We start from the raw sequence: 288358 nt of genomic DNA on the forward strand, positions 1-288358 counted from the left end.
ACAGATCTAATTGTCTAGCTATTGTTTGAGAACCCTAAAGGAAGTCCCTTGGCATGGTAAATGGCTCAACATGAATGCTCCTAATGCCTGGTGTCTTGGGGTAAAATATTCAAGTAACCATTCAAGTTCCCCCACACCCATCTAGCCAAGGGGACGGGATCGCAGGGAGAGGAGTGGAGTTGGACATACAGAACTTTTCAGGACATGCAGAACTAATAGTATTCTCCTGAGAGTTTGGGAAATGGGAGAGTCACACTGGACTCCAGGGGAGAGCACACACCATGGAAAATAGGGATATGAAGGACAAAATGAACTTTGAGTTGCTCTTAATTCCATGCTACTCTGAAACACTGCTTATATTTTGTTAGTATCCTGGATATTATTAAGAACCAGCCAAAACCAAGTGGGATTTATTCAGGAATACAAAGTTGGTTTAATAACAGGAAATCCATTAATAGCATTAGTTTGCTAGGGCTGCCATAAGAAAGTACCACAAACTGGGCAGCTTAAACACAAACTTATTGTCTCACAGATCTGGAGGCTAGAAGTCCAAGATCAATGTGTCATCAGGGTTGGGTCCTCCTGAGGGCTGTGAGGGACAATCTGCTTCGTGCCTTTCTCCTAGCTTCAGGTGGTTTGCTGGCAATCTTTGGCACTCCTTGGCTTGTAGACACAACACCATGATCTATGCCTTCATGTTCACATGTGTTCTCCCTGTGTGTCTGTCTATCTCTGTGTCCAAATTTCCCCTGTTTATAAGGACACCAGTCATATTGGATTAGGGTCCTTCTAATGACCTCATTTTAATTTGATCACCTCTGTAAAGACCCTATTTCCAAATTTACATTATGAGGCACTGGAAGTTAGACTTCAACATCTTTGGGGGGACACAATTCAACCCATAACAAGTATGCACCATATTAATGAACCTAAGGGGAAAACCATGATTTTTTTCTATAGATGCCAAGATAGCCTTTAACAAAATTCAACACTGATTCACAATAAAAACATTCAATGAAATAGGAAGTGAGGGATACGTTCTCAACACAATAAAATGTAGTCCTATAGCCGACATCTTATTTAATCAAGAAACACTGGAAGCACTTCCACTAAGACCAGAAAAAGGCAAGAATAACCTCTATCTACACCATCATTCCACATCGTACTAGAGGTATTAGTCAATGCAATTAAACAAAATAAATCAACTTAAGGCCTAAGACTGAGTAAAGAAAAAAAAAGCGATATCTATTTGCAGATGATATAATGTTATACCTGAAAAAAAAAGAAAAACCGGAGAACCAATGATAAAACTAATTCAAATAGTGAAAGAGTTCAGTGAAGTAGCAGGATTCAAAATTAAAATACAAAATGCAACGGCCTTTATATATACAAATAATAAACAAAGGTCATAAGGGTAGATAAAACCCATTTCATAATAAAACAAAAAAAGACTAAGTGCTTAGGAACAAATTTAATGAGAAATGCATAAAACCTACATGAGGAAAATTTTAAAACATTCTTGAAAGACACCAACTAGAACAAATGGAAAGATATCCCCTGTTCTTGGATTTTATGACTCAACATTATAAAGAGGTTAGTGCTGCCTAAGTTAATTTGTAAATTCAATACAATCCCAATAAAAATACCAGCAAGCTCTCTTAAGAAGATAGACAAGATGCAAAGTCCATATGGAAAGATAAACAAGCAAGAATGGGAACACTGAAAAAGTAATACTATGAGGAGGAAATAGCTTTAGCAGACATAAAACAATAAAAGCTTCTATAATTAAAAATGGGTGGCTGGGCTTCCCTGGTGGCACTGTGGTTGAGAATCTGCCTGACAATGCAGGGGACACAGGTTCGAGCACTGGTCTGGGAAGATCCCACTTGCTGCGGAGCAACTGGGCCCGTGAGCCACAATTACAGAGCCTGCGCGTCTGGAGCCTGTGCTCTGCAACAAGAGAGGCTGCGATAGTGAGAGGCCCGCGCACCACGATGAAGAGTGGCCCCCGCTTGCCACAACTAGAGAAAGCCCTCGCACAGAAACGAAGACCCAACACAGCAATAAATAAATAAATAAATAAATAAATAAAATGGGTGGCAGACTTCCCTGGTGGCGCAGTGGTTAAGAATCCACCTGCCAATGCAGGGGACATGCGTTCGAGCCCTGGTCCGGAAGATCCCACATGCCGCGGAGCAACTAAGCCCGTGTGCCACAACTAGTGAGACTGCGCTCTAGAGCCTGTGCTCCGCAACAAGAGAAGCCCGCGCCGCAACGAAGAGTAGTCCCCGCTCGCTGCAACCAGAGAAAGCCCACACGCAGTAATGAAGACCCAATGCAGCCAAAAATAAAATAAACAAATAAATAAACAACCACCTCACTCTCCCCAGGACCCCTTCTGCCCCTCAGATCCCTTCTCCCACAGCCAACTGAACTTTCTAGAATACAAATCCAATCTCTTATCTATAGCTTCAAACTCTTGAGACCAGGAGTAAAGAAAGAAAAAGAAAAAAGACATTTTAAAAACGTCGTTTCTGTGTTCTTGGGAGTATGAGAACTAACCTTTCGGAAAGACTGCTCTTCAGCTGGGAAAATAGGTTAATGGGCCTGTTTGTTCCTCCAAGGCCAGGCTGAGTCTAGGCTGGAGGGGAGGAGAGGGTCGTCACCACTACAGAATCATTCTGCGAATGACGGTCCCAGGGTGGAGAGAGGCCAGCTCTAACAACTGTTACGACGTTGAGTCAAGGCTAACACATTGAGAGTTCTCCACCCCCACCGCGAAAGCCGGGCAGCCAGCCCGGGAGGCCCCTTCAAAGCCGGTGGTTCTGCTCTCCCGGCTTCAGCCTCCGGCTCAGAGCCCAGCCTTGACGGGCGGAGTCCTCACTCTGCTTGGGCAGCGCCGGGTGGGGCTTCACTCAGGGCTGGAGCAAACACTCGACGCAGTTATTGTTCAAACCCCAGAGCGTCCGCTCCCCAGGGCTGCATTCCGAGCTGGGGTCGGGCCTGGGGCCCTCACTGTGCGACGCTGGAGCCACTGCGCCTTTCTGGCCCGCTTTCCCTTCCACTGGGGCTGGGGGCAGGGAAGGCATCTCTCCAGGCCCTTCAGGCTCGGACTTGGTCTCCCCAGAGTCATTATTTGCTCTTTTCTTCCGGGTTTGAGGGAGGGGATAGGTATGGCATCTGGGTGGAGGAAACTGAGGTAGGGCCTTACCTTTGAGCTCCACCCTCCCCTCCTGCCTTGAAGGGTTACTGCCTCCTGCTCCCAAGTGCCGCTGAGATGGGTTGAGGGGGTTTTCCCTTGCTGAAGACACAAATAATGTCATGGCTGTGTGTGTGTGTGTGTGTGTGTGTGTGTGTGTGTGTGTGTGTGTGGCAAACTGCTGTCTGCCTCCTTCTCTCTGGAGCCTAGAGACCTGGCCTCTGGCCTTGTGCCACTGCAGCCTTCGGCTCTGGGTGTGGTGGACGTCAGGCACGGTGCCCCGGGGTAGTGGTCAGGGCCCAGGAATGGCAGGCAGGAGGCCTGGTCATTTACTTACCTGGGCCTCAGTCTCCACATCTGCCCAATGGGGATGATAATAATCCCTGTTCCCTGGATGGGGCGAGGATACAAGGAAGTCAGGGGCTTGGAGGTGCCTTATAACATGATATCTCGACATATTAATTTAGATGTTTAAAAATATCTTAACTTTTTTTCTTGCATCACTTTTAGATTCGGTCCTAGGTACATTTTTATTTCTATTATAAATGGTACTTTTACAAATGACTTTTCCTGATCGCTTGTTACTACTATATAGAAGTTAAATTGATTTTTGTACATTGATTTTGTACTGGAAGACTTGGTACATTTAAAAATTATTTTAATTAATTAACTGTAGGATTTGTGTGTGTTTTGGTGGGTTTTCTAAGTAGGCTAATGGTTCTCAATGAAGTGTACTGCCTCCTGGGGGGAGATTTGAAAATTTGTAAGGGAGTTTTTTGTTGTACCCAAGAGTTTACACATCATAATTCATACAATTTTATTTGTCTTTTATTAACCTTTTATATTGCAATAAAAGAATTATATTGATTTTTGGAAAATATATGTGTGGACAGATTATATTCTTTAAGAATTTCATTTCAGGATAGGGAGTATAGCATTAATTTTGTGGGGAAATTGGATCTGATAGGGTTGCAAGCCTCTGAAGTTCTGATAATTTTCTTTCTTTTTTCAAGTCATTATCATTTTATTTTTTTATTTTTTGGCTGCCCTGCATGGCTTGTGGAATCTTAGTTCCTGGACGACCCATGTCCTCGACAGTGAAAGTGTGGAGTCCTACCTACTGGACCACCAGGGAATTCCCTCATTATCATTTTAAATCTTTATCTTTCCTTGCTGTGCTCTCAAGCCTTGGACAATGTTGAACAGTGGTGATGATGGACACGTCTAGTCTTTTCTGACTCTTAAAGGAAATGCTTTTTCCAAGATTTTCTTTAAATCACGAAAGGAAGTTGAATTTTATCAAACATTCCCTCCCCCTGCCTCGTCTGAGATATTCATATTTCTCTTGATGTGATGTGCCACATTGACAGACATTCCTTTACTATACATGTATTCTGATTCCTTTTCTAATGCTAAGCCCACCTCAAATTTCTGGGATGAATCCATCTAGGTGCTCTGACATCCTTTTTACATACTGTCACATTGTCTACTAGCGTTTCGTGTAGGATTTTGCATCTGTGTTTGTTAGTGAGACAGCCCTATCATTTTCCTTGCTCGTGGGGTTCTTGTCAGCTAGGCCGGCCTAGTGAAGGGAGTTGGGAGCACAGGCTCCTGGGGCCCAGATTTACCCAGACCCAAAGACCAGCCGCCCGCCTCCGCGCGGAAACTGTATGCAGGGCGCGCCCCCTGGCGGCTGCGGGGCGCAAAAGAGCCCGATGAGCCAGGCGAGGGGAAGGGAACCAGGTAACATCAGGGAGTGCCAGGGCTGCACGGGCCGTGGGCCTTCGCTGGGCCTGGTGACAGTGAGCAGCCCGGCTTCAGAGATGGGTTGACCAGGACCCAGAGTGACAAAGTAGGCCTATAAATGTGGCGTCCTGACTCTTCTGAGCTGTGAGTTTCCTGAATCGTAATCTCTTTACCCATAAAGTGGGGATAATCCACCTGCCTGTCAGGAAAATGGGAGGAAGTTGTCACAGCACAGAATTCAGACTTTTCCAAGGACACAGAGGTGTCCTCTCCCGACCCCTCAGCATTCTTGTTTTCTTGTCTGTTACAAGCACTTGATAAATGGCAAGTGGGAAGAGAATTCAGGGTTAATGATACTCAGCTGTCCAGAATGAGTTCACATCACTGAGGTCTGTGTGAAGGAATCACATCTGTTAATTTATTAATTTTTGTTCATTATTTCATTATTGTTCATTTATTCAACAAATATTTATTGGACACCGTCGTACGAGAAATAATGGCCCCCAAAAGATGTCTAGGCCCTAATCCCTGAAATCTATGCATATGTTAGGTTACATGGGAAAAGGGAATTAAGGTTATAGATGGAATGAAGGTTGCTGATCAGCGGACCTCAAAACAGGAAGATGGGGCTTCCCTGGTGGCGCAGTGGTTGAGAATCTGCCTGCCAATGCAGGGGACACGGGTTCGAGCCCTGGTCTGGGAAGATCCCACATGCCGCGGAGCAGCTAGGCCCGTGAGCCACAACTACTGAGCCTGCGCATCTGGAGCCTGTGCTCCACAACAAGAAAGGCCATGACAGTGAGAGGCCAGCGCACCGCGATGAAGAGTGGCCCCCGCTTGCCACAACTAGAGAAAGCCCTCGCGCAGAAACGAAGACCCAACACAGCCAAAAATAAATAAATTTATATAAAAAAAAAACAGGAAGATAATCCTGAATTACCCAGGCAGACCCAGTGTGATCAAAGAGTCCTCATAAATGAAAGGGGAGGCAGAAGAGTCGGAGGATATGGGACCAGTGGAAGCAGAGGTCAGAATGATGTGACTGCTGGCTTTGAAGATGAAGGGAGGCCACAAGCCAAGGAATGTGGGCACACTCTAGAAGCTGGAAAAGGCAGGGGAATAAATTCTGCCCTAGAACCTCCAGAAGGAATGCAGGCCTGCTGACACCTTGACTTTTAGCCCTGCAAGACTCATTCTGGACTTCTGATATGTAGGGCTATAATAACTGTGTTTGTGTTTTTAAGCCAGAAAGTCTGCGGTAATTTGTTACGGCAGCAATAGGAAACTGATACACTCTCCCGATGGATACAGTTCAAGCCACTCAGACAGATGGGCACAAATGAGTGGGCACATCCATTCATTTGTTCACCCCTAAAGCATTTAGGAAGTACTTACTATGAGCCAGACCCTGCTCAGAAGCAAGGCCGGCAAGGGACAAGTGGCCAAGGCACCGGGACTGCAGAAAGGGTGTTTGGATGATGCCTTTCCTCCTGCTCTTTCCACCTCCCAGAGCCAAGAGTGAGCCTGCAAGATGCTACGGCCTCCCTCCGCGGGATAACACCCGATGTGATTCAAACATGGTACCTCCCTCTGGGAGCAGCCAGTCTGGTTGGGGGGAAACAGGGATCAGAGAGGACACATTAGGTTACCTGGGATAAGGCAAGCCTGCCCTAGCAAAGTGCTGACAAAATCCCAGAGGCTCAAAAAACATAAAGGTTTATTTTGTTCTTCTCAATAGTTTGAGCTGAGTATTCCAGGTCAGTCTATGGGCAGCCCCGCTCCCTGGAGTGAACGGGGAAGCCCTCTTGTTTCCCTGCCTTCCTCTAGGCCAGTGATTCCCACCACAGGTGACTTTGCTCTTCAGAGTACATTTGGCAATGTTTAGAGATATATTTGGCTGTCATGACTCGGGGTGTGATTCTGGCATCTACTGGGCAGACGACACGCATACGGCTAAATGCTCTCTCATGCTCGGGAACCGCCCTACCCCAAATGGCAATAGTGTCAAGTCACAAGACCAGCCCAGATAAAAGGGGTGAGGAGGAGCTCCAAAACTTTGTGGCCATATTTAACCTACCACACGGCATTTGAAGTGGTAGGGAGTTTTCCCAGTAGGTAAGGAGTGGTGTAAAGAGGGAGAGGGCACTCTGGGCAGAGGTACAGAGGTGGGACTAAACAGGACATGTCTGGGAAACATTCCACGTTTTGTGTCGTTGGAAGGGTAAATATTGGGAGTTGAAGGTGCAAAGATAAATTAGACGTTCCTGAGAAGGGCCTTGAATGCCGTACCTGGAGTTTTAACTTGATCCTTTGAAAGTTTTGACCAGTCCGTATCTGTTTTCAAGAGTCCATTGTAGGGCTTCCCTGGTGGCGCAGTGGTTAAGAATCCGCTTGCCAGGGCTTCCCTGGTGGCGCAGTGGTTGGGAGTCCGCCTGCCGATGCAGGGGACACGGGTTCGTGCCCTGGTCCGGGAACATCCCACATGCCGCGGAGCAGCTGGGCCCGTGAGCCATGGCCGCTGAGCCTGCGCATCCGGAGCCTGTGCTCTGCAAAGGGAGAGGCCACAACAGTGAGAGGCCTGCGTACCGCAAAAAAAAAGAGTCCATTGTAGCAGCCCATATGTGGTATAGATGCCAAAGAGGGAAATAGTGGAGGAAGGGAACCCAGAGACGGGTACAGTGATCCATGAGAGAGAGGTGAGGCCCAGGCCTGAACTGGGCAGGGGTCATCAGAAGGGCAGGGATGGTGTCCTCAGAGCTTGGTAACTTACTGGATTCTGTAAGAATGTTCCACCTCTCAGGTTCCTTGTTCTCCTTGCTAATTTAGAGGGGCTGGGCAGGGGCAAGGGGGATGTCTGGATGAGAGAAGAGTGAGGATACGTATGAGGGGAGAGTGGTGGGACGGGCCTGACCGTATTCCTCCCCAGACTGATCAACTCCCGTCCCACTCATGGCTGAGTCCAAGGCCTGACACAGAGCAGACATCCATCCAGGTTGGCCCAATGACTTAACGTTGTTAACTCACTTTCTCCAAGCTCCCTAAAAACTCATCTTTTCTCTTTAGCAGAAATGTCTTTCGGGAAGTTTGGGGGTGAATTGAAGTGGGGAGAAAGTTAAATGGTGGTAAGCTTATTGGAATAAAGTGACCAGACTTTAGGACAGGCAGTGATGACCTCTCTAGGAAGGTTCTGGAATGGCCAGGGAGGAACTGAGTGAGATGTATGTACTGGGTGTGGGTGGTAGGGTGGTATCTGAGCGGTGTATTGTTCAGAGGTGGAACAAAAGAGCTGGATTAAAGCAATCCTAACTCCTCCTCAGCCCTCACCTTTACAGTGGGTGATTGCTTTCACCTAGTGTGAAAGGTCTTGGTCCATTGCTTGCCCTACCACACCTTCGTCAGAAAAACGGGGGATGGGATAAGGCAGAGGAACCCGTCCCCACCTCCAAGACAAAGAGGTTCTGTGGGCACAGTTCAGCCAGATGACCAGGAAGGGGAGGAAAGTTGGTTGTTCCGGGTTGAACTGGCCAGTGGAAGAGGGGTTGACCCCTCAGGTCTGTCCAGCAGTTTTTTTTTTTTTGCGGTACGTGGGCCTCTCACTGTTGTGGCCTCTCCCATTGCGGAGCACAGGCTCCGGATGCGCAGGCTCAGCGGCCATGGCTCACGGGCCCAGCCGCTTCGCGGCATATGGGATCTTCCCGGACCGGGGCACGAACCCGTGTCCCCTGCATCGGCAGGCGGACTCTCAACCACTGCGCCACCAGGGAAGCCCTGTCCAGCAGTTTTGAAGTACCCCTGGCAAGCCTGGGCAGGCACTCTTACAGGAATGCTCCTATTCAGAAAACCCAGTGTAATTAGAGTCATACTACACCATGGCACTAACCCTTAAGACAATTCTACATTTCACATATATAGAATCCAACATTTAAGTGACTTGGACACAATCACACAGCTTTTCAGTGGAGGGCCAGGATCCTAAGCTAGGGCTGTTAGACACCAACCAGGACAGGAAATATGTAACAGCACTCCGCCGGGACTAATGCCAACGGGCTCCAACTCGGCGCCTGCTGCCTCAATGCAGTGCTGGGTCAGGTTACTCCCCTCCACCCCTCAGGCCTCGTGAAGGACCACACAGCCAGCCCTGCCAACAGCCACAGCTGAGCCCAGCCCAGCAGCTGGCATCCGCAGACCCCGAGGAACTAGAACTCAGGCCTCTACCCCAGGCTTCCTTTTCAAGTGACTGATGACTCTCTTTGGTTGGAGGTGCCCATGTCCTTCAACATTCCTCTAACTGATCCTTATACAGTTTGGTTTCTAGGACTCAGTCTGAGACCCTCTTCCACAAATCATCCACTCACATAGCTTCAAATACCATGCATGCTTCTGATTCTCAAATTTGTATCTTCAGTCCAGATCTCTCACTTGAGCTCCAGATCCGCATTGTTTACTCTCCTTAAGCTCTCCACCAGGATATGTATCTCGCCCTGACTTCAAACTCAACAAATCCCAAACTTACTTGATAATGACTCACCCCATATCTGCTTCTTTCTGTATAACTCAGATATATTTGATTTCCCATCCCCAGTGCCTCTATCACCATTATCTCTTACTTGAACTACCACATTCTCCACCCTGGTATCCCTCCTCCTCTTACTCCATTCCCCACCCTTTCAAGAGCTTTCCAAATTCAAATTCTTAACATGGCTTGCAAAGCCCTGTGTGACTTAATTCCTGTTCATCTCTTCAGAAACCCATCACTTGTTCTTCTGCGATAACCAGCCTCTTTTTTCTTTCCTGATTCCTCTCATCCTTCAGTTCTTAACGCACTGTTCATCTTCAAGGAAGTCTTCCCTTCTCTGGTTCCCTTGTGCACACTCCCAGAGCTCCCTATACCCTTTCTCTGTGACACCCATCCCAAACGTGACTGTCACAATTATTTGTCAGACACTAGATTGTAAGTGCCATAGGGCAAGGTGTCTTATCCACTGTACTCCTAGCACCTATCACGACACAACTTTCCAAAGTTTGTTGACGGGAGGGCACAGTGCCGTATGGTCTCCACATAGTAGGGCTCATGAAATGAATCCTCTGTCTCTTTTTGTGCTTTCTCCACATTTTCCTTTGAGAATCAAGCCTTATTTGGGGGCTAGGGCACCTTACCAAGTGAAGCAGGTCCTGACTTCTCTCTCATTCAGGTAGATCCACTCTGCATCCTAGTCAAGGGTTGAAGCAAAAAAAAAAAAAAAAAAGAAAGAAAGAAAAAGAAGAAGAGGGGAAAAAGTATCTCAGACATGCCACAGCTGATCCCAGAGTAAGCCTAATAAAAATCCAATAGACTAAATGATTGTGCCTTTGTGTGTGTTGGGGGGGTGTGTATGGCAGGGTGGCTTTAGAAAAGTGAGTACTTGGGACTTCCCTGGCAGTCCAGTGGTTAAGACTCTGAGTTCCCAATGCAGGGGGCCCAGGTTCGATCCCTGGTCAGGGAACTAGATCCCATGTGCGTGCCACAACTGAGAGTTCACATGGCTCAACTAAGGAGCCCACGAGCCACAACTAAGCAGCCTGCCTACCGCAACTAAGACCTGGCACAGCCAAATAAATAAATAAATAAAATATATATTTAAAAAGTCCATCTATCAAGATTCTTTAAAAAAAGCAAAGTGTGTACTCTTCAGAGGTGGAATTGAAGCAATCTTTAACTCCTTTTCAGTCATCCCTTTTACAAAGCACGGTCCAAATTGTGTCCTCAGGCAAGGATCCTGGTTCACCTCTTGCCAGTGTCTATCTGTGGATACAGGCAAGGCTGCCCCTCCCTGACACACAAAAGAGGGACTAGTGGAAGAATATCATATGGTCGGCAGTGAGAGAAACGATCAATTCATGCAGGCTTGGCTAGGAAGGCTAGTATTTGAAAAGCTGTTGTTTGGAAAACTAGGTGAGTTGTAGGAAATTCTAATTTTTTTTTCTCCAGTATGCGGGCCTCTCACTGTGTGGCCTCTCCCATTGCGGAGCACAGGCTCCGGACGCGCAGGCTCAGCGGCCATGGCTCACGGGCCCAGCCGCTCCGCGGCATGTGGGATCTTCCCAGACCGGGGCACGAACCCGTGTCCCCTGAATTGGCAGGCGGACTCTCAACCACTGCGCCACCAGGGAAGCCCGGAAATTCTAATTTGTTTTACATCTTATAAGGCACTTTGGTCATTGCCAAAGATAGGACCCTAGACATATGTGGCTTATGCAGTAAGTTTTTTCTGTTTCCAATATGTCCCCCTTCATTGTGTGAAGCTGGAAGGTTCATGCATTTACTCCAGAGCTCATAAAGTTAAGAATGCTGTGTACTTATGGATCATTAATGTTTAATTGAAAAGTTATTAGCTTTTAACCTTGTAAATCACCCAGGCTTGGAGTAGAAATTTACTGCAGTATCACTTAATACTAATGACAAAAAAAGTCATAATTACTAAACATCCTTCCCATGAACAGGATTGCTGCTGGCCTACACAGCCCCCTTCACTCAGAAATTGGAAAAAAGTGTGTCGTGAGACACAACTCTTCCAAGGCACATACCGTGAGGCTTCAGCCTGTACTAACTGCGTCCCCCAACTGGGTACCATTGTGCAGTACACAAACTGTATAGCTAAACATGTGGCCCTGCCTTTATATAAGTGTACAGATACATTAAATATAAACCAGGGATAAAACACTACCAGAAGCCTCATTCATGATTTTTTTTTTTTTTTTTTTTGTGGTACGCGGGCCTCTCACTGTTGCGGCCTCTCCCGTTGCGGAGCACAGGCTCCGGACGCGCAGGCCCAGCGGCCATGGGTCATGGGCCCAGCCGCTCCGCGGCATGTGGGATCCTCCCGGACCGGGGCACGAACCCGCGTCCCCTGCATCGGCAGGCGGACTCTCAACCACTGCGCCACCAGGGAAGCCCCAGAAGCCTCATTCAGAACAGTATCATTTAACACTTTCACCTACAGCGAGGTGATTAATGCTGAAATATAGTCTAGATTATAGCAGAATTGTGTATAAAATTACACAATTCTATCTTCTAGAAAAATAACTGTGGCATTGGCAAATCAAATAGAAAAAGTGAATAAGCAAGTCTGAGATCACCTGAACATGGTTAGTTCCTTGTATAGATTCACGACCACCTATGTTTATTAAATAATCGCTAGTAGAACAAATATCTGCACCAAAATGAAACCGGGAAACCCTGTATTAGCTTGGAAGGTTTACCTTATGGTCACACTGATAAATGACTCAGAAATATCCGAAGTATGGAAATGCTTGAGAGTAAACAATGCCTTATAATACATTAAACGAAAATTATACCTAGTTCTTAAAATGATTCATTTATTAATTGCTATTAAGTAATTTAGCTCTAAAAGAGCCCAAAGAAACAAGTACTAATTGTGGAAAGGATTTCGAACTTCTTTTGGAAAGTAAAAAAATGTGTACACGACTACGATAGTTTATTAGTCCCTTGACATTACCACATGACACATTTTACATGGCATGAGAAAAAAATGGTCAAATGATCTCATCTTTCTGGAAGTCAACTCAAAAGCTGAATGCAAGTAGCATTTTTGGATTTTATAGCAGGGAATGGAATTTCCTTTATAACGAAAACAAAATCATGTAATTTCCCCCAAAGATTTAGGCACTTTGCAGCAGGCTGTCGCCAATCTAGTAAAACTGGTATGAAGAAATACTTTATAGTGTAAATATTTGAACACAAACCCTATGATTACATTCAACAAAGAAGCGAGCGATGTCTCAAATGTATATTTCATTCTGACAAATACACACTGGAATCACCCCGTGGAGAAATGCAGTGGGAAGGACTTTCGACCTTCCATATTTGCGGAAGGTCTAGAGAATGGGGGGCAAACTCCCAGAACGAGATAGTGAACATCTGAGGCCTTGCAGGACACACACGTCTGTAACATATTCTTCTTCTTTTTTTTTAAATTAATTTATTTATTTTTGGCTGTGTTGGGTCTTCGTTTCTGTGAGAGGGCTTTCTCTAGTTGCAGCGAGCGGGGGCCACTCCTCATTGCGGTGTGCAGGCCTCTCACTGTCGCGGTCTCTCTTGTTGTGGAGCACAGGCTCCAGATGCGCAGGCTCAGTAGTTGTGGCTCACAGGCCCAGTTGCTCCGTGGCATATGGGATCCTCCTAGACCAGGGCTCGAGCCCGTGTCCCCTGCACTGGCAGGCAGATTCTCAACCACTGTGCCACCAGGGAAGCCCCCTCCTCTCCTTATTACTGTACGTTTCAACAATGCTTTTAAAGTGTAAAGATCATTCTTACTTTGCAGGCCATACAACCGCAGACTGGATTTCGTCTGTGGCCTGTAGTTCACCAACCCCTGGTCCAGAGCCATTGGATATCATAGAACTTTCATCGTTTTCTTTTAGGTGCAGATGATGTCAGGATGAATATTTGTAGGGAACCATATTTCTGTGCTTAAAGATTTCTCTAATAAATGTGCTCTGCTGCGACCTTAGAGTTACTTCTGCACACTCGATTTAAAAGTGATGATATGCAGATCTGACATTTGCCAGAGAAGTTTCAGAAGCTTTATGACATTTTCGTAAATATTTAAATTACCAATGACTAAATCTGGTGCACACTGCAACACTGTGCTCCTTAAAAGCCACGAAGCAGGTCTCGTAACAAGGGTTAAAAAGGAACTGAGAGCAAAGTGTGACCTCTGATTGGTGCTGTAATATTGACAGCTGCTGAGCTAAACAGAGTGGGACAATTTTAGGTCACTTGCAGGCCTGTAATCGAGTGGGTTTTAGGGTTTTCTAGTAGGAAATATTCTTGTGATCATTTTCTATGCTAGCTACCAACCAAAACAGGGAGCAATTTGCTGATTTAATGATAATGAAGGTCTTGTGAAACAATACCAGATATTTAAAGTGTGTAAAGATGGCGGTCAGTCTGCTTATTCCAAATGTGTGTCAACAACAGCAGAAATTCTGTAGGTAACAATACTGCTTAAATTCCTTAGTGATCTGTCTTCTCCTTAGCTGCTCTGATTGCCACCTTTGTTTTCCACCTTTCCCTCAAATATGTCAAGGTTTCATTACCCAAGGTGAAAGGTTATGGTCTAAAGCTAGAGTTTTATCTTCAGTGTGAATTTCAAGTGAAGAAATGTCTTTATCTGGGTCTAGGTAATGTCCAAATAAGATAAAATACTGAAAAAAAAGATAAAATACTGAAACATTAATTACGAAGCATAAATTTGTCTACTTTTGACTTATTTTTACAGAGGGACTAAACATGTTTGGGTTTGTTGATAAACATGTCCTTTTACCACATTCAAAAACTGTACTATAAAGAAACATGCTGGGCTTCCCTGGTGGCACAGTGGTTAAGAATCCACCTGCCAATGCAGGGGACACAGGTTTGAGCCCTGGTCTGGGAAGATCCCACATGCCGCGGAGCAACTAAGCCTGTGTGCCACAACTACTGAGCCTGCACTCTAGAGCCCGCAAGCCACAACTACCAAGCACGTGCGCCACAACTACTGAAGCCTGCATGCCTAGATCCTGTGCTCTGCAACAAGAGAAGCCACCACAATGAGAAGCCTGTGCACCATAATGAAGAGTAGCCCCCACTCGCTGCAACTAGAGAAAGCCCCATGTGCAGCAACGAAGGTCCAACTCAGACAAAACTAAGTAAATTAATTAATTAAGAAAAAAAAGAAACATATGCTTCTATAAATTGAGGTGGTGTATTCATAAATTTGTTTATCTACTACAGAATTCTGATCTGACAGTTAACAATTGTCTAATTCCTCATTTTCACTGGAAATTAAGGTTACTAAGGGTTAAGAATTCTAATCAATATACATAAAAATACTAGAAACAATAAAGAAGGAAAGCAATCTTGAAAGGTCTGAAAGAAATGAAGGATGTGTTTTTGTTAAGGAAAAAAGGAGAGTAATTTTGTCCTAAAGTAGTTGCTTAGAGGTTGTCAAATGGTTTACCAGAATGAGAAAGAGGAAAGTAAAGACAAAAACCTGAATGGGTATAGAAAGTTGTAAAGGGTCTGCAGATGGTAGGGGGAGGAGGAGAGGTAGAGAAGGGAATGGGGGCGGGGAGAGTATCTTATTCCTGTGGTCAAGCTGGCTAAGACTGAATGCATTTATTTATAATTTTAAAATACTGAGCTCAATGAACTGCCTGATCTCCTTGCTGGGTGCCTGCAATAAATGCTGTACTTGCCTTCACCACACACACACACACACACACACACACACACACACGAAGAGCTCAATAGTGTACAAATGCAAAACTAGAGGTTGAAATTCCCTGTTAAAAGGACAGAGTTTCTTGGATTATTGGTCTGTATTTAATGAGACAAAGCAATTACTGTCACTTTGGTTACATAGGTAAGTATTTTTTCACAGTGACCTATAATATTATTTAATTAAGCGTTCAAACCTTTTAACAACTTCTCCAAATCAAATTCTAAATGAAGTCTTCTTGACCTCTGACTTTGAGATTTCCCAGAGGGCCCCTGGAAAACCTCAAAGGATTTGTTCTCTCACTTCGTAAAAAGAGAGGTGTTAAACTAATTAGGTTTATTTGATATGTTAAATTGCATGGCAAGCATTATCAGATAAGTGATGCTTAACCTTCCCTAGGTTATAGTTCCATGGGTATGTGTTATTAATGTAAGTATTTCAGAAACTGTATGAAATTTCTAGAAGTTTGTTAATGTCATAGCTGTCCATGATATGTCCTGGTATATCATAACTCCATTTATCTTTTTTTTTTTTTTCCATTTATCTTGAAATGCTGAATGTCACAGAGTCAACCAAATTTCCTTTTCAACTACATTTTAATGAACTCATCAGACCTTTAACCATAGCCATTTTAAGCTTTTCGTCATTCACAGATACTGTTTTACTCTGAAGCCTTCCTGAAAACTCTTGTAATCAGCTACCGGCTTCATTTTCAAGATCTTCTCAGAGATCCATGGAAAAGACTGTAACAGGTACCCTGAGGTACAGGCTTACATAACTTTAAGATCACACCACTGGACTTAATAAGGATTTCCAGAACTAACGGAGAAGCTCATGGGTTCATGAAATTGCTAACCGAAATCAAGAAAGACCTGAATTTATCACATGGGACTGAGTAGAGCGATGAAGAATGATTATGATTCCTTCTATGACTTTTGCTTGGAATATTGCTGGTTCTTCATTTTTTTAATATATATTTATTCATTTATTTGGTTGTGCCGGGTCCTAGTTGCAGCAGGTAGGTTCCTTAGTTGCAGCAGGCAGCCTCCTTAGTTGAGGCTCCTTAGTCCTGGCTAGTTCCCTGGCCAGGAATGGAACCCGGCCCCCCCTGCATTGGGAGTGCGGAGTCTTAACCACTGTGCCACCAGGGAAGTCCATTATTACTGGTTCTTTAATGTTCTGTTTTCTGGAATTAAGGAATGCTTTTTCTCTTAAGCTATCTAGCACTTACAGCAATTTAGTAGATAATATCTTTGTAAACAAAAATGAAGCATTTATCTTTTCTCCCTGTCTGAACCCTCCAAAATTTGGAAAAAACTCTTATTGAATACTTATTTCCATGGCAATATAGTTATTTGAACAAGTTCAATAAGAATTTCTTCTCCCTGTAACAGGACACAACTGGAAACACTGATTTTATTACCAAGGCTTTGACTGGAATGTCATATTTGAGGATGATGTGCATAGATATGACCAGTTTTAAGGAATTAATAAGGCTGACTTTAAGGAGCCAGTGCTTACAAAGCCCTCCTGGAAAGCTGCCTAGTGCCTAGGTTACAGGGGTCCCAGCCTTACAGGTGAGTTAGGAAGGCCACTTCCTGGCAGGACCAGAAAGCTAAGGATATTTTGGGGACCTGGAGAAAGAGGAATTCATCCAAATGTGAAGGCATGCAAGGGAAGTCTGATGGCAAGTTCTCAGCTTGGCTTCCTAGACTCGAGGAATTTAAAAGTCCAATCTGGGATTCCTAATAAAAATTCAAAAGGCCTATGTCATCAATTACTATTTTCATGGCACTTATATAAACAATCAGGCCAAGTTTGATGAGACTAGACTCGTTTTGCAAACAAAAACCGTCTTACCTTGATTATCTTTGACAAAACTAGGGTGATTATAAAGACAAATTTTATGTTTCAATGGAAAAGTATAATATACCCATGTGGATTATCAGATTCTAGTCCTGTTCATTCTCCTTGAGCTATTTTCACCTCTTTGTAAGCCGGATCCTGCCATCTTGCGCATTTTGTCACTAATTAACATTTCCAATTTTCTACCATCCTTCTGACTTGGCATTACTAAGAACTAAAACTGCCCTTTTCCTGAAGCCCTGCAAGCTGAAGCTGGACGTAACTTTAAGGGATTTACCACCACTACAGTTTGGGCCACTCAGGAAGTTCACCAGAACATGGTCCTTTGAGCTCTGGGAAATAACCACGTGTGTGAGACTGCCACTACTATCCTGACTCCACTGTTTAAATAAAGATGCCTTAAGACCAACATCTAGAAATCCTTTGGATTGACTGCCCTCTGTACTCAAAAACTGAGTCTATATAATCTGCTCCAACTATTAATTTTTGCTTTTCCTTGTGTTTCTCCATACATCTATGCCTTCCTTCCCTTTGCAGATCTCTTCTCTCCTAACTTCTAAACTGAATCTTCTCTCTACAGCCACCAACTTGGCTTCTGGTCTGTGAAACTTCTTGGAAAGTTTTAGACAGGGGAAATAAAAGGGTCCAGAATACACCACTGTGGCATAAAAAACATTTCGAGCTGAATGCATTTGAGAATCAACAGATGCAGGAAGAGGCTTTTTTCCTGAATTCCCTTTATCTGACTAAAAGCAGAACCTCCCTAAAGGACTCAACTGTCAAATCCTCTCCTGGGAGTTTCAGTGCCACATCTAAAAAGACACTGTCATAGAACTATCTTTTCTCCTACCTATTCTCCTAAGGGCCCATTTATCTTTCCTAAAAGTCATTTGTTTTCCCCTAAGTGCCCGTTCTCACTGTCCCCTTCTCTTATTAAGATGGTATATAAGCTGTAAATTCTGCCTCAAGTCACATTTTTCTCTGAACTTCCATTTACATATGTAAATAAAAATCTGCCCTTTCTCTTGCTAATCTGTCCTTTGTCAGTTTATTTCACAGGCCTCAACAACTGAATCTAAGAGGGTAGAGGAGAGGCTTCCCCCGCAACTGGAGAAACCGTTAAGTACAGTGGCACGCTCCCATAAACCTCAGGAACACTGGCAGCTTTTCGCCAGCCAGCAACTCCAATTAGACATAAACGTTTCCTTATTCTTAAAGGAAGTGCAGGAGTTTAAAAAACAGCACTGAAATTTTCCATTCAGATGGGTCTCGACGGTTCCTTTTTTTCACTTCCTGTCCCCTGCACAACGGACACTTAGCCAAATTTCAGTCATTACTTCCAAATGTTTACAGCACGGTGAGTAAGCGTAATTTTAGACATTGAAAAATAAGACAAAGTGATCAAACTAATTATATTATGGTATTGATATGCACAATGTAAGACAGAGGTAGATCTGCAAATTGCCACGGAGTTGCAAATTCCAATTAGAACTGGTTCTCTTTGAAACATCAGTTTTACATAAACACTTATCCAATAGCACATCATAAACCACATGGCTAGAATAATTTTTTCTGTCATGTAAATGTGGAATTGAGAGCTAAAACTGTTAAACTTTGCAACAGATGATTTTTTTCAAGAGCAAAGTAATATGCAACCCATAGGACTCATAAGAAACCCTTGAACTAAATTATTAGTCACCTCTAGGGACATTGGTTAAATTCTGAGGGTGTTGGCATTAAAACAGAACTTAATTTTTTTCAGGCATTTAAAGATTTTCATGCATCGTGTACCTGAAGTTTTTGGTCTCTTGATTTTCTTTGACTCACACCTCTTCCTCTCCTTGGTATATGAAAAACCCTCTTGGTGTAAGGAAAGCCCAGTCCTGGAAATTTTGCACTGAGGTTAAACCATAATATCTGATCTAATTCTAAACCAAATACCACTATTTGGGGGGTCTTATTTGTGGATTATTCAAAAACAAATGTTTCTCCTGTTCATCATTAATTTATATAATATCACAAGGATAAAAGAGATCACTTCAGGAGTGGCAATGTTTCATGAAAGCACCAAGGTGTGAAGGGGTAGGCAGGTAGAGCGACCAATCAGATGAACACAACCACCTTTCACCTAGTTTTTCCTTAAAAAGAGTCAAACTGCTTTCAATTTTCTGGAGTGAAAATGGCAGCATAGGTAGTATAATAAAATGTGCAAGCTAACTGCTTCTTTCACATCCTCATAAAGTACTAATGTCTTCTAGAATACAATTTGCTATAGGGCTCAGACGAGCACCTTTCACATCAGTTGATACGCACACAAGCCACCATCTGCTCAAAAGGAAACAGGTTTTTTTGTACACTCTAGTTAACGGCGACTCTCTCAAGAAAATAGAGTGTGTGTGTGGGGGACCCAGAGTCCTAGAAGGGAAAAAAATTAAGCCATATTGAAATAAAGACAATTTAGCAATATCCTAAAGGTCCCCAGTATTTCCACAATACTTGATATGGCACAGATACAAAGTCTTGAGTGTGCTAATACTTAGGTTGCTAAAAAGGGAGCCATGTGTGAGACAAAAACTAACTTGGAAAATTAAAGAGCCTGGATTTAGTCTCTGCTTTCTGCTCAACCCTTCTAAAACTTATTTGCTGAGCAGTTTCATGCCGTTTGTTTTTACAACAGAAACAAGGGTCTTTGAAGACTTGGCCACAGTGTAACAAGTCTCTAAGGTGCTGGACAGCTTTATTCAATAAGAAACTACAGGTGGCAGTGGCTGAACTGCTCATTCAACAAAGTGCTCTAAAGGGCCTCAGTGTCAGGGCATGCTCTCTGTACCCTTAATCTGACCTTAATACTGCAGAACCTTAGCCTCACAGCGTTTAGCATTGTTAGGAAGGATGTACCTTTGTTTTTATACAGATTCTTTGTACAGAAGTATTTCTTAGTGAAAAGTACAAAAACAACAATGGTGTGAAACAAATGAACTCATTAAAAATTGTTAGATGACTGACAGCCTACCTAGTTGCACACGAATGTAGCCAGACGCCAGAATCTTGTGGCAAAATAAAGAACAGTCTTACAGGCTCGTGTTGGAACTGTTTAGTTTATATTTTCCTAAGGCACAACCAAAGTTCTTTTAGATTTATATTTTGGCAAGTGTTTTTCTTGCTGGAGGATCATAAAAGCAGGTGGGAAGTATCTGCCTAATGGCATGCTGGCATGCTAAAGTAAGGAAAAGAGTACCTGGACTAAAACTAAGGCCAGCAAGTGAAGAAAAACAACAAAATCTGTATTCGTTTTAAATTTGTACCAAGGCTTCTTACTGAATACTAGAAAAACAACAGAAGTGTCTTATACCTTTGCTCAAAAAAAAAGTGACTTTCCTTTGGAAGCCGTAGCTCAGAATTTAGTCTGGGGTAATGACACCATGTAGTAAAAACAATCTGGATTTTATAATAATGTATAAGCAGGGAAAAGTTGTAAAAATGCTAAATGGTACAGAGCTACAAATATGGTGATATATGAGCAAAGGGGTCAAATCAGGTTTTTATTCCAGGCAGGTGTTATGTTTGTGAAGAGTGATTCAATTTGTTATACATTCAAATCCACATTAGAACTAGCTGCCTTACAATGAGATTTCACTGCCATGTCTTAGCACTTTAATTTTTGGTAGTTCTGTTACAAGTTCAAGTAAGTTAGAGCTGTTTTCAACCCTTATATTTCTTTCCTTCAACAAAATGAAGGAGCAGGTATTCTAATAAGCTTTATGTACATAAGATCCTGATCATTTTAGCTCTAGTTCACCCAACACATTCCCCTGGGCATAACCATGGCCTCTCTGAAAACTGGAAAATATTGCATAATTTTAAAAGTCAGAGTATAACAACATTTACTGGTAACTTCAAATGAGTTATTCTAGGAGGATGAAATATGTTTGCCCACCAATCATGTTTGCCTAGCCATAAAAAACAGTGACAACTTAAAGATCTGCAAAGATCAAAGGAAACAGAGCAACCACCTTTAACTGGGTGGAGGTGGGACATTCTACAGGTGTCCTGGTGACCTTCATAAAGGTTACAAGATGACCCACCCACCCTGCCGGGCTGTGACCACAAACGACATCCCAGAGCCCACTGCAAATCTGGAATGTGACAAGTATAGAACCCAGTGGCAGGTCTGAGCTTGCTTATAACACTCGGACCAGCACAGAGGCAGACAATGAAGAACTACCAGAATCCCACAGATAGTTTTTTCTTTCTTTTCTTTTTCTTTTTTTTTTTTTTTTACCTTGGGAAACCATCCATGAGGTTACTATGACAAAAATATAAATCAAGGCTGAAATAGCTAAGTGCTGCCTCATAGCTGGCCATCTGGATATGGGGTTTTGCCAGTCCTTAGCTGACTGTTTTCATTATTTAATCAAATATTAAGAAAAGTTTAATTCACATGCAAGCCTTGTCAAAAAAGAGAAAAAGGTTAATTTCCTATGATCAGCACAAACTGTTAACCTGTTAAGAAAAGCCCAATATTTCCAGCATTCGAGTATATACATACACATCATGTCTGTTTCTTTTGAAACATCTTAAGAGTGATGGTGAGGAGGAGGAAGACAAATGAGATAAAGACACAAGCTAAACATCCAACAAGCCCCATTCCTCATTCTCTGTATGGCTGGCAGCATTAGTCAGAAAGTCACTCCTTTGCTGCGATGGTCATGATATATTTGAACGTGTAGATCTCTAAAGATTTCCTTAATCATTTGACCCGGCCTATGGTACGTGCTATTTTGTTTTACTGGTGAAATAATTCATCACTGCTTCCTGAGAGGCTCAAACAGGATCACCGGCCAGATTCCGAAGAGAAACTGTTTGGAAACAAGTTAGGACAAAATGAAAGAAGATAAAATTGTTCCATGTTATCCTTGAAAAAGGATGAAAAAGAACCCATGGGCTATGACTACAGTGGTTTGCTAGTGGTTGCCCTGAGCAGAGCATATTCTTTGTAGGTCTACACCAGATCTCAGAAACTATTTTTATTTAATTTATTTAAATATATTAAGCATCTACTTTGTCAAGCATAGAGCTGGGCATTTAAATCATCTCAGATCTTTAAAATAACTCTACAATGTAGCTATTAACAGCTCCATTTTACTACTGAAGAGTAGTAAGCCTTACTACTTAGAGTAGTAAGCCTTACTGCTCTATGACCTTGGGCAAGTCTCTTTTCTTTAAGCCTTAGAAGGCTTAAAGAAAAGAGACTTGCCCAAGGTCATAGAGCAGTAAGTGGAAGACTTAAGATCCAAGAGCATCTGGTCCCAAAGCCTGTACTCTCTCTCTGCTACATCTCCACCCCACCCACTTCTTCCACCTCCATCCCATCCTCCCATTACCTCCGTCCTCCACACACACACACACACACACACACACACACACACACACCCTAGGAAGTGGACTTACCTTCACCTTTGGCCTGTATCTCAGGTAAAGTGTTCTTGTATATAAACTGAAAGAAAAGGGGAGGGGGGAAAGCTTTTCAGACTAATTTTTTAAAAATTCAAGTATAGTTGATTTACAATTCTGTGCTAGTTTCAGGCGTACAGCAAAGTGATTCAGATATATATATATATATATATATATATATATATATATATATTCTTTTTCAGATTCTTTTCCATTATAGGTTATTACAAGATATTGAATATAGTTCCCTGTGCTATATAGTAGATCCTTGTTGTTCATCTATTTTATTTATAGTAGTGTGTATCTGTTAATCCCAAACTCCTAATTTATCCCTCCCTCCCCACCCCCTTTCCCCTTTGGGAACCATAAGTTTGTTTTCTGTGTCTGTGAGTCTATTTCTGTTTTGTAAATAAGTTCAGACAAGTTTTTAAATTCACGCAAACTGGCTTACTGACACATTTAACCACAGTGCCTCTGTATATACAAAGAAAAAGCAACACTGACAAATAAACTTTGTTCATTTAGCAACCGTTTTTTGAGGACCTACTCTATGCAGAACAGTTGGCAAGATCCTAAGGAAGACAGAAATGATCAGCCCTCAGACTGTAACCTCAGGATGTTTGTAGTTTAGTAGGGAACATTCTGCTCATGCTTGATGTGATTCATGTCATGATTGCCAGTTTCATCTCTGAAGATATATGGTAGTAAGAATTAAGGTAGTGTATTCCTAGAATATTTCAGAAATGGTTATACCAGCTCTATCAGGATTACAATACAGGTATGAAATAACCAGGAAGGTATCACTTCTTCAGAGAATCCTTTAAAATGAGTTACCTCTAAAGATGAGATCAGATTCTGGGCGTCCCTGGTGGCACAGTGGTTAAGAATCTGCCTGCCAATGCAGGGGACACGGGGTCAAGCCCTGGTCCGGGAAGAACCCACATGCCGTGGAGCAACTAAGCCCGTGCGCCACAACTACTGAGCCTGCATTCTAGAGCCTGCAAGCCACAACTACTGAAGCCTGCGCACCTAGAGCCCGTGCTCTGCAACAAGAGAAGCCACTGCAATGAGAAGCCTGTGCACCACAACGAACAGTAGCCCCTGCTCGCCACAACTAGAGAAAGCCCGTGTGCAGCAATGAAGACCCAATGCAGCCAAAAATAAATAAATAAATTTATTAAAAAAAAAATAAAGATGAGATCAGATTCTAATATATCAGTCCGTACAGCAAAAATAAAGTTAAATTTATCTCTGAAAAATTTATTAAACTGTCCATAACTTAACAGCATACATAGTTTATATATAGTACACGATTTAACTGTATTTGAATAGTAATATATGGTATAAGTATGTATGCAAAACATAACTTTATAGCATGAAAAATTTTCTCCTTTAAATAAGAGAATGAAAAAGAGCACGTATGTTTGAATTTGAGTAACTTAGTGTGGCTATGATGCCATTCTAATGTACCCAAAACTGGAACTGTAAAGAGAAGCATCATATATTATGAATACTTTACTGTCTTAGAATATAATCTTACTCTGACAATTTTTCAGATGTTAATCTCTAAAAGAAAGTTGCCATGTTTTCTCTTCTCTTTAGTGAAGAGTCCTGGACTGGGGCAGAGAAGCCCTGGGTTCCAACCCTTGCTGTCACCTCCACCGCTCCCAATTATTTGTTAAGTACCTACAGCATGGGGGCAAGCACTGGACCCAGAGCTTTATACACACTTCATTCTTAAACTACCCTACTAGGCAGGTATTATTATTCCTGTTTTGCATATGAGAAAGTCTCAAAAAAGGTCAAATATTTCATTCAAGGTGCTACAGCTAGTAAATGCTAGAAGCAGGATTTCAGTTCAGGAGCTGTCTAATCATTATCCAATATATTCTACTCCAACTAGCCAGTGACCTTGAGTGTCACTTCTCTCTGGGCCCCAGTTTCCTTCACCATCAAATTAAGAAGTTATATTAGTTGATTTCTAAGGTCTTGATTGATCTGGGGACACAGAAAACTCTGGGTTCAAATCCAGGCAATAACACTAAGATCATGTGTGAGGCACCTGACTTCTCTGAGCCTGTCTTTCCTCAAGTGTAAAACAGGACCATCGTAAGTATTAAAGGAATAATATATATCAAGCCCAGATGAGGCTATGAGCTGAAAACTCAAACTTTTTATTGTGGAAAATTTCAAACATAAACAAAAGTACCTATCATACAAAGTTGTTAAAAATACCTCCTTATCTTCCTTATATTTGCAGCATCTGTGGTGATGTTTCTTGTTACATTACTGATACTGGTTATTTATGCTTTTCCCCTTTTCTCTTTTAGTCTCACCAGATGGGTCAGCTGTTAAGTTAATGTATCTCAGCTCCAAATCCACTCTTCTATATTCCATCTTGTTTGTGATGAAGGAGATGAGACTACAAACTACATTCCTGTCTTGCCAGATGCTCCCTAAGAGGCTCTGCTAATTAGGGCATTTGAGAGAGACTGAAAAGCTGGAGGAGAAAGAAAGGACTTTTCATTTTTGTTTCATTTTTATGAGGGCCACTGGCTTGTGGTTCTTGTGAAGAGCATCCTAACAACACTCCATCACTGTGACAGCAACAGTTTTTTCCTGTAGCAGCAGTACCATTATTTTAATACATTTATTTATTTTTGGCTGCATTGGGTCTTTGCTGCTGCATGTGGGCTTTCTCTAGTTGTGGCAAGCGGGGGCTACTCTTCGTTGCGGTGCATGGGCTTCTCATTGCGGTGGCTTCTCTTGTTGTGGAGCATGGGCTCTAGGCACGTAGGCTTCAGCAGTTGGGGCACGCAGGCTCAGCAGTTGTGGCTCGCGAGCTCTAGAGTGCTGGCTCAGTAGCTGTGGCGCACGGGCTTAGCTGCTCCATGGCATATGGGATCTTCCCAGACCAGGGCTTGAACCCGTGTCCCCTGCATTGACAGGTGGCTTCTTAACCACTGTGCCACCAAAGAAGCCCAGCAGTACCCTTCTTAAGAGTCCTGGGTCTCAGCCCCATGGGGACTTTCCTCTGAGCTCAGATACCAGCTCCAGCTGAACAGTGCCTCCTGTTCAGACATGAGTTTGGAGTCCCCAAATTCTTCAATACTCCTCCTTTCAAGAGATAGACTCTATGACTTTGACCAATGGAGTATTGTGAGAGTGATACAGTTTGAGTTGAGACTGGGTTATAAAAGGCCCCACTGCTTCCACCTGGTTCTCTAGAGATGCTCCCTCTGAGGCAAGCCATCTGTCAGGTAAGAAGTATTCATTGCTGTATTATATTACACTGCAGTTATGTCCTTGGGACTTCGTAGGCAGTGTTAAAGTGCCAAGTTTTTAATTCTTGGGTTTGCTTTATAGTTATTTTTGTTTCTCCTTTTCTATCATTTGCCAGTTTCCCCAAGCATTTCCTCCCATAACCCTCCCTCTTAAATAGTTATTTCTAATATTCTATGGGCTGAGAATCCAAATATTCAATGCAGTAAGAAGTAGCAAAAAATAAAATAATTATACTTAGAGCCAGAGTTTAAAGAACTCTTCCATGATTAATAACCTTGAGATCTTCACAGTATGAATTCAGTGATCTTTATTTGGTTGCCCAGAAGTTCTTTTTATATCATTCTCAAGTAGTTAAATCCAGGTTGCCTAAATAAGTTGATCTCTAGACAGGTGAGATGCTAATGTTTTAAAAGGTATTCTAAAAATTTCACTAGAGTAAATTTTCACATTGGTTCAAAGGAAAATTTTCTTCCCCTTTCTATAAATATTTCAGCTCTCTCAATTCTTGAGATGAATTTGAGATTAAACATAGACTGATCCCCTGGTAAAGAGATCAATATGTACACATTCATTCATTAAATCATTTAACAATATATACTGAGTGCTTACTATGTGACAGGCATTGATTTAAACACTTGGGAGAGTAGCAGTGAATAAGATAAAGTCCTCGCTCTCAAGAAACTTACAGTCTAGTTGGGGGAGGTAAACAAGTTAACACATGACTGGTTATAAATGCCGTGAAGAAAAATAAGGCTTGGTAAGGGGAAAGAGTGATACAGACGTATTATTTGAGCAGGGTGATCAGAGAGAATTCTGATTCCATTTTTGCTATAAATGGCTGACCTCCAACAAATTCTTGAATTTATTTATTTTATTTATTTTTTGGCTGTGCTGGGTCTTCATTGCTGTGTGTGGGCTTTTCTCTAGTTGAGGTGAGTGGGGGCCACTCCTCACTGCGGTGCATGGGCTTCTCCTGTTGTGGACCATGGGCTCTAGGCACGTGGTCTTCAGTAGTTGTGGCACGTGGGCTCAGTAGTTGTGGTGCACAGGCTTAGTTCCTCTGCTGCATGTGGGATCTTCCTGGACCAGGACTTGAACCCATGACCCTTGCATTGGTAGGCAGATTCTTAACCACTGCGCCACCAGGGAAGCCCCAACAAGTTCTTTATTAGGGGAACAAGGAAAGAAAAGTGGCAACCAATTTATTTTAGGGAAGGAGACAAATTAAGTTGGGGACTTCAGATACTCGTGCTTTCCCTCCCCACTCGGGGGATCTGGCTGCTTTTTTCCCCTTAAATTTGTTCTCTATAAACAAAGATATGATGATCAACAAGAAATGGAAATGTTTATATCCTACTTGCACTAAAAAAGGAGATGAATGATCTACTTAAAATGTAGATCATGTGCCAGAGGTCAGTTACTAGAGCTGTCACCCTTTAAAGATGAGAAAACAGCTTCAGAGAGAGTAAGCGACTTGCTTAAGATCACCCGGTGGCAGAGGCAAAGTTGGAACATAAGTTTCTGATTCCGTCTGTGACACCGTTGTATTTGAAGAGTAAAGAAAGAAACACTCCAATACTAGGCTAAAAAAGTCTATTTCCTACCTGAAAAGGATGTGAAGATAAGAGCCAAGGCCAGTTAAAATATGCCACCATGCATGAAACTGTGTGGTAACAGCTATGATAGGTGGCACCTTCTTTCGAAAGTTCCTGTGTGGAGAGGGGGGTAAAATATGCATGTCAATTATTTTTTATATTTAACAACTAATGCTGACAGTCTTAGAGCATTTTGAAATTTTGAAATGTCATTCTCAAACATGGCAATTATTTAATTTCCTTATGTCTGCTGTAGTCTGCTGTATTGTTTTCCAAAGTGTATTATGAGGAACAGTATTCCTAGCAGAAGTTCCATGAAGAAATGACTCTTAGGTCAAAATAAATGTAGGAAACAGTACGTAGGTTATTGCCCTCTTGGAGACTTGTAACGCATATTAACAAATTATAGGCTTTAAAAAGTCCTACCATAACTAAACAGGTTATCTTCATTTTTTTCAGGTAACCTACTAATACATGGAACCCTTCTTTCAGGTAATATCTTATTAACACCTTATGTAACCTACTAATACATGGAACCCTTCTTTCAGGTAATATCTTATTAACACCTTACGGAACAAGTGTTTCCTGGAAAAACACTTTGGGAAACACTGGTCAACTTAGCTATTCACTCAAGAAACTAGACACGAGCTTTTTCTATGCCCTATGTACAACCATCATTTCAGAAGAGCACCAAACAGTCTATAAAGTCTTTTTGTATTTATAATATTATTTCACTTCATAATGAGTCTTTGAGGTGGCTTTATTAATCTTGGCTTTCAAGATGAGGAACCTAAAACGCAGAGAGATTATTGAGTTGCCCCAGTCACTCAGCTAGTGGTACAGCTGAGTCTCAAATTCTAGATCTTTGGATTAAGTGTGTATCATATTCTCATTTATTAGAGGGGGAAATTCAATGTGAAACACCAAATTATTTTCTAGATATCCCCACAAATTTTGCAGACATCTTTAAGAACCTACTTTATTTCTTAGTAGAAACAGAGGATCTCACCCAGAGGATGATGACCTACCTCTGCATTGTAAAAGCCCCAGTTGGGGTTCTGATGGATATTATGGTACTGATTCAGAACAACTCACTTAGATCTTAGTTTTTTAAGCAAGATGTATTATTTGCTTATGTGCATGTAAAGTCTACATTTCAAACATACGCAAAAGTAGGCAAAATAATAATGTACCCATTACCCAGCTTATCTAAACTTCTCTCCTCCCATATTATTTTGAAGCAAATCCCAGATATTGTTATTTTACCTCTAAATATTTCAGTATATACCTCTAAAAGGTTAAAACTTCTTTAAAACATAACTATAATACCATTTTCACACCTAAAAGATTAATAATAATCCCTTAACATCATTAGATATTCGATTACTGATCATAAACTTTTTTTTTGGTTTGTTTGAATCAAGATCCAAAAAAAAGTAATTACATTGAGTTTGGCTGATAACATCTCTTAAGTCTCTTTTAATCTTATGTTCCTCCTCCCTTTTTTGCCCCCTCTGCAATTTATTTGCTGAAGAGACTAGGTCATTCATTCTATAGATTTCCCACAGTTTGAATTTTGCTGATTGCCTTTTTGTGGTGCGATTCAATACATTCCTCTGTTGTCCATGATTATGCAAAACTATTAAGTCAGAATTTTGAGTTGGAAGGATCCACTAGTTTAACCTACTTAACAAGTTCATTTTATGGAAACTGAGGCCCAGACAGACAGTGTCTTAGGTGACAGACTAGAGTCCAGAGACCCAAGATTAAAATTCCAGTGAATATATAATTGCTGAAAAGGTAGTAAAAAGGAATACTTGCCTTTCTTAGAAAATAACATTAAGCATATTAAAGTACAAAATTATATACACGTATTTCACATGCTTATTACAAATCATTCCTATTTCTTCTTCAGTAAAGCAGATTAGGCAGATTTCAAAGCCCTAGTCAATATTTGATTAACTGTATAGTACTGCAATGCATACACAAAAAATCCCTACAGATGTTATGGAATATTCTCAGGTCCACATTTTTATGTAATTTAAACAAGCATTCCCAGAATTTAGCTTTATTGTGCTATATGTATATTTTTAATTTCAATGATGCCAAAAATTCACTTCAGTGCACTAATAATTCTATATGCCTATGAAATGGTCTGCTTAATAGATTCCAAAAATATTTTTCAGAGATTGAAAATATATCTTACCTCAGTGAATCACAGAAGATGTTATCTATGTTCCATAATAAAAATCCCAATAAAAATACACCCAAGGATGTATAACCCAGTCCTCTAAGCCATGGATAAACCCTGTGGGTAAAAAAAAAAGCAAAATGAAATTTTGTCAATTCATGTCATGATGAGAGCTTGAAGTCATCACTGTCATGAGAGGAAAAGCTTTTCATAAGTATTAAAAGCAAACTTATTTATTAAATTCTCTAATACATTTGCTTATTACATTTAGCCATTAAAAGGTACTAAGAAAAAAATGTGCCACTAAGACTTTGCTAAGTGTATCAGAGAGTAATCTGAAAGTACCCAGTAACTTTATCAGTCACTTGGAAGAGGCAGAGGGGTGGCGGAATAGAAAGAACATTAATTGAGTCATTTGCTGAGTCAGGTACTACAGTATATTAGATACACACAATATATATACATAAACACACACACATGAATACAATCTTCAAATAAACTCTGTGAGACAGGTATTATTCTTTTTGCTTTGCTGATGAGGGAACTGAAGCTTGGTGAGTTATCCAAAATAACAGGTATAGCTAATGTATTTTTTATAGCTTTATCCATCACCTCCAAAAGCTTAGTTTATATATATTTTCAGAATGTTATATAAATGGAATAATACAGTATGTTCTCTTTGTTATATGGCTTCTTTCATTTGGCATAATTATTCTGAAATTCATCCATGTTGTTATGTGTATCAATACTCATTTCCTTTTACTGCTGAGTAGTATGCCACTATATGGATATACCACAATTTATTTATCTGTCCAAATGTTGGTGGACATTTGTGCTGTTTTGTTTTTTGCTATAACAAATAAAACAGCTATGAACATTAATAAATAACTCTTTGTATGGACATATGCTTTCATTTCTCTTGGGTAAAAAGCTAGGAGAAGAGCTGAATTTTCTGGCAGGTGAATGTTAAACTTAAGACAGCTAAACTGTTTTACTAAGTGATTGTATCATTTTACATTCCCACCAGCAGGGTAGGAGTGTTTTTTGTTCTACATCCTAACACTTGCTATGACATCAGTCTTTTTCATTTTAGTTGCCTCAGTATGTGTATAGAGGTATCCCATTGTGGTTTTTTTTTTTTTCATCAGTACGTGGGCCTCTCACTGTTGTGGCCTCTCCTTTTGCTGAGCACAGGCTCCGGACGCGCAGGCTCAGCGGCCATGGCTTATGGGCCCAGCCGCTCTGCGGCATGTGGGACACAAACCCGTGTCCCCTGCATCGGCAGGCGGACTCTCAACCACTGCGCCACCAGGGAAGCGCACCCATTGTGGTTTTAATTTTTATTTCCCTAATGATTGCTACCGAGCATCTTTTCATATGTTTATTTGCCATCCCTGTATCTTCTTTGATACGGTGTTTGTTGAATCTTTACCCATTAAAAAAGTTATTTGCCTTCTTATTATTGAGTTGTAAGAGTTCTTTATATATTCTAATTTTAAGTCCTTTGTTGGACATATATTTTGCAAACATTTTCTCCAAGTCTGTGACTTGCCTTTCATTTTCTTTTTTTTGGATTCTTAAAAAGTTTTTTTTTTAATTGAAGTATAGCTGATTTACAATGTTCTGTTAGTTTCTGGTGTACAGCAAAGTGATTCAGTTATATATATATACATATATATATACTTTTTCATATTCTTTTCCATTATGTTTTTTTTTGATGTGTTAATGTAGGTTTATTTTATTGTTATTTTATGATTTTTTTTAATACAGCAGGTTCTTATTAGTTATCTATTTTATACATATTAGTGTATATATGTCAAACCCAATCTCCCAATTCATCCCATCACTACTATCACCACCCCCACTTTCCCCCCCTGGTGTCCATACATTTGTTCTCTACATCTGTGTCTCTATTTCCATCTTGCAAACCGGTTCATCTGTACCATTTTTCTAGATTACACATATATATGTTAATATACAATATTTATTTTTCTCATTCTGACTTACTTCACTCTGTATGATAGCCCCTAGGTCCATCCATGTCTCTACAAATGACCTAATTTCGTTCCTTTTTATGGCTGAGTAATATTCCATTGAATATATGTACCACATCTTCTTTATCCATTCGTCTGTCGATGGGCATTTAGGCTGCTTCCATGACCTGGCTATTGTAAACAGTGCTGCAATGAACATTGGGGTGCACTTGTCTTTTTGAGTTATGGTTTCCTCTGGGTGTATGCCCAGTAGCGGGATTGCTGGGTCATATGGTAATTCTGTTTTTAGTTTTTTAAGGAACCTCCATACTGTTCTTCATAGTGGTTGTATCAATTTACATTCCCACCAACAGTGTAAGAGGGTTCCCTTTTCTCCACACCCTCTCCAGCATTTGTTGTGTGTAGACTGTCTGATGATGCCCATTCTAACTGGTGTGAGGTGATACCTGATTGTAGTTTTGATTTGCATTTCTCTAATAATTAGTGATGTTGAGCAGCTTTTCATGTGTCTCTTGGCCATCTGTATGTCTTCTTCAGAGAAATGTCTATTTAGGTCTTCTGCCCATTTTTTGATTGGGTTGCTTTATTAATATTGAGCTGCGGGCTTCCCTGGTGGCGCAGTGGTTGGTTAAGAGTCCACCTGCCAATGCAGGGGACATGGGTTTGAGCCCTGGTCCGGGAAGATCCCACATGCTGCGGAGCAACTAAGCCCGTGCACCACAACTACTGAGCCTGTACTCTAGAACCTGTGAGCCACAACTATGCCACAACTACTGAAGCCCGCGCACCCAAAGCCCATGCCCTGCAACATGAGAAACCCGTGCACGGCAACGAAGAACCAATGCAGCCATAAATAAAAATAAATAAATAAATTTATTAAAAAAATATTGAGCTGCATGAGCTGTTTATATATTTTGGAGATTAATCCTTTGTCCATTGATTTGTTTGCAAATATTTTCTCCCATTCTGAGGGTTGTCTTTTCGTTTTGTTTATAGTTTCCTTTGCTGTGCAAAAGCTTTTAAGTTTCATTAGGTCCCATTTGTTTTTGTTTTTATTTCCATTGTTCTAGGAGGTGGGTCAAAAAAGATCTTGCTGTGATTTACGTCAAAGAGTGTTCTTTCTATATTTTCCTCTAAGAGCTTTACAGTGTCTGGTCTTACAGTTAGGTCTTTAATCCATTTTGAGTTTATTTTTGTGTATGGTGTTAGGGAGTGTTCTCATTTCATTCTTTTACGTGTAGCTGTCCAGTTTTCCCAGCACCACTTATTGAAGAGACTGTCTTTTCTCCATTGTGTATTTTTGCCTCCTTTGTCATAGATTAGTTGACAAGTGCATGAGTTTATCTCTGGGCTTTCTATCCTGTTCCCTTGATCTATATTTCTGTCTTTGTGCCAGTAACATACTGTCTTGATAGCTGTAGCTTTGTAGTATAGTCTGAAGTCAGGGAGTCTGATTCCTCCAGCTCCATTTTTTTCTCTCAAGATTGCTTTGGCTACTCGGGGTCTTTTGTGTATCCATACAAATTTTAAGATTTTTTGTTCTAGTTCTGTAAAAAATGCCATTGGTAATTTGATAGAGATTGCATTGATCCATTATGGTTTATTACAGGAAACTGAATATAGCTCCCTGTGCTATACAGTAGGACCTTGTTGTTTATCCCTTCTATATATAATAGTTTGCATCCACTAATCCCAAACTCCCAATCCATTCCCCACCCCTACTTCCCACCCTTGGTAACCACAAGTCTGTTCTCTACATCTGTGAGTCTGTTTCTGTTCTGTAGATAAGCCCCTTTGTTGCTCTTTTTCAAAATTGTTTTGGCTCTTCTAGGTCCTTTGCATTCCATGTAAATTTCAGAAATTGTTTCTCAATTTTTACCAAAAAGCCTGCAGAGATTTGGATTGTGATTGCATTGAACCTATAGATCAATTTGGAGAGAACTGACATCTTAATATCACTGAAGTTTTCTAACCCATGAAAATGATACATCTATTTATTTAGGGCTTCTTTAATTTTGCTCAGCGAAAAACTGTTCACCACAATATACAGAGCTTGCATTTATTTGCTAAATTTAATCATTAAACATTTGATGTTTTTGATGGTACTGTAAATTGTACTTTCAAAAATTTCACTTTCCAATTGTTTGGTGCTAATACATAGAAATATGATTTTTGAATACTGACTTGAATCTCATGATCTTGCTGAATTCCACTTATTGCTTCTAGTAGTTTTTTGGTACCTGTTCTGTGGTATTTTCTGTACACGATCATGTCATTTGCAAACACTATGTTGGCTAGGACTTCCACCAGTGTAGTATTGAACAGAAGTGGTGACAATGGATATCCTTGTTTTATTCTTGATTTTAAAGGTAACTTTTAAAAACATTTCATGACTAAATGTGTTAGATGCTGTAGTTTACAGGTTGGGAAAGTTTCATTCTATTGAGTTTGTAAAGGGTTTTATTTTGTTTATGTGGTTTACTTAGATCATAAATAGCAGCTGAATTTTTCAGAATGCTTTCTCTGAATCTATTGCTATCATCATGTAGTTTTTATATTCTGTTATTTTAACTATAAGTATTTGCATATAAACAAATGAAAGGGGTGATTAACTTAGAAATCATCAGGAAAGCACAAACCTGGCTGTGCATGAAAAGGACATTATTGCCACTGTTTGATGAAGGTTCTCAGAGATGAGCTTAAGAGAGTCATAGTACGCCTTCAGCTTTTCTGAGTTTATCATTGCCCCATTTGAGGGAGGCAAGAATGAGTCCCAGGAAGCACAGAGTTCAGCATAGTGAAGGCATTTGGCAGAACTGCAGCGTGGACCAGGTGCTGAGATGTGACAGGGATATGATCAGTGGGGGTGGGATACTCTCTATTTTCTCCTTCTAAGCTTACTTACCAGGGCCAATCTTCAGCTCTCAGAAGTAGTTCAAAGCAAAATTCTTCTGTGGGGTGAAATGAATGTCTTTGGTTATCCAGGTAGCAGGGCACGTGAGAGAGAGCAAGAACTTCATCAGCACATGGTCCATGCAAGCTAAGTACAGATAAGATTCTGGGGACAGACTACCTATATATTATCAGGTCAAGAGTAGTATAATACAGAATGCCCTCAACATATCTGTGTCTGGAGTCACACTGCTTCATTCTGGACTGGCTGCTTCTCTAGTGTACTGCTATCATCTGAAAAGTCCCTTCCCTTTGCCTTCACCTTGAGAATTGCCTTCACCTCTCTCTGTGTTGGATTTCCTATGTCTTGCATCCTATGTCTTCCTCCTTTTTGGTTTTCTCTCTCATTTTGGTCAAACACATCCTTCAACAGGTTCCTGAGCAATAGTTTATGGAATATAAGTTTTGAGAACTTGAATGTATGAAAATGTACTTTGTCACCATATTTTATAGACAGTTTGGCTAGGTTACTATCCTATAATGCTGGCTTCCAGCTTTGCTTTGGTAAGTCCAAAACCATACTGATCCCTGATCCTTTGTGTGTATATCTGCCTTCTAACTCTATAAACTTGTAAGTGTCCTTGTCTATAATTCTTAAACTGGCATGGGTCTATTTCCACCCACTATGCTTAGTACCCAATGGGTTCTTTCAATCTAATAACTCATATATTTCAATTGTAGGATATTTTCTTGAATTGTTTTGGTGATGATTTCCTCCCTTCCATATTCTCTGCACAGTACCCCCTCCCCCTTTTTTATGTTGGTCCTTCTATTCCGGCTCAGTAATAATTCTATTGAGTCCCTTCTATTCTCCATTTCTTTCTCATAATTCTGATGGCCCCCAGGTTGTGGTCCATGAACTTAAGGAAACACCTGCTATTTGGCCACAGCAGTGGTGGTGAGTGGGCCCAAGGTCCTGAGGCCCCAAGCTGTCCTGTTTACTCTGGACCATACCATGGGTTTAGTGCCTCTCCTGTGGTAGATGCTTGCTGGTGAATAGGGGGTGATGGACCATAAGACAATAACAATGTATATTCAGGAGAAAGAATTCCAGTGCCTTCTTTAACTGTACCTTTCAAACCATTCATTTCATTTTATCATATTTTTAATATCCTCTTTGGGGGGGTTCTCTGAATGTTCCTTTTTTATAGCATCTTACTCTTCATAGATACAGGATATATCTAGGAATATTAATGAATTATAATATTTGCTGTCATTTTGTTGTTTTTGAAGTTTCTTCATGCAAAATTTGTTCACTCTAAGCTGATTTATTCCCTTATTATTTGTTTTGGCCTCTTTCATACTGAATGCATTCATCATATGTCTGGCAGTGTCTCCTCATTCTTTTTTTTTTTTTGGTACGCAGGCCTCTCACTGTTGTGGCCTCTCCCATTGCAGAGCGCAGGCTCCGGACGCGCAGGCTCAGTGGCTATGGCTCACGGGCCCAGCCGCTCCACGGCATGTGGGATCTTCCCAGACCGGGGCACGAACTTGTGTTCCCTGCATCGGCAGGCGGACTCTCAACCACTGTGCCACCAGGGAAGCCCCTCCTCATTTTTAAAGAGTAGAAAACTAAAAAGGTGATCACAAGCTCTAAGCATATGGTTGAGGGCTTTAGACTGGTAACCTTCACCGTAGGGTTATTTTTCTGGGCCAATTGTTAGGGAACCCCCAGTATCATCAGGTCTTTTAGGCTGCTCATATTCTCTATAAGAAGATTCTTTCAATATTCTGCCTAGACGTCTTTGCATTCAGCATTCATAAAGCATAAGGTCACCCAATTTACCTGATTTCAGTACGGTATTTGCATGCTCAATTGTGCCTGGCAAAATCCAATCTAGAGGTACTGTTCACCCTTTCCAGAGAATAAACCTGCAGACTTCTGCAGTTGCTCCATGGTATGCAGTTGGGTGACAGAGCCTAAGCAATTAACAGTTTCTTAAAGCTTTTAACCAAACCTCTTTATTTTAGACCCCTCCTCCATCTCCTTTGCCAAACTGCCTGTTGCTGCTAATGCCTGATACTCAAGAATCAATTCTCTGATGTAAACTGGAGATCCTTGACTTAGAATCTGGCTTTCTTGGGTTAGTTAAGGCAGTTAGCAGTAATCCATTTACTTTCTAGCTTCTAAAATTTTATTGAGTCTTCTCCTGTGGGTTTATGCTTTATAAATAAATTCCTTTGTTGTAGTCTTAGGGTTTCAGAAAGGAACAAAATTAGATACCTGTTGATCTTCAACATTGTACCTGTTTTTTAAAATTAATTTCTGCCTTTTATCAGTGTCATTCTTCATTTTTCATTGGGTTTATTCTATTCATCTGTTTTCTAATTACTCAAGTTGAATAATTAGTTCATTATTCTTCAGCCTCTCTATTCCTAATGTAAACATTTCCCTCTAAGAACCACTTTAGCTACATCTTACTTTGGTTTATAGTATTTTCATTATGATTCCATTCTAAGTATTTCAATATTTCTATTATGATTTCTTTTTTAACTCATATTTACAAGTATAGTTTTAGGTTTCCCAATATATGGGCTATTTTGACTAATCCTGTTTTAACTAATTGTCAGAGAACATGCAATGCATGATACCAATTCTTTAAAATTTGTTGAACTTTGCTTTAAAGCTAGTATTGGCAGATTTAATAATTACTCCATGCATGGGTGAGAAGATCATGCATCCTTTAATTGTTGAGTATATTAAATCATTTTGTTATGTTATTCAAAATTTATCAATCTTATTCATATTTTTTGGGCTGAGTTACTGTGTTAAAATACCTCATCATGATAGAGTAGTTACCTATCTCTCCTTTGTAATTCTGTCAATTTTTGTTTAAAATTTTCCATACAAGTTTAGAGTTGTTTTGGGTTGTGGTAAATTGAATCTTATAATAACAATGTAATAAACACATTTGTTATGAATAATGCCTTAAATTTCTTTGTTATTAAAATAGCTAGTCCAGCCTTCTTTTAGTCACTACTTGTATGGCATGTATCTTTTTCTTTCAAAATTACTATGTATTGGGCTTCCCTGGTGGCGCAGTGGTTGGGAGCCCGCCTGCCGATGTAGGGGACACGGGTTCGTGCCCCAGTCCGGGAGGATCCCACATGCCGCGGAGCGGCTGGGCCCGTGAGCCATGGCCGCTGAGCCTGCGCATCCGGAGCCTGTGCTCCGCAGTGGGAGAGGCCACAATAGTGAGAGGCCCGCATAACGCCAAAAAAAAAAAAAAAAATTACTATGTATTTATATTTTAACCATGCTTCTTTTTTTTTTTTTTTTTTTTTTTTTTTTTTTTTTATGCGTTACGCGGGCCTCTCACTGTTGTGGCCTCTCCCGTTGCGGAGGACAGGCTCCGGACGCGCAGGCTCAGCGGCCATGGCTCACGGGCCCAGCCGCTCCGCGGCATGTGGGATCTTCCCAGACCGGGGCACGAACCCGTGTCCCCTGCATCGGCAGGCGGACTCTCAACCACTGCGCCACCAGGGAAGCCCTAACCATGCTTCTTATGAACAGTAGATACCTGGCTTTTTCCCTATTTGAGTCTTTGTCTTCTAATTGCTTAGCTCTGTTCATTTATATTTACTGTGACTACTGATATATTTTGAATTATTTCTACCCCTTCATTTTTTGCTTTGTATTTGTCCTCACTTTTCTCTGTGTCCCGTTCCCCCTTCTGATTTCTTTTGGATTCGGTTTTTATAATCCCATTTACTCCTTCATGTTTTTGTAATTGAAATTGTGAAATCAATTACTGTTTTTAGTGGTTGCCAAAAAAGCACATGTAAAATCCAAAATTAATCACTGAATGTACCCTATCCCCTAATAAGAAAGACCTTAGGAACTATGTGACTAAGATTATTCTCTTGTATCTCACGTGTTATTTTGTCATCATTTTAGTTCCTTAAAAGAACAAAAAATCTCTCAAATTAGATATTATTAAAGTCATAATATTTTGTTCAGATAGTCCCACACGTGTTTCACTTTTTCTCCTTCACTGTTCTTTCTTGTATCTCAACTCTTCCTCCTAAAGAATATCTTTTAGAAGGTCTTTTAGTGAGGTGTACTAGTAAAATTTCATCATTTCTATTTGTCTCAAAATGTTTTCACCTAACCCTTGTTCTTGAAAGATATTTGGGTATACAATTCTGACTTGATGCTTAATTTCTCTCAGCACTTTGAAGGTAATAGTCTACTGTGTTTTGGCTTCCACTGTTGCTGCTGCTAAGCCTGCTGTAGACTATTTGTTATGACTTCGTTGGTAATATGTTTTTTATCTCTGGATGTTTTTAAGATCTTAGTCTTTGGATTTCAGCAATTTTAGTGTGCTTTTTGAAAACAGGTGTCAATCAGGATTCAACTGCAGATAATACCTTTATCTAAAACAGAAAATAATTTAATAGTTTCAATTCTGAAAGGAATGCTCAACAGATTTAGGCTCTCTGGGAATGACTTACAAACACTACTACAGAATTATCTTGCTGAAGGAATATTTTTCTTTTTCACATTTATGAAGCTGGAGAATTGGAAAGCCTCTGGACCAACTGCTGCATCCAGCATCATACCATCTTAGCTATAATTCACAGTCAGGAAGCTGCCATCACACCTGTTTGTTCCAGAGCTATGATGCACACCCTAGATCCATATAAGTAAATGGATGCCTACAAACTACCACTTCTCCTTCCCACTTAACTTGGTTCTGAATTCAAGACTCATGTGAATACATGTGATTGGCAAAACACCTGAATGTACCTGAAAACTTACCTGCAAAGGTAAGATGGGAAATAGAGGTTTTAGCTTTTTAGCATCTACATTACAGGAAGGCTCACTTGAAAGAGGCTGAAACAACGTTGAATGAGCTAATCTATCAAATCTGCCATACCTGAGAAAGATTTTCTTTCATTTATCCTGTTTGGGAATTATTATTTTTGAAGCTGAAGAGTTATGTCTTTTACCAATTCTAGAAAATTCTCACCTATTATCTCTTTGAATATCTCTTCTTTCCCCATTTTTGCTATTCTCTCTCTTTGCAACTGCAATTAGACATGCTATTTCTCTATGATGCTTTCTGGCTTATTTCTTTAGACTTGTCTTTCCATTTAATTAATTCTCTCTTCAACTGTCTAATCTACTTTTAACTTATCCATTGAGTTTTTTATTTCAATGGTTTTTTTAATTGAAGTTGATTTACAATGTTGTGGCAATCTCTGCTGTACAGCAAAGTGACTCAGTTATACACACATGGACATTCTTTTTTAATATTCTTTTCCATTATGGTTTATCACAGAATATTGACTATAGTTCCCTGTGCTATACATTAGGACCTTGTTGTTTATTCATTCTAAATGTGATAGTTTGCATCTACCAACCCCAAACTCCCAGTCCATCCTTCTCCCTCTCCCTCTCCCCCTCCCCCTTGGCAACCATAAGTCTGTTCTCTATGTCTTATGAGCCTGCTTCTGTTTTGTAGATAGGTTCATTTCAATGATTATTTTTAATGTCTTTGATTCTTTTTCAAATCTGTAATTTCATTTTTAATAATCTCCTGTTCCTTTGTCATATTTTAATTTTCTCTATTTTTTCATTAAATATTTAAAAAATAGTTACTTTATATTTCAGCATCTGATTTGCAGGGGTTATTTCTGCTGCTCTGTTTCTCCTGACTTTTGCTTATGGTAGCTTATTTCCTACTCTGGTTTTAGAATTATTGATTGTGTGCATATGTTTGAGCGCCAATCTGTGGAAATCTTGAGGGGCCTACATTAAGGTATATTTCTTTGAAGTTAATTTGCTTTTGCTTCTCTTAGATACATTGGGACTCTATGAAAGGTGGATCAGTTTGAGTTAATTTTACATCTTGAGGTTTCTCAGACAATGAAGGTTATGTACATTTGAATCTCAAACATGTGTGAAGGCATACTAGTGATTATAGATTCTCAGGGAAGTAATATTTCCTACCTAAAACTGAGGCTGAAAGACAAGTTGCCTTGTCATCTTCTGTTACTGAAGGGCAAATTTTTTTCTAGCCCAGGCTTCCACTGACAGTATCTCTATGATGGTCCTGACTTTATGTGTACATGTGTGTGTGGTGGTGGAGAGGGAGTTCCAATTGCTCATCTTAAACATGCCCTAAGCTTTGTCTTCTATCTACCTTCAATCTCAAACCTAAAGTTCTGATTTCCTGGTATCTGCAAATGCCTTCAAGTTGATCATGATTTGTCATGATCATTTGTCAGTCTAGTCTTCAGCTCCACCTTTGGAGTTAATGCTTTGGAATTTTCTTTACATTCTTTTGAGCTCAGCTATGCATTTAAAAGAACATCTATTGTATTTTATCCAGAATTTCTAGATGTTTTGTTACAGGAGAGATTTTCACATATCTTGTCAGACATAATAAAAGAAACAGAAGTTTCAGAGTTTCAGTTTGATTTAAAAAATCTTTACTGATAAGCACTATTCTGAGTTCCAGGAGTTATCAAGATAACTAAGACTTCAAGAAAACTTACAATCCAGTTGGGCAAAGAGATAATAATGAACAGTACAAAATGATCACAAAACAGAGATATAAGAAAGAAGCTGTGGTAAAGCAGATGGAAGAAGACGTTTTTATTTCATAGGATCTCCATTTTATATAGGTCCATCATTTATTTCTAAAAGTACTGGTACCCTATCTATCAGACTTGAATTTAAGGCAAGAACTGTGTTTTATATGCTTCTTTACATTTCCCTAAGGTGCCTAGACTAAAAACTGGAGACTTCTGCTTCTGGGAAGATGAAACGAACATAATCTTCCCTATTTTTCCCACTAAGTACAATTTAAAACCTTGAACATTATATATAAAAAACATAAGAAGACTCTGAAAGGTGGAGAGAAGGAGGCAGACTGGTTCAGGACTTTGGGACCCGAGTAATGCTACTGTGATAAATTCCATATGTTTTCTTGTTGCCTCAGACACCTGAGAGTTGGAACTGAAGAAGCTAGTAAACCAGAAACACCACTAGGCACAGACAAAAAACAGCCCAACAAAAGCCTGCTCTCTCTCCAAAGAATCAGGAAAAAGGCAGTCTAGCAAGACAGAAAACTTACACAATAACCACTCTACAGCCAAACAATACAGAAAAAACTGTGGCCTCACCCCCATCCATTCTCAAAGCCTGAGTGGGAAGCCTAGACTTCATTCCTCATCAGGCCCTAAGAAGGTGCCCTAACCTCCTGCCACAGTAATGTCAAGCAGGGAGGGGCTGGATCTTTCCCCACCCAGCAGTAACAAGCTCTCCACTTCCTGCAGTGTCAGTGGAGACCACATGGAGAGCCTGAACTTCCATCTTCATGTGGTAATAACGAGGTGGTATGAGAGTAGACCTACTGGGGAGTCAGAATTTCTACCACTGACCAGAGGTAACAAGGTCATACCACTGAGCTGTCAGTGGAGGCCACATGGTGAGAAATAATTAAGCACTCTTGCCCTTCCCAGGCAGGGTGGTATCAGGAAGGCCTAGTAGAGAGTGGAAATTCCTACCCCAGCTCAGCAGTAATGAGGAGCTCTTTCCCCCATTTGTGTGCCAAGAGATGGCAAGGAAGAACCTGGACTCCTACCAGTACCTGGCAATAATGAGGTGGCACTCAGGGACCTGTGGGACTATAAGGAAGATCTAGCATCCATGTTATTGGTGTCCCAGAAGGAGAGGAAAAAGAGGGCAGGAATGAAAAAGTACTTCATGAAATAATGGCTGAAAACTTTCAAAGCTGGCATACACACACACAACGAACACAAACAAACAACAACACTATAACCCACAGATTCAAGAAGCTAAATCTACGTCAAACAGGTTAAAACCAAAGAAATCCACATCAAGACACAACACAGGCAAATTTATGAAAACTAAAGACAAGGGAAAAATGTTGAAAAGCAGTAAGAGAAACAATACTTTACCCTACACCATATGCAAAAAACAATCTGAATGACAGATTTCTCATCAGAAAACTTGAAGGCCAGAAGGATGTGGCACATTTTTCAAGTTTTAAAAGAAAAGAACTGTCAACCTGGAGTTCTATATCCAGTGAAAATATTCTTCAGGAATGAAACAGAAATCAAGACATTCTCAGATGAAGGAAAACTAACAGGATATGTTGCCAGCTCTACCCTAAGAGAATGGCTAAGGAAGTTTTCAAAACAGAAAGGAAATGATGAAAGAAGAAATCTTGGAATGTTAGGCAGGAAGAAAGAGAAATGGAAAGAGTAAAAATTTGGTTAGATTATAATACATTTTACTTCTCTTGAGTTTCCAAAGTATGATTTATGATTGGGGTAAAAATCAAAATACTATCTGATGTGGTTATAAATGCCTGCAGAGAAAATACTTAAGATAATTATATTTTAAATGGGGCAGGAAAAAGGCAGTGTTACAGGTTGAAGTGTTTTCCCTCAAAAAAGATATGTTGAAGTCCCAATCTCCAGTATCTTAGAATGTGCCCTTATTTGGAAATAGGGTCATTGAAGATATAACTAGTTAAGATAAGGTCATGCTGTAGTGGAATGGGCTCCTAATCCAATATGGCTCAAATTCTTGTAAGAAGACAGCCACGTGAAGACACAGAGACACAGGGAGAACACCATGTCATGACAAAGGCAGAGAATGGAATTATGCAGATAAGAGTCAAGGAATGCCAAAGATTGCCAGCAAACAACCAGAACCTAGAAGGAGGTGAGGATGAATCCCCCTACAGGTTTCAGAGGAAGCATGGCCCTACTGACACCTTGATTTTGGACTTCTAGCCTCCAGAACAACGAATTTCAGTTATTTTAAGCTATCCAGCTTGTGGTGTTTTGTTATAGCTGCCCTAGGAAACAAATATAGGTATGTAAAGGGAAGGTAAGATTTCTGCACTTCACTGGAACTGGTAAAATGTTAACACCATTAGACTGTGATGTTATGTATGAAACCGAGCAGGGCCCTGTGGGGTTCCCAGGCATGGAGGCCTGCTTTGTCTCCAGCCTCCATGACCTTCACTGAGTTCTAAAGGGCAGATTCCAACAGTTGCTAATCAAGGGAAGAGCAGCCAAGAAACCACCTGAGGCAAGATTAAAGGGACCAGAGAAGCTCATCAAGATTAGGAGACCACCTGAGACAAGATGAAGGGAGTGCAAGCGCTGCACACACCCTAATCTTGTCAGCAACCCCACCCTTGAACTATTGCTATAAAACCCCTCATCAAATCCTCCCAGGTTGGGACACATAGTTTTCCAGGGCAGGAGCCCGCTGTGTCTCCCTCTGCCTGGGAAAGCAATATAGCTATTCTTTTCTACTTCACCCAAAACTCTGTCTCTGATATTTGACTTGGCACCAGTGTACACAGGGTGAGATTTTGGCATCATGTATATATAATGTAATACTAAAAACAATCACTAAAAAAACAATACAAGGAGAAAGACTCACAAACACTAGAGATATATTAAAATGGAATTCTAAAAAATGTTCAAGTAACTCACAGGGAGGCAGGAAAAAGAAAATATAGAACAAACAGAAAGCAAAACATAAAATAGTAGAATTAATCCTTAATATAAAAATTATGTTAATATAAATGATCTAAATAAACCAATTAAAAGAGACTGGAAAAGTGGATTCAAAATCATGACCCAAGTGTATGATATCCAAAAGGAAACTCAATTCAAATATACCAATACAGGCAGGCACGTTGAAAGCAAGAGTATGAAAAAGTGTATCATGCAAACATTAATCAAAAGAAATCTATGTTGATATGGCTATATTAATGAGAGATGAAGTGGACTTCAGACCAAAGAAAATGACCAGAGACAGAGAAGGACATTACATGATAACAAAAGGGACAATCCACCAAAAAGACATAGGAATTCTAAATGTCTATGCATCAAACAAGAGAACTGCAAAATAGGGTAGATGACCGAATGAAGCAAAAATTGATAGAATGAATGAGAAATAGATAAATCCACAAGTATATTTGGAGACTTCAACACCCCCCTCTCAACTGATGGAACAACTACCCAGAAAATCAACAAGGATATAAAAAAACTCAAAGACACCGTTGTGCAGCAAATGGTTAATTCATTGGGTTGGGCTGTGCAAATACTGTACATCCCACAGAAAGGATTGGCCCTTGACTGGTTCCTGGGAGATAATGCCTAATTCCTTCAAATATCCTGTTCTATAAGAGTGTCTTTTTATACCTGACACCTAGGGCCACACCATAAAGTTTACACTAATAATGTGACTAACAGTAAATGCCTGTTTTTTTGTTTGTTTCTTTGCTTAGGGTGCTGGGCCACGCTGTATCAGTTTAACCTCAGGTTAAATGTAACCATGAGTATAACATTTTTTCTGAGCTTTGTGAGTCTTTCTAGAAAATCTTTGAACCTGAGTGTGGTCTTGGAAATCCCTGACACAACCATCAAACAACATGATCTAATAGACATTTATGGAAAAGTTCCTCCAGCATCAGCTGAATACGTATTCTTTTCAAGCACACATATGGAACATATGCCAAGAAAGGCCATATCCTGGTCTCCCAAGAAAACTACAGGTCCAGACGGTTTCTGTGTAGAATTTTTACCCAACATTTAAAGAAGAATTAACACCAACTCTATGCAATTTCTTCCAGAAAATAGAAGGAAAAGGTAACATTTCCCAATTGATTTTATGAAGCTAATATTACCCTGAAATCAAAATCAGACAAAGACAGTACAAAAATAAAACTATAAACCAATATCTATCTTGAATATAGATGTAAAAATCCTTAACAAAATATTAACAAGTATCATTCAGCAATATATAAAGATTTTTACACCGTGACTGAGTAGGGTTCATTCAGAATACACAGTTGGTTCAGTATTTGAAAATTAATTGGTGTAATACACCATACTAAAAGGAAAAATATCAAATCAAGTGATATGAAAAAAGCATCTGACAAAATTCAGCACAATTCAGGATAAAGACTCTCAGAAAATTAGGCATAGAGAGTAACTTCTTCAACTTGATAAAAAGCATCTATAAAATCTATACAGATAACATTGTACTTAATGGTAAAAGACTGAATACTTTTCCCCTAAGACTGGGAACAATGCAAGGATAGCTGCTCTCACCACTGTTATTCAACACAGTCCTAGAAGTTCTAGTCAGGGCAATAAGGCAAAAGAAGAAATTAAAAGCACATACATTATAAAGGATGATATAAACCACTGTCTCTACTTGCAGCAAATCTCAAGGAATCTACAAAAGTCTCCTGGAACTATTAAGTTCAGCAAGGTGGCAGAATACAAGGTAAACAAAAAGAAAATCAATCGTATTTTTTTTTCTTTTTAAAATTTAAGCTAATATTTACTGACTGCCTCCTATGCTCTGGGTATTCTTCATAGAGCTGAAAATGCTCTGCATGAATTACTACATTTAAACCTCATAAGAACCCCACAAAGTAGGCATTAATTTTTTTTAACATTTTCAATATTTTTTATATTGCTTACACAATGAATTGATGATATCTTGACATACTGGTTATATATAATAGGATTAAAATAAATTTCACTGATTTCTTTTTATTTTTTTCTTTTCCATTATAGTTTATTATAAGATACTGTTTCCTGTGCTATACAGTAGGACCTTGTTGTTATCTATTTTATATGTACTAGTTTGTATCTGCTAATCCCAAACTCCTAATTTATCCCTCTGGTATCCCTTTGGTAACAATAAGTTTGTATTCTATGTGAATCTCTTTCTATTTTGAAAAAAAGTTCAGAGACTTCCCTGGTGGCGCAGTGGTTAAGAATCCCCCTGCCAATGCAAGGAACACAGGTTCGATCCTTGGTCTGGGAAGATCCCACATGCCACGGAGCAACTAAGTCCGTGCGCCACAACTACCGAGCCTGCGCTCTAGAGCCTGCGAGCCACAACTACTAAAGCCCAAGTGCCTAGAGCCCGTGCTCTGCAACAAGAGAGGCCACCACAATGAGAAGCCCATGTACTGCAGCGAAGAGTAGCCCCTGCTCACTGCAACTAGAGAAGACCCAATGCAGCCAAAGATAAAATTAAATTTAAAAAAAGAAGTTCATTTGTGTCATACTTTAGATTCCACATATAAGTGATATCATATGATATTTGTCTTTCTCTGCTTGACTTACTTTACTCAGTATGATAATCTCTAGGTCTATCCATGTTGCTGCAAATGGCGTTATTTCATTCTTTTTTATGGTTGTATAATATCCCACTATATACACACATACACACATATCACATCTTCTTTCTCCATTCATCCATCAATTCTCTAGATATATGCCCAGGAGTGGGATTGCTGGATCCTATGGTAACTCAATTTTTAGTTTTTTAAGGAACTTCCATGCTGTTTTCCACAGTGGCTGCTCCAATTTACATTCCCACCAACAGTGTAAGAGGGTTTCCTTTTCTCCAAATCCTCTCCAGAATTTATTATTTGTAGACTTTTTAATGATGGCCATTCTGACTGGTGTGGGGTGATACCTCATTGTAGTTTTGATCTGCATTTCTCTAACAATTAGCAATATTGAGCATCTTTTCGTGTCTTACTGGCCATCTGGATGTCTTCTTTAGAGAAATACCTATTTAGGTTTTCTGGCCATTTTTTGATTGGGTTGTTTGTTTTTTTTTGTTATTAGTTTGTTTTTTTGTTATTGAATTATATAAGCTGTTTGTATATTTTGGAAATTGAGCCTTTGTTGGTTGCATCATTTGAAAATATCTTCTCCCAGTCCATAGGTTGTCTTTTTGCTTTGTTTATGGTTTCCTTTGCTGTGCAAATGCTTTTAAGTTTGATTAGGTCACATTTATTTATCTTTGCTTTTATTTCTGTTGCCTTGGGAGACTGACCTAAGAAAACATTGGTATGATTTATGTCAGAGAATGTTTTGCCTATCTTGTTTTCTAGGAGTTTATGGTATCATGTCTTATAATTAAGTCCTTAATCCATTTTGAGTTTATTTTTGTGTATGGTGTGAGGGAGGGTTCTAACTTCATTGATTTACATGTGGCTGTCCAACTTTCCCAGTGTCACTTGCTGAAGGGACTTTCTTTTCTCCATTGTGTATTCTTGCCTCATTTCTCAAAGATTAATTGATCATAGGTATGTGGTTTTATTTCTGGGCTCTCTATTCCGTTCTACTGATCCATGTCTGTTATTGTGCCAACACAATGCTGTTTTGATTACTGTACATTTGCATCAATACTATTGTCTGAAGTCTGGAAGGGTTATGTCTCCAGCTTTGTTCTTTTTCCTCAGGATTGCTTTAGCAATTCTGGGTCTTTTATGGTTCCACGTAAATTTTAGGAATATTTGTTCTAGCTCTGTGAAAAATGTCATGGGTAGTTTGATAGGGATCACATTAAATCTGTAGATTGTTTTGGGTATTGTGGCCATTTTAACAATATTAATTATTCCAATCCAAGAGCATGGGATATCATTCCATTTCTTTGAATCATCTTCAGTTTCCTTTATCAACGTTTTATAGTTGTCAGCATATAAAGTCTTTGACCTCCTTGGTAAAGTTTATTTGTAAATATATATATATATATATATATATATATATATATATATATATATATATATATATATATATATATATATATATTTGATGTTATTTTAAAAGGGACTGTTATTTTACTTTCCCTTTCTGATAATTCATTGTTAGTGTAAAGAAATGTATGTTAATCTTGTAGCCTGTTACCTTGCTTAATTTGTTTATCAGTTCGAGTGGCTTTTGTGTGGAATCTTTAGGGTTTTCTAGATATAGTATCATATCATCTGCATATAATGACAATTTTACCTCTTCCCTTCCAATTTGGATACCTTTTCTTTCTTTTTCTTGTCTGATTGCTGTGGCTAGGACTTTCAATACTATGTTGAATAGAGTGGTGAGAGTGGGCAACCCTGTCTTGTTCCAAATTTTAGTGGGAAGGCTTTCAGCTTTTTACCATTGAGTATTATATTGACTGTATATTTGTCATAAATAGCTTTTATTATGTTGAAATATGTTTTCTCTATACCCACTTTGGGGAGAGTTTTTATCATGAATGGATGTTGAATTTTATCAAATACTTTTTCTGCATCTATTGAGGTCATTTTTGTCTTTTCTTTTGTTGATGTGGTGTATCACATTGATAGATTTCCCTATGTTGAACCATCCTTGGGACCCTGGGATGAATTCACCTTGATAATGGTGTCTGATCCTTTTTATGTGTTGCTGGATTTGGTTTGCTAATATTTTGTTGAGGAGTTTTGCATTTATGTTCATCAGTGCTACTGGCCTGTAATTTTTTTTTGGTAGTATCTTTGTCTGGTTTTGGTATTGGGGTGATGGTGGCTTCATAGAGTGACTTTGGGAGTCTTCTTTCCTCTTCAATCTTTCAGAAGACTTTAAGAAGGATTAGTATAAGTTCATCTTTGTATGATTGGTAGAGTTCCCTAGTGAAGCCATCTGGTCCTGGACTTCTGTTTGCAGGGAGGTGTTTTTTTGTTTTTGTTTGTTTTTGTTTTTACAGATTCTATTTCACTTCTAGTTATAAGTCTGTTCAAATTATCTATTTCTTCTTGATTCAGTTTTAGTGGGCTGTATGTTTCTAGAAACTTATCCATTTCTTCTAGGTTGTCCAATTTGTTGGGATATAATTGTTCATAGTATTCTCTTATGAGTTTTTGTATTTCTGTGGAGGTATCAGATATTATTTCTCCTCCTTTGTTTCTTATTTTGTTTATATGGGACCTCTTCTTGGTGAGCCTGGCCAGAGGTTTGTCAACTGTGTTTATCCTTTCAAAAAACCAGCTCTGGGTTTTACTGATTTTTCTCTATTTTTTTTTTAAATCTCTCTCTTTTTTTTTTTTTTTACTTCCTGTCTGATCTTTATTATTTCCTTCCTTCTGCTAACTTTAGCTTTCGTTTGTTCTTCTTTTTCTAAATCTTTTAGGTGGTAGGTTAGGTTGTTTGAGATTTTTCTTATTTTTTGAGGAAAGCCTATATTCCTATGAACCTCCTTCTTAGGATTACTTTTGCTGCATCCCATAGATTTTGTATGGTTGTGTTTTCATTGTCATTTGTCTCAAGGTATTTTTTAATTTCTTCTTTGATTTCAAGTTGACTGCTGGTTTTTTAATAGCATATTGTTTAGTAATGATTCTTTTGTTTCTCTTTCTATGGTTCATTGCTAGTTTCACGCTGTTGTAGTCAGAAAATATGCTTGAAATTATTTCTGTTCTCTTAAATTTGTTGAGGCTTGTTCTGTGTCCTAGTATGTGGTCTATCCTTGAGAATGTTCCATGTGCACTTGAAAAGAATGCGTATTTTGGGTTTTTTGGATGTAATGTCATAGTATCAAAATTAAAATATCAATTAAGTCTAACTTTTCTAATGTATCATTTAGGATCTCTGTTGCCTTATTGATTTTCTGTCTGGAAGATCTGTCCACTGATGTTAGTGGGGTGTTAAAGTCTCCTACTATTATTGTATCCCCATCAATTTCTCCCTTTATGTCTGTTAGTATTTGTTTTATATATTTGGGTGCTTCTATATTAGGTGCATATATGATGATAAGTGTAAAATCCTCTTCCTGTATTGATCCTTTTATCATTATATAGTGTCCTTCTTTATCTTTCTTTATAACATTTGCTTTAAAGTCTATTTTGTCTGATGAGTACTGGAAGTCTCACTTTCTTGTCATTTCCATTTGCATGAAATATCTTTTTCCATCCGCTCACTTTTCAATCTATGTGTAGGCAGCACATTGTAGGCTCTTGTTTTGTTATCCAGTCTGCCACTCTATGTCTTTTGATTGGAGCATTTAGTCCATTGATATTTAAGGTAATTATCGATATATATGTATTTATTGCCATTTTAAACCTTGTTTCCCAGTGGATTTTGTATTTCTTGTTTGTTCCTTTCTTTTTCTGTTTTTTGTTTTGTAGTTTGAAGTTTTTCTTTTGCACTATGCTTGAGTTCTCCACTTTTTGGTTTTTGTGAATCAACTATATGTTTTTGATTTGTGGTTACCCTGTTTTTCAAGTATGATAACCCATTACTATAACTACTTGCTTTAGACTGGTAGTCATATAGGCTCAAACACACCCTAAAAAAAAACCCCTACAATTTCTTACTCCCCTCCCTGACATTTTATGATTTTGATGTCCTCTCTAACATCTTCACGTTTATACATTGGCTGTTCATCATAGTTACCATTGCTTGCACACACAAAAGTTTTTTTTAATCTACGTACTGCCTTATTTAAGGGATTTATTTTCTAATTGTGATTTTTCTCTTTCCTATAGATTTTTTTTTTTTTTTTTTTTTTTTGCGGTACGCGGGCCTCTCACTGCTGTGGCCTCTCCCATTGCGGAGCACAGGCTCCGGATGTGCAGGCTCAGCGGCCATGGCTCACGGGCCCAGCCACTCTGTGGCATGTGGGATCTTCCCGGACCGGGGCACAAACCCGTGTCCCCTGCATCGGCAGGTGGACTCTCAACCACTGCGCCACCAGGGAAGCCCTCCTATAGATTCTTGCTTCTTTTCTATTGATTTATGTATGTATTTAATTATGCTACACTGTGCAGTTTGCAGGATCTTAGTTCTCTGACCAGGGATTGAACCTGGACCCCGGCAGTAAAAGTGCTAAGTCCTAACCACTGGACTGCCAAGGAATTCCCTACTTCTTTTCTATTTAGAAAAGACCTTTCAATATTTCTTTTAGGTTAGGTTTAGTATTGCTATATTCTTTTAGTTTTTGCTTGTCTGAGAAATTCTTTATCCTTCTATTCTAGATAATAATCCTGCTGTGTAGAGGATCCCAGATTGCAGGCTTTTTATTTTCAGGACTTTGAATATATATTGCCACTCCCTTCTGGCCTGCAATGTTTCTGTAGAGAAATCAGCTAATACACTTATGGGGGTTCCCTTGTAACTAACTCTTTGTTTTTCTCTTGCTGCCTTTAGAATCTTCTCTTTCTCTTTATCTTTTGCCATTTTACTTATAACACGTCTTGGTGTAGGTCTGTTCAGGTTCATCTTGTCAGGGCTTCCTGTATCTGGATATCTGTTTCCTTCTTTACGTTTAGGAAGTTTTCAGTCATAATTTCTTCAAATATACTTTCAATCCTCTGTTCTCTTTCTTCTCCTTCTGGGATTCCTACTATGCATAGATTGGCTCACTTTATTTATCCAATAGGTCTCATATATTGCTTTGATTTTTTTTCATTTGTCTTTCCGTCTGCTCTTCTGATTGGGTGATTTCCATTATTCTATCTTTCAAATCACTTATTCGTTCTTCTGCATTATTTAGTTTTCTATTTATTGCTTTCAGCTTGGCTTTCATCTCAGCAAATGAGTTTTCTAGTTTTAACTGGCTCCTCTTAATAGTTTCTAGTTCCATGTTATAGTGATCTGTATTTCTGGTCAATAGCCTTTCTTAATTCCTTCAGTATTTTTATTACCTCCTTTTTGAACTCGGGATCTAGTAGACTGGAGAGGTCTGTTTCATTGTTCTTTCAGGGGATTTCTCCCATTCTTTTTTTTTTTTTTTGTGGTACGCAGGCCTCTCACTGTTGTGCCCTCTCCCGTTGCAGAGCACAGGCTCCAGACACGCAGGCTCAGCGACCATGGCTCACGGGCCTAGCTGCTCCACGGCATGTGGGATCTTCCCGGACCGGGACACAAACCCGTGTCCCCTGCATCGGCAGGCAGACTCTCAACCATTGCACCACCAGGGAAGCCCTCTCCCATTCTTTTAATTGGGACTATTTCCTCTGGTTCTTTTTATTTATATTTCTTTGACTCTATGAATTTAGGAGAAACAGTTATCTACTGTGGTCTTTAAGGGCTGTTTGTATGTGGAAACATTCCTGTGGAGCCTGCGTGAGTCTAATATTTTTGGTGTGAGGGCTGTTTTTAGTATGGATGCCTGCTGTCTCTTTCCTTAGCATGTGCTGGCCATTATCCCCTTGACAGTGGGTGTGACTTGTGTTGTGAAGACCAGAGCCCGTACTGGATATTGCGTGGGGCCTCCTCTTTGCTCTGTGGCTGTCACAGCCCTGTCACGGGCAGGATCTGCTCTCCCCAGCTGTTGGAGTAGAAGCCCCCAAATCCATTTCTTAAGTGCAGTGTTGGGTAGGTGGAACTGGAGCACTTCCACTGGAAGAGGATCCACTAAGTATTCCTCCGCAGGAGCTGTCCACCAGAAAGTGAGCTCTGTGGTGTCACCTGTCACCGGTTGTGCGCGCTCACAAAGTACACTGTGCTTGGTACGGCCTTCGGCCCCGTCTCAGTCAAGGGAATGCAGGCAATCGGCCTGAATGTCCCTCAGCTGCTGTGATCACAAAGCTGCTGGCACAGATCTGCCAAAGTCAGACACAGGGACCTGCCATGGGAGCTATGGAATCAGCACAGACCCTGGCCTGCCTCTGTGTGCATATGCCCGCAAAGCCAACAGGTGCTAAATCTGGACCCACCCCAGGCTCAGGAGCACCAGTAGTCCACTGAGATGGCCAGAAGGCACTGAGCTAATAAAGGTACCAGTGTTGTAAATCCATCAGTCACAAAGCTGCAAGCCCAGATTTCAGCCCTGCCTCTGGGTGTGGGCAACTGCCAGGACTTGCAAGCTCCCAGAGCTTGTAGAGGTGGAGTTGTGCCTGCTGTGAGCAATGAGGAAAATGAGGCTGCTGTGGCGGGGTCCCTTCCCTCCCTTTGCGTGTGCCTTAACAATGGGGATTCTATGGCATACCTGGGCTCAGTTCTGCCCATACCCCAAGTTGTGCCCTGGGCCACACTCCAGTCTCTTCGGGCTGTCTCCGCAGAGCCAACACCAGTCCTCTCCTGAGGTTTGTCCTCTGAAGCCCGAATTTCAGCACCCAGCCCCTGTACAGACCAGCAGATGCATGTCTCAGGCTGGGGAATGCACCAAGGTGGCCATGACTGTGCTGGTCTCTCTCCGTTCCGCCTGCCACAAGCCAGTTGCTGCACTCTCCTCTGAACCTCTGACGCTCCCTTTCTGTCCTGGCTGATCTTCCAGCCACGGACGGGGTTCCCGGGGTGAGGGAACCTCTCCTGTTTCATAGCACCCTCCCAGGGTGTAGGTCGAACACCAATTCCTTTTTTTTTTTTCTCTTTCATCCTGCCCAGTTACATGGTGATCTTTCTTGCGGCTCTTGTTGTATGAGATCTTTTGCCAGTGTTCAGTAGTTATTCTGTGAGAACTGTTTCACATGTAGGTGTATTTTTTATGTATTTGTGGGAGGAGGTGAGCTCCATGTCCTTCTATTTTGCCATCTTGATCTCTCTGGTACCATTATTAATATGCTGTGTTTCTACATAATAGCAATAAAAGTGTGGACACCAAAATTTAAAAATACAATACCATTTACAATTGCTTAAAAAGAAAATCAAAGCTTTAGTTCGCTTCCTTCTCAGTACCAAGTCAGTGGTTTTCCTAGCAGAAGTCTCCGGAGATTGATTCAAGATGGCAGAGTAGAAGGACATGCTCTCACTCCCTCTGGTGAGAACACCAGAACCACAACTAACTGCTGAACAATCATTGAAAGGAAGACACTGGAACTCACCAAAAAAGATACCCCACATCAAAAGACAAAGGAGAAGCCACAATGAGATGGTGGGAGGGGCACAGTCACAATAAAATCAAATCCTGTAACTGCTGGGTGGGTGACTCAAAAACTGGAGAACACATACCACAAAAGTCCACCCACTGGAGTGAAGGTTCCGAGCCCCACGTCAGGCTTCTGAACCTGGGGGTCCGGCAACGGGTGGAGGAATCCCTACAGAATCAGACTTTGAAGGTTAGCGGGATTTGATTGGAGGACTTCGACAGGACTGGGGGTAACAGAGACTCCACTCTTGGAAGGCACACACAAAGTAGCGTGCACATCAGGACACAGGGGAAGGAGCAGTAACCCCATAAAGACTGAACGAGACCTACCTGCTAGTGTTGGAGGGTCTCCTGCAGAGGTGGGGGGTGGCTCTGTCTCACCGAGAGGACAAGGACACTGGAAGCAGAAGTTCTGGGAAGTACTCCTTAGCGTGAGCCCTCCCAGAGTCCGCCATTAGCCCCACCAAAGAGTCTAGGTAGGCTCCAGGGTTGGGTCACCTCAGGCCAAACAACCAACAGGGAGGGGACCCAGCCCCACCTATCAGCAGACAAGCCGATTAAAGTTTTACTGAGCTCTGCCCACCAGAGCAACAGCCAGCTCTACCCACCTCCAGTCCCTCCCATCAGGAAACTTGCACAAGCCTCTTAGATAGCCTCATCCACCAGAGGGCAGACAGCAGAAGCAAGAACTACAATCCTGCAGCCTGTGGAACAAAAATAAAGTTCACAGAAAGTTAGAAAAGATGGAAAGGCAGACGGCTATGTACCAAATGAAGGAACAAGATAAAACCCCAGAAAAACAACTAAATGAGGTGGAGATAGGCAACCTTCCAGAAAAAGAATTCAGAATGGTGATAGTGAAGATGATCCAGGACCTCGGAAAAAGGATGGAGGTAAAGATCGAGATGATGTAAAAAATGTTTAACAAAGATCTAGAAGAATTAAAGAACAAACAAACAGAGATGAACAATACACTAACTGAAATGAAAAATACACTAGAAGGAATCAATAGCAGAATAGCTGAGGCAGAAGAACAGATAAGTGACCTGGAAGACAGAATGGTAGAATTCACTGCTGTGGAACAGAATAAAGAAAAAAGAATGAAAAAAAATGAACACAGCCTAAGAGACCTCTGGGACAACATGAAACACAACAATGTGTTTATAGGGGTCCCAGAAGGACAAGAGAGAGAGAAAGGACCTGAGAAAATACTTGAAGAGATTATTGTCAAAAACTTCCCTAACATGGGAAAGGAAATAGCCACTGAAGTCCAGGAAGCACAGAGAGTCCCATACAGGATAAACCCAAGGAGAAACACACTGAGACACACCGTAATCAAATTGGCAAAAATGAAACACAAAGAAAAATTACTGAAAGCAGCTAGGGAAAAATGACAAATAACATACAAGGGAACCCCCATAAGGTTAACAGCTGATTTCTCAGCAGAAACTTTACACGCCAGAAGGGAGTGGCATGATATAATTAAAGTGATGAAAGGGAAGAACCTACAACCAAGATTACTCTACCCAGCAAGGATGTCATTCAGATTCCATGGAGAAATCAAAAGCTTTACAGACAAGCAAAAGCTAAGAGAATTCAGCACCACAAAACCAGCTCTCCAACAAATGCTAAAGGAACTTCTCTAAGTGCGAAACACAAGACAAGAAAAGGACCTACAAAAATAAACCCAAAACAATTAAGAAAATGGTCATAGGAACATACATATCAATAATTACCTTAAACATGAATGGATTAAATGCTCCAACCAAAAGACGCAGGCTTGCTGAACGAATACAAAAACAAGACCCATATATATGCTGTCTACAAGAGATCCACTTCAGACCTAGGAACACATACAGACTGAAAGTGAGGGGATGGAAAAAGATATTCCATGCAAATGGAAAGCAAAAGAAAGCTGGAGTAGCAATTCTCATATCAGAGAAAATAGACTTTAAAATAAAGACTATTAGAAGAGACAAAGCAGGACACTACATAATGATCAAGGGATCGATCCAAGGAGATATAACAATTGTAAATATTTATGCACCCAACACAGGAGCACCTCAATACATAAGGTAACTGCTAACAGCTATAAAAGAGGAAATTGACAGTAACACAATAATAGTGGGGGACTTTAACACCTCACTTAGACCAATGGACAGAATACCCAAACAGAAAATTAATAAGGAAACACATGCGTTAAATGACACAACAGACCAGATAGATTTAACTGATATTTATGGGACATTCCAACCAAAAACAGCAGATTACACTTTCTTCTCAAGTGCGCACAGAACATTCTGCAGGATACATCACATCTTCGGTCACAAATCAAGCCATAGTAAATTTAAGAAAATTGAAATCGTATCAAGCATCTTTTCTGACCACAACACTATGAGATTAGAAATCAATTACCAGGGACAAAACATAAAAAACAGAAACACATGGAGGCTAAACAGTACGTTACTAAATAAGCAAGAGATCACTGAAGAAAACAAAGCGGAAATCAAAAAATGCCTAGAGACAAATGACAATGAAAACACGATGATCCAAAACCTATGGGATGTGGCAAAAGCAGTTCTAAGAGTGAAGTTTATAGCTATACAAGCCTACCTCAAAAAAAGAGAAAAATCTCAAATAAACAATCTAAACTTACACCTAAAGGAACTAGAGAAAGAAGAACAAACAAAACCCAAAGTTAGCAGAAGGAAAAAAAACATGAAGATCAGAGCAGAAATAAATGAAATAGAAACAAAGAAAACAATAGCAAAGATCAATAAAACTAAACGTTGGTTCTTTGAGAAGATAAACAAAATTGATAAACCATTAGCCAGACTCATCAACAAAAAGAGGGAGAGAACTCAAATCAATAAAATTAGAAATGAAAAGAGGAAAAGTTACAACAGACACAGCAGAAATACAAAGCATCCTAAGAGACTACTACAAGCAACTCTATGCCAATAAAATGGACAACCTGGAAGAAATGGAAAAATTCTTAGAAAGGTATAGACTTTCAAGACTGCACAAGGAAAAAATAGAAAATATTAACAGACCAATCACAAATAGTGAAATTGAAACTATGATTAAAAATCTTTCAACAAACAAAATCCAGGACCAGATGGTTTCACAAGTGAATTCTATCAAACACTGAGAGAAGAGCTAGCACCCATCCTTCTCAAACTTCCAAAAAATTTCAGAGGAAGGAACACTCCCAAACTCATTCTATGAGGCCACCATCACCTGGATACCAAAACCAGACAAAGATGTCACAAAAAAAGAAAATTACAGACCAATATCACTGATGAATATAGATGCAAAAATCCTCAACAAAACACGAGCAAACAGAATCCAACAGCACATTAAAAGGATCATACACCATGATCAAGTGGGATTTATCCCAGGGATGCAAGGATTCTTCATTATAGGCAAATCAATCAATGTGATACACCATATTAACAAATTGAAGAAGAAAACCATATGATCATCTCAATAGATGTAGAAAAATATTTTGACAAAATTCAACACCCATTTATGATAAAAACTCTCCAGAAAGTGGGCATAGAGGGAACCTACCTCAACATAATAAAGGCCATATACGACAAACCCACAGCAAACATCATTATCAATGGTGAAAAACTGAAAGCATTTCCTCTAAGATCAGGAATAAGACAAGGTTGCCCACTCTCGCCACTATTATTCAATGTAGTTTTGGAAGTCCTAACCACGGCAATCAGAGAAGAAAAAGAAATAAAACGAATACAAACTGGAAAAGAAGAAATAAAACTGTCACTGTTTGCAGATGACATGACACTATATAGAGAGAATCCTAAAGATGCCACCAGAAAACTACTAGAGCTAATCAATGAATTTGGTAACGTTGCAGGATACAAAATTAAGGCACAGAAATCTCTTGCATTCCTATACACTAATAATGAAGAATCTGAAAGAGAAATTAAGGAAATACTCCCATTTACCATTGCAACAAAAAGAATAAAACATCTAGGAATAAACCTACCTAGGGAGACAAAAGACCTGTATGCAGAAAACTATAAGACACTGATGAAAGAAATTAAAGATGATACCAACAAATGGAGAAATATACCATGTTCTTGGATTGGAAGAACCAATATTATTGTGAAAATGATCCTACTACCCAAAACAATCTACAGATTCAATGCAATCCCTATCAAATTACCAATGGCATTTTTTACAGAACTAGAACAAAAAAATCTTAAAATTTGTATGCAGACACAAAAGACCCCGAATAGCCAAAGCAGTCTTGAGGGAAAAAAACAGAGCTGGAGGAATCAGATTCCCTGACTTCAGACTATACTACAAAGCTACAGTAATCAAGACAATATGGTACTTGCACAAAAACAGAAATATAGATCAATGGAACAAGATATAAAGCCCAGAGATAAACCCACGCACCTATGGTCAGCTAATCTATGACAAAGGAGGCAAGGATATACAATGGAGAAAAGACAGTCTCTTCAATAAGTGGTGCTGGGAAAACTGGACAGCTACATGTAAAAGAATGACATTAGAACACTCCCTAAAACCATACACAAAAATAAACTCAAAATGGATTAGAGACCTAAGTGTAAGACCGGACACTATAAAACTCTTAGAGGAAAACACAGGAAGAACACTCTTTGACAGAAATCACAGCAAGACCTTTTTTGATCCTCCTCCTAGAGTAATGGAAATAAAAACAAAAATAAACAAATGGGACCTGATGAAACTTAAAACTTTTACACAGCAAAGGAAACCATCAACAAGACGAAAAGACAACCCTCAAAATGGGAGAAAATATTTGCAGACGAATCAACGGACAAAGGAGTAATCTCCAAAATACATAAACAGCTCATGCAGCTCAAAATTAAAAAAAGCCAAATAACCCAAGCCAAAAATGGGCAGAAGACCTAAAGAGACATTTCTCCAAAGAAGACATACAGATGGCCAAGAAGCACATGAAAAGCTGCTCAACATCACTAATTATTAGAGAAATGCAAATCAAAACTACAATGAGGTATCACCTCACACCAGTTAGAATGGGCATCATCAGAAAATCTACAAATAACAAATCCTGGAGAGGGTGTGAAGAAAAGGGAACCCTCTTACACTGTTGGTGGGAATGTAAATTGATACAGCCACTATGGAGAACAGTATGGAGGTTCCTTAAAAAACTAAAAATAGAATTACCATATGACCCAGCAATCCCACTACTGGGCATATACCCAGAGGAAACCATAATTCAAAAAGACACGTGCACCCCAATGTTCACTGCAGCACTATTTACAATAGCCAGGTCATGGAAGTAACCTAAATGCCCATTGACAGACAAATGGATAAAGAAGATGTGGTACATATATACAATGAAATATTATTCAGCCATAAAAAGGAACGAAATTGGGTCATTTATAGAGATGTGGGTAGATCTAGAGACTGTCATACAGAGTGAAGTAAGTCAGAAAGAGAAAAGCAAATATCATATATTAATGCATATATGTGGAACCTAGAAAAATGGTACAGATGAACTGGTTTGCAGGGCAGAAATTGAAACACAGATGTGGAGAACAAATGTATGGACACCAAGAGGATTGGTGAGGCTGGGTGAGTATATGCAGACCCTTTAAAGCAATACTACGTGCTACTCCCCGGCGGGGTGGTGGGGGTGGTGGTGTGATGAATTGGGAGATTGGGATTGACGTGTATACACTGATGTGTATAAAATAGATGACTAATAAGAACCTGCCGTATAAAAAATTAAATTAAATTAAAAAATTAAAAAGAAGAAAATCAGAACTCCAAAATGCTATTGGAAGAAATCAAAGATGATCTAAATAAATGGAGAGACACACAAGACACACAGTGTTCATAGACTGGAAGACTCAACATAGTAAAGATGTCAATTCTTCACAAATTGATATGCAGGTTTAATGCAATTCCTATCAAAATAGCAATAAGATTTTAAATATAGACAGAATTATTCTAAAATTTATACATAAAGCCAAAGGAACCCAAACAGCAAAAACAGTTTTGAAAAAGAAGTGAGAGGAAACAATCTATATGATTTGAAGAGGTATTTTATAGGTAGAGTAATCAATTATCAGGGAGTAGGACCAGTAGAGGGATAGACACCTAAATGAATGCAACAGAATAAAAAACCTCAAAAATACATCCACACAAATATACCCAAATAATTTTTGAGAAAGGTGCAAAAGCAATTCAGTGAAGAAACAGCCTTTTCAACCAGTGGTCCTGGAGTAGTTGGACCTCTGTAGGTTAAAAAATGGACCTCAACCTACTCCTTACCCCTTACATAAAAATTAACTCAAAATAAATCATAAATTTAAATGTAAAACTATACAAAACTTTTGGTAAAAAATGGGAAAACCTAGGGTTAGGCATTGAGTCCTTAGCCTGGATGCCCAAGCACGATACGTAAAAGGAAAGTTGATAAACTGACTTCATCAAAATTAAAAAGCTTTTCTCTGTGAAAGGCCCCGTGAACAGCATGAAAGACAAGGTACAGACTGTGAGAAAGTATTTGTGAGCCACATATTTGATGAAGAGTATCTAGAATATGTAAAGAATGCTCAAAACTCAAATAAAAAGAAGAGAAACAATCCCATTAGAAAATGGGCAAAGACATGAACAGATGTTTCACCAAAGAGGATACACAGATGGTAAATAAGCACATGAAAATATGTTCAACATCATTAGCCACTAGGGAAACAAGAATTAAAACCACAATGAGGGCTTCCCTGGTGGCGCAGTGGTTGCGAGTCCGCCTGCCAATGCAGGGGACACGGGTTCGTGCCCCGGTCCGGAAGATCCCACGTGCTGCGGAGCGGCTGGGCCCGTGAGCCATGGCCGCTGAGCCTGCGCGCCCGGAGCCTGTGCTCCGTAGCAGGAGAGGCCACAACAGTGAGAGGCCCGCGTACCGCAAAAAAAAAAAAAGAAAAAGAAAAAAAAAAAACAAAACCACAATGAGATATCAGTACATATCTGTAAGAATGACTAAAATAAAAAATAGTGACAACACCAAATGTTGGCAAGGATGCAGAGAAACTGGGTCACACATACACTGCTGGTGGGAATGTAAAATGGTAGAGCCACTCTGGAAAACAGTTTGGAAGTTGGGCTTTCCTGGTGGTGCAGTGGTTGAGAATCCGCCTGCCAATGCAGGGGACACGGGTTCGAGCCCTGGTCTGGGAAGATCCCACATGCCACAGAGCAACTAAGCCCGTGCACCACAACTACTGAGCCTGTGCTCTAGAGCCTGCAAGCCACAACTACCGAAGCCTGTGTGCCCTAGAGCCCATGCTCCACAAGAGATGCCACCGCAATGAGAAGTCCGCATACCGCAATGAAGAGTAGCCCCCGCTCGCCACAACTAGAGAAAGCCCACGTGCAGCAACGAAGACCCAACGCAGCCAAAAATAAATTAATTTAAAAAGAAAAACAGTCTGAAAGTTTTAAAAAGAATTAAACATATGATTATCATACAACCTAGAAATTCCACTCTGGGCATTTATTCCAGAGAAATGAAAACTTATATTCACATAAAAACCTGTAAACAAATATTCACAGCAGCTTTATTCGTAATAGTAAAAAACTAGAAATAAAAAACTGGAAATCCAGATGTTATTCAACAGGTGAATGATTAAACTGTGGTACATCCATATCACGGAATACTACTCACAACAGAAAGGGTGACCTACTGATACACTCAACAACTTGTATTAATCTCCAGTGAATTATGCTGAGTGCAAAAGGCCAATCCCAACGGTTATATATACTGTGTGATTCCACTTATATAACACTCTGAAAAATTGGAGAAATGAAGGGCAGATTAGTAGTTGCTAGGGGTTAAGCATAGGGGGTAAGGAAACAGGGTAGGAGGGAATTGGGTGTGGCTACAGAAAGACCACACAGGGATCCTTGTAGTGATAGAATTGTTCCGTATCTTGACTCTGTCAGGGTCAAATCCTGGTTATGATATTGTACTATAGTTTTGCAAGACATTATCACTAGAGGAAACTGGTAAAGGGTACAGACAATCTCTAATATTTCTTACAATTGCATGTGCTTCTACAATTATCTCAAAACAAAAAGTTTAATTAAAAAAGAAAAAAACAGGAACAAACCCATAAATCATACTATTTACTTACTGAGCATCTGTTATATGGCCAGGCCCTATGTCAGGTACTCACATGAAATATTTTATTTTTCATGAACTCTATAAATATTATGCCTATTTCCTAAATGATCTTTCTGGAATACTGTTTCTCTGTGACACTAATAGTCTTCCTTGAGAGGTGTTCTGCAGAAAGGGTTCCTTAATTAAGTAGTTTGAGAAACACAAAAACAACTATTTTCTTTTCTACTGTAGGATTTTTCAAGGCCTTTAATAAACTCATGTACATTATAAATATTCAAAAGGAGGCCATCACACACAGCTTTCCTCAAATTTCTTTAATTTTAGAACTCTTGGTTTCATGTGATGCCTATTAACAACTTACTTAAAGAATTAGTATTTCTTGCAATATACCATAATAAATGTTGGGTTATAAGTTTTCTATCAGTATCCCTTCTGGAGTTGGGTTTTATGTGTTATTTCAGTTTAGGCTACAGATTTACCACCTAAGTGTACTCTTTTGATGATCCAAACTACTTACCATGTAACAATATAAATAGATCGAACTACTAATGTGAAGACCAACATTCCATACATGACCTGAAGAAGAAAGGGAAAATGAAGTTAGTAAAATCATGATTCTTTGGCAAAGGAAGTATATTTTGCCTACAAAAATAGTCCTCCCGGTTAAATGTAAACATTTATTATCTTTCATTACATTTTAAAGAACAGATGTATAATTATATAATGAAGAGTTATACTAACCTTTGTGGAAAGAGCCTGCTTGTGAATAATCAATATCAGAAGTCTCATGTCAATTTTAATTCTGAATGGTTCCATGAAATTTTAAATATATGCTAAAACCTGAACAAATGCTGTATTTTTGCCTCATATTCCCTAAAGATCCTTTCCTTCTTGTTAGCTTCACTTTCAGCAAATGATTCTACTTCCCATCTTATAAATCTGAACTCTTTTAAACTCTCCTCCCAAGTGTTTGTGCATTCATATGCATCCTCTCCCTGCATTCTTTCTCCCATTCCTAGTTTCTAAAGAAAGAAGTGCCCATTTCTTCTTGACTGAGGTTAATCTACTCCCCTGTGTTCTTTATTCTATATGCTCCCACATCTTCCCAGACTTGGCTCCAACAACTAACCTCTTTCTCTTCTATATTGAGCACTGGATAGGTACTACTACCTGGAAACCTGAACCTAGTGGGAAAATTTAACTTTTAAAAGTGTGAAATATTAAATACAAGAAAACTGCATAGAATATAAATGTATAACTTAAATATTTATAAAGCCAATAACTGGGAAAGTACCATTCAGGTCAAGACACATGTTATCTCTTCCCAGTCCAACCCTCTCCCCTACTCCTTAGAGGAAACCACTCTCCTGACTTTTAAAATAAACACATTTTCTTGCTTTTCTTTACGTGTTTACTAAGTTAAACTGGCGTCCTAAATATGCACTCCTAAATAAGTTTTTAAAATTTTAATTTACAATAGAATAATGTTACATACATTTGTTTTCTTTTAGAATTCAATTATGTTGTATACGTAGTCATAGTTCATTCATTTTTGATATCACATAAATAAATACCACAATTTGTTTACCAATTCTTGTGTTGATGGACATTTTGAGGTTATTTCCAGTTTTCACTTCTATGAACATTTTTACGCATATATTCTAATACACACATGCAGAAGTTTCTCCAGGGTATGTACCTAGGAATGTAACTGCTGGGTCAGAGGGTATATTATTATCAAAATTACTAAAAATGTCAAGCTGCTTTCCAAAGTGGTTATACCAACCTTTACTACAACCAATGTGTATTCTGAGTGTTTCTTTTATGCCACATACTCAAAACATGATATAGTCAGACTTCTAAATTTTTGTCAGTCTATGTGGTTTTTAATATGTATTTCTCCGATTACAGGTTGAACACTGTATGTTATGTTCACTGGCCAATTGATATCTGCTATTGTTCAAACCTATTTTTTTATTCGGTTGTCTGTCATTTTCTTACTTGTTCCTGTTTCAACTTTAAAAAACTTTTAAAATTAAAATATAACACACACACACAAAGTGCTCAAAACATAAACACTGATTGAGGATTATCACAAAACAAATATCTTTGCAATTTTTGACTTCGTAGGTCAAAAAACTGAACTTTGGCAGAATACCATAAATCAACTTCATACCGCTCTCAAATTCTACACCCTTCTCTACGCTGAGGGTTACCACTATGCTGACTTCTCACATTGGAGTTCAGTTTTGCCTGTTTTGAACCTCAATATAAATGGAACTCTGTTTTATAAACTTGTGTCAAGCTTCTTTTACTCAGTATTGTGCTTGTGAGCCTCATTCAACTTGTTATACGAGCTGTGGTACATCAGTGTTCATTGCTATCTGATATTCCATTATTTAAATATGTATATTTTATATATCCATTCTACTGCTGATGGACGTTGGGGTCTAAGTTTTAGCTATTTATAATAATCCTGCTATAAACATATATAACATAGGAAGAACACTCTTTGACATAAATCACAGCAAGACCCTTTTTGACCCACCTCCTAGAGTAATGGAAATAAAAACAAAAATAAACAAATGGAACCTAATGAAACTTAAAAACTTTTGCATGGCAAAGGAAACCATAAACAAGATGAAATGACAACCCTCAGAATGGGAGAAAATATTTGCAAATGAAGCAACTGACAAAGGATTAATCCCCAAAAGATACAAGCAGCCCATGAAGCTCAATATCAAAAAAACAAACAACCTAATCCAAAAATGAGCAGAAGATCTAAACAGACGTTTCTCCAAAGAAGATATACAGGTTGAAAGGCACCAGTCTTTCAACTGAAAGGATGCTCAACATTACTCATCATTAGAGAAATGCAAATCAAAACCACAATGAGGTGTCACCTCACACGGGTCAGAATGGCCATCATCAAGAAATCTACAAACAATAAATGCTGAAGAGGGGGTGGAGAAAAGGAAACCCTTTTGCACTGCTGATGGGAATGTAAATTGATACAGCCACTATGGAGAATAGTATGGAGATTCCTTAAAAAACTAAAAATAGAATTACCATATGACCCAGCAATCCCACTACTGGGCATATACCCTGAGAAAACCATAATTCAAAAAGTCATGTACCATAATATTCATTGCAGCACTATTTACAATAGCCAGGACATGGAAACAACCTAAGTGTCCACCGACAGATGAATGGATAAAGAAAATGTGGCACACATATACAATGAAATATTACTCAGCCATAAAAAGAAACGAAATTGAGTTATTTGTAGTGAGGTGGATGGACCTAGAGTCTGTCATACAGTGAAGTAAGTCAGAAAGAGGAAAACAAATACCATATGCTAACACATATATATGGAATCTAAAAAAACCAATGGTTCTCATGAACCTAGGGGCAGGACAGGAATAAAGATGCAGACGTAGAGAACGGACTTGAGGACATGGGGAGGGGGAAGGGTAAGCTGGGACAAAGTGAGAGAGTAGCATTGACATATATACACTACTAAGTGTAAAATAGATAGCTAGTGGGAAGCAGCTGCATCACATGGGGAGATCAGCTCGGCGCTTTGTGACCACCTAGAGAGGTGGGATAGGGAGGGTGGGAGGGAGACGCAAGAGGGAGGGGCTGTGGGGATATATGTATACATATAGCTGATTCACTTTGTTATACAGCAGAAACTAACACAACATTGTAAAGCAATTATACTCCAATAAAGATGTTAAAAAATATATATGTGTGTGTGTGTGTGTGTGTGTATGTATGTAATTTTTGGTGTACACAGGAGCCAAGGTGCTGGATCATAGCGTATGCATAAACTCAAGTTTAGTCGTTTTTACAAACTCTTTTCCAAGGTGGTTATACCGATTAACACTCCCATGTGCAGTGTATGAGTGTTGCTTAGTAGCCTTGCTAGTCAGCCCTCGGTACCATAAAGTCTTTTTTATTTTAGCCATTCTGTTGAGTACGTAGTGGTATTTCATTGTGTTTTCAATTTTCATTTCCATGATGACTAATATAGATTGAATACCACTTCGTATGTTTATTGGCCATTTGGATATAATCTTTTGTGAAATGTCTCATCCATTTTTCTACTGGGTCTCCTACTTTTTTTATTGGTTTGTAGGAGGTCTTTCCATATACTAGTCTTTGCTTGATTATACGTGTTGTGAATATCTTATTTCACTCTATAGTGTTATATGTTCACTCTCTTTATGGTGTCTTTTTATGACCGTAAGTTCTTAATTTTAAGATTAAATTAGTGTTGTCTGTGTCTTGTAATAATGGTATAGATATTTATTCATTTAGGTATTCTTTAATGTCTGTAAATGTGTTTTATAATTTCTTCCATATATAGGTCTTAGATATTTATGCTAGATTTACTCCTAGGTACTTCATAAATATTTTTAGATGATTATCATAAGTAGTAATTTTTAAATGTCATTTTCTACCTGTTTGATGCTATTATATATAAATACAATCATTTTTTTGCAAACTGCTTTTATATAATGTGACTTTACCTTTTAAAATCTCTTCTAATAATTTATTTGTAGAGACTTTAGGTTTTCCCTATATACATTTGTATATCACTTGTGAATATTTACAGTTTTGTCTCACCCTTTTTAATTCAATAATTTTAATTTCTTTTTCTTGCTTAACTGAGTGGGCCTGGTCCTCCAGTACAATATGAATAGAACTGGTGATAACAAGTACTGCTATCTCATGCTCAGTCTCAAAGAGAAAGCTTTCAATGGTTCATCACTAAGTGTTACATTGAGTGTAGGATTAAAAAAATTTTTTTAAAATAATCTTTATCAGATTAAGAAGCCCTCTTTTATTTCTAGTTTGCTAAGAGTTTTTAAAAATCATGAATTAATATATTTTATCAAATACTTTTTCTGTATCTCTTGAGATAATCATATAATTTTTGTCCTTTAATATAATTTTCTAATACTGATTAATAGTCTAACCAGCTTGATAGTCCTGGGATATATCTAATTTAGTCATTATGCTTTATCCTATTTTTGTTTATATTGGCTGATTTGGTTTGGAAATATTTTGCCTAGGACTTCTGCCTGTTATTTTAACTCTTTCAAACTCTCCTTACTGGTATGAAAGTTTTGCTTGCCTCATACATGAGTTGGAGAGTATCTCTTCTTTTTGTTCGATTCACTATGAGAATCTGTGTAAGACTGGAATTATTTCTTCTTTTAATGTGTGGTAAACATTCTAGCAAAGTCATATTTGCACACAAATTTCTGACTACTTATTGAACCACTTTTCATTGTTATAGGACAATTCAGGTTTTGTATTCTCTGTACGTTTCTACAGGTTATACTTTCTTTAGGAATTTGTCCATTTAAAAAAATAAAAATGAAAAATGTAAATTTATTGGCATAAAGTTGTTCATAATATTCAATTAACTTTTTAATGTCGCCAGGATATGATGTGATATCACTTTTTCATTTCTTCTTTTTTTAATATTTATTTATTTTTTGGCTGCATCAGGTCTTAGTTGTGGCACGTGGGATCTTTCATTGTGACGCATGAGCTCACTAGCTGTGGCATGTGAGATCTCACAGTGCCCGGGCTCATTAGTTGAGGTGCACAGGCTCTCTAGTTGTGGTGCGCGGGCTGCAGACCACATGGGCTGATTAGTTGTGGCACGCGTGCTCTCTAGTTGTGATGCACGGCCTCAGTAGTTGTGGTGCGCAGGCTTAGTTGCCCCATGGCATGTGGGATCTTAGTTCCCCGACCAGGGATCAAACTGGCATCCCCCTCACTGCAAGACGGATTCTTAACCACTGGACCACCATGGAAGTCCCTTCATATCTGATATTGTTTGTGCTTGCCTTTTCCCCTCTTGATCAAATTCACCAAGGGTATGTTAATTTTACTTGTCTGTTTAAAGAAGCAATTTTTGGCTTTGCTGATTCTCCCCCATAGTATATTTGTTTTCTATTGTATTCCTTTTTGCTTTTATCTTTCACTTCTTGAAATATATGCTATATCTTTCCTTTTTGAGCCTTTTTTTCCTGGTACACACATTTTAAGGCTAGATATTTCCCTCCAAATATGAATTGTGCTGAATCCAATAGCTACATTTTTTAATGTGGCTATTCTTTTATATACATACATATATATATATATATATATATATATATATGTTTTGGCTGCTCTGGGTCTTGGTTGCTGCACATGGGATCTTCGTTGAGGTGTGCGGCATCTTTAGTTGTGGCATGCGGACTTCTTAGTTGCGGCATGTGGACTCTTAGTTGCGGCATGCATGCGGGTTCTAGTTCCCTGACCAGGGATCAAACCCGGACCTCCTGCATTGGAAGCATGGAGTCTTACCCACTGGACCACCAGAAGGTCCCCCCAGTTTTAACATGTATTTATTTTCATTGATTCAATTCAAAATATTTTCCAATTTCTATGATTGGAAATTTCTATATTTCTTTGATCTATATTATTTAAAATTATATTACTTAAATTCTAACATAATTGCATTACAGTCAGAAATTATATTCTGATTATAGTCCTATGAAATTTGTTAAGACTTACTGTATGAGCAAGTATATGGTCAATTTTTGTAAATGTGGAAAAACAAAGTGTTTCTGCAATTGTTGGGTGCAGTATTTTACATTTGCTCTATAGGTCAAGTTTTTTAATCAAGCAGTTTAAATCTTCTATATCTTCTTGAGTTACTGAGAGTTGTGTATTAAAATCCCCAAAGATTATAGATTTTTCTATTTTTTCTTCTAGTTCAGTCATTTTTTTCATTATATATGTTGAGGTATTATATATATTAAAGGCACATACAAGTTTTAAATTAATACAATTTTCTGAACTGAATACTTTTAATACTACAAAGTAATCCTTCTCTATCAATAGAAATACTTTCTCCTTAAAGTTTATTTTGTCTGTTATTAAAATAACTATACCATATTTCTTTTGCTTAGTGTTTGCATGGTATATATATTTTTCCATACTTTCACTTTCAACCTTTCTATATCCTGATGCTTTAGGTGGACTCTCTTATAAGGCCCTGCTATGACTCCTGCCTACTACTTGTGGTCTCTCTATTAAATGGAATCCAAGAAATATGTATTGAGCATTGTACTAGACCCTGTGGACATCATGGTCTGAGTAAAGGGTTAACTAATATCCAGCCTGGGATGATGTAGGCCTGGCTGTGTATGACCTCAAGTCTTCCAGCCTTGAATACAACAGTTAAGATAAATGGGGAATGTTGTGTCTGCTTTAGTTGTTGTGAAGGATTGCACCTAGGTTGCAGGCTTGGGGCCTGCATTAGAACAGTATAAAAGATGCCTATTATAAAGAATGGTAGGGGAAAAAAAAAAGAAATAAAAAAGGGGCTGTAGCTTCTGCATGTTACAGTGACTTCCACTACACTTAGCTCTCATCCCTGGCAGATGTACACAACTTATGTGGATGAGAGGGCAAAAGAAGCTGTGTATAAGGATAGTGCTGAATCTCCTGATGAGATGAAAACGTTACACTTGCTGTATCCTCGACCTAGTATTCTACAATAGAGCAAAGTAAAACATAGTATTAGAGGAAAGCCTATTAGAGACTGGTTGCCCACCTGAATCAATAATTGCAGCCATGCTGCTATAATCGTGAACAAGAAAGGCACGATCCCTGCCCTCACTGCAATTACAATCTAGTAAAGAGAGGTATAAGTAACCAGGCAGTTAAAATGTAGTATTTTAACTCTGACAGGGACTGAACAGAGTATTTCTAAGCACATAGGAAGGCCACCTAATCCAAACTTATGCAGATCAGAAAGACTTCCATGGACTAGGGATGTAATGTACAACATGAGAAATATAATTAACACTGCTATACGTTATATATAAAAGTTGGTAAGAGTAAATCCTAAGAGTTCTTGTCACAAGGAAAAAACATTTTTTAAAATTTCTTTAATGTTGTATCTATATGAGATGATGGATGTTCACTAAATTTACTGTGGTAATCGTTTCATGTTGTATGTAAGTCAAATCATTATGCTGTACACCTTAAACTTATACAGTGCTGTATGTCAGTTATGTCTCAACAAAACTGGAAGAAAAAAAAGAGTTTTTGGAGGATTTAATGTTTAATTTTATAACTGAAGTATTAGTAGGACAAGCATTATTAATAATAACAAACATTAAGAGAAGGTGGAAGACAGTAATGGTCATAGCTTACATTCTGGGGACTAGAAAAATTAATGCTGTCTAGAATATATTGTTGGAGAGAAGAGTGGGAAAAATGAAGTCAGAAAGGTAAGCAGAGGTCAAGTCTGGCTTTTCAAGTCATGTTAAGGAGTTGGACTTTATCTTAAGAACAATGCAAAGTCAATGTAAGTTTCAGCAGTAGCTCAAAATGATCACTCATGTATTAGAAAGATGTCCCTGTCATGTTCGGTGGAGAATGAATTAGGAGAAGGCAAGACTGATGGAAAACAGACCACTGACAAAGTATTGCAGTGACCTAGGTGAGACATGGGGCCTGAACTAGGGTAGTGTTACTGGGAAAGGAGAAAAATGGATAGATTAGGGAAATATTTAGGGCTTAGACTGATAATTAATTTGATATGTGAGTTAGTATAAGTTGGGAAAAATCAATGATAGCCTGGTTTATGACTTAGGCAGTTGGGTGCATAGTGAAATTGTTTATTGTGTTAAAGAATAATATGAAAAGAAAGACAGGGGATAAAAATGTTGACTTCATTTCTGGATATGTTTCGAGTTTGAGGTGTCAGTTAGATATCCAAGTGGAGATCTCCAGCAGGAGTTGGATATCTGGGTCTAAACCTTAGAAGAAAAAACTGAGCTGAATTAACAGATTTATGACTCATCAGCATAGAGAAGTCAAAAGAAACGGATTGTTTAGGGAGTATGTTAAACATAACAAATGCTGGATAAGAACGTATGCACTGGAAGTGCAATGGGGATTTTTCAAATGAATTTTCTTCTCTTCACAAGCACCTCGACCCTATACATTCTGATTCTCCCCTAGGAATCTGAAGCAGACCCTGCTAGTGGCCTACTCAGTATCTATTCTTGCCTCTGTCTTTATAGAAGACTGATTTTATTAGGCTGGCAATATGTCCAGCTATAAAATCTAGATTTCCCAGGCTTTCTTGAAGCTAGAGGTGCCCACATAACCTTTTTTCTATGCATATTTTAAGATAAGTCATTTTTTAAATAAAAAGATAATAGAATACATACATTTCCACTCCCTGCAATTTTCATCTAAAATATTTTTACAAGGAATTTTCATATCTTTCCATATTTAATAATTTTTTCGATCTTCAAACTCCAAAGACTATAAAAATATTATTAGTGTTTTCTCCCTGCTAAAGCATCATAGAAATATGCTGTGTGTAAACTGAGACCTGGTATTTATCCTTAAGGAGCCTATAGCCTAGGAAAAAAGCATGTTGTGTTTTTGTTTATCAGTAAAAAGAAAAGTATCTTGAGCAAAGTAGAAAAACAATTTTTTGTTCTGTGACTTGGTACTAAGATGCCTGTGTGGAAAGATTTGAAGATAGATGAAACAGAGAGGTAAAGAGGGCAAATTAAGTGGGATGGGGCTGTAGTGTGGGACCTTGGAAACTGTAGATATACAATAATTATTTTGATAATGAGGGAGACTGACTTACAATATTTCTTCAGAGCTAACATTCTCCACTAAGGAATAGACTCATTCCTTATGGTCTATTCCTTGGATTAAGCCAAAACGTGGAAAGGAGTTCCAAATAACTGACCAGTTTATTTTCTAGCAAGTATTGGGTTGGCCAAAATGTTCGTTCCGGTTTGTTCGTAAGATTTCACAGACAAACCCGAACAAACTTTTTGGCCAATCCAATACTTATGAACACCGACCGAATGACAGCCATTGGACGAGACATTCATTCATGATTCAAAGATGAAAAGACACCCTATTCCTGACCTCAAAGAGCTCAGTCTAATCAAGGAGAGACACATGTAATCACATATCTAGTACGTGGATCTGGTTTCTAAATTCCATTCTCCACTCAAAGAAACCAAGCCTCCATGGAGATCAAGCCTGGAGCAGGGAAAGAACAAGATGAGCCAAGAACATCTTCTTGTGTCAAAAAGTAAGAGATATTCAAAGAACGATGGGAACAGGTCAAAAGGACAGACACCGGCCTGAAAGTACTCCACTTGCCAAATCTGAGACAATTATTTACACCAAAATAAACCATGATAGTAACATCATAACTCATTGAATAAAATAGGAATACAAGAGAGAGTCCATAGAAATAAAAATAAATTCAAAGTTTAATAATTAAGAGCATTTTCGTAAGTCTCAGAGTACTTTACTACAAAGTTCTTCTTATTAATTATGAAGGGACAGAGAATAACTTTACAATGGAGAAGTCTAATAGACACTATCATAAGTCATCATGCTCCAACAGGTTGACAGTATACTTTCAAGTGGTTCAGGTGGAAAAGTTCTTTTTATTGTTCTTGCAGCTTTTCTGTAAGTTTGATATTGTTTAAAAATAAAAGATATTTAAAAGATGAAGAAAGAATTCCATACTAACCCGCTAGAATAATTATTAGCTTCACATCGAATGTGCAGAGGGAGCTCAAGTCTTTCACTCTAGGAGAAAGGCACTCGGCTCACCTGTGGTCACGAACAGTTTATTAGGGTGGGAGATCAGGTAGGGATTTGTGGATAAAGCCCCAGTGAGTGGGAACCTATGGTGGTAATAGGTAATGGGATTTCGGCATTTGCAGTTTGTAATGGACTCATTCAGTTGCCCAAACATAGTAAAGAGAACCTCTAACAGAAAAGCCAAGGGCTGCAGTTGGGGGATTCTAGATTTTTCTACCACCTCATTACTGCCTCAGTACATGTCTTTGAATAAGTCACTTCATTTATCTTAGCCTTGGACTCCCATTGGTAAAATGAAGGGACTGAACTAGGTGACTATGGTTTCATATTTCTATAATCATAGTCAAAATAGGGATGTAAGAGGCATTTTATTTTGGGAGTTAATATATAAATTTATTCTCATATGATAAGGCTAAAAGGTTGGTGCTTCCTACATACGTAGAGGATAGTTTAAATAGTAGTAAGCTAAATGTAGATATTATTTTTTAACTATAAAACAATTTCATAAGTCTCATAAGGCAATGTGGTCTATTGGTAAAAACATAGTTTTTGTAGGTATATTCAGAACTGGTTTAAAATCTTAATTCTGTCCAAACTATACAGCCTTCTAATCCATCCTACATACAACTGCCAGAATTATCTGAAACAGATATTATAATCTTATGCCTCTGTCAATGGCAAAATCATAAGTTTCAAACTCTAGCATGACAGCCAGTGATTCAGTTTGGTTCCAGCCTTCTTTCTCTTCTCATGTTCTGCAGGATCTCGTATTTAGCACAGGATTTCCCAAACAGTCCCCCAGAATACCACCGTGCTGAGAGATATTAAGAAATATTCAATAAAAAAGGGTTCCATGGTCAAATAAATCCTGCTCAAATGTCATTTCCTATGTGAAGCCTTCCTGAAATCCTTCTATAAAAATTACTTAATCTCTTTTTATTCCCAAAGTACTTCACTTATATTTGACTTCGGGCAGTTTTTTGAATTGATAACCGAATTGAGGTTTACTTAAACCACAGCTATACCTAAGTTTTACATATTCAGTCTTCACATTTTTCCAAGTTCATTATTGCACAAAAATCTAAACAGTATTTTTCATTCTTTTGAAAAACATCTGACAATAAATTAGATTCCAAAGTAATCTGTTATAATGACATATCATATCATAAAAGCAATATGGGCTTTGGGGGAAAAAAAAAAGACCTGGTTTCCATTTCCAGTTCTGCCACTAACTAGTTGAGAAACACTGGGCAAATTACTTAACCCCTTCTGACTCTCAGTTATTTTACCTATAAAATGAAGATAATTCCTAAACAGGTTTGTTGATAGTTTGGTAAGATGATGAGTGAGTCAATCTATATAAACTATATGAAAGAATATATAATATTTAGCACATAGTAGATACTAAAAAACGTCATCTTCTTTTCCAAGTGTGCTTATACAGTGTTTCCTTCTACCCTAATTTGTAATAAAATGGCACAAATGAAACATAATAGAATTTTTTAAAATCTACCTAAGTTCCTGTTTTTCAAATTGTTTACATAGTGTTCTTTCTTGCAAATCTTGAAGGTCAAATTAGAAGGGGTAGTAATAAAATACTGGTATGTCACGTCTAGAAACAATCTTTCAGAGACATCTACTTTGGCAAAAAGATTTTAAGCAACAGTACTCTTTGAGACATTAGATGAGATCTCATCTGAGATATTCAACTACTGATTTGTCAATTAGCTACTTTAAGAGGGTTCAATAACTTCTTAAATGTTCTTTTAGTCTATTCTCATGTATGCTTTTCTTTTTGTTTTCTTTCTTGAGATATGTTGGTGTTTCTATTGAATGTGACAGCTATGTGATCTGAGTATTATCCTTTACAAGGCCATCAAAATGAATAAATGGCATTTGGCTCTCTTTTGGAGATGTTTGGATCACCTTGGATTCAATACAGTAAAGTAGAACTGTTATCAGTAATATTCTCCCTCAGGGAAGCTAATCTGGTTAGTAAGACAATCATCCTTCTTGTGACAGATACTTTTAATTGTACTGTCACTACTTATCTCTCTAGCTCAACTCAAATATCTCCTTTTAGAAGTTTTCCATGATCATCATAGGCAGAAATTTATGCACATCTTACTAAGTACTTTTAGTATCACACAGTATTAGTATGTTTATTGCCTTGTGCTTTGCATTACCTTAATTATTTGCATATAATCCTTGTGAAATAGTACCTTTCCTTGTTTTGAACATTTTACAGATGAAGATACTGAAGAATAGGTACAGCAAGAAATTTGTCGGTGGATAACAAAATGGCAAGAAATAGAGATTCTGAACTTCAAGAAATCGAAGTGGTAAGAAATCAAGATTCCAGTCTTAATCAGAGCTCCTTTAGATTAGACCACATTGCTTTTCCTTCCTTTTCCATTATTTTTAAGATCTTGAAAAATATTGTAAATCTTGTCACAAATTTCAAAACAATTTTCTACTTACAAATTCTAAAACAATTTTTCTAAGTTTCTACACATAAAAATATCAAGTTACCTGAAAGAATTGAGAGTAATACTCCAAACTTTGACAATTAGAAGATTCTCAGAAAAAGTTCTCTTTTCTTAAGAATGATACCCAGAAAATAATTAGGGAAAGATTTTTTTTTAAGCCTTAAGTATAAATATCAATAGAAAGTATCAATTCTAATTACTTTACAGACCAGCATAGGATTAGATTAGACATTTGAAGCAAAGGTCTCTTTAAATAAAACTTTACAAAGCAGCGAGGAATACTATTGTATCAAACTAGTGGGCTATTTTCCTTAACTTGTTCTTCAGTACTAGAGTAATAGTTTAGCTACATGCACTAGGTGTATTTTGTAATCCTATTTTGAGTCATCTAAACAGACAGACTGTGCCCTTGCCTACATTAGTACTACTTTTACATGTTTATTACAAAACGTATATACTACAAATACGTTTTTACAAGTCAATCTTCCTGACCAGATAGTGAGTTCTTTGAGACCAGCAGCCATGTCTTATGTGCTTTAGTATATTAATATTAGTTAACATTTACTGAGTGTTTTACTATGTGCTAAGGTTTAAATGCAGTATTTCATTTAATACTCAGAAAACTATAGGAGATTATTATACCGACTTTAGAGGTGCGGCCTATGAGCTCTATAAGAGCAAGAGACCTCATTATTTCACTCACTTGTACATCTCCTGTGCCTAGTACAGCACTGGGCATACTGAAGGCACTTAAAAAGTGTTTGCTGAATAACGAGGAAACCAAAGCTCAAAGAAGTTAAGTAACTTATCCAGAGTACACTGTGAATAAGCAGAGAGACTAGTTTGAATCCAGGTCTGCCTCACTTTGGATCTTAAAAGTCTGTGCTCTACTGCCTCTTTATTTCCAAATTCCAGCTCAGAATTTGGTAATGAGAAAGTACACAGTAAACACCTGATGAATGAATGTCTTACCTTCAGATTGCTAATCTACTTCACCCTAGCATTCCTTTACTTCTTCACTTCCCTATCCTGATTTTTAATCTCTAAGCCTAGGATATAAGCCATAGTTATAAGTTTTCATCCTGCCTACCTTCCTATCATACACAGATATCTAAGTATCTTCCCTATACACAGAGAAGAAAATATTTATTACTGGAAAAACACATGGAAATTGCAGCATGAAAAGTTATATGAATCGTTTGTTCCTTTTATTACATAAACACAGTGTCAAATAAGTCAAAAACACAAAACAGAAAACTGAACGGTAATAAACTTAGAAAACTTAACTCAAAATTTCCAAATTTTGTTCTTTTGTGGTTATTATTTTTCTTTCTTATAAAGGCAAATAAGAAGTTTATAAAAACTGAAGTATTCTTCACGTAAATAAACTTCATTTTTATACTGTGTCAATAAATATTTCTAATAAAGGGGTAAATATATAATGACATCACTTCTAGCTATAATAAACAGGAAAGTGAGGATGCCCCACCCCCCATAATATCTACATTAGTACATCTACTTTCAGCTGGCCTGTGGAAAAAAGCAAAGCACAATAACGTGGATTTGGAATTTATTTCTTCAAGAAACAGATTTCAGGTGATATTGTCTAGTTTAAGTTTAAAAGATTATAGGAACATTTACCTTTTTATATAAGCACAAAATATTCTAAAAGTACAAGGCCTCTAATCCTCCTGAAATGTGTGCTTGTTTGCATGCTTATTTAGTTATTTATCCTTTATCTATCTACCTATCATATCTATCATATCTATCTATCTATCTATCTATCTATCTATTTATCTATCTATCTATCTACATGCTTTGTTAAAAGAAGGATGACAGGGGTCAAACAAATCTAGTTACAGCCCTGGCTCTGTCCCTTAATAACTGTGTAACTCTGGGACAAATTACCTAGTATCTCTGAGCTCATTTCCCTTAAAATATAGACAGTAATTCATATTTTGTAGGACTGTTGGGGAGATTAGGGTCTATGTAGTAATAAGCATAGTGACCAGGCACATCATAGCACTCAATAAATAATAGCTCTCTTTATTTAGGGTCTGATACTTCATTTTACTCTGGTTTCATTCTAGGATGCACTTAAGTTATTATTTCTTATACCAAAGTTTCCTATGTTTGTTTCCCTCAATATAAATAATCGTCCACCTCAAAAAACTACTTAAAATACGTTAGACTGAACATTCCTTGAGTATTTTCCCCTTATCTTTTCTAGAAAATAATGTCATAAAAAAGACTGTTTACATGTGCATGCGTATAATGCTTCCTGGTTCTTTTTCTGCTTATAAGAAAAATGTTGCACCTGCATGACTATCTACCAATAGCCAGTGCGGCCTGGGCATTGACTATTCTTGGTATATTCCTATTTTGCTTACATGTGCTTCTGTAGGAACTTGTTTGTAATCTCTGTTTTAAACACTGTTCTTTCCTAAAACATCTACCATTTCATTTACTGAAGTTGTATACGCATATAATTTACTAGAAAAGGAAAACACAAGGCAGGTTAAATAATAAAATGTGTAATAATTTTTTAAAATTACCTGATGGAATACAGGCTCCTTTACCTTAAGGTAAACCTGAAAAATATTAAAAGAAATACATGTAAATGAAGTGCATTACAAAGGGGAAAGAAAACCTATTCCTGCTACTCTGCAAATCTCAAACGTCTCCTGCTTCCCTAGTCTTGCTTCTTAGATCTGACTCCAGCCATGTAAAACCAATCAGATTAGGTGGCATGCCACAAAAGGGCTGTTACCTACAGGTGGGTGTGCCCCAGTGCTCATTTCATCATGGTAAACTAAATGTTTCAAAGCTGTTGTGGATTACTCTGGCCTCTTGGCCTCTGCATCAGCATCAAGGAGAGGCAGAGATGCGTGGATAACTCATGAGGGCTGAAGAAGTTATGCTGACAATCCCTGCAGCAGATCTATTCTACAGCAGCAAGAACGCTGGACTTAGAGACAGGAGCTAAATTTCAAACTGCCACTTACTTGCTACATGCCTGAGCAAGTCACTTAACCAAAAGACTCATTTTTCCTTATCTGGATAATGGGAATAATAGTGGTGAGCAATAATAAGCCAAAATATGTGCAAGTGTCTAGCACATAACATGTGCTAATAGGTTAAAACATTTAAAACAAATTTCTTGTCCTTTCTTCTGCTTCTGAAAACCTCTAATTCATTCACCTAGATACACGAAAGTTACACAAACCCTAGTTTTAGGCTCCAGTGTCATGTGGGTGATTAAGTTCAATGCCTCTTTATTGCATGCATTTATTGCCCTATAAGAGTACACCTTTAGGGACTTCCCTGGTGGCGCAGTGGTTGGAAGTCCGCCTGCCAGTGCAGGGGACATGGGTTCGAGCTGGGGTCCGGGAGGATCTCACATGCTGCGGAGCAGCTGGGCCAGAGTGCCACAGCTGCTGAGCCTGCTCTACAGCCTGTGAGCCACAGCTGCTGGGACCCCTGCGCCTGGAGCCTGTGCTCCGCAGCGGGAGGGGCACCGCAGTGAGGGGTCCGCGTGCAGCAGTGAAGACCTAACGCAGCCAAAAATATATTAATTAAAAAAACGAAAACCAGTACACTTTTAAAATGACATGGTAGAGAGAAGTCAAAATTTAAATCATAACCCTGAAATGACTCCCATCACTTGCGAGACAAAGTCCAAATTTCAAAGTCTTCCATAATCTTGCTCCGGCCTTTCTGCTTAGTCTTATTCCTCTCCTCTTGTCTCTTTCTCATCCTAGGCTCCAACATATATGCTAGTTTCATGCTTCTGTATCTTTAAACATGCTGTGCTTTACTTTGTTCGGAAATTGCCCCCTGCTGGTAAACACTCATCTTGCCAGATTCAGCTCAAACTATACCTCTTTCTTGAAATCTTTTCTGACTCCTTCTCTGCTAAGCAGAGTCCATCACTCATCCTCTTTACCTGACTGTCCATATGTAAACTTTACGGCATTTATTAGTTTGTTTCTCTCCCCTACAAGGCAATAATCTTTTTGACAGAAAGACGGTTCTTATGTATCTCTACAGCCTCATTTAATGTAGTGCTGATCTCATAAATTTTATGTAATTTTATCATTTGTCTATAGAACTTCTTATTCCTGGAGGAAGTTCCCTCACCACAGCAAGAGATTATTTCCTTGAAGCACCCATAGAGCTTTAATAGTAAGATGTGTAGGGGCTTCCCTAGTGGCACAGTGGTTAAGAATCCACCTGCCAATGCAGGGGACACGGGTTCGAGCCCTGGTCTGGGAAGATCCCACATGCCACGGAGCAACTAAGCCCATGAGCCACAACTACTGAGCCTGTGCTCTAGAGCCCGCAAGCCACAACTACTGAAGCCCTCGTGCCTAGAGCCCGAGCTCTGCAACAAGAGAAGCCACGACAAGAAGCCTGCGCACCGCAACGAAGAGTAGCCCCATTAACCACAAATAGACAAAGCCCGTGCATAGTAATGAAGACCCAATACAGCCAAACATTAAAAAAAACAAATTAAGTAAGATGTGTAGGAACATTTATATAACTCTAAATTCAGTAAGGCAGAATGCTTTTAATCTCTGAAATCTGTTATTTCAAATACGAATTTTCCTTTACATAATTTCAGATTCTCATTGTTACTAATAAAAGAAATGCAGAAGGGCATGCCTCTTAAAAGCATTTTTTTAAGGCAAAAGAATTATGGAGTCCTTACTATGTGCCAGGTATTAATTCTTACAACTAATGTGAACTGTATGCTATTATTAATTTTACAGATGAGGAAAACTAAAGGAGAGAGTTACCTCTCTCTTTAGTAACTTACCCAAAGTCCCACAGTTATTAAGTAACAGTGTTGGTCAAAACTCAGATATGACTGACTCCCAAGCCTAAGTTTTCAGCCACATTAGCTCTTAGCTTACAAAGGTAAGTTGTCTTGACTCTACCACCAATTCTCCATATAAATTTGGTTGGTCAGGCAAGTCACTAAAACTCTCTGGACACTAGTCTCTTCTTTTATATAGTAACAAGACTTCCTTTCACCTCTGAAATTCTAGGACTCTTTCCTGATTAACAAGTATGTATGCAAAGGACTACACAGGGCAATGTAGAAACATAAGGAAATACAGTATCTTTGCTCTTTCAATCTCTTTTTCATCTTCTCAACTCACTGAAATCTACCTTCTGCCTTCATCAATCTGCTGTGGACAGTACTCTCATTAAGGTTACTTGGTCTTTTTTATGGGTCAAACCTCAATTTCATTTTATTCAGCCTCTCAGAGGCAACTGGTACCCTTTCTAGAAATCTCTTTGTACTCTGTGACATCAAGCTCTCCTGGCTTTCCTACACCTCTGATTACCTCCTTCGTTGGCTCCACCTCTTTCACTTGACCCTCAAGTGGTCAATGTTCCAAGGTACAGCATGGTGACTACAGTCAATAATACTGGACTGAATACTGGAAATTTACTGAAAGAGTAGATTTCAGGTGCTTTCATCACACACACAGAAAACAGTAACTATGTGATATGTTAATTAGCTTGACTGTAGTAATATTTTCACTATGTATATTAAGTCATCATGTGGTACACCTTAAATGTATAAATTTAAATTTTTATTTAAAATGTTGACTCTTATTGAATTCCTTAGACATTACAAAATGAGACATTCTCATCTTATCTTTTTAAATTTTATTCTTTTATAAGTAGGTCCCTGTTGGTTACCCACCTTATATACAGCAGTGTGTACATGTCAATCCCAAACTCCCAATCTGTCCCTCCCCCTTAAAAAGAATTTGCAAATTGACAGGTTTTAAGTGTTAAACAGACAAACCAATTGTAACTTTTGGGTATAATACCATAAATGTATATTCTTTTGTTTTTACTGAGGAAAAAAAAAAGCCCAGTGTTACAAAGGGTTGTATCTTTTTTTTTTAACATCTTTATTGGAGTATAATTGCTTTACAATGTTGTGTTAGTTTCTGCTGTATAACAAAGTGAATCAGCTGTATGAATACATATATCCCCATAGCCCCTCCCTCTTGCATCTCCCTCCTACCCTACCTATCCCACCCCTCTAGGTGGGCAAAAAGCACTAAGCTGATCTCCCTGTGCTATGCAGCTGCTTCCCACTAGCTATCTATTTTACATTTGGTAGTGTATATATGTCAGTGCTACTCTCTCACTTTGTCCCAGCTTACCCTTCCCCCTCCCCGTGTTCTCAAGTCCATTTTCTATGCCTGCGTCTTTATTTCTGTCCTGCCTCTAGGTTCATAAAAACAATTTTTTTTAAGATTCTATACGTATGTATTAGCATACGGTATTTGTTTTTCTCTTTCTGACTTACTTCATTCTGTATGACAGACTCTAGGTCCATCCACCTCACTACAAATAACTCAACTTCGTTTCTTTTTATGGCTGAGTAATATTTCATTGTACATATGTGCCACATCTTCTTTATCCATTCATCTGTCAATGGACACTTAGGTTGCTTTCATGTCCTGGCTATTGTAAATAGTGCTGCAATGAACACTGTGGTACATGTCTCTTTTTGAATTATGGTTTTCTCAGGGTATATGCCCAGTAGTGGGATTGCTGGGTCATATGATAGTTCTATTTTTTTGTTTGTAAAGGAACCTCCATACTGTTCTTCATAGTGGCTGTATCAATTTACATTCCGATCAACAGTGCAAGAGGGTTCGCTTTTTCTCCACACCCTCTCCAGCATTTACTGTTTGTAGATTTCTTGATGATGGCCATTCTGACCCATGAGAGGTGACACCTCATTGTGGTTTTGATTTGCATTTCTCTAATGATTAGTGATGTTGAGCATCCTTTCAATCTGTATATCTTCTTTGGAGAAATGTGTATTTAGAACTTCTCCCCATTTTTGATTGGGTTTTCTTTTTTGATATTGAGCTGCATGAGCTGCCTGTATATTTTGGAGATTAATCCTTTGACAGTTGCTTCGTTTGCAAATATTTTCTTCCATTCTGAGGGTTGTCTTTTTGCCTTGTTTATGATGTTGTTTATGGTTTTCTTTGCTGTGCAAAAGTGTTCCCATATCTCTTCCCTCTTGCGTCTCCCTCCCTCCCACCCTCCCTATCCCACCCCTCTAGGTGGTCACAAAGAACCGAGTTGTTCTCCCTGTGCTATGTGGCTGCTTCCCACTAGCTATCTACCTTACGTTTGGTAGTGTATATATGTCCATGCCCCTCTCTCGTTTTGTCACAGCTTACTCTTCCCCTCCCCATATCCTCAAGTCCATTCTCTACCAGGTCTGTTTCTTTATGCTTGTCTTAACCCTAGGTTCTTCATAACATTTTTTCCCTTAGATTCCATATATATGTGTTAGCATACGGTATTTGTCTTCCTCTTTCTGACATACTTCACTCTGTATGACGGACTCTAGGTCCATCCACCTCACTAGGAATAGCTCAATTTCGTTTCTTTTTATGGCTGAGTAATATTGCATTGTATATATGTGCCACATCTTCTTTATCCATTCATCCGATGATGGACACCTAGGTTGTTTCCGTCTCTTGGCTATTGTAAATAGAGCTGCAATGAACGTTTTGGTACAGAGCTGCAATGAACGTTTTGGTACATGACTCTTTTTGAATTATGGTTTTCTCAGGGTGTATGCCCAGTAGTGGGATTGCCGGGTCATATGGTAGTTCTCTTTTTAGTTTTTTAGGGAACCTTCATACTGTTCTCCATACTGGCTGTATCAATTTACATTCCCACCAACAGTACAAGGGCGATCCCTTTTCTCCACACCCTCTCCAGCATTTTTTGTTTCTAGATTTTTTCATGATGGCCATTCTGACTGGTGTGAGGTGATATCTCATTATAGTTTTGATTTGCATTTCTCTAATGATTAATGATGTTGAGCATTCTTTCATGTTTGTTGGCAGTCTTTATGTCTTCTATGGAGAAAGGTCTGTTTAGGTCTTCTGCCCATTTTTGGATTGGGTTGTTTGTTTTTTTGTTATTGAGCTGCATTTGCTGCTTATAAATTTTGGAGATTAATCCTTTGTCAATCGCTTCATTTGCAAATATTTTCTCCCATTCTGAGGGTTGTCTTTTGGTCTTGTTTTGTTTTGTTTTTTTTTTGTTTGTTTTTTTTGTTTGTTTTTTTTCTGTATGCGGGCCTCTCACTGTTGTGGCCTCTCCCATTGCAGAGCACAGGCTCTGGACGCACAGGCTCAGCGGCCATGGCTCACGGGACCAGCCGCTCCGCGGCATGTGGGATCTTCCCGGACCGGGGCACGAACCCGTGTCCCCTGCATCGGCAGGCGGACTCCCAACCACTGCGCCACCAGGGAAGCCCCTTTGGTCTTGTTAATGGTTTCCTTTGCTGTGCAAAAGCTTTGAAGTTTCATTAGGTCCCATTTGGTTATTTTTGTTTTTATTTCCATTTCTCTAGGAGGTGGGTCAAACAGGATCTTGCTGTGATTTATGTCATAGAGTGTTCTGCCTGTTTTTCCCTCTAAGAGTTTTATAGTGTCTGGCCTTACATTTAGATCTTTAATCCATTTTGAGTTTATTTTTGTGTATGGTGTTAGTGAGTGTTCTAATTTCATTCTTTTACATGTAGCTGTCCAGTTTTCCCAGCACCACTTATTGAAGAGACTGTCTTTTCTCCATTGCATATTCTTGCCTCCTTTATCAAAGATAAGGTGACCATATGTGCGTGGGCTTATCTCTGGGCTTTCTATCCTGTTCCATTGATCTATATTTCTGTTTTTGTGCCAGTACCATATTGTCTTGATTACTGTAACTTCGTAGTATAGTCTGAAGTCAGGGAGCCTGATTCCTCCAGCGCTCTTTTTCTTTCTCATGACTGCTTTGGCTATTTGGGGTCTTTTGTGTTTCCAAACAAATTGTGAAATTTTTTGTTCTAGTTCTGTAAAAAATGCCATTGGTAGTTTGATAGGGATTGCATTGAATCTGTAGATTGTTTTGGGTAGTATAGTCATTTTCACAATGTTGATTCTTCCAATCCAAGAACATGGTATACCTCTCCATCAGTTTGTATCATCTTTAATTTCTTTCATCAGTGTCTTATAGTCTTCTGCATACAGGTCTTTTGTCTCCTTAGGTAGGTTTATTCCTAGGTATTTTATTCTTTTTGTTGCAATGGTAAACGGGAGTGTTTCCTTAATTTCTCTTTCAGATTTTTCATCATTAGTGAATACGAATTCAAGAGATTTCTGTGCATTAATTTTGTATCCTGCTACTTTACCAAATTCATTGATTAGCTCTAGTAGTTTGCTGGTAGCATCTTTAGGATTCTCTATGTATAGTATCATGTCAGCTGCAAACAGTGACAGCTTTACCTCTTCTTTTCCAATTTGGATTCTCTTTATTTTTTTCTCTGATTGCTGTGGCTAACACTTTCAAAACTATGTTGAATAACAGTTGTGAGAGTGGGCAACCTTGTCTTGTTCCTGATCTTAGAGGAAGTGGTTTCAGTTTTCACCACTGAGAATGATGTTTGCTGTGGGTCTGTCATATATGGCTTTTATTATGTGGAAGTACATTCCCTCTATGCCTACTTTCTGGAAAGTTTTCATCATGTGTGTTGAATTTTGTTGAAAGCTTTTTCTGCATCTATTCAGATGATCATATGGTTTTTATTCTTCAATTTGTTAATATGGTGTATCATATTGATTGATTTGCATATATTTAAGAATCCCTGCATTCCTGGGATAATCCCCACTTGATCATGGTGTATGATCCTTTTAATGTGCTGTTGGATTCTGTTTGCTAGTATTTTGTTGAGGATTTTTGCATCTATGTTCATCACTGATATTGGTCTGTAGTTTTCTTGTTTCGTGACATCCTTGTCTCGTTTTGGTATCAGGGTGATGGTGGCCTTGTAGAATGAGTTTGGGAGTACTCCCTCTGCTATACTTTGGAAGAGTTTGAGAAGGATAGGTGTTAGCTCTTCTCTACATGTTTGATAGAACTTTTCTGTGAAGCCATCTGGTCCTGGGCTTTTGTTTGTTGGAAGATTTTTAATCACAGTTTCAATTTCACTGCTTGTGATTGGTCTGTTTGTATTTTCTATTTCGTCCTGGTTCAGTCTCAGAAGGTTGTGCTTTTCTAAGAATTTGTCCGTTTCTTCCAGGTTGTCCATTTTATTGGCATATAGTCGCTTGTAGTAATCTCTCATGATCTTTTGTACTTCTGCAGTGTCAGTTGTTAATTCTCCTTTTTCTTCTAATTCTGTTGATTTGAGTCTTCTCCATTTTTCTCTTGATGAGTCTGGTTAATGGTTTATCAATTTTGTTCATCTTCTCAAAGAACCAGCTTTTATAGTTTTATTGATCTTTGCTATTGTGTTCTTCGTTCTTTTTCATTTATTTCTGATCTGATCTTTATGATTTCTTACCTTCTGCTAACTTTGCAGTTTTTTGGGGTTTTTTTTTGTGGTACGCGGGCCTCTCACTGCTGTGGCCTCTCCCGTTGCGGAGCACAGGCTCCAGACACGCAGGCTCAGCGGCCATAGCTCACTGGCCCTGCCGCTCCGCGGCATATGGGATCTTCCTGGACCGGGGCACGAACCCGTGTGCCCTGAATCAGCAGGTGGACTCTCAACCACTGTACCACCAGGGAAGCCCTGGAGTTCTTTTGTTCTTGTTCCTCTAATTCTTTTAGGTATAAGGGTAGGTTGTTTATTTGAGATTTCTCTTGTTTCTTGAGGTGGAATTGTATTGCTATAAACTTTCCTCTCAGAACTGCTTTTGCTGCATCCCATAGGTTTTGGGTCATCGCGTTTTCATTGTCATTTGTTTCTAGGTACCTTTTTATTTCCTCTTTGATTTCTTCAGTGATCTCTTGGTTATTAAGTAGTGTATTGTTTAGCCTCCATGTGTTTGTATTTTTTTACAGTTTTTTTCCTGTAATTGTTATCTAGTCTCATAGCATTGTGGTCGGAAAAGATACTTGATACGATTTCAATTTTCTTAAATTTACCAAGGCTTGATTTGTGACCCAAGATATGATCTATCCTGGAAACTGTTCCATGAGCACTTGAGAAGAAAGTGTATTCTGTTGTTTTTGGATGGAATGTCCTATAAATATCAATTAAGTCCATCTTGTTTAATGTATCATTTAAAGCTTGTGTTTCCTTATTAATCTTCTGGATGATCTGTCCATTGGTGAAAGTGGGGTGTTAAAGTCCCCTACTATGTGTTACTGTCAATTTCCCCTTTTATGGCTGTTAGCATTTGCCTTATGTACTGAGGTGCTCCTATGTTGGATGCATAAATATTTACAATTCTTATATCTTCTTGGACTGATCCCTCGATCGTTATGCAGTGTCCTTCTTTGTCTCTTGTAGCAGTCTTTGTTTTAAAGTCTATTTTGCCTGATATGAGAATTGCTACTCCAGCTTTCTTTTGATTTACATTTGCATGGAATATCTTTTTCCATCCCCTCACTTTCAGTCTGTATGTGTCCCTAGGTCTGAAGTGGGTCTCTTGTAGACAGCATATATATAGGTCTTGTTTTTGTATCCATTCAGCCAGTCTATGTCTTTTGGTTGGAGCATTTAATCCATTTACATTTAAGGTAGTTATTAATATGTATGTTCCTATTACGATTTTCTTAATTGTTTTGGGTTTGTTATTGTAGGTCTTTTCCTTCTCTTGTGTTTCCTGCCTAGAGAAGTTCCTTTAGCATTTGTTGTAAAGCTGGTTTGGTGGTGCTGAATTCTCTTAGCTTTTGCTTCTTTGTAAGGTTTTAATTTCTCTGTCAAATCTGAATGAGATCCTTGCTGGGTAGAGTAATCTTGGTTGTAGGTTTTTCCCTTTCATCACTTTAAATATGTCCTGCCACTCTCTTCTGGCTTGCAGAGTTTCTGCTGAAAGATCAGCTGTTAACCTTATGGAGATTCCCTTGTATGTTATTTGTTGCTTTTCCCTCGCTGCTTTTAATATTTTTTCTTTGTGTTTAATTTTTGATAGTTTGACTAATATGTGTCTTGGCGTGTTTTGCCTTGGATTTATCCTGTATGGGACTCTCTGTGCTTCCTGGACTTGACTATTTCCTTTCCCATATTAGGGAAGTTTCCAACTATAATCTCTTCAAATATTTTCTCAGTCCCTTTCTTTTTCTCTTATTCTTCTGTGACCCCTATAATTCGATTGTTGGAGTGTTTAATGTTGTCCCAGAGGTCTCTCAAGACTCTCCTCTTTTCATTCTTTTTCCTTTATTCTGCTCTGTGGTAGTTATTTCCACTATTTTACCTTCCGGGTCACTTATCCGTTCTTCTGCCTCAGTTATTCTGCTATTGATTCCTTCTAGAGAATTTTTAATTTCATTTATTGTGTTGTTCATCGTTTGTTTGCTCTTTAGTTTTCTAGTCATTGTTAAACATATCTTGTATTTTCTCCATTCTACTTCCAAGATTTTGGATCATCTTTACTATCATTACTTTGAATTCTTTTTCATGTAGACTGACTATTTCCTCTTCATTTGTTTGGTTTGGTGGGTTTTTACCTTGCTCCTTCCTCTGCTGCATATTTTTCTGTCTTCTCATTTTGCTTAATGTAGTGTTTTTGGGGTCTCCTCTTCGCAGCCTGCAGGTTCGTAGTTCCCGTTGTTTTTGATGTCTGCCCTCAGTGGGTGAGGTTGGTTCAGTGGCTTGTGTAGGCTTCCTGGTGCAGCGGACTGATGCCTGTGTTCTGGTGGATGAGGCTGGATCTTGTCTTTCTGGTGGGCAGGACCATGTCCAGTGGTGTGTTTTGGGGTGTCTGTGAACTTAGTATGATTTTAGGCAGCCTCTCTGCTAATGGTTGGGGTTGTGTGCCTGTCTTGCTAGTTGTTTAGCACTGGGCGTCCAGCACTGAAGCTTGCTGGCCGTTGGGTGAAGCTGGGTCTTAGCGTTGAGACGGAGATCTCTGGGAGAGTTCTCGCCGATTGATACTACGTGGGGCTGGGAGGTCTCTGGTGGTCCAATGTCCTGAACTCGGCTTTCCCACCTCAGAGGCTCAGGCCTGACACCAGGCTGGAGCACCAAGACCCTATCAGCAACACAGCTCAGAAGAAAAGGGAGAAGAATGAAAAAATGAAAAAAAAAAAAAAAGATTATTTAAATAAAAAAGAATTATTAAAATTAAAAAATTAAAAATGAAGAGAGCAACGAAACCAATAAACAAATCTACCAATGATAACAAGTGCTAAAAACTATACTAAGATAAGCATAAAAATCAGAAACAAGTCAGTTGCAGACAGCAAACCCTAAGTCTACAGTTGCTCCCTAAGTCCATCGCTTCAATTTTGGGACAATTCGTTGTCTAGTCAGGTATTCCACAGATGCAGTATATCAAGTTGATTGTGGGGATTTAATCCACTGCTCCTGGGGCTGCTGGGAGAGATTTCCCTTTCTCTTCTTTGTTCGCACAGCTCCTGGGGTTCAGCTTTGGTTTTGGCCCTGCCTCTGCATATGGGTCACCCTCAGGCATCTGTTCCCACCCAGACATGAGAGGGTTAAAGCAGCAGCTGATTAGGGGCTCTTGCTCACTCATGCCACAGGGAGGGAGGGGTATGGTAGTTATCATTGGAATGTGGGGTGAGCCTGTGGCAGCAGAGGCCAGCATAACATTGCAACAGCCTGAGACGCGCTGTGTGTCGGGACCCTGGCAGTGGCTCCTGGGGGGCACGGTGCATGTGGATACTGACCTGTGCGTTTCATGCCTGTCTCTGGTGTCCGAGCTAATAGCTGCAGCTTGCACCATCTCTGGACCTCGTTTAGTCAGTGCTCTGCCTTCTGTGTGCAGACAGGGAAGGAATCCCCTCCCCTGGGGCAGCCTGAAACAATGGTCTCTTGCCTCTTAGGCAGGTCCAGACTTTTTCCCAGACTCCCTCCCTCCTAGCTGTGGCTCACTAGCCCCCAAAAGGCTGTGTTCACGCAGCCAACCCCAGTCCTCTCCCTGGGGTCTGACCTCCAAAGCTGGAGCCTCAGCTCCCAGTCCCCACCTGCCCTGGCGGGTGAGCAGACGAGCTCTGAGTGAGTGCTGGTTGGCACCAATTCTCTGGGTGGGAATCTCTCCACTTTGCCCTCTGCATCCCTGTTGCTGTGCTCTCCTCCATGGCTCCGAAGCTTCCCCCCTGCCCACTCCCCATCTCTGCCAGTGAAGGGGATTCCTAGTGAGTGGAAACTTTTCCTCCTTCACAGCTTCCTCCCAGAGGTGCAGGTCCTGTCTCTATTCCTTTGTTTCTCTTTTTTCTTTTGCTTTACCCAGGTACGTGGGAATTTTCTTGACTTTTGGGAAGTCTTGAGGTCTCCTGCCAGCATTTAGTAGGCGTTCTGTAGGAGTTGTTCCACATGTCGATGTATTTTTTTTTTTTCTTTCTTTCTTTTTTTTTTTGCAGCACACGGGCCTCTCACTGTTGTGGCCTCTCCCATTGTGGAGCACAGGCTCCGGACACGCAGGCTCAGCAGCCATGGCTCATAGGCCCAGCCTCTCCACGGCATGTGGGATCTTCCCAGACCGGGGCATGAACCCGTGTCCCCTGCATCGGCAGGCAGACTGTCAACCACTGCGCCACCAGGGAAGCCCTGTCGATGTATTTTTGATGTGTGGGGAGGAGTGTGATCTCCACATCTTACTCCTCCGCCACCTTGAAGGTCCCCCGCAAGGGTTGTATCTTCGGTCATCATAATGGTCTATGCTATCTGTGTGCCAGTTCATCTATTCCCACATTTCTAGTTCTACCTATAACCTGACAACTACCAAATCCACATCTTTAGCCCAACCTACCTGTTAAGCTTCAGATATCATTAATGTCAGGCACCTCAATCTCAGCACATTCCAAAGTGAACTTATCTACCCCTACCCCATGACACAAACCTACTCATTATCTTTCCTGAAAAATCTGCTCCTGTTCCAAGTTGCCTGTCTTGGTTAAGGACTTACTACGTACTCTGAGGACCAGGCCATAAACTGAGGTATCATTGTAGACAATTCCTTCTTTTTACTCCATTTCTACCCCTTTCTACTTAGTGGGTCACAAGTACCATGGATTACTTATGACAGTTATTTTACTTCAGTCTGAGTCTCATATCTTGCCTAAGCAAATGCAAAAATTCCTAGGTCTAGGCTCATACTCCTCTAATCCATCATCCATAATCATGTCTTTCTAAAACATGTATCTATTGATGTTTTTCCTCTACTTTAAACCAATTAATGGCTCCATGTTACCTTGAGGATAAAAATCCAAATTTAAACATGGTATATAAGAGTCTTCATAATCTGATATTTGTCTGATTCACTACACTTGTTCACTCCTCACCACTTAACTTTGATCCAGTCATATTAAATCTCTCCCAATTCCACTGGCAGTGATGATTTAATGAGAAAATAAATGTAAAGTACTCAGTAGAGTATCTGGCACATACTAAGCACTTAAAAACGATAGTTCACTATGTGTTCCAAGATTCTAGGCCTGTGGACAACATAATGGTCTATTTAGAAGTGCTTCATAACACTCTTACCCAGGGGCCTGGTGAACTCCTAATCAATTAAAACCCAGCTCAAGTACACCTCTCTGCAGCTTTCTTTGACCCACTCAAGCAATTCATTAATCCTCATTTATCTCATCATCATATAACTGGTTTTTACCTGTATGACTGCAATTATCATCTTTCAATTCAATTCTTTGTTTACATGTTTAAGTTCCCCACTAGAATGCGGTCCTCAAGCATAGGGACTGCTTCTTAGTCATCTTTGTATTTTCTACTGCCTGATATGGTAAATTTGTGATAAAAGCTTGTTGAAATTAATATCTCTTAATACAAAATGTAATTCACTTGAGGAAAAAAGCGCTAGGGTAGGATCAGAAGTGATTGGCTATCTCAACCTATTTGGAAAAGGTTAACCATTAAAAGAGTCACACTAGGCCCTACGGAGCAGAACCAATTTCCTTTTTTAACAAATAGGAGGTAATATGTGAATCCATGAAGAAAAGTTAATTGTTTTCCATTGCTAGTAAATATTTGCCTTTTGACTTTTTCCCCTTCTGTTAAAAAAAAAACAAAAAACCCAGATTTTTAAAAAAGTTGTTTCAACTTTTTGTTGAGAAATAACACCTAAACAGGAAACAAAGGGGCAACATCTATAAGTAAGTTTTGTGTAGAAATATTTCAGTTTGAACAACATGAAGCAAATATTAGAAGCAAAATGTACCAAACTCCATAAATGGCTAGTTTACTTGCTTAATCTGTTAGAAATAAAATATGACTTACTGTGGTTACTATTAAACTGAACAGAACTAAAGTAAAAAGCAGATGGTAGTTTACAGAGTTCTTTGTCTTGAAACATTCAAACCTTAAAAAGAAAAAAGAGAGAGAAAGAAACTTGTTTTAGAATATATAACTAGGAAAACAAATAGAACACTGTTTTACCACTTGTATACTTGCCCCTGGGTCTAGTGATGCCCATCATTTCCTCTCAACCACACACTCATCTTACAGAACCCACACTACCTACAGTCTCCAAGAGGCTACAGGGACCAGAAGTAGATGCCTGACTTAAACTGGGCCAGTGAGAGGCTCTCTTCCGAAAATTTGGAATTTGGGAGCCAGAGACTGAATCAAGTGTAGAGAATCAATGTATAAAGCTGTGTGGACTCAAGGTCTGATGCTTATATTTGGGCAACTAACTTGAAGTAGATGAGTGAGCAGAGAAGTGATCTGCAGGAGGAGAAAAAGAAAGCAGATACAAAGAATTGAAGCCATGTGGAGAGGAAGGAATAGAGAAAAGAGGGAGGGAGAGAGAAGGTGCCCTTCCAGTTCTGGTGAGCTGGACTTCCTGCTATGCCATATAATTCCCTCATGTCCTTACAGTAAATAAATCTCTCCTAAATCAACTGGCTTGGGTAGGTTTCCACATCTTGGAACTAATTATCCCTGACTAATGCACACTGCCACAGGAAATATCACTCTATTACAATTGTCTCTTTGCTTATCTGTCTCCCCAACCAGACTGTGAATTTTCTGTGTGCAGGGATAAAATCTTTTTTTCATATACCTAGTCACTAGGAAAGTCTGACACAGGAAACATTCAGTGAATAAGTAAATATGAACATATATTTGGCTATCAGCTAAGTATCCAACCTTTGAACCTATGTTTTGTATAAGCAGCAGTAGAGTTCTCTCAGTTTACTAATTAACAGGAATTGGACCGAACTCCTATTTCCCTATCTGTAAAGAAAGGTGGCTGGAAAGTAATGGCGATCATATATTGAAAAGAATCAGATAACCATCGCATAAAGGATTCAGAGCAGTCTTACTAGCACTAAGACCTCTTTTACCTTTAAACTGTGTGACTTGATGACTTTGTGTGTGTGTGCATGTTGTGCTTGATGGTTTTACTGTATTGCTTCATTTAATGAGACACATAACCAGACAATTTGAGAGGGATGTTTTTGGAACAAAACATTAACTGAGGTAAGAAAGCAGTCATCTTCTGCTTTCTGCTCTCCCTTTCTTGTAGTACTTGTCTGGGTACTTTTTAAGTATCTGCTCTCAGCTTTGTCTCATGCAGGTACAGGTACATCAGGACGTTAGCATATCAGTGCTCGCTGTTACTTGATTTTTCTTTTAATAAATATAGTTTTGACAGAAAAGATAGATCAGTAAACAATGTCAAGGAGAGCAAAGACCTTAGCCTCAGTCTTGAGGACAGCTTTCAGAAAATGGTGCATGGTATTTCCTTGTTTTTGATCTTGTTTTCTAACTGCCCAGATCTGCTTGTCACAGATGCAGACTGTGATAGGCTGATGACTTATTAAGAAGAGTCACCTGAAAATATTTTTCTAGATCGGGGTGGCAAGCTACAGTGCAAGAACCAATTTCTCAACCTAAGCCTGTTTTTGTAAATAAAAGTTACTGGACGACAGTCACATCCATTGGTTTACATATTATCTATGGCTGCTTTCACACTACAACAGCAGAGTTGAAGACTTGCAACAGAGATCACAGGCCCAGAGAGCCTAAAATAATTACCGTCTGGCCCTTTACAGAAGAAGTTTCTGATGAGCTCTTTTAAATAATATATTTTTTCAAACTATTTTTATTTTTATGTATCTTTAGAAGATATTCTTGAGCTAGCAATGATGATCCTGTTGAAAAGAATCAGATAACCATCACAGAAGAGGTTCAGAGAAGTCTCAAGAATTAACACTAGGAAATAGAAGGTATATTTTAAAAGTTAAGTTTATTAAACTTGTAGTTCAGTTTCCAACTGTGACACTTACTAACCGCATGACCTTAAGCAAGTCACCTAAGCATAAGCTCTGCTTATATTCTTAGATAAAATGGGGACAATACCTATTTATCCTGCACAACTGTGAGAATTTAGAGATGATTTCGTGTGCTGCCCAGCACAATTACAGGTACAAAGTAGAGAAATGTTATTATGGCATAATATATAAAATCTTTACCTACATTTTTATATATTCATAACTCGAGGAAAGGCAAATTGTGTAAGTTAATCTTACTTAATTTAAGTAAGAGTCTATCTAAACTGGCTATAAGGTTTTGAGATCAAACAAGTTCATAAACAGTATTATTATAACTTCCCAGAAATTATACTCTACATTGAAATCACAAAAGTTACAATCTTCTACACTGTTACAATCTCCCAATAATACCACTGGATTAGTTATATTACATAATTCCCTATGAAGCAAACATGAATTTAAAAATATATCAAGCATATGAATTTTAAACATAAATACTTACATGCAGTATACAAATATACAACAGCTGTAAATCATTGGGAGTTCATCCAATAGCTGTAAGAAACAAAGGTAACAGGACTTGAATATTGTAGAGCTGCAATTATGCGAATCCAAAATAAAACATCAGAATGATTAAGATGGTCACCTCTTATTATCTGATATCTTTTACTAATTCTCATATATTTATCATCTAATTTATTCTCAGTGTGTATATTTAGTTTATTGTTTTTGAACAAAGAAGCTTACCCACCCATCTGTCCTAATCTACACACCTAAGTAGGATGCCTGACTCACTGGTCAGCTTGGATCATTCAGTATCATAAACCATGATAACATGACTCCAGGAAAGAATGATGTCCACCATCTACAGGTGATAGGTCCTATCGGTATTCTTTTGCGTTTTCCCCCCATCCTATAGCACCTAAGATAAATAAAATGTTCAGTCATATACATAAAAAGAGATAGAAATTGTTGGGGAAGTCAGTTAATCTAAGTGATGTCTGTCTCTGGAAAATAATATTAACAGCAATAATAACAGCTATAGCTATTACATATTAAACTACAAGCTGGACACTAAGTGTCCAGCCACGTGTTGTAATAGGGTATTTCTAATACTTAAACCATTCCTATAGAATTTATTCACTAGATATACATTTGATGAATTATTTAATAATATATCTACTATGTGCCAGGCAACATGTTAGGGGCTGAGGATATGATAAAAACAATATATAATCACTGCCCTCAGGGAATTCACAGTCTAGTGAGGTAGAGGGAATGAAAAACGTGATTAAATACACAGTAAAGATTCCAAAAAAGGGGTCACAAAGAAGCCAGAAAAGGTGGTGGCAGGAAATGAAATGATGGCAGAGAAAGGCATTCTAGGAAGAAGGAAGAGAATTTATGCAAAGTGATATATTCTAGTAAATTATTGGAATGAAAATGATAGCATTTGTGCAAGGTCTTATAATTAAATGTGTCACATTTATTATTTCATTTAATTTTCACAATTCTAAGGTAGGAACTATTATCTACATTCCAAGATGAGAACACTGAGGCTTACAAGGTTTAAGTAACTTTTTTTTCCCACATCTTTATTGGAGTATAATTGCCTTACAATGTTGTGTTAATTTCTGACGGACTCCTCTATATTATATTGCCTCCAAAACCATTCATTTGAATCACCTTTAAATGTTCAAAAAAACTGGTATAATATCATGACTTACTGCAGGTAAATCTACCACCAGTTTTATGATATACAGAAGATTCCTTTATTTAAAGTTTTGAACCGGGATCTAATGACTTTACATTAAACAACTTTAGATGGGTCTTTTGTGTTTCCACATAAATTGAAAATTTTTTTGTTCCAGTTCTGTGAAAAATAACACTGGTAATTTTTTTTTCTTTTTTTTTTTTTTTTTTTTTGGTACGCGGGTCTCTTACCGTTGTGGCCCCTCCTGTTGTGGATCACAGGCTCCGGACACGCAGGCTCAGCGGCCAAGGCTCACGGGCCCAGCCGCTCCGCGGCATGTGGGATCCTCCCGGACCGGGGCACAAACCCGCGTCCCCTGCATCGGCAGGCGGACTCCCAACCACTGCGCCACCAGGGAAGCCCGCCACTGGTAATTTGATAGGGATTGCACTGAATCTATAGATTACCTTGGGTAGTACGGTCATTTCTAACAATATTGTTTCTTCCGATCCAAGAACATGGTATATCTTTCCATCTGTTTGTGTCATCGTTAGTTTCTTTCATCAGCATCTTATAGTTTTTGGAGTACAGGTCTTTTGCCTCCTTAGGTACGTTTATTCCTAGGTATTTTATTCTTTTTGATGAGATAGTAAATGGGATTGCCTCCTTAATTTCTCTTTCTGATACTTCATTGTTAGTGTATAGATGTGCAACAGATTTCTGTATATTTATTTTGTATCCTTTAACTTTACCAAATTCACTGATGAGCTCTAACAGTTTTCTGATGTTGCTTTAGGATTTTCTATGTGTAATATATCATGTCAACTGCAAACAGTCAATATGTGATTTTTGAGGGGACACAATTCAGTCCACAGAAGTGTGGCAGTATGTTTCAAAATATAAATTTTATTATTATTCAAGTATGGTGAAGCCAACAGATCTGGAGATGATTGCCACTGAAAAGGAATTCCCTGGAGGTTAGGACTCCATGCTTCCACTGCTGGGGGCCCAGGTTCGATCCCTGGTCAGGGAACTAAGATCCGTAAGCCATGTGGCATGGCCAAAACAAATAAACAAGGAAGTAAACAATATAGGAGGTAAAAATTAAGGGGGAACTTTCCCCCTTAAAAAAAAAAAAAGATGGTGTGTTATTCACAGTTCCCAAGAGGAGGGGGCACGCCATGCAATGCAGGACAGCATAGGAAAGCACCAGGGTCAGTCAGGAGGCAGAAGGAGCAAGAGGAAAAGTGTGGGCAAGACCCTTTATTGCGGTTTCCTTAAGAAAGGCAAGGCAAGGGAGGGTAAGCAGGTTTAGAACTGGCTACTTTGAATAACTTCAGGGGGCCCTGGGGTATAGGAGCTATCTTTTGTTATCTGGTTCCTGGCTCTGGGGTGATTAGAGCAGAGGAATACTGCCTCCTGGAGTGTAAGATGTGGTTTAGAGAATGGGCTCTGGATTGGTTAGTTTGCATATGAAAGGCACAGACCAGGTTGAGTTGTTTGCTATATCTAAGAACTGGCTATCCCTGGGAGGGGCAGTCTCTCACTAATCAGCGAGGACCCAGATGCTAGAACATCAAGAATACATAAGGGGTAAGACAGGAATAAAGACACAGACCTACTAGAGAATCGACTTGAGGATATGGGGAGGGGAAGGGTAAGCTGTGACAAAGCGAGAGAGTGGCATGGACATACATACACTACCAAACTTAAAATAGATAGCTAGTGGGAAGCAGCCGCATAGCACAAGGAGATCAGCTCGGTGCTTTGTGACCACCTAGAGGGGTGGGAGAGGAAGGGTGGGAGGGAGGGAGACGCAAGAGGGAAGAGATATGGGAACATATGTATATGTATAACTGATTCACTTTGTTATAAAGCAGAAACTAACACACCATTGTAAAGCAATTATACTCCAATAAAGATGTAAAAAGAAAAAGAATACATAAGATAATATAGTTGTTATGAACTGAATGTGCCTGTGTCAGACACAAATTCATATGTTGAAGGTCTAACCCGCAATCTGATGGTATTTGTAGATGGGTCCTTTGGGAGGTAATTAGGATTAGACGAGGTCATGAGGGTAGGGCCCTCAGATGGGATTAATGCCCTTCTAAGAAGAGACACCAGAGAACTTGTGAGAAGGTAGCTGCCTGCAAGCCAGGAAGAGAGCTCTCACCAGACCTGACCATGCTTTTACCCTGATCTCGGACTTCCAGCCACCAAACTATGAAAAAAATAAATGTCTACTGTTTAAGCCACCTACTCTATGGTATTTTGTTATGGCAGCCCGAGATGACCAATAAAGTAGTAAATATTTGGTGCCAGATCAGGTACGTGTGGAGAGTGCTCTGAAGGGAAAAAACACGGATGTGGGATGACTAGCTAGGAGGTTCCAGAAGTCAGACTAAGCAAAGTTGCTACTTGGATTAAGGTAACAGAATTGGGTATAGACCTCGGTGAACAGACTTGAGAAATATTTAGGAAGTAAAATAAACAGAGATTTGTGATTGATTTGACATAAAGGTAAGGCAGAACAAACTCTCAAGGATGACTCCCAAGTTTCTTGCCTAAACACTTCAGTTGATGGTAAGCACAGTTTACTGAGATTGTGAAAACAGAGACAATTACAAGAACAATTTTCAACGTGTTGAGTTTGAGGTACCTGTGAGACAGCCAAGTGGAAATGTCAATCAGACAACTAGAAATACAGATCTGTAGCTGAGAAGAAAGGTCTGGACTCCAGATGTTGGCTGCTTTTCTGTTTATTTGTTTAAAGAAACTAAATTGAATTAAGCATATGTTAAAATGGCATGGATTTTAAAATCTGTTTAATTTAAATACAAAAGTCTTATTTCAGAACCATAACTAGCAAAATTATGACTGGTAAAAGAACACAGAGTTCTAGAGTGGGGTGGGGCATGTGTTTGAAGATGAGTCTGGAGAGGTAGGCAGAGGCCAGATCACAAAGCCTGTGGTTTAAGTTCATGCGCTTGAGCTCTGGAAAGTATTAAAGAGGTTTAAAAAGTGACATGCCATCTGAAGAGCAGGGACTGTATTTATGCAACTCATCCCCAACACTCGTACAAAGCCTAGCAAACATTGCTAAAAGAATGAAAACAGGAAGAGTATTTCTATTCCAGCATAACAAAAGGATAGGGGAGGCAGGGACACCAATTAGGAACCAGTTACAGGAATCTGGGTTGGAGATGATGGATTAAGGCAGTGGCAGTGGAGACAGCTAGAGGTAGACGTATTTAAGAGTTATTACAGAAGTTGAATCAAGAGTTTGTAGAGGTGAAAAAAGTAGGAGAAATTAGAGATGAATCATGTGTTTCTGGTTTGGGCTTTGGGTGTAAGCTGGTTTCATTCACTGAGGTAGGGAGCAAAGGAGAAAGAAGGGTAGTATTTATAACCAGAACATCTGCTGTTAACATTATAAAGTCTGACTTAGCTTACATTACCTAACATTGCGCTATTTTCGTTTCTGTATTATAAATAAAGTTATAAGTGAACAAAACAGTTTTTTGGGTTTTATTTTCTAGGATAAATATATTTATTTCTACTTGTGAGAAATACATGAATACATTCTTTTTTTTACTAGCATTTTTTCCTAACATCAAACATATTACATGCTCAGTATAGAATACACAGAAAAACAGAAAGAAAAACCTAAGAAATTACCTTCAATTTTACCCTCCCTGTGATTATCAGTAACTGTATATATCAGTTAGTGAAAGCAAAAAAGAATGAGTTGAATGAGTGAATAGATGAAAAGAAAATCTGGGAGAAGTCTCCTAAAAACTTAAAGTTCCTACCACCATCAACGCAAGATAAAATCCTAAAACAGGTAAAGGCAACAAAAGAATACAAAACAAAATGTGGGTCCTAATCTTGTTCCTAACTTCTAGTCAGATCACTTTCCCTCTCTTGGGCTGTTCTTCCATCTATAAAATTTATAGATTTGGACTAAATTTCAAAAATCTCTTTTAATATTAAAGTTCTATGATTCTAAATTGTTCTTTGGTAACTTTTACCCCTTATGTGAAGGCCGTCTGCTCACTCCTGTTATCTCTACCCCTTCTCTAATGCTGTCCTCAATCTCACTCCCAAATGTATTGCTCTTGGCTGGCTGTCACAAGAATGTGACACATTAATCAAGAGAAAGGAGTTAGTAATAGCTTAAAATGTTACTCTCCACAGGGGCACACATAATTTAACACTACTTACAGGAATGAATCACTAACAATGAATCAATAATGGTGGTTTCAAACATTCTGACTGACTGAAGAAAAAGGAAGGAAACTAACATTTATTAAACACTTATTTAATAGATCCTATTAAATAAGGATGTCCTTTCACATATGCCAATCAACTGATCCTCATAATACTCCTACAGGCATATTAGACCCATTAGACAGATGAGAAAACTAAGGCTCAGCAAGATTAGGTGGCATGTCTATGCTCAAATAGCCAGTAAACTGATAGAATAAGAACTGGAGGGGCTTCCCTGGTGGCGCAGTGGTTGAGAGTCCGCCTGCCGATGCAGGGGACAGGGGTTCGTGCCCCGGTCTGGGAAGATCCCACATGCCACGAAGCGGCTAGGCCCGTGAGCCATGGCCGCTGAGCCTGTGCATCTGGAGCCTGTGCTCCACAATGGGAGAGGCCACAACAGTGAGAGGCCCGCATAACACACACAAAAAAATAAATAAATAACTGGAACCCATGCAGCAGCCACCTAGGAACAATAAATCTGATGAAAATACCATTCAAGCTCCAAATCATTCTGAAGACAGAACTGTTAATATCTGCTTGTGCTCAGTTTAGGCAGGAATAAAAAACAGGCCTCCAATTTCTCTACAGCTACAACAAGCCAAGTTCAGGCTGGTGAAATGGTTCACGGACCACCAGAGGCAGGTAAGTGGCAACACTGCCATTTCTTACTTTGCTTCAGTGATTGTGTGTAACGAATGATGGCCTAACACTGCTGAGTCAAATTTATCCTGAAAGGAGACAGGACAGGGAACCTGCAAGGGATATCCACGATCATGTTGTGTTTAGATTAAAGAAATGGAGAAGCTATTTAAAGAAATCCTTCGAGACTGATGATTCCCCCCTCCTCCTCAATCATTGGGAAAATGGGTCAAGCGTCATTTCTGCCATGTTAGGCAAGCACATAAAACCACCATCGTGTAGACCAAAGGGGGAATGAAATAAGGCATGTGTAAAATTTGTCTATGAAGTTGATAAAGCAGTATGATAATAATGATAAAGCACAGTCTCAAAGATCTCAGGATCAAAGGCCATCTTGTCCATCCAAATGCTATGTTACCTTGGTGACAATCTTGCCAACTATTAAGTTTACATGCAAATCAAAGTGTGTCCCACCTCTGCTCAAAATACAGGTTAAAATAATGGTTCACAGGGGATAAAGTCCATGAGGCTTTGATGTGCCTGTGGTTAGTTCCCCAAACAACATCTCCTGCCACTTAGTTCATTGCCTGCCTGCTCAATAATGTAACAAATGTTAGCTATTATTACTGGTAGAACTGTCACCGTCATCACCACATCCTCCCACTCCAAGGCTACAACCATAATGTACTACCTGCAGGGCTCTGAGAAGCCAAACGTACTCTCACAACTCTGTGTGTTCTAGTTGGCCTGGCAAATTCCTATTCATCTTTGACAATGCAATTCAAACATGTGTCTGAGTCTTCCGTGTGAAACCCCTTTTCTGACCTCCCCGCCCTAATAATCACTTTCTCTTTCCAATCACTGTGTTCACTAGCATATTATCTTCATTTCTAGACCACAGATTCCTTGAAAGAAGGATTATATAATCTTTACCTATGCATAACTGTTACTCAGATACCAAAAAAATTTTATTGAACTAATGAAAGTGTTTGTCTAGCCTATGCTTGGGTACCTCCAGGGACAGAGGACTCCAGACCTTCTAAGGCAGGCCTTACTATCTATGGGCTCAGAAAATTTTTCCCTATGTCGAGCAAGATGTCTCTTAGTCTTTAACCCCACTAGGACCACAAAGAATAAACCTGGTCCTCTTTGATGTGTCAACACTTAAATACTGATTTGTAAAACATTTATGTTGTGTTATATGCCAGACCCATGGGATAAGTAGAGGATATGCCAAGGTCAAGCAGAGAGAGTCCCTGCTCCTTGGGAACTCACATTCTGATAGAGAAGTCAGACACATAAATATATATAAAATAACACTGATAAGGGCAAGTAATAGTGATACATGGAGCATGATATGGAAGAACACATGAGGGGTACATATGCCACCCTGGGGCCATGGAAGGCCTCCAAGAAGAGCTGCCACTCGGCCTGAGAGTTTAAAGGACAAAATAGAATGGAGACAAAGCCTGGTGTGTACAGCTGAGTGGGGGTAACTGAACATGTCTTTTCTTCAAGCTAAACATTCCCAGTTCCTTCCCCTAGTCAGGTATCATGACTAGATTTTTAATTCTTTCACCATTCTGGGGTGTCTCATTTGAATACATAGCCAGGTCAGGCCTTAGACCTGAATGCAATATTCCTGTCATGATCTGATCAGTGCACAGCAGGTGAGTCTATCCGCCCTCCCCGCCCACCGCCCCGCCTCACTCAGATGCCTAGTCTTGCCTGACAGCTTGTATCAGCACATTGATCCAGCTGTTTCCTCATGTATGGAAGAGACACACACTAACTTCCAGGGTAAACATTTTAGGACTAGTGGACAGCAAGAATGATGCTTGAGATTTTAAAATTTAAGTCTTAGGGCTTCCCTGGTGGCACAGTGGTTGAGAGTCCGCCTACCGATGCAGGGGACACAGGTTCGTGCCCCGGTCCGGGAAGATCCCACATGCCGCGGAGCGGCTGGGCCCGTGAGCCATGGTCGCTGAGCCTGCGCGTCCGGAGCCTGTGCTCCGCAACGGGAGAGGCCACAACAGTGAGAGCCCCGCGTACCACAAAACAAAATAAAAATAAAAATAAATAATAATAAAATTTAAGTCTTAGAAAACATGTGTTAAGGGAATGTCAGAGAATACTGCATGCACAGAATCAGACTAGAAGTTTTGTAAATTTTTCTGGTTATTTGTCACTGTATGAAACCCCCCCCCCACCAAAACTCAGCAGCTTAAAATAGCAATATTTACTTTACTCATTAATGTGTGTTTAAAGCAGGGTTGGGAAGGGAAGGTCCATCTCTACTTCACTCACTGTGAGCTGGGATAGCTCAAAGGCTAGGAACTGGAATCATCTACAGATTCACCCACTCAAATTTTTGGCAGTTGATGCTAGCTGAAGTCTGGGGATTTCAGTGAGGTGTAGCAAGAACACCTATACATGGCTCTTCCAAGTGGCTTCTTTACAATATGGTGCGGGGTTCTCAGGGTAAATGTCCCAGGAAGACTAGGCAGAAGCTGTACTGCTTTTTATGACTCAGTCTTGGATGTCATATAGCTTCAGGTCTACTCTAGTCACAATCCTGCCCAGATTCAAGGGCAACAAACAAGAGATTCCACCTCTTGAGGAGAGTCAGTGTCACCTTGTAAGAAAAGCAGGTGGGATGGGATATATGGGTGTGAACATCTTTGGAAAATAAAATAATCTTGCCACATAAATAAAACTCAAAACTGAGTTAAATATCCTCAATAATAGGAGGCAGGCTGCTTTAGGATGAAGGGTATTCTGATTGGCTTATTAGTATTACTATTCCTCCAAAGAAACTTTCGAGTCTTTTAAACTCTCCTTTCTTTACAACAAACATAAACATGTATTTTTCTTATCATAAAAATACTTCATATTTACTGTAGAAAACTTGCTAAATATAGAAATGCAGAAAGAAAGAAATATAATTGCCTGTAACCCCACAAACCAGGGGTAACTACAATTTAATATTTCAATAGAACTCTTTAGTCATTCACTCATGTGATTAATTGTCCTTCCTTCCTCCCTTCCACGTATGTTTTTATCGTGCATATGTCAGCACTATTTTATATGCTAAGATAAAGCAGTATTTAAGAGAGGTGAGATACCTGCTCTCAAGTTTACATTCTAGTAGGCGAAAGTGCAAATAAGATAATTTCGAATAGCAATAAGTGCTATGAAAAACATAAAGTAAAAGCAATTCACGGAAGGGATTGCTTTACATAAAATGGTCAGAGAAAGCATGTCTGAATAGATGTCATTTGTATTGAAGAGTCAGAAGGGACCAGACATGCAAAAATTTGCGATAAAAGTATTGCAGGCAGAGGAAATAGCAATTACAAAGGGCATGAGGTCTTGTCTGAAGAACAACAAGGCCAGTGTGGCTAGAATGTAGTGAACAATGCAAAGGAATTGTAAAAACTGAAGCTGCGGAACTAGAGCTGGATTGGATCACGTAGGCCATGGTAAAGAATTTGGATTTCACTTTAATGCAAATGGATGCCTTGGAGAGTGGTTTTTATCTTTTTAAATTTTATTTATTTTTGGCTGCATTGGGTCTTCGTTGCTGCGGGAGGGCTTTCTCTAGTTATGGTGAGCGGGGGCTACTCTCTGTTGTGGTGCGTGGGCTTCTCCTTGCAGTGGCTTCTCTTGTTGGGGAGCACGGGCTCTAGGCGTGCGGGCTTCAGTAGCTTCAGCACGCAGGCTCAGCAGTTGTGGCTCGCAGGCTCTAGAGCACAGGGTCTGTGGCGCACCAGCTTAGTTGCTCTGCGGCATGTGGGATCTTCCTGGACCAGGGAGGGCTCGAACCTGTGTCCTCTGCATTGGCAGGTGGATTCTTATCCACTGCACCACCAGGGAAGTCCCCTTGGAGAGTTTTAAGCAGGAGAATGACATGACCTGATTTAAAGTTTCAAAGACCACCTTGGCTGATTGCAGAGGCAATGGCTGACTACTGCAGTAGTCAGGAAATGGGATGGTGATGCCTTACACTAAGGTAGGAGTAGTAAAAACAGGGAGAGTAGGCAGATCCAGGTATATTTTAAAAGTAAAACCAGAAGAACAGATTAAATGTGAGGGATGAGGGAAAGAAAAAAATCAGGGATGAGTCTAGGTTTTTGGCTTCAGCAAATGGGTGGGTGATGGCATCACAGGGGAACACCAGGAAGGAACAGGTATGGGAAAAGAAATAAAGAATTATATATTGCCCATATTAAAGGTTGAGATTTCTATGATATGTCAAACATACAATTGGATATACAAATCTAGAGCTAAAAGGTTAGGTCAGAGCTGAAGATAGATGTTTTGAATCATCAGTATATAGATCACATTCAAAGCCATGAGATTATATAAGATCACCTTGGAGAGAATACAGAGAAGGTAGCCCAGGACAAAAGAGTAGCCAGTAAGGTAAGGAAGAAAGCTAGGGGAATTTCCTTTTCCATAAACAAGGAAAACCGGGAAGCCAAGACAAATGTTTCATGAAGAAAAAAGCAAACAACGTGTGGAATGCTACTGAGAGGTCAAATAAGAAGAATATAAAAATGTGTCTATTGGATCTGGCAAGATGAAGGTCACTGTTGACCTTGACAACAGCAGTTTCTGTGAAGTGAAGGGAAGAGATGCCTAACTGGGATGGGAGGGAAAGAGAGGGAGGTGAGTGGAGAGAGAGAGAGGAGATAATCAAATGGTTCTGATGTGATAAGGAACTGAACAATGACTCAAGAGCTAGGGCTGGACACAAGGTCAATGGCGGAATAATTTTTAAAAGATAGGAACTGTTTGAGCATGTCTGATGCAGATGGCAGTGACTGAATGTAGTGACTTCCTAAAGACCGTGGTAGAGCAAGAGACTGCGGTGGAGTATGTAACTGCAGGGGTGAAGTCTTTGAGTAGGAGGGAGGGGGTAAGTTTAGAGCCCCGGGAAGGGGACACTGGCTTTGACAGGATTTGATACATTTCTTCCATAATAATAGGAGGAAGAAGGAGGTGATTTCAGAAAGATGAGGGAGTTCTTGGCTGATTCTGTCTATATTCTCATGAAATACTGAAGAAGATATCAGCAAGGAGAATGGGGTATGAGGCAAAAGAGATGTAAAAAGAAATCTAAAGAAAGGAACAGGTGTGAAATAATAGTTCTGGGAAGTGAAATTATCCGGGAAATGTAATGGCACTGCCTCGTGGCATTGAATGCTTATTTGCGATTTCTGTTCAATAATTTAAAAGTGAGATAATTTAACAAAGGGGTGTAATTTCTATGAGCAATACTTCGCTACTCAGTTCAGGCACAGAAGAGGCAGATAATTGAGCTGGATGTGAGCTGAATAATACTCAAAAAGCAAGAGGCAAGGGCTTTAAGGATATCTGTATGGGTGGCTAAGAGTTATAATTAATTTGGGGCCATAGATTGCAAACTTTGTAAAAAGGGGAAAGAAGTGAGGCAAAATGTACTTCCTTCCAGTCTTTTCACTATTATTTATAAAACTGATGTCATATTACATAAAGTTTTATGTCTCTATAACATTTTCCCATGTAAATAGTCTTCAAAATATTAATTTAGATATATCATAGTATATTTAACAATCTCCTTGTTTTTTTTTTTTTTTTTTGGCCATGCTTCACAGCCTGTGGGATCTTAGTTCCCTGACCAGGGACTGAAGCTGGGCCTCAGCACCAATGGACCACCAGGGAATTCCCAAACAATCTTCCTATTGTTAAAACATTTAGATCATTTAAAAGTCTTTATCACGTGTAATGCTGTCATAAACATCCTTGTGAAAATCCTTTCTCTGTCTCTGATTACTTTCTTAGGAAGTATTCCTACGAGTGCAATTACTGGGTCAAAGGATATGTATATTGCTTTTCTGTTTAAAAGAAACTATTAAAACAATTCCAACCTACAGAAAAGTTAGAAGTACAATACAAATAATTTTCTTCTCCCTGAATCATATGAGTAAACTGCTGACATGAGGTTCCATTACTCCAAAGTACTTTAGTGCGTGTTTCCTTCAAGGATATTCACTCATTATATGCCTTGACCAAATGGGATTTATCACAGGAATGCAAGGTTGGTTCAATGTATGAAAATAAATCAACACACCAGACCTTACTAATATAATAAAGAAGAAAACCCACATGATCATCCCAAGATGCAGAAAAAACATTTAAAAATTCCAACACATTTTCTTGATAAAAACACTCAACAAACTAGGTAGGAATAGAAGGGAACTTCCTCAGCCTAAAAAGGACATCTACATAAAGCTCCAGCTAACATTATAATTAATGGTGAAAAACTGAAAGCTTTCTTCCTAAGATCAGGAACAAAACAAGGATGTCTGCTCTCTCAACTTCTATTCAACAGTGTCCAGAATATAAATGAATGTATACGCAAAACAGAAACAGACTCACAAATATAGAAAACAAACTTGTGGTTACCAAAGAGGAGAGGAAGAGGGCTGGGACAAATCAGGGTATGGAATTAACAAACTACTATATATAAAATAGATAAGCAACAAGGATATATTGCATAGCACAGGGAATTATAGCCATTATCTTGTAATAACTTATAATGGAGTATAATCTGCAAAAATACTGAATCATTATGCTGTATACCTGAAACTAAGATAATAATGTAAATCAACTATATTTCAATTAAAAAAAAACACTGCTAGAAGTTCTAGTCAGGGCAGTTAGGCAAGAAAAATAAGCATAAGGCATCCAATTGCTAAGGAAGAGGTAAAACTATATCTGTTTGCATATGACATGATCTTTTACACATAAAAAACCCTAACAAATCTATATACACATACACATAAAACTGTAAGAGGTAAAAAACAAGTTCAGCAAGGATACAAGAGCAATATGCAAAAATCATTGGTATTTCTACACAACAGGCATGAGAAATCAGAAAGTGAAATTAAGAAAACAATTTCATTTACAATAGCATCAAAAAGAATACTTATAAATAACAAAAGAAGTCAAAACTATAAGACATCACTGAAAGGAATTAAAAAGACTTAAATAAGTGGGAAGACATCCTGTGTTCATAGATTGGAGGACTTAATATTAAGATGGCAATACTCTCCAAAGTATGGATTCAATGCAATCCCTTTCAAAATCCCAGCTAACTTTTGGCAGAAACTGATAAGCTGATCCTAAAGTTCATACGGAAATTCAAGGGACCCAGAATAGATTAAACAGTTTTTAAAACAAAGAATAAATTTGGAGGATTCACAGCTCCCAATTTCAAAACTTACTACAAATCTACAGTAATCAAGGTACATATAGGTCAATGAAATAGAACTGAGAGTTGAATTGAGTGTCAAGAAATAAACTCATACATTTATAATTGATTGATTTTCGACAGGGGTGCCAAGACAATTCAATGAGGAAAGAACAGTTTTTTCAACAAGTTGACTTGTGACAACTGGATATCCACATGCAAAAGAATAAAGCTAGACCTGTACCTCACACCACATACAAAAATTAATTAAAAATGGACCAAAGACCTAAATGTAAGAGCTAAAACTATAAAGCTAACTTCTAAGTATGTTAGAAGAAAACACAGGTATAAATCTTCATAACCGTGGATTAGGCAATGGTTCCTTAGATACAACATCAAAAGCAAAAGCAACCAAAGAAAAAATAGATAAAATGAACTTCAGCAAAATTGAAAACTTTTTTTTGCTTCAAAGGATGCTATTAAGAAAGTGAAAAAACAGCCCACAGAATGAAAGAAAATATTAGAAAACCATATATTTGATAAGGGTCTAGTATTCAGAATATATATAGAACTCTTACCATGTAATGACAAAAAGGCAAATAACCCAATTTTAAAATAGGCAAAAGGATATGAATAGACATTTCTCCTAAGAAGGTAAACAAATGGTCAATATACACATGAAAAGATGCTTAAGATCACTTATTATTAGAGAAATGCAGAACAAAACCACAATGAGATACCATATCACACCCACTAGGATGGCTATAATCAAAGGGACGGACAATAACAAGTATTGGCAAGGATATGGAGAATTGCCAGCAGGAATGTAAAAACGGTGTAGTCGCTTAGAAAAACAGTCTAGCAGCTCCTCCAAAGGTTAAACATAGAGTTACCCTTTGACTTAGAAATTCCACTCCTAAGTATATACCTAAGCGAACTGAAAATGTACATCTACACAAAAACTTATGTATGAATGTTGATGGCAGCATTATATATAAAGGCCAAAAACTCATAAACAACCCAAATATCCAGTAATAAATAAATGGATAAACAAAATGTGCTGTATCCAAACGATGGAATATTTCAGCCTAATTGAACCAAAAGGCCACATATCGTATGATCCATTGCTATGAAATGTCCAGAATAGGCAAATCCATGAAGAGTAGATTAGTGGTTGTCAAGGTAGAGGGATTAATGGGGAGTGACTGCTAATGGGAATGGGATTTCTCTTTGGAGTGATGAAAATATTCTGAAATTAGAGAGTGGTGATGGTTCCATAATTCTATGAGTATACTTAAAACAACTTGTATACTTTAAAAGGGTATATTTTATGATATGTGAATTACATCTTTAAAAGAAGATATTCACCTACATATTCACAATACTACCAACAAAATCAGGAAATTAACATTGATTTATTACTATCATGTAATCCTCAGACCCCATTTAAGTTTTTCTAAGTGTCACAATAATATAATAAGTATAAGCATACACACATACACATACACATACACACACATACCACACACACACAGGATCCAGCCCAGAATTACAGTGTATTTACTTCTCATATCTTTTTAGTATCCTTCAATCTTGAACAGTTCCTCAATCTTTTAATTTTATGACCATGGATACTTTTGAAGACTACATGCCAGCTGTTTTGTAGAATGTCACTCAACTTGATTTTGCCTGATGTTTCCGTATGACTAGATTCAGATTATGCATCTTTGGCAAAAATATCAGAGAAGTGATGCTATGTTTTTGCCACTGCATCCTCCGGTGGCATACAATTTTGATTTGTCCCATTATGAAGATACTCATTCTGATTGCTTGATTAAGGTGGTGTCTGCTAGTCTCCTCCACTGTAGTTACCCTTTATAATTATTTTGTAATAATGTACTTTGAAACAATGTAAATTCAACATCAAACTTTTAATCTATTCACTTATTCATAATCACTTACTGTTTCATTTATTATATCATGTATTATTTTAGTTTGGACTCATGATTTCCCATTTTATTCAGTGGGTTGTGTCTTCAATGGATTTAATAATAACTGTTATAATCTGTTACTATCATTGCTTATTTCGATGCTCAAATTGTCTCAAATTTGGGCTTCCCTGGTGGTGCAGTGGTTGAGAGTCTGCCTGCCAATGCAGGGGACACGGGTTCGTGCCCTGGTCCGGGAAGATCCCACGTGCCGTGGAGCGGCTGGGCCCGTGAGCCATGGCCGCTGAGCCTGCGCTCGGCAACGGGAGAGGCCACAGCAGTGAGAGGCCCGCGTACCGCAAAAAAAAAAAAAAAAAAATTGTCTCAAATTTGAGAGAAGCCCTTCAAGTTGCCTTCAGTGTCCTTTTGACATCTTCCCATCATTCTTTTTTTTTTTTTTTTTTTTTTTTTTGGTACGCGGGTCTCTCACAGCTGTGGCCTCTCCCATTGCGGAGCACAGGCTCCGGACGCGCAGGCTCAGCGGCCATGGCTCACGGGCCCAGCCGCTCCGCGGCATGTGGGATCCTTCCCCACTGGGGCACGAACCCGTGTTCCCTGCATCGGCAGGCGGACCCTCAACCACCGCACCACCAGGGAAGCCCTCCCATCATTCTTTTATCATTTCCATTCCATCTGGCACAAAAAGATGTTTCAGGCTCATATTGTCCTTTTTTTCTGCCCCAACCCTCAGAATCCAGCCAGATTCCTTTTAATGACGAACGATCTGGATGATAGGTATGCTCTTTGGTATTGGGGTTCCTGGCTCCTAAGTCCTCTCATGGACAGAGTCAGAGAATAGCATGGATGTGTGTGTGTGTGTATGTGTGCATAAAGAAATCTGCATGCATGCATGTGTGTGTGTGTGTGTGTGTATGTGGTGTGTGTATATCATTTATAAACTGAATGATTTTGGTCAAATCAACTAGCCTCTTTCAGCTCAAGTACTAGAATTTACAAAACATGAGTAATAACTATCTAAGATAGTATATATGGAAGCATTCAATGATTGCTAGAGCTGGACAAATTCTAGTTATTTTTTAGTATGATAAAATGCAAAGCCTTATTTTCAGGGTTATTATTTAGCTGTTGCTCACTGGTATCACCATTCTGATTGCTGGTATTCTTGCCATACAGTTAAACATTTTTGAATATCATTACTGTCATTTCTTCAAACACATTCTAGCTTTATCACTGTTGTCAGATACACCACCATTGTAATGACTCCCTGCTTCTGTTTATGTCATAATGCAAGTGCAGTATGTCATTTCACCTTTCACTACCTAAAAAGTTTCAACTGAATTCCTTCAGATTCTGTTTAAATGTCTTTAACGATTATAGATTCTCCTAAGCTCCACTGTGTTGCCATAGCGTATTTGTACTTCTTTAAAAATAATTTCCAGGGCTTCCCTGGTGGCGCAGTGGCTGAGAGTCCGCCTGCCGAAGCAGGGAACACGGGTTCGTGCCCTGGTCCGGGAAGATTGATCCCACATGCCGCGGAGCGGCTGGGCCCGTGAGCCATGGCCGCTGAACCTGCGCATCCGGAGCCTGTGCTCCGCAACGGGAGAGGCACAACAGTGAGAGGCCCGCATACCGCAAAAAATAAATAATTTCCATATTATATCACTGTTTATAAGTCTTCTTTCCCAGCCAGAGAGTGTAAGATATGTGTTCTATGCTCGATTAAGTCAGACCAGTGTCTTATTCATTTGTGTATTCTCCATGTCAAGCATGGCATGCACAAGAAACATGACACCTTATTATAAATATGTGTTGAATATTAAATCAATTCTAAGAATTAATTCTTACATTTTAATATAGCTGTAATTAATAATTCCTAGACTACTGTATAAACAGATCCTTCCAGAATAGCACTATCCAACACAGTAGGCACTAGCCTTATGTGGCCATTGAGCACTTGAAATAAACCTAATCTTAATTGAGATACACTGCAAGTGTGAAACATACACCCAGTTTCAGGCTGTGAAACATTTCATTAATAAATTTTTATACTGATTATACGTTGAAGTAACACTTTGGATATACTGTGTTAAATAAAATATGTTATTAAAATTAATTTCACCTATTTCTTCTTAATGTGGCTTTTTAAGATGTGGCTACTGGAGATTTTTAATTATATACGTCGTTCACATTATATTTCTACTGGACAGTGCTATTCTAGAAGTTTCTGGGCTAGTGATGGGGAACAAAGAGGTTAAAAGATTGAGGACTAGCTATATGGCCCCCTTAGAGCAAAGACAGTAAATAAAAAACCTTGCATAGCTCTAAAACCTTGCTATTAGAGGGACCAGACCATTCAAGTGGATGCCACAAGAGAGACATAAGGGGATGTAGGCAGCCAAGAATAAGAATACATTACTTTGGTGAACTGGTTTTATCTTCTTAAGATGTCTCCATGAGACTCTACTTTCTAATCCTACTCTAAAGTCATACATGCCTGCACAGAGGTGGTCAAAACCCCATTCTGCTCTCGCTTGTTTTCTCTATGGACACTTATTTGCTTGCCTCTTCACTTACTCAACCTGGATCCTTTGGCCTGAAGTAAAAAACTCCAGGGATTACAAATTCCATCTTTTTTTTCTTCTTGCCTCAATATCATCCTCTAGTAATGTGCTCTTTCCTCAAACTTGAAGTGTCTCTGGATTAAGAGAAATAAGCATTTAAGTCAATTTTGTCATTACTGACCTGCATTTCATATTTCAGAGTCATGTGGAAGCACCAGGATCCCATTCCTACCACTGAAATTAAAACAAACAAACAAAAAAAAAAACAATTAGCATGAAATTCTTTGGGGGTGGCCAGAGTGACTTGAGAAGACAGTAAGACATTTCAAAGCACTGAGTTTTAGAACAAATTTATGAAATCTTGTGGCAGGATATAGCAGACCCTGCTTAAGCTCTATCTATAACTGATAAAATTTTGGTACAGAAATAAACAAGTTCTCGTAAATTTCCTCCACTAAGTGATTTATTAGATTAATAAATATTCTCCATTTTTTTGCATAAAATGTATTACAGATGCTCAGGGTAAGCTTTAATGATCATAGCTTGTTAGCTACTCTTCAGTACTTCCTTTGGATTAGCTAGTTCTAATCCAAATAGCTGAGGTGGATGCTTAATAAGAGCCAGTCACTTCTGTTTGTTCCTAAACTTGTTAATGCCACTATGTTTATTTATCAGAAGTATGACTGCAAAAAGAGAGCTACTGTTTCTACAAAAACTGTTTAAAATGTTTAAAACAGACTCAATAGAATTGAGTTGCTAATAAAAATTGCTGTTGAATTAGCTGTGGATAAGATATCTATTATAGATTGGGAAAAACAGTAAATATCTAAAGATTCTGTATTCATTTCTCAAAGTTCTTTCCAAGTACCTCCATTTTAAACAAACTGTTTTCATTTTAGGGTTTAAAATTTTTTGTTTGTTTTTCAATGCAAGAAAGACTAAGTAGAACTATAATTAAGGTCCCATATTCAAAGGTCACGCCCTACATCAAATCATTGTCAAAGATTATACAACTATTTGTTAATTAAAATAAAACTTGAAGGTGGGTATACATTTTTTTCAATATAATTATAGCTTTGACTCTTTAAAAGTTAACGGACTAAATATCACTCCCTATCACATCTGATAACACAGTTTCTACTATGATTAAGTTTAGTTCAACAAGCCTTTACTGAATACCTCCTATTTGCCAAATTCAACTACAGATGCTGAGGTACAAAGATAAGATCCAGTCATTGGCCTTAATGAAGTTTATAAGCTAATGGAGGAGACAGGCAGATAAATAGAAGATGCCAGTATGTGGAGATATGATAAAAAAAAAAAAAAGATATGCATACAGTACTATAGGAGCACAGAAGAGGGGACGTATGAAAGAAGTCAGAGAAAGCAAAAATGACGTCAGAGGAGTTAGCCTCAAGGATGTAAGAGTCAGCCCAACAAACATGGTAAATGTGGATGTTACCAAATCATTTGTATGAAGCCACTTGAGAAAAATTTCAAACTCTTTGTTACTCTTGCTTTTTAAAAAAATCATTATAGACATTATCACATTATTTACTGCTCAAAATGAGATGAGAGAAGTCAAGAGTTATTGCACTCATCTTACTAAAGAAATGAGGAAGTAGATGGTTGCTGTCTTTTTTCCAAAGGAGAAATTAGAAGGTGCAAAGTAGAATAAATTAATGGAAGGAGGGGAAAAAAACAAACCCTGTGAGTTATTTAAAGTCACATAATATACTATAAAGTAAAAACCTTAAAATGAGGTGGATGACTATTCATCCTGAAAGGTAGACTGGCCACTAATTCATGTCTCACTCAACAACTGCTTTTATCCAAACCTTTCCAAATGTCCTCTTGTTACTGTTTATTATATCGCATTAAAAGTCTGATTTTTAAAAAATCTCTACAGTTTATTTCCTTTCAACACTCCATTTAGAATGCAAAGAAATGTAATAGAAGAACATCACCTTTCACCATGCAGTATTTTATATTTTGCTACTTTAAAGAAAACTACCAATTTTTGCTAAAATTTATTAGCTTCACTGATATAATTCACAAACTACAGAGTTAAAGTACACAATTCAATTGTTTTTAATATTTTCACAAAGTTGTGCAACCGTTATCATTACTAGAACATTTTCACGATCCCAAAGACAAACCCCAGGCCTATTAGCAGTCACCCCTATTTCTCTTCAAACCTCCTCCCTCCTCAGCCCTAGACAACCATTAATCTATTTTCTGTCCATAAAGATTTGTCTGTTCTGGACTTTTCATATAAATGGAATCATACAATATGCAGTCTTTTCTGTCTGGTTTCTTTCATTTAGCATATTTTCAAGGTTCATTCATATTACAGCATGTATCAATAATACCTTCCTTTTATGGATGAATAACATGTCATTGTATGAACATGCTACATTTTATTTATCTATTCACCAGTTGATGGACATTGCTAAGGACTGCACCTTTGTGTCCCCTCCAAATTCACATGTTGAAGCCCTAACCCCCAATGTGACAGTAGTTGGGCATGGTGCCTTTGAGAAATAAACAGGTTTAGATGAGGTCAAGAGAGTAGGGCCCCCATGATGGGATTAGGGTCCTTATATGAAGAAGAGACAGGATTTCACTCTTTCTCCCCACCTACATGAAGTAAGGATAGGCCACATGAGGACACAGGGAGAAGGTGGCCCTCTGCAAGCCAAGAAGAGGGCTCTCACCAGGAATGGAATTAGTCAGCACCTTAATCTTGGACTTCCAGAACTGTGAGAAATAAAGTCTATTGTTCAAGTCTATGGTATTTTCTTATGGCAGTTTGAGCTAAGAGACATTTAGGCTTTTTCTACATTTTGGCTATTATTAATAATGCTGCTGTGAGAATTCATGTATAAGTTTTTGTGCAGACATATGTTTTCATTTCTCTTGGGTATATATTGAGGATGGAATTTCTGGGTCATATGGAAACTCTATGTTTAGCATTCTGAAGAACCGTGAAAGTGTTTTTCAAAGTGGCTGCACTATTTTATACTCCCATTAGCAATATATGAATTTCTCCACATCCTCCCTATACTACTTGTTGGTTGTCTTTCTGATTATAGCCATCCTAATGGATTGAAGTGGTATTGTGGTTTCGATTGGCATTGCCCTAGTGATTACCCCATTCCCTTCTTTTTTTCTTATTAAATGTTCCACATTTCAGATTTGTCTCACTGTGTGTGTGTGTGTGTGTGTGTGTGTGTGTTTAATGGACTTTATGTTTTAGAGCAGTTTTAGATTCATGGCAAAATTGAGCAGAAGGTACAAAGATTTTCCATATAACCTCCACTCCCACACACACACATAGTCTCCCCCAGTATCAACATGCCCCACCACAGTGGTACATTTCTTATTACAATTGATGAACCCATATTGATACATCATTATCACTCAAAGTCCATATTTCATATTACACTTCACTCTTGAGTACAGACAAATTTATAATGACATGTATCCACCATTATAATATCATACAGAATAGTTTCATTGCCCTGAAAATCCTATGTGCCCTGTCATTTCAACTCTCCCTCTCCCCTAACCCCTAGTAACCACTGATCTTTCAAAGTGGCTGTGCCATTCTTCATTCCCACCAGCAATGAATGAGAGTTCCTGTTGCTCCACAACCTCATTCCCTTTTCAACAAATATTTACTGGGCTCTTAACAATGTTCCAAGCATTTCCACTAGGATAAAGAAGTGAACAAGAGAGATATGTTTCCTGTCTTAAGAACTTTTAGCAAGCCACTAAAAGTATGAGAGGTGCCATTTCAAAGCTATGCAAAGGGGTTACTACCTTGCAAAGCGGTTACTACCTTGTCTAGGGAGTCAGAAGAGGGCTATCAGGGGAAGTAACACATAAGCTAGGACTTAAAAATAAACTGAGTTAACCAGGTGAAAAGAATTTTTTTTAATGAGATCATCCTACGTAGAAGGATCATCTAACATAGAGGCAAGGTAGTGCATTCAAAGAAGTAAAGGAGCTTGGCTTAGACCATGAACACTTGCATCCAGTGAGAAGACTGGCATGATTTGTAGGCAGTAGACTGAGAAGAGCCTGGTATTGGCATGCTACCAAACTTTTTCAAGGTTACAACAGAATACAGATGTGTTCTGATACACATTTATTTTGATCCATTTGACTGACCACACTGGGGAAAGAGTGTACAAGGGCTTTGGAATCAGACCTAAACTAGCATCCCAAATCTGTTACTTATTACTTATCAACTTTGGCAAGTTGCTTAAATCTCTTTGAGACTCAGCTGCCTCAGTTGTAAAATAAAAATGTTTATCATGAAAGGCTGCTGTGAGGATTATCTAGCATGCACCTGGCATACAACAGGTATCAACAAGTTTTATTTTCCAGTCTACGAAAAAAATTTCACGTACATAGAAAATGGAATCACTAGGTTTTGGAAGTAGCCACAACACAAATTTAAAGGCCCAAGAAATACTATGAGTTCCTTTTAAATTGTACCAAGATTTACCATGATGCACAAGAAGGGACCTAGAATAAATGAAAAAGGAGAAGGGCATATTACCCCAAAGTATCAAAGGCATTAATAGTGTAATGTGTGATTATTTTAAAACCTATGAACTCAGAGTTCATTTTAGTATTATTGGTGGTGTCAAAACAATGCCAGCTACAATTATAGGAATGCATGACTGTTCTTTCCAGGTGAAGCTAGCATTCACATTAGAAACAAAATACTCATACTCTATGACCTCATACTACAAAATACTCATACTCTATGACCTCATACTACAGAGGTCATAGAATGTAGTAATTAAAAGTGTGAGCTTTGGAGAGCTGTCCTAAGAAGTTTGGACTTTATCTCTAAGCTGATAAGAAGCCAATTTAGGGTATTAAAAAAGAACTTTTCTAATTGCTCCCCACCTACCCTAAAGGTAAGTGATCACTCACTCCCTTTTCTAATCTACCACTTGTCTAGTATATAATCTTATTATACTAACACACACATATACACACACACACACAAACACACACACACACACACACACACACATGCGCCAGAAGATCCTACTTAGCCTTATCAATGTATTTTGGATTACTTTCTCCCCACACCCAATATGGATGCTGCAACATTAGTAGTAGATGAGCTACCACATTACTTTAGCAACTCTTATGCTATCATACTAACTACACTAGTGTGGTACACAGAATAATGGCTCCCAAAGATGTCTATGTCCTATCTCCGGAAGCTGTGAATATGTTACCTAAAATGGCAAAAATGACTCTGCAAACTTGATTAAATTAAGGGCCTTGAGATGGGGAGATTATCCTGGATTATTACAATGTGCTCAATTTAATCATCTGAGTCCTCAAAAGCAGGAACCTTTGGAAGATGTCACTATGGAAGAATGGTTAGAGAGATGTAAAACTGCTAGGTTTGAAGATGGAGGAAAATGGCCCAAGTCAAGATGGAAAATATGGAATTATGTGGGCAGCCACATAAACTAGAAAGGACATGGAAACTGACTCTCCCCCTAGAGCCTCCAGAAAGAAACACAGACTTACCAACACCTGGACTAATGAGACTTGTATCAGAATTCTAATTTAAAGAACTGCAAGATAATAAATTTATCCTTCTTTTGGTACTTTGTTACAGTAGCAGTAGAAACCCAATACAATTACTAACAGATGGCTAGTTTATTAGTTAATAAACTGGTACCTGAAGTGCCTCTTAAAACTCTTGCCTAAGAACTTTGGCTTATCTGAAGATTCTGAAGTAAAGTAAAAACTCAAGCTACAGACTAGGAGGAAATATTCACAATACATATAATATCTAACAAAAGGCTCACATATAGAAAATGTGATACAAAAATCAGATAGAAAAAGACAGCCCAATTTTTAAATGGGCAGATGATTTGTAGAGGCACATCACAAAAGATGATACCCAAAGGGTCAATAACAAGTGCTCAGCATCATTATTCATTGGGAAATACAAATTTAAACCTCAGTGAGACATCACCACATAGCAACACAGAATGACTAAAATTAAAAAGATAGACAAGTATAGGACTTCCCTGGTGGCGCAGTGGTTAAGAATCCGCCTGCCGATGCAGGGGACATGGGTTTGAACACCAGTCTGGGAAGATCCCACATGCCGCGGAGCAACTAAGCCTGTGTGCCACAACTACTGAGCCTGCGCTCTAGAGCCTGCGTGCCACAACTACTGAAGCCCGTGCGCCTAGAACCAGTGCTATGCAGTGAGAACCTACCGCAATGAGAGGCCTGTGCACCGCAATGAAGACTAGCCCCTGCTTGCTGCAACTAGAAAAAGCCCGCGTGCAGCAACGAAGACCCAATGCAGCCAAATAAATAAATAAATACATTTTAAAAAAAGATTGAAAAAAAAAGATAGACAAGTATAGATGACAATGTGGAATAACTGGAACTCTCAGATATTACTGGTGGGAGTGTAAATGGTCCAAACATTTCAGAAAGTTGTTTGGCAGTTTCTAATAAATTTAAACACAGACTACCCTATGATCTAGCAATTCTACTTCTAGACATACAGCCTTAAAGAAATGAGCACAACTGTCCATCAAAAGACATATACAAGAATATCCACGGAATCTTTATTCATTAAAGTCTCAACTGAAAACCCAAATGCCCATTAACAGAAAAATGGGCAAATGAATTATATTCACACAATGGAATATTATATATCAATAAAAAGAATGAACTGATAGAAACAACATAGATGAATGTCAAAAACATTACATCGAATGAAAGAAGCCAGATGCCAGAGTACATACTATATGGTTCCATCTATATAAAGTTCAAGAACATGCAAATTAATATATGGGCATGGAAGTCAGAATATCAGTTATCATTTTGGGGATATGATGACTGAGAAGGGGCACAAGGGAACTTTCTGGGATGACTGAAAATTTCTGTATCTTGATCTGGGTGGCGATTACACAGGCAAAATCTCATTGAGCTGTATGTATACTTAAGATTTGTACATTTTACTGTTTACGGAATACACCTCAATTTAAAAAAAGAAAGAATTTGGAGGGGGAAACTTTCACATGTAATGCTCCAAATATACTTTGCCTGTCAAAATATTCCCACCTTAAGTGATTTGCTTTAGTACTTTTCATACTGGTTCTGAAACAACTCTATCCAAGCCTTCAGGCAGGTTAAGTTAGTAACAAGCAAATGTTCCACAGGTAGAGGAAAAGTAAACACAAAATAACAACGATAATAATGGATGAGACAGAATATGGTAATTGAAGGGAGAACCAAAATAATTCTGTTTAAGAATATCTATAGCCAAGTGAGGGGAATGTTTGGACTGCCTAAGGTATGTTAAAGAGAATGGAGCTAGAGCAATAATAATAACAGACATAATAATAAGAGAAGTGAGATGACATTATGATAGTTTATACTTATTTTCTTAGAAAATAACTGTCATTCAATTATTGTCTTATTCTGGCCCCAGCCTAAAACACTGAAACATAAACCACAACTGAGGCCACAGGAAGCAGACGAAGAGCCGTTACAGCTCATGCTTCCTGGCTTAGGCTATTTTCTACCTGGCTTTCTACCTTTCTACTTTTACTTTCTACCAGGCTATTTTCCTGGCCATTTCACTTCCTCACGTCCTGTTCACTGACTATACAGGCTACTTAGCTAACTGGTTCCTGCTTCTCTGGCTGAACCTATCCCTGAGTTTTGGCTTCTAGGTTGGGCATGTTTATTCAAAGTGTAGTAAAACCACAAATAAAACCATATAAAACCACAAATGCATATGCACAAAGATTAGGAACTATTAATAAAAGAAAATACTATTTCTGTTGGGTGATGGGATTATGGGTATTTTGCATTGTCTTCCCAATTTGTCTTCATGTTACTATATTACTTTTTCCACTAACTAGAAAAAAAGACCATTGATGTTTTTGGCAATGTCTGGAAAACTGGGACTAAATAAAGGGGAATAAATAAGTTAGTAAACAAGTTATGAAATGATTTCTGAAGTTCCTTTCCACAGCATATTGATTTTATCCTGTTTTACTGCTAAGTGTAATTGCTATAATCTAAAAGATTATTAGTCTAGTACGCAGTCCACTCACTCTCCCCTTGACAAATGGTATAATATTCTTAAGATCACTTCAGATGTCTTTGATTCAGTATGGCAGTGACTACTGTAAGTATGATCACACTAAACCTAAGGCTACTCCATGCAAAGAATTTCCAGTGGTCCTTTCCATGGGGAAATGACTGTGATATTTCTATTTCAGCACTGAAGTCTATCTTCAACAGACTTTTTCTGTTCTACTTTATTAATGTTTTGACTATTTTACCACTCATTTTTTCTTGTTGCCAATTACCTACTCATTTAGATAACTGCATAACAAATACATTTGTACAACTACAAATAGATTTTGTTGTTTATATTCATCTCTCCTCAATGTAGTATAAGCTCTCTGGGGACAGACTTTGTCTTTTTATGCTGGCACATAGTATGTACTCAAAACTATCTGTAAAGGAAAGCGAACCTATTCCTATTTTAAAGGAGTAGGATAAACAATTTGTGACTTTGGGAGTAAAAAGAAAACTTAAATTTCATGAAAAAACAAATCTCATGGAAGGGCTTCTTCTGGTTTGTTCTATTTTACACAATGCACAGTTGTAAATAACTGTCTTATGGCATAATGATTAAAAGCATATATATTTGGGTTCAAGGTATGGCTCTACCATTTACTCATTGTGTGATCTTGGTCAAGTTACTGCTCTTCTCAAATATTACCTTTATAAAATGATGTCGAAGAGTTCCTCATAGATTGTAGAGAATTTTAAATGACATAATAATATAATTTAATGTACTTCCCACAGAGCCTGGTATATAATAAATGCCCTATGAATGACAACTACTATTATTTCTCTAAACTCCACCAACATTAGCAGCAAATTTTATGACCTCATAAAAAATAATGACTAAGCCAATACCACATGAAGCTTGGAAAATGTTAAGAGTCCTAACGTCAAATACTAATAGCAACTAGGCAGGCGGAATTTAGCGTCAAATAACTTGTCTTTACTTTTCAATTTATTCTCCTAGTTTTATTATGGGACAAGGAGTATTAAATTCACTTGAATTCTTTATCGTCCTTCTCTATATTTAAGCAGAAATAATTTTGCTGATTTTAAAAATGTTTACTTAAAACAAGTATTGGGTTTTTAATCCCCCCCTCCTTTTTTTTTATTTTGGCTGCCCCAGGTCTTAGTAGCAGCACATGGGATCTTCATTGCGGCATGCAGGATCTTTAATTGTGGCATGCAGACTTCTTAGTTGCAGCATGCGGACCTCTTAGTTGCAGCGTGCGGACTCTTAGTTGGGCATGCAAACCCTCAGTCATGGTGTGCGTGCGGGATCTAGTTCCCCGACCAGGGATCGAACCTTGGCCCCCTGCATTGAGAGCATGGAGTCTTACTCACTGGACCACCAGGGAAGCTCCCCCCACCTTTTAATAGCAAGTTTTACTAAGAGGCCTATTAGAAAAATAATCAGAGAAGACATTTTTGATTCTTCAATTGATGTGTTATGAGCATCTCTTCCTTTCATAAAATGTGCATATTTGGGATAAAAATAAACAAAGAGGAAGAGAAAAATATTAGACAAAGAAACTGGGTGGTTCCAAAGCAGCTATAACTGGGCAGGTGGACTAAACTGAAATCAGGCTTATTGGAAGAACTGGCAATTGCTCAAAGACATGGGATGGGAAAAAATATTTTAAAAGTAATGTCTGTAACTCTTAACTTCCCTAATTCTTCCTCATTGTACTTGGTACATTTTCTTTATAACACTTACCACACTGTTAATGCATACTTAATTATAAGATTATTTGATTAATCTGTTTCCCCTGCTAAACTCTAAGCTCCAATGAACAATGGTTTGAGAGCTAGACCTAGCACATAACTGATTCTCAGTAAAAATTTGCTGAATGAATTAAAAAATGACTAAATTCTTAGTAAATCTAGGCTCTAAGCCAGAACACAACTCTCATAAATTACTAACAATCTGTTCCTAATATACTTCTACACAATGCCAAAATTTCCAATTCCTTCTGCAAAATCTCCCTCAACTCCAAAAAGTTCATATCAACTAAGTAGTTATTATAAATTTTTGGTCATAAAATTAAGATACTGAAAAATCTTATATGATATTCAGTAAATGTCCTTGATGTGTTAATCGAATCTGTTTCCAGATAAAGTTTGTTCCCTGTGTGTGTGTGTGCATATGTGAATCTCTCTCATACACACACACACATACAAATTTTTTTTTTTGGTGGGGAGACTTATCTCAGTGAAAAATTCAAACAAGTACATGAAAAAGAAGTCCTAGCAAAAATGCCTGTTGTTTAAAATAAAGTATCCATTCATTCATCAAACAGCCTCATGTATTTGGTTTGCACCAGGTATTGCTGAATGCCAGAAATCCAGAAGAGTAAGAACTCAGCTGCTTTCAGGAAGCAAAGCTTAGTCTTGTAGAAGGGACAGACTTAAAAACCATTATTATTCAAACTTTGCTGATTTGCCCCATATTGCCTTTTAGACCTTCTCCTTGTGCCCCAATTCAGGATCCAATGAAGACATTGCATGTAGTTGTCCGTCTCTTTTAATCTGGAACAGTTCCTCAGCCTTCCTTTGTTTTCATGACTTTAACATTTGTAAAAAAAAAAAAAACCCACAACACGTTGGTTGTTTTATAAAATAACCCTCACAAACTGGGTTTTTCTGATTGTTTTCTCATCATTTGGTTCAGGTCATGCACTTCTGGCAATCATACTGTATAAATGATGTTGTTTCCTTTTCAGTGCATCACACCAGGAAGAATCAGTTGTTAGTTTATACTGTTATTAATGATGTTAGGATTGATTGCTTGAATAAGGTGGTATCTGCCAGATTTCTGTGTTGTTACCATTTTTCCATCTGTAACTAATGAGCAAGTAATTCATCAGGAGATACTTTCAGGCTGTGTAATCATCATGTTCCCAAACATTTTCACCCAATATTTTTAGCATTCCCTGATGACTCCTGAATCAATTATTACGATGATGGTTGCAAAATGATGATTTAAAAAAACCCTATCATTCTGTTTACATTTATTAGTTGGCAATTCTACTCTTTAAAAAAAAAGCTTTCTGCTTCTCACACCATTTGTTTGTTAGTATCAGTATGAGCTTGTGCATTCTTTTCTTATACCATGTGTTACATAACCCATTACAGTCATTTTCCATTTGGAAGCTCAAATTTTCAGTTTGGCCAAACTGTCTTCTGTGTCATTTTGACATTATTCCCTCATTTTTTCAGCCCTTTCTTACTTTCTGGAGTGATAAGATGTTCCAGACTCATCTCACGCTTTCCCTGCCCTATCCCAGAAATGAGGCATTTCTCCAAGAAGCCTTAGTTCCTTTTAGTGAGGAAAGATTTTTAGAACCAAGGTGTGGGCACTAGGTATGTTCATTGCTACTTAAGATTCATTGCTTCCAGACCCTTTCAGAGGATAGAACATGTGAAATCTTTTTTTATTTTTAATCATGCTGATACCTCAGATTTCAATGTTTTTTCAGGGTTCTTCCTTGCCTTCCTCCATCCAAATTTGTATCTCCTTCTTCTACATGAGAACCCTAGCCCCCAACAATATCAATATATTTCCTCATTTGCTTAATCCTAAAATGCAAAGATAACTTCAGAATTGCTATATTCATACCATTACTGACAATAAAAAGTAAATAAATAAATACACAGTAAATAAAGTTAGTAAAGTAAGGTTCAATATCTCACTGAATTCTCTTTCTGTTTTCAAACTGGGTATATGAGAAAACCATTTCAAAGTTAACTAGATTAATACTTTCCTCTTATGTGGTTATGTTCTCTGTTTGATAAAGAGTACAATACATTTAAAAAATTAAGACTTTTTTTTTAGAATAGTTTAGGTTCACAGCAAAATTAGGCAGACGGTACATATATTTCCTATATAATGCCTGTCCTCCTCACCCCCCCAACCCTCTGGCTTCCCCCATTATCAACACCACTCCCCCAGAATCGTACATTTGTTACCACAGATGACTCTACACTGACACATTATTAGCACCCCAAATCCATAGTTTACATTACAGTTCACTCTTCGTTTTGTATATTCTATGGGTTTGGAAAATATATCCACCATTATAGTATCATACACAATAGTTTCATGATCCTAAAAATCTTCTGTCCTCTGCCTATCATCTCTCTCCCCCCAACACCTAGCAACCACTGATCTTTTAACTGTCTCCACAGTTCTGTCTTTTTCAGAATGTCATATAGTTGGGATCATACAGTATATAGCTTTTTCAGACTGGTTTCTCTCACTTAGTAATATGCATTTAAAGTTCCTCCCTGTCTTTACAGTTTGATAACATACTTCTTTTTGGCACTGAATAATATTCCATTGTCTAGAGGTACCACAGTTTCCTAATCCATCCACCTACTGAAGGACATCTTGGTTGCTTCCAAGTTTGGGCTTTACGAATAAAGCTGCTTTTGTGTAGACATAAGTTTTCAACTCCTTCGGGTGAACACCAAGGAGAGTGATTGCTGGATAGTGTGGTGAGAACACATTTAGTTTTGTAAGAAACTGCCGAACTGTCTTCCAAAGTGGCTACACCATTTCACATTCCCACCAGCAATGAGTAAGAGTTCCTGTTGCTCCACATCCTGGCCAGCATTTGGTGTTTTAAGTGTTCTGAATTTTGGCCATTCTAATAGATGTACAGTAGGATCTTATTGTGGTATTAATTTGCATTTCCCTGATGACATGATGTGGAACAACTTTTCATATTATTTGCCATTTGTGTATCTTCTTTGATGAGGTGTCTGTTAAGGTCTTTGGTCCATTTTTTCAATCAGGTTGTTTGTTTCCTTATTATTGAGTTTAAATTTATATTTTATGTACAAAAAAGTTGTGTGTATTTTGGATTAACAGTCCTTTATCCGATGTGTCTTTTGCCATTTGTTTTTCTTTGTATTCAGTTTTAGGGTCTGTCTTCCTCATTTCCCCAACTCCTGTTCTGGTTGATCTAATTATATTCTTTGAATATGTGAAATCATAACAAGGTTGCAAAAATAAAAATACAAAAGGGTTTACTCAGAGAAGCGTCACTCCCTCCTCTAGCCTTTCTATCCACCCCCTGTAGAAACTAATTCCATTATTTTTCTGGTTCATGCTTTCTATGTCTCTTTTTGAAAAACTAAGCAGATGTATGTATATTTTATTTCCCCTCTTTCTCCAAGAAAAAATATTATATACCGTGTGTGTGTGTCTGTGTGTGCGCGCGCACACGCGTACTTTTACATGCTGCATCTTTTATTTAACAATAAATCCTGGAAATCACTCCATATCAGTTCAGAGACGTCCCTCACTCTTTCTGTTATCTTCATAATACTCATTGTGTAGATTCACCAGTTTATTCAACCAATTTCCAACATATGGGCTTTTAGGTTGTTTACATTATTTTGTAATTAAAAATAATTCTGTGATAAACAATCTTGCGCACATTTAATTTTGAATTACAGGAGATATATCTTCACAGAAAAATTTTTTAAATGCGGTTGCTGAGTCAAAGGGTAAACGCATATACAGTTTTGTTAGATGTTGACAAATTCACCTACAAAAATTTTGCATTCTCACCAGCAATGTGTGAAGAGTACCTATTTCTCCCACAGCCTTGCCAAGAGTGTGTTGTCAAGTGTTTCACTTTTTGTCAATCTGATAAAAGAAAAATAATGTATCAGTGTAGCTGGATATCTTTTCTTATATATGCTGGCTATTCTGTAGTATCTTTTTTGGAGAATGTTCTGTCTTTATTTCTGTTGGATGTTTGGTCCTTTTTATCCTCAATATTTAAAAGTCATTTTTGTATCAGGGATATTAAACCTCTATCCTTAGTGTATGTCACAAATATTTTCACAATTTGGTCTTCTGCTTTGGACTTTGCATATGGTATTTTTTGCCATGCCAAAGGTTTTATTTAATTAGCCAACATTACATCTGGATTTTGAAATTATAGTTATAAATACTTTCCCACACACTAAATATAGAATAATTCACGTTTTCTTCTAGTACTTGCAAGATTTTAAATCTATTTTTGGCTGCGTTGTCTAAATCTATTTCGTTGCTGCATGCTGTCTTTCTCTAGTTGCGGCGAGTGGGGGCTACTCTTCGTTGCGGTGAGCGGGTTTCTCATTGAGGTGGCTTCTTTTGTTGCAGAGCACGGGCTCTAGGTGCGTAGGCTTCAGTAGTTGTGGCATGCGGACTCAGTAGTTGTGGCACACGGGATTAGCTGCTCCGCGGCATGTGGGATCTTCCCGGACTAGTGCTCCAACCCGTGTCCCCTGCATTGGCAGGCGATTCTTTTTTTGTTTGTTTGTTTGTTTTGTTTTGTTTTTTTTTGCGGTACACGGGCCTCTCACTGCTGTGGCCTCTCCCGTTGCGGAGCACAGGCTCCGGACGCGCAGGCCCAGCGGCCATGGCTCACGGGCCCAGCCGCTCCGCGGCACGTGGGATCCTCCCGGACCAGGGCACGAACCTGCGTCCCCTGCATCAGCAGGCAGACTCTCAACCACTGCGCCACCAGGGAAGCCCTGGCAGGCGATTCTTAACCACTACACCACTAGGGAGGTCCCACAAGATTTCAGTTTTTACATTTAGGTCTCTAATCAATTTAGAACACATTCACATGTATAATGTAAGGTATACATCTATTTTATGTTTCCAAATATCATTTATTAAAATATTCATCTTTGCCCCAATGCTCAGAAATGCCATCTTCACCATACACTAAACTCTAATATGGATTTGGGTCTATTTATGCTTTTTCTTTTAAATTCCACTGTATTATCTACCAAAATATCTGTACTCTACTATTTTACTGAGGCAGGTTTTGCAGTATGTTTTAATATATAGGAGGATTAGTACATCCTTCTAGCTCTTCTTTTTTGAAGACTGCCTAGATATCTTTGCATGTTTATATTTTAATATGAACTTTAGTATCAACTTGTTTAATTAAAAAATGCTTATTGGATTTTTAAAATTATTTATTTATTTATTTTTGGCTGCATTGGGTCTTCGTTGTGGTGTGCGGGCTTCTCATTGCAGTGGCTTCTCTTATTGCGAAGCGTGGTCTCTAGGCTCGCGGGCCTCAGCAGTTGTGGCTTGTGGGTTCTAGAGCGCAGGCTCAGTAGTCGTGGCGCACAGGCTTAGTTGCTCCGCAGCATGTGGGATCTTCCCAGACCGGGGTTTGAACCCATGTCCCCTGCACTGGCAGGCTGACTCATAACCACTGTACCACCAGGGAAGCCCCCTACTTATTGGTATTTTTACTAGTATTATTTATTAGATATAACTGACATCTTTCAGTTTTCTTAAGTTATTCAAGAACAACTTTTCATTTGTTCAGGTTTACTTTCATGTCTTTCAGAAATGTTTTAAGTTTTCTTAATATACGTTTTACACATATCTCGTTAAACTTATCTTTTGATATTTATCCTTTTGGATGTTATTTTAAATGGGATTTTCTTCTCTATTATATATCTAATGGGATATTGTTTGTATATATGAAGGCTATTGCTTTTTGTGATCATTTTAAACCTAATACCGAACTGAATAGTTTTATTGTTTGAATAATAATTGTTTGCTTGATAACTGATTTTCTAGGCTAGAGTTTTCAGGAATACCATGACAACTGTAAAGAGAGATAGTTTTCCTTCTTTTCCAGTCCTTAATCATTTTCTCTGGTATAAATGCACTGACTAATACTTCCAGTACTTTGTTAAATAGCAATGAAGACAGACACACTTGCCTTGTTTTGACCTTCATAGGAATGCTTCTAGGGCTTCCACACTGAGTAAAATGCTAGCTTTAGGACTGATGTGTGTATATTAGCACGTTAAGACAGGATTTGTGAATTTCTGTTTTCTTGAGTTTTTCTTTTTAAATCAGAAATGGTTGCTGAATTTTGACAAAGTCTTTCACAGCATCTATGGAGATAATCATGTGGTTTTTCTTCTTAAAGTAATTAATATAGTAAATTGCATGAATGGATCTCCTAAATTTGAATTGTCTTCCATTCTGGGCACAAACTGTTTTATTTCCCTAATGTCGAACTAGATTCTGTTTACTGTTTACTACTTTTTAAAAGAAGAAAACAGAGAGATAAATTTACATATCTTGTTTAATAACACAATTCCCAAAAAATCTTTTAAAACCAAAAGATGTTTTGTCCTTTAAGTTTGGCACAAATTCATCTGACAGCAAAACCTGACCTAACTGGACATGAGGCTATTTATAGTGATTATTTAGCCTAGTTACTGTGAAGATTCACACGTTAAGCAGCAATACGGATATGTTCACCTACAGGGTGCTGTCCCAGGTTGTGGTGGGCTTAGTATACTAGAGCAAACACAGTCTATTAACTTTCTAGAATTCAAAAACAATCTGAGTTCAGAAATACTTCTGGTCCCAAGGATTTGGATAAGGACTTGTTAATGTATATTAGTGATGTAACTGGAAAACATTAAAAGAAAGAAATTGAGCTCAAGGGCTTTCTCTGAACTTCAGAGAATGAACTTTATAAGGATGACTTTCCATGAAGAGATACTGATACGAAGAGACCTGTCTAAAAAATATCCCCCAACTTTCTTCAGTTGGAAGAAGGTTACAGGAAAAAATAATTTAGAAAATATGCTCCTCCATATATTCACAAGAATATTAGAAGAGGGCAGATTACTGTATGTGGAATAGTTTCTCAAATCATCGTTATCTGTATAAGATCAAAAAATAACTTTAGGTCTTTAACATGCCAAGGAAATCTCTTAATAAGACCCAGATCCTTGTTAAGAGAGAACAGAAACTCCTCAGAGTGACAAATAGGATTCATCTATCTTGAACAATCAGGAGTGGCTGCCTGGATTCTACCTGACAAGGAAAGTAGTTGTATTCTACTAGGGAAGAGTTATAGCACCTATACATGCTAGCACTGACATATATATATATATATATATTTTTTTTTTTTTTTTTTTCCTGCTCTACTATTTTCTTTCTTCCTTCAACACCACCTCTGAGATGTAAGGACTAAATATCCCTCCTCCTTTCACATAGTGTGCACATTCCTCCATTTCCTGGTTTTTATTTTTTAAACAAGTACTGAGATATACCATTAAATTCACTCATTGTAAGTGTACAGTTTTAGGAGTTTTAGTAAATTTAAAGAGTTGTGCTACCATCATCACAATCCAGTTCTGTGATAATTCCATCACCCCCAAAGGTTCCCTTATGCTTATTAGCAGTCAACATCCACTCTAAACCCCAAGTAACTAATGATTTGTTTTTATCTCTATAATTTTGCCTTTTCTAGAAATTTCATATGAATAGGGTCATATAATCTGTGGTCCTTTGCGTCTTTTGGTTCCTTTCACTTGGCATAATGCTTTTAGGGTTCATCCATGTTGTTACATGTATCAGTAGTACTTACAAAAAGTATCATTCCTTTTAGTTTGCTAATAATTTACTTAGTATATCTGCACTGATATTCATTCACAATATTAGTCCTTAATTTTCTTTTTTATGACATTTTTATTAGGTTTACATAACAATGTTGTTTGCCTCATAAGAAGAATTTGGAAGTTTCCTTTCATTATCTATGCTTGAAAAAATTTATGTAGCATTGGGACTATCAGGTCTTTGAAGGTTGATTGGAACTCTCTGTGAAACTATCTGGACCCAGTACTTTTGTGGAGGAATGCCTTAATAAGTTACTCTATTTCCTATACAGAAATTGGTCTGTTTAAAGCTTTCTATCTTTGGGGTCAATTTTGACAAATTGTATTTTCCTAGGAAATTATCCAATTTATTTATTTACATAGAGGTTTAAATTTTCTTTTTCCTTTGATTCAGTGGATATTTCCTCATTGTCATTTCTTATTTTAATGTTTATGTTTGCTTCCTTTTTTCTAAAGTTAGCTAGTTGTCTACTTTTTCTTAAAAAAAATAGGTTTTGATTCATTAATTAGAACGTTCTTCTGTTCTCTATCTTGTTACTTTCTGCTTTTATCTTTATAATTTCCTCCCTTAAACTTTCATTTGGTTTATTCTGCAGTCTTTTTCTTGCCTTTTGAGTTGGGATTTTAATTAATTTTTACCTTTAGTTTTTATCTTTTATTATTATTTAATTGTTTAAGCCTATGTATTATGCTCTGATGGCTGCTTTATATAAATCCCCATAGATTTTGATATGCAGACTTTTTGTTACAACTGTATTTTAGGACTCCTATAATTTCCATTTCTATTTTCCCTTTCAACCAAGAGTTAACAGAAGATTTAAAATTTCAAAGAGGAAGAGCTTTTTTATGGTTTGAATTTGTTGTTAATTTCTAGCATGGATGCACTGTGACCAGAGGATGTTGTTTTATTTCTACTTAATAGAACTTACTGTTTTGTTTTTATCAATATTCTATGTATACTTCAAAAGAAGGTATATTCTCTATTATAAGGGTGTCAAGTTCAGCATAAAGCCATAAGATCTATTTTATTGGTTATGCTCTTTAGGTCTTCCTGATATTACTGATATATTTTGTTCACTTCATCTGTCTTGTACTGAGTACGGCATATTAAAATCTTCTATTATTCGTATGTTTCTATCTATTTCTTTTTGTAGCTCTTGTAGTTTCTGCCATATAATAGTGGTGGTTGTATTATTTGGTACAGAGTTATTAAAAACTTGTATTTTCACTTTTAATCATGGCTTCAACATTAAAAACATCCTTCTTTGTCACACAATGCTTTTTGAAGGGAATTCCACTTTATATGATATCAGGATCACTACCCCTGCTTTCTTATTATTTGTTTCTAACTTTTCTGAATCACTTTGCTTTAGTTTTAGATGTGTCTTTTGTATATAGCATAAAGTTCAATCCTAATTGCTGATGAAATTCAAAAATCTTTTTCTTTTGATATTAAGTTAAGCTGATTCATATGACTGATGTTTAATCTCAACTCTGTCATATTGTCTTACTAAAATAGTTACATATATTACTTTATATTTAATGTATTTCTCTAAGTGAAATGTCTTTTTTGTACTTAATTCTTTTGGTATTTAGAAAAGAGGCTTTTTTGGCCTAGGGGTTACTTTTGTACTTATGCCTTTTATAGAACCCTGAGTTCTCCCCTTTTTTTCTTAACCTTTTACTATCTAGTTTGTTACTTTTAGATCATATTCTTCAATACTCAACTTACTACATAGGCAATAGTCAATGAACTTATTCTACTTTGCCTTTTCCTTCTCTCATTTAAAAAACTGCATTCTCTCTACTTTACCAGACCATATAATGTCCATACACTATTCTTCAGTCCTTATTACATCTGTTTTAGTCTTAGATCTATAGTTAAATGTGTTAAATGCTCATCATCAGACATTTTGCCCAAGTTTGCCCAGTCTTCTCTTAGTTGTATGAACATCATTCTCTAGTACAATGCAGTCAGTAGGACTTTCTGTGATGAAGGCAATGTTCTATATCTGCACTGCCCAATACAGTAGCCATAAGCCACATATGGGTACTGAGCACTTGAAATGTGGCTAGTGTGACAGAGGAACTGAAATTTGCATTTTAATTTTCATTTATTTAAATTTAAATTACCACATTTGGCTAGCAGGTACTAAATCAGAGAGAGCAGTTCTTATGGATTCATCAGGAAGGAGTCATGTGTACAGTTTTCAATGAGTACTTGTATGTTTAAAACTGTCTTTCTATAACCTGGATAACTGAAAAACAATTTGGTTGGAATATAAAATCTTTGGTTTGCACTAAAAATGCAGTTCCACTGATGCCTTTCTTTTTATGTTGCTGATGAGGTCTAGTGCCAGCCTAATTTTCTTGCCCTTATAAGTATTCTGGTCTTTTTCCCTGGAGCTGTGTGGATTTTTTTTCATTTTTAAAATCCAGGAATTTTACTAGTCTCTTTCAGAGTTGACCATTCCAAGTCAGTTTTATGAGACAAAAATGGACTTTTCAATATCTAGATTTGGGTCTTCTTCCATTTCCAAAAAGTCTTCTTTCAAATTAATTTGAAAATTATAATTTTAAATATAAGATCTGTTTCATTGTTTTATTTTCCTTCCTCAGGGACTCCAATTACAGTTGTATTGAATCTTCTTTGTCTTCCATTTCAATCACTTTCTCTCTGACCCTTTTTATTTCTTTATCTCATTTTCATTCTCTTGCTTGTTTCTCTTTCTTAAATAGCCCTTATTAAATACTCAACACATTGTAATTCAGGTTTAATTTCTTTCCTAAGTTTAATCAATTCTAATTTTATTTCTTTTGAGGGGTGAGGAAGCTATTTCTGTTATTACTTTTTATTTTTTAAATTAATTTTTATAGGTGTTATTAGTTTTTAAATTTTTATTCATTTATTGGTTTGAGGCTAATTCAGTTAGGAGTACTGTGCTGCAGTTTCTTTCTGCTTTATAATTAGTTGTGGGGAAAGAACATCCATGAGCCAAAAGGTATTGATTCTCATTTTCTGTTTTTTTATTACAGTAGCTTTGCATGGATGTAGACTGATTTTGCGGGGGTTCCACTTTGTGGAAAGAGTAAAGGTTTGGGGTGGCTTAAAAGATTTCAAGTTCAAGCTTGCCCCCTTCTGAATAGTAACGGTTAGTGTCCTTTTTCATATACATTTATTTGTTTTGGTGGCAGGGCAGGGTGCAGGGAGAAAGGTCTAATGTATTTTATAATTGTGTTGTTTCAGTAGGATCTTAATTCCTCACTCTAACTTCCTTCTTTCCCTACACTTACACATTTCCAATGGCTATCTTCCTCTTTCTAGTTATTTCTTTTCCAGAAGTAATACCTTTCCCAAACTGCCACTTTAGGTCTTGTACACTTTCAAGCCCTTTACTATGTACTTTAAAGTACTGTGTACTTTATCAAGTACTATGATTTACCAGGTCTCATAACGTTTTCAGAAATTTTGCATTTATCATGAAGCTTTCTCTTTCTATTGGTGTTTTGTCAGATTAAGCCCTCAACTCTTCTCTCCTCTTTTCCATATAGTTTTTTAAACCTCCCCAAGTCTAAAATATTAAAGACAGTTCTGCTAGAATGTGGTGTTTATTTCTTGTTTAAAAATGATTTGACGTTCATGGTATTCTTTTTCTCTTAGTAAGGCTGAAAATGTGGGCTAAGTGTGGTTTTATTTACTTTCCTTCTTAATCTGTATGGTTTTCTAGAAGGATGAATGGACAAATTCTAACTCAGGAGGTCAGTATTATCCTAGGGCAACTTGGAAGTCCCTCAAATCTTTTTATTCTTATTGTTATTACTGATTGTGATTTGTTGGTATTTTATAAACATTCTTAAAACATCCCAGGAATTAAAGCAAAGGGCTAAGTTTGTGGACAAGTATTCCTTTTGAAGATGAATGAAGTAACTTCCTCACAACACCACACATATGAGAAACAGATTCAGAAATTAAACTCTCTCATATGCAATGACTAATATAATTATATAAAATCTGATATGATATACTACAGCTTACAGTTTTGTGGTAATTAGAGGTCCCTTCTGCCCATGTGTAAATAATATCTACCTTGAACTAAAACAAAAGAAATTGTGTTTAATTTAGAAAGTTACATAAAAGAAGCAAACTAGAATCTACTTTCTTTGCTATTTTTGTCTATAATGATAATGCAAGGACATGAAAGAGTGATTTTCCCATCTTAGGCTCTGGTAAAGTTCACTCATCCCTCCATGTAACATTTACTGAGAACCACTAACTTGCCAGGCAATAGGGATACAAAGATAACTAAGACGCGGTCCCTGTCTCACAGACAAGTAGAGGAATAGGAGTAAGTTGCAGAAGATCAGATATAGTAGAATACCCTTTACAAAAAGTTTTAAAATATGTGAATGATATTTTTCATATTTTTAAGGATACATACATATATAGTATAAATACAAAAACATGTGAGAAAATGATAATCAAATTCAGTATAGAGGTTAACTCTAGCAGGGTGAGCTGGGAGGAAGATGGGAATAAAATCAAGCAGGAGTAGAAAGGGAGTTTCAACTTTATCTATAGTAGTTTATTTCTTTAAAAAAGAAAAAGTAAGAACTGAGACAAATATTGCAAAGTGTTAAGATCTGACGAAGAAGGATGGTGAGATACATGGATATATTTGTTATATTATCCCTGTTCTTTTCTGGATGCTTGAAATATCTTGTTTTTTTTTTAATTTATTCAAAATACAGTTCAAATATTGGCAAGATTTGTGGAGTTTTAATTCAGAAGTTTCAGAATGAGCTCAAGTTGTATAATAAACAACACAAAATTGAGAAACAATTTTAGGAAAGAATGAGAAAAACAGTGTCTGAATATGGTACATCATTTTTTTTCACATCATTTTTTAGATGAAGTGTTATACATACCTGTGAGTGCTAAATAGGAAGCAATGTACCGCTTTTCCAGTCCACCTCTAACACTCTGAATTGCACCAAAAATTGGAGGTATAATCATAATCAGGTTACTCACTGTATTCCCTATAGAAAAAAAAAACACACAAGAAGATAATGAGATTAATCAATACTACTTTAAATAAAGATATACACAGTTAGCCCTTAGCAAAAATTAAGTAGGTGTCTTCTTAGAAAGATGATGATAAGATATTTACAAGGTGCTAAAGGAAAATAGTTCTCTACTCAACAAAAATTTCTTACAAAAATCAAAGTAAAATACAGATCCTTCAGACAAATGAAACTAAGAATTTTCAACCAGAACATCCACTAAAGGAACTTCTAAATTCTCAAGGTAAAAAGCAAGAGTATCTCAGAAAGAACCTCAAAGATAAGCAAAAAGTGAGTTGGAAAAAGCAGCTTACACCAATGCTACTGAAAGGGTGGTCCATGGATAACAGTATGATAAGATAAAATACAGAAATGAGTTAATTTGTTTCTTGAAATGAATGACAACAAATCAAAGCTTGCATTTTTCATCTCTTCTTAAACTTTAATTTTTGTGGCAATGTTTTTAGTTCCTAGTTTCTGTTTCTAGTAAGCACAAAAGGCCACGGATCTTGATCTGATTTTTCATCCTCTCTTTACAAAAACAAAGCTGAAACATGAATAGCAAAGAAACAAAAGAAACCGTAATAGCAGAAATAAATAGTAAAATGGGGAAAAAGATGGCTAAACTATTTTGTATATTGATTCTGGGTAGTATTTTATACATTTATTCAGGGAATATAGTGGCACAAAACATTCAAAATTCCAAATTTGTGATTTTCAACATAGGAGCTGATATCAGGACAAATATCAATTAATGGACATATACAAAACACTCTACCCTACAACAACAGTACATACATTCTTCTCAAGTGCACATGAACATTTTCCAGGATACAGCATATGTTAGGCCATAAATTAAGTCTCAATAGACTTAAAAAGGCAGATATAAACTATCATACAAAATATCTCCTCCAACCACAAAAGAATGACGTTAGAAATAAATAACAGAAGGAAAACTGGAAAATTCACAAACCTGTGGAAATTAAACAAAATATTATTAAACAATCAATGTATCAAAGAATAAATCACCAATCAAATTAGAAAATACTTAAGAGATGAATTAAAATTAATACACAACATACCAAAATTAATGGGATGTAGTAAAAGCAGTGCTGAGTGGGAAATTTACAGCTATAAGTGCTTATATTTAAGATCTTTCAGCTGAAATGAATGTTACTTAGTAACATGAAAATATATGAAAATGCATAACACACTGGTAAAGCTAAGCATAATCAAATTCAGAATACTGTAATACTGTAATATGATGGTGTATTAATCACTTAAGTCTAGTACAATGATGTAAGGACAAAAGTATTAAAAATAACTACAGCTATAATAATTTGTTAATAAATACAAAATAAAAAGCAGGTAAATTGTGATATCAAAATCCTAAAAGGGTGTAATATAAGGGTAGAGCTTTAGTATGCAAGGTTGCTATCAGTGTGGAAAAAAGTTATATCTATAAGTTGTTTTATGTAAGCCTCATGGTAACCACAAAGCAAAAACCGACATTAGACACAACAAAAGATTGTTGCTGGAGGGAATGAAAAAGGAGGAAATTGAAGTATACCACTACAGAAAATCATCAATTCACAAAGGAAAACAGCAAGAAAGGAATACAGGAACTATAAAACAGCCAGAAAACAATTAATAAAATGAAACTAGTAAGTCCTTATCTATCAGTAATTGCTCTAAATGTAAACGGGTTAAATTCTCCAATTAAAAGGCATACAGTGACTGGAAGGATAAAAAAACAAGACCCAACTATATGCTGGCTCAAGAGATTTACTTCAGCTTTAAAGATATACATGGGCTCAAAGTTAATGGATTAAAAAAGATATTCTATGGAAGTAAAAACCAAAAGAGAGCAAAGGTAGCTATAGTTATATCAGACAAAATAGACTTTAAGCCAAAAACTGTAACAAGACAAAGAAGATCATTATGTAATAATAAAGGGTTAATTCATCAAAAGGATATATCAGTTGTAAATATATATGCACCCAAATCAGAGCACCTAAATATATTAAGCAAATATCAACAGATCTGAAGGAAGAAATAGACCACAATACAACAATAGTAGGGGATTCAATACCCCACTTTCAACAATGGATAGATCATCCAAACAGAAAATCAACACAGGAAAGTTGGATTTCAACTACACTTAAAACCAAATGGATCTAACAGACATATACAAAACATTCCATCCAAGAGGCAGCAGAGTACACATTTTCCTCAAGCACACACAGAACATTCTCCAGGACAGATGATATAATAGGTCACAAAACAAGTGTTAGAAAATTTAAGAAAACTGAAATCATATGAAGTATCTTTCCAACTACAATGGCATAAAACTAAAAATCAACAATAGGAGGAAAACTAGAAACTCACAAATATGTCAAGGTTAAACAACACACTCCTGAACAACAAATGCGGGAAAGAAGAAGTCAAAAGGTAAATAAAAAATGTCTTGAAACAAATGAAAATGGAAACACAACATACCAAAACTTATGGGATGCAGCTAAAGTAGTTCTAAGAGGAAAGTTTATAGTAATAAATGCCTATATTAAGAAAAAAGATCGCAAATAAACAACCTGACATAATACCTCAAAGAGCCAGAAAAAGAACAAACTAAGCCCAAATTCAGAAGGAAAGAAATAAAGATCAGAGTGGAAATAATGAAACTAAGAGACGATTTTTTGAAAAAATAAACAAAATTGACAAACTTTTAGCTAGACTAACTCAAAAAAAGAGGACTCAAATAAATAAAATGAGAAAAGAAAGAGGATATTAAAACTAATACCACAGAAACACTCACTGGGGAAAAGTTAGTCTCTTCAATAAATAGTGTTCGGAAAACTAGATAACCACACACAGAAGAATGAAACTGAACCTCTATCTTACAAAATGAACTCAAACTGGATTAAAGATTTAAGCACACATGAAAAACATGCTCAACAACACTAATCACCAGGGAAATGCAAATCAAAACCACAGTGAGATATCATCTCACACCTTATCGCTAATTATTAGAGAAATACAAATCAAAACTACAGTGAGGTACCATCTCACACTGGTCAGAATGGCCATCATTGAAAAGTCTACAAATAACAAATGCTGGAGAGGGTGTGGAGAAAAGGGAACCCTCCTACACTGTTGGTGGGCATGTAAACTGGTGCAGCCACTATGGAAAACAGTATGGAGGTACCTCAAAAAACTAAAAATAGGCCTTCCCTGGTGGCGCAGTGGTTGAGAATCCACCTGCCAATGCAGGGGATGCAGGTTCGAGCCCTGGTCTGGGAGGATCCCATATGCCGCGGAGCAACTAGGCCCGTGAGCCACAACTACTGAGCCTGCGCATCTGTAGCCTGTGCTCCGCAACAAGAGAGGCCATGATAGTGAGAGGCCTGTGCACCGCGATGAGAGTGGCCCCTGCTTGCCACAACTAGAGAAAGCCCTCGCACAGAAACGAAGACCCAACACACCAAAAATAAATTAATTAATTAATAAACTCCTACCCCCAACATCTTCTAAAAAAAAAAAAAAACTAAAAACAGAGTGGCCATATGATCCAGCAATCCTACTGCTGGGCATATATCTGGACAAAACTATAATTCAAAAAGATACATGCACCCCTATATTCATAGCAGCACTATTCACAATAGCCAAGACATGGAAACAGCCTAAATGTCCATTGACAGATGAATGGATAAAGAAGATATGATACACATACACAATGGAATACTACTCAGCCAGAAAAAAGAATGAAATAATGCCATTTGCAGGAAAATGAATGGACCTAGAGATTACCATACTAAGAGAAGTCAGAAAGAGAATGACAAATACCATATGATATCACTTATATGTGGAATCTAAAATATGACAAAAATGAACTTATCTACCAAAACAGAAACAAATTCACAGACACAGAAAACAGACTTGTGGTTGCCAAAGGGTAGGTGTGGTGGGGGAGGGAGGGATTGGGAGTTTGGGATTAGCAGATGCAAATTATTATATAGAGAATGAAGAAACAACAAGGTCCCCCTATATAGCACAGGGAACTATATTCAATATCCTGTGATAAACCATAATGGAAAAGAACATGAAAAGGAATATATATATATATATATATATATATATATGCATAACTGAGTCACTTTGCTGTAAGCAGAAATTAACATAATACTGTAAATCAACTATACTTCAATAAAATAAATTTTTTAAAAAAGATAAGTGTTGGCAAGAATGTGGAGAAAAGGGTTGTAAAACATGTGTTGGTGGGATGTAAAACGGTATAGCCACTAAGTAAAACAGTACGGAGTTTCCTCAAAAAATTAAAAATAGAACTACCATATTATTCAGCAATCCCACTTCTTGGTATATATCCAAAGTAAATGAAACAGGACCTCAAAGAGACACCTGCACTTCCATGTTCATTGCAGCATTATTCACAATGGCCAAGATATGGAAACAACCTAAGTGTCCATCAACAGATGAATGGATAAAGAAGGTGTGGTATATATATACAACAGAATATCATTTCAGCCATGAGAAAGAAGTAAATCTTGCTGTTTGCAACGACTTGGATGAAACTTGAGGGAATTATGTTCAGTGAAATATGCCAGAGCAAGACAAATACTATGATATCACGTATATGTGGAATCTAAAAAAGCCAAACCCAGAGAAACAGAGAATAGAGTGGCAGTTACCAGGGGCTGAGGGTGGGGGAAATGGGGGAGATGTTTTCAAAGGATACAAACTTCCAGTTACATGACTAACAAGTCTGGGGATCTAATGAATAGCATGGTGACTACAGCTAATAATACTGTATTATATACCTAAAAGTTGCTGAGAGAGAAGATCTTAAATGTTCTTAACACAAAAAAGAAATGGAAATTATGTGACGGGATGGAGGTGTTAGCTAATGCTATGGAAGTAATCATTTTATGAATATGTGTATCAAATCAACCGCTTGTACATCTTAAATTTATATAATGTTATATTTCAATTATACCTCAGTAAAGCTAGAACAAAATCTGAAAGGATCAAACTATTTCCAAGTAACTTAACTGAATCCTAGAACAAAATTCAAGCCTATTTATGGTAATACAAAAAATATCCAGGACCCAACAAGGTAAGAAGCACAATATCTGACATCCAATTAAAGATTAGCAGGCAGGGGGCTTCCCTGGTGGCGCAGTGGTTGAAAGTCTGCCTGCCGATGCAGGGGACACGGGTTCGTGCCCTAGTCCGGGAAGATCCCACATGCCGCGGAGCGGCTAGGCCTGCGAGCCATGGCCGCTGAGCCTGCACGTCCGGAGCCTGTGCTCCCCAACGGAAGAGGTCACAACAGTGAGAGGCCCGCATACCACACACACACACAAAAAGATTAGCAGGCAGGGAATTCCCTGGTGGTCCAGTGGCTAGGACTCTGTGCTTCCAGTGCAGGGGGCAGGGGTTCCATCCCTGGTGAGGGAACTAAGATCTCACAAGCTGCATGGCACAGCCCCCGCCCACACACACAAAAAAGATTACCAGGCATATAAAAAGGAAGAAAAACAACCCCAAAAAATACTCAATTGAAACCAACCCAGAACTGATACAAATGTTAGAATTGGCAGACAAGGATTAAAACACTTCATTTAAGTCTAGAAAATACAAACTAACCTATACTATAGTGTCAGAAAGCAGACCAATGGTTGTGGGTAGGGCTGGGGTAGAAGAGAGAGCAGGATGGAGAAGGACTTACAAAGGGACATGAGAAAACTTGGAGGTGATGGATTTGTTCACTGTCTTGATTGTGGTGATGGTTTCACATGTGTATACATATGACAAAACTTAATTTGTACACTTTAAATAGGCACTTTCTATTGCATGTCAACTATACCTCAATAAAGCTGTTTTTTTAAAAAAAAAAGTTTTGCCTCTGGGGATTAGAATTGGAGGGTAGAGAGGAAAGAGTTAGGGAAGGGCACTGCTTTCTGGTTTCGTTACAAGTCTTCTAGCACAGGCTGGATTTTTATCTATTTTTAATGCATTACTTTAATAAAATAAAAATTAAAGAAACTTTTAGAAAGGGAATAAAATAGTTGGGGATAATTTCACAGATGTGATAAGATTTGAGCTAGACCCTGAAAGGAGAGACAGGAACAATAAAATCTACTGAGCCTATTATTAAGGACCAGGTACTGGAATTCACATTTTACACGTGCTAACATTTGCTTTTCATAACAATGTTGTGAAATATTATCACCCAATTAAACAAAGTCAAGCTACGGGATTATATAATTTACCCAAATTCTCACAATAAGCAGATGGTGGAGCCAAGATTTTATTCCAGGTCTATCTGTCCTTACAGCCAATGTTCCTCTCCTTAAATGCACTAGCACAGTGTTTGCACAAAGAAGACCCTTATTAACATCTAAAAAATTATATCAAAGAGTATTCTATTAAAAATGTTTTAAGTAAATTCCAGATTATACAAATAACAAAGTAATTTGCCTAGGTGAAGTGTGAAAATATAAGGTGGGGAGCCAGGCAGACTGAAAGATATATATCCAAACAGCAGTTATCAATAACTTTAAGTAAACCTGTGGAAGATGTTGAATATTATGCCGTTTAGGAGAGCCCTAGGATTCAAACTAATGAAATTCTTTATTGATGACTGAGATAAAGGAAATGAAACATGCCCAAAGGTCCAGATAATATTAAATTTAGCTGAGATGTCAATACTCTGGAAGTCAGAAATACATTTCTAAAGGTAGAGGATATGGGACGGTCCCACAAACTACATTAAATTCAATTAAGGATAACACAAAGTTTTACAAATTAGAATGAGGAATTGCAGACCACAAATACAGGCTACTGTGACAGACAGAATAAGGACAACTCTGAGAGAAAGATCCAAAGACAGAAAGATGACAGTACACTATTCTTGGGGGGAAAATCTCAATATACTACCTCAAAGCAATACTTAGAGGTAAAAATGGAAAGAGCTGGATAGTGACCATCTTACTTCTCTCTGCTTTAATTCAGCTTCTTTTTGGAATGCTTACGTATTTGTGGAACCCTACTTTAAACAAAACAGAGATCCCAAGTACTGAGAGAGATACTAAAACAAAGAAATCATTTACTTAATAAACAAAACATGTCATATGAGGAATGGCATGACTGCTGTCTTCAAATATCAACTTCAAAGTTTAAAGGAATGTTAAACTAAAGGTGAATGAGGCTTGCTATGGCTATAAAACATCAAAATTAAATTCAATGAAGTTACAGAGAAGCATATTTCTGCTCAATACAAGGCAAAACATTCTAAAATTAGAGCTGTCCAAAAAAAAAAAAGTAACAAGACTATGAACTTTGGGGGCAGGGATGAACCATGTCTTACTCCTATCTGTATGCTTTTGACTGGCACAATACCAAGGAGAGAGCAGGCACTCAGGAAAGTCTGGTAGAATGAATAAATTCATACATGCATGCTTACTGAAACCTGAGGATAGCAGTTTCTCCTTTTATCCCCTGGTATTATTCACAAAATTATGTGTTTCTTACTTTTTTGATTTAACAATGGTTATAGTAGATGGTAGCTTGTTTATTTTAGCATAACTTCACTCTTTTTTAAAAAGTGACAAACATTTAACTGTAAAAAAATTTAAACAATTCAGAAAAGTGTAAAAAAAATTAAATCATCAAATATCCTAACACCCAGTAATTATCATCATTAATATTTGTTAAGGGGCTTCCCTGGTGGCGCAGTGGTTAAGAATCCGCCTGCCAATGCAAGGGACATAGGTTCGATCCCTGGTCCGGGAGGAGCCCACATGCCGCGGAACAACTAAGCCCATGTGCCACGACTGCTGAGCCTGCACACCGCAACTACTGAAGCCCGTGTGCCTAGAGCCCATGCTCCGCAACAAGAGAAGCCACCACAATGAGAAGCCCGTGCATTGCAACAAAGTGTAGCCCCCGCTTGCCTCAACTAGAGAAAGCCTGTGCACAGCAACTAAGACCCAACGCAGCTCAAAAAAAAAAAAGAATTGCTAAGTTTTACGTATACAGAGAGAGATGAATGGATGGAAATTAAGAAAGAAAAGACAAAGTTTTAAAGGCTATTAGACATGCTCTTCTTTTATAAAAATGTTTTAACAAAAGAAAGTAAAACTGAGTATGAAACGACTGAAAGATTAGAGTCCTGATTTTTACATGGTTAATTTTTTTTTTTTTTTTTTTGCAGTACGCGGGCCTCTCACTGTTGTGGCCTCTCCCGTTGCAGAGCACAGGCTCCAGACGCGCAGGCTCAGCGGCCATGGCTCACGGGCCCAGCCGCTCCGCGGCATGTGGGATCTTCCCAGACCGGGGCACGAACCCGTGTCCCCTGAATTGGCAGGCGGACTCTCAACCACTGCGCCACCAGGGAAGCCCCACATGGTTAATTTTTATAGCATGTGCATCCTTGCCATGAAACAAAGAAATTCACACTCCTAAACTTCCTCCCACCTCCCTTCCACTATGTACTGATTTTTATTAGTCATATCTACATTTTCAAGGACTATATATTTCACATTGTCAAGGATTTACATTTAGTTCTGCAAACCACATTTTTCATCCTTGTTTTTTAAAAAGAACAGATTTATCAAGATATAATTCATATATCATAAAAATAACCCTTTTCATGTGTACAATTCAGTGGTTTATAATGTACTCACAGATTTGTGCAACCATCATCACCATCTAATTTTCGAACATTTTCATCAGCCCAAAATGAAACCCCAGACTCATTAGCAGTCACTCCCCCATCTCTTCTCCCCGAAGTCCTTGGTGACCACTAATCTAATTTCTGTCTCTGGATTTGGCTATCCTGGACACTTCATATAAATGAAATCATACAATATGTAGGCTTCTGTGTTTGTTTTTTCTCACTTGGCATAACATCTTCAAGGTTCATCCATGTTGTAGCATACATGTGTCCAGAACTTCATTCTCTTTTATTGACAAAGAGTTCATTGTATGGCTATACCACATTTTGTTTATACATTCATCAGTTGGACATTTGGGTTGTTTCCAACTCTGTGACTATTGTAAATAATGCTGCTATGAACATTCATATACAAGTTTTTGTGTGGTCATGTTTTCAATTCTCTTTAGTATATACGTAGGAGTGGAATTCCTGGGTCATATCATGATTCTATGTTCATCTTTGTTTTTAGTCTCAGGTATCTATTTAAATGGATATAGTGCCAAGGTCCAGTCTTTTTCCCCATGGCTTTTCTTTCCATTTTGCTTTTTTTTTTTTTAAACCAAGTTTTACCTGTTTAGATTTCATCATTCATCTTCATACAGTTTTTTCAAGGATTTATAAGTGCTGTATTCCCTGACTTCTTGAGTGCATGAGAACATTGTCTTTTGCCTTTATACTCAAAAGATAACTCAGCTATAAAATTTTGGGGTCTCTCTTTCTTTCAAAAGTTTGTAAGTACTGTGCTGTTGTCTTCCAGATTGACTATTACTATGAAGAAGTTAGCAGCTGGTTTGAACTTTTCCCTTGTAGATGACTTGCTTTTTTGCCTGCACTCCCAATGAATTCTTTCTTTATACTTGAATCTGTGTATTTGAGTAGCCACTGGGCATCCAGATAAAAGAGATGCTATACATACTCTATCTCTATATAAAGCTAAGTAAATATACTATTAAATACATTTTTTACTCAAGTCAGACCAACAACTTGAACCTGTAACTGCCACTCTGATGCTACACATATAATTTACAATAACCTCAACACATGTCACATACCTAAATACACATCTAACAAAAGATGTGCAAGACATAATACTAATGTCAATAAAACTCCCAACAGGTTTTTTGGGTACAAATTGATAAACTGACTCTAAACTTTATATGAAAATTTAAAAGGCCAAGAAGAGCCAAGATAATCTTGAGCACAAAACTAGAATATTTATACTACTAGATATCACGACCTATTAGGAAGGACAGATAAACAAAACAGTAGAACAGATAAGATTCCAAGAACAAACTAACATTTACAGTCACCTGATTTATGACAAACATTGCAGTGCAGTGTGAAAAGGACAGTCTTTTCAATAAAGGGCACTGGATCAACTGAATATTTACACGGGAAAAAAAGGAATCTGGACCCCAACCTCACACTTCTTATACAAAAATAAATCCCAGATGTACTGCAGATCTAAATGTGAAAGGTAAAACAGTATAATCTTTAGAAGAAAACATGGGAGAACATCTTCACAACCTTGGAGTGGCAAAGAATTTTTCAATAGGACACGAAAAGGATGAACCACAAAAGCAAAAAGACTAAAAATGTCAAGAAGCTAAGACGATAAAATCAAGAAGAATAAAAGGTTGTTTTCATTTATTTATTGGCTGCTTTGGGTCTTCGTTGCTGCGCGTGGGCTTTCTCTAGTTGCGGTGAGTGGGGGCTACTCTTCATTGCAGTGCACGGGCTTCTCACTGTGGTGGCTTCTCTTGTTGTGGAGCACAGGCTCTAGGCACGCAGGCTTCAGTAGTTGTGGCATGTGGGCTCAGTAGTTGTAGCCTGGGGGCTCTAGAGTGCAGGCTCAGTAATTGTGGTGCACGGGCTTAGTTGCTCCACGGCATGCGGGATCTTCTCGGACCAGGGCTTGAACCCGTGTCCCCTGCATTGGCAGGCGGATTCTTAATCACTACGCCACCAGGGAAGCCCAAAAGTTTGTTTTCTAAAAAGTGGATTTAAAGAAAAATAGATGCAAAATTGCTTTGTAAATAAGGAGATATATGCATACTAGCTAATTTAACTTTACTGAACAAAAAGAATGCACAAGAAATTATCATGGACTGAAAAGTTTTGGTTAAAAAATGCTATCAGCCTGGGTCCAATCAGGAATGATAAGCCACAGAGTAATTTGAACAGGAAAAGTTTACTATAAGGAATCATTAACTATAAGAGGGAACTGGAGTAATGAGAGATTGTCTAGTAGTAAGTAAAGAGAACTCTACAGAATATAGGAAGAGCAGATGTAAGGAACAGCCACTTCTCCTAAGATGGAGACAGAACACTAAAAGAAGAGGCCTCAGCCAGGGCTGAGACGCGGACCCTGTGGGAGAGGGCATGACCACAGCTCAACAAATAGCAGAGAAGTTGCTGTGATGCCACCCCTGCTGACTTCAGTGAAAATCCACCGTTAGGAACTTGTCTTTAATCTGCCCTCTGGGATGCGGGGGAAAGCTGATCACCTGGAGTGGGGAGCTACTGGCCACTGGGTGCTGCTGACTGCAGTAATGCATGAGCTGGCACTGGAGAAGCTGAGCAAACTTCAGGATCTGGGCATTGTATGAGACAGAGGCTGAATGAACCACTGGCACTGCAAGAGCCAGGCACTTAAGAAGCCACCAAGCCAGCACACAACAACCACGAAGGAAAACTCTTCCTCTTGCAACGTCTCTCCAGCGCACTCTACTGACAAAGCTTAACATCCGGCTAGTTGGCAAAGGAAGCAAATTTAAAGGGCCCAGGTCCATTTTCACAGAGCATGAGATAAATGACGAATTCGGAGCAGAGAGGGAAAAAACTGATAACTATTACTGATAACAACTATAAAACTTGTTTTTACCAAAACATATATGTTTATCATTGCTGGGCCAAACTATGCCTGATGAGGGTTCCCCAAGCACCAAAATAAGAGAGTCTTAAGATGGTAAAGTGATGGCTTTTTCTCTTCTTTTTTTCATATTTTCTACAATGTGGTTATATTGTTCTTGTAATTTAAAATTAAAATATTAATAATATAAGGGAATGACAGAAAATAAAGGCTAAATTTCTTCTATAAGAGTTTAATCGAGTTTGGGGTGCTTCTAGAAGATTCAATTAAAACAGGGTTTTTTGTGGGCTTCCCTGGTGGTGCAGTGGTTGAGAGTCCGCCTGCCGATGCAGGGGACACGGGTTCGTGCCCCGGTCTGGGAAGATCCCCCGTGCCGCGGAGCGGCTGGGCCCGTGAGCCTTGGCCGCTGAGCCTGCGCGTCCGGAGCCTGTGCTCCGCAACGGGAGAGGCCACAACAGTGAGAGGCCCGCGTACCGCAAAAAAAAAAAAACAAAACAACAACAGGGTTTTCTCCAGAAATGAAAACTAGAGATTCGTTCATATACCACACAGTGGTGTACTAAAACTTTAAAGTAAGAAAAATCTATTTTTTCTACAGGGAATCTTGTTTTGATATGGACTTATGGGATTTTTTAAAAAATCTGAAAACCATATTTTTATACTCCCAAACACAGTATCTCTGAATTCTCCCCAGTACAAATTATGGACGAAGCTGACGACATTTCAATAATTTCAAGACTTCTTAACAGGTAAAGCCATCTTTTAGCACGTGAAAAGAAAACTCAAATATCAAAAGTATAAGAAAGAAGGTCAGGGGAAAAAGGTAATGTGCTAAAGAGTAAATTTGAAACAACTCTGAATGAAGATACAGTAGGAAGATGTTTGCCTCAGCCTGACAGTAGGTGGAGCTAGTGTGCTCAGCAGTCTTAAAAGTGCTCCCAAGTTTGGCAAAATACAGAGCCGTGGGGCAACCAGGTAGACAATTTAGAGCTCAGTTGTATTTACAATTGTGTAACCACCACCCCAAAAAATAGTAGCATTAAAACCTGGTGAAGCTGAAAAAGTGATCTATACTGCTTCATTGCCACTGTGAGGATCCCTCCTGCACAGTCAGCAAATGAGCTAGATGAAAGCGGTAACTAACTGATTTGAGCCTGAAAGCAACTGAGTACTTTCCCCAAAGCAAGTTCATTTTGTCAACTATTTTACTGTTTATGCAAGTGCTCAAATAATGTTAAAGATTCCCAGAACTTCAGAGTCTTTGGAGCTAGAAAAAGACAGGGAGATCATCTAATTTAATCTCCTCAATTATAGAAGGCAACACTGTGGTTCATACCTACTACCACTTTTTAGCTGTGTGAAGAGGGCAACTTATTTATGCTTAAGCCTTAGTTTCCTGACCTATAAAAAGGGGAAAAAATACTTTTAAAATGATGAAAATAAATATGACCAAATAACACATGTAAAGATTATTTCTGATATGAGACAGATCCACTGAACATTATATAGGAACTTCCACAATCTTGCTATGTTAAGAATTAAGTGCTGCCTGGGAATTGCCTTGGTACTTGGATCAGCTCAACAGCTGTCACAAGGGAGAAAGTTTGTCTTCCAATCCAGACCAATAACAAGGAAAGTTGAGTACTCTTATTCACTAAGTTTAAAAAACAAAATTATATATATGCATGTTATAGTACTAGGAGCTCCTTAGCAGCTTTTAATTAAGATAGATATCAGAATAAAAACAGGAAACTATTATAGGTATGTCTTACTTTAAAAAGTGATAAACACAAATTCAATTCAATTTGACAAACATTCATTAAGAATTTTCTGTGGGCAAGGCACTGAATCAGGAGATAGGAAGAAAGGTTAGCAACCGTAGTTGCTGTCCTGAGAAAGTATATATACAATGTAGTAGAAAAGACAGACAGGTAAACAACAAGTAAGGGAGAAAAGCAGGACCAAAGAGCACAAACAGCATATGGAAGAAGGGAACCCAAGAAAGGCTTCATTAAGCAGGTGGCACTTGAGCTATGCCTTGAAAGAGGGAAAGATAAGAAGTCTTTATCACTATCAATACAAGAAGCACCCTACTTCCTCTGCAGCACAGAAAGTAGCTTCAAAAACATTAATTTATGAAAACTGGTTTTTCACATTATTTTTAAAAAACATCTAAGTTTCACTTGCATGTACTTGCACTTACACTGCATGTAAGTTATAACAAAAATATTTTAAGACCACATATTGTAAAAATGGAAATGATCATATTACATTCAAGAGGAAGTACATTTTAGATTTGGGAAGAAAGGTCAAATACATAGCAGTAAAGAGATAAGAGAAGAACCTGGGAGCTCCATATCAATTATGGCTCAGGTAAACTCTAGCCTAACCAGACAGAGGTTATAGGGGAGAGGAAAGACTCATAGCAAAAAGAGCATTACCTGTATATAATACTACTCTGAAGAAAGTTCAAAGATGAGAGCTGAACAGTGAGAATAAACAGTTAACAGATAAACATGGAGAAGAAGACAAGAGTCAGAAAAAGGGAAATAAGACAGTCTTAAACTCTCTGGAGAAATACTTGATGAAATCAAGATTTTTTATAACTTCTACTTTCTCTCCATTTTTATTAAAATGTTCTTTTCAGGGCCCAACTAAATAAAGATAGTTTTGCCTAATCACCCTACCGAAAATGATCACTCTTTTTACAGCACTTATTCTAACCTCTCATCTGGCACTTAGCACAGATTGCCTTCCACAGATAGCTCTCTTTTCACTAAATCAGAGTATAGATATTTATGTCTTATCTCTAAGTTAAACTTCTTAAGAGCAGTTGCCTTACATTCATCCAGTCATTCCGTAGCAAATACTGAGCATCTACTCTGAAAGGCATTGTATGTTAGGGAATACAAAGGAAAACAGAAGACTCTGCCCTCATGCAAATTAAACTAGTATCAAATTTACAAAACAGTAAAGTTATTTAAAACCTAAGTGACTTTATTTTAGATGCAGTTCAATTATGATATAATGGAGTCATTCTTTTTTTTTTTTAACATCTTTATTGGGGTATAATTGCTTTACAATGGTGTGTTAGTTTCTGCTTTATAACAAAGTGAATCAGTTATACATATACATATGTTCCCATATGTCTTCCCTCTTGCGTCTCCCTCCCTCCCACTCTCCCCATCCCACCCTTCTAGGCTGTCACAAAGTACCGAGCTAATATCCCTGGGCCATGCGGCTGCTTCCCACTAGCTATCTACCTTACTACGTTTGTTAGTGTGTATATGTCCATGACTCTCTCTCGCCCTGTCAAAGCTCACCCTTCCCCCTCCCCATATCCTCAAGTCCGTTCTCCAGTAGGTCTGTGTCTTTATTCCTGTCTTACCCCTAGGTTCTTCATGACATTTTTTTTTCTTAAATTCCATACATATGTGTTAGCATACAGTATTTCTCTTTTTTTTTTCTGACTTACTTCACTCTGTATGACAGACTCTAGGTCTATCCATCTCATTACAAATAGCTCAATTTCGTTTCTTTTTAAGGCTGAGTAATATTCCATTGTATATATGTGCCACATCTTCTTTATCCATTCATCCGATGATGGGCACTTAGGTTGTTTCCATCTCCGGGCTATTGTAAATAGAGCTGCAATGAACATTTTGGTACATGACTCTTTGAATTTTGGTTTTCTCAGGGTATATGCCCAGTAGTGGGATTGCTGGGTCATATGGTAATTCTATTTGTAGTTTTTTAAGGAACCTCCATACTGTTCTCCATAGTGGCTGAACCAATTCACATTCCCACCAGCAGTGCAAGAGTGTTCCCTTTTCTCCACACCCTCTCCAGCATTTATTGTTTCTAGATTTTTTGATGATGGCCATTCTGACTGGTGTGAGATGATATCTCATTGTAGTTTTGATTTGCATTTCTCTAATGATTAATGATGTTGAGCATTCTTTCATGTGTTTGTTGGCATTCTGTATATCTTCTTTGGAGAAATGTCTATTTAGGTCTTCTGCCCATTTTTGGATTGGATTGTTTGTTTTTTTGTTATTGAGCTGCATGAGCTGCTTGTAAATTTTGGAGATTAATCCTTTGTCAGTTGCTTCATCTGCAAATATTTTCTCCCATTCTGAGGGTTGTCTTTTGGTCTTGATTATGGTTTCCTTTGCTGTGCAAAAGCTTTGAAGTTTCATTAGGTCCCATTTGTTTATTTTTGTTTTTATTTCCATTACTCTAGGAGGTGGGTCAGAAAGGATCTTGCTGTGATTTATGTCATAGAGTGTTCTGCCTATGTTTTCCTCTAAGAGTTTGATAGTTTCTGGCCTTACATTTAGGTCTTTAATCCATTCTGAGCTTATTTTTGTGTATGGTGTTAGGGAGTGATCTAATCTCATACTTTTACATGTACCTGTCCAGTTTTCCCAGCACCATTTATTGAAGAGGCTGTCCTTTCTCCACTGTACATTCCTGCCACCTTTATCAAAGATAAGGTGTCCATACGTGCGTGGGTTTATCTCTGGGCTTTCTATCCTGTTCCATTGATCTATCTTTCTGTTTTTGTGCCAGTACCATACTGTCTTGATTACTGTAGCTTTGTAGTATAGTCTGAAGTCAGGGAGCCTGATTCCTCCAGCTCCTTTTTTCGTTCTCAAGATTGCTTTGGCTATTCGGGGTCTTTTGTGTTTCCATACAAATTACAAGATTTTTTGTTCTAGGTCTGTGAAAAATGCCAGTGGTAGTTTGATAGGGATTGCATTGAATCTGTAGATTGCTTTGGGTAGTAGAGTCATTTTCACAATGTTGATTCTTCCCATCCAAGAACATGGTATATCTCTCCATCTATTTGTATCATCTTTAATTTCTTTCATCAGTGTCTTTTAATTTTCTGCATACAGGTCTCTTGTCTCCTTAGGTAGGTTTATTCCTAGATATTTTATTCTTTTTGTTGCAATGGTAAATGGGAGTGTTTTCTTGATTTCACTTTCAGATTTTTCATCATTAGTATATAGGAATGCCAGAGATTTCTGTGCATTAATTTTGTACCCTGCTACTTTGCCAAATACATTGATTAGCTCTAGTAGTTTTCTGGTAGCATCTTTAGGATTCTCTATGTATAGTATCATGTCACCTGCAAACAGTGACAGCTTTACTTCTTCTTTTCCGATTTGGATTCCTTTTATTTCCTTTCTTCTCTGATTGCTGTGGCTAAAACTTCCAAAACTATGTTGAATAAGAGTGGTGAGAGTGGGCAACCTTGTCTTGTTCCTGATCTTAGTGGAAATGCTTTCAGTTTTTCACCATTGAGGACGATGTTTGCTGTGGGCTTGTCATATATGGCCTTTATTATGTTGAGGAAAGTTCCCTCTATGCCTACTTTCTGCAGGGTTTTTATCATAAATGGGTGTTGAATTTTGTCGAAAGCTTTCTCTGCATCTATTGAGATGATCATATGGTTTTTCTCCTTCAATTTGTTAATATGGTTTATCACATTGATAGATTTGCATATATTGACGAATCCTTGCATTCCTGGAATAAACCCCACTTGATCGTGGTGTATGATCCTTTTAATGTGCTGTTGGATTCTGTTTGCTAGTATTTTGTTGAGGATTTTTGCATCTATGTTCATCAGTGATATTGGCCTGTAGTTTTCTTTCTTTGTGACATCCTTGTCTGGTTTTGGTATCAAGGTGATGGTGGCCTCGTAGAAGGAAATTGGGAGTGTTCCTCCCTCTGCTATATTTTGGAAGAGTTTGAGAAGGATAGGTGTTAGCTCTTCTCTAAACGTTTGATAGAATTCACCTGTGAAGCCATCTGGTCCTGGGCTTTTGTTTGTTGGAAGATTTTTAATCACAGTTTCAATTTCACTGCTTGTGATTGGTCTGTTCATATTTTCTATTTCTTCCTGATCAGTCTTGGCAGGTTGTGCATTTCTAAGAATTTGTCCATTTCTTCCAGATTGTCCATTTTATTGGCATAGAGTTGCTTGTAGTAATCTCTCATGATTTTTTTTGTTTCTGCAGTGTCAGTTGTTACTTCTCCTTTTTCATTTCTAATTCTATTGATTTGAGTCTTCTCCCTTTTTTTCTTGATGAGTCTGGCTAGTGGTTTATCTATTTTGTTTATCTTCTCAAAGAACCAGCTTTTAGTTTTATTGATCTTTGCTATTGTTTCCTTCATTTCTTTTTCATTTATTTCTGATCTGATTTTTATGATTTCTTTCCTTCTGCTAGCTTTGGGGTTTTTTTTTTCTTCTTTCTCCAATTGCTTGAGGTGCAAGGTTAGGTTGTTTATTCGAGATGTTTCCTGCTTCTTAAGGTGGGCTTGTATTGCTATAAACTTCCCCCTTAGAACTGACTTTGCTGCATCTCATAGGTTTTGGGTCGTTGTGTCTCCATTGTCATTTGTTTCTAGGTATTTTTTTATTTCCTCTTTGATTTCTTCAGTGATCACTTCATTATTAAGTAGTGTATTGTTTAGCCTCCATGTGTTTGTATTTTTTGCAGATCTTTTCCTGTAATTGATATCTAGTCTCGTGGTGTTGTGGTCGGAAAAGATACTTGATACAATTTCAATTTTCTTAAATTTACCAAGGCTTGATTTGTGACCCAAGATATGATCTATCCTGGAGAATGTTCCATGAGCACTTGAGAAAAATGTGTATTCTGTTGTTTTTGGATGGAGTGTCCTATAAATATCAATTAAGTCCATCTTGTTTAATGTATCATTTAAAGCTTGTGTTTCCTTATTTATTTTCATTTTGGATGATCTGTCCATGGGTGACAGTGGGGTGTTAAAGTCCCCTACTATGAATGTGTTACTGTCGATCTCCCCTTTTATGGCTGTTAGTATTTGCCTTATGTATTGAGGTGCTCCTATGTTGGGTGCATAAATATTTACAATTGTTATATCTTCTTCTTGGATCGATCCCTTGATCATTATGTAGTGTCCTTCTTTGTCTCTTTTAATAGTCCTTATTTTAAAGTCTATTTTGTCTGATATGAGAATTGCTACTCCAGCTTTCTTTTGGTTTCCATTTGCATGGAATATCTTTTTCCATCCCCTTACTTTCAGTCTGTATGTGTCCCTAGGTCTGAAGTGGGTCTCTTGTAGACAGCATATATAAGGGTCTTGTTTTTGTATCCATTGAGCCAATCTGTGTCTTTTGGTGGGAGCATTTAGTCCATTTACATTTAAGGTAATTATCGATATGTATGTTCCTATTCCCATTTTCTAAATTGTTTTGGGTTCGTTATTATAGGTCTTTTCCTTCTCTTTTGTTTCTTGTCTAGAGAAGTTCCTTTAGCATTTGTTGTAAAGCTGGTTTGGTGGTGCTGAACTCTCTCAGCTATTGCTTGTCTGTAAAGGTTTTAATTTCTCCATCAAATCTGAATGAGATCCTTGCTGGGTAGAGTAGTCTTGGTTGCAGCTTTTTCTCCTTCATCACTTTCCGTATGTCCTGCCACTCCCTTCTGGCTTGTAGGGTTTCTGCTGAGAGATCAGCTGTTAACCTTATGGGGATTCCCTTGTGTGTTATTTGTTGTTTCTCCCTTGCTGCTTTTAATATGCTTTCTTTGTATTTAATTTTTGACAGTTTGATTAATACGTGTCTTGGCATATTTCTCTTTGGATGTATCCTGTATGGGACTCTCTGTGCTTCCTGGACTTGATTAACTATTTCCTTTCCCATATTAGGGAAGTTTTCAACTATAATCTCTTCAAATATTTTCTCAGTCCCTTTCTTTTTCTCTTCTTCTTCTGGAACCCCTATAATTCGAATGTTGGTGTGTTTCATGTTGTCCCAGAGGTCTCTGAGACTGTCCTCAGTTCTTTTCATTCTTTTTTCTTTATTCTGCTCTGCAGTAGTTATTTCCACTATTTTATCTTCCAGGTCACTTATCCGTTCTTCTGCCTCAGTTATTCTGCTATTGATCCCATCTAGAGTACTTTTAATTTCATTTATTGCGTTGTTCATCGTTGCTTGTTTCATCTTTATTTCTTCTAGGTCCTTGTTAACTGTTTCTTGCATTTTGTCCATTCTATTTCCAAGATTTCGGATCATCCTTACTATCATTATTCTGTATTCTTTTTCAGGTAGAGTGCCTATTTCCTCTTCATTTGTTAGGTCTGGTGCATTTTTATCTTGCTCCTTCATCTGCTGTGTGTTTTTCTGTCTTCTCATTTTGCTTATCTTACTGTGTTTGGGGTCTCCTTTTTGCAGGCTGCAGGTTCGTAGTTCCCGTTGTTTTTGATGTCTGTCTCCAGTGGCTAAGGTTGTTTCAGTGGGTTGTGTAGGCTTCCTGGTGGAGGGGACTAGTGCCTGTGTTGTGGTGGATGAGGCTGGATCTTGTCTCTCTAGTGGGCAGGTTCACGTCTGGTGGTGTGTTTTGGGGTGTCTGTGGCCTTATGATTTTAGGCAGCCTCTCTCCTAATGGGTGGGGTTGTGTTCCTGTTTTGCTAGTTGTTTGGCATAGGTTGTCCAGCACTGTGGCTTGCTGGTCGTTGAGTAAAGCTGGGTGCTGGTGTTAAGATGGAGGTCTCTGGGAGATTTCCGCCATTTAATATTATGTGGAGCTGGGAGGTCTCTTGTTGACCAGTGTCCTGAAGTTGGCTCTCCTACCTCAGAGGCAGAGCCCTGACTCCTGGCTGGAGCACCAAGAGCCTTTCTAAATTGTTTTGGTGGGGGGGGGTGGGGGGGGCGGGGAGGGAGGGGCACGGCGTGCGGGGCGGGCCTGCGGCGGCAGAGGCCGGCGTAACGTTGCTCCAGCCTGAGGCCCGCCGTGCGTTCTCCCGGGAACCTGGCAGTGGCGGGCTGCACAGGCTCCGCGGAAGAGGGGTGTGGAGAGTGACCTGTGCTCGCACACAGGCCCCTTGGTGGCGGCAGCAGCAGCCTTAGCGTCTCCCGCCCGTCTCTGGGGTCCGCGCTTTTAGCCGCGGCTCGCGCCCGTCTCTGGGGTTCCTTTAAGCAGCGCTCTTAAATCCCTCTCCTCGCGCACCAGGAAACAAAGAGGTAAGAAAAAGTCTCTTGCCTCTTCGGCAGGTGCAGACTTTTCCCCGGACTCCCTCCCGGCTAGCCTTGGTGCACTAACCCCTTCAGGCTATGTTCAAGCCGCCAACCCCAGTCCTCTCCTTGTGCTCTGTCTGAAACCGAAACCCGAGCCTTAGCTCGCAGCCCCGCCCGCCCCAGCGGGTGAGCAGACAAGCCTCTCGGGTTGGTGAGTGCCGGTCGGCACCGATCCTCTGTGCGGGAATCTCCCTGCTTTGCCCTCCGCACCCGTAGCTGTGCACTCCTCCACGGTTCCGAAGCTCCCCCCTCCGCCTCCCGCAGTCTCCGCCCGCGAAGGGGCTTCCTAGTGTGTGGAAACTTTTCCTCCTTCACAGCTCCCTCCCACTGGTGCAGGTGCCGTCCTTATTCTTTTGTCTCTGTTTTTTCTTTTTTTCTTTTGCCCTACCCAGGTACGTGGGGAGTTTCTTGCCTTTTGGGAGGTCTGAGGTCTTCTGCCAGCCTTCAGTAGGTGTTCTGTAGGAGTTGTTCCACGTGTAGATGTATTTCTGGTGTATCCGTGGGGAGGAAGGCGATCTCCGCGTCTTACTCTTCCGCCATCTTCAAGGTCCCCCCCATTCTTTTTTTTTGCGGTACGCGGGCCTCTCACTGCTGTGGCCTCTCCCGTTGCGGAGCACAGGCTCCGGACCCGCAGGCTCAGCGGCCATGGCTCACGGGCCCAGCCGCTCCGCGGCATGTGGGATCTTCCCAGACCGGGTCACGAACCCGTGTCCCCTGCATCGGCAGGTGGACTCTCAACCACTGCGCCACCAGGGAAGCCCTGGAGTCATTCTTTACTCTCAAATTAATTTAACAGATTCATCCTTCACTCCAAACTAACTTCACTATAATTTTTCATTCACCCTTCATTTACTTAGAGTTGAAATACATCACTTAAACATCATGAATGTACAAGTCCTGTAAAGTACATTTAAAATTTTAGACTAAATTAACTTTAATAAAAATGCAAGCTATTTATTACTATTAAAATCTTACCAAAGACACTGTCCACATTTTAATGATTTATTTTCATTAAGTTTTCTCCAGTGGCATAAAAAAAAATCCCAAACTGCCTTAAAACATGCAAAAAATATTTTAAAATAGCTCATTTTCATATATATTAGGCACAAGGGGGGAAAAATTGGACTGTTACACTACCTCCAAGTTACTCTGATCAAGATTCAGGTATCCCTCCCCCAAAGAGTGATCAGGGTGTTATAACCTTTTTCTTTAACAGTGTATCATTGCCCTGAGGGAACATACCTCAACATGATAAAGGCCATATATGATAAGCCCACAGCTAACATCCTACTCAAGGGTGAAAATCTGAAAGCATTTCCTCTGAAATCAGGAAAAAGACAAGGATAACCACTCTTGCCACTTTTATTCAACATAGTATTGAAAGTCCTAACCACAGCAATCAAGACAAGAAAAATAAAAGGAATCAAAGTTGGAAAGGAAGTAAAACTGTTACTGTTTGCAACTGACATAATATCAATACTATACATAAAATCCTAAAGACACCACCAAAAAAACTGCTAGAACTCATCAATGAATTTGGTAAAGTTGTAACATACAAAACTAATATATAGAAATTTGTTGCATTTCTATACATTAACAATGAACTATCAGAAAGAGATATTAAGAAAACAATCTCATTTACAATCACATCAAAAAGAATAAAATACCTGCGGATAAATCTAACTAATGAAGAAAAGACCTGTACTTGGAAAACCATAAAACACTGATTAAAGAAATTAAAGACAACACAGATGGAAAGATATACTGTGCTCATGGATTGGAAGAATTAATATTGTTAAAATGACCATTCTGTTCAAGGCAATCTACAAATTCAATGCAATCCCTATCAAAATACCAATGGCATGTGTCACAAAGCAAGAACACATAATTCTAAAATTTGTATGAAAACACAAAAGACCCTGAATAGCCAAAACAATCTTGAGAAAGAAGAATAAAGCTGGAGCTATCATACTCCCTGATTTCTAACTATATTACAAAGCTACAGTAATCAAAACAGCATGGTACTGGCACAAAAACAGACACATAGCTCAATGGAACAGAACAGAGAGCCCAGAAATGAACCCACACATATAAGGGCAATTAATCTATGACCAAGGAGGCAAGAATATACAATGGGGAAAAGATAGCCTCTTCAATAAATGGTGCTGGGAAAATCAGACAGCTACATGCAGAATAATCAAACTGGATTACCTTTTCATACAATATAAAAATATAAAATCAAAATGGATTAAAGACTTAAATGTAAGACCTGAAACCATAAAACTTCTAGAAGAAAAGATAGGCAGTATGTCCTTTGACATCAGTCTTAACAATATTTTTTGGATATGTCTCCCCAGGCAAGGGAAACAAAAGCAGAAATAAACAAATGGGACTACATCCAACTAAAAAGCTTTTGCACAGCGAAGGAAACCATCAACAAAAAGAAAAGGCCACCTACCAAATAGGAGAAGATACTTACACATGATATGGCTTACAAGGGGTTAATATCCAAAATATATAAACAGCTCATACAACTCAACATTAAAAAAAAATTTTTTTTAAATGGGCAGAAGACCTGAATAGACATTTTTCCAAAGAAGACATACAGATGTCAAGAGGCACATAAAAAGATGCTTAACATCATTAATCATCAGAGAAGTGCAAATTAAAGCCAGAGTGAGGTACTTCCCTGGTGGCATAGTGGTTAAGAATCTGCTTGCCAATGCAGGGGACACAGGTTCGAGCCCTGGTCTGGGAAGATCCCACATGCTGCGGAGCAACTAAGCCCATGCACCACAACTACTGAGCCTGTGTGCCACAACTAGTGAAGCCCACACGCCTAGAGCCCGTGCTCCGCAACAAAGAGAAACCACAACAATGAGAAGCTCACACGCTGCAACAAAGAATAGCCCCCGCTTGCTACAACTAGAGAAAGCCCACACGCAGCAACGAAGACCCAATGCAGCCAAAATAAATAAATAAATTTATTTTTTTAAAAAAAACCCACAGTAAGATATCACCCAACACACCTGTCAGATGGCTATCATCAAAAAAAAAAAAAAGGTTTCCCTGGTGGCACAGTGGTTGAGAATCCGCCTACCAACGCAGGGGACACGGGTTCGATCCCCAGTCTGGGAAGATTCCCACATGCCACCAAGCGACTAAGCCCGTGTGCCACAACTACTGAGCCTGCACTCTAGAGCCCACAAGCCACAACTACTGAGCCCACACGTCACAACTACTGAAGCCTGTGTGCCTAGAGCCCATGCTTTACTATAAGAGAAGCACTGCAATGAGTAGCCCCTGCTCACTGCAACTAGAGAAAGCCCGTGTGCAACAATGAAGACCCAACACAGCCAAAAATAAGTAAATAAATTTATTTTTTAAAAAAACCCACAAATAACAAATGTTGGTGAGGATGTGGAGAAAAGGGAACCCCCATACACTATTGGTGGAAATGTAAATTGGTGCAGCCACTGTGGAAAACAGTATAGTGGTTCCTCAAAAAAACTAAAAATAGAACCACCATATGACCCAGCAATTCCATTCCTGGGTATGTATCTGAAAAAAAGGAAACATTAATTTGAAAAGATACACACACCCCAATGTTCATGGCAGCATTATTTACAATTGAAAAGATATGGAAGCAACCTAGGTGTCTATCAACAAATGAATAGACAAAGAAGATGTGGGAGTTCCCGGGTGGCTAGTGGTTAGGATTCCAGGTTTTCACTTCTGTGGCCTGGGTTCAATTCCTGCGTTGAGGAACTGAGATCCCACAAGCTGAGCAGCTCAGCCCAAATAAATAAGATGTGAGATACGTGCACGTGCACACACACACACACAAAAATACTACTCAGCCATAAAAAAAGAATGAAATTTTGACATTTGCAGCAAAATGGACGGACTTGGAGCATATTATGCTAAGTGAAATAAGTCAGAAAAAGACAAATACTGTACGATTTCACTTATATGTGGAATCTAAAAAACAAAACAAATGAACAAACGTAACTAAACAGAAACAGACTCATAGATAAGAGAACAAAAAGGTGGTTGCCAGAGGGGAGAGGGATTGCTGAGGGAGATCAAGAGGTACAAATTTCCAGTTACAAAATAAATGAGTCACAGGTATGAAATGTACAGTGTAGTGAATACAGCTAATAATTATGTAATACCTTTGTATGGTGACAGGTGGTAACTAGACTTACTGTGATCATTCTGAAATGTCTAGAAATAATCAAATCATTATGTTATGTACCAGGAACTAACATAGTGTTGTAGGTCAATTATACTTCAAAAACAAATTCATAGAAAAAGAGATCAGATTTTGGTTACCCACAGGTGGGGGGTAGGGGGAGGTGAAATTGGATGAAGGTAGTAAAATGGTACAAACTTCCAGTTATACGATAACTGTACTATAACAGTACTAGCGATGTAACATACAACATGATAAATATAATTAGCACTGCTGTATATTACATATGAAAGTTGTTAAGAGAATAAATTCTAAGAGTTCTGATCACAAGGAAAAAATTTTTTCTATTTCTTTAATTCTGTATCTCTATGTGATGATGGATATTCACTAAACTTATTGTGGTAATCATTTCATGAGGTATGGAAGTCAAATCATTATGCTGTATACCTTAAACTTATACAGCGTTGTATGTCAATTATATCTTAATAAAACTGGAAGATAAAAATAAAGAAAAAATATTACATGAACAATGTTTAATCTATAAATAGAGACCTATCATTTTAACAAATGATCACATAGTATTACATTTTATGGATATATTATAATTTATGTAATCAATCCCTTATTGGTGGACAGTTATTTCCAGGTTTTTACTTCAGAACAAAAATGCTGTAAACATCTGTATTAGTTTCCTAGGGCTACCATAACAAATTACCACAAACTGGGTGACTTAAAACAACAAAAATTTATTCTTCGGGAGGCCAGAAGTCAGAAATCAAGGTGTCAGTAGGGCTGGCTCCTTCTGAAGGCTCTGAGGGAAAATTTGTCCCATACTTTTCTCTTAGCTTGCGGTTGCTGCTGGCAAATCTTGGCGTTACTTGGCTTGTAGACACATCACTCCAATCTCACCCTCATCTTCACAGCTTTCTTCTCTGTCTCTGTGTGTTTTCTTCTTATAAAACTATCAGTCACTGGACTTAGACCCCACTCTAAATCCAGTATGACTTCATCTCAGGATCTTTAAGTAATTATATCTACAAGGACCCTATTTCCAAATAAGGTCACAGTCCAAGGCTCCGGGTAGACATAAACATCGGGGAGATACCTTTCAAGCCACTACAACCTTGAACATAATTGTTTATTCATTTTATTAAGTTCACAGGATGAATTTCTAGGAGTAGAATTTTCTCTTGGAGAAAGTGTCCAGCTTCCTTTTAGTGTTGGCTCCCTAGCCCCTTCTGGAGTAGGTAATGGGAGGTTACAAGATCTTCCCCGTTCCCTCATTCTCCCAGACAAATCTCACACAAATTCCAGACTTTTTGACTGAAAAATTAAAATTAGGACTCAAATAAAAGGAACACTCTTTTGGATACTTGTACTGAAAGGTAGTATAAAGCTAAAGTCAAAACATCCATATTTAGGCAAAGTGTATAATGAAGCAGAGAAAGTTGTTCTGAGGAAAAGGGCAGATGGGCAGAGAGTAGCAGACATGACACACCATACAGTAGCAGACACTGTAGAGAGTAACCTTAAAAACTATAAAGAACGTTACAGCTCTAAAAATAGTTTTTATGAATATAATGGCACTATATGTCCATTGGAAAAAAAACTGGAAAACACAGAAATATAAAATCAAAATCATGCATAAGCATTCTACCATACTGTTAATATTTTTATGTATTTCCACCTAATTAAATTTACAGTTGTACAATAATTTAGAATCATACTATAACTTCAGTAGTACTGAATGCCAATTTTCGTACTTAACATCACGTGAGTATTCATCCATGTAACTTAATAATCTTGAAAATAATAATTTGGATGGCAGTATAATGTTCCAACATATGATAATCACTTTATTAATCATTTTACTTGTGGGTACATTACACAACACAACCAAACTGCTTTCCAGAATGGCTGGAACAAGCGTTCTCCTATTAGCAGTGTGTAAGGCTGAGTGGCTCACAGTATAACCCTAAAATTGAATAATATAATGTCTTATTTAAGAGGTGAAAAATTATGTATCATTATATTTCTTTGGGTTACTGAATTGCTTTTTTTTTTTTTTTTTTGTGGTACGCGGGCCTCCCACTGTTGTGGCCTCTCCCGTTTCAGAGCACAGGGTCTGGATGTGCAGGCTCAGCGGCCATGGCTCAGGGGCCCAGCCGCTCTGCGGCATGTGGGATCTTCCCGGACCGGGGCACGAACCCGTGTCCCCTGCATCGGCAGGCGGACTCTTAACCACTGCGCCACCAGGGAAGCCCCTGAATTACTTTTATGTTTATTCATTTTTCTTTTTATTAATAGTATATTTTATGAAATGTTTATTCAGTTTATTTAACCACCTTAAGGCTTAATCTTCTCATATGTAGATTAGGTTCAATACCTATCGCTATGATGATAAAATACTGCAAAAGTAAACTGAGTAGGTATACAATAAATGTTAGTTCCCTTCCTAAGATTTTATTCTATAATAAGATAAACAGTTTTATTCTAATAAGGTAAAAGAGTTTAGAAAAATATACAACTATAAATCATTTGTTAGAAAAAAAGACAGTAATAGATTCACTGGAATTACATGTAATCTTAAAAAAAAAAGAATAAAAAATGGTTATCTGTGAAAATTATAGTTTGTATACCATGATAAGCAACAATAGTTTTATAAAATTGGACATTGTGGGCTTATTTCCTTAGATTCAAAAATAATCTTGTGGACTTCCCTGGTGGTCCAGTGGTTAAGCCTCCGCATTTCCAATGCAGGGGGCACAGGTTTGATCCCTGGTCAGGGAACTAGGATCCTGCATGCTACACAGTGAAAAACAATTTTAAATTAAAAAAAAAAATCTTGTAAATCTGAACAGTTAAAAATCAAGATGAAAACAAATAAATGCACTCAAGAAAGTCACCAGATGAGTATGTTATCCTTGTTGCCAACAATATGAAAGAGGTAACCACAGAAACAGAGACATAATCACACCAGCAGCAAGTCCACTAATAACAAGTTAGCTAAATAGCACAGGTTTCACAATAGATTCATTTGAAATAGTGTCTGGTGAGTTGTAATTTACACAAAGACTTGCAAGTGTAGAAGAAATAACTGGATAATAACACAAAAGTTGCTAGACAGGGAGTATTGGTATCTCTCATAATAACTGGTTCCTGGCCCAATGTATTTTAAAGAATGTTTGTTTCCTGAATTTGTACCTCAGGGTATCATCACTGGGGGTGGGGGTGGGGGAGTTTCTTTAAAGTGTATAGAGAAGCTATGAACACTGGGATGCATGTATCCTTTCGAATTATGGTTTTCTCCTGATATATGGCCAGGAGTGGGATTGCTGGATCATATGATAGCTCTATTTTTAGTTTATTAAGGAATCTCCATACTGTTCTCCATAGTGGCTGTACCAGTTTACATTCCCACCAACAGTGTAGGAGGGCTCCCTTTTCCCCACACCCTCTCCAGCATTTATTATTTGTAGATTTTTTGATGATGGCCATTGTAACCAGCGTGAGGTAATACCTCATTGTAGTTTTGATTTGCATTTCTCTAATAATTAGTGATGTTGAACATCTTTTCATGTGCCTCTTGGCCATCAGTATGTCTTCTTTGGAGAAACATCTATTTAGCTCTTCTGCCCATTTTTGATTGGGTTGTTTGTTTTTTTGATATTGACCTGCATGAGCTGTTTGTATATTTTGGAGATTAATCCCTTGTCGGTCGCTTCATTTGCAAATATTTTCTCCCATTCTGTGGGTTTCCTTTTCGTTTTGTTGATGGCTTCCTTTGCCGAGCAAAAGCTTTTAAGTTTAATTAGGTTCCATTTGTTTATTTTTGTTTTTATTTTCATTACTCTTGGAGGTGGATCAAAAAATATCTTGCTGTGATTTATGTCAGAGAGTGTACTGCCTATGTTTTCCTCCAAGAGTTTTATAGTATCCGGTCTTACATTTAGGTCTTTAATCCATTTTTAAGTTTATTTTTGTGTATGGTGTTAGGGAATTTTTTTTTTTTTTAGAGCAGTTTTAGGTTTTATAAAAAAATTGAGAGTTTTCCCATGTGCTCCCTGCCCCCGCACATGTAAGGCCTCCCCCGTTATCCACATTGCTCACTAGAATGGTACAGTTCTTACCAGAAATAAATCTACATTGACACATGATAACACAGAGTAATTTTAGGGCAGTAAAAGTACTTTGTGTGATATTATAATGATGGATATATGTCATTATACATTTTTCCAAGCCCGGAGAATGTACAACACTGAGAGTGAAACCTAAGATTAACTGTGGACTCTGGGTGATTATGATGTGTCAATGTAGAAACTGTTCTAATTTCATTATTTTACATGTAGCTGTGTAGTTTTCCAAGCACCACTTATTGAAGAGACTGTCTTTTCTCCATTGTATATTCCTGCCCCACCAATAGTTTTTATTAATAAAAATTAGAATTGAGATCCATTAGATAAAGGATGCTCTAGATCATTCCTTTAAATTGCTGTATAGTATGCTATCACAAGAATATAACAAATTTTATGTATCTATTCTCGTACCAATGGACATTCTAGGTTGTTTCCTATGTTTTTCTATAAAACAGTATTTCGGTGAAATCCTTATTTATGTACATTTATACAGGTGTCTTGCTTTATGCTTTATATACATATGGAAGAATCTTTCTGGTTGGGGGAGAAGGAAAGGAAAAGAGGAAAGGGGTCCTAGCTATCACAGGAGGCAGAAGGTCAATGGACAAAGGATGAGAATGCTCACTGGAGTAGAGTTCCCTTACATCCATCTTCACTGTCACTGCCATATTTCAGGCCCTTACCTTGACTTGTATGATAAAAAGTAAAGTAAGTGAAAACTTAAAGAACAATGCATGCTAAGAGTATTATTTTACAAGCAGGGAGTCAACAGATATTGTTTCACTTTTGATAGAGAAATGTAGGTTCAATTTTTTTTAATTAAAAGTAAACTTTTCTTTGTATTCTATAGGAGCTTATCTTGTAAATTACTTTTTAAAGGCATGTAAGTGTTCATTATATTGAGAAAATCACATCAAAAATATTACATAATCATATTTTTATTTAAAAAAATATATGTGTATATACATACAGAAATAGGAGAGTCTGGAAAATTTATAGCAAATAATTAACTGGTCTTAAGAAGTTTTCCATGAGGCCACAGGTATGGGATGAGGGTGGGATGGTGAAGCAGTAGGAGCTGGTACCGTGGAATCTAAGCCACCTGCTGGTACAGTTTAATTGTGCATCATGGACCTGCTTGGGTCAGGTCCCATATTTGCCAATTTCATTTTATAACGTAATGCTGGGCAGAGTGATTACTGGTGCTTTTCATTTTCTTTTTCTGCTTCTTTATATCTTCTTTAATTTTTCCTTCACAATATTTTGAAGAGTTAAAGTATTTGTTTGTTTGAATACTTTCCCAAGTCTACTATGAGCTCCACAAAGACTTTACCACTGTTTCTCTCAGGCTTAGCATTGTGCCTGGCATATTGAAAGTAATCAATTAATATTTGCTGACTAATTAAAAATGTTCTACAAAAGGGAATTACTTTCTAATAAGAAAAAAAAAGTTTTCACAAAGAATATCCATATGAACATAATATCAATTTTTATCATTAAAAAAATTTTTTTAACATCTTTACTGAAATTTAATTGCTTTACACTGTTGTGTTAGTTTCTGCTGTAAAACGTATAACGAAGTGAATCAGCTATATGTATATATACATCCCCATATCCCCTCCCAATGCGGCTCCCTCCCACCCTCCCGGTGGTCACAAAGCACTGATCTGATCTCCCTGTGCTATGTGGCTGCTTCTCACTAGCCAACTATTTTACATTTGATAATATATAAGTCCATGCCACTCTCTCACATCGTCCCAGCTTGCTCTTCCCCCTCCCCATGTCCTCAAGTCCATTCTCTACGCCTGCATCTTTATTCCTGTCCTGCCCCTAGGTTCTTCAGAACCATTTTTTTTTTAGAGTCCATATACATGTGTCAGCATATGGTATTTGTTTTTCTCTTTCTGACGTACTTCACGCTGTATGACAGACTCTAGGTCCATTCACCTCACTGCAAATCACTCCATTTCCTTTCTTTTTATGGCTGAGTAGTAATATTCCATTGTATATATGTCCCACATCTTCTTTATCCATTCATCAGTCGATGCACACAATATCAATTTTTAAAATTTAACATACCAGAAAACTGTGGAGCCTGAACCAAGATGGTGGAGTAGAAGGACATGCTCTCACTCTTCTTGCGAGAGCACCAGAATCACAACCAACTGCTGAACAGTCATCGACAGGAAGACACGGGAACTCACCAAAAAAGATACCCCACATCCAAAGACAAGGGAGAAGCCACAATGAAACAGTAGTAGGGGCGCAATCACAATAAAATCAAACCCCATAACTGCCGGGTGGGTGACTCACAGACTGGAGAACACATACCACAAAAGTCCACCCACTGGAGTGAAGGTTCTGAGCCCCACGTCAGGCTTCTGAACCTAGGGGTCCGGCAACGGGGGAGGAATTCCTACAGAGTCAGATTTTGAAGGCTAGAGGGATTTGCTTGCAGGACTCTGACAGGACTGGGGGAAACAGACACTCCACTCTTGGAGGGCACACAAAAAGTAGTGGGCACATCGGGACCCAGGAAAAGGAGCAGTGACCCCATAGAGACTGAACCAGACCTACCCGCTAGTGTTAGAGGGTCTCCAGCAGAGGCGAACAGTGGCTGTGGCTCACCATGGGGACAAGGACACTGGCAGCAGAAGTTCTTGGAAGTACTCCTTGGCGTGAGCCCTTCCAGAGTCCACCATTAGACCCACCAAAGGGCCTGCAGGCTCCAGTGTTGGGTCACCTCAGGCCAAACAGCCAACAGGAAGGGAACCCAGCCCCACCCATCAGCAGTCAAGCAGATTACGGTTTTACTGAGCTCTGCCCACCAGAGAAACAAACAGCTCTACCCACCACCAGTCCCTCCCATCAGGAAGCTTGCACAAGCCTCTTAGATAGCCTCACCCACCAGAGGGCAGACAGCAGAAGCAAGAACTACAATCCTGCAGCCTGTGGGACAAAAACCACATTCACAGACGGATAGACAAGTTGAAAAGGCAGAGGGTTACGTACCAGATGAAGGAACAAGATAAAACCCCAGAAAAACAAATAATGAAGTGGATATAGGCAACCTTCCAGAAAAAGAATTCAGAATAACGATAGTGAAGATGATCCAGGACCTTGGGAAAAGAACGGAGGAAAGATCGAGAAAATGCAAGAAATGTTTAACAAATATCTAGAAGAATTAAAGAACAAACAAACAGAGATGAACAATACAATAACTGATATGAAAACTACACTAGAAGGAATCAATAGCAGAATACTGAGGCAAAAGAACGGATAAGTGACCTGGAAGACAGAATGGTGGAATTCACTGCTGTGGAACAGAATAAAGAAAAAAGAATGAAAAATGAAGACAGCCTAAGAGACCTCTGGGACAACATTAAACACAACAACATTCACATTATAGGGATCCCAGAAGGAGAAGAGAGAGAGAAAGGACCCGAGAAAACATATGAAGAGATTATAGTAGAAAACTGTCCTAACATGGGAAATAGCCACCCAGGTCCAGGAAGTGCAGAGATTCCATACAGGATAAACCCAAGAAGAAACATGCCAAGACACATAATAATCAAACTGGCAAAAATTAAAGACAAAGAAAAATTACTGAAAGCAGCAAGGGAAGAATGAGAAATAACATACAAGGGAACTCCCATAAGGTTAACAGCTGGTTTCCCAGCATGAACTCTACAAGCCAGAAAAGAGTGGCATGATATAATTAAAGTATTGAAACGGAAGAACCTACAACCAAGATTACTCTACCTGGCAAGAATCTCATTCAGATTCGATGGAGAAATCAAAAGCTTTACAGACAAGCAAAAGCTAAGAGAATTCAGCACCACAAAACAAGCTCTACAACAAATGCTAAAGTAACTTCTCTAAGTAGGAAACACAAGAGAAGAAAAGGATCTACAAAAACCCAACAATTAAGAAAATGGTCATGGGAACATACATATTGATAATTACCTCAAATGTGAATGGATTAAATGCTCCAATCAATAGACACAGGCTTGCAGAACGGATACAAAAACAAGACCCATATATATGCTGTCTACAAGAGACCCACTTCAGACCTAGGGACACATAGAGACTGAAAGTGAGGGGATGGAAAAAGATATTCCATGCAAATGGAAATCAAAAGAAAGCTGGAGTAGCAATACTCATATCAGATAAAATAGACTTTAAAATAAAGAATGTTACAAGAGACAAGGAAGGACATTACATAATGATCAAGGGATCAATCCCAGAAGAAGAAATAACAATTATAAATATATATGCACCCAACATAGAAGCACCTCAAAACATAAGGCAACTGCTAACAGCTATAAAAGAGGAAATCAACAGTAACACAGTAACGGTGCGGAGGGAGCTTTAACACCTCACTTACACCAATGGACAGATCATCCAAAATGAAAATAAAAAAAGGAAACAGAAGCTTAAAATGACACAATGAACCAGATAGATTTAATTGATATTTATAGGACATTCCACCCCAAAACAGCAGATTACACTTTCTTCTCAAGTGTGCGCAGAACATTCTCCAGGATGGATCACATCTTGGGTCACATATCAAGCCTCAGTAAATTTAAGAAAATTGAAATCATATCCAGCCTATTTTCTGACCACAAAGCTATGAGATTACAGATGAATTACAGGGGAAAAAACACAAACACATGGAGGCTAAACAATACATTACTAAATAAGCAAGAGATCACAGAAGAAATCAAAGAGGAAATCAAAAAGTATCTAGAGACAAATGACAATGAAAACACGACGATCCAAAACCTATGGGATGCAGCAAAAGTAGTTCTAAGAGGGAAGTTTATAGCTATACAAGCCTAACTCAAGAGACAAGAAAAATCTCAAATAAACAATCTAACCTTACACCTAAAGGAACTAGAGAAAGAAGAACAAACAAAACCCAAAATTAGCAGAAGGAAAGAAATCATAAAGATCAGAACAGAAATAAATGAAATAGAAACAAAGAAAACAATAGCAAAGTTCAATAAAACGAAAAGCTGGTTCTTTGAGAAGATAAACAAAATTGATAAAGCACTAGCCAGACTCATCAAGAAAAAGAGGGAGGACTCAAATCAGTAAAATTAAAAATGAAAAATGAGAAGTTACAACAGACATCACGGAAGTACAAAGCATCCTAAGAGGCTGCTACAAGCAACTCTATGCCAATAAAATGGACAACCTGGAAGAAATGGACAAATTCTTAGAAAGGTATAAGCTTCCAAGACTAAATGAGGAAGAAACAGAAAATATGAACAGACCAATCGCAAGTAATGAAACTGAAACTCTGATTAAAAATCTTCCAACAAACACAAGTCCAGGACCAGATGGCTTCACAGGTGAATTCTATCAAACATTTAGAGAAGAGCTAACAACCTTCATTCTCAAACTCTTCCAAAAAATTACAGAGGAAGGAACACTCGCAAACTCATTCTATGAGGACCATCACCCTGATACCAAAACCAGACAAAGATTCTACAAAAAAAGAAAATTACAGACCAATATCACTGATGAATATAGATGCAAAAATCCTCAACAAAACACGAGCAAACAGAATCCAACAACACATTAAAAGGATCATACACCATGATCAAGTGGGATTTATCCCACGGATGCAAGGATTCTTTAATATATGCAAAATCAATCAATGTGACACGCCATATTAACAAATTGAAGAAGAAAAACCATATGATCATCTCAATAGATGCAGAAAAATATGTTGACAAAATTCAACACCCATTTATGATAAAAACTCTCCAGAAAGTGGGCACAGAGGGAACCTACCTCAACGTAATAAAGGCCACATATGACAAACCCACAGCAAACATCATTATCAATGGTGAAAAACTGAAAGCATTTCCTCTAAGATCAGGAACGAGACAAGGTTGTCTACTCTCACCACTATTATTCAACATAGTTTTGGAAGTCCTAGCCACGGCAATCAGAGAAGAGAAAGAAATAAAAGGAATACAAATTGGAAAAGAATAAGTAAAACTGTCACTGTTTGCAGATGACATGATACTATACATAGAGAATGCTAAAAGTGCCACCAGAAAACTACTAGAGCTAATCAATGCATTTGGTAAAGTTGCAGGATACAAAATTAATGCACAGAAATCTCTTGCACTCCTATACACTAATGATGAAAAATCTAAAAGAGAAATTAAGGAAACACTCCCATTTACCACTGCAACACAAAGAACAGAATACCTAGGAATAAACCTAGGGAGACAAAACACCTGTATGCAGAAAACTATAAGACACTGATGAAAGAAATTAAAGATGGTACCAACAGATGGAGAGATATATCATGTTCTTGGATTAGAAGAATCAATATTGTGAAAATGACTACACTACCCAAAGCAATCTACAGATTCAATGCAATCCCTATCAAATTACCAATGGCATTTTTTACAGAACTAGAACAAAAAATTTCACAATTTGTATGGAAACACAAAAGATCCCGAATAGCCAAAGCAGTCTTGAGGGAAAAAAACGGAGCTGGAGGAATCAGATTCCCTGACTTCAGACTATACTACAAAGCTACAGCCATCAAAACAATATGGTACTGGCATAAAAACAGAAATATAGATCAATGGAACAAGATAGAAAGCCCAGAGATAAAGCCACACACCAGCTAATCTATAACAAAGGAGGCAAGGATATACAATGGAGAAAAGACAGTCTCTTCAATAAGTGGTGTTGGGAAAATTGGACAGCTACATGTAAAAGAGTGACATTAGAACACTCCCTAACACCATACACAAAAATAAACTCAAAATGGATTTGAGACCTAAATGTAACACCGGACACTATAAAACTCTTAGAAGAAAACATAGGAAGAATACTTTGACATAAATCACAGCAAGATATTTTTTGATCCACCTCCTAGAATGAAAATAAAAACAAAAATAAACAAATGGAACCTAATGAAACTTAAAAGCTTTTGCACAGCAAAGGAAACCATAAACAAGATGAAAAGCAACCTCAGAATGGGAGAAAATATTTGCAAATGAATCAACGGAAAAAGGAGTAATCCCCAAAATATATAAACAGCTCATGCAGCTCAATATTAAAAAAAGAAACAACCCAGTCCAAAAATGGGCAGAAGACCTAAACAGACATTTCTCCAAAGAAGACATACAGATGGCCAAGAAGCACATGAAAAGCTGCTCAACATCACTAATTAGTAGAGAAATGCAAATCAAAACTACAATGAGGTATCACCTCACACCAGTTAGAATGGGCATCATCAGAAAATCTACAAACAACAAATGCTGGAGAGGGTGTGGAGAAAAGGGAACCCTCTTGCACTGTTGGTGGGAATGTAAATTGATACAGCCACTATGGAGAACAGAATGGAGGTTCCTTAAAAAACTAAAAACAGAATTATCATATGACCCAGCAATCCCACTACTGGGCATATACCCAGAGAAAACCATAATTCTAAAAAAACATGTGCACCCAATGTTCACTGCAGCACTATTTACAATAGCCAGGTCATGGAAGCAACCTAAATGCCCATCGACAGATGAATGGATAAAGAAGATGTGGTACATATATACAATGGAATATTACTCACCCATAAAAAGGAATGAAATTGGGTCATTTGTAGAGACGTGGATGGATGTAGAGACTGTCATACAGAGTGAAGTAAGTCAGAAAGAGAAAAACAAATATCATATATTAACGCATATATGTGGAACCTAGAAAAATCATATAGATGAACCGGTTTGCAGGGCACAAATTGAGACCCAGATATAGAGAACAAACGTATGGACACCAAGGAGTGAAGCGGCAGGGGGTGAGGGTGGTGGAGTGATGAATTGGGCGATTGGGATGACATGTATACACTGATGTGTATAAAACTGATGACTAATAAGAACCTGCTGTTTAAAGAAATAAATAAAATTCAAAAAAAATAAAATAAAATTGTAAAACAAAATGTAACATACCATAATGGAGGTTGATAAAAAAATATTATCAATTAATTAAACCTTGGTTTGGTATAATTGATGAAAATTTCACAGAAGAGATATTTGTGTATGCCTTAAAGGGTGAACAGGAATTAGACAAGTGCAGAGAACAGTATTCAGGGAAGAGATAAAACATGGATATGCAAAAGCAAGAAAGAACATGGTGTGCCTATGAAACCACAAGAAATAACCTATATTATGTCTAGCACGCAAGTTGTGTAAGGAGATAAAGCTACTAAGATAAACTAGAACTAATATAAACATGGGTAACATGTTTGTGATCTATCGCACTGAAAAATTTGAACTCTATCCCAGAGGGAGCAAATGGAGAGCAAATGATGCAGAAGAATGACAGAAAGACAAGTAACTTTAAGATAAGCCTGACAGACTGGTTATGGTAGGAAGGGGACAAAGAGGACACTACAGCAATAGTCCAAATAAGTGATGATGAGGGCTTGAACTAAGACAGCTGTAAGATGGGGAAAACGGAAGAGTAGGCATAAATTTGTCTAAGAGAGTTCTCTATGATGAAAGAATGCACTCCCAATTGGTTTCCCAGTTGATTATGCAAAAGGCAAATAAAAACATGCAAGTATGTAATTACTACTCTACTAAAACCTCATAAAATGTCAGAAGTGTGAAGAAAGTTACCTGCTTTCTTTCCATAGAAGGAGGAAATAACTTTAAACATGAAGGGCCATCATCATTAATATATCCTATTCATATTTTTCATTATAATTTAACAAGGTTCTTAGCATAGTGGCTGGCACACAGTACGTGCCAGTAAATATGAGCTGCTGTATTAATATTGCTGTTTTTAATATTATCGAAAAGGCCACAAAAGGAACTCATTTTCCCCTGGACATCTGCATATTTAACAAATAGTGATTCCTCCTCGAAATACTGGCCTGAGTTCTCAGAATTTAAATCCTTCCTACTGCCTAGGGCATAAGGAATTACATCAGATCTAATCACTGAAAGAGTCCTTAAATAGAACAGGAAGTACATCAAACTATTTAGCAGTGGTAGGGAGGCTACCAATGAGCATTTTAAATATGTCTATGCATAGAGTAGGGCCCATTATCTGAAACGACGAATTAATTATATTTTCTTACTTCCTGTTTACTCCATGTAAATGCTTCTACGAAGTACTAGACTTCAAAAAGCGAAATGTTAAATACTATGTGCAAGTGTATAAATCTTTTTTTAGTCGGTTAGAGCAACAGTTCTCAAACGTGGTCTGTGGATTCTTCAAGGGGTCCTTGAGGTCAAAACTATTTTCATAATGCTGAGAGTTATTTACTTTATTCACTGTATTGACATTTGCACTGATGGCACGAAGGTAATTCTGGGTACAAATGCTGGCATCTTTGTGCGAATCAGGGCAGTAGCAACCAAACTATACTATAATCATTGTATTCTTCCCTACCACTGAACATTCACAGTTTTTTTAAAAGTTTCATGTGAAGTGATGTCCGATTATGGTAATCATTTCACAATATATATGAGTATATATGAGTATCAAATCATCATGTTAAACTTTAAATATATACAATTTTATTTGTCAATTATACCTCATTAAATCTGGGGAAAAAGTGTTAAAATAAAAAAAGCAGTTTCAATCAGCCATGCCTTTGATGAAGGCTTTCATTCTGATGAAGACTTTAAATAATGCCTTTTATTTTGATAAAATAAAAATTACTAATTGTATTAAATCTCAACTCTTGAGCAATTTTTTAATATTCTCTGCAATGAAATGGGAATTTGCATAAAGAACTGAAGATTTTAAAGCATGATGGTCATCTCTAGAAATTCTGTGTGACTGTTTTGAGTTGTGATCTCAATTAGCTACTTTTTCCATAGAACACCATTTTAAAAGAACTGACAGGTAAACTATGATTATTCATTTGGGGGTATTTGGAAGACGTTTTCCTAAAAATGAGTAACATGAGCCTGTCACTTCAAGAAAAACAACTAACAGTATTTTTGCCAGTGATAAAATTCAAGCTTTCAGGCAAAAATTAGAATTTTGAAAAATCTGCATCTGCCATTGTGAGTCTGATAGCTTCCCAATACTTAAAAGACCTTCCAATGCAATCTGAGATGATATATTAACAAATGTGATCTTCTGATATTATATAAAGAAATATGTCAACATCTGGAAGATCGGCATCAACAGTGAACCAATATTTTCCGTAAGACCAATGATGCATGATGCTACAAAATCATGCATGGGTAAAAGTCCATTCAAAGTGCAAGACAGACCAATGAACTTTAATGTAATAGTTAAGAAAAGTTCAATGATACAGCCTCAGATTCCACATTCCAATTAACCCCAGGACGGCCACTTGTCAAGTTTTGATACACTATCAAAGAAGAATATCCACAATTACCTGTAAAGGCTATTATTAAAATAATTCTCCCTCTTCCAGCTACATATGTCTGTTTAAAGCCTGATTTTCTTTATACACTTGAATCAAAACATTATTACAAGAGATTAAGTGCAAAAGCAGAAGTGAGAATCCAGATGACTTTTTTTTTTTTAATTTATTTTTGGCTGCATTGGGTCTTCGTTGCTGTGTGCAGACTTTCTCTAGTTGCCGCAAGTGGGGCCTACTCTTCGTTGCGGTGCACGGGCTTCTCGTTGCGGTGGCTTCTCTCGTTGCGGAGCATGGGCTCTAGGCGTGAGGACTTCAGTAGTTGTGGCATGTGGGCTCTAGAGCGCAGGCTCAGTAGTGATGGTACACGGGCTTAGTTGCTCTGCCGCACGTGGGATCTTCCTGGACCAGGGTTCGAACCCGTGTCCCCTGCATTGGCAGGCATATTCTTAACCACTGCACCACCAGGGAAGCCCTAGATGACTTCTATTAAGCCATACTTTAAAAAGACCCCCCAAAAACATAAAGCAATGCCACTTCTATCAGTAAATTTTGTTTTTTTGGCTATTTTTCATAAAAATATATGTTATTTATGTTAACATATAATAGATATATTACTTTAAATAAATTAAAACATTAAAATTTTTTTCTCACCTTTAATTTCTAATATGGTAAATATCAATAGATAAAACCCACATATAAATAAAAATTCTTTGGGATTCTTAATTTTTTAAAGTAGAAAGAGGTTCTGAAAGCAAAAAGTTTGAGAACAGGAGAGAACAGCACTAGCCCAAGCCAATCTTCTATTCAGAAACAGCTAGAATTGGGAGTTGAGGTCGGGGAGGTCTCCTTTAGCCAAGTTCCCATAATGCACTTCTGTCTCAAAGATTTCCACTTAGTGGGAAGGTAGTGAGAAACCCTGAAGGAAGGATTCTACTAGTCTTCTTTATTCCCCTTAACCATTGTATGGCAGGATGTCTCAAAGATTTCCACTTAGTGGGAAGGTAGTGAGAAACCCTGAAGGAAGGATTCTACTAGTCTTCTTTATTCCCCTTAACCATTGTATGGCAGGATAAAAAAGAAGAATAAAATGTCATGAAAACCCCAGATGCAGCTCCAGAACTTGGGCTTTGGTAAGACAGTAAGGATACAATGGATGGTATATGTGTAAAACATGTTTCAAGGATTCAAACATTTAAAAGCAAGAATCCTTCTGTACAGAGGGACAGATATGAACTGAATTTCCTAATTTTGCAGTTTGGCCTAAGGGCAAGCCACAGTCATTTACGGTGCAGCTAACCTCCAGAGAGAAAGCCTACAGTCACTTTGGCCTGAGGAACCAGGGAGTAGAGCCCAGGGCAACCACTGCCACCTGAGAGTGAGGGGAGAAACACAGATGGGGGAGCCCTAAATTCTGCATATGAACTCTACCCAAGTCTCTGGTAGACCCCTGAACTATGCATGCACAGAGCCAACTCAAAGCAGCTTGCAACTATGGTTGGAGAAGTGAGCTGATATGTTTATTTCTAAATATGGCAAATGTTGATAGACACAACCTATATAAACAAAAGCTCTTTGAGGTCCTCAATTAAGTTTTCAGAGTATAAGGGGTTCCAAAACCAAATTGTTTAAGAACTGCCGGTCTGGGACTTTCCTGGTGGTCCGGTGGGTAAGACTCCACGCTCCCAAGGCAGGGGGCCTGGGTTCGATCCCTGGTCAGGGAACTAGATCCCACGTGCATGCTGCAACTAAGAGGTCACGTGCCTCAACTAAGAGCTCGCATGCCGCAACTAAGAAGTCTGAATGCTGCAACTAAGAGCCGACATGCCGCAACTAAAGATCCTACATGCCGCAACTAAAGATCCTGCATGCCGCAACTAAACATGCTGCAACGAAGATCCTGTATGCCACAGCTAAGACCCGGTGCGGAAGGAAGGAAGGAAGGAAGGAAGGAAAGAAGGAAGAAGGGAAGGAAGGAAGGAAGGAAGAGAGGGAGGGAAGGAGGGGGGGGAGAGAGAGAGAGAGAAAGAAAGAAAGAGAGAGAGAAAGAGAGAGAGAGAAAGAAAGGAGGGAAGGAAGGAAGGAAGGAAGAAAGAACTGCTGGTCTATAGGATAAACTATTATTTATAAGATAAAATTAAACTTATTAAGATGTGATATAAAAGCTTTAATAATCTGTCCCTAAATCACTTTTCCATTACCACCATGCATTCTATGCACAATCACATTATATTATCTGTTCCCCAGAAAAGCTTGCACTTTCATCATGTATGGATTTGAACATATTGTTCCCTACTTTAGGTGACCTATAATATATCAAATATTAATTGAATGCCAGTCACTTGTGCTAGACATTGGCAAAATTCTATTCATCATTTGAATACATCTAAATTGTTATTTCCTCTGTGAAGCCTTAAATAAGTCGTTACCAGACACCCTAACAGAGTTAGCTGCTTATTCCTCTAAATGCCAGTATCACTTTGTTGATTTTCTATTTTTTCTTCACTGATCTCTGATCTCTCTAGTTGTCTTACTCCTCTTGGTATGCCAAAGTCATAGTATATACCTTGTGCACAGTAGGTGCTCCAATATAATTGTGCAGGATCCAGTCAACTTATAGTTGGACTAGGAAAGCTCTATCCTTATCTCTGGAGACACCTGGATGTCTGGCTTTTGACAAGATAAGGTCAGTTGGATTTATGACGTGCTGTTTAGAGTCCAAAACTGCCCTGGTGGCCTCTGAATCAGTGTTTACTGATGGTTTTCACCTGACAGAACTCATTAGCGAGCCTACCTTGACTACATGACCAGAGGGACATAAAAATACCCCACTGGGGCTTCTCTGGTGGCGCAGTGGTTGAGAGTCCGCCTGCCGGTGCAGGGGACACAGGTTCGTGCCCCGGTCCGGGAAAATCCCACATGCCGCGGAGCGGCTGGGCTCGTGAGCCATGGCCACTGAGCCTGTGCGTCGGGAGCCTGTGCTCCACAGCAGGAGAGGCCACAACAATGAGAGGCCCGCGTAAGGTAGCTATCTACCTTACATTTAGTAGTGTATATATGTCCATACCTCTCTCTCGCTTTGTCACAGCTTACCCTTCCCCCTCCCCATAACCTCAAGTGCATTCTCTAGTAGGTCTGTGTCTTTATTCCTGTTTTACCCCTAGGTTCTTCATGACATTTTTTTTCTTAAATTCCATATATATGTGTTAGCATACGGTATTTGTCTTTCTCTTTCTTACTTCACTCTGTATGACAGACTCTAGGTCTATCCACCTCATTACAAATAGCTCAATTTCGTTTCTTTTTATGGCTGAGTAATATTTCATTGTATATATGTGCCACATCTTCTTTAAATATGTTTCTTAAACACGTATTGAATGACATATCTTTAACCTCTGGGTAATTTTAAACAGTGTTTTGGTAAATGAAATAAAAATCATTCATTTCTTTTAGTCAGCCTGCAGATCAATATAATGAAAACAAATAACTAAATTTAGATATGTATTTTCTAAACATGAAAAGCTTTCTGAGTTGCAGAATTTTTGGAAAATGTATAATTAGTTGTTAATGTTTAACAGTATCTCATTCTTGAACAGTGTAAGCAACTAAATATATTTTTTCCAAAAGAATACATTAAGTAAAAAATAAGTTTATGAATTTAATTCATTTAACTTAAATTCTTAAACAGTGTTAATGCTAAATTCCTAAGCGGTAAGGAAAAAACTAAAGCCGGTAAAACACAAGTTTAAAAATTTTTTTAATTCCCAGATCTCTCAAATGAACTGTTCTACTTCTATCTGAATCCTTTGGGCCAAGTTCCACTGGAACAAGTCTTTTTTCCAGGGTATTCATTGCCCAAGTGTCAGCTTTTAAAGGTCTGAAAAAACCTGCTTTAAAGAAAGCCAGAGAAAATGAGATAGGCCAGCCAAGACAAGTGTGCCATGTAGCAAACAGTGGTTTCTCTGTGATCCAAATAAAACAGCAGTGCTGTTATACCCACACACACATATAACTGGAATATTTCTATCGTCTTTCCCATTAACCTTTAATCTAAATACTAATTTATTCACTTTTTTAAACTTGGTTTTGATTTTATATTAAACAATAAAGAGAATGAAACAGTGAAAAAATTCACACAAATTAGATAATAAAAGAAAAAGAATAAAACAGAGTACTAAAATCTATTGAACTTGTATGCCTGGAATCATGCTGGTGACTTTATTTACATAATCTCTTTTTTTTTTTTTAAGAAGATGTTGGGGGTAGGAGTTTATTAATTAATTTATTTATTTTTGCTGTGTTGGGCCTTCGTTTCTGTGCAAGGGCTTTCTCTAGTTGTGGCAAGCGGGGGCCACTCTTCATTGCGGTGCGCGGGCCTCTCACTATATTGCGGCCTCTCGTTGCGGAGCACAGGCTCCAGATGCGCAGGCTCCGTAGTTGTGGCTCACGGGCCTAGCTGCTCCGCGGCATGTGAGATCCTCCCAGACCAGGGCTCGAACCCGTGCCCCCTGCATTAGCAGGCAGATTCTCAACCACTGCACTACCAGGGAAGCCCTACATAATCTCTCTTAATACAAACTATCACCTTGTGAGCTGGTGTTAACATTCCTATTTTACATATCAGGAAATTGAGACACAGTATGAATAAGAAACTTGCCCAGTGTCATATTGCTCCTAAATGGAAATATCTACATTCAATCTCATACCATTTCTCTTTAACAAGCTGTGGTCCTCCTACCACATCATGCAAAAACAAAAAGCAAAAGAGAAGAAAAAGGACAAAAGAGACAAAATCATGAGCATTGGTCTACTCTAATAATTCTTTTTTTTTTTTTAACTTTAATAGCCTTACTCTTTTTTTTCAGCTGTGTTGGGTCCTCATTGCTGTGCGCGGGCTTTCTCTAGTTGTGGAGAGTGGGGGCTACTCTTCGTTGCCGTGTGCGGACTTCTCATTGCGGTGGCTTCTCGTTGCGGAGCATGGGCTCTAGGTGTGCAGGCTTCAGTAGTTGCAGCGCACAGGCTCAGTAGTTGCAGCATGCAGGCCCTAGAGCGTGCAGGCTTCAGTTGTTGCGGCATGTGGGCTCCAGGGCATGCGGGCTTCAGTAGTTGTGGCGCGCAGGCTCAGTAGTTGTGGTTCGCGGGCTCTAGAGCACAGGCTCAGTAGTTGTGGCACACGGGCTTAGTTGCTCCGCAGCATGTGGGATCTTCCCAGACCAGGGCTCGAACCCATGTTCCCTGCATTGGCAGGTGGATTCTCAACCAGTGTGCCACCAGGGAAGTCCCTCTAATAATTCTTAAGAGGAAAGCAAACCATATAATTCTGGCAACTATACTAGATTCATCTGAACCTCTACAGAATTTATTCATTTGTAATCCATAAGAGTAAAGAAACAATACTGTCTTAAAAACAATTCCTTCACTGGTGTAATGAATCCTTTATCTTTTGTGCTATTTATCTTTTCACATTTTTAAGTTTATATACTATCTAGCACATAACCTATTGGGGAAAAAAGTCCATCATACAGCACTGCAAAGTAATACACATAGAGTAGGTATTTAGTAAATATTTGCTGAAAACTTTGTATATTCACAATGCCTTGAAATCAGTAAGTACCTGAATAGCTAATGATATGATTATCCTTCAGGGACACTGGTCTTAAAGTTCTGGTTTGGGAGTTCAGTTTGAAAAATGGTTCTATTTTAATCGATCATGACCAAGACACACTACTGTTTATCTGAGTTCATCATTTCTCTAGTATTCTCCATTTTATCAAAATGGCTTCAGAATGACAACCAGGCAAAATAAATCTTTTTTATTCTGCAGATTACAATGGGCAGAATATGCCAAACAATTCCTCACTGGTTTAATAAACATTTACTGAGAACTTAATCCATATTAGACACTATGCTAAGTGCTGTGGATACAAGGTTAGAGTTAAAAAGTTTTTAACTTGAGGCATTATCAATATAGTGGAGAATATAGACACATATATAAATAATTACAACCCTGTGTGAAGTGTACACACATCATTCATTCAGTAAATATTATTGAAAGCCTCATGTAACAAACACTGTAACAAGCCTGGGATACAGCAATGAACAAAACTCTAGGGTCCCTGCCCTCATAGACTTTATAATTTAACATGGCCTCAAAGACTTCCCAAGTCTCCAGAAAAATGAACTCATGGTCAAATATCACAAAAACACATGAGGGAACATGCACCCATAAAGAATGAATCAGTAAAAGAACAAGCAACAGAAACAAATATGCAAAGATGAAAGATACTGAAATTAATGGATACAGAATATTAAGTATGTTTAATATGTTTAAAGAAATGAAAGCAACAAAAAGAACCAAAGAAGAAAAAAATCATCAGGTAGATTTGAAAAAGAAACAACAGAACCTTTAGAAATGAAAAAATATAATAATTAAAAACACTAAAGACGGGGCTTCCCTGATGGCGCAGTGGTTGAGAGTCCGCCTGCCGATGCAGGGGACGTGGGTTCGTGCCCCGGTCCGGGAAGATCCCACATGCCGCGGAGCGGCTGGGCCCGGGAGCCACGGCCACTGAGCCTGCGCGTCCGGAGCCTGCGCTCTGCAACGGGAGAGGCCACAGCAGTGAGAGGCCCGCGTACTGCAAAAAACAAAAACAAAAACAAAACAAAACAAAAACTAAAGACAAAAAGTGAATTTAGGAGGGAAAAAAATAAGGCTGAATTAACCAAATAAGAGAGATGAGAGGGAGAAAGCAGGACATTCTGGACAGAAAAGACAGTGTATGCAAACACATGAAACCATGAAGCTGCATTCTGTGTTCAAGGAAATAAAAGCTGAATTATACTGCTGAAGTATAATGTGCAAGTGTTTAAAAAGGAAAGCGATTACATCAGAAAAGTCATCAAGGGCTAGATTGTGAAAGTCTTCATACACTATACTTCTCAACTCTATATTCCATGTGTGCCTATACTGATTATCTGAAGTTCTTATTTTACATATATGTAAGTATACATATTTATATGTATACATAGTAAACAACATTTCCAGTTTTGAAATATATAAATCCTTAGTTAAAAGAGAATAAATACCTACTGGGCAATTTGGCAGACAACCCAGAAGTCCTCTCTTTACAAACACCTAGATATGCTGGATAATATTTAATACGTTTATTTTTAAATGCACAGTTGAGCTCCTGAAAGACTAAAGGTAATTCCCAGAGGGGGAAAAATGAGAGTAAATTGAAAATCAATGTGGTATCTGGGTATGACTCTCCTACCAAGGGAAAAAGGTAGGGCAGTGAAATGCCTGACTCAGTACCATAGGAGGTTGAGTTTCAATGCTCACACAGGAATAGCAGATGAGGCATTCGACCATGCAAGGATGGGAATTAGATCTGAGATCATCTACATAAAGCTAAAATGCTTGAGAGACTACCTAGTCAGTAGCTAAGTTAAGTAGAAAAGTACCCACTAGCCCAGACAAACAAGAAAGCTGTTATATATTCAAAAATTACAAATAGGGCTTCCCTGGTGGCGCAGTGGTCTTGAGAGTCCGCCTGCCAATGCAGGGGACACGGGTTCGTGCCCTGGTCCGGGAAGATCCCACATGCCGCGGAGCGGCTGGGCCCGTGAGCCATGGCCGCTGAGCCTGCGCATCCGGAGCCTGTGCTCCACAACGGGAGATGCCACAACAGTGAGAGGCCCGCGTACCGCAAAAAAACAAACAAACAAATAAAACAATAAAAACAATTACCTCACTTAGAAGTATAAAAAGATGTGTGACAACCACGAAACTCAACCCCATGATCCTCGCCTTGAGTTTTCTTTTGCTTTCTCATCACCTACTCATAATCTTTATCCTTTCTTAAAACTAATTTAGCTTTAGTCCCCCAATTTCTTATTGAAAATACTTTATAGAAAGTTGAGGACAATGGCCTTCTCTGATCTATATAGCTATATTATAGATCCTTTCTCTCATCATTTATTTTGGCCATTCTTAAAATTTAAACTTCATCTATATGTCCTTCTTGATAACAAATTCTTACATTTAAAAAGCGAGGGTACCTGAGCACACAGGCCTGCTTTGTTGGATTCTTCTCCTTTCAAATTTCATCCTCGTTCTTCATCAATCCTAGTCTCCCTCCATGATCAATATTTTCCTTAGAAGATGGTTGTTTCATGAAAGCTTTCCCAATTTAATAACATCTTCATTTTTAATCACATAATTGTAACATGTTAATATATCTCCCAAGCGTTACACTGTCATTGTCATTGGTACTATACTGACTTTTTCTGAACTGAGTGTAGAAAGATTTACTCTTCTGGCTAAAACCTTCCAAATGCTTTTGATCACAAATAAAATAAAAACCAAACACCTTACCATGGACTACAAAGCCAACACAATCGACCTCTGCCTTCCTCTTCTAACTATTCTTCTTGCCCACCCATTCCAACACTAGCCTTCCTAATGCTCCTAAAAACAAACGAAGTCCATTCCAGTCTCAGGGCCATAAGCAGAACTACATGGAACATCATTACCCCAGATTATCTCCGGGTAATTCCTTCTCACTCTTTAGATATTATGCCAAATACTACAAACTCAGAGAAGCCTTCCTTAATTACCCTATCTAAAGAAGTCCTCTAACCATTCTCTATTATATTACCTTGTTTTATTTCTTCATAGCATTTATCACAATTAGAAGCCTTTATATACTCACTTATATATTTGTCATCTTCCCTCATTAGACTGCAATCTCTTGACAGTAGCAATCTTATTTATTTTCTTCACTGCTGTATCACAAACTCCTAGAACAGTACTTGTAATAGCCATGTGTTCTGGGTTTTGTAATTTCTGCTTTGACATGTGGGGTCTTGCTGACCTTGGTGGGACTGTTCTTCCCAGGGCTAGCTAGTTCGCAGACTACTTGCCTGTAAGCACACCTTTCATATGCAAACCAAACAATCACAGCCCATAACCCCAGCTACCTCCTTTATCAGACTCTAGGCCACTAGTCCCCTGCCCTAATCACTTCTGGGCCATGTACCAGACAACTAAAGACAGTCCCTAAGCCCCAGAGCCCACTGAAATTATTCAAACTAACCAATCCCAGGCCTGCTTACCCTACCTTGCCCACCCCTTCCCACAGAAACCACAATAAAGGCTCTCACCCACATCTCCCCTCCATGGACTGATCCTGGCGCTTCCCCATGTGGTACTGCACAGTGCGCTATGCCTCCTGCTTCTAAGGAACAGTGATAAAAAATTCTTCCTTTACGGCAATCATTTCCATGTTTGTGTGTCTCATCATACCTAATTAAACAAATCCCAGGTACCTTTAAAATAAGTGCCTGGGGCTTCCCTGGTGGCGCAGTGGTTGAGAGTCCGCCTGCCGATGCAGGGGACACGGGTTCACGGGTTTGTGCCCCGGTCTGGGAAGATTCCACATGCCGCGGAACGGCTGGGCCCGTGAGCCATGGCCACTGAGCCTGCACGTCCGGAGCCTGTGCTCCGCAACAGGAGAGGCCACAACAGTGAGAGGCCCGCATACCGCAAAAAAATATAAAATAAAAAAAATAAGTGCCTGGCATAAAGTACATGCTCAACAAATATTGTTGAATGTATCACCTGGAGAATAAATTCCTTTTGTTTCCTTTCAGTTCCTAGCATGACTGAGTTTACTTATATCATTCTTCAATACACTTTAAGAATTGAATCATTTGTAAAACATGTATTCTTTGCCCAATAAGAGACAGTTATCATGCTAAGTACTAAAGATACAGGGATGAATAAAAAATAGATATGTTCTGTTCATAAGAGTTTCAAATAAGATATGAAAATGCAGGAAAGTCAAAAATAAAAGAATGAAAAGATAATCTATAACTACTACAGAAAAAAACAACTGGTATAGCTATCATAACATCAGACAAAAAACAACCTTAAAATAAAAAGTATTACAAAAATAGGGATCCAATTCACCAAGAAGATATCATAACCCTAATTACATACATATCTAATTTAATTGCATAGCTTCAAAACACTTAAAGCAAAAACTAACAGAATAATATAGGGAAAGTAATCATATCCATCAACATACCCATCTCAGTGTTTGAAATATGAAGGAACTTTCCCCATTCTCCTCTCCACACCACCCCCAGCCCCAAATCAGCAGAGTTGCAGAAGATTTTAACACCACAAGTGGCTTGAACTAATAAACATTATCACTAATAGACATAAGGACACTACAATAATCTGAGGGCCTTTCACATCTAGCCATGATAGAGTAACTGGGACTGGACTTTCCCTTGCTGTCAACAACTAGAAAAGAGGGCAAATGATATGAAAAACCTCCTTTCAGACGTTGAACAACAAGGTAGTACAGAAATGTGACCCCTGAGAAAAGGAAAGCAAATGAGGTAAGCGATATGATTACCCCAGTTTTCTAGAGGACACACTTTCCAGATCTTGGTGTAAGGAAAGGGAATCCAAACATAGCACAGCCATCTCACTAAATTGAGGAGACAGAGATTAGACTTCAGAAAGACTGAGCCATTAAGATTTATAGGACAGAATACCAAAGGAGGTAGCTTTGCAGAGAAAGAGGTCTAAAACTTTAAAGGGACCTTCTTGAGTCTGTTGTTGAATACTAAGCTGCGCATGCACAGAATAGGACTCAATTAGGCAGAGAAAAGAACTACTGGGGAGAAAAGCTACTAGAGAGCTGTAAAATGAACAACTACCACAGCACACAGACAGAATACAGATCACACTGAACACCTTGGCGCATTCAACAGGGATCCCAGAAAGGTCTCATTTCAGTAAGGAAGCAAAACTAGCAAGAGAGTAAAGACAACAACTCTAAACCCACCCAAAACCATGTTTTAAAACAAGCCATGAGAGATAAGCTGACCAGAAATTTAATCACTGGCCAAAAAAGAAGTCAAACACCCTTTAAAAGAAGACAACAAAATTCAGTCACTCAACAAACATCACAATTCCAACATCCAAACAAAAACGGCTATATAAGTTTAAAAAGCAAGAAAATCAGTCAAAAGAAATAACCCAGAAATGACAGTGATGGTGAAACTGGCAAAGATTTTAAATCAGCTATTATAACTATGTTCAAGAGCATAAAGAAAAACATGAAAATAATGAAGAGAAAGATGGAATAAATTTTAAAAGACAAGATACATTTCTGCTTCCAGTAATGACAGAGTAAGATCCTACTGTCTGATTCTCCCTCATAAAAAAGGTAAAATCTGGAATAATACAAAAAGAGATTTTATGTGAAAGCACTGGAGAGTAAAAGAGAAGCAGACAGACTCCAATGGAAAGCACATACTTGAAGAAGGGGAGTTATACAAACTGGGTTCCCATCTTCACAGCTTTCAGCCTTGGGCAAAGTACAAAACACAAGGAGCAGTGGAATGTAATACTACAGGCTTTCTAGCCTGGGGAAACAAGAAACTGAAGTCAGAAGAAACATGACCACTGAAGAGAATGGAGAAATCCTTAAAGGGAACAAGACAGAGAAGGTACCCCCAAATTCTGTCTGCTCATGTCTCTACCATTAGAGGCCCATGCATGTGTATATGACAGATTGAAAGGAGTTCAGCTAAAGGCAAAAAAGGTGCTGGCCAAAAACAGAGTTTACAGTTCAAGTCAAGTCAGTCAAGATAACTGTCAACTGAAACCAAAGAAACAACACTCACCAGGAAAAAAACAAACAAAAAAACCAAAAAAGATCATTAATCATTAGAGAAATGCAAATCAAAACTACAATGAGATATCATCTCACACCAGTCAGAATGGCCATCATCAAAACATCTAGAAACAATAAATGCTGGAGAGGGTGTGGAGAAAAGGGAACACTCTTGCACTGCTGGTGGGAATGTGAATTGGTTCAGCCACTATGGAGAACAGTATGGAGGTTCCTTAAAAAACTACGAATAGAACTACCATATGACCCAGCAATCCCACTACTGGGCATATGCCCTGAGAAAACCAAAATTCAAAAAGAGTCATGTACCAAAATGTTCATTGCAGCTCTATTTACAATAGCCCGGAGATGGAAACAACCTAAGTGTCCATCATCGGATGAATGGATAAAGAAGATGTGGCACATATATACAATGGAATATTACTCAGCCATAAAAAGAAATGAAATTGAGCTATTTGTAATGAGGTGGATAGACCTAGAGTCTGTCATACAGAGTGAAGTAAGTCAGAAAGAGAAAGACAAATACCGTATGCTAACACATATATATGGAATTTAAGAAAAAAAATGTCATGAAGAACCTAGGGGTAAGACGGGAATAAAGACACAGACCTACTGGAGAACGGACTTGAGGATATGGGGAGGGGGAAGGGTGAGCTGTGACAGGGCGAGAGAGAGGCATGGACATATATACACTAACAAACGTAAGGTAGATAGCTAGTGGGAAGCAGCCGCATGGCACAGGGAGATCCTCTCGGTGCTTTGTGACCGCCTGGAGGGGTGGGATAGGGAGGGGGGGAGGGAGGGAGATGCAAGAGGGAAGAGATATGGGAACATATGTATATGTATAACTGATTCACTTTGTTATAAAGCAGAAACTAACACACCATTGTAAAGCAATTATACCTCAATAAAGATGTTAAAAAAAAATGAAGAACAGAATCTCCACAATTTAACATTCTTTTTTCTTATATATTATTATTTATTTTTGGCTGCGTTGGGTCTTTGTTGCTGTGTGCGGGCTTTCTCTAGCTGCGGTGAGCGGGGGCTACTCTTCGTTGTGGTGCATGGGCATCTCATTGCGGTGGCTTCTCTTGTTGCAGAGCACAGGCTCTAGGCGCCAGGGCTTGAGGAGCTGTGGCTTGTGGGCTCTGGAGCACAGGCTCAGTAGTTGTGGCGCACAGGCTTAGTTGCTCCACAGCATGTGGGATCTTCCCGGACCAGGGCTCGAGCCTGTGTCCCCTGCACTGACAGGTGGATTCTTAACCACTGCACCACCAGGGAAGCCCTAACATTCTTACTATCTAGAATAAAATCTAAAATTACTCAATATATGAAGAATCAGGAAAATGAAACACATTCTCAAGAGAAAAGAGTGTCAACTGAGACTGACCCTGAGATCACCCAGGTAGACAAGGGCTTTAAAGCAGCTATTATAACTATCCTCAATGAATTAAAACAAAATATGCTAACAATAATGAAAAGATAGGGAATTTGTGGAGAAAAATAGAAATGATAAAAAAGCACTAAATGCAAGTTCTAAAACTGAAAAAAATACAGTATCTGAAATAAATTATTCACTGAATAGACTTAACAGACAAATGGAAATGACAGAAAGAAAAAAGGTTAAGTGAACCTGAAGACAGATCAATCAAAATTATCCAACCTGCACATGCACAGAGAGATAAAAATATATTTTTTTGTAAAATGAACTGACCTTAAAAGGCCTGTTACATGACAACAAACAGTCCAACATACTTGTAACTGGAAACAAATGATAGAAGAGAGAGACTAAGGCAGAAAAGAATATTTAAAGAATGAACAAAGTTTCCCAAAATATGCTTAAAGGCAGAAATTTATAGATATAAGACTCTCAACTTGCTGAAGAGAAATGATACCAGAGGGAAATCCAGATCCTCAGACAGGAAAGAAGAGCATTAAAATGGTAAACCCCCAGTTAAATGCAAAAGTTAATTGTTTTGTTTTCCTTAAATTTATTTGTAACTTATTTACTTTTAACACATAGCTGTTGTGAACATATGTAGATGTAATATAACAACTATAACATAAAGAACAGGGTAAGTCGGATATGGACCTATACAGCTGTCTTATTCTGCACGCTTCTACATTTTTCATGAAGTGGGCTGTGAAAAGTTAAGGATAGATAATGTAATCCCTCAAAAACCACTAACTAAATAATACAGTTGAAAAGCCAACAGGAATGTTAAAATGGAATTCTCAAAAATAGTCAAAAAGAATTTTAATGTAAGAAAGAACAGAGAAAACTAAAATAAAAATAATAATAAAATGGCAGACCCACACCTGGCCATATTAACCACAGTAAACCTGATAGTCTGTTGCCCTTTTGATAATATTTACATTGTTATCTGTTCAGGGTTTTGTTTGTTTTTAAAAAGATAAAAACTTGCAATATTTCTTTGTTACAAGAGCTTTGGGAATTTCCTTCTCCTTTCATACTTAAAAGTAAAATAAAACTGTAACTCTAATGGATTTCCTACTTAAAAAGTTTAAGGGTTGCTGTTCATTTAATTCAACAATTAGTGCCTAGACCAACCCATATGAGAGCAGCAACTGAAGAATAATGACTCAAGGTGGGGCTCAGATAACAGCTGGCAGAGAAAGGTAAAAATGACCTTCACTGGGGTCCCACGGAGAAGCCTGCCTGTTTCTACAGTTTGTTTCTACACTGTTTCTGTTTGTTCAGAACTTCAAACTGTTTATACTGAAAGAATCTTCAGAGTTAGCAGAAGGTACCCAAGGCAACTGCATAACAGAATTACATGGTTTTCCTCTTGCAGTTATCTTGAGGTTCTATCGATTATTAAGATGCATAGTACGTGTATTGAGTTAAAAGAGTGACTATCTGGGTTGTGCCCTGAAATTCTAGGGTTCTGGTTTTGAGAGTCTGATCAGGGTAGAATCTTAATCTGATCGAAGGAAAGAGTTTTTTTTCCTTTGCAAGAATTACAACTAACCCAATCCTAGTGAGGGGAGGTGTCCCCAGACTGCAAGCAAACTAGCAGACATTCTACGAGGTAACTGGTTTATAATCTTTAAAACTGTCAAGGTCATAATGGTCAAAAAAGATTTAGGAACTATTCCAGATAGAATGAGACTAAATAGACGTGAAATCTACAGGTAACATGTGATTCTGGAGTGGATACTCTTGCTATTAAGGGCATTATTGGGACAACTAAAACATATTAAATAGGATGATAGGATTAGATGATAGTAATATATCAATGTTCGTCTTCTGATTTTAATGGTTGTATTGTGGTTATGTAGAACAATATCCTTGTTTGAAGGAAATATACAATAAAATATGAAGGGTAACAGAGGATTACATCAGCAATTTACTTTAAATGGCTTAGAAAAAGTTACTTGTCCTGTACTTGAAACTATTCTTTACATTGGAGATTGCTTTCAAAATATTTTTTTCACTAAAGCAGATACAGCTATAGATAAAAATGTTTATATATTTATATATTTACTCTACATGCAAAGAATCAGGAAAATGTGACTTACTACAAGGGGAAAGAAATCAGACCTAGAAATGAAGAAAAGAGCAAAACTAGCAGATGAGGATTTAAAATACCTATTAAAAATATGTTTGAGGATTTAAAGAAAAACACGAATACAACAAAGAGAAATATATCAACTTTTTTTTTTTTTTTTTTTTTTTTGCGGTACGTGGGCCTCTCTCACTGTTGTGGCCTCTCCCGTTGCGGAGCACAGGCTCAGCGGCCATGGCTCACGGGCCCAGCAGCTCCACAGCATGTGGGATCTTCCCGGACCAGGGCACGAACCTGTGTCCCCTGCATTGGCAGGCGGACTCTCAACCACTGGGCCACCAGGAAAGCCCTATAAACTATTTTTGTAAATCAAATGAAACTTCTAAAGCTGAAAAATGCAGTATCTGAAATTTAAAGTTTAAAAATTCATTGTATGTATTATAAAAAAAGGATCAGTGAACTTGAACCTAAGGAAATAGAAACTACACAAATTGAAGCACATAGAGAAACAAGAAAAAAAAGAAAAGAATGATGAGATTCCCTTGTCCCCCCACTGAGGGGACAAGGACACTGGCAGCAGAAGTCCTGGGAAGCACTCCTTGGCGTGAGCCCTCCCAGAGTCGCCATTAGCCCCACCAAAGAGCCTGCAGGCTCCAGTGTTGGGTCACCTCAGGCCAAACAACCAACAGGAAGGGAACAGAGCCCCACCCATCAGCAGTCAAGCAGATTAAAGTTTTACTGAACTCTGCCCACCACAGCAACAGTCAGCTCTACCCACCACCAGTCCCTCCCATCAGGAAACTTGCACAAGCCTCTTAGATAGCCTCATCCACCAGAGGGCAGACAGCAGAAGCAAGAAGAGCTACAATCCTGCAGCCTGTGGGACAAAAACCACATTCACAGAAAGACAGACAAGATGAAAAGGCAGAAGGCTACGTACCAGATGAAGGAACAAGATAAAACCCCAGAAAAACAACTAAATGAAGTGGATACAGGCAACCTTCCAGAAAAAGAATTCAGAATAATGATAGTGAAGATGATCCAGGACCTCGGGAAAAGAATGGAGGCAAAGATCGAGAAGATGCAAGAAATGTTTAACAAAGATCTAGAAGAATTAAAGAACAAACAAACAGAGATGAACGATACAATAACTGATATGAAAACTACACTAGAAGGAATCAATACCAGAATAACTGAGGCAGAAGAACGGATAAATGACCTGGAAGACAGAAGGGTGGAATTCACTGCTGCAGAACAGAATAAAGAAAAAAGAATGAAAAGAAATGAAGACAGCCTAAGAGACCTATGGGAAAACATTAAATGCAACAACATTCGCATTATAGGGGTCCCAGAAGGAAAAGAGAGAAAGGACCCGAGAAAACATTTGAAGAGATTATAGTCTAAAACTTCCCTAACGTGGGAAAGAAAATAGCCACCCAAGTCCAGGAAGCGCAGAGTCCCATACAGGATAAACCCAAAGAGAAACACGCCGAGACACATAGTAATCAAACTGGCAAAAATTAAAGACAAAGAAAAATTACTGAAAGCAGCAAGGGAAGAATGACAAATAACATACAATGGAACTCCCATAAGGTTAACAGCTGGTTTCTCAGCAGAAACTCTACAAGCCAAAAAAAAGTGGCATGATATAATTAAATTGATGAAAGGGAAGAACCTACAACCAAGATTACTCTACCCGGCAAGGATCTCATTCAGATTCAATGGAGAAATCAAAAGCTTTACAGACAAGCAAAAGCTAAGAGAATTCAGCACCACAAAACCAGCTCTACAACAAATGCTAAAGGAACTTCTCTAAGTGGGAAACACAAGAGAAGAAAGGACCTACAAAAACAAACCCAAAACAATTAAGAAAATGGTCAAAGGAACATACATATCGATAATTACCTTAAACGTGAATGGATTAAATGCTCCAACCCAAAGACACAGGCTTGCTGAATGGATACAAAAACAAGACCCATAAATATATGCTGTCTACAAGAGACCCACTTCAGACCTAGGGACACATAGAGATTGAAAGTGAGGGGATGGAAAAAGATATTCCATGCAAATGGAAATCAAAAGAAAGTTGGATAGCAATACTCATATCAGATAAAATAGACTTTAAAATAAAGAATGTTACAAGAGACAAGGAAGGACACTACATAATGATCAAGGGTTCAATCCCAGAAGAAGATATAACAATTATAAATATATAGACACCCAACATAGGAGCACCTCAGTACATAAGGCAACTGCTAACAGCTATAAAAGAGGAAATCAACAGTAACACAATAACAGTGGGGGACTTTAACACCTCACTTACATCAATGGACAGATCATCCAAAATGAAAATAAATAAGGAAACACAAGCTTTAAATGACACAATAGACCAGATAGATTTAATTGATATTTATAGGACATTCCTTCCAAAAACAGCAGATTACACTTTCTTCTCAAGTGTGCACAGAACATTCTCCAGGACAGATCACATCTTGGGTCACAAATCAAGCCACAGTAAATTTAAGAAAATTGAAATCATACCAAGCATCTCTTCTGACCACAACGCTATGAGGTTAGAAATGAATTACAGGGAGAAAAACGTTAAAAACACAAACACATGGAGGCTAAACAATACGTTACTAAATAAGCAAGAGATCACTGAAGAAATCAAAGAGGAAATCAAAACGTACCTAGAGACAAATGACAATAAAAACATGACAATCCAAAACCTATGGGAGGCAGCAAAAGCAGTTCTAAGAGGGAAGTTTATAGCTATTCAAGCCTACCTCTAGAAACAAGAAAAATCTCAAATAAACAATCTAACCTTACACCTAAAGGAACTAGAAAAAGAAGAACAAACAAAACCCAAAGTTAGCAGAAGGAAAGAAATCATAAAGATCAGAGCAGAAATAAATGGAATAGAAACAAAGAAAACAATAGCAAAGATCAATAAAACAAAAAGCTGGCTATTTGAGAAGATAAACAAAATTGATAAACCATTAGCCAGACTCATCAAGAAAAAGAGGGACAGGACTCAAATCAGTAAAATGAAAAATGAGAAGTTACAACAGACACCACAGAAGTACAAAGCATCCTAAGAGACTGCTACAAGCAACTCTATGCCAATAAAATGGACAACCTGGAAGAAAAGGACAAACAACCCAATCAAAAAATGGGCAGAAGACCTAAATAGACATTTCTCCGAATAAGACATACAGATGGCCAAGAGGCACATGAAAAGCTGCTCAACATCACTAATAGAGAAATGCAAATCAAAACTACAATGAGGTATCACCTCACACCAGTTAGAATGGTCATCATCATAAAATCTACAAACAACAAATGCTGGAGAGGGTGTGGAGAAAAGGGAACCCTCTTGTACTATTGTTGGGAATGTAAATTGATACAGCCACTGTGGAGAACAGAATGGAGGTTCCTTAAAAAACAAAACCAGAATTACCATATGACCCAGCAATCCCACTACTGGGCATATACCCAGAGAAAACCATAATTCTAAAAGACATGTGCACCCCAATGTTCACTGCAGCACTATTTACAATAGTCAGGTCATGGAAGCAACCTAAACGTCCATCGACAGACAAATGGATAAAGAAGATGTGGTACATATATACAATGGAATATTACTCAACCATAAAAAGGAACAAAATTGGGTCATTTGTAGAGACGTAGATGGATCTAGAGACTGTCATACAGAGTGAAGTAAGTCAGAAAGAGAAAAACAAATATCTTATATTAACGCATATATGTGGAACCTAGAAAAATAGTACAGATGAACCGGTTTGCAGGGCAGAAATTGAGACACAGATGTAGAGAACAAACATATGGACACCAAGGGGGGACAGGGGCAGGAGTGGGCGTGGTGGTGTGATGAATTGGGCAATTGGGATTGACATGTATACACTGATGTGTATAAAATTGATGACTAATAAGGGCCTGCTGTTTAAAAAAATAAATAAAATAAAATTCAAAAATTGAAAAAAAAAAGAAATCAGAGACTGTCAGACTAGACCAGAAAGAAAAAAAGAAAAGAAAGGGAGAGAGAGAGAGAGAGAGAGAGACAACTGTAAGCAACTACAAGAAAAGCACTTTAAATGTAAAGATACAGACAGGTTAAAATTAACAGGATAAAAAAGAAGTACTATGCCAATGCAAATTATAAGAAAGATGAATGGCTACATTAATATCAGGCAAAAGAGACTTCAGAACATAGCATATTCCCAGAGAAAAAGGACATTTCACAATGATAAAGGGTGAATACCTCAAGATTACATGACAATCCTGAAGTGTATATACCTGAGAATGTAGCATCAAAACATATAAGAATAGAAAGGAGATATAGAAAAATATACTACTAAAGTTGTAGTATAGTATTGGTGATCCAATACTCTTCTTAATAATTAACAGAAATAGACAGAAATATCAGTAAATATACAGAAGACTTGAACAACACTACCAACCAATTTGACCTGACTATTATAGAATACTACATGCATAAAGAGAATATATATCCTTTGCAAATCCATGTGGAACATTCACCAAGTGAAACATGTGACAAGCCATAAAACAAGCCAATAAGTTTAAAAGAATTTAAATTAAAAATATGTTTGAGGGACTTCCGTGGTGGTCCAGTGGTTAAGAATCCACCTTCCAATGCAGGGGACGCGGGTTCAATCCCTGGTCGGGGAACTAAGGTCCCACATGCCGCAGGGCAATTAAGCCCACACACCGCAGCTACTGAGCCCGCACACTGCAACTAGAGAAGCCCGTGCACCGCAACGAAGAGCCCACGCGACACAACCAGAGAGAGAAGCCCGCACGTCGCAACTAAGACCCAACACAGCCAAAAATTAAATAAATAAATAAATACTTTTTTAAAAAATAAAAATATGTTTTCTGAACATAATGAAATTAAACTAGAAATCACTAACAAAAAGATACCTTGCAAATTCCAAATATTTGGTAATTAGACAACACACTTCTATATAACCTATAGTTTATTTCTACTTCCCCTGTGATTTCTTCTTTAACCTATGGGTCATGTAAAAGAAATCACAGGAAGAATGGAAATAAAGCATATTAAAATGTGTTGACACACAGCTATAGAGTGCTAAGAGTGAAATTTATAACTATAAATGATTCTAATTTTTTAAAATAAGGTCTAAAATTAGTGTTCTAAGCTTCTATCTCATGAAACTAAAAAAATAATAAATTGAATAAAAAATAAGTAAAAGAAAAAAGAATAGAATAAGAAAAAAGTAGAGAAAATTAACATAGCAAGAAGTTGTACCTCTGACATGATTAATAACATTTAATAAACCACTAAGATGATTAATCAACAAAAAAAGAGAGAATACACAAATTACCAATATGAGGAATGCAAGAGCAGAGATCACCTTAGAGTCTACAGACATTAAAAGACCAATAAGAGAACATCAGAAAATTCAGCAATTTACATCAAATAAATTTCTTGAAAAATACAACCTATAAAAAACTGACAAAAGAAACATAATGGAAAACAAAATTATAGACCAGTCTCTCTCATGAACAAAGATACAAAATCCTTAACAAAAATACAGTTGACCCTTGAGCAACACTGGGGTTAGGGAAGCCAACCCTCCAAGCAGTTGAAAATCTGAGCATAACTTTACAGTCCGCACTCTGCACCCATGGGGTCCATATCAGTGGGTTCAACCAACCATGGATCATGTAGTACTGTAGCACATATTCACTGAAAAAAAATCCCTGTATAAGTGGACTTGCACAGTTCAAACCCATGTTGTTCATGGGGCAACTGTACTGGCAAATCAAACCCAGATATAGATTTATAGATATAGATATGGATATGGACATGGACATAGACAGAGATAGAGAAGGAGAGATAGAGATGCTAATACATCATGTCCAAATGGGCCAGGAAAGCAAAGTTGGTCCAACATTAAAAAATCAATCAATTGACTTCATCATATTAACAGAAAGGACAAAATCACTTCAACAGGTATAGAATAATATTTGACAAAATTCAATACCCACTCATGATAAAACTCAAGCAAGTCAGGAAAAGAAAAGAATTTCCTCAACCAAGAAGTCCTACAAAAAATCTACAGCTTACCTAATAATAAAAAACCCATCATATCTAATAATAAAATATTTAATGCTTTCCTCCTTAAATTAAAAAATAAAAATGGCAAAGCTGTTTGCTCATACCACTTCTACTCAACAGCCAGTACAGTATGGGAAGAAAAGTAATGCATAAAGATTACTGAAATGGATGAAGCGAAACTTTCTATTCATAGATTACATGATTATTTACTTAGTGACAAAAAATTAATAAGTTTAGCAAGGTAGAAGATATAAGGATGATGACAAAAATCAATTTAAATATCTATGCTAGCAATAGAGAAACAATGAGAAAAATGAAATTTTTAAAATATAATGTATAAGAACATCAAAAAATATAAAGTACTTAGAAATAAATTTAACAAGATGTTTAAGACCTCTACAATGAAAACTACTGAGAAAAATTAAAGGAGACCTACATAAATGGAGAAATATAACATGGTGGATTGTTAAGACTCATATTTTTAAGATGTCTGTTTCCCCAAGATGATTTATAATATGATACAATCCCAGTAGGCTTTTAAAAGAAAAATTGATGTATTATCTATTTTATATAACAGATTACCTCAAAACTTAGCAGCTTAAAACATCAGACATTTATTATGTCACACAATTTCTGAGAGTCAAAAATATGGAAACAGTTCAGACTCAAGATCTCTCATGGGAATGTAGTCAAAATGTTGGCCAGCTCCAAAGTCATCTGAAGGCCTAAATGGAGCTGGAAGGTCAACTTTCCAGATGGCTAATTCACCTGTCTGTTGGCTGGAGGCCTCAGTTCCTCATCACATAGACCTTTCATGACATGAGGGCTGTCTTCCCCTAGAGTGAGTGATCCAAGAAAGAGGCCAAGAGGGAAGCAGTCATGCCTTTTATAACCTAGTATCCAAAGTTTTATTACATTACTTCTAATTTATTTTATTAGAAGCAAGGTACTAAATTTGGACCACACTCAAGGGGAAGGTAATTAAGTTCTACAGAGAAATAGCAAAGTGCACATCTTTTAAAACCACCATAATAGACAAGCTGATTCAAAAATTTATATGAAAATGCATAAGACCTAAATATCCAAAACAATATTTTAAAAGAACCAAGTTGGAAGATTTATAGTAGTTGATTTCAAGGTCCACTATAAAGCTATATATATCAAGACTCTGTGGTAATGGCATAAGGATATGCAAATAGATCAACAGAGCAGAGAGCCCAGAAACAGACCTACATGTACAGCTCACTGATTTTTGACAAAAGAGCAAAAGCAATCCAATGGGGGGGGGGGAATGTTTTTTCAGCAAATAACGCTGTAACAACTGGACATGCATATGAGAAAAAAATAAACTTCAATCCCTACCTCACACCATATATACAATGAATTTGAGATGGATATAGACCTAAATATCAAGCTATAACTATAAAACTTCTATAAGAGAATATGGGAAAATACCTTTATAATCTGAGGGTAGACAAAAGTTTCTAAACGGGATAAGGAAAGCAATAACTATAAAAAAAAAAGATAAATTAGACTCCATAAAAATTTTAAACTTCCCCTCATTAAAAGATACTTTTTAGAAAATGAATAGACAAAACATAGACAGGGAGAAAACAGTCACCAAACATCCATCTGATAAAAGGACTTATGTCCAGAATATATAAGGAACCTTGCAACTCAATAATAAAAAGACAACCCGGGGGCTTCCCTGGTGGTGCAGTGGTTGAGAATCTGCCTGCTAATGCAGGGGACACGGTTTCGAGCCCTGGTCTGGGAAGATCCTCCATGCCGCGGAGCAACTAGGCCCGTGAGCCACAACTACTGAGCCTTGCGCGTCTGGAGCCTGTGCTCTGCAACAAGAGAGGCCAAGATAGTGAAGAGGCCCACGCACCACGATGAAGAGTGGCCCCTGCTTGCTGCAACTAGAGAAAGCCCTCGCACAGAAACGAAGACCCAACACAGCCAAAAATAAATATAAAAATAAATTAATTAATAAATTAATTTAAAAGATTTAATAAAAAGACAACCCGGGCTTCACTGGTGGCACAGTGGTTGAGAATCTGTCTGCCAACGCAGGGGACATGGGTTCAAGCCCTGGTCCGGGAAGATCCCACATGTCGCGGAGCAACTTAGCCCGTGTGCCACAACTACTGAAGCCCACGCACCTAGAGCCTGTGCTCCGCAACAAGAGAAGCCACCGCAATGAGAAGCCCGCACACTGCAACGAAGAGTAGGCCCCGCTCGCCACAACTAGAGAAAGTCCGCGTGCTGCAACGAAGACTCACTGCAGCCAAAAATAAAATTAATTTTAAAAATAAAAAGACAACCCAACTTTTTTTAATGGGCAAAAGATCTGAAAAGACAATATACAAAAGAAGATATACAAATGTCCAAGAAGCACATGAAAATGTGCTCAGCATCTTTAGTTATCAGTAAATGCTAATTAAAATCACAATGAGGGCTTCCTTGGTGGCGCAGTGGTTGGGAGTCCACCTGCCAATGCAGGGGACGCGGGTTCGTGCCCCGGTCCGGGAAGATCCCACATGCCACGGCGAGGCTGGGCCCGTGAGCCATGGCCGCTGGGCCCGTGCGTCCGGAGCCTGTGCTCCGCAACAGGAGAGGCCACAGCAGTGAGAGGCCCGCGTACCGCAACAAAATAAAAAAAAAAATCACAATGAGATGCCACTATACACACTCCAGAATAGATAAAATTAAAAATTATGGCAACGCTAAATGTCCTTGAGTGTGTGGAGCACCCAAAACTTCCATGATGAGAATGAAAAGTTACATCACTTAGGAAAAAAGTCTTGCAGTCCCTTAAAAAACTAAACATAAACTAACTCTATGACCTGGTAATTCCACTTCTATGAATTTACCCAAGAAAGATGAAAAATGTATGTTCACAAAGACTTGAATAAGAATGTTCATAGCAGCTTTATTCATAATAGCCAAAAACGGAAACAGTCCTAGTATCAATAGTTAAATGGATAAACTAACTATAGTATATTCATATAATGAAATACTACTCAGCAATAAAAAGGAACAAACTACTGATTCAACAGCAGGACAAATCTCATTTCTCATAGACACGAATCTTAAATGGACTAACAAAGATTTGTTTCTAATTTTAACTTCTAATATAGTAAATACCAATAGACTTAACTCACAAAGTTCTCCAGGGTTCTCAATAATTTTAAATGTGTACAGGGGTCATAAGACCAAAAAGTCTGAGAACCTCTGATCTAATAAAAGTTGAATATGGGCATGCTCTACAATCTAATAATTATACTCCTAAATATATACAGACACTCTTACACTTGTGTGTACCAGAAGATGTACAAAAATGTTCATAGCATTATTTGTAATATCAAACACCTGGAAACAACAAAACATCCAACGACTGAAGAATGGATAAATCAATATATTCATACAGTGAAATTCTAAACAACAGTAAGAAAAAAAATGAACTACCTAACCTATCAACGTAGATAATTCTCAGGAACATGGATGATACTAAGGACCACAATTTGAGTGAAAAAAACAAGTTGCAGAAGAACGTATATATAGTAAAATTCCACTCACATAAAATGTAAAACAAGCAAACCTAAACTGTATTTTCTAGGAATGCTTAAGTGGTAAAAGACTAGGAAATGAAACACTAAATTAAGGATAGTGGTTATCTCTGAAGAAAAAGAAAGAAGATGGGATGAGGGAAGGGCACATAGGAGGCTGAATGTTTACCCAATGATGGCTGCTCTTAACCAAAGAATAGTCCTCCTTTATCAAGGTCATAATTCTCTTCAACTGTCAAGCTTTAAATTGGACATTCCTAGAATAGTAAGAACAAAGAATATCCATTTGATTGGCAAGCCTAATTGAATCAACTCCAGTGATCAGCAGATCAACAGAATATCAGACAACAAAGCCAGACTGCCCTCACATCTACTTTAAAAAAGCATGTGTGTACATGGGGACAAATTATGGAATGGGAGAAAATATCTGCAAACAATGCAACTGACAAGGACTTAATTTCCATACAACTCATACAACTCAATATCAAAAAAACAAACAACCCAATCAAAAAATGGGCAGAAGACCTAAATAGGTATTTCTCCAAAGAAGACATACAGATGGCCAACAGGCACATGAAAAGATGCTCAACATCACTAATTATTAGAGATATGTAAATCAAAACTACAATGAGGGGCTTCCCTGGTGGCGCAGTGGTTGAGTGTCCGCCTGCCGATGCAGGGGACGCGGGTTCGTGCCCCGGTCCGGGAAGATCCCACATCCCGCGGAGCAGCTGGGCCCGTGAGCCATGGCCGCTGAGCCTGCGCGTCCAAAGCCTGTGCTCCGCAACGGGAGAGGCCGCAATGGTGAGAGGCCCGCGTACCGCAAAAAAAAAAAAAAAAAAGCCACAATGAGGTATCATCACCTCACACCAATCAGAATGGCCATCATCAAAAAGTCTATAAATAATAAATGCTGGAGAGGGTGTGGAGGAAAAGGAACCCTCAAGTGAAAGAAACCTGACACCAAATAGTAAATATTATATAATTCTACTCACATGCAGTCCTAGAATGAACAAATGTAATTTACGGTGAAGAAAAAAATCAGAACAGATAGTTGCCCTGGAGAGAAGAGGGAAGGTGAAGGTGAGAATTACAGGGAAGGGGCATGAGGAACTTTCATGTTTGACAGGTAAAGTTCTCTATCTTGATAGGGGTTTTCGTTATGCATATAAATGCACTTCTTAAAATTCAGCAAATACACACGATTTGTGCATTTACATTGAATACAAATTTTACATCCAAAGAAAAAACAGAGAATTGAACTTTAATGATATGTATGTTGAAATAGTTAGAGGGAAAGTATACAGATGTTCGCAATTTACTTTAAAATGTATCAAAAATAAAATGAATTGATAGAGAGAGGAATGGATAAATAGATATATGATTAAAAAAAGTACTGTATACTAAAATGTTATTGGTAGGATTTAGGCAATAGGTGAATGGATAATCACCGCAAAATTCTTCTAACTTTGCTGTACATGTGAAAATATTCATTAAAAAAAGGGGCTTTTCATGCCATATTTACTATTTGGCCTTTATCCTTCAGTCAATAGAAAGTCTTCAAATGGAAACAGAAGAAGCACCTAATTCTGTAAGGAGTAATCAGTCAAGGTTTAAAGAGGTATCCACTGACTGGGAATGCAGCTACAAATGACAAGGGAACAGCAGATGCAAAAGCAATCGGGTTAAGGTGCGGCACACTAGATACTCCAACCAACCTTTCCACTGAAAACATCTAAAAATTCTGGTATATTCAAAATATTCAAATAAATGAAACAAAGAAGGAAGAAAGGGAAGAGGGGTGAAGGGAGGGGAAGTCCACCAAGGTGAGGGGTCAGATAGGAGACCTCCCCAAATAAAGGTTTAACTTCCCTACCCCAATCCCTAAACTCAGTGTTTGCTCTTACGGCCTTTCAACTGTTTAAATGAGGCCCACTCACATTATTGAGGGTAATCTTCACTTAAAGTCTACTGACTGTAGGTGTTAACCACATTTACAAGATTCCTTCAGAGCAATACCTAGATCAGTATTTGATTAAGTAACTGGATACTGTAGCCAAGCCAAGTTCACACATAAAACTAAGCATCACAGATAAGGTCACAACTATAACAAAGTAGTATTTATTTTTTAAACTTATCTTGACTAGATTCCAATTCGACTTTTATTGAGCACCTGGTATTTGCCAGGCACTTCCCTGTGCGTTTTCACATGTATCATGCCATTTAATTCTCACAACCCTACCAGATATTCATTGTTCTCATTTTATAGAAAATAAACTGGTACAAAGAATGATTAAGTGATTTGCCCAAAGTCACAATGTTCAATGGAGCAAAGTTCAGAGAGGATTCTTATTCTGACTTCAAGTCATTATGTCAGGTACCTTCCCCACAGGAAAGCATGTAGGGTTTCATGTCACCATAAACTGCTTTTGCTGTCTCTTTTGGGCTCAATCATTTTTCTGGGTCCTAAAATGTTTCTTCATGCCCTTATTTTTTTTTGTGGGGGGGGCTGCATTGGGCCTTCGTTGCTGCGTGTGGGCTTTCTCCAGTTGTGGCGAGCGGGGGCTACTCTTCGCTGTGGCGCGCGGGCTTCTCATTGCGGTGGCTTCTCTTGTTGCCGAGCACGGGCTCTAGGCGCGCGGGCTTCAGCAGTTGTGGCTCCCGGGCTCCAGAACGCAAGCTCAGTAGTTGTGGCGCACGGGCCTAGTTGCTCTGCGGCATGTGGGAGCCTCCCAGACCAGGTCTCGAACCCGTGTCACCTACATCGGCAGGCAGACTCCCAACCACTGCGCCACCAGGGAAGCAGCCCTTACTTATTTATTATAAAACACTCTTTGTTGCACTACCGAAAACTCTCCGGGTGAGTGTTTTTTTCCGCCCACTATGAAACAGTTGGCAAAGGAACAAGGGTAGAACCCCAAAATCAAATAAACAACTTAAAATTTCAACCTGAAATAATAGTGTACTGGACAAAACTTTAAATGTTTACTATTCTCTGTATTCCAGTTAGTAAAGTTGCCCAAATTACAATTTGAGGTATTTGTTCTCCTTATTTACCCATACATCAATTACTGTTCCACTAAAATAAGTAAATAGGGACTTCTCTGCCGGTCCAGTGGTTAAGACTCTGCGCTTCCACTGCAGGGGGCATGGGTTCGATCCCTGGTTAGGGAACTAAGATCCCCCATATGCTGCACGGCACAGCCAAAAAAAAAAAAAAAAGGAAATAAATCATTTCTTCCAACATGTGCTACCAAATGACAATTTTTCCTAGTTAAAATCTTGGATGACCTAGGTAAATGCTAAATCAAGATTAGACTTCAAACTGTACTTAGCCTTCAAGTACAGTAGTTTCTCCTAATCTGCGGTTTCACTCTCCAAGCTTTCAAATACCCATAGTCAACTGCAGTCTGAAAATATTAAATGGAAAATTCCAGAAATAAACAATTCATAAGGTTTTAACTGTGCACTGTTCTGAGTAGCATAATGAACCTTGCAACATCCTGCTCTGTCCCACCTAGGATCCTCAGCCGTCAACATCATCTGCTCCTGACATCCAACCATCCACATCATTACAGTTCAATGATCCAGGATCACCCAAAGCAAATGAATCTCCTTCTCTGCATAATCAGAAGTTAATAGTAGCCTAACACTAGATCACAATACCTTCTCATCATGTAGGCATTTTATCATCTCAGATTATCACAACAATAAGGGTAAGTACAGTACAATATTTTGAGAGAGACCATATTCACATAACTTTTATTACAGTATATTGTTATAACTGTTCTATTTTATTATTAGCTGTTATTAATCTCTTATTGTGCTTAATTTATAAATTAAATTTTACCATAGGTATGTATATATAGGAAAAAACACAGTACATACGGTTGACCCTTGAACAAAACAGGCTAGAACTGTGCAGATCCACTTACAACTAATTACTAACTATAGACCAAAGTCTGAAAGATAGTTTGGTTTGAGCTTCGCTTAGGTATTGGGAACAAATGGAAAGAAAACTGTTTCTAAAATGAAAATGTAACATGTTCAATTTTAAATTCAATTTAGCTCATTACCCAGAACAATCATTTTCAAACTTCAGTTCACATGCAGTATTTTTGGCCTGTTACTGCTGGGAGCAGGGTGGAGGAGGGGGGTAGTGATCAATACCTAACTTGATTTTCAAGTTAGAAACCTAGGCTCCAGTACCAGCCCTGTGATCCTGAACAAGTCACTTATCCTTTTGAACCTGGTTCCTTACACAGAAACAGTGATAACGCTTACACCCCATAGGAAAAAAAGAATTAACAGTGTTTTTTGAACTATAAAGTCTTGCTTCTCCAAGTATAATCTCCAGACCAACAGCACTGGAGTCATCTCATAGCTTATAAGAAATGCAGAATCTAAGGCCACATTCCAGACCTACTGTACTGGAATATGAATGTTAACAAGACCTCCAGGGAATTCACATGCACATTAAGATCTGAGCAGAATTACTATAAAGCACTCTACAGACGTTAGGTATCTTCACCATAAAAAAAATAGTTAATTAGGAGCTCTTGTTGTTCTGAGGAAGTCCTATGACCTGGTAACCCATTAACAATATGACATCAACAATATTTAACATCATCCTCCTCAGCTCTACTATTTCCCATACTGAGAAACTACTGAATGTGGATTCTGGTCTAGGTTTCACAACTAATTGGCAAGATAATCTTGAGCAAATCATGTCAACTCTCAAGGTCCTTCTCCTTGCATGTAAGATGAGAAGGTTAGACCACTAGTTACCAACCTGAGGTCCCTGGATGCACTGGGGTCTGAAAAAGTAGTAACGGAGGGAGGCAAGATAGTATGATAGTTAAGCGCATAGCTTTAGAATCAAATGGCCCTTGGGTCCCTTAGGCTCTGCCACTTAATAGTGTTGACCTAGGGCAAGTTACTTAAACGTCTTAAACTTTAAAAGAGTTCTTATAAGGATTATAATAAGGGTTCGTATAAGATAATATACACATAGAGCTTTGCACATAGTGTCCCATAATGTTAGCTTTTATTATTTCTATTGGCTATTTTCAGTATCTCAAAAATCATATTTATCTGAAATAAGGCTGCAATGAAATTATTATGCTCTTTTGCTTTGGACTAGAATTATATCAATATATTAAGGTAATACATTACCTTATCTCATATATCTCATATGGATCAATACAGTGTAGTAACAGTGACTAGATCTCCTCTAATTGATAGTCACATGTGCCTCTGATTATTTGAAATGGGGACAAAGTACATTAATAATTAATGTAGAAATAATAAGTTACAATTTATATAAAAATAATAATAAATTCATGGAGCCCATGACAGAAAATAATAAAATGCTTCTTTCTAATGAAAAAGTTAAAATAGACACTATGTCACCATATGATCCAGAAATTCCACTTTTGGGTTGAAGAGATATTTGTACACCCATGTCACAGCCTCACTATTCACTACAGCCAAGAGGTGGAAGCAACCCATGTGTCCATCAATGGATGAATGGATAAGCAAATGTAGTGTATACATACAATGAAATATTATTCAGCCTTTGGAAAGAAGGACATTCTAACACATGCTACAAAATGCTACATAAGGACATTATGCTAAGTGAAATAAGCCAGTCACCAAAAACAAACAAAAAAACCCACTGCTGATTCCACTTATATAAATTCATAGAGACAAAAAGCAGAAGATTGGTTGCCAGGGTCAGCGGGGGAGGAGGGAATACGGAGTTGTTAAATGGAAATGGAGTTTCAGTTTTACAAGATGAAAAGAGTTCTGGAGATTGGTTGCACAACAGTGTCAGTGTACTTAACACTACAGAGCTGTACACTGAAAAACGGTTAAGACGGTAAATTTTATGTTATGTGTGTCTTTCCACAATGATTGATAAATAAATAAATACACAACCAACCAGCTAGCTAGCTGGTATGGCAGTTCTTCCAGCACTAACACTGTAAAGCCTTTATGCTTTAAGTTTTTAATAAGAACCCCTTCCTTGCATTCCAAAGCACCATATACATATGTCCATCATAGCACCCGGAACAATTTACTGGCAGTCTCTGACTGTATAGATTAAATCTAAACTCTTTGTACAGACTGAACATGTACATGTTCAGCAAAGCATGTAGCTGAGTTGCCTCCTTGTCTCCTGGTGATGAATGTATGTGACATGCTACAAAAATGGATAATTGAAAGGTGGAACAGGCCAACAATGATGAAAGTGCAGCAAAGAAACAAAAAGTAATAGTGTTAAGGGGGTGGGGGAGGGATGGATTGGAAGTTTAGGATTAGCAGATGCAGACTATTATATAGAGAATGGATAAACAACAAGGTCCTACGGTACAGCACAGGGAACTATATTCAATATCCTGTGATAAACCATGATGAAAAAGAATATGAAAAAGAATGTATATATGCATAACCAAATCACTTTGCTTTACAGTAGAAATTAATACAACATTGTAAGTCAACTATACTTCAATAAAATAAAATTTTTTTAAAAAGTAATAGTGTTGGAAATAAAACCCCAATCAAACATAAACGGAGTTATAGAAGAAATAACTGGCCATGACAATGTTGACCCCGTTGCCACTCAAGAGACTAGATATGCAGCCAGAGGAACTTAGTGAAGGCAAACTTACCGACACAAATGAAGAAAGTGATTGTGAGAAAAGGATGAAGATGGAACAGAAGTGAACCAGCAAAACTCCGCATTAAAGGAACTCTCAGAAATATTTCACAATATTGAAAGTGCAAAGAATGCAGTGTTGGAACCTGATCCAAAGTTAGAAAGGAGCATGACAATCCACCAAGGCACAGAAAAAAATACTCATTCCATATCATAAGTTACATGACAAGAAGGCAAGTACTACTCAAATTACTCTAGATAAGTTCTTCTACAAAGAAATAACACATTTTAATTCTCAATGTTTGTAATGTTTTAAATTACAGTGTACTAAATAAATATTAGTTTTAACATTTTTTCCATTTCTCCATATATTTATGACTAACAATAAGAGGATTTACAATGTTTGACAAAAATGTGTAAAGGTCACGGAGTACTCATAACTTTTCTCATTGATTATGAAGATTTCTTTGCCAGGTTTTAACTTGCATGGTCATTTGTATTGTCCCATACTACCATGCAAAGTACCTGTAACTTCTGGCACATCAAGGCACTTAGTATTTCACAACTGAAGAGAAACTGGCTACCTTTTCCCCTCATTCTTACAATCCACCCAAGCAAAAAAGGAATATGAGCTCATCTTGGATGACGTTAAGAAGACAGCGTTTCAGGTTTTTCAGTGACTGAGAACTGTTGCCATCTTTACATGCAATTCCCCGAACTTGTCCTTAGATTACCCAAAACACACACACCCCAATGCCGAAAGATAGGCTTCCTGAATAGTTATTCAATTTGTCATCTGTGATAGTATATTAGTCATGCTTGTCTTCATCCCCTGCAGGCAGGGTCAAAACAATGAATGTGTGATAGAAGTAATATGGTATAGTAGCTTTAGAGTCAGACCTCAACTTGAATACTACCTCTACCCCACTTTTTGCAACCTTAGATAAATTGTTTGTTAGAGTTTCAATTTCCTAATCTGTGAAATAAGGATAATAATGCCTTCTTTTTGGAATTATGGTAAATATCGAAAAAGATAAGATATATGAAGTGCTTAGCAAAGTGTGGTACATAGTAAGCACTTAGATATAGCTATTATCACCATTATTATTATTCTGAATATTTCTATCATTATTGTAAATATTATAATGATGATAAAGTTGCATTTGTTTTAAACACATTAATCAGCCTATTCTTCAAAGATCAAGTCTCTTACTCAAAGATATGATAGACACACACCACTTGCTGGCTGAGAAGGTTGACCTCAACCTCCTCCAGATCATTTTCTCCCAAGGTACAAGTGCAAAGGGCCGCCAACACTCACTCATCCTGTTCTTGCAACCCCTGATTCCTATGTCAAAACCCTCCCTGCCGGCTGCTCAGAGTTTCCTCTTCTGAGGTCATTAAGAACTAAAGCCATTTCCCATTTCTCAGAGCTATCTGTCAGAACAGTAGTATCTTGCTGTCTCATAACTCACATGACTTAACTGTCAGTCTTCTCTTTTGATTCTAATCCCAGTTTTCTCTTTGGATTCTAATCCTTCATTCTAAACTAAGAGTCATTATTACCTATATTGACCCATAAAGCTGCAAAGGACCTAAAGGCCAACTAAAGCCAACCCCTTTTCTCTACCAAACAATTAATTCCCCCTAAAATATCCATGTGAGTTAGTTGAGCAAGGTCTGTTTGAACACTTTCAGTGACAGCAAGCCCTCTAGCTCTCAAATCAACCCATTCAACGATTATAACTTTAAAATTTTCCTTACGTTGAAGCAAAATCTCTCCCCTTACAGGCAGTTTCCACCCATAGGCTCTAATTCCACATTCTAGAGAAATACAGAAAGCTTAACTGCTCTCTATCACAGCCCATTCAACATTTTAAGGACCCTGAGTTTCACTCTTCCACATTACAAATTTCTAGTTCAGAAAGCACAATTTTAAGTCCCTTCTCTCGTGGACCTCCTCTGGACCATGTATGGGCTTGCCAATGTGATCTAACAGCAAACTGATAAAGCACTTCCTTTGCCAACATTTGAGCTGCCGAGTAATTATACTACGAATGTACCCCTTTGCCCATATTCATCCATTATTATATAAAAATTATTAATTTAAGCTAGTAGTCCAGGAAAAGTAACTCTCAGCCTAAATCACAGTTTAAAGGGAATAGTACTGAAAGTCTTAAAAACTACCAAAAGAGTTCTCTTTTTTTTTTCTTTTTTAATCCTAGCCAATTACTGGGAATGCAATAAAGTAGGATCAGCTGGCATGAAAGTCTTGCCTCTTTCCTACAACGCCAAACACATGTCTGGGACAAAGACCCAACAATGGAAAGGTTAGCTAAAAAAGAGTTTTGCTTCATGTCCTGAGAAAGTTGAGCCAATTAAAAGAAGGCAGTAATAGTGAGTCAAAAAATATCCTCTGTACCTTGCCAGAAGCAGGTACCTGAAGAAGGATCAAATGCTGTGCTCTCAAAACTTGACCACAGTAAACTACAGAAAAAGAAGTGGCAGATTTTTCCTGTTCCTAGCCTGGAAGGAACAATCATCTGGGGAAACACACACACACAGCACCCAAGGGGCCAGTCAGGGGCAGCAGCTGGAGGAGAATTCTTCCCCAAGTCCTCAGAAGGTGTAATCAGTGCAAGTAACGTCCTCAGAAGAACCTTAACCTTCGTCAGGTAGTCGGAGAGGAGGCAGAGTGGAGTAGGGACTTGATCCCTTGTGCTCTTAGGAACCTGGCACGAGCCGGAAGGTACAGACTAGCTGCTGCCTTCTACTCCTGGTGCAAGGAGACAGCTGAATGATCGTACTCAGAAAGGAGGTGATCGCTGGTACCCGAAGATATCCTGGGTGAGACTGGGCTGGGGGGTAAGGGTTGGGGGTCGGTATCTGAGACCGGGAAAACCGTTCCCTGGAGGTGACCGAAGGAGGACTCACAGGAACAGAGAACGAGGAAGGGAAAGACCGCGTTTTCACGTATTTGGGGGAAGCCTGAGCTAGGACCTGTTCCCTTCTCCTGTGCCCTTGCGATGAAGGTGGTGGCAGCAACAGTAGGCGCAGGTGTCCCGGGCCCTCATTCAAATGAGCAGAGTCCCCCACTGTCCCAAGCTCTACTCGGGCTGCCCCCACTTGCCCCTCAGGCAGCGAAATCCCCATTCCCAACCCTGCCCCTCAGGCTTCCCCTAAGGTCCAGCAGGGGCTCTCCACATCTCTTCCGCCCCCCAACCTCGAGGCCCCCGTCAACCCGTCCAGACCGGCCCTCCTCACCCGCCACACTGGATTCCCCTAGCTGCTGCCTTCCTCCGCAGCATTCCCGTTCCTGTCCCCTGGCCCGGTCTCCCCACGCCACCTCCCCCGGCCAGGCCCCGTGCCTCCCCCAGCGGCCAGGTCCGCCCTGTCCCTTCCTCACGCGGCGTCTCCCCTTCAGACCGGCGCCCTCCCTCCCTCGCTCCCGCCTCAGGCCGGCACCCGCACTCACAGAACTCGGCGATGTACCAGGTCACCGTGTAGTTCTCCTCGCACCAGTCCAGCGTGGAGGTCGTGGGGCCCCAGTAGCCCTCGCGGTCTCCGGCCGGAGCCATAGCGTGCGCCGCCGCCGCCGCCCAGGCGCTCCGCTCGTTGCGCTCGGTTCCGCAGATTCCCAGGCCGGCTCTGGCCCTGCTGGCGCGCTAACCTCGCGCTCCACCCGCTCTCCCTCCCCGAGGGGCGGGGCCCGGTGCCGTCAGAGACCCGCCCGGCCGGAGACCCCGCCCACCGCAGCCGGGGCAGGGCCCAGCCGGAGGGCGCCGGGACTGCCCTGCCCCCTCCTTTCCAGGGAAGGGGTGTGAGCTGGGCCACCGGCCCCGCCTCGACACGCCCTTGACTGTGGGTTGGGCGTTCCTGACATCCCCGAGGCTGTTTTCTATCTGGATGCTTGAGCTTCAGTGTGTGTGCGGCGGGGGGTTGATTTTACTGCGGCGGGAATGGGATGAAGTCTTCAATCAAGCCCTGGCTTGATGAAACCAGTGCAGAGAGGCACCACAGTGTCTTTCTTCGGCCGCAGGCCTGAAAAGGAGCTCAGAAACCGAATACTCCCAGCCCCACTGGTGACTTCCAGGAAATAATAATTTTCTGATAAAGGTATAAGTGTCACCTGGGAACAAAGGGAAAGGGCAACAAACCCCGGACCGAGCAAAAAGAAGGGGTGGGGGGGACTTTGGGATCCTAAAAAACAGTGCAGCCAGAGCACTACAGCAGAGTTTACCTGCTTCCGTTTGGGCTTCCAAGCTCAGAAGTTTCTACCTTCTAGCAATCTATAATTGTGTCCTACTCTTAAGGCAACCAACAGCCTCCCCTACTACCAGCCTCAAGACCCTAATACTTCACAGAGCTGCTGGAAGGATCTTTTTAAAACACAAATGCAACCGCCCCCTGCCCCTTGTGTTCAGTTACATCGAACTCTTCCCTAGCTCAGAATGTTTAGGGTCCACTCCCATCTTCCTGCCTTTGCTCCTGCAGTTCAGCTGGGACTGCCTGCCTTCGTCTCTTCTCCATTTAGCTAATTTCCACTGGTCCTTTAGAATCCAACTTCCTGAAACCCTCCCTGACTCTCACCCCCAAGGGCTCCCTTGACCTTTGCTCACATCCTCCAGTGATAGATACATCCTGATCTGAAAGTTTGATTTCCCTTCTTTGTGGTCCTAACACCCAGAACTCCACCTGACCAAGCAGTTTGAAATGAAGAGTATAGTTAAGGATGACACAACTGCTATTTTCTAAAGAAATAAGTCAATTAAGGTGTAATTGAAGGTAAAAAAAAAAAAAACAAGGAGAGATGAGGCACCCACACAGCCTCTCTACAAAGTGACCCTACCGGATGACAGAGGCAGAACCTTTACTTGCAGGGTGCAAATCCTAGGAATAGAGGCTGTGTTTTAATAGAAATAGTGGGATATCGAAATTTTTCTTTTGAACAGCAGACATTGAGCTTCTGCTATGTACCCTGCCTTTGGCTGAGTGCTAGGAACACATGGAGGTCAACAGTAAAGATTCAAGATGGCAGTCTCCAGAGAGATTAATAAAATTGAGGTGTGGGAAAACGTCTATTTCTAGTCATTTTTTATCTTGTCCTCTAAAGTTTCTGTCTCATGTGTATTCTTAATATGTATATTAATCATAAGTGTATATAATTTATAAATGAATAAATATACATATATTTGTATACTCATAATGAATATGCAGAAATACATACTAAAAGTGATTTGCTGATAAGGGTACAATAAAAACTGTAGAGACCACAACTGTAGACTGTGATAATACTTGCTAGGAGTAAAGCAAAAATTAAGGTTTTGTGGGAGCCCTTATGTGGAAAGAACCCCTAACTCAGCCAAATGACTCAAAGCAGGGGATGAGGTCTTGGCTAAATTAATACCTTGTCACATCAACAGTTACAGGGAGGTGGGACCTACCATGACCAGGACAAAATTTAGAGGAGAAAAATTGATTTTTCTCACCAAGGCAAACGGTGCACTGCAGTAGTATCACTCAGAAAACACAAATGTATTTCATAGGTCCTTCAGCAATGTCTGTCCTCCTTTCTCTCTTTTCTAAAAAACTACCCCCCGCCAGTATAAATGCAATGCATGGAAATGTAAGGAACCCAGAACAGCCAAAGCTATCTCGAAAAAGAACAAAATTGGAGGACTTACACTTCCCGATTTCAACACTTAATACAAACCTACACTAATCAAGACAGTGTAGTACTGGCATAAGGATAAACATGTAGATCAATGGAATAGAACTGAGACTCGAGAAATAAAAACTGTAAATTTATGGTGAGTTGATTCTCAACAAGGATGCCAAGGGAACCAATAGTCTTTTCAACAACTGGTGCTGTGACAACTGGATATCAATATGCAAAAGAATTAAATTAGATTTCTTCCTGCCATAATAAACAAAATTTAACTCAAAATGGATCATAGACTTACATGTACGAGCTAAAACTGTAAACTCTTATAAGTTTATATAAAAGTAAATCTATTGTGTAACCTAGGGTTAGACAGTAGTTTCTTTTATAAATACCAAAAACACAGGTGACAAAAGAAAAAATAGATGAACTGGACTTCAACAAAATTTAAAACTTTTGATACAAATGATACCAAAAATAGGAGAAAACGTTTGTAAATCATATATCTGATAAGAGACATATTCTGAATATATAAAGAACTCCTATGACTCAAAAAAAGAAAAATAACCCAAAAAAATGGGGAAAGCAACTGAATAGACATTTCCCCAAGCAAGATATACAAGTGGCCTATAATCACATGAAAAGATGTTCATATTTGCCATAATAGAAATGCAAATCGAAACCACAATCAGAGACGTGGATGGACCTAGAGACTGTCATACAGAGTGAAGTAAGTCAGAAAGAGAAAAACAAATATTGTATATTAACGCATATATGTGAAATCTAGAAAAATGGTACAGATGGACCGGTTTACAAGGCAGAAATAGAGACACAGATGTAGAGAACAAACGTATGGACACCAAGGGGGGAAAGTTGGGGGGGGGGATGAATTGGGAGATTGGGATTGACATATATACACTAATATGTATAAAATAGACAACTAATAAGAACGTGCTATATAAAAAATAATTAAAATTAAAAAAAAAATAACCCACCATCAGATGCTACTTCACACACACTAAGATGGCTATAATCAAAAAGACAAACAATATGGGACTTCCCTCGTGGTCCAGTGGCTAAGGCTCTGCACTCCCAATGCAGGGGCCCCTGGTTTGATCCCTGATCAGGGAACTAGATCCCACATGCCGCAACTAAGAGTTCACATGCCACAACTAAAGTTCCCACATGCCGCAAGTAAAGATTCCCCATGCCGCAATGAAGATCCTGCACGCTGCAACTAAGACCAGGTGCAGCCAAATAAATAAATAAATAGACAAACTAACAATTGTTAACAAAGATATGGAGAAATTAGAACACTCATACATTGATGGTATGTAAAATGATGCAGCAACTTTGAAAAACAGTACCTTAAAATGCTAAGTGGAGTTACCATATGACCTAACAATTCTACTTTTAGGTATATATATATATATATATATATATATAAAATTCTACTTCAAAAGACTTGAAACATATGTCCACAAAAAATGGTACAAGGATGTTCATAGCAGCATTACTCTCAATAGCCAAAGACTGGAAACAAAGCAAATTCGATCAACTGATAAATGGATTAATAAAATGTGGAATATCCATACAATGGAATACTATTTGGCAATAAAAAGAAATGAAATACTGATACATGTTACAACGTGGATGAGCCTAGAAAACTATGCTGCATCAAAGAAGTCAAACACTAAAGGGTACGTATTGTATGATTCTGTTTATAAAAATCATCCAGAGCAGGCAAATCTATAGAATAGAAAATAAATCAGTTGTTGGCTGAGAGAGGGAATAGGAATGCAGAGTGGCTGCTAGTGGGCACACACTGGTTTCTTCGGGGATGATGAAAGTGTTCTAAAATTAGTTTGTGGTAATGGTTGCACAACTCTGTAAATATGCAACAACAAAAAAAATGAATTGTATAATTTTTTAATTAATTAATTTTTATTTTTGGCTGTTTTGGGTCTTTGTTGCTGTGCGTGGGCTTTCTCTAGTTGCGGTCTTGGTGCGGGGGCTTCTCATTGTGGTTGCTTCTCTTGTTGCGGAGCACGGGCTCTAGGCATGCAAGCTTCAGTAGTTGTGGCACGTGGGCTCAGTAGTTGCGGCTCACGGGCTCAGTAGTTGCGGCTCACGGGCTTAGTTGCTCCATGGCATGTGCAATCTTCCAGGACCAGGGCTCGAACCCATGTCCCCTGCATTGGCAGGTGGATTCTTAACCACTGTGCCACCAGGAAAGTCTGAATTGTGTACTTTAAATTGTACACTAAATGTTCTAAATAGTGGAACTGTGTGGTATGTGAGTTATGTCTTAATAAAGCTTTCTTTAAAATACATTCTCATGTTGGAAAAATTAGAAAATATCCAAAAAAGTGTAAAAAATAAAGGAAATCACCTATAATCTCACCAACTAGCAATAACCATTGTCAACCTTTAAGTATATTTTCTTCAAGCATTTTATCTATGGATTCTTTTTCACATGATAGAGCTAATAATGCCTTAGTACAGCATATTTTTTCATAAACATTTCTCATGCCATTAAAGAATCCTTGTAAATATATTAATAGTTATATTCAATTTTATAGATAAATCACCATTTACTTAATTATTAAATATCCATGTTACTACTCCCTTACTTCTAGGTTTTTAGGTTATTTCCAAAGCCTATATTTATTTTTCAACTAACAAATGAGAACCCAAATTTGAAAGCTTTGAACCAGATTCCTACTGGAAACCCTTTATACTAGTTCCCAAAACAACTAAAGAAATCCCAGCTGTAATCCATTTTTTCCACATGAGATACATTGCGCCATAACTTCATAACTGCAAAGGAAAATTTGAATCCACCAAGACTGAGTGTGTAGGCTCACCACAGATTAAACGACCTTATGATCTACAATTTACCTCTTGGCCTCTCTAACAGTGAGGCACAGTCATGGCAGCCTATCAACACTTCCTAGCCCCCATTCATAGGGGATATTAGAGCATCACCCAAATGCAATAGACTGCAACCTGGGGACACAGCCCCAAGCCTCTCTGGGAAGAGTCTTCTGACAGCCAGCCTGGGTTGGGGCCTCTCTATGTTCCTGCAGCCCTTGGGTTTCCTTCCACCATAGCCCTTCTCACCCCTCACAGTAGTCTGTTTAGGAGTTGGTGTCCAGCCCCTGTCGCATTCTACCTCTGTATCTCCCTCCAGTCCCTCACTTAGACCTGACACAGAATTGGTGCTCAGGGAATAGTCATAGAACAATAATAATAATAAGGTAACATTTATTAAACATTTAACCATGGGCCAGGCCCTGTTCTGAGTCCTTTATATACATTAACTCAGTTAAATCTTACAACAACCTTATGAGGTATTTAGATACTGTTCTTTTCCCCATTTCACAGTTAGGGACATTAAAGTACAAGGAGGTTGAGTAACTTGCCTGAATATACATGACTAGTTGGCAGCAGAGCCAGGATTTGAATTTAGGCATTCTAGCTTCAGAGCATGGGTGCTTAACAGCTATGTTAAGAAAAATCGCTAATGAATTTGTAAAATATTGAGAATGAAGCCTAACTCTGAGAATTTTATAGGAATATGGAGGGCACACATGAAGGTAAGCTCCACGAGTACAGGCATCATGTAACACCACTGTATCCCCAACATACGGTTTGATACAGATTAAGTCCTCAATGAATATGTGGTGAATGGATGACATAAAAAGACAAGGATGGAAAAGGTACAAGAGGAGAAGAATTTTTAAAGTGTTACTACATTTGTTATTTACTTTCTCTGTTTAATATAACAAGCAATATACATTCATTATGAAAAAATTAACAATATAGATGAGGAAAAGTTTTATTATGAAATACATGATATATAAAATAATATATCACTTATATATAAAGTATCAAGAATAATAACGAAGTGAATCTTGATATAGCCACCACCCAGCTTAAGGGATAGAACTCGATTCCTTAAGCCCTTGTGTGTCCTTCTCCAATCTCATCACCTTCCTCCTTCCAGAAGCAACCACCTTCCTGAATTTTGTTTTTATCATTCCTTTACTTTTCTATATACTTTTATCACATGAATGTATCCCTGAGCATAAATTTTGTATGTTTTTGAATTTTATAAAAGTGGACTCATATAATAAGTATCCTTCTGAGATTTGCTTTTTTAAGCTCCACATTATTCTTTTAAGAGTCATCCATGTTATTCCATAAATCTGTAGTTTCTTCATTTTTAGTCTTTTATAATAAGTCTTCTGGGGAATTCCCTGGCGGTCCGGTGGTTAGGACACTGTGCTTTTACTGCTGTGGGCCAGGGTTCGATCTCTGGTCAGGGAACTAAGATCCCGCAAGCAGCATGGCCAAAAAAAAAAAAAAATTTTAATAAAAAAAAAAAAAAAGTCTTCTCTTGTATGACAGCCACAGTAGATTTATCCATTTTCCTGAGATAGATATAAGTTGTTTCCCATTTTTGCTATTATAACCAATTCTACCCTGAACCTTCATTTTTACAAATCTGACAGACATGTGCAAATTTTCTTTAACATGTTACCTGTGAATGGAAGTGTCTTTGCATCTTCAAATTTATTAGATAACACCAAATAGTTTTCTAAAGTGGTTGTACCAATTTACATTTCTACAATAAAATTATGTTTCATAATATAAAATGTATTTATACAAATAAAAATATAATCCACAATAAAAAATGTATATATAAAGAATGACTTGAAATTTCATCACCTGGTAGTAACTACTGATAATACTGATATTTTGGTGTATAACTGGTCAAACATTTTTCTGTGTGTGTGTATGTTTTTTTGTTTCTTTCCCGGTACGCGGGCCTCTCACTGCTGTGGCCTCTCCCGTTGCGGAGCACAGGCTCCGGACGCGCAGGCTCAGTGGCCATGGCTCACGGGCCCAGCCGCTCCACGGCATGTGGGATCTTCCCAGACCAGGGCACAAACCCGTGTCCCCTGCATCGGCAGGTGGACTCTCAACCACTGCGCCACCAGGGAAGCCCATGTGTGTATGTTTTCTTAAGCCATAGACATGTATTTGTTTTGTTAAAATAGAATAAAATAATACAGATCATTTTTGAGCTTCCTGTTGTCACTTACAGTACATGATAAGCATTAAAGAATAAATGTTTTATGCACCTGCCGATGCTTTTGTTTCCAGAAACATCATTAGTGTGATCATCACTCCCAATCCCAAACTTTGAGACTTAACTGCCACTTCTATGGCTGGACCCCAAGCCCCACTATTCAGGCAGAGTTAGTGCTTCCCTCCCCTTGCTTTCTAGGTCCCTGTGCATTTTCCACACTTGGATTCAGTGCCTGTTGACTAGTTTGTACCCACAAGGCAGCTATGAGTTCCTGGAGAGAAAGGATCCTATATTCAATTTATGTTCCCAGTGCCCAGAACTGGGTCTAGCATGTGAGCAAATCTGCAGATATTTTTCAGATTAAGTGACAAATCCACTTTTATGAAGCAACCTGAATGCAGTTAAGGGTATTGGCTTTGGAAAGTGGCAAAGATGACCTGTATCCCAAACTCACCTCTTAATAAGCTGTAATTTAACCTCTCTAAGGTTTCCCCATCTATAAAATGGGGAAGCAGTAGTACCCACTTCATGTTTAGATTAAATTCAAAAAATAATTGCTAAATACAGTACCTGGAAATGGAATGAGATCAGTACATCTCAGGGTATTGTGGTATTATTACTATGAAGGGAGGAGAAAGCGTCCTTGGTGAAGCACAGGGAATCATACTGTCCACTAGGCACAGGGAAGATACTGGGGAACATTTGGGCCTGATTTTCCCATAAGACCTGTTTCTAAACTAAGATGAAACTTGGATTACAGAAAACAAAAAGCCAATTTCACACTCCTTGAGGTAGCTAAACTTCCTTGGCCCCTAGTCTCCCTGTATTTCCTCTCACAGTCTGTCCCCCACTCCCATACTCTAGCCACAGCCATCTGCTGCCAGTGTCTCTGGCGCTATTCTAGACAATAGAAGAGGACAAAATAGACACATTTCAAGCTTAGAAATGAGGTGTAACAAACAATTATAATAGTTAACACTTATGTAATGTTTACTCTGTTCCTGACCCTGTACTGAGTACTTTTCAACATTACCTTCTAAAATCTTTCTAACAACCCCATGAATGAGGGCTACCTTTAGCTCTCATTTACCAATAATGAAACTGACATGGTGAGGTTTCACCCAAGAGCACCCAGCTAATAGTGGCTGAGCAGAGGCTGGAATCTAGGCACTCTGGTGCCAGCGGCCATGTTCTTAAGTACTGTGCCAGGCTGGTCCTGCAGGAGCTCAGAAGAGGGGCTGTGCAGGACAGAGAGGACTGTGGACAACACTGGATTTGAATTTTCTCAACTCCTGGAACGTAGAAAATGAGGCTTGAGAGTTCTGCAGGGACGATTCCCTTAGGGACCTAGAGGGTTTTAAGGAAGAGATCGACCTGGGTAAATGTGCAGAGGGGAGGATGGATTGATTGAATTGGGAAAGACTGAAGACATGGAGGCTCCTAAAGAGACTTGCAGTGATTTGGTTAGTATCAGGAGTGACAGAGAGGAGAGGACAAATTTACAGATGTTTAGGGGATAGAATCAACAGGAGTTGGAGAGAGACTGGGGATGGGGGGGCAGAGGGACTGAGGGAGAAGTAGGAAGTGGACTGCTCCTGGGTTTCCAGCTACTCCTGGCTGCTGGAAGACCAGCAAATGAATCTGGCTGCAATGAGTATGTGTGGGTAGGCAGTCAGTGCAGGAGATGGAGAAAGCATTATTGGGCAAGAAAACAGCCTGCAAGGGCTTGAAAGGGCAAGAGGAATGTGGGCAGAATGAGACATTCAGGGTGGCTGCCCATGTGTGCAGAGATGGGGGAGTGGTGGAGGCAATTACCAGGGATCGAGGATGGAAAGATTGAGGCTTAATATGCTGTAATAAGGCATTTGGGCTTTATCCTAGAGACCACAAGTGTTCAAGAGAGGGAATAACATGTTTCCATGTGTTGGGGAGAATAGATTTTTGGCCTGGAGATTTTTTTTGTTGGCGGCAAGGTGGGGAGAAGTGAGGAATCAGGAAAATTAGCCTGATTGGCTTCTTAATCAGTTAGGACGCTGTGACAAATAATCTTGACAAAAGATAGGACAGGCTGGTTAAATTGCAACACAGGTCCTGGGCCAGCAGCCCTTGCACCAACCTTCCCAGAAGGAACTCCAGGGGTACTTGCTCCAGGAAAAGCAGAGGACAGCTGAGGTTTACCAAGTCAGCTCTCGAGCCCCAGACATGCCACACCCTGGGAAGTAAGTCACCACACTTATGACCAGAGTCATCAGCCCTTGCTTAAGCACCTGGAAAGTTGTTACAAAATAAATTTCAGGTGGGTTGAGTATGAATTGAATAGCTGTAAATGGACTGTTTTGTTTTGAATGAGGTTATGGAAACATCAACAACAAAAAAGTAACCTAAAGACACTTGCCCTGTGAACAGGAATTCCGCCTTTCAACATTGCCCACAAACTGAGCCCTCTCTGTCCTTTAACCCATAAGAATCTCTTACTTTTGTGCGTTTTGGGTGCCTGGTTTTCTTGTATCGACCCAAACACTGTCAGTTACCATCTAGATGCTGACCTAAATCGCTATCTCTAACCCAGATCGGTCTCCAGAGCTTTCGCCCTTGAATCAATTAAGATCATGTTTTGCGCAGGTGACAGAAAACCAGTCCCATGGCTTAACTAAATTAGGGTTTATTTTTCTCAGATGGTAAACAGCCCAGGGCCATATAACAGCTCCATAATGTCCAAATCCTTCTGTCTCCCTCCTCTGCCTTCCTTAGCATAAGCCTTCATCCTCAAAGTTACAAAATGGTTGTATCTTGTCCAAGCATCGCAACCCTGTTGAGGCAGGAAGCGGGAAGGACAGGGTGAAGGGCAAATGCCGCCTGGGCCTGTACGTTGTTATCAGGAAAACAATAGCTTTTCCAGAACCTCCACTGGAGGATGTCCACTTAGAGCTTATTGGTCAGAACTGGATCTCATAACCAACCACAGAGAGTCTGGGAAGACTGGCAAGAGAGTCTAGGAGGGTGAATGTTTTAATTGGACACTTCACTGTCCCAAACAAAGCTGGCTTCTGTTAGGAGAGAACAAGGGGGAGAGGATAGTGAGTGAGTAACTAGCAGGATTTCCACCTATCTTCTGGATGGCTCTACTTGGGTATTTCATAAGGATCTCAAATTCAGTATGTCCTAAAGTGATCTTGTCATTTTCCCTCCACACTGGTTTCTCTTCCAGTGTTTTTTTTAACTATGATGAAATTCACAACCATTGACCCAGTTTGCTAAAGAAAGTCTTAACTCCTTCCTATCCGCATCCAGCACAGCCGTATCCAATCAGTTATCAATCAGTTATCACCCATATGGATTCCCATATCTGTCCACTTCCCACCTTCTCTCCCTGCCATTGTCTCAGTCCTAGTCAGTAGTGCCTGTTCCCTTCCTGATTACCCTGAGGAAATTCTTGCCCTATTCCAGTCCTGCAGCCTATTCTTTACATTGTGTCTACCACAGGGTTCTTTCTTTTTTTTTAATATTTATTTATTTATTTATTCATTTGGCTGCACTGGGTCTTTGTTGCGGCACTCGGGATCTTTGTTGCTGCGTGCGGGATCTTCATTGCTGCCTGCGGGATCTTCCTTTCAGTGTTCGGGATCTTTTAGTTGCAGCATGCGGGCTTTTAGTTGTGGCATGCGGGATCTAGTTTCCTGACCAGGGATCGAACCTGGGCCCCCTGCATTGGGAGCACAGTCTTAACCACTGGACCACCAGGGCAGTCCCCACAGGGTTCTTTCTTAAATTCAAAGCTATCGATGCCCTCTCCCAAAAAAAAAAAATTTCCCACTCCCTGTAGGGTAGTCCAAACTCACTGACATGACCAGCAGGGCTCTGTGACCTTTGTGACTTTTCTGCCCACTTCTGCAGCCTCATTGCTTCATTCTGCACTCCAGTCACACTAAAATACTTTAAAATTCTCTTCTCTAAAAGAGCCACTTCTCTCATTTTCCCTTCAGCTTGAATCTACCCTTTCCTTTCTGCCCCCTTGGCTTTTTCTTATCTGACAGGTCTCAACTTAGACCAGACTTCCTCCAGAAACTCTTCCAGGACCTGCCTTTGTAACTCTTATCATTCTGTATTATAGCCATCTGTTTACTTGTCTTCCTTACCAGCAAGATCAGTGACTCTCAAACTTATGTGAATGTCAGAATCTCTGCTCATAATGTTTCTCCAGAAACCTACAGAATCAGAATCTCTGGGGAGGGGGGAGTTGGGAATCTGCATGTTGAACAGGCAGCCAGGGTCACTGACAGGCAGATGGTCCAGGAACCAGGTCTTGAGAAACACTGAACCAGACTCCAGGCAACCTCAAGGAAAGTGTTTTGGTCCCTAGTGCATCCATAATGCCTAGCACGGAGCCAGGCACAAAGTGGGTCATCTAACTCCAACCTTTTCTCCTTCCTCCTCTCTACACTGCCTTGTCAACATAATAATAATGATCACTATTTATAGGGTAGCACAAACCGCTGTCAGGCAAATGAATGAATTATTCTCCTTCAGTGATTCTCTGTTGTCTGCAGTTTCAAAGTCCAAACTCTCTGACAAACCTGAGATTTGAATCCAGCAGTACCTCTTACTATCTCTGTGACTTTCAGCAATTTGCTTGAACTATATACACCTTGGCTCCCTCACCTGAAAAACTATGCTAATACTTATACCAACCTCATATGGTTGCTATTACAAGTAATTGAGACAATGAGCTTCAAGCACTTAGGACAACGCCTGACACATAGCAAGAACTCAATACAAATTTACCATTTATTATTATTATTGTTATTATTACTACTACTATTACTCCTACTACTATTTTTGGAGTACCTATCAAATTCTAGCCAGGCATTTGAGTATGCATTTTTATATGCATTATTTTCTTTAATCCTCCTACTCATCATAGCAAGGTAAGTATCATTAGCCCCATTTTACAGATAAGAAAACCCAGGCTTAGAGAGGCAAAATAATTCATACTGGGTATAATTGAGAGCAAAGAGAAGAGATACAATTTGAACTTGGTTAAAAAAGAAACTTTTTAAAGCTTTATTAAAGTAAATCAAGTTTGGCAACCACATAGAACAATATGAACTTTTATACATTGCTGGTAGGAATGTAAAATGATTTATGATCAATGGGGAGCGCTGTCTGGCAAAGGTGAAGCTGTGCGTACACCATGATTCAGCAAGTACACTCCTAGAAATATATCCTAAAAAATTATCACACCTGTGTATTTGGAGGCATGTCCAAGAATGTTCATTGTGTGATTATTTATTGAACAGAGGGATGTTTACATGAACTGGAGTGTAATCACAAAATGAAATATATACAGCAGTTATATTGAATGAATCTCAAAAATATTAAGGGGGGATGAAAGGAAATTCAGGAATAGTTACAGGAGAATACCGTTTATATAAAGATTAAAACATGCTAAACATGCCATCTATTTTTGTGGATAAATACGTATGTACTAGAAGCATAAAAACACACATTGAGTTGATAAATTGATAAGCCCCAAATTCAAGATGGCAACGACCTACAGGGAGAGAAGGAAATGCAATTAGGGAGGGTTACACAGAGACATTCAGCTGTATATTTAACGCTTCATTGCCTAAAGAACAAAACAGCTGAAGCAAATATAGGAAAATACTAAGATGTGACTAAACTGGGTAATGAGTACATAGAGACTGGTTATATTATTCTATTTTTGTGTATGTCTTATTTCCTAATTTTTAAAGGGTTCATTAAGAACACGGAGAATAGACACTGTGGGGTCCAGAAATGTCCTAAATCTCCCCTTGGGCCACTCCACCACCATCCCTGACGGTGGTCGCCTCCGCAAGCCTCCTGGCTGCCTGGGGGCCTCATTGTCAAAATGACTGACCTGCGCCATGGGCACCCGCAGGTCTGAAGTCTAGCAAGCTCTGGGCACTCGCGTAACCTAGTCTGCAACTCTCCCCGGCGGGGACGCCTGCCCGCCGGTGCCACCGAGTTTAGTGCCAGAAGGGAACCAAAGTTACCCTCCAGGAGCAGGTCCCGGCCATGAACCTCCGCATCTCGATCACTACTCCACTCAACTCTAGCCACGCCAGTGAGCTTGAAGTGGAGAGACCAGCGGACACCAGCCCTGACCCGGCCCGGACCCACCCTCGGGCCCGCCCCCGGCCCGGGCCCCGCCCCTGGCCTCTCGGTTCCCTGAGCCAGCAGCACAGTGCCCAGCATGCCCTGCGGTGAGCCCGCTGTCCCTGCCTCCCGCTGTGACAGGATGCTGCAAACTCCCGTTCAAAATTCATCTCAGCATTCTCACATATAAAGGGGCTTGGAAGCCACCTGAACTGCATCAGTACCGTTAGATCTATATTCATAGACATGAAAAGTAATGTCATAAGATAGTATTATGAGAAAAAAAGCAGGTTACAAAAAACGGCATGTGTAAATATAATCCCATTTTTTAGAGTGTGCCTAGCGAAAAAGGCAGATATGAGTATCTGTGTGAAGTGGGGTTAGGAATGATTTTTATTACTAGCTGTATTTTCAAAATGTTCTACTATGTTTTAATTGGTTTAAAAAAACTGGTGTAGGGGAGGAAAAATAATTTTCCTTCTACCCTTCTAGGTTCTTGGCTGAGACGTCCCACCCCCATAATAAAGAGGCAGATTAATAGAAGAAAAACAAATTTCTGCAAATATATGAGACTCAAAGGCAACCGGGCAATTGAGGTTTATCTACCATCCTGAGCTAGGGAAAGGGATAGGAGTCTGGGTCTTCAAAAAGGGGGAAGCAATTCACAGAAAGGTGAGAAGAGCAGATGTTTGCCCTGCCATGCGGATATGTCTCTCAGATGAAATACTTGTCTCTGCTAACAGCTGTCTTCTTGGTACAGGCCCCCCCTCTAAATTGTTTTAGGCAGTTAACGGAGAGGTAAAAAGCTTTTCCTAAGTGCTGGGTCTTGACTGCCTTCAGCTCAAAATAACCCACATGCCAAAGTGGCACGTTTGGGGGTGGCATACCCTCCCCGCCTCCCGTCATTAGGTTAAAAGAAAAGTAACTACACAGTTCAAAAATTCACCAAGTACAAAAAAGTACTCAAAAAGTAAGTGTTCCTCTCACCCCAGTTCCTTAACCCTCCTCCCCAGAGTAGGGCTTTATATTCTGAACCAATTTTCATAATCAGAAACAAAGGGCTATCTGCAACGAATGAGGTGTTTGTTTCTGGGTTTCTATCTCCCATTAAGAGACTGGGGAGATTCCTATGGCAGGGAAAGAACTCTGAGCTTTGGAATCAGACAGGGTTTTGAACCATAGTTCTGCAACTAGTGCAGTCTTGAACAGGTTACCAAGCCTTTCTAATCCTCAGTTTTCTCATCTTTGAAATGGAGTAACCACCCATCCCAATATTTTATTAAGATTAGATGAGATCATGTGTATAACGCACATAGTGCCATTGCACACATATAAATGCCCAGTAACTGGCAGCCTCAGTCATTATAGTAATGATTTCTGATGTGTGGTTCATGAGCTGGCACACAGTTAAGTCTCCAGAAATGGACTGATAGACCGACCATCTGTGTGGAAGGGGATAATTTCTTTTCTTTTCTTTTTCTTAATTTTCTCCTTTAAATTTGTCCTGCGTCTGGCATGTAGTACAAGTTTTATTTATTTATTTATTTTTATTTTTGGATGTGTTGGGTCTTCGTTTCTGTGCGTGGGCTTTCTCTAGTTGCGGCGAGCGGGGGCCACTCTTCACCGCGGTGCGCGGGCCTCTCACTGTCGCGGCCTCTCTTGTCGCAGAGCACAAGCTCCAGACGCGCAGGCTCAGTAGTTGTGGCGCACGGGCTCAGTTGCTCCGCGGCATATGGGATCCTCCCAGACCAGGGCTCAAACCCGTGTCCCCTGCACTGGCAGGCAGATTCTCAACCACTGCGCCACCTGGGAAGCCCAGGGGATAATTTCTGAGATGAAAAGCAGCTACAAAAAAATCCCCTGAAGGTGATGTGGGCTTCAAGGAACCACAAACTCCTTTGTGGCTTGATAGCTGTTGGGCAGGGTGAAGGGTTCATTATGGGAGAAGGAATGCTAAGACTATGCTCTGTAGCTAAACCACGCTGCATAAAGCTGTGGGCAAACCCAAACATATATGCTCTCAAAAGTCTCAAAAGGCAACCAACCAACCAAAGGAACACAAAAGACCAGGACCCAAGAGTGAGGAAGTTATGCATTTGTCCACTGTGCTGAACTCAGTGTCTCCACCTTCTGTGGGTGGGCGATCCCCAGCATGCACATAAATGCCTCAGAACTTGGAGTACTGGATTATTGTCATAGACTTTGGGGGAAGGGCCAGGTAAGGGACTAAGATTTACTGAGCCCTGACTACATGTAAGGCAATTCACACACATTTTTTTCATTGAATCCTTGTAGTTTTGTGAGGTAGGTGCTACTGCCCCGTTTGCAGATGAAGCACTCAGGATTAGGGAGGTTGGTGGCCTGATTAAGGTCACACAGTTACTAAGCGACGAAGCTCAAACTCAAAGTCAAACTCAAAGGCCGACTTACCCCAAGCTGGCATCCTTTCCCACCACACCACTCTACCATGTCAATTTCCATTGCCTTGACAAAGGCTTCATGGCGAAGATGGCTAAATATAGTGGAAAGGCAAGGGCTCTCCAATTAGAAAAGCTGGCTTCAATTCTGTAGTCTTTCTGTGTGGATCAGGGTGAGTCACTTGGTATTTGTGGACTTTGGTTTTCTTATCTGCAAAATGGAGGTCATGACGCCGGTAGCCCTGAACGGGTGGACAGATCAAATGCGGCTGACAGTGCTGCGTAAACTCGACAGAGCTATGTGAACGTTAGTGCTTTTTGTTAGGGGCTAGAGCTTTAGGATATCTCAGAGGAGACTGTTGCCAGCAAGGTAGTGTAGATGCAAATGCAGGGTAGGCCCTTTGCTTGAGCCTGGAGAAATGAGATGGAGAGAATGACTCGGCTTGCTCGGAGCAGGAGGGCTTTGCACAGCATTTGGTACTTTAAAGCAGATCAGTAAACAGTAACTGAAATTAATCCAGGCAAGGCACAGGAAGTGGTTTGGGTGAAAATCAATCCTTTCATTCAATATTTGTTACTCACTCTGTGCAAGGCCCAGGGGAGATAAAGGAGAATAAGACAGGTCCTTAATAACATGAGATATAAGGTGTAAATATCACTAGAGGAGTCCTCTGGAACTGCTGTGGAAATAGACATGAAAGACCCTTGCTCAAAGAACTCCACCTGGGAGAGGGATACACTGCATCCCAGGCAGAGTAATCAGGATTCTCAGAGTAGGGCAGAAGAGGTGTGTGTCGTCAGAAGGGGAGGGAAGATGCCTACCTGGGGGCAAGAGGCTGAGAGATAGGAAAGGTGGGAAGAGTAGGTGGGAGATAAGGTCCTTGGCTCTTGGTTTTAACTCAGGGGGTGGTCAGCATCAATTTGAAACCTGGACAGTAGTGGGGTTTAGGCATAGAAAGGGAGGGGACAAGGAGAAATGAGGTTTGGAGGGAGGGACTGGTGGGATGCTGTGAGGAATGGGATAGGGGTTGGGGGGAGGGGGCAGGGATTAGAAGTTGTCCAGAGAGCAACTCTTTGCTTTGGGAATGGGTCAGAGGGTGGGTTTCTCCTCTGAGAGACCACTTCATGAGGTGGGGAGACTCAATATATAAAAGCCTCGCACTTCTTATTAGACTCCTATCTTTAGTCATTGACGTTTTCTGAACCTCAGTTACTTTATCTATAAATGAGGCTAATTATATGTACCTCATATGATTGTTGTAAAGAATGAACTAGATCGGGGCTTCCCTGGTGGCGCAGTGGTTGAGAGTCTGCCTGCTGGTGCAGGGGACACGGGTTCATGCCCCGGTCCGGGAGGATCCCACATGCCGTGGAGCAGCTGGGCCCGTGAGCCATGGCCGCAGAGCCTGCGCGTCCAGAGCCTGTGATCTGCAATGGGAGAGGCCACAACAGTGAGAGGTCCACGTACCGCAAAAAAAAAAAAAAAAAAAAAAAAATGAACTAGATCAATTCCATAGCATATGTGCCCTAGGAGACATATCCAAGAATGTTCCTACTAGCACTATGTGTAATGGAAAAACACTGGAACCATCTTAAGTTTTCCGCAACTCAATGGATACATAAATTATAATGTATTCATAAAACAGAATACTATACAACCAAGAAAACGAATGAATCAGGACTCTATGCATTAACAAGTATGAATCTCAGGAACATAATGTTGAATGAAAAAAATGTCACAGAAAAATAGGTGTGCTCTAATTCCTTTTATATAAAGTTTAAAAACATGCAAAACTGAAAAAACGATTCTCTGGGCTTCCCTGGTGGTGCAGTGGTTGAGAGTCTGCCTGCCGATGCAGGGGACACGGGTTCGTGCCCCGGTCCGGGAAGATCCCACATGCCGTGGAGCGGCTAAGCCCGTGAGCCATGGCCGCTGAGCCTGCGCGTCCGGAGCCTGTGCTCCGCAACGGGAGAGGCCACAACAGTGAGAGGCCCGCGTACCGCAAAAACAAAAACAAAAACAAAAACAAAAAAACCGATACTCTTTAAAGATACAGTTATGTTGTTATAAAGAAAAGCAAGAGAGAAAGGCAGAACATTTGGGAGAGTGATTATCTCCGGGATGAGAAGGAAGGCGATGGGATGAGGGAGGGGCACTCAGGGGGTTTCCAAGGTAATGGTAATGTTCATTTTTCTAATATAAAAATTGTTTTTGGTAGCGTTCATTTTTAAAAACTGGTTTTGGGTGCAGGAGTTTTGTTGTATCATTTTTTAATACTTTATGCATATTTTATAAGTTTTCTTTTTGGCCTACTTAATATTAATACAAAAAAATGTCTATCCCACCTAATACCAACTGCTATAAATTGCATAAGAGTTTTCAAAAGAAACAAGCAAACTTAGGGAATTAACTTTGAATGATTTGGCTTTTGATGAATTATGTTCTGGCTTATAAGCCATTTGGCAAAGTGGTGGTTTGGGGAATTATTCATTTGGGCAGCTGACTTTTTGTGATTTGCTTGTTGGAAAACTGACCTGGAGTCTGCTGTTGGGTACGATCAGGACTGGTAGAAGGAAGCAAGGCCTGGGCCAGCCTGGGGGAGGGGCCTTAACTTGCCTAGAGGAGGAGGGGAGGTTTGTCAGAGACCTGGGCTGAGAACTGCTAATGAGTAACTGCTAACCAGTTCTGTCAACTCTCCCCCTTAACAGCTCTCAGATATGCTCCCTTCTCTCCACCCGCCCCCCAGCACCACCCTGGACCACTAGTGTGGGCCTCCTGTTGGGTCTCTTGGCATCTACTCTGACCCCCTTCAGTGCTCCATACCAGAGCCAGAGGGAAGTTTCTCATACACAGATCTGATCTCTTTTCCCTGCTTGACACCATTCAATGGCTTCCCTTGACTCACAGAATAATAATCACAATTATTACCTTTACAGGTTATTGGGACTATTAAAGGAGTTCACACATGTAAAACGTCTAGAAGAGTGCCTGGCACATAACCAGTGCCACACAAATGTTAGCTGTTATTATAGTCACAAGGCTGTGCCCCTCCCTGCCCCCCACCACCTTGCAGGGTCTCTTCAGGTTCACCTTGGGATCTTGGCCCTGATCTCCAGGTGCTCCCCACTTGTCTTCTCAGTTCCTGGAATGCACCAGACTCCTTCTTCCTTCAGGAACCTGCTATTTGGGACTTAGCCACGTGGTGACTTACTTGTTCCAGGAAGTGTCTTGGATCACACAGCCTGCTTCCCCAGACAAGCCGCTTCTCCAGGGCAGGAAGCATCTAATTTCTCTCTCTGTGCTCGGTGCCAAGCACAAAGCAAGTATCGGCAAAGCTTTGTTAAAGAGAAGAATGACACATTGAGGGTCTGAATGGTTGAAGCCAATGCCAGACTGACTTATTTCTTGCCGCATTTCGCACTGTGCTGGGCTGTCAGCAGCCTGTGGGACCTGTTCATTGGCCTAGCATTTTGGGGGTTGCAGGGAATTTCCTGAGGACTTTGCCACTGAGAACCACTCACCCAAAGCCTGAGCAGGAGCCCCAGGACAGCCGAAGCTGAAGCATCTTTTGCTATTAACCAGGAGGATCCTGGACTCTGAAATAAGATTCGAGAGGCCCTGGCAGCCTTGGGTCAAACCTTCGTCATTGTCCCACCCTATTCCCCACTTGACTTCCTCCCCTCCACTCCCCTGCACTCAGTGTGGCTCATTTACAGGTCTTCCACGTGTGCCGGCACCTTGCGAGCGCTAGGGGACAAGGGGCACTCAGTGATGACAGCCGACTGCAACCTCAGGAATCTGGCCAGTGCGGCAGCTGCCTAGAGGGCATGATGCCTGGTGCACAGTGAATGCCCAGTATTGTGGGGTGGATGTATGGCTGTTGGGGGCTGTTCATGTGGTGAGCCACCTCCTCCTTCACAGAGGAAGCTTTTGTCAGAACCGGGTTTTGAGGCATGGGCAGCTGTTTATCAGATGTTGGGAGACGGTGAGTGGAGGTGGGGTGTCATTTGAAGAAGAGGGAACAGCGTATGTCAAGACACAGAGGCCTGAAACAACACAGGGTTGCCATGCTATTACAGTAGCTCTGGAGGAATGCGAGGAAGTGTGTGGGGCGGGGGGCAAGGGAACCTGGGGGAGCAGAAGACTAGGCTGAAGGGGAAGGCAGCTGAGGCTTTATCCTGTGGCACCTGGAGCTAATGAAAGGTTTGCAGCATCCTGATATTTCTGTTTGAGAAGGGTCACTCTGATAGTCTGTGCAGGCTCAAAAGGAAAGAAGGGAGACACTGCTAGGGGCCTAACCGTCCAAGTGAATGACGGTGTGGTCTGACCTTGGGCCATCAGCAGGACTGAGGAACAAAGACCAATTCAAGACACCTTTGCGCACTAGAACAGCAAGGCTAGGTGGCTCATCTATTAAATACGCATTATGCTCCTGCTGTGTTCGGGAAAACACGTGTGTGTGAGAGAGAGGAAAGGTGCAGAGATGAAGGAGACACATCCCTACCCTTACAGAGGGGAGGCCAACCGTGTTCGTCCATCACGTTCCCTGAGGGCCCACTTAGCCCAGGCACAGAGGTAAACACAATACAACATCTGTGGCAGCAAGTGGGTGAGGAGCTGCACCATGAAGCACTGTGGGAACTTAGGTGCAGGAGGGACACTTCTAGCTTGTGCATGTGGGTGAGGCCAGGTGAAGAGGTGGCATTAGAGTGGGACCTTGGGATATGGGGGTTTGGTGCCTTGGGAGGCCGCTCCAGACAGGGGGCACAATGTGAGCAAAGGCACAGTGATGCCAAGGAACTATGATTCAGCCTGGTGCCTCTGTGTGTGTGTGTATGTAAGGTTAGAGGGGCAGAGAGAGAGGACATGATGGCAGGGGCAGCCAGGGGTGGTCTGTAGTGAGCCTTAAACACCAGCCTAAGGAGCTGGGGGTGGGGGGCAGCTCTGGTGGGCCACGAAGTCTTCTGCGCAAGGCAAGGGACATGGTCGGTGCTTTAGAGAGACAAATCTGGCACCATGTTCGGTTAGCTGGAGGGACAAGCCCTTCTCTGAATGGGGAGATCAGTGGGTGGTTGGTGGCATAGCCACCGTGAGAGACGATGATTCTCTGGACCAGATTTCTGGCAGAAAAAACAAAACTGAAGGGACAGATGTGTGAAGCAGGCGAAGGGAGCCCACTTCGGAGTCCACAAGTATTAATTCTCTATTCACTGTTTACCGTCTGTTCACAGGGCCAGACTCCGTGCTAGGCATGAGCGGGTGGGCAGATTCAGGCCCGGTTAACAAGGATCCTGTGCTTGGCAAGCTCACAGGCCAGTGGGGAGAAGAGCAAAAGGAAACATTTGTTGCCTTTGGAATTAGGTGCTAGTTACTGTGCCAGAATATATATACTTAATCTCAAAGCTACAGCTGGAGTAAGATTATCTCCATTTTTCGGATGTGGAAACAGATTCTGAAGCATGAAGTGACTTGCCCAAGGTTGCCCCAGTGAATTAGGGGAAACTTCCAAAGACAGCACTTTGTCTCCTATACCAGGAGTCTCCACTGAAGCCATCTAGACCTTTCTGGCATTCGTTTCCCTCACTGCATATGGAGATATCAACAATGATATCAATGACTAATAGTTGAGAGGTACCAAGAATGGTTTATTATGTATACCAACTAGTGTAATACTTGTAACAACACTGTGAGTTGGATACTATTATTATCCCCACTAGATAGACAAGGAAACTGAGACTCAGAGGGGTTAATGACTTATCCAAGGTCAAAGCATTGGTAACTGGATGAGAAAGGATCTGAACCCAGGAGGTCCAGTTCAAAGCCCATGCTCTTAGCCAATGTGCTATCCATAAATAATAACCAGATAGATTCCCCTACATAGACAGCAATTAAATCACCTAGTGTGCTTATTTGCAAATTTTATATTTACATGTTTATTCATTCATTCAGCATTTACTGAGTGCCTTTTATGTGCCAGATCCTCTATCCAGCACACCAAGGATCCAAGGATATTTAAGACAAGGGCCTGCTCTCTGGGTTGGTGGGGAGACAGATGAACAGGTACAATGAGGTACAGGGAGGGCGTCAGAGGGGTTGAGCAGAGGTGAGACATTATCTAAATTAAGGTTTACCATGCTCATTCTGCCTGCTGTGTGGACAATAAACCTTAGGAGGGTGAGGGTGACAGTCAGAAGACCAGTGAAGGTTAGTGCAACAGATCAGGAGAAAGACACACTGGTGGCTTGGGCCAGGGCAGTGGCTGGGCAGTTGCATTACAGGGAGTCAGTGGTTTGGCTGAGTGCTCTGCTTGAATGGGGTCTCCCACTAACTCCTGGCTCTCCCACTCACTGACCCTGTTAGTCTCTGGGCAGGTCTCTTCCGCTGGACCAATGTGAGGTGAGATGCTTGGGTCAGAATGACTCTACTGTTCTTCTCATCTCTAAGGCTGAATGTCATTACCTTGCTTACCTTTCGCCAGTGACTTTCTCTAGCTGTCTAAACTCCGTGCCGTGGCCCTGTATGATCCCATCTCCCTCCTACAATATTTTCTGCCACTTTCCCTATTGTTAATCTACTCCAGACACACCGGCTTCCTTTCTGTTCCTCAGAGACTCTCACTTGGCCCTACCTCAGTGCCTTTTCACCTACTATTCCCTCAGCCCAGGAAGCACTTTCCCTAGATCATCACTTGGCTAGGTCTTTCTCAACCTGATCTCAGCTCAAATTTCATTTCCTCAGGCCATTTCTAACTACCTTAACTTAGATGGAACCCAAATTTACCATATCAATTCTCCTAGATTACATTTCTCCTAGAATTTAGAATAAACCGAAATCATCTTATTTAGTTGTTTTCATCTTTATCATCTGCTTCCCAGTACAAAGTCAGTTCCATAAGAACAGAGACCTTGTCTGTCTTTGTGCATTATGATATATGCAGTGCTTAGAGCAGTGCATGGTCAGTACATAGTAAACGCTCGATAAGTATTTGTTGAATGATTGAGTGAATGAATGAATGAACAAATGAGCCATCTTTCAGCTTTTTGTAACATATAATCTAAAACAGGACATTATCCACTTCCTGAATCAGAAAAAAAAATTTTTTTTAATTTAAATAGTTAAAAGCCTGAATTTAAGGAAGGAAATGAACATGCATTCTCCTGAATTAATTTTTTTTTTTTTAATCATGAAGTCATAGACTGTTCAAATTGGGTGGGAACCATCTTGGTCTTTAGAGTCAGGCAGACCTGGGTTCAAATGCCAGCTCTGTTGCTTGCTAGCACACGTGGTCACTTAACCTCTTGAGCCTCAGTTTTCCCACTATACAATGGGGGTAATAATGGCTACCTTAGAGGGGGCATTAAATTAGACATTAGATATAAAGTGCTGAGGACACAGCTGGTGCTCAGTAAATGCTAATTCCTCCTACATCCACCCAGGGACTTGTGGGCACGAGCCTGTCTCACTCTCCAGGCTGTGACCTCCCGAGGGCAGCCTTGTCTTCAGTTTTTCCTCTGTGGGACTGCGCAGGTCCTGAAGACCTGTATATGTTGAACAAATAATGGAACCTACTCCAAGACCCTCATTCCACAGAGAAGGAAACTACAGCCCAGGAGGCAAAGTGACTCTCACACACAATGTGTGTGAATGGCAGTGTGGCTTAGAGCTTGGCTTAACTTAGAGCCCCGGGCTTTTTTATCACCCCCCTCCCATTCTCTGCTGCCCTGGTTCTATTCATTGTTCACACACAGCGTTCTGGGTCCTGTCCCTGGTTTTGTATGCATCCACACAGCTCTCCGAGGCCCAGGGGGATATTTAGGCTGCGAGGAAGCCTGTGCCAGAGTGAGTAAACAAAACTGAAATACTTTGCAAGCTTTATAAAAAGTGTTCCAACAGGCTTACAACTGGCTTACAATGGTAAACTCTGAAATAAATTGTCAAAGACTAGAAGTACAGGCAAAGAGTCACACTACTATATTCACCAGCCCTCAGCTGTGCTCCTATATCATTCTGTTCAGTTCATAATGTTTCCTGATGCCATCCCAGTGGCTGGCCTTATGCTGAGCCCTGGACCCTGGAAGACTAGTGACATTACATTAGGGGGTGGGAACAGATATGGACATGGGCAATGACCACACGATGTAATCTGAGCAGAGACAGAGAAATACAGGAAGCTGGGGAACCAGAGAAGGAGCACCTAGACCAACTTGGCTGCATGGGGGGCGGGGGTGGGCTTCCTGGAGGAGGTTATATCTGAGTTTCACTTTTTTCTGTGTGAGGAATATTCTCTTGCCCTGGTAACATGACTTTCATCAAACCTGGAAAATGTGTAGGTGAGGGGGAATGAACTACCCCCAAAGCACTTTAGTTTTGCTTCTTGGAGGTTGAGGTAATTCTGATTTGCTGATCAGATCCTGATGTGGGCATTTTTGCCACAGTGCCATATATATGATCCTGAAAACAAAACAAAACAAAGTAAAACAAAATCCTTTTGCAAAATCACATGGTGTAAATACAAAAGGGTTTAACAAACAAATTTGGAGCAGATCATTTAAAACCTATGGGTCTTTGTAGGCAGAGCTCTAACAAAAACAGCACCAAGTGCTTCCCTGGTAGCGCGGTGGTTGGGAGTCTGCCTGCCGATGCAGGGGACACGGGTTCGTGCCCTGGTCCGGGAAGATCTCACATGCCGCGGAGCGGCTGGGCCCATGAGCCATGGCCGCTGAGCCTACGCATCCGGAGCCTGTGCTCCACAACGGAAGAGGCCACAACAGTGAGAGGCCCGCGTACCGCAAAACAAAACAAAACAAAAAAACCCAGCACCGATCCCAATAAAAGAGCAGCGGGGCTAAATCACCAGCAGCATTTGCTCCCAGACTCATGGTCACTTTGTCCTAGCAGACTTAAACCTGAGGTTTTTTCTTTTTGCCCAGATGTAAGATCTTTACAGCATTTGCCTCTAACAGAGGCTAGGTCCACCAAAGTGCAAAATCTAAGGTTTAGACTTCTTCAGAAACAACAACAAAATTTTTTTTCTTGAATACCAGAGGAAGTATCTGTACTCTTCACTTCCCCAGAGAGCCTAACATTGGAAGGGATTGTGGTTCACGAAGCCACTAAACCAGTGACAACTTGTACCAGAGAAAAGCACTTCTGCAGGATTTTCCATGTTTTTTAAGGTCTTCATAAAATGCTACAACTTCCTCTTTAGTGGTGAGAAGGTGTGCTCCTAATTGCTTCAAAACGCGTACAGGCTGGAATATACTGCATAGGAATCAATATGACTTCCACATAATATGGACACTGTATCCCCTTTACCAATCATGTGTGTGCTATTCCTATGAAAGGAATACACATTTCAGCAGAACAGACTCTTTTGAATCTTCCTTGAGGAAGGAAATTTAAAGTGGTTTCTTCTTCAGAAAGTTTTCAGAGACCCTCTGGCCTCTGCATTCTTCGGGCTAATCACCAGAGCCCACTCATCCTTTACAACGCATGTGACCCTTTATAAGGTACACTCTTGCATAGTCTTTTTTTTTTTTTTAATATTTATTTATTTGGTTGTGCCGGGTCTTAGTTGCAGCAAGCAGGCTCCTTAGTTGTGGCTCCCCGGCTCCTTAGTTGTGGCATGCGAACTCTGAGCTGCGGCATGCATGTGGGATCTAGTTCCCTGACCAGGGATCGAACCCCAGGCCCCCTGCATCGGGAGCGCGGAATCTTAACCAACGTGCCACCAGGGAAATCCCTCTTGCATAGTCTTTTCTTCAAACTTCACAATAGTTTTGTGGATTAAGACATGTAGGTGACAGATACCACCTTAGTGGGGAGGGTGATGAAATTATCCACTGCTGAGAGCCCCCAGGCTACAAGCCTTGTGCCAGACACCTGCCATATGCCACCTAATTTCATCGTCACAACGGCCCAGTGAAGCCAAGGAGGGTTTACTTCCAAGACAGTTTGATGTTGTCTTCACTTTTCAGGGCAAGAACCTGGAGCTCGGGGATATTAAGGTCATCTAGCTGAGGTGTGATAGGGCAGGATGGGAACCAGGCCTTGTGTGAAGATAACCCCTGTGGTCTTTCCCCAGCGCTTCAGGGAGCCAAACTAGCAACTGGCAGCAAAATGGACGAGGTTATCTCTGCTGCAGAACAGCCCTTGAAAGCCTGAATGCCTCCCAGGCTGAGAGCAGGAAGCTCACATCTCAGCAGGACTGTGAGAATAACGGTTCCTATTTAGTGAACATCTATCATAAGCCAGACACCGTGCCAAATGCCTTGCAATATTATCTCCCTAAACTTCTCCCAAGCCCTGTGAACTGAGGGTTTTTAAACCTGATTTGCAACTGAGGAACTTGAAGCCAAGAGTTCTGTAACTTGCCCCAGAGGCTTGTTAAGCAAAGGGCTGGGATCTGAATCCACATCCCACTGACTCCGTGTGCATCTAAGGGCTGCTGGAATCAATGAAGCCTGACAGGGCTGAGACAGCTTCCTGTTTGTCTGGGCGTGCTCTTGGAGGCACCAATGACCAAGGGCAAGACAACCTACCCGTGACAAGCTAAGAGACTAAAACAACCACTGTGAAGATACATGAAAGCTGAGACTTTGACAGAAAAAGAAGAAATGAAGATTTCATTGGAGAGTGGACAATATTGTCCATCTCTGCCCCGTCTGTGTCCAATCCCGACCCCCATGTGGGAAGGGTAAAGGGGAACTTCTTCCTTTCTTAAACCAACTGAGGGGGCTTCCAGGGAACCATCCAGAGAATGTGTTTTGTGTGCCTTAACATTTAACGGGTGTAGAACTAGTCCCTGACCCACACCTGAAAACGTCTATGGGTGAGGGGCTTGGCTAGAGCACCTGCTCGTGGCCAAGTCGTGAGATGGAGTGCTTTGGGAAGGGCCCAGACTCTGGCTGGGCAACAATGCCTGGCTGTTTCCTAGGGCCAGGTGTGTCTCCATGGAGAGGAGCAGGGTTAAGAGGACCTTCTAGAAGGGAAGGTGACCCCTAGACGGGTTGAATGGGAACTGAACTGTCAGTCAGAAAGGCAAAGCCATGTCAAGGTGCCATAGGTGGGAGATCCCCAGGGATGGGGAAGGGCTGTGAGGGACCCATGGACCCTCCCACAAGACAAATGCCAATGATCGGACAGCTATCTTGAAGAAGGCCCCAATGCCAAGTTATGTCTGCACCTGTCAAGTTTGACTTTGGCTGCTAGGATCTCACCTCCCATCCACTTCTACCTAAGGGGGGTTTAGAGTGTGTGTGCGTGTGTGGGGTGGGAGGGAACAGCAGCTAGAGAATGGGAGAGGAGGTGCCCAGCCCACCAAGGGCACCCACTTAGAGACCACTGGACTCAGCCACTCCCTTCTGAGGCCAAAGGGAAAATCACTTAATTTTCTTGTAGTGATGAAATAGTCTACATGTGGAATAAATTCCCTTTTTCTTTTTTAGTATCCCTTTAAGCATTGCCACTCCTTTGTCCTGCAATAGGAGTAGGAGGTGCCTGTTGCTTTTTTAAAAAAATTAATTATTTTTGTGCCTGTTGCTTTAAATTAACATCTGGCTATGCTGTGGCTGCTCAGTTCCATCCCTTACTTTTTGTGAGCAGAGGTGTTCCTGAAGGAAAAGGCCTGCTCTAGACAGGAATTCCACGTGCCTTAGATGGGAGGCGGCCGGGACACGGTGGAACCCTGCACTGAACTTCAACTTTGTACCAGGAAATTTCACCTGCTCTTGGGGAGATGATCGAGGAGCATTGTGTGTATGAAAACATGAAGGAAAATGCCTGTCTCCTCAGGCTGGCTCACAGGTCACTGTATCTCTGTGACGTTCTCAGGGAGACTGTGTCCAGCTAATCAAGCCCCAGAGAGACCCCAAAACAAACATCACTAACTTTGGGATGAGTGGGAGGCATATTACTCTTACAAGAAAATAGATATTAGTTTTTCCTTTTCATATGTGTATTCGTTTATTAACAGACATTTTACTATGAGCTAGGCACTGTGCTCCATTCTGTGTATAACTTGCAGATTTAATAAGAGCCTTTTGGGAAACTAAGAAATATCACTTCACTAAATGTACATGTAAATTTTCAGACACATCCCGACTTCAAAAAACAATACAAGGAGAATAATCCATGTCTGGGAGGTGAGGTGCTAGAGCAGCTCTTGGATGGGACTGCTCTGTGCCATCCTGGCTCTCACCAGGCCTCTCTCAGAGCTGGAACGTGCACCTGGTTACCCTACCTTGGCCTGGATCCAGCTCCAAAGCTGCCAGGAGCCCTGGGAATCAAATGCTCAGGACCCTGCCAAGGCCCTACTACGCCATCTGGGCAAGCCCTGGATGACAGAACAGGGTGGGGTCCACATTTCCAGATGGCTCCTACGAACAGCTTAGTTTCTGAAAGCAGTCCGTCAGATCTCACCCACTGACGTATCAGGCTGGGATAGCGGGTGCCTACAGGATTTGCTGGGACTAAGAGATTCAAGATGGATGACAGTGCAATATTCCTTAAAAACATTTCTTATTATTACTTAAGCAACTTCTCCTTGTTGAAAGTTGAAAAATACAGAGAAAGCAAAAGAAAAATAGCTATTAAGATCCACCTTCCCCCTGCCTGCCTGCTGCCCTCAACACACACACACACACACACACGCACATATATCACACTCGCAAACACACACTCTCACATACTTCCACAACACTCACATGCATGCACGACACATGCACAAACCTCACATACATACCCACCTCACATACATCAAGAAGAGAACTAAAGCATTTAATAAAACCCTTATTAGAACGGTCAATCTGAGCCCGTCCTTCATTTGAAGGAGAGAACCAAGGGGCAGAAGTTTCCAAGCCTCAAGGGATCTAAAAACTACCCGGAAACATGTTAAAAGCACAGATATGTGTTCTCACCCCCCCTCCCAGGAACTTGATTCAGCAGGTCTTGGGTCAGGGTGGACTGAGCAGATGGATCTGGGGGTGACTGTGGCGGGGACTGGATTTCTGTGGGACTGGAATGGAGGCAGGTGAGAGGCTTGTGAGAGGAGGCTTTTGGAGGAAAAGAGGTGTGAATCTCAGAGCAAGTGAGGGGAGGTTAGAAACTGGGGTATGCCCTGTGGGAACCTCTCTTTTATGAAAAATCCTAAGGGTTTCCCTTCCATATGCTGGGAAATGTCAAGAGAGGGAGAGCCTTGACCTTCCCCTTGGACATTGTAGCACCTTTTAGGATTGTCCCAATCCTTCTGTGCAGAAAGGTTTATCCCCTGCCCAATTGGATGTGTAATTAGGGGGACTGAAGGGGCAGAGAAAAGGGGGGAAAGGGGCCCCGTTCCTTCCCATCTCCTCCAGGGCTTCTGTGGAGAAAGGTGTTCACGTCCTATTGAGGGGGCTATGGCCCAGGTCCCGAGGCAGAGACCTGTAGCCCAGTGGATAGTGGCCCAAACAGTCAGGAGTGCTCCTGGGTGGACAGTTTAAGAGAGGCAAGAGGACTGAAGCTCCTCTGACCCCTGCCTGTTAGAAAGAGTTTCACTTTTGAAAGGAGAAAGAAAAACGCCATGAGTATCAGGTCACCTGTAGCCCACTTGGTGTCTTTGTGCAAATTAGAAAAAGGCACACTTCCTCAAGACCCTTAACTTGCATCTGTCACAAAGTGTCATGATATTATGAGAAAGCAAGCACTTGACTACCATCCACTGGAAAATTGTTATAACAAACATACAACTTTCAGTGGGGAAGAGCACGACCTTAGGAAGGGCACCCTGACATGCTGCGTGACTGCGTGGGACACACTTGCTTACAGGTGTCTGTGAATTTTACAGCTGAAGAAGCTGAGCTGAGAGAGGATGAATAACTTGACCAGGGTCACACTGCCCGTTAGAGGTGGATTCAAACCCAGCCAGTCTGACTCCAGAGCCCAGGCTGTGCACCATCAGGCCACTGTTTCTTTCTCTCTCTCTCTCTCTTTTTTTTTTTGTGGCTGTTCCACATGGCTTGTGGGACCTTAGTTCTTTGGTCAGGGATTGAACCCAGGTCCCCACAGCAGTGAAAGCGCCAAGTCCTAACCACTGGACCCCAGGGAATTCCTAGGCTACTGTTTCTACTGGAAATGTTTGTTGCTGCCTCATCTTCCTGAAAAAAACCTTAACTATTATCCTTAAAAATGTCAACTTTTAAATTTCAAATATCACCTCTGCTTATGCTGCTTTCTTTGACCTCACCATGTTCAATTGGCCATTCCCTCCTCTGAACCCCACTCCTGGACTGTATCCAGCCCTCTGTTGAAGCCTTATCTTAATGAGCGAATTTGGCAAGTTTACCATCTGTTTCTACTCTCAGACTGTGAACAAATTCTTCAAGGGCTGCTGGGGAGACTGAGGAACACCAGCTCTGAGCCCCCAGAGCCTGGCACTGAGCCAGACACAGAGGAGCAGCTCGGTAATGATGGATGAAAAGAACTGAAATGAACTCTCGTGTGAGGGGATTGGACACAAGGCCCTCCAAGGACTACCCCACCTCTGACCTTCATGAGTGCTTGACTCAGTGTTTGATAGTATTTTAAAAAATTTGTTTATTTATTTATTGGCTGCGTTGGGTCTTCGTTGCTGCATGCAGGCTTTCTCTAGTTGGCAGCAAGAGGGGGCTGCTCTTCGTTGCAGTGCAAGGGCTTCTCATTGTGGTGGCTTCTCTTGTTGCGGAGCATAGGCTCTAGGCGCATGGGCTCAGTAGCTGTGGCATGTGGGCTCAGTAATTGTGGCTCACAGGCTCTAGAGCGCAGGCTCAGTAGTTGTGGCGCACGGGCTTAAGTTGCTCCATGGCATGTGGGATCTTCCCGGACCAGGGCTCGAACCCGTGTCCCCTGCATTGGCAGGCGGATTCTTAACCACGGTGCCAGCAGGGAAATCCCCAGTGTTTGATTCTAAACCTCTGCCAACGCTGGAGGGCAGAAATCACAGCCGTGTACAACAGAGGGAGGCAGGATAAAGAGTAAATGCCAGGAAATGGCAATCACATCTGCTCAGAAGACGTCAGAGTGATTAGATGGAAATTAGTCCAGAAATTATGGAACTTCTTGGGAGGCTCACAGGAGCCCATGAAATACCACTGAATGCCTGAGGGCTCCCCAGGCAGAGTGGTGGGAGAGAAGCTGTCAAGGTCATGTCCAGCTTTGAAACCCCCCAGACGCTACTCCATGAATAGGTTTTCAGGAAAGGAAGAAAAAAGCAATGGGCTGTCATTCTAATCAGAGGACATGAATAATGCTCTCACTAGAAAAAGGTCAGGGGCTTTCTGTCAATTTCAGTCAAGTGTCCAAGGACATCCTGTGTGTTCAGAACTTTTGGGGGGGAATAGTGAGAGATTAGTGAGCTCAGGAGGGTGACAAGACACAGCTAGTGAGACCCCTGGTTCCATCCCCTTCTCTGCACTTAGTGGAATGTAACTGGACGCCCCATGGACTGGGTCCCACCATGAGAGAAGAGGCGACCTTCTTGCTCCAGAGCTCAGGGAAATCTCGAGGGGTCAGTGGTGTCTCTCACCCTTTAGATTTTACTAGGACTGAGCTCTACTAATCTGGGGCAGCTAATATACAGTGACTCGTACTTGATGATTTAATTTCTTTATAATTCTGTCTGATTCACTCATCGTTTGAAAAAAAAGAATTCTCAATGTATCCAAAAAGATTCACAAAGTTGATCTCGCCCCTTCATTAACTCATTCAGTATTTTTCTTGCACATCTGTCATGTGCTCCTGGGCCAGCTCGACAGCATCTTTCCTTTGTCCTTCTCCTCACCCACTTGGAAGGAGTCCCCAGCACCCTCCTAAGCCAGAGATCCTGATGCAATTCAGTAGTGGCCTCTGTCCCACCTGGACCAGGGTCTAAGACTCAAGAGGGATTGCGCCACTCAGGACCCAGAGAAGCAGCCACTCAGCCGCTGCCCAGACACAAGGGGCTGCTTCCTCACTGGTCAGAACACCCAGGGTGGGGGGCAGAAGTACCTTCAGACCTTTTGGTGTTGCTCTAAGGGACTGTCAGTCCAGAATCCGTATCTTCATAGCAGAGGACATAGCAGAGCAGTAATATTTGTTTTTGTTCCCAACGAAGGAATGAGGAAAATACATAAAGATAGTAAAACATCCCCTGTGATTCATCATCAAGAGATAATCACTTTTAACATTTTTATGTTTACTATTTCAGTTTTTTTAAAAAAAATTGTATATAGACACATCCATCTATTTTTACAAAAATAGGATTATTGGGCTTCTCTGGTGGCGCAGGGGTTGAGAGTCCGCCTGCCAATGCAGGGGGCATGGGTTCGTGCCCCGGTCCGGGAAGATCCCACATGCCGTGGAGAGGCTGGGCCCGTGAGCCATGGCCGCTGAGCCTGCGTGTCCGGAGCCTGTGTTCCGCAGCGGGAGAAGCCACAACAGTGAGAGGCTTGCGTACCGCAAAAAGAAAAAAAAAAGAAGAAGAAAAAAAAGGATTATTCTGCAATACTCTTTATGACTCCCTTCCAAAGCATAAATTATTGCGACTATTTCCCCATGTCTCATAACATTGCCTAGTATGGATGTAACAGTTTATTTAACTTACCCTCTATTGACATCTAAGTTATTTACAATGTTTTTCCTACTGTGCGCAGGGTGAATTTTTAAAAGACATGATAGGTATTTCTTGTTAACTCACTGTGTAGCCCTCTCCCCTGGTCTTTCTTTCTGTGTTTCCACCACCAGCTTGTCAGCCAAGCCAGAACTCTGGAGTCAGTCCTGCCCCCTCCCTGCCTCGCACCTCCCCAACCAGTCAGTCACCAGTCACCCAGTGGTCTCTTCTTCTCCAGGTCCTCAGCCCTAGCTCAGACCTTGTCTGTTCTCTCTGGACCATCACAAAGGCCTGGCCTCCCAGAGACTCCCCTCAATGCCTCCTCCTCCCCACTCTGAATCATCTTGGACCAGGACGATATTCACTTTGCTCATCTACTGTCCTTGGGGGCAGGGAACGAAGCCAAAACTCCTAGTCTTGGCAGAGGGGGGAGAACCGTGTTTAATGGGGATGGCTGTACCCATGTTTTGAGGAGGCCAGCTTCTGGGTATAGGGGAGAAATTAGTGATGGGGTGTCAGAACGAGAATGTTCTCCTGAATCTCCGGGGTGCCTGTTGGGAGGCCTCAGGGGGTCAGTCAGGGCACTGTCTGGGCTGCCTCTGCTACCAGGAGCTCAGCCTTTGCCCGCTGGCCGGCGCCCTTCCCAGGCCTTACCCCTGCGCATACGTTCTTTCACAAGTCCTCACTCTGGCAGGGGCTCAGGCCCTCCTAGGAGAAGCTCAGAATGGGAAGCTAAAACCCCGTTCTGGGAAGATGAAGGCCCTCCGGGCATGAGGGGCTGTGCCTGTTTAAGGCTGTTTGCAGTGGCATGCAAATTCCACTTGGGAGTTTGGTAATCCTGTAACTTGGGTTCCAGACCCTTCTTTAGTCCTGAGATGTTACACTTCCTCTTGGGTGCAGAGGGAAAATGACCTTATGTTTTCCTTCTAATCAGGGTCAACTCGGAATCTCAGACTTTAGAAAGACATGAAAGGCCTTTTATTCCAGCCTCTCTGTTCTCTATTTAATGTTATCTCCCCAGAGTGTTCCAAACAAAGCCAGCTCCTTCCCATGCCCTTCCTTCCCAGGAAGCCTTTGCAGCCTTTTCAGGCTTTCAGATCTTTAGAAAGCTCTTCTTGGACTGTGAGGGGGAGGCCCTTTCTCACATCCTTGCCTTTGCTTTGTAAGTTGGCTCTGCCCTTCCCTATCTTGTCCACCAGGGCAAACTCTCATTCCTTCTTCAAATCCTGGCCTAAGGTCACTTCTTCCTTCTTTGTATCTCACAGATTGAGTTGATCTCCCACAGGGTCCTGAGCTTCTCTTTTTCATTTGCAACTGTTAGTTTACTCATCCACATTCTGACCCTCTTCTCTACCCATTCCTGTCACCATGGACACTTCTGAGGCTGGTACCCAGGCTGATTCATTTCTCTACCACTAGTGCCTGGCCAAGGACTTGGCCAAGAGAGGACGCCTGAATGAATGGATGAGAAGGGAGGAAAGGAGGGTCTCAGACCACTTTAAACAGAAAGAACTCCTGGACCACCTTAGTTATCCCAGGTCCTGGATTTTCTTAAGCCCTCCCTTATCCCCGATCCTACTGGATCCTCACAGCAGCCCTGAAGTGGTTTAGGGCGGGGACTTGCATCCTGGTTGGCAAATGAGGAAGCTGAGGTTCCCGAGAGGAGAAGTGACTTGCACAAGATCATTCAGAGCCCCTTGTGGGAGACCAGTAACCGTTTCCTTCTTCCCTCACCTTCTCTTCCCCAGCTCCTCCCACCTGACTCATTTCCCTCAGGGCTGCGAGAGCAGAGCTGGGATTCCCGGTGAGATGTGAGGGATTTTAGAGGCCTGGAAGCAGTCCTGAGCGGTGAAGTCTGTGGGTGGAGTGCATGCAGACTCCCTGTGTGTTTGTGAGGGAAGGGCGTTACTGGCTCCGAGAGGACTCCAGAACAAGTCTGGCACAGAGATATCTCCTATGTCTCCTTTCCACTCCCTAGTCCTGAAAGGGGGATCCCAGATGGTCCCCCAGTGTCCAGATAGCTCCACCCATGTCAGCAGAGTCGACAGAGTGCTGTGCCAAGGCAGACACTCATTAATCATATATTGAAATTGCTGTGTGACCTTAGGTAAGTCACTCAACTTCTCTGGATCTAGAAAATTTAGAAGCTTGGAGTCCTATCCTTAGGAACTAGGGACAGGGACAGATTGTTGTCTCCCAAATTCTACAGGACTGCCACAAGGAAAGGGGGTCATACCTGTTTGTGTAGCCCAAGGGGCAGGATTAAGATGGATGAAGGAAGGTGGAGGAATGCAGTGTAGATTTGGGATCAGTGGAAACGCTGGGCCATTTACTGAGCACTAGATAGAGCAGCTCTAGAATGGAAGAAGCTCCCCATGACTGGAGGTATGCAAGAAAGGACGAGGTGGCCATTTGGGGGCATAACGTAGAGGATGGTAGCCTTGGACTGAATGACATGTGAGGTCTAACTCAGAGAGCTATGATTTCAGTTACCTTGGAAGTCCCCTTGGTGCCCAGCATGGTCTTTTGCCCATGTTAGCAGGGTAGTGATGGCGAAAGCTCAGGGTCAGAGCTGGCAGACCTGAGCGCTAGTCTTCAGATTTGTAAATGTGGAGAGACTTTGGATAAGTGACTCCACTTCCCTGGGCTACAACTGCCTGATCTTAAAAATTGTAATAATGATCTTTGTCTTCCTGGTCTTTCTAAATAATACTTGTAAGCTAGGAAATTCCATACAAATATCAAAGATTAGCATATAAAACAACTTTTTATGTGTGTGTTTCCAAAAGTAATACATATTTATCATAGCAAATATGAATAAAACCACAGAAGAAAATTTAGAATCAGCCGTTATTCCACCACCCAGAGATAGCCAGTGTTAACATTTGGGCATATCTTCCTTTAGTCACTTTTCTATGCATGTACACATTCATATAATTTTTAAAACAAATATTATATCAAGTAATATATACTATTTTGTACTCTGCTTTTATTTCTACCTAAGATATCTATATTTAAGTGAACATTTTCTCACATCCTTAAATATTCTTCTGCATGGGGCTTCCCTGGTGGCGCAGGGGTTGAGAGTCCGCCTGCCGATGCAGGGGACACGGGTTCGTGCCCCGGTCTGGGAAGATCCCACATGCCGTGGAGCGGCTGGGCCCGTGAGCCATGGCCGCTGAGCCTGCACGTCTGGAGCCTGTGCTCCGCAACGAGAGAGGCCACAACAGTGAGAGGCCCGCGTACAGCAAAAAAAAAATTCTTCTGCAGGTTTAACCTTTAAGAAAACGTTTTATTGAAGTATTGATATAACATAGGTACAGAAAAGCTCATGGATTGTAAATGTACGGCTCATTGAATTTTCACAAACCAAACTCATCTGTGTAACCAGCACCCAGATCAACAGAACAGAATTACCCGTCCCCCAGAGGGGTCCCTCAGGCTCCCTCCCAGCCACCACCTCCCACCCCTGGGGTTGCAGCTTCATACCAAATTTTTATTTTGAAATAATTATAGATTCACAGGAAGTTGCAAAAGAGATGTACAGGGAGATCCAGTGTATCTTTCACCCAGTTTCCTCCAATGGCCACATTTTTGTGTAACTATAGCACAGTATCAAAACCAAGAGATGGACATTGGTATCATCTACTGAGTACTCAGATTTCACCAGTTTTACACGTACTCATTTCTGTGTATGTGTATGTGTGTAGTTCTAGGCAACATTATCACTGGTACAGATTCACGTGACCACCATTACAATAAAAATACCTAGTTGTTCCATTTCCACAACGCTCCTTCCTCCTTTATAACCACATCCACTCCCCCACTCCTAACCCCTGGCTACCGCTCATCTGTACTCCATAATTTTGTTCCTCCAAGAATATTATATAAATAGAAGCATACAGCATATAACCTTTGGGATTGGCTTTATTTTAATTAATTAATTACTTAATTTATTTGGCTGCCTTGGGTCTTAGTTGCAGTGAGTGGGCTCTTCGTCGTGGCATGCGGGCTCAGTTGCTCTGTGGCAATGTGGGATCTTAGTTCCCCGACCAGGGATAGAACCCGCGTCCCCAGCATTGGAGGGTGGATTCTTAACCACTGGACCACCAGGGAAGTGCCGGGATTGCCTTTTATAACACAGCATAATTCCCTTGAAATCCACCCAAGCTGTTGCATATATCAATAATTCATTCCTTTTATCGCTATGTAGTATTCCATGGTGTGGGTATACCATTGTTTGTTTAACCAGTCACCTATTGATGAACATTTATTTCCATTTCTTGACTACTGTGAATTACCCTCATGAATATTTGGGTACAGGTTTTCTGTGAAACACAAGTTTTCATTTCTCTGGGATAAAGGCTGAAGGGTGTGATTGCTGGGGGCTGTGGTAAATACACTGTTTAGTTTTATAACCAACTAACTGTTCTCTGGAATGGCTGTTCCCTTTTGCATTCCCACCAGCAATGCACGAGTGATCTAGTTTCTCTACATACTTGTCAGTACTTGGTATCATCACTGTTTTTCATTTTTGCTGTTCTGAGAGGTATGTGGTGGTATCTCGTGGTTTTAATCTGCATTTTACTGATGGCCAATGAAGTTGAACAGCTTTTCACATTTTTTTGCCGTCTGTATATCTCCTTCAGTGCATTGTCTGTTTTTGTTTCTTTTTTTGCCCGTTTTCTACTTGGGGTGTCTGTTCTTGTTCCGTTGAGATTTGAGAGTTCTTTATATATTCTTGATACAAGTCTTTTGTCAGATATGTGGTGTCCAACTATTTTCTCCCAATCTACATCTTGTCTTTTCATCCTCTTTAGGGTGTCTTTCATGGAGCAAAAATTAAAATTCTGATGAGGTCTAATTATCAACTTTTTATTTTATGGATTGTGCTTTTGATATCAAGTCAAAAATCTTTTTGGCTAGTCCTTGGTCTTGAAGACTTTCTCCTGTTTTTTTTTCCTGAAACTTATATAAGTTTATGTTTTACATTTAGGTCTGTGATCCAATTAGGATCCAATTAGATCCTAATTTGAGATAATTTGTATAGAGTGTGAAATTTGGATTAATGGTTGGTTTTGCCTATGTACAGCCTAATTTTTAATGAGTGGCCAATATTCTATCCTTAGACATATCATAAGTTACTTAAACAGCCACCCTATTGATGAATCTTTAGATTGTTTTCAATATTTTTGCTGTTATCAGTAGACGATGAATATCCTTGTAGCTAAATTTTATACTTTTCCATGATCGTTTTCTAAGAAGAGTGTTTTAGAAGTGGAATTACTGTGGCAAATTTTAGGGCATTGGGTAAGTACTGCCAAATTGCTCTTCAGGCAATTCTCAAGGCACACCTGCAAACCCACACAGGTGAGAAACCTTACCACTGTGACTGGGATGGCTGAGGGTGGAAATCTGCCCGCTCAGATGAACTGACCAGGCACTACAGCAAACACACCAGGCACCGCCCCTTCCAGTGCCAGAAGTGCGACGGGGCATTTTTTGAGGTCGGACCACCTCGCCTTACACATGAAGAGGCACTTTTAAATCCCCAAACTGTGGATATGACCCACACTGCCAGACGAGAATTCAGTATTTTTTACCTTTCACACTGTCTTCCCGGTGAGGGGAGGAACCCAGCTGGAAAGCACTACAATCACGGTCAAGTTTCCAACAAGTCAACTTGTGAATGGATAATCAGGAGACATGAGGAAACCAAATGACAAAGAACAGATGGGGTCTGTGACTGGATCTTCTATCATTCCAATTCTAAATCCAACTTGAATATATATTCCTGGACTTACAAAACGCCAAGGGGGTGACTGGAAGTTTTGGATATCAGAATATAAATTAGACCCGTGAGTTGCGGAGAGGGAAGACCAAAATCCCCTGAATGTTTCAATGCAATATCAGTATAAAGATCACCTTGTATTCTCTTTGCCTTTTAAAAGCCATTATTACAATCTTAGAAGAGGAAGAAATTCAGGTACAAAAAATGCGTTTTAATAGCCTAAACGACGGTGCTTGGTGAGTCTTGGTTCTAAAGGTACCAAATGAAGCCAAAGTTCTCAAACTGCTGCATACTTTGACAAGGAAAATCTATTTTTGTCTTCCGATCTACATTTATGACCTAACTCAGGTAAATACACCTGGTTTACTTTAACCATTTTATGCAGACAGTGTTATGCACTGTGGTTTCAGATGTGCAATTATTTGTACAATGGTTTATTCCCAAGTATGCCTTAAGCAGAACAATTGTCTTTTTCTATATAGTTCCTTGCCTTAATAAATATGTAATGTAAATTTAAGCAAACTTCTATTTTGTATATTTGTAAATTACAAAGTAAAAAAATGAACATTTTGTGGAGTTTGTATTTTGCATATTCAAGGTGAGAACTAAGTTTTAAATAAACCTATAATATTTTATCTGGAAAAAAAAACTCCTTCATCATCAAGGAGATTCATAGAAAGGCTATGGAAGCAGTTACAACAGTTCCACACCAAGATGATGGCTATGTGAGGATTCCAGCCCGTACTGACTTAAAACAAGGAGCTTTCCTGTCCCTGGGGCCCCTAGATCAGGCATCCAGAGAGTTTTACTCCCTGACAGGCAGGGTCGATGCCCCTACTCAGCCTTGAAGCAGTTACAGAAGACAGACCATCGCCCTTCTGTTTCCCGTAAGAATATGGAAGTAAAATCTCTGAAGGGGGAATGAAACAGGAGGGAAGGGGGCAGGGTACAACCTCTGAAAGAATGACATAGCCCTAGGACATGACATAAACCGATTAGCACCAAATGGGTCCAAGATGGCGGACAAGCCAACTTCCACTAGACCTTGAGCCTCAGGACACGCTCACTGTAACACATCAGCAAGCTAAATGACACACCCACAGGCGCCATGACAGTTCCAAGGCCAGGATCACAAGGATCAAAAAGTGGGTGGTAGCCCAATTTCTGGAAATCCCCACCCCTTCACAAAATAGCTGGAATACTCCTCCCACTCATTAGCCTATGAAATTACCCACCCCTATAAAAACTGACAACCCCGTACCCTGGTGCCTTTCTCACCTTCTGAGATGGCCCACACTGTCTGTGGAGTGTGTTTCTCTTTAAATAAATCCACTTCTTACCTATCACTTTGTCTCCCACTGAATTCTTTTTTTTTTGCTGTATGTGGGCCTCTCACTGTTGCGGCCTCTCCCGTTGCGGAGCACAGGCTCCGGACGCGCAGGCTCAGCGGCCATGGCTCACGGGCCCAGCCGCTCCGCGGCATGTGGGATCTTCCCGGACCGGGGCACGAACCCGTGTCCCCTGCATCGGCAGGTGGACTCTCAACCACTGCGCCACCAGGGAAGCCCTTTTTTTAAAAAAATTACTTAATTTCTTTATTTATGCTTGCATTGGGTCTTCGTTGCTGCGCATGGGCTTTCCTCTGGGTTCCACAGCATGTGGGATCTTCCTGGACCAGGGATCGAACACCATGACCTCAGCATCGTCAGGTGGATTCCTAACCACTGCACCACCAGGGAAGCCCCTCTCACTGAATTCTTTCTGTGATGAGACATCAAGAACCTGAGCTTCATTAAGTCTTAGAACCAGGTGTTTTACCTCGGTTGGAAGACCGCGGGTTTTGGCCCGCGGGTTCGAGTCCTGGCTGCGTGGGTTAGAGTCCCAATCTGAGGTGCACGGTTTCAGGACCACTGGCCTGCAGGACCCAGAGTCCCTTCTAAAGTCCCCACCAAGCTGATCTTGGCTTCTGTAAGGAAAGAGCCAAGGAGGCTGGCACTCTGGGATTCTCTGTTTCTGATTCTGTAAGGTTAGTATTCTTAGTTTATTTCTAGGCTCCAGAATCAGACAGACTTACTTTTAAAATCTATATACTCTCATTTACCTGCTGTGTGACCTTGGGCAAATTATTTAACCTCTTTGAGCCTCAGTGTTCTCAACTGTCAAACATCTTTTTGTATAGTGAGAATGAAATAAGTCAATATATAAGCATTAACCATTTGTTGAACTGGAAAAAAAAAAACCCACCTGAATACGTTAGTTTTAAAATTCTGTAAAACACGAAGATTGGAGGTTATTTCATCAGAGGGGACGATGTGAAAGCAATGGAGTCCTTGGTGACTGCCGAAAACCACTGTTGCTTCAGGCTCCTGCTTCTCTGAGTTTGCTCTGGACTCTGTCCTTACGCGACGTCCCCACCCCCACTCCCAGGCCTGGGCTAGAGCGTCAACTCCAGGAATCGAGAGGGAAGAACTGCGCAGAGAAAGGAAAGGGGAGTGTCCCAGGCAGCTCCCTCTGGTGGCCGGTCTGAGACCTGCACTCAGCCCGGAGCTTGGCCTGCAGCTCCGTTCTTGCGGCGCGGGGCGGCGCCCCTGGTTCGCCCATCCGTCAGATGGGAACTCACGTTCCAGCCCCGCCTATGTAGCCACTTGCCACCTTGTACAGCAGTCGAAGACTGAGGAGCCACGGGGGCCAGGGCTGGGTTTGCTCCACCTCTGGGTGCACTGTGGCCAGGACCGTGGTGTTTTTCTAACAAACGCTGGCTTAAAATTGTGTGGGAGCGGACCCTGAGCTCTGAGGCCTGGGGCTCACCCCATGGGCTGCCCTAATCTTTTGAGCCACTCTCTCAGCATCCAGTTGCCTTTGTCCCGGAGTTTTATTATTCCTGTCATCTCTCACCCCCATCTCCTAGAGAATGGGCTTCCCACCAGATGATTTAGCTCCCTGCCAGGACTAAGCAAGCGGTTTGGGCAGGTCTATCAAGTAATTATATTCATTCTCCCCCCCTTTTTTTTTTCTCTGAACCAGAATCACTCTGCGGAGGAGTGGGAAGAGGACAGAGTCTGGAATAGGGCTTTTGAGTTCAAGTCCCAGGTTCTGCCACCCACTCTCCAGGCATCATTTTCCCCATCTGTGCAATGGGTTAGTGATCGGCCCTGCCCTGCTTTCCTCACAGTAAGGTCGTGATGAGTACATGAGGTATGGGTGTGAGATGTAAGATCTGTGTAAACTTTAAAGTGTTGCCCAGACCTGACGATGCAGCAGGATCATCCGGATTTGTTTGTTTTCAAAATCTGAAAACTACCATCCCATGCGCATGCACACGCACACACACACAGACAAACACACACACACAAAATAGTGGAAGTTGGAAACTTATGTAATATTGAAGTAAAATTCTGGTACATTTAATAAAAACAAGATTTCTGGGCCTTTCTGGTGCTTGGTGAAGGTTTGTGCTTCATGCCACAGAGCAAGCAATGTGGAGCTGGCCGCGAGCTAGGCTTCTGCAGTCTCATTCATAGGGGTTCCCAGACCCTCAGTTAGAAGGAGCCTCCCGATCTCCGACTCATCTTTCAGTTGCGGAAGCATGCTCTGGGAGGTGGGACTTGCCCTTCTATAGCCAGTGGGGCTGCTGTTGGGGTGGGTGAAGTGGGGCACAGACTTAGACACAGCGTGCAAGTCAGAGCAGAGGTGGGACCCTGCCAAGGAGCTGGAGAGGAAGAGTTGGACCCTCACAGGGGACGCTGGCCCCTTCAGGCCTGTTAGTGCACACACCTGCCTCCTGAGGGGTAGGGGAGGGAGGGTCCTGTTGTGCAACTGCAAGTCTCAAGAGCTGGTTTCTTGCTGAGCTTGCTGTGCAGCCTTAGGAAAGTCCCTTAACCTCTCTGGGTCTCCATTTAACTGTCAATAAAATGGACGTATTTTATTTTTTGGATGTGTATTGATAACCAACTATGTGCCAGGCAACAGCCTGGGTGCTAGGGACCCTTTGAAGGGCAAATGTAGGCACAGTTCTTACCCTCAGTGTAAAGTGGAAGCTGGAAAAATAAACAGAAAATAAACGTGATGAGTGTCACTCTGGAGGGAAGACGAGGTATTGGGTGAGCACAGAGGAGGTGCATCTAACCTTGCCTGGAGTAGGATGGGGAAGGTGGTCAGGGGAGGCTTCCCGGAGGAGGTGGCAGGAACACTGAGGCAGGAAGGATAAGTGGAAGGTAATCAGGCTGGTGGGTGTGAGGACAGGCGAGCATTCACTGACTCCTCGCCTACTCCTTCGGGCATCACCTTCCTTTAGAACATATTAACAAAGGGAAGTTCCGTGTAGTCACTCCCGAGGGGTCTGCTCCAAACCTAAGACACACTCCCTCCAAACACCCATCCTGTTCCCCACCCCCATGTGTCTGCACAGATGTCGGATGGGGCCAGCCAGGGAAATTACAGTGTTTGTGTCTGTGTGTGTGTAGATTATTTTTAAAGCTTGAGCTAACTATGACTTTGTCCACAGTCTGCGGGAATTACTAAAAGGCGACACCTTTCCCAGGGTCCCCTGTGTCCCAGACTGGCTTCCCTCTTTCCTGCTCTCCTCTGACTGCTCTCACCTGCCCCCACCGAGTGCCTGGCCTCCCATCAGCCTCAGTTCGCTGCTTGTAAGTCCCTGGGTCTGGAGGAAAGTCCCTGAGGGAAGGAGAAGGCCCCTAGCAGGACAGTGGGTCTAGGTCTTTACTCTCCAGGTTCCCAGCTGGGGCTGTGGAGAGACAAGGGGAGTCCCGGCATGAGAGGTGTGTCTGTCTGGGGACCTGCAAGTCATTTGTCTGGGCTGAGAGGAGAGTGAGAGGCTGAGGGGAGACAGGCCAAGCCTGCTGGGTGGCCGTGAGACAAAAATATAACAAGAGATGAGCTCATGTGCAGTGTGGCACCTCATAAACTTTAAAATACCGGGCACATGTGTTTCCTTTCAACTGTGCCTGGTCCCTTCAGACTGACCCTCCTCAAGGAGGCTCTGGCTGTCTGGCTTTGTCATTTGGCATCTTTGCATCTTCAGCTGCTTATGTCCCATGACTAGGTGAGCAGTTCTTTCACCAGGAAAGCCAGAGGGGGTGGAGGAGGGGCAACAGGGCTGGGGAAACCCAGCCTGTGACTTGGTTGTTTTGGTTATCTACTGCTGTGTAAAAAACCACTCCAATGTATAATGGCTCGGCACAGCAGTCATTTTATTTGCTCACTATTCTGCAATCAGGACTGGTTGGTTCTTCTGCTGCTTTTGCTGCAGTCACTTATGTGTGTAAAGGGTTGGATGGGGTTTGCTATCTGCTGGGATACTGGATGGCTTAGCTTTTCTCTCTGCATATGGCCTTAGGGCTTCTCCACATGGTCTCACCAGACTCTGTACATGGCAGCTCTGGATTCCCAAGATTGCAAAAGGGAAAGCTGCCAGAACTTAAGACTTAGGTCTGGAACTGACCCAGAGCCACTTCTATTGCGTTCGATTGATTAAAGCAAATCACAGGCCCAGCCCAGATTCAAGAGGATGGTTCTACACAGGGTGATAATACCAGATGTGGTTCGTTAGGGGTCACCAATATAACAGGATATCACATTGGTTGGTAGAGAAGGCAGCATATGTAAAACACCTTATCCTTCAACTACCTTCTTTATGTCTCACAATCTTGCCTCTAGGATCATAATGCTAAGCAACTGTCCTATCAACATACCACCTTAAAATCACTGTTTTTAAGTCTTTTTTTCATTTTTATTTTATTTTTTATTTATTTATTTTTGGCTGTGTTGGGTCTTCGTTGCTGCATGCGGGCTTTCTCTAGTTGCAGCGAGCGGGGGCTACTCTTCGTTGCGGTGCACGAGCTTCTCATTGCAGTGGCTTCTCTTGTTGTGGAGCATGGGTTCTAGGCCCACGGGCTTCAGTAGTTGTGGCATGCAGGCTCAGTAGTTGTGACGCATGGGCTTAGTTGCTCCGTGGCGTGTGGGATCTTCCTGGACCAGGGATCAAACCTGTGTCCCCTGCGTTGGCAGGCGGATTCTTAACCACTGTGCCACCAGAGAAGTCCCCAAATCAGCTTTTAGAGTACATCACATCTGGGTCCCTCCCTATCTAGCAAGGACATCAGACAACAATCACAGCTAAAGCCAAAGAGTAATGGTAGAATTGCAGACAGAGAGTGAGGCTGTCTGGGAGAGTGAGAAGAGTAGCAAGTTTTCCCTGCAGCAGGTCAGCCATTCCATCTTTGACCGCCAGGCCTGGGGAGGATGGTCATGGGGATGTTTCCTCAGCACTGAGTGTTGGGAGGAAGCTGTGTGGTGAGGCCATTTTGAAATGTTCTGGTACAGAGGGTAGAACCTCGTTTCAGTCAAATTCCTAAGCATAACAGCTTCTATGAGATCACCTGCTGAGAGCCGATGGCCACCAAAGAAACCCTGTCTGAGAATGTTTTGAGTCACAGCATGCTTATAAGCTTGACAAAAGAAAGAATTTTCCAAAAAAAAAAAAAAAAAAGTAAGGTTGACCCTTGAACAACACGTGTTTGAACTGCATGTGTCCACTTATATGCAGATTTCTTTCACTAAATGCTTACTACATGATCCATAGTTGGTTGAAACCACAGATGTGGAAGCATGGATACGTTAGGCTGGCTGTAAAGTTATACTAGGATCTTCGACTGCTTGGCGGGTTGGCTTCCCTAACTCCTGAGTTGTTCAAGAGTCAACTGTATTTCGTATTATTTATTATATGGCACTTATTATATGCCAGGCACAATTCTAAATGTTCTATGTACATTGACTTTCCCACAACAACCCTTTGAGGTGGCTACCATATCCATTATACAGATGTGGAAACTGAGGCTCAGAGAGAAGCTGAGGGACTTCCTTGGTGGTCCACTCGTAAAGAATCCGCCTTCCAAAGCAGGTAATGCGGGTTTGATCCCTGGTGGGGGAACTAAGATCCCACATTCCACAGGGAAATTAAGCCCGTGCGCCACAACTACTGAGCCTGCACGCCACAACTAGAGAGAGACCCATGTACTGCAATGAGGAGCCTGCACGCCACAAGGAAGATCCCACATGCTGTGACGAAGACCCGATGCAGCCAAAAAAAAAAAAAAAAAAAAAAGGGAGAGAGAGAGAGGCTGAGTGGCTTAGCTGGAAGTAGCAGAGCTGCCCTTGAGCCAGGCAGCCTCCCTTTGGAGCCTGTGCCTTACCCACTGGCTCTTCTGCCCGAAGGAGCCCTTGCATCAGTGTCTTAACGTTATTAGAGAACCTAGCTTTTCTCAGCCCAGCGTAGGGCTTTTTGTCCTTTGCCAGAGCAGGAGGGCCGACGTCTCGATTAATCACTCAACTTTGGAAAAGTTGCTTCCTCTAAGAATCAACTAATTAAAACATTTTTCTTGTCTTGACACTTCTGTTCTCAAAGCAGTTTCTCTTTTTCTGTCTTTCTGTATCATTCCTGTATTTAATAATTATATATACATGTTACATGTACATATGTGTTTATGTCAAGAAACATAAATGTATGCTTGTGTTCCTAATTTGGAATATTTTGACTAATGGGTATGCCAAATGAAATAATAAATAGCTTTTGGAATTAAACTGTAAACACAGGAAGACTTTCCCACCCAGCTCAACAAACACAATAATCCCCATAAATACAACCACTGGGAGTTAAATAAATAAAAGAGAAGAATAAACACAGGGCATGTAACTTAACTAGATGGCTATTTGCTGTCGCCAGATGTTAAGTCTGGACCAACATTAGGTAGTGACACGAAGAGCAATGATCATTGCAATGAGCTGCCTGCAGGCACTGGCGCTGGTGTGTGTTGGGCAGTAGTGGACGCTGCCGCCACTGGACATTTTCCCTTTGTGGATATCAGCCATTGCTGAGGGCTGTCATTGATGGACATTAGGTACTGATAAATACGAGGTATCAGTGGACATTTGCTCCTGGGTCAAATTAGCCCACACAGAACACTGAGCATCAGTGGGCAAGCCCTGTTAGCTTGTGATGACCTCTGCTGTCTTGGTGGACATTAGGTACGAGTAGAGGTAGGCCTCTGCCCCCCACATGCCTGGCAGTCTTGTCCAGAGAAATATCCTATGAGCTGGTCTGGAGGCAGTTGGTAGGTGTTAGTATCTCCATTGCCATCTGTCCTCTCTCTCCAAGAGGGCAACCCTTTGGCCCCTTGGCCATGACAATTTGGGGAAATCAGGGGGTGGTATGATAACACCCATGGAGGGAAATTGCTGGATTTGAAAGAGTCTAATCGGCTTCCTGAGCTACAGAGGGTTTGGGTTTCATACAAATCCATACAGATGCTCTTTTGCCGTATTGACCAACACAGGGCGTTTGCTTCTTCCTTCTCTGTAATGGTACGATTAAAGCCCAGCAGGGCTGGCTTCATGGGCAGTGGGACCTTAGAAGGGTCCCATGCTTGGTTTAAGGCTCTGCTCTTGCCATCTTGAAATTCTTAATAATTTTGAACAAAAGACCCCACATTTTCATTTTATCCTAGGTTCCACCAATTATATCGCCAGACCTGAAGCACAGAATCCTGGCCATGTGGCCACGTCACCTGCCATGTGACCTTGGGATGCTCCTCTCTGGGCCTCCATCTTCCCATCTGTGAAATGGGGCCAGGAGGGGAAGGATTTTATCTTTGGCTTTTCATGCTCTAGGATCTAGAATCCATGGTCTGATTGGAGATACTTAGAGCTGCATAACTCCACCCCCCCCTTTTTTTTTCCAACAGAAAAATAAATGGATTCCTAGTGTTTTTGGTTTCTTAGAGCACCTCTGCCCTCTCTGACACATGTGATCTGCACAGCTGGCCCGGTCACTGAGATAGGACATTCAGGAATGAGAGACTTGCCATATGACAGATGAAACCAGGCACAGGCTACTTTCCTCAGCTGTACGGTGACAATAACATCCAGGGCAGTTGTGGAGAGGAAATGATAGCATGTACACCAAGTCCAAGGACATGTGCCCAGTAAACGGCAACTGAATTATTAATGAAGTGCAGTGAAATGTTTGTGACCCAGCCTGTGCTATGATGGCAAACTGTACTCAGATGTTTCCCTATCTCTAAAACTCAACTGACGTGTGTTGAAAGCCTATTCCGTGTTAGGTACACAGGGCAAAGATCCTGAAAACTATACTATTGTTCCTCAATTCTACCATCCTAAAGCTTTACAAAATCCTTCAGTTCTGCATCCATTATCAAAATGTGAGTCTAAGACTACACGTTTCTGTAATCTAATTCATAATTCAGCGGTTGCATGAGGGAGGAAACAAGCGTTTCTGGACTATTTTGTGCCAGGCACTGTACTTGATTCTTTACAAATGTTACTTCCTTCATACAATCCTGTGCAGGGAGATATTTTCATCCCCTTTTCCAGGCTTAGAGAAGTAAAGTGACTTGGCCAACGTCACACAACCGGCTCGTGATGGACCAGGATTTTAACTCTTTTCTGGGAACTCCAAAACGGAATCTTTGCACTAACCTCTGTAATTCTGTAAGATTCCAATGACCTCATTCTCGGTCCCGGGATTCCAGGAAGGCGGAGGGTGGCCGGATGAAGGCGGTCGGCGAGGGGAAAGAGGGGCTGGCTCCTCAAACTGCGCGGGTCCACTTTGGCTTCCAGAGGCCCTGGGCTCCGCGACCCCTTTGATCTGGGGTGTCTGGCCATGCGTGAGCACGAGGTGGCGCTGCGGGCTGAGAGCCTCCGGAGGGGCCGCGGGCCGCCTGCCCCGCGGGGCTTCTGCTTTCTCTACAGCACGCAGGGGCTGGGGGTGTGCGAGGTGATGCCCCCACCGGGAAGGAGAAGCCCGCACGGTGTGGTGGCGTCTGCCCACCCTCCCGCTGGAGCTTCACCCCCGCCCCGTTTTGCAAATGTGGAAGCTGCAGCTCAGGGCGGAGGTGAACAGTTGTCCCAGCCTCCCTTCCCCTGCTTTCAGCGCCACTAAAGTTTAAGACCCCTATGTTCCATGGCCCTCCCCAAGGACGCCTTCTTCAAGTGGGGCTTTAAAGCCCCACTGGGTGAAAGTCCCAGGGATCTCTCCCTCACCCCTGTATTTGAGGCCTCTCTTGTCCCAAGGCATGTGGGAGGATGGAGTACCAATCTGAGGACTGTGAAGGCTGGGGTCTCACTCTGACCCTCCCTTGTCCCCCAAACTTCAGATCCTTCCCATATTGGCCGGGGCCAGCCTCTGGCTCAGGGAGCCCAAGCCCTGGGGGGCCTAAGCCACACGATGGGCAAGCACCCGAACCCTACCCATGGCCTGAATGTCCTGGGATCTGTGCCATTGTTCACCCATGACCCCTCTCAAGTGCCAGCCACCTCTGTCCAGGTCCACTTGTCCTTCTCAACTCCATGGATGAGCCTCCTCCAGGGAGCCTTCCTAATCCCACCACAGGGCTCTCACAGGTCCCTGTACTGCCCTTATAGTTAGGTGTCCTCCATGTGTCCTTCCCCCTCCCACCCCAGGAACATGAGTCTCAGGGCACAGAGTAGACAGCAGGAAAATCTTGGTAGTAGTGATGGTGATGGATATTCCTGCAGTTCTTGGCTAGTTAGAAGGAAGAGCTTGCTGACAGCAGAGCCATTCAGATGAGCTGGAAGTGGGATCCCTGTCACTGGAAGTGTGCAAACAGGAGTTAGGATACCACAGCAGTCAGATGCCAAGAAGGAACACAGTACTGTCGGAGCTCAGCGGAGGGAGGTGGACGGGGGCCTCAGGGAAAGCTTCTAAGGAGATGAGGTGGGAACTGGGTCTGTTAGGCTGGGAAGGAGTTGAGAGGCAGGGATGGGGGCAAGGGCCAGGTCCCAGAGTAACAGCCTGAGCAAAGGCAGAGGCACGCAGGGCCTGACAAGTTCATGGAGATGGGGCGTCAGGGAGAGGGGAAATGAGGAAGGCAGGCAGTGTTAGCTGCCGTGAAAGGTGCCACCCACCCCTGAGGAACTCCCTCCCTCACGTCACCTCACTCCCCTAATCCTGGGAGGTTATTGGGCTTTTCAGAGAGAACAATCTTGTCTCAATTCATCCTTATGGCCCCATGGCCCAGTCTAGGGAATGTCAGTGGATGCTGGTCAAATGATGGGAAGAGGGCCTCTTTATAGTGTTTATTAAACCAAGGACCAGGTGTTGGGTAGGGCCGGTGGGGGAGGACAGAGCTCTCACTGTCCTGTGGGCGTCCCTGTGGGACCAGCCCCCTGACGCCCACATGGCCAAGTATGGCTGGCTTTCACCCAACGCCTCCTCCCCCAACCCATCCCCAGGACACAATATTACAAAAGCGAACAAATGCAATGTCTTTCTTCTTTTACAAATGGCATGTTTCCATCCCCTGCCAGCAGGGACCTGGATGGGGTGGGGGATGGGGGGGTGGGGAGGGGGTGGGGGGGTGGGGGTGGGTTGAAAGTGACAGTCCATTAAAAAGGCAACAACTTTTATTAACCCCATGCTAAGGAGAGAGCCCAGGGCTGGGAAGCTGAGATGCCACCCTGGTGGCGGAGCATAAACATGGGTGGGGTCTCCCCTACCTCCTTCACTGCATTCTCAGTAGGATGAGCTGGGCTGTCGGGCATAGGGCCAGTGGGGTCTGAGGGAGCTCAGGAGCTCAGGGCCTGGAGGGGCTCCAGGACTGCATCTAGAGGCAGTACCTTAGGGGTCAATGGGCGCATTTCCATTCTTGATGCTGGGGGACGCCCCCCCCCACCCCCACCCAGAGTGGGAAACTGGCAGGGCTGGGACTGGTATCCCTGAGGCTTCTAGAGGCTCCGAGGTGAACTGACTTAGCCTGTGCCACAGCCGGTTACCGGGCCCAGAGTGCCACCCCCGAGGCCCTGGTCTCTCCTCCTGGGGACGACAGGGAAAGGGCACAAATGGCAGGATGTGAGTCTTGGAAGCAAGGGGGAGCCCAGAAAGGGGAGAGGGGAGAAAAGTGCAAAGGGGCCCTGCTGGGAGGCTGGACATTGGGTCCATTCACGCTTCTGCCACTGTAGGACCTCAGAATAGCATTTTTCCTTCTCTCGGCCTGAGCTTCCCCATCTGGCACATGAGGAGGTGGACTAGAGTTTTTTCTCCAGTCCTTTCTATAAAGTTCTATCCAGAGTTCTAGGGGAATAAAAAAGGATGAAGTAGCCCTCATATGCCCAGAGCAAAGAGAGGGCTGTGTCGTAAAAGAAACCCATGCCTGAGTGTCTGGACCTCTGCCCCGCAGCACTACCTCCCGCCCACCCTCCTCCTGTCATGGGTCAGGTTGGTCCAGGCCTCAGGGAAGGCACTTTGGGGACAAGTAGGGAAGGACAGCAGGGGACTGCTGTCTGGTTTGGCATCGAAGACCCTCAGCTTATGGTCTGGAGAGCAACATAGACAAACGGGCAAAACCTTGCTCCTGGGTGTGGGTCCCAGGTCCAAAGCCTCTCTTTCAATGATGCTGCCACACAGGCCTACAGAGTCCCTGCTGGCATTGGCACGTTAAAATATAAATTACCCAGGACCCGAGGGAGCCCAGGGCAAAGTCTGTTACATGGCCCCAGGCCACACCATTCGTCACAAGGTATCAGAGCCCCCAGCAGCTAATTCCTGGGTGTCTATGCAGTGCAGGGCCACCTTGGGGGTGGAGCCAGGCTGCCTGGGGTAGGTGCCCTCCCGCACCAGGCGCCGGCACTGCACGCCCTGGCCCACGCTGATGCTCTGCAGCGCCGGGAGGTGGAGAAGCAGCTTCTCGGGCAGGGGCACCAGGCCCGTGCCTGACAGGTCCAGCTCCTGCAGGGAGCCCAGGCCTGAGAACACCTCGGGTCCTGCCCACTTGAGCTTGGGGTTGCTTGACAAATCCAGGACCTGCAGGCCCTGCAGCTCACGGAAGCCATAGGGCACCAGCTGGGGGAGACGCTGCAGGCTGCCCAGCGACAGGTGTGTAAGGCCCGCCAGCCCCTCGAAGGCCCCTGGGCCAATGGCCGCCAGTGGGTTCCCGTCCAAGCTCAGGTAGCGCAGGGGCAAGTCCCGGAGGTCGGGCACGGTGTGGAGCCGGTTCCAGGCCAGGTTCAGGCTCTGAATGGTGGGCGCCGGCAGGCTGGCCCGCGCGGGGTGGGGCACGAGGCTGTGGAGGAGGTTGTGCGAGAGGTCCACGTGCAGCGCCCTGCCCTGGCTGTGGGTGGCAAAGGCGGACACGGAGACCTCGCGGAGCCGGTTGTGGCTCAGGTTCACGTCGCTCAGGGGCGAGCTGGTGAAGCTCTCGGCGGGCAGGGCGGCCAGGCCATTGTGGCTGAGGTCAAGAGACTCCAAGTAGCGAAGGCGGGAGAAGGCCGTGGGCGAGAACCTGGTGAGCAGGTTGTGGCTGAGATCCAGGCCGGCCAGCGTGGTGTAGCCCGGGCCTGCCAGCACGGACTCGTTCACCGTCTCCAGCCGGTTGGAGGACAGGTCCAGGTGGGCTGTGTCCAGGGGGATGGGCACGGGCACGATGTGAGGGCCCAGGCCACTGCAATCCACTCGCGTCAGGCTGAAGCTGTCGAAGAGGCCAAAGGTCTCCACCTCACACTGGCATCCAGGGAAGCAGGGCCGGGTGGTCTGGGCCTCACCGGCGGCCAGCAACAGCAGCAGGGGCCACAGCATGGTGTGGGCTAGAAAGAGAGCCACAGGTGAGGGCTGGCGCCAGGCACCCCATACCAGATGGTTCTAAGCCACCCCGTAAGACGCCAGCTGATGTGTGTAGGCACAGCTGCAAATTGCCACCAGCCCCTTAGTGCCCCCAGACGCTTTCCCTGAATACCCCTCCTTATATAATTTCTAGTCCTTATTCCTCTCTGGCCTTAGTCTCCCCATCTGTATGGTAAAGGGGGTTAGGCCAGTTGGCTGGAAGCAGGAGAACCCTTCCTTAAATAAGATTAGCAGGTGAAAGTGGGCCTGTTCTGGTTGAAGTGAAGGTGAGGGCCTGGAGCCTTCCTTGGATGCTAAGGAACCCAGTTGGAAATGCACTGGACAGGATGGGTCTACAGCTTAGGGGCTAGCGTACTCCATTTACCTCTGCTGAGCATATGCTACATGCCGGGTGCTATGTGCTGGGTGCTGTGCTAGCTGCCTCCCTGCACGGTCCCACTTAACCCTCACAACCACAAAAATTGCAAGGCAGCAATGCTGTCACCACTTCACGAAGAGGGAACTGAAACTTAGAGAGGTTCAGAAAGTCATGCACGGTCACAAGTAAGAGGGAGTGGAACCCAATGGCATACAGAGGAAGCATGGCTCACTGTCGTGGTTTGGCAGTGGCTGAGCCATGCCTGAGACCCGCACTCCGGCTTCCCAGACAGAGGCCTCTTCCTGCAAGGGGGGTCTGCAATGACTGTCCCCACCTCACTCCTTTTGTGGGTAACAGTGGCTGGGTCCACAGTCCTAAGCCCTCTCACCTGGCCTGGCCTCCAGAGGCAGGATCCTTCATTCCAGTTGCGGACCCTGTGCCAAGCCCCTTCCTCCTTGCCCTGCCCTCACCCCCAGCTGTTAGGGCTGTTACACCTCTTTGGCCCTTGCTTTAACCTAGGGCAGGCAGCTGGGCTGGTTCCCCCATTATACAAATAAAGAGATAGAGGCTCAGAGAGGAAAAGGGTTTTACCCCAAACCAGTAAAAAGCAGGGCAGGATTAGAACCCAGGCCCGCTCAGTCCCAATTCCTCTATTTTCATCTGCTGCCTCCAGCAGGATTGGCAGGAGAGATGGGGTCCAAGAGGGGCTCTTCCCACCGACACAGGCTACGATGCAAGCCACTGCCTCTCCCCTGGCTTCAGTTTCTCTCCCTGGACAACTGTAACAGCAGCTGCCACTGATGCCGGGCACTACACGTACACTGTCACCTTCGGTCCTCACACCCGGGCACGTCTGTAGCCCCTCGGACAGTGGTGCTCGCAGGAGGATGAGAGAGAGGGTTGAGCAGCGAAAGCCTCTAACTGGACAGGCTGTGGCTACACGCTCCCCCTGCACAGCAGCCACTCAGCCCGGGAGATAGAAGGCACGAAGCCTCACTCTAGCAGGTTCTTCAGCTCTGCACACTTGCCCCCCTGCCCCATCTTCCCCCCACCTGTTCCTCCCCCTGGTCTTCAGGGAGGGGTGGACCAGGGACCTGCCTACCTTGTGGACTGGGGGTGGCTGTGGAGGGAGCAACAGGATAGCATTACTAGCCCGACATGAAACTTTAAAGGGGCAGCCACTTGATCTGCACTTGGGCTCGGAGCACAGGCAGGGAGAAGGGGCGCTATTCTCCCCTGCCCCCCTATGTGGGCCCCTCCTCTCCCGCCCCTTTCTGCTGTAGAGTCCAATTTGAGGATTAAACCCGGCCCAGGTGCATCCTGGGCTTGGTCCCAATTGAGGCAGGACAGAGTGTTCCAGTGTCTGGAACTGAAAGGAACATATTAAGTTACCTCACACCCCCTTTGTTCCCCTGGTGAGCTTCTCACCGCAGAGGTTCATTACCACCTAGGGCCTCCTCTTCCCTGCTAAGCTGATCTGCCCATACCCACCCTTCCTGGGGTTTAAACAAACACCGAAGACACACAAAAACGCCCTAAGATTACCCTTTGGTTCCCAAAGGTGATTATACAATGTGCCTCTTAAGTGCCAAATGGCCCCTTATGAGCTCCTGCTTATGTAACACAGCCCAACTCTCCCCCTCCCCCCCTAGAGAGGGGGCCTCTCAGGCCTCGGCTTCGTCCTCTGTACCACAAGGCAGTATTTCCTGCCCTCCTCACATACGTTGACGCAACTCTCACTGTAGTGCAATGCAAACTGCGAAGAGCTGTGCACACGTGCTGAGTGGTCACCACTGAGCCACGGAGGCAATGGTGGTGACAGCTGATACAGAGGGAGCAGGAGTGCAGATTGAGACCCGCCTGGGTAACTGTGCTTGCGATGCTCCCAGGGCACCGTGGACAAGGTCTCTGCTCAGCCCTGCACAGTAGACACCTCTCCCTGGGCCCCTGTTCTGTGCTAGGCCTGGACGTTAAGTGAAAAGTGCTGAGCCTGTCCTCACTAAGTGCCGGACACGTGTTCCCTCATGCCATCCCGTCACTCCAGGAGGTAAGCAGCCTTATGTCCATGTTACGGTGGAGGAAACCGAGGATGGCAAGAGGAAGGTAGCAGAGCCAGGAGGTGAACTCAGGCCTTTGTAACCTCGTCACTGGCTTGGTTCAAGTGGAACGTGTACTTCTGGGTGTTGCTGGGGAAAGAAGAGCTAAGCATCCGGAGTCCTAGGGCCACGCTCCAGTTGCCGTCGGCCGCTGGGACAGGTAGGTACCAAGCTTTCTAATACTCAGCGGCTCTGGGGCTTTCCTGAGGTCACAGCGGAGCTCAGAGGCCTCACAGGGCCGTCCAAGGCTGTTGGGAGAAGAGAAGGAAGAAATCTCTGAGATGCCTCACAAGTTTGGACCCAGAAGGGGGTGGAGGCAGAGGTGTGGGCTAGTGGTCTTTGAGGGTCAGTGCCCCTGTTCTGCTTAGAGGCAATGTCCCCTTTGGGGTAACATAAGGAGGGGTGCCTTCATGTGAGTGTCTCACGAGACGCTGGGGTCTGGCATTGCTGCTTGGAGCAAAAGATCCAGGAGCCAAGGGGAGGGCAGAACTTTCCCAGGAGGAAACTGAGGGAAGATAAGGAAATCCCCTGCCGGGGGCAGAGCCCCTGGTAATTTCCAAAAGACCTTTGCTCGTTTGAGCTGTGAGGGCAGCAGAGCAGTGCGTGCAATCCCTCACTTTAGTGATGAGGAAGCTGCGGCCCAGAGAGCATGCAGTGACTTGTCCCTGGGTCCTCAGTGAGGTGATGGCAGCCGATGCTCAGGCTCTGACTCCTGACTCCAGGACCAAGCTTTCCAGCCCACTCAAGATGCCTGTGGAATCTCCCAGGGATCTTATGGAGTCAATAGAAATAATGCTCAGAAGAGTCTGCAACCTCATGGAGGAGGGGGCTGATGCCATAATTCTAGAGATCATAAGGAGAAATTGCATGCTAAGAAAAGTATAACCATGCATTAAAAAATAACAATGTAGGGCTTCCCTGGTGGCGCAGTGGTTGAGAGTCCGCCTGCTGATGCAGGGGACGCGGGTTCGTGCCCCGGTCCGGGAAGATCCCACATGCCACGGAGCGGCTGGGCCCGTGAGCCATGGCTGCTGAGCCTGCGCGTCCGGAGCCTGTGCTCCGCAACGGGAGAGGCCACAACAGTGAGAGGCCCACATACCGCAAAAAAAAAAAAAAAAAATAACAATGTAAATCGTAATTTTAGAAAGTCTAGAAGAAAATATGTCAACCCAGTAGTGGTCTTTCTTTAGATGGTGGAACTCTGAGTGGTTTAACCATGTCTTAATCTCCTTTTCTCCTCTTATTTCCTCTCAAATATCTATAAAACACACTGAGTAATGAAGCTTCCTAATAGGACTGCCTCATGGCCATCTCTGCTTTCTCTGATCTTGGCTAGCCACAGTCTGAGTCTTAGTCTCCTCATCTGTAAAATAGAGATGTTAAGGGCCATCTCACAGGCCTGTCACGAGGATGAAACATAATGGTGGGAGTAAGGCAGGGTTCCCAGCACAGGCGAAGGGTGCAGTGTGGACCCCCTGCCTCCCTCCACAGATGGGAGCGGGTGGGGTGGGGATAAGTGGGTGGGCCTGACCCCATCTCTCTTGCTCCTTTCTCCAGCAAATATGTATCAAACATGACAAAGCTCTTACCACTGCCCTGCTGGAAAGCAGTTCTTTCCTAGGAAGCCACACTATGACTATGTTGTTTCTCAACAGGGCTGCTGGGTCTGGGAAGGGGTGAGTAATGTGAGTTCCTCTTCACAAAAACCACTAGCCTCAGCTCCACGGAGAGGAAAGGCCTTCTTAGAGAGTGAGAAGGCCTTGGACACCAACTTGCAGTGTGAACAGGGCAAGTCACTTTACCTGGACCAGTTCCTTCAGCTGTGAACCTGGGATGCTAATGATGGTCCTATCAGGCTCAGAGAGGATGGCTGTGAAGATTAGACTGAGAAGACCAATGCCCCAGTAGAGAAATGAGGCCCCAAGTGGTAGAAGCCACATAATGGAAACACTGTACCTTTTCATTCTACCTATAATACCCATAGCCACTGCAGACAGAATTAATCAACCACAGCACTAAATCGCTAAGTGCAAGGCAGTGTGCTAGGCCCTGTGAGGTGTATGTTGGGGTCAGGGTGGGAGATCCCAGGGCCCCTGTCCTCATGGGGCTTACAAATCTGCAACGGGGACAGGAGAACAACTCATATCAAGATCACTAGCACCTGCCGTAGACCCAGGAGATCAGGACTCTAGTTCCGGATCTGCTACTAACTGTGTGACCTTCACAGTTTTCTTTCTTTCCTGGAGCCTCAGTTTTCTTTTCTGTGTAGTAGTGACTCTGCCTCCCTCCCTCCCTCTGGGACCCTGTGATCTACCCTCGGGAGAAAGGGAAAGGCAGACAGGTATTCACCGTGGAAGGCCAGGGAGGATCTCTGGCCCAGGATACATCACTTACTTTCCAAACCCTGACCTGCAGATAAAAGGCATCTGCTGATCAGCCAGGTTACAGAACACAAGGGCAGCAGGACAAAGGCTTAGTAACTGTACCCACCCCTGGTTAGAGGGATATAGCATAAGGTCCTCTGGGCAAGGGTCATGAGCTATTCCTTGTTGGGCCCACTGTGACTCTAAGGAAAGTTTACAGATGGCCCGTGAGGTCAAAAGAGTCAGTGGTGTGGCCCTAACAGGCCCCAGGCAGGTCTCCCCACTGCGACACTCCAGACCGTGCTATGAGAACCTCTAAAACAGCTTTGGCTACATCATCCCCCCTCTCAAAAACCACCTGACTTCTACTTTACCCACAGAAATCAAGTTCCCTCTGGCACAGAGGTATCTGCAAGTCGTCCCCACCTTCCTCCCTCCTTCGGCTGAACTTCCCGCTTGATTTGAACCTATGGTGGTGGCCTTTGGACAACTCTCAGCCTCTTCTCATACTTTTCCAAACTCAGAGAATTCCAGGGCTGGAGAACTGGAAGGCCCCTCAGAGATCACGAGTAACTGAGGCCCAGAGATGGTCAGTGATTGCAAGTAAACGGCAGAGCAGGACCCAGGACCTGGGTTCTGATGCCTCACACTACTGCCAGGACTGCCGCATCCCCAGGCCTGCTCTGGCCCTGCCAGTGGAACAAAGCCCGTTCTGTCCACTCAGGCTCCTGGGCCACGCCCCCCTCCTTTCCTTGCTCCCCAGGCCGGGCCTCTCACACCACACTATCAACACACCTCCTTCAGACACACACTCGGTAAATTCTCTGCCTCTGCCGTTATTTACCCACCCGTTTCCTGACTTGAAGTGCGAGCAGCTTGGGGCAGTGACGCTGCCTTCTTCACCTGTTCATCCCTTCCCCTACCTGGGGCCACAGCCAGACCTGGCAGGCCCGGCAAACACGCTGGATGAATGAAGAGCCCAGAATTTAGAGTCAACCACGGGACTCAGACCCGGCTGTGAATTCAGCTCTGTACCTACTAGCCTTGGGCACGTCTCAACCTTGACGCTCCGTGTCCTCGACAGGGGCGACAACACAGGGTTGGTGAAAGCATTAGGGGACAGCGTGTGAAACAGTCAGCTCGACTGCCACACCTTGAGTGCTGAATGCATAGTAGACGATGATGGTGGTGATTTATTAAGCTTCCTGAAGGCAATGACTGTGTTATTCTTCGCTCTGTTCCTCCCTACCCAGCTACCCAAAGAGGTGCCAGCACCCGGCGGGTCTGTGACTACCTGTGCTAACATCCTCTGGTCACCATGCTGGTGTCTGCTGACAAGGCCCCAACCTCCCTCCTCCTCTGAGGAGGGCTCCCTGGGGTTAGGGATTCCAGCTTGGGTCCTCCTGGCTCCAGCTGCCTGCCCGTGATGCTGTATCCCAGCATCTCTGGCCCCTAGATTTGCCAGCTCTTCACCACAACTTCAAGGGGGAGTCCCTGGCCAAGGGGTGAGGTGGGCAGGGGGCCGAGCTCCCACCTGAGACGGGCTCTGTCTCCACCGGCTGCTCCATGCTGAGATGCCTCCAACCCTACTTATGTTCATCGTGAGCTCCCTCAAGCTGACGCCAACGAAATCCCCAGGTGGAAATTCCATTAACGTCCTGGCCCCCAGTGGCTTAGTCAGTTCTGGAAACGCAAGGCAAAAAGAATGTCAGGGCCAAACTCCCGGAGCCTTGTGGGTCGGCTCCCCCAACGGAAGCTCTAATGCCGCACATCTGTACAAACACGTCAGCTCGCCACGCACTTCTACAGCCCCATCTCGTTTCTGCCTCACCACAACGCTTGACCATGGGGATTACTGTCCCTGTTTTGCAGACTGACATTCAGCTGAGGAGGAGAGGAACCAGGTCTCAAACCTATGTATCTGAGCTCCAAATCCAATGCTCCTTGTATGGCTGTGCCCCAACTTACAAATGGGCATGTGTGGATCGTGCTGGACTATAATTACACTTACCTGTCTGTCCTCCTGTGGGCAGGAATGGGGTTAGGTTCACTTTTATGTCCTTGGGCCTGGGTGCCGGCTCTGGCACAGAGCAGGTACTATATGAAGATATACCAGGCATTTAGAATACTACCACCTCGCCAAAGGATACCTCTCAACCTTCCCGATGCCTCCTCAACTCTTATCTGTTCAGTCACCCTGCAAGATCAGCAGGTTACATGGCATTGTATCTATTTTACATCTGCGTAGAGACCCAGAGAGGTTCGGTGATCTGCCCAGAGTCACACAGCCAGTGAGGTCAGAGGCTGGACTCAGAATCCAGGCGTTCTGACACCAAGTGCCTAGCCTCCTCCATGACATCACCCCTGGAGGATAATCTACAGGGAAATAGACAAGACTCCTAATACTATTTTCTCCATTCTGAAGCTTCACAAGTTCCCTTTGGTCTGAGGCATGTGTGGACACACGGGCAGGCAGTGTGGGGCAGAGGAAATGGGTTTTACGGTCAGACACACCAGGTTCCAGCCCCACGATAACTCACCTGCCAGGAGCCCCTCTCCCCTCTGAGTCTGAGTCTTCATCTGTAACATGGTGAGAAACCTAATATTGCTCCCAGCAGGCCACTGGGATGATTACACAAGGTAAAGTGAAGACTCAGCCCTGGGCCTGGCATACACTGGTGCTCACTGCATGTGGGTTCCTGACCCCTAATGGGTGATTTCAGGGGCCAGGAAAGAAAAAGGAGCCATGACACCAGCAGACCTGAAAGCAAGGCAGGGGCAGAGGATAGAGTAGACTACAAAATGGATTCTTCCTTGGATTCTCTCCCAGTGCACCACCCAGGGTCCCGCTTGGGCTACAAGCACTGACCAGGCTCTACCAAGGAAGTTGGTAAGGGAGTTTGGAAAGGTCGCAGAGGCCAAAGCAGGCTGAAAGAGTTGTGTCACCTGTGACAGAATGGGACTCAGCAGCTACCCCTGGGTGGGTGGCTCACTGTCTTCCCCCCCCCCCGCCCCCCGCCACCTTGCACAGGTCAGGTTCAGGAGACCTCCTGGCCTGGATTGCTCCAACAGCCTTGTTCCTGGCCCTCTGCTTCCAACTGCTGGCCATGTTGGGCACCAGAGTACAATCCCGACAGAAGACCGGGACCCCATCACTGCTGCTGGTTTAAAACCTATCCTGCAAAGACAGAGGCCTGTCTTGCTCATCGGGCCCCGCATCTCTGCACAGCCTGTTCCCTCGGATGAAGATGACAGAGACACCCTACTTTTCTTTGTTTTCCATGCAAACTCTCACTCATTCGATTCAAAAGTCACCTCCATGTATAAGTATCATGTCATCTTCAAACAGTGACAGTTTTACTTCTTTTCTGATTTGGATTCCTTTTATTTCTTTTTCTTCTCTGATTGCTAAAACTTCCAAAACTATGTTGAATAACAGTGGTGAGAGTGGGCAACCACAGAGCTGATTCACTTTGTTATACAGCAGAAACTAACACAACACTGTAAAACAACTATACTCTAATAAAGATGTTAAGAAAAAAAAAAGTCACCTCCTCTGTGAGGTCTTTCCAGTCTAACCTGCCAGTCATCCAGTAAAAGGTCACCCTCTCCCTGGGCTCCAGTGGCCCCGTCAAGATGTGACACACTGTGCTGTGTGGCCATCTCCAAATCTGACCATCCATCTCCTCTCCTACGTGGGACCTGGCCATGCGAACGGGATAAGCCAGATGAGTGAAATGTCCTAGGCAAAAAGCTTCCCTCTGCTTAGGAGAGGGTACCAGTGGTCCAAGCTGGCAAGATACTTAGGGCTATCCCGGGGAGGCGGGGGCGATATCAAGTTTAGAACCATAGTAGATGCTGGCTCTGCCTTCTATTGTCAGTGCAATCCAACAAATGTCTGCATGATGTAATACAGACTCCAAATCTCTTCTCATTTTATTAGCACATGTAATTCATTATCCTATTTAACATTCACAACAGATCAGTCAGACCGGAATTACTAACCTCATTTGAAGGATGAGGAGACTGAGAATCAGAGAGGTAGAGTTACTTGCCTAAGGCCACAGAGCTAGGAAGCAACGAAGTAAGTGAAAATAAGTGAAAATCTCCTTCCGACTCTAAGAGGCTGGAGCACTTAGCCTCCAGATTGGTCTCCCAGGCTCCAGCACCACCCACAAGCCAGAGGAAGGTTTCCTAGAATTACCAACCCCACCTTGTCATGCCAGCTTAAAAAACCCTCTAGCAGCTCTCCACTGCCTAAATCCCAGCTCCTAGGTCTGGCATTCAAGGCCCTCATATTTGGCCCCTGCCTTCCTTCCCAGCCTCAAATTGAATTCCAACCCTCCCTCTCCAACCTTGCATCTGACAGTCCACAATGCTGAACACCCCTGCGCTGTTTCAGAACACACAGAGCTGGTCAGGGCAGTTCCCTCAGTGGGAGATACCTCCTGCCTCCCTCCCAGGTGTATTCACCTGGCTTCCCCAGCCTGCTGCTTTCCAGCCTTCCCTTCCTGGGCTGCAGGGGCTCCAGCCCACCTTACTTCATCCCTACCTAACTTCAAAGCCACCTCCCCTCTCCCTCTTCAAAAGAGAAAATTAGTGCCTGGGAATTGGTCAAGTCAGAATGGAGGTGTTAAATATCAAAGTGTTTCCAGGTTCTAGGATCTCAACCAGTCAGCCGGAACAGGAAGGGAGGAGAGAGGCTGTCAGCACCTGCCTTTCTAGAAGGGAAACTGAGGCCCAAAGAGGGAAAGGAAAGTGCCCACGGTGAGGCGAGTGGCTTGCGCCCATCCTTCACGTCTGCAGCGTCAAGCAAAATTCTAGGTTAAAGACTGGGGTGGGTGGGGGTAGGGGCAGGGGAGGGAAGGTGTTAAAGGGTTATCTTTGCCACCCAGGATCAAAAGGAGGCTCCCGGCAGCCTGAGCCCTCCTTCTCAGGTCAGACCTGAGCTCTGCAAGTCTGGACTTATCCGAAGGGTAGAGCAGGCAGGGAGGATCAGAAGCTCCTGAGTCACCCCCTCACCCAGGCCAAGTGTGGGCGGGCACTGCACCTCAGGCCGTCTCTGCCCGCGTTGGTTATCGCCACCGCACGCTCTGCCCCGCGAGGGAGTTCTCACCCACTTCCATTACAAGGTGACTGCGGCTCAGAGAGGCTGAGCAACTTGCCCAGTGCCATATTGTGGGCCAGTGGACATCCCATTCGAAACTATAGTGTGTGCAAGGTTCCTCCTCCCAGCAGCCCAGCTGGAGGTCCGGGGAGCCGGCGCCGCGGGCAGCCGTCGTTGCCTTCTCACCTACGGGATTGGAGGGCTCGACACCCCTCGCCCCCGCCCCCCGCCCGGGGCAGGATACAAACGGAGAGCGATCTCAAAGCGGAGCCGGGGGTTAGTGGCTGGCCTCTCCGCCAAGCAGACACACATCTCTCTCGGTCACATACACTCTCTCCGAGGAGCGTGGGGCGGGCAACACCAGCTGCCCGGTCCTCTCCTCTCTTCAGCCCCCGATCGGGGGCCAGGACCGGCTGCTTACCTCTCTCCTCCCAGCAGGTTCGGCTGGCGTGTGCGGCACGCTCTGCCCAGCCTCGGCTCGGGTCAGTCCTCAGGCGCTGCCGATTGCCCCACCCACCAATCCTGTCCCATCCCCTCGCGGCTCTAAGGACCCCTGGAGGTGAATGAGGGGAGGGCTGCCAGAGCCCCCCGCCCGGACTGCAGGGGGGAGGAGGACGGGCGCTGTTGCCGAGGAACCCGGAGAAAAGTTTGAAGCCAAGTCTGGGCCCTGGTGGACGGCAGGGGAGCGAGGAGTTGGGGCGGTGTCTGGCTCTCGGCGCGCACATACTCCACGGACACCCAACCCAGACACGTCGACAGGCACAGACCACGTACGCGGACACAACGATGCGCCCACCAGCACTCACAACCAAACGCGGGCCCACGAAACGTGGACACGGGCGCAAAACAGCCTCCTCAAATCACGGACATTCAAAGGCACAGGCAGATGCATGTCCCCGGACCAAATTCACAAAGACCCACAAACGCGAGATGCACGTGTCCGCACAAAGCCCCCAGAGGCGCCGGCCCACGCCCACGGCCCCCGGTCACAGCCTTTGTCTCCTGGAAGCCCCCTCCTAGGTCCGGGTTCCTCACTCTGGCCGAGTCCCGGGCGTCAGGCCGCCGCTGCCGACGCCCTGGGTCCAGGAAAAGTTGAGGGGCCCCGGCCCCGCCCCTGGGTCCAGCGCCGTCCGCTCGCGGGATGGAGCTGTGAGGTTGGGGTGGGGGGGCTCCTGTCCTTCGCCCGCTGCGCGGACTCCCGCTCCTCCCGGGGACCCGCACCCACCTGGAAGCCTGCGCCGCAGCCGCCTCGGCACGCTCACCCAGGCGGCCCGGTCGCGGGCCCTCTGGCCGGCGCTTTTCTCAGAGCGGCGCGGCCCGCCCCCCGGCCCTCCGGCCCCCGCCCGCCGCTGGGCGCTCCCAGGCCCGCCCCGCGCCCAGTGGCGGCTCTGGCCAGCCGCTGGGCGATTTAGGGAGTGTCGCCAAAGTGCCGGCCTTTCCCGGCGCGTTCCCCGCTCCGCCCCCCGCCCGCCGGCGGAGCCCTTGCCCAGCCCGGGTTCCACCATAGGGAGCGTCTCAAAAGTGCGCAAGCAGCTCCCGCCCATTTCAGTCGGCCTTGCTCCCAGCTTCTTGCATCCCGGGTCCCTGCCCCCTTCCGCGGAGCGCCTGAGGCATCTCAGCAGATGGCCGCACGGTCGGGAACATCTGGAGGTCGCTGGAGTGTGTGTGTGTGTGTGTGTGTGTGTGTGTTTGTGTTCAGAGAGAGAGAGAGAGAGAGAGAGAGAGAGAGGCAGAGAGAGAAAGAGATTGGGTGGTGAGGCTTCCCTCTTCTCGAGTTCATCCCCCCGTTTTTTAAAACGGGTGACAGAGGTCCAGAGACGTTAGTGAGAGGGAGTCCAAGAATCTGAAGCAGGGAAAGACTGGCTGAAAGACGAACCGATAGAGAGGAGAGAGCCAGGCTTGGGCAGAAGAGCTGGCAAGAGAGGAGAGAGAAAGCAACAGACTTTTTTGTGTGTGTGTGGAGGGAACCATCGACTTCTGGTTGGATTTCTAAGAAGGGAACTGGGAGTGTGACTGACTAGGCAGCAGTTTTTAAGTCGATTCCTCCCCCCGCAGCCCATCCTCTCTCACCCCTCTTTATGGTAAAAAGCGCAGGAAAGCATCCAAAAAACCTTTTTTACATGGGGGTTGGGGGGAGAAATTGCCTGGTGAATGCATTCCCTAGAAGGGGCTTGGGAGGGTGGTGAGTTTGAGTCTCCTTGTCCACACACCGAGACAGTGTGGGGTGAGGGCGGGGACAGTTCTCAGGCACCCCAGAGGTATGTGGCCTGGGGGCTGAGGGAGACTTTGGCCTTGAACCCTAGACCTCCCAAGAGCTTTCGTGCTGTGCAGAGATTGGGCAGTGTTCCCCTTGCAGTGGCCCAGACTTGCACACCCAGTCTTTTTGCTCCTTCTTTCCTTATTACTTTTTTTTTTAATTAAAAAAAGTTGCTTGGCTGTGTGTGTATGTGTCTGCTTGTCTGCCTGGGGAAGGAGAGGCAAGTAGGGAGGAGGGGAGGTAGGAGTAGAGGCCACTACCCTAGGCCTCAGGGCAGCAAAAACAAATCTGCCTCCCAGAGAACAAAGTGCTCTTGCAGGTCCTAGCTGGCACTAGTCTGTGTGGTTGTGTGATTGTGGTGACTCTGCTCACCTGGGCCGAAACCTGGGAGCCCTGCCAGTTAGGGAGGTGCAGGAAGAAGGCTGGGAGCCTCGTCTTATCAGTTTAGGACAAGGAAAGCTCCCCTCTCTCCTTTCTGTCTACCATTGTCCTCCCCTACTTAGAATCTCAGCTTCTAGAACTGGGAGGCCACCAGCTCAGATGTCTCATCCAACCATCTTTGAAATTGCACCATAGGCCCCTTTGCACCCTGTCACCTCCTCACAGTCATGCTTAATAAAGGGGCCATTGAGATTCAACTCTGCATCCCCTAGTGGTTCTCTGTGCATCCTGGGGCCCTCGGGAGGGGTTAGAGCCCTTCCTGCTCTTACCTACCAGCCCAGAGGGGAGAAAGACCCGAAAATCAGTGCTTGGTGAGGGCCCCAAGCTCGGACAGGGTTCAGGTTCCAGCCCTGCCACTTACCAGCTCTGGGTAATCTTAGGGAGGTTACTTAACCTCTCTGAGTTTCTGCAACTGTAAAAGAGCTGTTGTGAGGGAGGAGTAAACAGTAACTTAGTAAAGCATTAGTCTGGCTCATAGGAAGCACCATTGGGCAGTGTTCCCCTTGCAGTGGCCCAGACTTGCACACCCAGTCTGGCTGTGCAAGCAGCCATTGTGGGCTGTTATTGCCATTTTTATTATACCAAGTTTTATTATACCGGTCAGGGATGGGGTAGAGTCCGAAAAGCTGAGCAGGCTTGGGAGGGGAGGAGACAGAGGAATGGTCACCTGACCCTCTGCTGGGCTGGTCCACCTGCTGGCTATGTCCTGCCCTCCTGAGGCGGAGGGGGCTGTCTTTCAAAGGAACCCCTGCCCCCCTCCTTTGCCCTGGCCTGGAGAATGTGGTCCTCCCCTCCCTTGTTGTGGAGTTGTGGAGCTACAGTCAGGCTCAGCATCTGAGCAATGGAGGTAAATATTCACCTCCCAGGGAACTCAGGGATGCTAACTCCCACTGCCTTTTGTCTGCAGGTGCTAGCCAGCAGGGCTGGAGGCCCCAGGTCCCTCCAAAGGGCCTGTCATGTAACAGAAGTGTGACAAACAACCCTTCACACCTTGGTTGGTGGCTGGCAATAGTTTCAGAGTACTTCTACATTCATCATTTCCCTTGATCTTCCCTAAGTGGGAGGTGGCCTCCAGGGATTTTGGATTGGGAATCTCCATCAGCCCTCTTCCCCTCCCCCACAAGGGTCCCTTGGCCTCCAGTCTCCCCCTCCTGTCTGCTGTCCACACTGCAGCAAAAATGACCTTTCTAAACTGCAAAGCTGCAAAATGTATCATGACACCTGCTTAAAACCTTTCAATGGCAAAAGCCAAATCCTTAGCTTGGCATTCAAGGCCCATGTGATATGCTCCCCTCACCCCTACCTCTTCAGCCTCATTTCTGGACACTCCTCTCTTATACATCCCAAGCTCTAGTCCTCTAGTCACATAAAACCAGAAGGAGGGAGGTGAGGGAGGGAAGACCTGGGGAACTGTGGGAACTGGAAAACCTCTGCATTCTTGAAATCTCTGTCCAAATTCCCCTCCCCCAGGAAGCCCAATGCCTGGTAAAGCTGCCCTCCTTCTATTATGTTGCCACACCTTTCGTACACATGCACTATCACTTTCCATTCTCTTCACCCTTCTTGTGGTCATCTTAGCTGTTATCTCATGCCAGGGACTGTGTTGGATACCTTTAAGGTCATCACATCATTTAATCCCTATAACAACCACCCTAGATTGATAGTGGTGAGGCCCAGAGAGGGCAAGAGATATGTCTGGGGTTACACAGCATGTTCTCTGCAGAGCTGGAACAATAGTTAGGGCTCTAGTGCTCTTTTTACTACCTTACAATCAACACAAGAAGCAGAATGTGGTGTAGTAGAGAAGCCTTGGAGCCTAAGGGTCCCAGGTGCAAATCATTGCTCTTGCCCCTGGCTACCTATGGACTTTGGGCTAGTCAGTCCCTCCCCCTGAGCCTCAGTTTCCTTACCTGTAAAATCAGAATAAATAAGAAATGCTACCTCACAGGAATATAGAGAGGATCAAATGAATTAATACATATATAAATATGTTGTAAGTTGTAGGGTGTTGTGTACTTTTACTTGACCAGCCATACTTCAAATGGGGGTGTTGGTTGAGGATCTCTTTTCTCTCAGAACTCTCCAGATTGGAGGTCAAAGTCATCATTAGTCCCTTTGGCTACCTTGCTCTTTTCCCACATTTTGAGAAAGCTAAAAGGTCCTTCTTTTCTCTCTCTTATCATAGCTGTCAAGCCCTGACCGGAAAACCCTCCAAATTCAAAGTATTTCCATGAAGCTGCAGGATCTCTATTCTTCTTGCTGCATTTTCTTCTTTCCAGTTGTCAGAAGCTGGCAGATTGAAAGTTAATAGAGCATCAGGACCATGTGAGGAAATAATGGAAAAAAAGACCAGAAGAAAAATAATGCCAGTTCAACCTCCTGATTCTATAGATCTGGGTTGGCCTGTGATATGTTGTATTTTTTAAAAGCACCTATGGTGGTTCTGATGTCAGTACAGAGACTGGCGGACATGGCAGAATGCCTCAGGGCTTGCAAAGTCTTTCCACATGTATTCCCATTTTTAAACCTCTAAGCAAACTTTTTAGGTAGGCTCTTATCACCTCCATTTTAAAAATGTGGAAACCGAGACTCAGAGGCGACTCATCCAGGGTCACACAGATAGAATGTAAAACTGGCTCTTTGAGACAACTCCAGCCCTTCCTCTGCAGGGCCAGATTCCATGCATAGGCCTTGCTGGTGTCTCAGCAGTCACTGTACAACGAACATTCCTCCCCTCCTGCCAAATCAAATGCTTCCCTAAATATTTCTCTCCCACTCTCCCACCTCCATGCTTTTTCCCCTGCCTGGAATGACTTTCTCAGCCCAATATACCAGCTGCAGTCCTTGCTGTCTTCCAAGCCCTGATACCTCCTCCACAAAGACTTTTCCAGTTCCCACAGTTCCCCAAGCCTGGAAGCACTTGGTGTGTGCTTCAGTGCAGCCCCCTCTCCAGCCCTGCCTCCTGCTGAGACTCGATACTCCAACATCTTCAGCTATTGGGGTTTCCTGCATTCTGGCAGTTCCTTGCTGCCTCCACATCTTTGCTCCTGCTGTGCACCCCCAAGTGCCCCTTGCCCTACCCCATTTCTTACTTGTCATTCAAAATTCAGCTCAGGTTATCACTTCCTCCAGGAAGCCTCCCCTGATCTTCCCAATCCTTAACTCTACCATTGGAGGCCCTTCCTCTGTGCTTCCATGGTACAGTGAGGATATCTCTGTCTTGAACAAGATTGTTCATTCATTCTGGTAAGGCACAGATTTTGGAGCCAAACTGCTCAGGTATGAATCCCAGCTTCAGAGTAGGCAAGTTCTTAAACTTGCCTAGTCCTCTGCCTTATTTTTTTTTTTAATTATTATTTTATTTATTTTTGGCTGTGTTGGGTCTTTGTTGCTGTGCGCGGGCTTTCTCTAGTTGTGGCGAGTCGGGGCTACTCTTCGCTGTGGTGTGCGGTCTTCTCATTGCGGTGGCTTTTCTTGTGGAGCACGGGCTCTAGGCGCGCGGGCTTCAGTAGCTGTGGCACGCGGGCTCAATAGTTGTGGTGCACGGGCTTAGTTGCTCCGTGGCATGTGGGATCTTCCCGGACTAGGGCTCAAACACGTGTCCCCTGCACTGGCAGGCAGATTCCCAACCACTGCTCCTCCAGGGAAGTCCCTGCCTTACTTTTCTTATCTGTAAAATAGTCCCTAGCTCAAAGGTTGTTGCAAAGATTAAGTGAATCAATTCGTGCAGAATGTATAGAGTAGTGCCTGAATGTAGTGAGCATTGGATGACTGTTGGCCACTACTATTATGATTTATTAATTCATTCTACAGCATAGGAAAAACATTTGTAAAACTGGACAAGGAAATTGAGGCAGGAGCCTGATTGTATGGCCTAGGAGAACAGTGTGAGGTGTGGGAAGCTTAGCAGACACAAAGGTTTTTTTTCTCCCACTGCAGAGAAAAAATGGAAGGTGGCTTTGACTTTGAGTGGGGAGAGGGGACACAGTAGAGAAGGAGGCTACCTCAGCTGGAGCCATGGGTCTCTGCTTGACCCTCTGGGAAAGGAGACTTTTGCAAAGAGGCAGAAAGCTGTTGGTCAAATCTGCCAAGGCCTCAGCCTCCAAATTTCTCCGTTTGGCGGTGATGGTAGCAGGTCAGGAACAAATTGTTTCCTGAGCTGCTGCCAGAGCTTGTCTCCTGCCAAGAGGCCAGGTCCACACCTCAGGCTCTGCCCTTCCCTACCTTGGCTTCCAGGCTTCCTCTGACTCCAGAACCTCTGCCCTCATCCCTGCATCCAAGAGCTAAGCCAGCCTGGGTCTTCAGACCGAATGTGATGTATCTGGCACCATGGAGCCAGCATGGCAGCTGAAGGGCCTTTGGGGATCAGACATCAAGCATCTTACCTTATCATGTCCCTCACTGTACAGGTAGGAGACTGAGGTCCAGTGAGGGGGAGTGACTTGTCCCAGGTCACAGAGCTAATGAACAGGAAAGCTTCTAGACTCCCAATCAAGAGCTCTTTTAACCTCTCTGTGTTGCCACTACAACTACATGTTTCCCCTTCTCCCAGGCCATTCTTCCATCCATCTGTCCTACTGCCTTTTTTTTTTTTTTTGGTTGCATTGGGTCTTCCTTGCTGCACGCGGGCTTTCTCTAGTTGCAGCAAGAGGGGGCTACTCTTAGTTGCTGTGCGCGGGCTTCTCATTGTGGTGGCTTCTCTTGTTGCAGAGCACGGGCTCTAGGTGTGCAGGCTTCAGTAGTTGCAGTGCATGGGCTCAGTAGTTGTGGCTCGCAGGCTCTAGAGCACAGGCTCAGCAGTTGTGGCACACGGGCTTAGTTGCTCCATGGTATGTGGTATCTTCCTGGACCAGGGCTTGAACTCATGTCCCCTGCACTGGCTGGCAGATTCTTAACCGCTGCGCCACCAGGGAAGTCCCCTACTGTCTTTACTCTCCATCCATTCATCCATCCAACATCCATTCAACAAATGTTTGCCTATCAAACCTCTGACACATGTCTGGTGCTGGGCTTCGAGAGCTCATAGTTGGGGTGGGTCCTAAAGACATGTCTTAGGTCCTAAAGAGTTTTGGGTGCTCTGATAGAAATCTGTGCAGAGCATTTAGAACAGAGAGGGGTCAGGTTCTAGCTGGAGCAATGAGGAAAAGTGTCATCAGGGTGGTGATGCCTGAAAGAGCCCTGCTGGACATAGAGGGATTGGAAATATGGGATCAGAGAGGAAGTTAAGGGCATTCCACCCAGAAGGAGCAAAGCCCAGAGGGAAGAGTACAGAGCAATAAGTGGCTCAGTACGGCTGGGGTACAGGACATGAGGGGACCCAGCCAGGGACAGTTGCTAGAGAAGGAGAGCAAGTTGCAGGGCATGGGGTCCTATGGGCTGGCTGAGGTGACAGTCCGTGGTGCCAAATGCATGGGAACCTCAGGTGATCTCTTACGTGGTCAGGTGCTCATCTGAGAGAGCCCCAGTGAAGGTGCCCAGAGAGGAGGGAAGGCTCTGCAGGGCCTGTCAGTCTCCTTCCAGAGACCATACGCCCCTCCCCCTCCCCCACTACTCATTCCCTCTTTCCCTGTTCCCTCCTCTTTCTTGTCTCTCTCTCATTTTAGCCCGTCAGTCCTTATCAATTACCTGGACCCTCCCCGCTTTCCTCTTTGTTCTGTATTCCTGACAAGAAACAGATTGTATCCTACCACCACACTCTGCAGGCAAAGAGCCCCTGACTGGAGGTCAGGACATGGGATTCCAGGCCTGGCTTTGTCGCCAACTGACCTGGATGAGAACAGCTTATGAATAACAACATATTTGCGGGGCTGTTTCCCTGATGATAAAGTCCATGGGACCATTGTCTCTGTGACCCCTGGCTACAGCACCCTCTGTAGGGGAAGAGGGCTCATCTACATCCCGGTGCAGAAGCCTTCCTGGCTAGTCTAGTCCTTGAGGGCCAATGAACTCGGGGACTTTGTTATCGGGCTTGGGTTGCATGATTATGTTATTGCGTGCAAAGGGCTGTGTGCTCAATTTATTACCATCTGTCCCAAGACAAACAGAACTGCAGAACGCTACCCCCACAGAAGTTGACTCTCAGAAAACATTAGAATCTTTCTGTGCACACAGAACATTCTCCAAGACAGATCACATCTTGGGTCACATATCAAGCCTCAGTAAATTTAAGAAAACTGAAATCACATCAAGCATCTTTTCTGACCACAACGCTATGAGATTAGAAATCAATCACAGGGAAAAAAACGTAAAAACTACAAACACATGGAAGCTAAACAATATGTTACTAAATAACCAAGAGGTCACTGACGAAATCAAAGAGGAAATCAAAAAATACCTAGAGACAAAAACATGACGATCCAAAACCTATGGGATGCAGCAAAAGCAGTTCTAAGAGGGAAGTTTATAGCAATACAAGCTTACCTCAAGAAACAAGAAAACTCTCAAATAAACAATCTAACCTTACACGTAAAGGAACTAGAAAAAGAAGAACAAAACCCAAATTTAGTAGAAGGAAAGAAATCATAAAATCAGAGCAGAAATAAATGAAATAGAAACAAAGACAACAATAACAAAGATCAATAAAACTAAAGCTGGTTCTTTGAGAAGATAAACAAAATTGATAAAACTTTAGCCAGACTCATCAAGAAAAAGAGGGAGAGGACTCAAATGAATAAAATTAGAAATAAAAAAGGAAAAGTTACAATGGACACCACAGAAATACAAAGCAACATAAGAGACTACTACAAGCAACTCTGTGCCAGTAAAATGGACAAATTCGTAGAAAGGTATAACCTTCCAAGACTGAATCAGGAAGAAGTAGAAAATATGAACAGACCAATCGCAAGTAATGAAATTGAAACTGTGACTAAAAATCTTCCAACAAACAGAAGTCCAGGACCAGATGGCTTCACAGGTGAATTCTATCAAACATTTAGAGAAGAGCTAACACCCATCCTTCTCAAACTCTTCCAAAAAATTGCAGAGGAAGGAACACTCCCAAACTCCTTCTATGAGGCCACCATCACCGTGATACCAAAACCAGACAAAGATACTAGAAAAAAGAAAATTATAGACCAATATCACTGATGAATATAGATGTGAAAATCCTCAACAAAATACTAACAAACAGAATCCAACAGCACATTAAAAGGATCATACACCATGATCAAGTGGGATTTATCCCAGGGATGCAAGGATTCTTCAATATACGCAAATCAATCAATGTGATACACCATATTAACAAATTGAAGAAGAAAAACCATATGATCATCTCAATAGATGCAGGAAAAGTTTTGACAAAATCCAACACCTACTTATGATAAAAACTCTCCAGAAAGTGGGCATAGAGGGAACCTTCTTCAACATAATAAAGGCCATATATGACAAACCCACCTCAAACATCATTCTCAATGGTGAAAAACTGAAAGCATTTCCTCTAAGATCAGGAACAAGACAAGGATGTCCACTCTCACCACTATTATTCAACATAGTTTTGGAAGTCCTAGCCATGGCAATCAGAGAAGAAAAAGAAATAAAAGGAATACAAATTGGAAAAGAAGAAGTAAAAGTGTCACTGTTTGCAGATGACATGATACTATACATAGAGAATCCTAAAGATGCCACCAGAAAACTACTATAGCTAATCAATGTATTTGGTAAAGTCGCAGGATACAAAATTAATGCACAGAAATCTCTTACATTCCTATACACTAATGATGAAAAATCTGAAAGAGAAATTAAGGAAAGACTCCCATTTACCACTGCAACACAAAGAATAGAATACCTAGGAATAAACTTATCTAGGGAGACAAAAGACCTGTATGCAGAAAACTATAAGACACTGATGAAAGAAATTAAAGACGATACAAACAGATGGAGAGATATACCATATTCTTGGATTGGAAGAATCAATATTGTGAAAATGACTATACTACCCAAAGCAATCTACAGGTTCAATGCAATCCCTATCAAATTACCAATGGCATTTTTCACAGAACTAGAACAAAAAAATCTTAAAATTTGTATGGAGACACAAAAGACCCTGAATAGCCAGAGCAGACTTGAGGGAAAAAAACGGAGCTGGAGGAATCAGACTCCCTGACTTCAGACTATACTACAAAGCTACAGTCATCAAGACAATATGGTACTGGCACAAAAACAGAAATATAGATCAATGGAACAGGATAGAAAGCCCAGAGGTAAACCTACACACCTATGGTCAACTAATCTATGAAAAAGGAGGCAAGGATATACAATGGAGAAAAGACAGTCTCTTCAATAAGTGGTGCTGGGAAAACTGGACACCTACATGTAAAAGAATGAAATTAGAAAACTCCCTAACACCATATACAAAAATAAACTCAAAATGGATTAGAAACCTAAATGTAAGACCAGACACTATAAAACTCTTAGAGGAAAACATAGGAAGAACACTCTTTGACAGAAATCACAGCAAGATCTTTTTTGATCCACCTCCTAGAGTAATGGAAATAAAACCAAAAATAAACAAATGGAACCTAATGAAACTTAAAAGCTTTTGTAAAGCAAAGGAAACTACAAAGAAGATGAAAAGACAACTGTCAGAACGGGAGAAAATATTTGCAAACGAATCAATGGACAAAGGTTTAATCTCCAAAATATATAAACAGCTCATGCAGCTCAATATTTAAAAAAACAAACAACCCAATCCAAAAGTGGGCAGAAGACCTAAATAGACATTTCTCCAAAGAAGACATACAGATGGCCAAGAAGCTCATGAAAAGCTGCTCAATATCACTAATTATTAGAGAAATGCAAATCAAAACTACAATGAGGTATCACCTCACACCAGTTAGTATGGGCATCATCAGAAAATCTACAAACAACAAATGCTGGAGAGGGTGTGGAGAAAGGGGAACCCTCTTTCACTGTTGGTGGGAATGTAAATTGATACAGTCACTATGAAGAACAGTATGGAGGTTCCTTAAAAAACTAAAAATAGAATTACCATATGACCCAGCAATCCCACTACTGGGCATATACCCAGAGAAAACCATAATACAAAAAGACACATGCACCCCAATGTTCATTGCAGCACTATTTACAATAGCCAGGTCATGGAAGCAACCTAAATGCCCATCAACAGACGACTGGATAAAGAAGATGTGGTACATATATACAATGGAATATTACTCAGCCATAAAAAGAATGAAATTGGATCATTTGTAGAGACGTGGATGAATCTAGAGACTGTCATACAGAGTGAAGTAAGTCAGAAAGAGAAAAACAAATATCATATATTAATGCATATATGTGGAACCTAGAAAAATCATATAGATGAACCGGTTTGCAGGGCACAAATTGAGACACAGATGTAAAGAACAAACATATGGACACCAAGGGGGGAAGGTGGGGTGGTGGTGGTGGTGGTGGTGTGATGAATTGGGAGATTGCGATTGACATGTATACACTGATATGTATAAAATAGATAACTAATAAGAACCTGCTGTATAAAAAATAAATAAAATTCAAATATTCAAGAAAACCCCAACAAAACATTAGAATCTTTCTGATCCATAAGGAAAGAAATTCTATCAAGGGATTTTCAGATTTATTTTCTCTTTTTTTCTTTCTTTCTTTCTTTCTTCCTTTCTTCCTTCCTTCCTCTTTCTTTCTTTCTTTTTTCTTTCTTTCTCCCTTCCTTCCTTCCCTCCCTCCCTTCCTTACTCTCTATATATTTAAAACCAAAGTTTGACAGAACAGTACTTACTCTTACCAGGGTGGTACACTATGGTATTTCCTTTTCCCTCCTATTCTGTTCCATTAGGAATAATGATGGTAGTCACAACTCTGTAAACTGATTTCACATTCCACTAACGGGTTACAATGGGAAATTGGAGAACCTCTGTTTTCGTATCTCCCATGTTCAAACAAAACAAGCCAAAAGTGCAAAAGAATACCTCCTGCAGCCTAGTTGTTCCATAGTCACTGCTCTTCGTCCCCACAACTCTTCCTCTAATACATTCACTTAGAAATATTTACTGAGTTCCTTCCTGTGCATCAGTTAAGCTTCTTAAATGATAGTCTGGATCTCTTGTTTTCACTTTCCCACCTCCCATTCATCCCTTCTAGAAAACCATAAACTGCCTTTTGCTACTGCTGGGCTGCTGACAATGGCTCACCAACCCTCACCGAACGACATTTGTCACCGCTGACTCTCTCCTTGGCTTCCCTCCTGGTCCCCTTTGCTGGCTCTTCCTTGGTCCCCAGTCCATATGTGACTGTTTCCCAGGCTGTGCTCTGCAGCCCCTACTCCTCTCACTCTGCACTCGGTTCCTGGGGCGGCTCACCCCACCCCTGCCCCATGCCTTCAGCTGCTCCCCGATGCTGAGGAACGTGCACCGGTACCTCTTGCCGCCACCTCTCACGTCACCCTTTGTCAGACCTCTCTGGCCACCTGCCTGCTTATCGGCTCCACTTGGGAGTCCCACAGGCCTTGCACTCCATTTGCCTGAATCAAAGATTTAGTTTTCACTCTAACCTGCCCCTCCTGAGTCCTCATCTTAGGGAAAGGTGCCACCACCCACCCAGCTGTATAAACCAGGAAGCTGGGACTCATCCAAGACTCTTCCTCTCTCTCCCTCATCCCCACAGTCGGTGCATCCCCAAGCTTCTCAAATCTATCCTCTTCTCTCTGTTTGCATCACCTGATCCTGGTCCAGGTGATGGCATTTCTTGCCTCGACCATGGAAATACCTTGAGGTCTCCCCGCCTGCATATCATCACCTCCAGACCAAGCTCTTTGGAGCAGTAAGAGGGTTTCTTTTAAAATGCAATACTGATCTTGTCTCTACCTGCTTTAAAATCTTCCCATGACTATTTGCTTCTAAGACAAAGTTGTAATCGTTTAGCATGACATAAAGAACGCTGTGTAATCTGACCCCATGCTACCTCTCCTGTGTCTTGTGTCTCCACTTTGCAGACACAGGAACTCCCTCCGCTTCCTTGGACACGGTGCTCCCACCCCTGTCCCAGACTTCGCACCTGCTGTTCTCTTGAACTAGAACTCTGCCTAACGTCCACCTCTGCCTCTGGGTGCCTCTTAGCTGGCAGCTCTGGGAGGCCTTCTCTGACCGGCTACACGTGGGTCTGCAGTATCCTCTGCCTCTTCCATCATGGTCTTCACCTCGCAGTGTCATGAAGGGCTCGTGCTTGTCCTCTCTGACTCTGGACTGTAGGCCCTGTGAGTCTAGGGACTTTCCTGTGCTGGTTGTTGTGTCCTGGCATCCAGCTCAGAACCTAGCACATCATAGGCACTCGATGAGTATTTGTAGAAGGATGCGCTTTTAGACTCAATGAATGTTGGAAGCATAACAGAACCACCGTGGTGTTAGGGACAGTAACCGATGTTTGGAACAGAGACTGTTACAATCAGAGTCATAGGATGTTGGAATCATGAAAATATAGTGATTTGATTTACAGGATGTAGATTCGTGCGACAAGAGAGAATATTCAGTTCCACCCCTTCCCAGCTGTGACCTCAGGCAAGCTGATGAAGCCCTTTCTCTGACTTTTGGGTTGATTTTTTATAAAGTGTTGATAAGAGGCCCTGCCTGGCCAGTCTGCAGGTTGTAAGCAATGAGACCGTGAACGTGACTGTGGACGTGCACGTATTGCTCCCTCTGACCTGCGTAAGTCTCTTTGCAACCAAACAGCTGTCCTGGGGTTCTCATGGGGAGACCTGGTTGGGTTATTTTACTTAAACTATCCGGGCTTTGGGGCTTATTTTCCTGGGGGCCCAGAGGACAGAGCCTCTGCCCTGGCCTGGCATACATCAGTACTCAGGGTTAGGCCCTGGGGGAGAGAACAAACACCCTTCAGGAGCAACTGTCTATAATCAGGGTACGCTGAACTGCCTTTGAAGCCCGGATTTTACAGATGGGGAAACTGAGGCTCAAAGAGGGTAGGGTCTTGTCCAGGGTCACACGGCATGTTGGGGCAGAGCCACAGCTAGAATCTACTCCTTTGGGCTCTGAGTCATCAGGGAGTCTCCTTCGTAAATTCCCAATCTCCCTAGTCCTAGACTACCAAGAGCCATTTGCTTTGGTCGAGAACAACGGGAACCATGCTTGGGGCTTCTGAAGATGGCGATGTTCAGGGTTCATTCTTCAGATGGTGCCAGATCGTTACATTCTGGGTCCATCAGCTGAGCAGAGAGTTCTGGTTAATTCTTCCTTACATGACCAAAGCAAGGTCCTGTGCACAAAGCATTCTCGTACCCCTGTGTGAGATGAAGAGAAGGAAAGAGGCAGTTAGGTCAGGCTCTGGGCTGAGTGCACACATCCATTACAGCATCTTATCTCTGTTGTTTAGATGAGGAAACTGGGGCTCAGAGAGGTAAAACAACTTGCCCAAAGTCACTCAGCTCAGGGATCGGGAAGCGAGGACTCCAACTCTACTGTCTGATTCTGAGGTCCGTGCTCTTTCAGGCTGTGTCCCTTAGGTAATCACTGCCTCGTGCCCTGGGAGGTGGACCGAACAGGGATGCTGCCGGGAAAACGACCGACCCCAAAATACGGTGGGAAAAGCCAGAAGAAGGGGATGGAATTTTGGCTCTGCGCTTCCTCTGATCTCCTTAAAGACTCCATTTCCTTTTCTGTAAAATAAGGAAATTATTACCTTGCAAGGCAGTGGAGGGGATTCAGTGGATTCACTTATGCGAAGTGGTTCACATGATTCTGGACATGTAGTAATTGTTCAGTGTTTATTATGATCAATAATAATCATCATCATCTCTTAAATAAAGATTTTAGAAGGAGATGGTCAGTAAAGCCTTGTTGAATAATTGGGGTGCTCAGTTCACACACCTGTCCCGAGAGCAGAGGATAATGGAGTAGAGGGCAAGGAAGAGGAGTGATATTTATTGAGCTCCTGCTGTGTGCCAGGCACCGTGCTAAACGCCACGATTGCCAGCATCGCATCTGTGAATGCTCACAACAAAGTAGGTGTTATTGTTAGTCCGATTTTAGACTTGGAGAAACTGAGGCTCAGAAAGAGGGAGCGGTTGGATGGCTTGCGAGTGGCTAGAGGGAGATTTAAACTACGGGCTGAGGACCTGAGAGACGTGGAGCATTTGGCCATGCCCCTCCAGGCTCACAGCTGCCATAACATCCCTCAGAGCCGGTGATGCAGCTCTAGCTCACCTGCTAAGAGGTGCCCTGTGCACGCCCATGCTGGGCCACAGTGGACCTTCTGAGGGGGCTCTGGTCCCAGGGAGCAGCACATTAGGGCTTTGCCCCATAGCCTCTGCCTGTCTTAGCTTCTCAATGTTCTTGAGGGATCATGAGGGGGGCTCCGTCTGCCCATCCAGCCTCCTTTCTCACAACTCGTCTGCCCACCCCCATACACAAACGATGGTCACCCGCACCAGGCGACAGGCCCCCAGGCACTTCAGTGCGGAAAGCCTGCAAACTTCTGCTCTGTTCTCCCTTTACCCCCAAAGACTGAAACCCTGAGTGTCTCTAGTCAAAGGTCTAGGAGCTGTGAGGTCAAGGTCTGTCCTCAAAACCAGAGCCTGAGCGGGGGAAGTAAGATGGTCTGAGCGTGGGGAGGCAGGAAGCAGAGAAGAGGAGGATGGGGGTAGGGAGAGGAGAGGGTGAAAGAACAGGGCGGGACCCAGTGTGCTCTTATATAAGGGAGCATGCCCAGGGCAAATGCATGACTGAACTCAGGTGCCTTCCCAGGCAGGTGAAGAAAGTTCATCAGCCATGGGCTCTGTGCTTCCAGAGCCAATATCCGGGGAATGACTGCGCAAGACAGGGATGCTTCAGCCCTTGATGAGCAGCCAGGGTCAGTGATTTGTCCGTGGCAGAGCTGGGAGCCTCCCTCCCACCCCAGCCAGCTCCAAGTCCGACTGTTTGGAGCTGCAGGGCAGGCCCCATACCTAAAAGAAAAAAGGATACTTGTCTATCAACGTGCTTTCATTTTAATTTCTGGTGGTAGTCACGGGAATTAAACATTTGTAGACTGTTTCCCAGGGTTCATGCCATGGTTACCTTTGATGCTCCCGGGGACCCTGGGAGGTGTGGCTCAAGCCCTCATTTTACAGACTGGGGCTTAGAGAGGTTGTCCAGGGTCTCCCAGTGAGAAAGAGGCAGAGCTGGGACTTAAACTTAGTTTTTGTGCTGTTGGCACCTGTAACGGTGGCTCCATTAAATAAAACTTAAAGTTAACAACTTACCGAAACTTACCATGGGCAAGATACAGTTCTTAACTCATTTAATCCTCACAACTCTATGAGGAAGGCATTACTGTTATCATCCCTATTTTACAGAAAGGGAAACTGAGGCACAGAAAAGTTAAATAACTTGTTTGGTTCATGGACTTAGTCAGTGGTGGAACCACGACTTGAATTCAGGCCCTCTGGTTTCAGAGTCCGTGCTCTTAACCTCTTCATTGACACAGGGGCTCAGGGTGGAGGGAGTTCCAATTATGCCACGAGGCCTCTGCCCTCTCACTCATGGATAGGGCCCCATCCAGACACTGTGGTCAACGGCATGGTCAGCTGGCCTGGTCCTGGACAGGCAGGTGGATGAAGCATCTCCTCCAGGGATCGCTGCCAGGCTTATTTAGC

The 288358-nt window shown here is 41.1% G+C and overlaps 2 protein-coding genes across 2 annotated transcripts; both read right to left on the bottom strand.

Moving 5' to 3' along the window:
- Positions 1-21487: 21487 nt before the first annotated feature.
- Positions 21488-209398, bottom strand: ACER3 (alkaline ceramidase 3). Its single transcript, XM_065882550.1, has 11 exons — positions 209222-209398; positions 134635-134745; positions 112289-112341; positions 94259-94311; positions 91760-91841; positions 78066-78101; positions 62868-62926; positions 29614-29715; positions 27417-27521; positions 22525-22570; positions 21488-21932 (listed from the first exon to the last, which is right to left on the bottom strand). The coding sequence occupies exons 1-11, from the start codon at positions 209322-209324 to the stop codon at positions 21879-21881; spliced, it is 804 nt and encodes a 267-aa protein (XP_065738622.1). The 5' UTR covers positions 209325-209398; the 3' UTR covers positions 21488-21878.
- Positions 209399-260018: 50620 nt separating this feature from the next.
- Positions 260019-261080, bottom strand: TSKU (tsukushi, small leucine rich proteoglycan). Its single transcript, XM_065882377.1, has one exon. The coding sequence runs from the start codon at positions 261078-261080 to the stop codon at positions 260019-260021; it is 1062 nt and encodes a 353-aa protein (XP_065738449.1).
- Positions 261081-288358: the final 27278 nt, after the last annotated feature.

This window comes from Phocoena phocoena, chromosome 8 (genome assembly GCF_963924675.1).
Source record: "Phocoena phocoena chromosome 8, mPhoPho1.1, whole genome shotgun sequence".
In the NCBI taxonomy this organism is placed as follows: Eukaryota; Metazoa; Chordata; class Mammalia; order Artiodactyla; family Phocoenidae; genus Phocoena; species Phocoena phocoena.

Coding starts and splice junctions, on each gene's coding strand:
- TSKU (XM_065882377.1), bottom strand. CDS start 261,080: ATGCTGTGGCCCCTGCTGCTGTTGCTGGCCGCCGGTGAGGCCCAGACC.
- ACER3 (XM_065882550.1), bottom strand. CDS start 209,324: ATGGCTCCGGCCGGAGACCGCGAGGGCTACTGGGGCCCCACGACCTCC. Junction 134,746..209,221: donor CTGGTACATCGCCGAGTTCT/GTGAGTGCGGGT, acceptor TTTTTTCTATAG/GGAATACAGTGAGTAACCTG. Junction 22,571..27,416: donor TATCTTCACATCCTTTTCAG/GTAGGAAATAGA, acceptor CTTTTCTTTCAG/TTTATATACAAGAACACTTT.